The 288358-nt window shown below is 43.8% G+C and overlaps 1 protein-coding gene across 5 annotated transcripts; it reads left to right on the top strand.

Annotated features, from left to right (window-relative positions):
* Positions 1-63469: 63469 nt before the first annotated feature.
* SLC29A4 (solute carrier family 29 member 4) lies at positions 63470-282387 on the top strand. 5 transcript variants are annotated; one of them, XM_086940687.1, is made up of 12 exons: positions 78768-78961; positions 187256-187491; positions 204093-204224; positions 212768-212881; positions 215601-215729; positions 225662-225736; positions 238107-238372; positions 269056-269185; positions 273251-273438; positions 277267-277507; positions 278769-278846; positions 282195-282387. In XM_086940687.1, exons 2-12 carry the CDS (start codon positions 187266-187268, stop codon positions 282200-282202), a joined length of 1587 nt encoding a protein of 528 aa, XP_086796813.1. In that variant the 5' UTR covers positions 78768-78961; positions 187256-187265; the 3' UTR covers positions 282203-282387. The 5 variants fall into 5 exon arrangements, with proteins under 5 accessions (XP_086796811.1, XP_086796812.1, XP_086796810.1 ...); XM_086940688.1 differs by having other exon boundaries at positions 238107-238363; positions 282195-282377; XM_086940685.1 differs by lacking the exons at positions 78768-78961; positions 282195-282387 and adding an exon at positions 63470-63544 and having other exon boundaries at positions 278769-280542.
* The last annotated feature ends 5971 nt before the right edge of the window (positions 282388-288358 follow it).

The following is a 288358-nucleotide window of genomic DNA, read 5'->3' as shown; positions in this document are numbered from 1 at the left end:
CATTTATCATTTTTATGTATTTTGTAAGCGTTTGTAAGTGTTCCATTTTTAGGGTAGTATTATGTTTTAATTCAAAATACGCTTGATGTTTTCAATTTTTTTTTATTTCTATGTATTACATATATATTTTTTATATTTATTGAAGATGTTTATTATTTTGAAGATTTAAAAAATATATATATATATATCTATATTTTTTTTTTTAAGCATGAGAATAATAAATCTGGCCGCTCCAAATGTCAACACTTTCCACATTAATGCTGATGCTGGAATGCAAATAGCATACCTGACCCATCCGAAGTCCAACACTTTCCCTAATGCTGCTCAGATTGGGGTGGGAAAAGAAAATCTGGTTCCTCCAAAGTCCAACACTTTAGAGTGGAAATAGCCAATCTGACACCTCCAAAGTTTAACACTTTCCCTACTTGTGTTTACATTTGAATGGCAATTAAAAAAAACGACCCCTACAAAATTCAACACTTTCCCTACTGTTGCTTTCATTGAAGTGGAAATAGTAAAACGCACCCTCCAAAGTCCCACACTTAACCTAATTTAGTGAGGTTGGAGTGGGAGTAGTTAATATTTAACACCCATTTTTCTGTATAGATATTTAAAAATATATTTTTGTTGTAATTTTATGTTAGTTTAATTTATTTATTTTAATTATTTTTGTAATAATGTATTCTTATTAAAACATATCTATTTTAATGTTGTTACACCATGTTTTTATTATTTTACTATTTAGTGTACTTACAGTTAAATATCATAATTAATGTTTTATTATATATGTTTAAATAAGAATTGTACACATTTTTAAATGCTATGTCAATTATTTGTATTAATTATTTGGGATTATTTTCACGTATATATTTTTATTTTATGTTTGTAGGTTATACATTTTTATAATATGTGTATTTTTTAAATGGTATTATTTTTTATTTTAATATATGTTTTAAATGTAATATAGTATAATATACTTAATATTTTTATGAGTATCTATTTTCTGAATATATTGTGGTCTCACTATTGCCCTCAATATTTTTTAGTCGCAAATATTTTTGCAGATCATATTTTGGCAGACAGCCTTAGAGCAGCAATCGCTGTACTATGCTTGGAGGGCCAGCAAGAGGATGTCAGATGAATGCTGTGCTTGCAGACTGGCTCTAGTACTGTAACATCCGGTTATATCTCGGTCTCATAGCTGAAGGGATCTTGGCAGAACTGTTCAAACTGTAAATTGCAGGGAATGAAAATAGGGTGCACAACCAATCTGAACAAATTCAAGCTAAAATGAGTTTGAATAAATGGATAAATAAATTGAATATTCTGCTACAGTGTACTGTCACTGTGGCTGGAATGAATTAACTGGTGGAAGAGTGCTCATTAGGAATTGGGGAATAAAATGTTTTAGGTATTTTTTTCTAAAAAACAAGAGAATTGATGAGAAGAGCAAAATAAGGAAGAAGGTCTACTAAAGAGCATTTATTCAACTCCAACCAGGAGAATGAGCGGTTTCTTGGCTTGCTTGAATTATTGTTCTCTTGGTACTATACAAGGCTCCCAGTTTTCAGTTTTTGCTGAATTTTAAAGTTAAATACAGACAGAAAATAATTCGTTTTTTTGTCTCTATTTATATTTATATATGCTATTTGTAATTCAGAACAATAGGGAAAATGGGTCTTTTTTTAATGCGTGTCCATGCTGTTATTCGTGAATTCCAGGTGAAAAGCTGATTAGACTGACAGCCTGGGGAGTTAGAAAAAAAGATGAGTTTTATATATTTGTAGCATGTTGCTGATATTCATACTTGGGTGTATTTCTGCAATATGTGGCTGCTTATTGTGCTAAAACCCAACATTCATCAAACAATGAGTGTACTTTTATTGGTTAAATGAATGTGGGAATACACAAGTCGCAACTTCATTTATTCACAAAAAAAGTAAATAAATATTGATAACTACTGATAAGATGGCAAAAAAATGGCTGAAACAGATGGAAATGTTCAAAAAAATGAACACAATAAAAACTGTAGCCCTAGTTATATAGTACAGGCAGATAAGCCAGTTGAACCCTACCTTGTGGGCCTTAGACACCATGCAGCTTATTTTTCTATCAAGTATAGGATGAGTTTTAAAAAAACTAAAATTGTGTCTTTGGTTTTGGAAAATCCCAAAATGCTTGGGGCCAGAGAAATAATGTGTGCTATAATGTCTATAATTGACTGTGTAAATGCTTTTAACTGGAAATTGGCTGCTGATCTTCTACAGTGGCTAAAGATTGGATAAACTGCTGTTTTTTAACATCTTTCTAAATTTAATAACAGTACACCCATTACTGGTAACCACACCACCGTTTCCAGCAGTTTATTCACTTACTGAGACGCATACAAGAGCATTTTAACACATATTTTGCATTTTCAGTTTATTATTGTTTGGGTCCATCCAGTATCTGAAATAGTGGCGAATGGAGCTTAAAGAATAACAGCCAATTAATCCTGTGGGTACATAAGTAACAGCACTGAAAAAGTACATGGGCTCCAAGTAAAAGTCTGCTTATGTTTAAAGGTGCTTTTTGTGGAGCACACACCTCTCCATGATCCTGCCACGAATTCCACCATCTGCCGTCTTACGACTTTAAAAGTTGTGGGGCGGAAACAGGCACCGCAATTGGAACGGCCAAAAAGGTCCAGTACGGCATGGATGCTGAGGTCCATGCAATGCTGGAACTGGGGAAAATACAGACAGGGATTCACAAGTAGTGGCCCCCGAATGTATCCCTACGGCGGGGGGACACGTTGGCTCTATTGGGCCACCTTTGTTCCTGCACTGACAGCCTTTTCATTGTGGGCTCCGCCATGAAAAGGCTGGTGGTCCAGGAACTGAGTGGGACTTCGCCAGTCCCTGCTCAGCATAATCCATTGTGGCACTCCTGCACCATAGCCAGGGAATGACTGCTTCCGGGTGCAGCCAACGGTCCACTGCCACTACGACTTTAACAAACATTTTACGGTGATCGGTGGACCGCATGCACAAGTCAGGCAGTCGCAAGATTGCCAGACTTGTAATTGGGCCCTAAGTCTTTTTGGTATTGCGAAATTTACACTGGTTCCAGCCTGTGGCATTTCTTTTAATTTTGCAAATAAATTGAACATGCAACGCTTCCGAATAGCTCTCTCTAAGGGCTTACTGAGTGAAAATGTTTACTTGGCATGTTTGCTTGGCATGATTAGGGTTTTGAAGAACTTTTATAAATACCAACAATAAGAAAATGGCGCAGAGCAATGACGACAGAATAAAATCCAAATTAATTCAAGATGGCCGCCTTGCTGTTCAAAGTTAGAGCCAGCCAATAAGCAAACATCCTTTTTTGGAATCTGGTGGATGGGATATGCTAGCAAAACATAGCACATACCCCGCCTGCCATATTACAAGTGCAATTGGCTACTATGCACTTGAAATACCACTGACAGGAGATAAACAACATGTTTTTAATGGAGTATGTCATTAGACATAACCTAAATTATGCCTAAAGTCTTGAATTATTGGCTTAATTGAGATCTTAAGGGACCTGATGATAGAGAGAAGCAATAGTGATAACATGGGACTCCTACTGGGCTCTACCACATATGCCTCAGTTGCCTAGGCACACCTTAGTTGGAACATGTTGCCAGTTATCAGTGTGTACCGAGATATCAATGCACCTCTTTCCTCATCTTCTTCCCTTCTTTTGTTCCTGATATCCACCAAACAAAAGGAATAAATGCATGAACTAGAATTTCCACTCTGCCTCAGCAGCTTTCCAGATAAAGCATCACTTAGAAAGCTGGGACTTGTTTAGGTTGAAGGAGTAGAGACTGTAGCCACAAACAGCCTGAAGCAAAGGAAATCCCTCACAGTCCAGAGAATTATGGAGCACTGGGCTCCGCTAACCGCTAGGACACTCGTTGCGCCTCGCGGTGTCCGCTGCCACCTAATTGCCTCCATTCTTCATTATGGCAGATGGCATTTGTCTTAGAGGGTAAGTAACTCGCAAGGAGCTGGGATAGCACATCTGAGCATCACCCTCACATTAGCAGACAATGTGCCGCACTCTGCTTCAGCGCATCTGTACTTGGCTCCAGGTCTTTAAGCATTCATTCTCTGTGCTGTTACCAGAGGGTTTTTGTGTCCCCCGCGTCCCAGTGAATAAGAGGTTTCTCTTCTGCAGGGCGTTTGCCAGCGTTTGTCTTTGTCCTTCTTTACTCTTTGTATCAGGGCTTTGTTCAATGCTTATGAGACTTGCTTCTGTGACCCACTGAAGCACAAAAGCTTCCTGCACATCTACTCACAAATGTAATTAACTCCCCGTGATATATACGGTGGAATTAGGCATTTGCGGTAAAATGCAAATTGTGTAGCATTTGTTATCAAGGGCTCTGCGGAGAAAGAAAAAAGCACGTGGTTAAAATACTTTACAACAATTGAAAGCATGAAATGGAAGATTTGAGTATTATCCGAATTATGGAGCAAACAAAAAGACAAATAAAGAGATGTTGATGATAAAAGACAAGGTTGAAGAAAGAAAATGACATCGACCTTTGACCTTCACGGCTGATAAAAGAAAGAAAGGGGCATCAAGCCTTTACCATCAAGGCTAAAAAAGTCAGGGACAGTTACAGAAAGAAAATGACATTCGCCCTTGACCTTCAAGGCTGACAAAAGACGGAGTGAAAGAAAAAAAGGACAATCGCTCTTTACCATGAAGGCAGATAAAAGACGGGGTTAAAAAAGGAAAAGGACATCCACCCGTGACCTTCAATGCTGACCAAAGAAGCACTTAAAGAAAGAAAAGGACATCCACCACTTACCATCAAGACTGACAAAAGACAGGGTTAAAGAAAGAAAAAGACATCCACCCTTTATCGTCAAGGCTAATAAAAGACAGGGTTGAAGAAAGAAAAGGACACCCACCCTTTACCGTCAAGGCTGACAAAAGACAGGATTAAGGAAAGAAAAGGGCAACCACCCTTTACCGTTAAGGCTGACAAAAGACAGTGTTAAAGAAAGAAAAGGTCATCCACCCTTTACTGTCAAGGGTGACAAAAGACGCACTTAAAAAAAGTAAAGGACATCCACCCTTTACCAGCAACACTGACAAAAGACAGGGTTAAAGAAAGAAAAGGACATCCACCCTTTTTCACCAAGGCTGATAAAAGACAGGGTTAAAGCGATCCTTGACCTTGCTGGTAGGTCACTCCCCCACCACACAGCTCCGCCTGTGTGCCCTGAGACTGCCGCTACTGGAGAAGTTGAGGCCCTCCTCCACCCGCAGGCTACCACCAGCACCTCATCCCTGGTGGCCAGTGGTAGGCCCTAGGTCTGTATCTTGTGCCCGTTTTTCCTTCTGTCTCACCCTTGCTGCCCTTGATTTGTGCCCATTTTGTCTTCTGTTTCCCTCGCGCTGCCCTTGATTTGTGTCTGTTTTTTTCCTTCTGTTTAGGTTGTATCTTGTGCCCGTTTTTCCTTCTGCCTCCGCCCTCGCTGCTCTTTAGTTGTGCCCGTTTTTTTCCCTTCTTCTTAGTTTGTATCTTGTGCCCATTTTGCCTTCTGTTTCCCCCTCGCTGCCCTTGATCTGTGCCCATTTTTCCTTCTGTCTCCCCCTCGCTGCCCCGTTCTTGCTGCTGTGTCCCCTGCGGCCCCACCCCCCTCACTGCCTTTCGCTGCCCCTGCCTCCCGCCGAAGGAGCCCGTCTGCGCCCGTACACGCCCGGACCGCGCCCAGCGCCTGTACCCCTGGCCTCCGCACCCGCCACAACCACCACCAGCTCTACGATGCCAGCTCACTCCACCCTCTCAACCCCGGACGGACCCACACTTGCTTCAAGGCCACCCAAAAACGCACACAAGGTCACTTCACCTGCCCGAACTGCAGCTATACCAGCCTTAGAGCCGCCGAACAACCCGCCAAGAAAGACCTCAACCACCTCCGATGCATGCTACTAAACACCCGCACCGTACGCAAACACGCTGTGGAGCTCTGGGACCTGCTCGACACATCATCCCCGGACATCGCCTTCCTAACGGAGACCTGGATGAATGACTCCTCCGCACCAGACATAGCCATAGCCATCTCAGATGGCTACAAAATCACCCGCAGATACCTCAGCAATGGAATCGGAGGATGAATCGCCATCATCCACAAGAACAGCATCAGGGTCCCGACCAGCAATGACGACACGCTCAGCACCACCGAACACATGCATTTCCAGATCCACACAGATCCCCTCTACTGACTACATCCTCCTTGGAGACCTGAACTTTCACCTGGAGAACAACAACGACAGCAAGTCGACAACCTTGATCGATAACCTCGCCAACCTTGGACTGAGACAACTCGTCACAACACCTACCCACTCTGCAGGCCACACGCTTGACCCCATCTTGTCTGCAAGCCGCCACGTCACCTTCAGCCACACCACCGAACTCCTCGGGACCAACCAACGCTGCATCCACTTCTCCTTCCAGAAACCCACCACACACCACCGCACCAAACAGTTCCCCCACCGCTGCTAGAGAAAAATCACCTACTACACTCAAAACTCACTCTCAGCCCACCCACCGAACCTTCCAACACTGACGATGCTGCCCGCAACCTCAGATGCTGGATCGACGACTGTGCCAACACCCTTGCTCGGCTGAAGAAACCCCTCCACAGAGACACCAGCAAGAGGGCCAGCTGGTTCACCCCAGAACTCCTAGCCTCCAAGCGAGCCTGCCGGAAGTTAGAGAAGAAATGACACAGCGAACAGACTCCAGACAGCCACACAGCCCACAAGGACGCCACCCGCAACCACCACCACCTCAACAGGACGGCCAAGAGAACCTCCTTCAAAGTCCGCCTCAGCTTTCCTTCTACATCCCCAACCGCCAGCTCCGCTCCGCCGACCTCGCACTCGCCACCGTCCCGCGCATCCAAAGAAAAAACACCGGCTGGAGGTCCTTCTCCCACCTCACTGCCAAGACCTGGAACACCCTCCCACTGAACCTACGACAGACCCAAGACCTGCTGACCTTCAGGAGGCTACTCAAGACCTGGCTGTTCGATCAGTAGCGCCCCCCCCCCCCAAGCGCCTTGAGACCCTCACAGGTATGTAGTGCGATCTACAAATGTTGTTGATTGATTGATTGAAAGTTGATAAAAGACAGGGTTAAAGAAGGATAAAGACATCTACCATTTACCATCAAAACCAACAAAAGGCAGGGTTAAAGAAAGAAAAGGGCATCCACCCTTTATCATCAAGGCTGATTAAAGATAGGGTTAAAGAAAGAAAAGGATATCCACCCTTTACTGTCAAGGTAGAAAAAGGACACGATTAAAGTTAGAAAAGAATATCCGCCCTTTACCAACAAGGCTGACAAAACCCAGGGTTAAAGAGAGAAAAGGACTTCCACCCTTAATCATCAAGGCTGATAAAAGACAGGGTGAAAGAAAGAAAAGGACATCCACCCTTTAACATCAAGGGTGGCAAAAGACAGGGTTAAAGGTTTGAAATGAAGCCACCTTACTTTGCCAATACTAGTTCTAATCATTGGTACAGGAGCCTTTCAGTATATTGCTTCTCATTTTATGGGCTGCTTGACTCCTATGACCATTTTTATGTACGGGTTACGGAGCTTTTGCACCACGCAATGGGGTGCATGTGCGAAGCAATGCTAAAATGAGAGTTATTAAATCAATTGCGGAACAAAAGTGTGGATTGGTTGTCCAAATATTAATGGTGCAGGAGGTTTGATATACATGATATTTTAATGGTACGAAGGGTAGGTTGGGTGGGTTTAGCAGAAAAAAACATCCGGGGTGATTGTATTGTTATTAATCTCCACGGACCAAGCCTCATCAGCTCAATACTGGCTGTTAGAGAGATTAATTGCCCCCTACCCACAAACATCTGTGCACTACCCCTTGGTTTCTTTTATAGACCACCATTGGCACAGCGACCTCTCATCAGCCCATCTTATCAGTTGGTATATAGGATTTTTGCCATCTCCGACCTAGATACCCTTGACTGACCTTTACCTAAATTTCAACCAACTGAACCAGCCCTTACGACATCTATGGAGATTATTCGAGCTAATAACGACTCTGAGGCCGAAATTACCTCTTCAAATGATTACTCTGATTCATTATTACTGGTGCTGAGCTGGAATGTGCCGGTTTGGCTTCTAAATGAAATATCGAAGAATGGGTCAATATGATAAATAAATACGACATCCTTATGTTTCAGGAGACTTGGGCGACTAAAGAGCTATATCTCGAAGGATATGAGTGTTTTAATATTACTTCCCCCCATCCCAAGCAAGGCAGACGATCAGGTGGCCTATCGATATGGGTTAGCATTGCATCGGGTGGCAGCGTAAAATCAATCCCCACCAAAAATGCCAATTTCCAAGTTTTAATGTACACACTGGGGTTTCTATTTGCTTTATTAATTTTTATAACAATGATTTTTTAACCATACCTAATGCGAACTTTGTCAACCTTTTTAATTTTATTTCGGATATGGATAATTTGTTGGGAAAGCAAAGACCGGTAGGGATATGTTTGGGGGGCGATTTTAATGCGAAGATTGCAGGGGGAAATACGGTGAGCCCCATCCAGCATTTCTCAGTCAATCCGTGTAAGAGGGGATATGAACTAATAGACCATTTACCAAACAGTAGTCTTTTAAATGTTATGGATATTGCAGCAGTAAACAACGAGGATAGTCCAATACCGACTTATAGAGGTCTCGGCTGAGCCTCAACCATAGATTACGTTTTTATATCTGCACTATTAGAAGAACATTTAGTTTTGGCGGAGGTTAAGGCAGTTAAGTAAAACGAAAGGTTTTCCCGCTGGGAAGTATTATAACCTGTTACTAGATCAGGATTCAAACTCACAACCATAAATCACACCATTCATTTTGTGGAACTAAAACACTTACCAAGAAGGAACATATACAAACAAGTTATAAAAAAGGTACAATTTATTAAAAATATATCGGTTACAAAATTTATCGACGAAATTATCAATGAAAAACATATATAGCACAAAGGTACCCCAAAACTATACAAAATATAAAAACACAGTCAGAGCCACCTAACGTGGACGTGGAGAAATTTTAGAAAGACACTACTATCTGTCTTTATCATTTCATTTCGGACATCTAGTTTGTCAACAATGGAAGGAATGTTGTTCCTTTGAACCAGGATTGTTGTTGGCAACGCCGAATATGAATTTAGGTTTTGGCGTCGACGCGTTTCGGAAGCTTCAACTTGATAACGGCTTCCTTCCTCAGGACCAATTTATATTTTTATTCTCCACAACGTGAAAAGAGTTAATCCAGAGTGGTTCTGTTGCTCGTAGAAAGCTACCCAGAGTGTAGCTCCTTGTAGCTTGTGAAGTCATCAAGCTTTTGTGCTCCAATCTTAAATTGTTTTCAAATGCTTTTATTTAGCAACTTCTCTGTTTGGAGGATGATCCAAAAACAGAACCGGCCCAAACCTCTTTTCGTCTGTGCCAACCGGCGTACTTGACTTGATGGTTCCCCTCCGTTTAGAATCGTTTTATACTAAAGGACAGGTCTTGTCTCCGTGGGTGGGGTTCTGTTTTACAGCCGGGCAATTTTACTCGAGGCTAACAAACGGGCTTCATCTCCGTAAGGGGGGGGTTCTGTTTGGCAGTCGGGTACTTTTACACGTGGCTGTTGAACGCACACGGCGAGTTTCCCCGGATCTGCTATTCGTGGGCGTCTGACCGATCACCGCTTGTGATACTCTCAAAACACGATTTAATTTAAGATTGGAGCACAAAAGCTTGATGACTTCACAAGCTACAAGGAGCTACACTCTGGGTAGCTTTCTACGAGCAACAGAACCACTCTGGATTAACTCTTTTCACGTTGTGGAGAATAAAAATATAAATTGGTCCTGAGGAAGGAAGCCGTTATCAAGTTGAAGCTTCCCAAACGCGTCGACGCCAAAACCTAAATTCATATTCGGCGTTGCCAACAACAATCCTGGTTCAAAGGAACAACATTCCTTCCATTGTTGACAAACTAGATGTCCGAAATGAAATGATAAAGACAGATAGTAGTGTCTTTCTAAAATTTCTCCACGTCCACGTTAGGTGGCTCTGACTGTGTTTTTATATTTTGTATAGTTTTGGGGTACCTTTGTGCTATATATGTTTTTAATTGATAATGTTGTCGATAAATTTTGTAACCGATATATTTTTAATAAATTGTACCTTTTTTATAACTTGTTTGTATATGTTCCTTCTTGGTAAGTGTTTTAGTTCCACAAAATGAATGGTGTGATTTATGGTTGTGAGTTTGAATCCTGATCTAGTAACAGGTTATAATACTTCCCAGCGGGAAAACCTTTCGTTTTACTTAACAGTATATTGGCGCTCCATTTCCCTCTGGGTAACTAAGAGCCCCTCTCTTCGTGTTTACACCGGAGGTTAAGGCATCCACTTTCGGGGATCATAATCCAATCCTACTCTCTTTTAGGGCTGCGCTCAGACCTGACCCTAGAAAGGAGCCAGGGGCTGTTAATATAGAATCTTCTACAGACAAATTAAGAGTTAAATGGAAGGGCATGGACTGCCCAAGGGGGTTTCAAAAGATGGTAAAAACCTATCCATCGCTTTATTCCTAACCCAGAAGCAGAATCTGCTTTTATACTACTATGTGCAGGTATTAAAAAACTGATTTCTAGACCTGCAGTTCCACCCAAATCCTACCCTAGGTGGTATAACAACACTTGCTCTAAGGCGAATAGGGAACTGAGAGATGCTCTATCAGCTTCCCCCAGAGACCCTAACCTTATTAGAGTATTAAGGCACACTTATAAAAGTGCAGTGAAGCATAGGCAAGATGTGATTTTAAAAGAGCTCTGGAGTAATCTGGCCTGTGCTGCTAAGCTTAATAACACAAACGGTTTTTGGTCAGCCACCAAGTCACTGAGAGCGTTTGGCAATACATCTACCCCTTTAAGCTGTAATATAACAAGCGAAGCGTGGGTAGTTCATTTTTCAAAAATATATGCTGCCACATCCCAGTGCGAAGATCTTTTTGAAAACCTCACTCCTGCTCAAATTCAAATATCTCTGTCAGAAGTTGAGGATGCAATTAACTAGAGTCTAGGAAACAAAGCCCAGGAGCCCAGACGGGCTACCAATTGACCTTATAAAATCTAGGCCTTAGTTTTGGGCTCCCTTGCTACTCAATGTTTTTAATAATTTAACAACAATTAAAATTTCAAAAACCTGGTCTACATCTGTAATAGTCCCCATTTTCAAAATGGGAGATAGATCTAACCCAAGCTGTTATAGACCAATCTTTCTAATTGATAATACTCTTAAGATATTGGGGAGAGTCTTATTTAACAAAATCAGAACTTCGGCAGAGGAGGAAAATATGATGAATATAAAAAAATAAATGCCAGCTGGGTTTCCGAAGTCATCTTGGAATGGTGGAGCAGTGTCTCAATCTTAATGTAATCATAGGGAAATATACCATCGCCCAACACAGTTCCTTTTACCTAGCATTTATGGATCTTACATCCACTTTTGATTTTGTTAATTGATCCAGGCTCTGGCAATGCCTTTTAGATTATGGGTTGGACAAAGATATGGTGCATTTTTAGCGTATTTACATAGGGATTTAAGGGCTCGGGTGATAATAAGCATGGATGGGGCAGTTTTAGGGGACATAGGGGTTGGAAGAGGCGTCAGACAAGGGTGCGTTCTTGCCCTACTTTTATTTATTTTATATGTCAATGGGCTACACAATGTATTGTCCGACCAAACTACAGATGTCCAAATAATTGCCTGCTTTATTATATGCAGACAATGCTGTTTTAATGGGGCGCACACCCAATGCTCTTCGTATTTTAGTTAGGGTTTTGTAGCTTTTATGAATAGCCTGAATCTTTATACACATTTTAAGAAATCTTTTTTAATGTGGTGTGGCCCTAAAAAACGCCTCATTAACACTATTACCTCAGGCTCAGGTTCCTTGTTACGCACTCGCACTTTTCCGAACCTGGTTTTACAATTTTCAGAGAAAAGGATCCTGGGCACCCCATTTGGCATATGGACGGACTACATTTTTAAAAGCAGTAAACTTAGTAATAAGCCTCCCTCAACCAAAAAGAATTGAGGTAGTACTGTCCTTACTTAAAATTTACATCACAGAATGTGTACCAATCATGACTTATGGGGCTGAAACTTGGGGTTTTATAAACCTTAAAAGTGTCCAGGCCGAAGAAAATAGATTCTGTAGCAGAATTCTGGGTCTACCAATTTGATCATCTACTTCATCAACTAATGAGTTAAGATCACCCTATTTGGAGGATTATATTAGGTCCCGTCCTGCCATGTTTTGGTTAAAGGTCTGGCAAAATCCGGCAGCCTCGTTAACAAGGGAGATCTTTGTTGATTGTTTAAAATGTGACAGGGGAGCTGACATACCGTGGCTCGCGGAAGTACAGGCAAATTTGACAGCAGTTAATCTTGGCCATTTATTTTATAAACCCGATCAACTAGATGGAATTGACAAAAAGATTGTCCGTAAAGTTTTATATAAACATTATGGGGATATAAGATATGCACAGAAGCACACCAAAGTATTTGTTGGACAATGTATATTAATGGCAGAAGAAGTCGGACCTCCTTCTTGTTTACCCTCTAGTTATTTCCTAGGAGACATCACTCGTTGGGAGCGAAGCCTTCTTTTTCGCCTTAGATCGGGTACAATAAAATATTTGCTGTGCTTCCCCATAGGCTATCAACCTAATATCGATGATCTGGCTTGCCCCTGTGGCAACTTAGGAAAGCAGTCTATGCTGCATTTCCTGTTTTTCTGCGCCTTCTATCAAAAGTATAGTATGCAGTTACTGATACCATTTTTTAGGACAAATGGAATAACTGATTTCAAGGTTGCATATAAAGCTATTCTCCAGCTTAAGGATGATGATTTAATATATTGAGTTTGCACCTTTTTAAAAATGGCTATTCGTTCACGTTCCTTTATAAATTCCTGAATTTCGGATTAGGATGTACTATATGCACTTTTTGATTTTATACTTAAATAGGGTAATATGTAATATGAAAAATATGCGGGTGTATAGAGCACTATGTATGGAATTTAACAAGTTTGCCTTTTTGCTGCTATTCCTCTGATCCTTACTTGCACTATGCACATTGGCACTTTCTTATAGGATGCTGCTACCTATAATTTTAATGTGACCTAATAATTTGTCCATCTTTGCTGCTACCTCCTGAAATGTTTGCACCAAGCACTTTGGCATTTTAGTATTGGGGCTGCTATTGAATATTTGTGATAATTCTGCAATGTTTCCATTGAATAGTTTTATAGTTGAGTTTTGTTTTAAACTTCAAGATGATAGGATATGTAAATGTTTTATGATTAATTATGAGAAATGTTTGTACTTTTATGGATAATGCATATCCGAATAAAGACCAATGAAACTGAAACTGATTTATTAGACCATGCAAGGCCGCCTTGCCTGGCTCGGAGTGGCTTGATAAATCCAGAGTAACACAATGCAGCGCAAATTGCTGCGTTGTGTTACTCTGCCCCAGGGAGGCATTCCATGGGTGCTGCGTGTCTATTGATGTATTACCAGGTGTATCATTACTGGTAGACCTCGGAATGCGCGCAAATGCAATGCGTTCCCAGGGGAGGCATAATGAGGGGGAACATCTTTATTTCTTCTCTTTTCTTCCTCGGGAGATTGTTTTTGTGGAGGAAGGTATCCCTCCACAAAACAATTCTGCTTACAACCCAGGCACCTCTGTTGGCGCCAGCGATGGGAAAAGGCAGGAATGTGCCATATTGTGCTAAATAAGGCGCATTCTCTCCAGGGGCGACTCCTCTGCTATGCAGAGGAGCGTCGCCCCACTGCTTTTGAGCAGTGAAGTAAAGGAAATATAAAATGATAACTTTAAGTTATTATTATTTTATGTTTCCTTTGCGGAGTACGGGTGGGTGGGGCTGCTTTCAGAGCAGGGCAGGGGAGGAGTGGTTTGCCCACTCCTAGGTGAGCAATGACTGTTTGGTCGGACCTTTCGGGCCGCCCAAACCAGTCAGGCTCACTTTCTGCATTCTCCATGCAGGCTCATTACAGCCTGCATGGAGAACAAGGTTAACAACAAAAGTGGTTCTGTCGGGTAACCGGATAAATTGCTTTGAAGAAGAGGCTGGGTTAGCTCAAAAACACAATGTAATAATTCAAGTGCAATTAAATTGAATAAAACCTCTCTGAAAACAAATATAGTTCAAGGTATTTATATAGGAAACAAAGTCACATTTGTAAAAACACAGGAATTACTTCATTCCATTTCAGTTTATACAAATTCTAAGAACATGTGAAAAAGTGACTGTAAGTGAACAAAGTGAATAGTGCAATATCTTGAGTGACACTTATTTACAATTATATACAGTACTATACACGGGAAAAGGGGAGGAAAAACAATTTTAAATTGGCGGTCAGTGTTCTTAATTAAAACTCCAAGGAGACAGGTGGTTACTATGATCGTTCCTGGAGGTATCTTGACCAGTGTTATGCGTCGACATTTCGACCCTGTTGTGCCCCGATTGGTGGTCACGCTTATTTGACTTGGGATTGACCTCCGGCGTTCCATACCAGGGTGTGACTTATTTGCCTCCTGTGAATCCTGAACCCCCCCTGTCCCCCCCACTCCCCTTGTCTTGATAAAGACCCGCCGTGACCACCAATCGGGCACAACAGGGTCGAAACGTCGACGCATAACACTGGTCAAGATACCTCCAGGAACGATCATAGTAACCATCTGTCTCCTTGGAGTTTTAATTAAGAACACTGACCGCCAATTTAAAATTGTTTTTCCTCCCCTTTCCCCGTGTATAGTACTGTATATAATTGTAAATAAGTGTCACTCAAGATATTGCACTATTCACTTTGTTCACTTACAGTCACTTTTTCACATGTTCTTAGAATTTGTATAAACTGAAATGGAATGAAGTAATTCCTGTGTTTTACAAATGTGACTTTGTTTCCTATATAAATACCTTGAACTATATTTGTTTTCAGAGAGGTTTCATTCAATTTAATTGCACTTGAATTATTACATTGTGTTTTTGAGCTAACCCAGCCTCTTCTTCAAAGCAATTTATCCGGTTACCCGACAGAACCACTTTTGTTGTTAACCACGCCTACCCAGGTTCTGAGGGACACAGGGTTACCCCTTTTTGCTAATGCATGGAGAACAAGCCCAGGCTCCCATTCCCTGGTTGAGCGTCCAATCAGGACGCTCAAAACCAATCACAATGCTGCATTGTAGAATTGTGATTGGTCAGGGAAGCCTTTTCTGTGCTTCCTGTGCCTCGGTCAGATGAGGGCAGCAGGTGCAGAGACACAGGTGACAAGACATTGACAAGGTAAGATTTGCTTTTTTTTTTTACCGTTCCCCCATGCGTCAACACTTGCCCAACCACCCACGAATAATGCCGGCCGCCACTGATTCCTGAAATTTCCCTGTCACGCAGTGCAGCAATGTGAATTGTGTGCTGAGCTGCATGACTTCTACATAAATATGCCCCAAAGTGTCCTTGCTGCTTCTAATCAAAACAACTGTGCTTTCTCTTCCAGAATGCCCTAAGTAACAGGGGCACGTGTAGTAAATTCAACAGAGATGTCCTCATAGGACATCTCTGTTCCATCAAAGGAAAACAGGATGCTTTACAAAAGAAAAACTTTTCCTTTCATTTTCTAAGAGCAGGCATTGGTCCGTGGGACCACTGCCTGCTCTTAGAAAATGCATTTACAGACATTCACAAAGGGGAAGGGGTCCCTTAGGAACCCCTTCCCATTCGCAAATTGGTTCCCTCCTACTTGAAGTAGGTGGTAAAATTTGAATGTTTTACAACTGCATTTCAGTCGCAAAACAGTCATGCAAACCCATGCGATTCGGTATTAGGAAGGGACGCCCTAAACACGCCCCTTCAGAATAGCGAATCGCAAACCCATTTTGGGATTCGGTAACAGGTTACAGAATCGCAAACTAGGGTTTGCTGCATCAGAAAAGCATTTTTTTGCGTTCGCAAACAGCCATTGTGAAGGCAAAAACTGTTTGATGCTTCTGGCCCCTAGTGTGTTTTTGCATGCCTTAATGTGTGTCTGTGTGTCCATGCGTGCAAGCATGCAAACGTACGTGTCTGGGTGCACACGTATGGGTTCAAACGTGTGCATGTGTGGGTGTCCATTATGGCATTTTGTTTGTGCATGGGTTTGTTGAAAGTTGCTGTTATGGAGGCAAGTCATTTATAACGAGGTTGAACTTAGGTTTGGCTAAGCAGACTTAAAAGAGTAATATGACAACTACACCAGCCATAGAAATTTGTTTGAAAATAAGAAGGAAGACAAAAAACTGAGTTACATTGGACACCCAGTAGCAAATTTTACAATCAAAAGTAAACTACTTGCTCTCTGGTTTTGAGCACCATGTCAAAGAGTTTCAATTGAATACAAAGTGACAGAATCAACAAGCATTTGCAATGCAATAGGTCTCGCATTTGCGAGAGTTTAAGCTATTGGCATTGTAAATGTCAATGCCTGTTATTTATCTGTTTTGATAATTAACACATAAATAAAATGCATTGTCATTTACAATGCCAACAGCTCAAACTCTTGTAAATGCAAACCTATTCAAAGAAGCGGCCGCCATTGTCCCAGGCTGCTCGGAAAGTGAAAGCACGCATTGCGAGCTGAATGTTGCAGGAAAGCATATCGTGCCTGCAGTTGGAGAAACTCATTAAAGAAAATAGTGCTTACAGACTAAAAAAGACGTACCATGTAACAACCTAAGTAAAAGGGCCAGTCTTCATGGGAGGTTACAAAAGAAGACAAGGCAGTACTAAGGAAGGACTAACAAGCCTATTAACGAATCAGAAGCCAGCATTTACGAAGTGCAATCACACAAACCAATAACAAATATGGCTGGAGAGTGGGTGAGTCTTCTATTTCATATTCCAATATAGCATGCCTCAAACAGCACATGCGCTGCCCAGGCTCAACTTAAAAGTATTTTATACAGGGACATCTTACGGATTTTGAGGTCCCTGGGCCAAACTAAGGGGGTCATTAGGATGGCGGTCCGTCCGCCACCCCTGAGGTAGAGGGACCATCCGCAGGGGCAGCGGCGGTCCCTCCATGCCAATTAGGATGTGACCGCCACCCTGGCGGTCACATCCCGTATCTTTAACCTTGCGGCATGTGCTGCTTGAAGCAGCACCCGCCTCAAGGTTAAAAATGCATGTATTGCATTTACATGCACAAAGGGGCAGGCACCGCGCGGTGCCTGCTGCTTTGTGCATGTAAATGCAGGGGGGTACCATAGGTACCCCCCATGTGCACCCCCCACCCCCTGACACCCTGGGGCCCCGCAACGGGCCCCCAAACTCAAAAGACCACATGCTTTTCCAAAGCATGTTTCCTGCCCCATCCTAATATGGCTGGCGGTGTCTGATAGACACTGCCACCATATTAGAGCTTTACCGCCACGGTCGGAAGGCGACCGCGGCGGAAAAGCGGCGGACGGTTTTCCCGTCCTCCGATGACCCCCCCCCCCAGCCCTCCTAATCTGGCGGGGGTCTTTGAAGGCACTGCTGCGGTGATTCCGCATCCTCCGGGCCGGCGGTGGCTTCCGCCGGCCCGGAGGATGCGGAATCACCGCAATCCTAATCGCCCCCATAGTTTGAAGGCCCCTGTTAGGAACAGCTTTAAATTTATGATCCAATTTCAGCTCTTTCGTGCCTTCTCCGTCAGGTCACGGACACTGCATAGGCAGACTGGTCCAAATTCCAAACGTGTTTCCATCTAATATTAAGGGACAGGGATTTGTGTTTTCACTATTGTCACATAGCAGCTGCTCAGTAATAATATTGCAAATAACCTGTGCGACCCCCTGCCATTTCTCATAAGTGAGTTCCTGTTTGTTCTAAAAGGAACATTTCTATGGATGTTGCATGGTGTTGAAAAACATAAGCACAACATTCATCTGGAAAATATCTGTAATAGACTCCAACATATTACCCATATTAAAAATAAATTAAAGAAAAATTATATTTAAAATGATATATGATTAAAAATTCATTCAATGTCTTCAGGGAAGGACTGCGTGGAGAATAGAGTCGGATAATTGAGAGGGCTCCCGGCCCTGAAAGGCTGGGACCCTGGGCCAGAGCCCACTTTGCCCTTGCCTTAAAACGTATCTCTCTGGGAAAGAGATGTCAGAGGTTAAATGAGATGATAGCTGACTTGTCAGTCCTAGCTTTCTGCACATGTGGCCTCAGGCAGATAGCACAGAGCATTCCAATTACACAAATCAATCACACAAGTTGGTCTGGAAGCCCCTTTGACTGTGTGGCTCAGGAAATAAGGTCATGACTGTAAGGCCCTGTTACCCACCCTATGTGGTACCCAGGTGGTATACCGTCTCAAGTCACTAACAGTAACCCCTTGTCTCCAGGATAGCTAATTCAGATTTGGGCTGGGTTTCTCCAGGTGCAGATGGCACCCAGAGAAACCGCTGTAGGCAAAAGGGGATGGGCTGCGCTGCTCTAAAGTCAAGCTGCCGAACCCGCTACTAACCACACAGCACACAGGAGCTACAGCAGAGCGCTCTATATTACCCGCAAAACTGTCCCATATGCCCCTGCACTACCTCTGGAAGGCACACCCAGAGGCACAGCAATCACCACAGCAGCGTAACTACATGACTGGCATGAGGCTGGCGTGCATTATATGGGGGACCTATACAACCTATATTAACCTCATATATACGACGCTGGAGGTAGTGGCGGATCTGCCCCCTGGTCGGTTCCTGCTTCACCGCTCCCTAACAGCAGCACTCACAGAAAAATGGGGTGACAGCAAACAAACCCACCACGATTCTCACAATGGAAAGGGGAGACCACTCGGCCACCCCGAATGTATGGATGGGTTCCCCGATCCCCCGGGAAGCCGTTGCGGGCGGGGGGCGTGTCCCGGCCGGTATGCCCATAGCGGCGTGGTCGGAGCACGCCCCCGCCGCCTAAAAGGGTTGTCCTAAACACCCGCCCGGAAGTCCGTGTACCTATGGGCGGGATGGGGGCGCGGCCCCGCCTTCCCGCTGCTGGATAAAAAGCGCTGGAATCCAGGAAAGCGTCCTCTTGTTCCTGCGCTCTGAAGGCTGCACCACTCGTCGCTCGTGAGCCCTCAAGGGAACAAGCTGCAGTTTTTTGGGAACGTGTAATCGTTGGTTTTTTTGTTTTAGTCGTCAAGGCGTAGCTGGAATCCAAGTCACTTCTGGAGGACAGGCTGAGCTAACGTTGAACGCGGACATGCCTGGTAAGAAGAGCTCCGAGATGGAACGTATGCTGCGCACATTGGTGAACCAAGTGTCGGCGATGGACAAGAAGTTCGGTAAAGTAGACCAGCTGGGTCGCGGCTTAGCGGCCCTCAGGAAACAAGTTGAGGCCCAAGCAGGGCCCTCGGGGCGACCTAAGAGGATCGTAGGGCCTGCTTTGCCAAACATTACCCCAGGGGGGGATAAGGGGAAAAAGAAGAAGGGGAAAGCGGGTCCTAGCGAGGCCCCAGTCCCGATGGGGGTCCCACCGGTCCCAGTAGCACCAGCGTCCAGCCCGGTACCCACACCGGATGGGGGATTGCCAATCCCTGTGGTTATCACACCGCTGGATGACAACCAAATGCCTCCCGAATTAGCGCTCCAGTTGGCGGCTGTGTTACCCGGGTTGTAGAAGGGAGCGGGGGGATCCGCGGCTGTAGAAGACCCGGCTGAAGAAGCTAGACTGATTATTGAGCAGTTAAGGCAGACAAGGGGTGCTGGGGCGGCGAACGTGCCTTCTATTTCTCCACAGGTGGCGAAGGTGGTCGCGGACAAGAACCAGAATAAGTCGGTGGGCACGGCTGGAGGTGCGGCGGAAGCCGGTAAGAGATCACTCCCAATGATGAGTGAGAGCGCGGTACCCTCAAGGCGGGAAAGCTTGGCGCAACATATTCCCATGGTTACTAAGGAGATGGTGTGGGCCAATAAATATATTAATATGTTTTCATTGTTAACTGATCATCGAGCGTTAGAATATGCCAAGACTCAGAAGGATTTATGGCACCCCAGTGTATGGCGGGCAAAAATGGCGGAATTCAGGGTCGAGGAGTCGATGATGAACTGGATAAGGGCCTTTTCTATTTTTGTAGCGATTATCACTGAGCGTACACCGGAAGTGTTGAGTGACCTGGCTTGTTACCAGAGCAGGATCACGAGCTTCCATGAGAAGTATGGAGGGAAAGAATGGAAAGGGTATGACATGGCGTTTAGAAAAGCAAAAGAGTTTAATGAAACACTGACTTGGGATTATTTAGATACGGTATCTTGGCATGCGCAGATCTTGCCGGGATCAGCGGGTGGTTCAGGGTCGAGCACAAACGGCTCCAGGACCTTTCCACAGAAACAGTCCTAGCCCTTTCGGCCAAGCTACGGGGGGAGTCTCAGCCTAGATTGGGCGGGAACGGAAGTAAGCGAGGAGTGTGTTGGGGTTTCAATAAGGGGACGTGTAGCAGGCCGCAAGGAACGTGTAAATTCAGGCATGCGTGCTCCAGTTGTGGTAACACCTCACACCCTGAAACTAGCTGCAGATCCAGAGCCAATGGTACCGGAGGTAAAGGGGGTACCAAGCAGGATTGATACGGTGCCCCGGAAGTCCACACCTTTACCCGTAGATATCCTGCGTTTGACCCCATGGCTGAACAGATATCCTGATCATGCGTCCGCTGGGATCCTGCGAGATGGCTTCTCACAGGGCTTCAGGATCCCGGCGGGGGATTTTCGGGGGGCCCTCTCATGTAAGAACCAACTGTCCGTTCAGCACAACCCGGCGGTTGCCGCCATAAAGATCGCCAAGGAGGTTAGCTTGGGGCGGGTTGCAGGACCTTTTGGTGACCCACCAACGGCTGATTTTGTATGTTCCCCATTAGGGGTGGTGCCTAAAAAGGACCCGGGAGAATACAGGCTCATCCATAATTTGTCGGCACCAAAGGGGGCTTCCGTCAATGAGGCGATCGATCCTGACATTTGCAGTGTAAAGTATGCATCTTTCGATGGCGCAGTGGTAATGTTGAATCGCTTAGGCCCCGGTGCATTGTTAGCAAAGTCGGATATAGAATCTACATTCAGGTTGCTTCCGGTGCATCCCCAAGATCAGCGCTTGCTGGGTTTTACGTTTCAGGGGAAATACTACATGGATATGTGCATGGCAATGGGTTGTTCAATTTCGTGTGCCTATTTTGAAATGTTTAGCTCGTTTCTGGAGTGGGTGTTCTCAAAGGCCACAGGGCACCAACATGTGATGCATTATCTTGATGATTTCCTCTTTCTCGGCCCAGCGGGCACTCGGGACTGTGCACGGGCATTGCAGGACTTCTGCGTGCTCATGCGGGGTTTCGGGGTACCATTGGCGCCAGGTAAGACAGTGGAGCCGACTACCTCCCTGGAGTTTTTGGGCATAGAACTAGACTCCGTGGAGGGTTGCTTCCGCTTGCCGGCGGAGAAGATCGCCAAATTCAGGGCGTCCTTGTTGCAGTGTCTTCGGAATGAGAAAGGGTTGTTGCACCAATTACAGCAAACAGTGGGTCAGCTTAACTTTGCATTAAGGGTGATAACGATGGCTCGCCCTTTCTCACGATCCATTGCCCAGTCCATGGTAGGCCTCAAGGAAGGGCACCATCGCACGAGACTGTCGGCGGAGGTTCGCCAAGACATGCTCATCTGGTTGGCATTCCTGGCGGATTTCAATGGCCGAGTGGTCTGGAGCAAACCCCCGGCCTCGTCGGCGGACCTAGGCTTATGGACCGACTCGGCGGGCAGCGTGGGGTTTGGCGCGATCCTCGGAAACCATTGGTCGGCCCAAAGATGGCCAGCATGGTGGGAAACGAGCGGTTTGATGAATAACATTGGCTTTCTAGAACTCTTCCCCATCTGGGTGGCTCTGTCGGCATGGCCGGAGGAATTCAGAGACCGCTCAGTGGTATTTTGGTCCGATAACATGACTGTGGTTGAGTGCATTAATCAGCAGGCAGCACGCTGCAAATGGATATTGCGATTGTTGAAAGAAATTGTGTTGAAATGCTTGAGATTAAACGTACAATTCAGGGCAAAACATGTGCCGGGTGTACTGAATAATGCAGCTGATGCGCTCTCTCGTTTCAAAATGCAGGCTTTCAGGGATTGTTTACCCTCAGCGGAGCTAGTGGCAGCGCCATTTCCCGAAGCACTATGGCAAATCGGCGCCCTGGACTACAAAACCTCATGGCAGCCAGTTTAGCGCCCAGGACAAGGAAATCTTATGTTCCGCTCGTACTGCGCCTTTTTGGGCCCGGCAGGGGAGCATAGATGGGGTCAGGAGGAGTCCTTTGTCCAATTTTTAGTGGCACTTCATGAGGAAGTCCGGTCGGCGGCGACCGCAAGTCGGTATAAGGCCGCCATATCATTTATGGCTCAGCTCCATAGGATCAGGGACCCGACGGACTCCTTTCTAGTCAGGAAGGCTCTGCACGGCTGGCGGCGCTTAGAAGGGTGCAGAAAGGATAACAGGCACCCAATAGGGTTTGACAAGTTGACCTCTTTGCTGGCTAAGCTAGAGGAGACATGCTCCTCACCTAGCGAGGTTGTACTATTCCGGGCAGCGTTCGCATTGGCGTTCTATGGGGCCCTGCGGGTGAGCGAGCTAGTGGCTGCCAACAAAAGAGATACGGAAGGAGGTCTGCGCAGGGATCACATCCAAGTAAGGGGGGATTATTTGCTGATCTCGATAGCCAGGTCAAAGACGGACCAGGAGGCCCAGGTGAATAGCGTTGTGTTGCAGCGTGCTCCAGGTAGTCCCGGTTGTCCAGTAAGGCATGTTGAGGCCTACCTAAAACAAAGGTTGACAACGTGGGGGGGGGAGGGCCTTGCTGCGACATACGGACGGCTCCCCATTGACAAGGTTTCAGTTTCAGAGGGTGCTGGCAATCACAACTGCAGCTGCGGGCTTGAACCCGAGTGATTTTGGGACCCATTCATTCAGGATAGGGGCCGCTACAGAAGCTACAACTCAAGGTCTGCAGGCAGACAATGTTAAGCAGTTAGGCCGCTGGTCTTCGAACTGTTTCAAGAGGTACGTGCGACTGCACATGTTGTAAGTTACTGATGTAGTGCACTCACGCTTGTTGTCTTTTGTTTGGATTACAGTTTCACAAGCCTGTGACGCAGGGTGGAAATTGGGACCGGCCCAGCATCAGCTAACCACCACTTCAGGAATAAGGAATGGAAGACGTGTGGTCTGGGTCGTGGGCCACTCATACGTGAGGCGTGCCGGGGACATATTCAAGACAGGTGATGCGATCCACACATCTGAGGAATATGGGTTCAGGGTGGCCTTCCATGGCAAGGGCGGCCTGTGTATTGACCGACTGCAAAGTTTTGTGGAAGAATTACTAGGGCGGCACAGGTCACCGCCACCTGTAGTCATAGTGTACATTGGGGGCAATGACTTGGTAAGACTGGGCAGACAAGCTTTAGTTGAGCACATACTTTCTGCAATTAGCTGGTTAGCAAAAAGGCTCCCGGGATGTACAATAGCCTGGTCTCACATGATTCCAAGGAGGGTATGGCGGGGTGGTTTGTCCACAACAGCGTTGAACCATTCGGTAAAGAGGGTCAACAATAAAATGGAGAAAATGTTTTGCACTGCTCATCTTCAAAGCATATCTCATGGGTGCATCTGGGGTGATCACTGTTATGCGGATGATGGGGTACACCTGTCCAGGGTGGGGAATGACTTATTGATAGGAGACATGATAGCTTGGCTAGTGGGGTTGAGGAGACATGACCTATAGGAGGTGTGGGGGGACCAGATAGTCGGTCAACTATCTGGTCTGTGGCGGTAAGGTCATGAGCAGTGATTTCAAGGTCCCTAGGGGGGGCGCCACCCATTATGGATGGGAGCGCCTGGGGGTAGGCGGCCATTGGCCCCTCCCACTGGGGGGGGGCGGCACCCATTACCGATGGGTCGCCCAGGGGGAGACGGCCATAGGCCCCTCCCAGGGCGAGACGGCTATATGCCCCTCCCCAGAATTTCCCGGGGGCCGGATATCCGCTCCGGCGGAAGAGAGTGCGGGGAAAGGGGGGGAGTCCACGCTGTCCTTCTTACGGATACCCCGCACGGGAACTCGGACGACCTTAAGATGGCGTTGAGTGAAAGGGGGCCCCCACGACAAGGGAAGTTACAGTTGGCTACGAGGGTAAAGTCCTCTGCGCATGCGCCACTCACACGAGAGGGCGGGAATTTGGTGATAGGGATCTGACACCGGTTAAGACCTTGCCTTTGGCCCTTACGTTAGGATGTACAAATTCGTATATAATGCATTTGTCATGATGTTAGACTCGGTTAGGAAATCTTTGTATTAGAGATTTGTTAAGGTTAGCCTGAATACCTGTCTTCATCAAATGTAATGGAAGTTGAATTTGTACATGATACATGAAACATTTTTAATTTAAAGTTTTAAATTTTGTTTCATATTTTAATAAATACGGCTGGGGGGGTCGTGAGGCCCCCCTGCCTTCCAAAAGTTCAAACTGTGTCTGTCTCCTCCCATTGGGATTGGTGGTGGAAGGGGTGGCGGGCATCCCGGCCCTCATACAATGTATACAGGTTATGGGGCAGGGGAGACATCTTACCACCAAATGGTTTGCTGCATTACTTCGACACCACACAGCTGCAAACCTAACACCCCTCCGCCAACACTGGGAAACAGATATGGGTTGTCCACTCACAGAGCAGAAATGAACCACGTTACTAGAGGGCCCTACAAATAACCCTCAGAATGCGCGCGTGCGCCAAATCCAATTTTACATACTGCGCAGGGTGTATCTTACACCTGCAAAAATCAACCAATATTTTAGACATAGCGATTTGGCATGCCCCAGATGTGCGCACGAAGACGCGGACATACTCCATAAGTTGAGCGGATGCCCACGATTAGGGAGATATTGGTCGGAGGTGGCAAACACTCTGGTGCAGTGCACTAGCCGTACCGTTCCTTATGAATGGCATTGTCTACCTACTACACCTATACCTCAGGAACGGCAATGACAGGGCCACCTCCAGGTTTCTCGGCCTGGGAATAGTAGTGGCAAAACGCTTGATTACTAGTGCTGGAAAACACCCTGATGCTCCAAACATAGAAATGTGGAGATATTCGATGCACACTTGGGCTAAAGCAGAAGGCGTAGCACTACGCCGCAAAGACACGTTGGGCTTTACGAAAGGTACCATTGGCCACAAACTGGGATACAAATCTGGCAGCTTTGACCTGCCCGCAAGACGCTGACACCCCACCTCAGACTCAAGGGGAGACTGAACCCTAGACCACATAGTTCCCCACGGAAGACACCCAGGTTGGAATATGCCCATGTACACACCCCGTGATGCACTTACATTCGCCATTAGAACAGGATTATTCCCACTGACAATGTAGAAGTAGGGTCTGAAAAACACCTTTGGCGGTCCCAAGTATAGCGCTTATTAAATACTACTTTTTCCCAGTTTTGTTATAATCCGCCTCCAAAGTTTTGACATATGCAGTAACAGTTCGTATATGCACAAGTGCAGAGCAAGTAACCATCACTGTGTAAGACTTGCTTAATCTGACGTGAACATGCAGTGTTGATCATGGAACAACACAATGTAACAGATTACTATGCGGTATGCCTTGGAAATGTGTGTTAACATGCAAATAAAAACTCAATAAAACAGAATTTAAAAAAAATGGAATAGGCTGTGTGCAGGAGCACAGCATGGTCCCCGCCCAAACCCTACAGCATCATGAGAGGACCAGACATTGCTTCCTCTGTCATCTTCAGCCCTTCCCTGATCCCCCAACACTCTCCCATTGACATTTTCCACCTGTTCTGAGCAGGTGAAAAATGCCAGCATTTTACCCCCAGGAATGGGAGGAAAACTCACGGAATAAGTCCAGTATTGCAGGGTGCATGTGATTATTTTGCATTCTGTGGAGAAAACTCGAAATCAGAGGAATTTGTGGAGCGCTACCAGTTTGATTCCATTATTCCATCAATCTGGTGTCCCAGCACCACAATCTGTCAACTTGTTTTCAGGGCCTCAGAAAGATACTGTGCCAGTAAGTATCAATACTCCTCATCACAAGGGTATTCGTGGGGCTCACGTAGAACTACAGTGCCGTTGCTCATCATGTGGTCTACCCTTCTCCTTCAGTTACATCACAGAGAGTAGTCAGTGAGAGTAAAATATGCCTGTGGGCGGATCAAGACTTGATTGACTACTACTCAAGCCAATGGCTGAAGGTTAGGGAGCAAAACAAGCCAATGGCTGAAGGAGGCTCACCCAAAGCCCATTAAAGTAAGTACAAAATACAGCATGGTTGCCATGAATGCTGTAAGAGTGATACATGCCAAACCTAAAAAAGTGTGCCTCTAGACTGTAAGATCCAGCATTTTACATTTTACAGCAGAGTGCTGTCCAAAACTTTAACAGAGACACGGAATGGTCAGGCATTCACGCTTCACTGTTGGACTGGCAAACCACTGGCAGCTTTTCTGATCTTACCTGCTATTATTTTCTATATTCCTTATAGAGCTGCTCAGCTATATTTTGTGTATGCTCCCCCAAGGATGCAATGCATATTTTCACAAATTCTAGTGGCACTGATAAGCAACCGCTCTCTTTTATGGGAAGCCGTTCATGTCAAAATTACAGATCCCCATATAAGACACCTCCTGCAATGCATGGAGTGCTGCAAAATAAATTTGAGACACACCAGAATGAATATAACATAGTCTAAATAAAAACTAAACATGGCAGAGTGAATATACTACCTAGTGGACAACAGGAATAATACACACTCTGAATTGGATAAAAGGTATGTCGAGATGTATAGCAACTACGCTGAAAGGAATATGACTGTTGCTGAAAAGAATACAACAAGAAATCAAGTGAATATAAATCTTATTGAAATGATATAGACTCATGCTGAAATGAATATAACCCACATTGGAATGAATACTCTTTTGTCTTATGTTTTGCACTTCATTGACCAAGAAATGGACTGACTCCCTTAAAAAGAAGCTAAGCGTAAATCGCTCTTAAAGGGCCCGTGTAACTAGCGGATATTAATTGTACATCAGAAAATTCATTTTACAGGTTCCTTGTTTGTGTGGTTGTTTTTGTGAAGGGGTGCATTGATGGCGGAACGGATCTAAGTACATCCACCTCAGCATGGATGAGACCACTTAACCCATAATTAAATAGACTGACCCAGAGTTTAACTTGTAAACAAAAGAAAAATATGAAGGGCAAAGGTCCAAAGTTTTCAAAGTTTTACTTAGAAGCTTCCCATCATGCCTCAAGTGAGATAAAGACACAGGTTGTGTGGGGAGATGGAGGGAGGGATAAGGGGGAAACAAGACTAGGTGTCCTTCCGCTGTGCAGACGAGCAACTCCTAAGAAAAAGTTGCCCCCTAAACTTATTTAATTTACAAATTGATCATTACATAGATTATTTGGCTTTCATTTCCCAGGCACAAAAATCAGCTGTCATAAATATGTGTTCAAGTGTTTCTTCTTTTGCCCTTGTTTTAATTAGTTCAATTAGTTCAACGTTTGTAATCAAAGCATCGAAGCCAGTAAACAACAAATTATCATCAGGAAACAATTTGATTTCAAATTATAAAATTAAAATTACTGTATTAAATTAGAATTTTTAAATTTTAATACGTTTTAAGTTTACCTCTTCCAGAAGTGGAAATTGATATGCACATCTTATGGAAGTATATGACAGGGACACAAATATTAATACTGTTCCAGGGTGACGTAGACACTGACACTGAGGCAAAGAAGAACAAATGCATACTAAGGAAGAGAGACAAAGATGGTGGGATACTGGGATAAAAAGGCATGGGGAGCGACGCAGGAGAACGCTGACACCTGAGACCTGAATATTGGCAGAGGAGCACATGGACATTGGGACAACGGCACATATGCACAAACTCTGGGCATATACACTATACAAGGAACATGCTGCAGGCAATAAGCTGTGAGGAGTTTCTGTCCAGCAATACTTCTAGCTTGAAGGTAACGGCGACATGGTCCTCTACACGCGGCATAACCACAAACTGTGGACCATGCCCAGAAGACGCAATGACTAACCAAGGGCCAGCAATGTGTACATTATGGCCATTGGAACTGGGGATAGGCATGGTCAAACCACATGCATTACCTGTGCTCAGTGGTACCTGTTATGGTTGCAGCCCAAGTCCTTTTAGTTCTATGTGCATGGGTAATGGGCATGGGGTAAGGCCAAAACCCACACTATTTACCTAAATTCTGTAAGGCTTCATGGATATAGGTTCTGTGCACAGAACATCAGTAGCACATGATTTGAGTACTGGTGGCGTTGTCTGCAAGTATTGTCAGATTACGCCATATGCAACACTTGCAAAGCTTCACTGCAGGCCATTCGTGGTTGGGACTGATGCGTATACTGGACACGAGTAAGGAAAAGGTGTCATGGAAAATGTGTTGCGATACCGGAAAGAAAAGACACCTGTGCAAATGACATTAGAAGGGCCACCCTAAACTGGGAGGGCAATTGGATACCATTCCCACTGTGCTCAGATCCATAGACGAGTATTCAACTGTGGAACCAGATTCTGCTCTTCAATTGGGAAGCCCTCCATAGTACTCTCATTGAGTCAAGCTGGCAAGAGAAGGCAGAGGGAGGAGGTTGGGAAAACCAGGATTTTATAATTGTCCTCTGATACCTCCTTCCAACAAATATGCCCAAAACATGTCTGTACCTTGCGCATGAGAATTCCTAGGATGGCTGTGGAAGCAGGAGTCAAAAGAAAACGTAAAACAACCAAGTCAATGGTGAAGAATGAAAAGTAGAAAAGACCATCTAAATCTGAGGCAGTGGTCTGAATGGCTAAAGCATCACTATTAGATTTCAACTAGCTTTGCCCATCCCGCCTGCTCTTTCATCTTGTGTCCTTTAGCACAGTGCTTAGTCAAACCAAGACATCAACTCCTCCCTCTCAATCTTACCCTACCTCGTGCTTCCCCTTCATGCTGATTGGCCATATCAAGATGCATCTTGCACATCTGGGAAACACGGGTGCAAGTCTCAGATACATACAATAAGAAAACATTGATTTGTACTCTGTGCAGTTTAAGGTTATTTTCTTTTGTTTCACTGTGTCCGATCCTCTTTATTTGCCATAGCATATTTCCTTTCCTTGTATGTGATGGTTTCTAGCAGTCACTCATATTAGTAAAGCTTTCAATTGTTTTTTTATCTTAATCTTTTTGCTATGTGAACAACTGTTATAGTTTAACTCATTAGTTTGTTTGCACTACTTGATCTTTGAATATGTTTTTTCGACTGTAGCGATATATCAGGGTGCGGAAAACCTCTGCTCCTCCCATTCCCTGGTCTCCCTCTTCATGCTGGGCTGCCATAACCAAACACTACTTGCACATTTGCACAGCAGCTTTGCCTAGCAGGCAAGCGGCATGCCTATCTTAGCCAGTTTAGATGCAACTGGACCCAGGGCAGGGTAGGGCCACACTCTATGCCATTGCGGATACTGTTTCCAGTCCTGGGCTTTCATATGAAAATTGGATCCATTAATGGGCTTGGCAGTCTTGTTTTGCTTCTGTTAAGTAACTAGACCAACACACCTGATAACTACGAATTCTAAGAAGGTGGAGAAGTGTGGCTCAAGTGATTGGAGCGGCAGACCCTAATGCAGAGGTCTGGCCCGGACCAGGGTTCAATTCCCCGCCTCGGCGGGTCTTGTGCTCAAATTCCCCCGGACCTGACAATTCTCGCCTTGGTGCCTATTCCAATCATGGAGTCCCACTGTGTAACTCTGGGCAATAGCTTGCTTAATCTCCACAACAGCCCCTTGCAGTGAGATGCCTGGCTTTCACCTTGGGGATGCCCAGTAATAGGTTATCTCGCAGGGGAATACCAGGACGGGTTCCCTAAGCAAGCGCTGGGACGCTTTCGGGCAGCCATGCGCTCTACAAATCAAATTTCATTTCATAAGATAAAAGTAGAGAGAAGGTGAATCGTTAGATGAAGTGGATGTAGTCCTCTTCAAGTAATATTGACACTATTCCTTACTAGGTTCAGTTAGGTCTCAGTAAGTTAAACCTTAGCTCAACACTTGGTAGATTTAGCAGAGAGCAGCTTTGCTTAAATCATGAAAATTCCCAAAGGCATTTATTGGTACCAAAACAGTTATTAAGTAAAGACACAATAAAACTCGCCCTCCAATTTATAAAAATAGAGACAATTCTAATGACGAAATATGCACCAAAACAACAAAAATCTGATATGGGGAACCAACGATATGATTTTTTAAAGTTTTACCTGTTTCTAGTACCAAAAAGTACAAAGCGCCAGTTGCGAGTATCTCATCGCGCTAGACCGGATCAAGGTCAAAAGTTAAGGCCGACTGCGATGGATCATAGATCGGATACAGTGACCAGGTTGGTTATGGTGGAAAGTTTACCTTCTGAATTAGGGCCTGATTTATAGGTCGATGGGCAGGTTAAGTCCGTCACAATTGTTACGGATATCCCATCCACCGTATTACAAATCCATTACATCCTTTGGAACTTTTAATACAGCGGATGGAATTTCTTTCATTGCAAAACACTAGAACAGGGGTATCGGGCCAAGGGGCTGCACTTTATCCAATCTAGTGTGGTACAGTGGATTGATTGTGGGTGCTAAGAACCTGGAGTCATATACCCCTAGACTTCCAACATAATTTCAAACAGCACAATGGTTAAGCACCCCACACATCGTGTGCCTTCTCCCTCGATACCGGTATCGAGGGAGAAGGCACACGCTGCTTGTGATCGAAAACTGATGGGTGGTGGACAGTGAATACATACGTCCTTTGGTGACCCTTTGATCATGATGCACAGAAGGATTTGATTGTTATCCTTCATAATAAGCCCTGAAGAAGTCCTACGGACGAAACGCGTTGGCTATGTTTTTTTACTTGAAGATTGTTAATAAAAGCAAGAAAAGAACTCTAAGTCCTACTGAAGTGTTCCTTTCGGACTATTGTATTGATTGCTACTGTTAAATGTACACTGTGTGGCGTGCTTAACCATTGTGCTGTTTGGAATTTCCTTCATATTTGCGATGGAGTAATCCAACTGCTAAACTCTAAATCAGGCCCTCAGTCATTTCTGGGGAAAAGTCTTCGTTGATGAGGTCGCCGAGGGTTGGGTGTCAGCGGGCTCCAAAGATGGACTTGTCAAGAGTAGCGGGCTGAAGTGGAGGACCTTGGTGGGAGCCTCGACTCTGGCAGGAAGTTTGAGGCTCTTGATGATAATAACTGGAAAACTCAGAGTAGGTTAAGTACAAAGTCGGGGCCCAGGATGCTGCTTGGCATAGGTCCCGTTGAAATCCTCTATGTTCGAACTTAGCAACTTTTCTGCAAGCCAGGATCCTTTCAGCAGGGCAAACCAGCAAGTTCAGTTTGCCTGGCAGTTCAAAGTTAGCTGCTCTGGCTCAGTGGTGGCAAGGTGATAGCTTCTGGGTCTTTTTGCAGAATGTTCAGAAAAAGTTTTTAAGTGCCCAGTCTTGCAGTTTAGAAGGAAGAAAGTGTACACTCTGACACAGAGCGAGGGTCCAGGACCATTTGGGAGCCACTTGGGTGTATGACTCAATCCCCTAGAAATGACCAGCAGGGTCCAGGGCAAATCCAGTTGGAACTGGTCAGCTGGGATTAGGAGGGATCTGAGCTTCTTTCAGCTTTTGTGTTCCTGGAGCTGATCAGAAGGCTAGCCATCTGGCCATTGGAGTCCATTCTTCTGTCCTGTGTAAAAATGTAGGAAGCTGGTGTAGACGTTTGGGGTTTTCTCCACAGGTCCAACAGTAAGTTTAGTACTTCTTCAGTCCTCCACAGGTCCTGAGGTGTTCTGGAGAGGGTACTGAGGGTGCCATTTTTATACCCAGTGTCAGTGTGTGGGTGGGGGAAATACCTAGCAACTCTCTAGCCAACAGGGTAAAACTTCTCAGGGGTGCCCCTACCGACTTTTTACCGCACCAGGGTGTTGTGCTGTAATCTAGCCAACAGTGCACCTCTCAACCCAAAACCAATATGGCAGAACCACTCTTCCCCTGTGAAGAGCTGGGCCTACACAGAGTTGTCGCTAGTTTAATATGCAACTACTGCCTTGGTGTTACTTAAAACCAGTTCTGGGGCAGTCCCTCTCTCACTGGGATTGGTACCCAGTTGGCCACCAGGACAAGGAAGGAGCAGGCATCCGCACCATGCCTAAATAGGGACGTGCACCTTAAACAATCAGTAACTAGCCCGCTAACCGAGTGCTGCACACATCTCTGTAATGGCTGACTGATAAGTGTCACGAGCAGGTCACTGAACTCGTGCTACCACACTCCTAAAAAATTTGAGTTTTTAAAAATACACAAATTTCCCCCAAACACAAAAACATACAGCATATATGCTGCAAAGTTTAAAAAGACTTTAGTTTTGAACTATTCACAAAGTTTACAACCAAAATGACTTGTTTGAGGTTTGCCAGGAATTCACAAAGGGAATCCTGCCATGGGGAAACCCATTTACATATGTCGAGAACTTAACCTCAAGTGCGGAGTTTTTTGCAACGTTAATTCCTATTGATGGAGTGGAAAAATGGGGGTCAAATGGACGACTAACCTTAGACGTATGCAAACACCAATATACACAAATATTTTTGGGACATTCTCAAATGCTTTCCTTCCCCTTTCCAGCTTGGAAGCAATAGGATCCTTTGCTCCAGTCAACGGCTGGTGCAAGTCCCCTTCCAGGGTAGGAAGGAGAATGGATAATCATAGATTTATTGAGGATAAAGGAGAAGGGCTTTCTTTTCCATTGCAAAAAATATTTTACTTTCAGAAAAAATGTGCACATTGAATCCTTTTCACCTGTGCTGAGTTATCCACTAACACCTGCACACAGAGGGAACAGAAACCCAGTGGAAATATTGCTTAACCTTCCGGGACATATTCCTGGAAACCTGCACCCGATGGAGGTTTATAGACATTAATATTTGAAAGTTTGCAAATTCCAAAAAGTAGGAAATAGTGGCGGCTCCTTTGCTAAGGCGGAGGGCACTGTCTCACTGCTCGTTAAGCATAAATAAAAATAAAATGATAATAACAAGAAGTTATTATCATTTTATTGTACTTTATGACTCAGGCGGGGCGGGCTAGCTCTCCACAGAGGGAGCAGCAGTGGTTTGCACGCCCTCCCTACATGCGCATGATGCTTTAACCACCCCTCTAGAGCCGGCCAAACCGTCATGCGCACTCGGCATGTTCTCCATTGGGCTGTGTTGCACAGCTCCATGGAGAACATGCCCATCTTCCCCAGGCACTGCCAGAGCGGCCAAACAGGCCACTCCGACCAATCAGGACACTGCTCCTGCAGCGTCATGATTGGCCGGCAGAGTCTGGAAGCCTAAGTTCTTCCGGTGTAGGCAGGAAAAAGACAGGAACACGGAGGACAGGCGTGTGACGGAGGCAGCGGCGGCAACAATGCAGGTACCTTTATTTTTTGTTTTTCGTCTTTTCATCCCTCCCCCACCTCACCACCCCAGTTCAGAGGCAGCCGCCACTGGTAGAAAAAGTAAATGCAGGTAAATATCTCCGCCTGCAGTTTTCCTACTTGTCATGGGACTCATTCCCTTATTTTGAGAAGCTTTAATTAAGCTTAAGCCTGAGTCCTCTGCCCTACAGAAATTCTGCAGCTTATAAACTTGTCTCTTCCTGATCGCCTGAGAAATGTGATCAATGATTACTTGACCCACGGGATGTGAAGGGCTCAAATTACGATTGTCCAGTTACTTTTGATTTAAAAAAAAGAACCTCTGCTACTTTTTTGAATGTGCTGTTGTTCTGGACACTGCCCAAGCCTCTTTCACCTGGAAAACAAATAGGTACTATTTATAGCTTTCGACAAACTCAGTATGAAAGCTATGTCTTGTGATGTCACTGCCCTGATTCACTGTGGTCAGTCAGAAGCATTTGAAAATGTCAATCTCTTGGCTGGGGAGGCCGGTTCTCAAGAGCGGAGGAGCGTCCCCCCGCCTCCTGCGAGCGCAGCAGGCACACACGAATAAGTAAAATGGCGCGCCTATGCCATTTCACTTATAAGCGCAGTGTGAGTGCAGAGGGTGGGCTGAATCCTGCAATTGCAGGGTTACAGCTTCCCCTGCAGTGCGCATGTCGGGTTGGCTGGCTGGTTTGCTATGGCCAGCTCGCTGTGCGCAGTGCACACCCCTATATTGTTATAGTTGTAGCCGCCACTGTCTCTTGGTTCTTCCCCATTCCAGGGAATGGGGAAGAACCAAGACACAGACAATGCACATCAGTGTCAATACATTCTTCTCCACAGTGAAGGAAACTAGATGCTAAAGAGGACAGTTCTGCTTTATAACCAGCACTCTTTAAATCTAGCTCAGCCTTTGATGAAGCTCATCTGTTCCAGAAGCTTTTGTTTTCTACTTAAGATGTAAGCCAATGAAACCCACGTGCTAATATCCTGTGGGGGATATTTAATTTGCAACATCTTTAGAACTGTGTCGTAAGCAGCTCTAGGAGTGAAAAGACAACCATTGGTTCTACCTTAACTCAGATCGGTCTAAGGTGATGCTTGTAAAAGGTAGTTCTGATATCTACCTAATGCCTGCTGACCCACTGAGAAGGCACCTTGTTCTTCTGTGTCATATATCAACTTAGTAGTTCATCTTGATTCTGCTTTCTCCTTGAACTCTCAATTTTCATGCGTTTTGTGAGCTGCCTCTTCCAGCTTCAGCAGAAGAAATGCATTCAATTTCCTAATATTTCCCTTATATGCACGCACCTTTACCCTTACACTCCCACCATGTTACTACCGTCTTCCACCGCTTGTTTATTAGCATCTCCAAAGCCAAACACGCCCTGTTTCCTGGCCTTGATTCCAGATAATGCCTCCTTCTTCCACCATGGTTCACTTCCTTTTCTTTATCTCACTCTTCACCAGAGCTTTAAGTGAGCCGGGTCCTGCCGCTGCTCAGCACCGGCAGTTCTAAAAAGCAGATGCTGAGACGGATCCCTATGACAGGTGAAAAAAAAAATCTTAACTCTGCAGCGGTTCCACCCTTTGCTGCCTTTGATGTCACTTAAAAGAGACTCATTATAGTACTTTCACAGTCTCATCAATTCAGAACTGAAGCATTTTCAATGTTCTATACAGGGAAGCCAAAGTTGTTGCTTGTTTAACTTGTGCACCTAACAACTATTGGCAAAGCCAATAGTCCTGCCTTGTTGTAAGTGTATTGTTACTTGTATTCTTTGTCTGGATGCAATGACAGCAGCAGCAAATTTACCAGTTGGGTGGCACACTTTGCTATGCACAGATGTTTTAGCCTACGTGTTTTAAGCCACGCCCTTAATTACATCGGCCACACCCTTTGAGACCCCCTAGTTTTTTCATCCTATTTAGAGCCCTGCTCTTTACGTTATTTTTAATTCCTGCTTTCTCCATGTGCCGCATTTTCCTTTCTTTCGCTGTCTTGCTCTTGTCAAAGCTTGATGATGAAAAATGAGTCCCTGGCAGCAACTGCAACCACCATCACGAATTAAGCACTGCCCTTCCGAGGAACATTACTCTTTCTTTTTACAGACAATAAACAAGCCAGTGTAACAGGTGTCAAGCCTCAAAAGGAGAGCTTGTTTTCCACGTCCAATTAAATTCGCGAGAGCTCTATATACACAGCTGAAACCAGATAGTGGCCACCCGTACCTGCACCCACGCACTTTGAAATCAGTTCTGCACGCGCAGGCCTTCCGGGTGGCGCGTGGAGCGTTTTGGAGCACGAGGCCCTTGTCAGGCACGCGCACTGGTCCTCGAGAGCCGGGTGAAGGAGGGCCGCCCTCTTCAGCGCTTCCTCCGGCTTCAGCGCCGAGTCCCGCGAGGCCTGTCAGGCAATTTATGGAGAACGGCACTTATTGACCAAAAAGAAATTGAAATTCAAATACTGGCTCTCCGAGGCCGCAGTCAATGTACGAAATCCTGCTTTTGCCGTTTACAAGCCAAGTTCCATGCCCCCGCTCCATCTCTCCGCTTCCATTGCCTTAATCAGAAAGCAGGCTCCATTTTCATTACATTCCCTTAGCGCTCTGTGGCGCGCGCGGCTGCCTCATGCAGAAGCGCAAATTGCAGTAGAGGAAGGTGTTGATAACAGTATTTCAGCTCGACTGGATGCGGCCATGTACAATTGCATATATAATAACAGCAGGGCTTCTGCCGAGGGGTTTCAAATGTCACCATGGAAAGCAGCACTAAAGCTTAATGGCACTTCAGACACCTGCGATGGAAAACATCCCCTGTGAACAAGGATGTACAACTTTAAATTGTACATAGTGATGTATATTTTCTTCCGCAAGCCTCCAACCAATCATAAATGACAGGAAATATCAGGGGTGAAGACATTGCTTAATTGGAGCCGGTGGTTTCCGTTGCTCCGCACTTAGTTGTCAACACAGGCGCTTGCCACAGTTTGTCATTAGGTGGCGCTGTCTGAAATTACCACAACAGTCAATTGTTAATTCAATATACATTAAACAATGACTATATGGTCAGGGACTACCGTCCATCCCCCTCCCCTGCCTTGTGCACCCCCCACATTTATTAGAAATTGGACATGAGAGAGGAGTTCCTTTGGAAGGCGGGGGGTCTCACGACCCCCCGGCCGTATTTATTAAAACATGAAAACAAATTAAACATTTGAAATAAACAATATTTACACAAGCATTTATGCAGAAAAACACAATCGACATTTGATTACAATCCATGTAGACAGGTATCCAAGGGCTAACCATGACTTATTTCGGATACAGAATATTTCCTATCCGAGTCTAACATTTTTGGATCATAATCACACATTATTAATTTTTCTGCATATTCTATTTTTGGGCCTACGGCAAGGTCACTAACCGGTGTCAGATCCTTATCAAACAGACACGCCCTCATGTCTGAGTGCGCTTTCGCAGAGGGCCCTTTTACAGAGAGGGTAGTGCACGTGCGGGGTGGCCAACCAGCCTAAGGAAACCGTGACTCTCCCCTCCCCCGTACCCATCCAACCAACCGGATGTACTGCCCCTGGAGTTCTAGGAGAGACCACTTGTCCCTCCCCCTGGGAGACCCCATTCAAGAATGGCACCGCCCCCTAAGGACCTTAAATTGACTGCTCACCAATCATGACCTTACCGCCTGACTAAGGAATAGCAATAAATACGACAATTGTTGATCTGTGAATGGGAAGAACGCCTAAGGCGAAAATTCACGCCAAAACACAATTACTGTGAAAAAAGAGCATACAGCGATACCACAACATTATCATACAAGGCTCACAATGTGCCTCAGGGGATAGTGGGTGGGGAAAAAAGGTCACAGCCTCGAGAGGCTGGGGGGCAAAGGGCAGGCCGGGAAGCTTTTAAACACTCCACGGCAGACCAGTTACAACTGGTCAGCCCCTTGGCTCCCCCCTTTGACCCGGAAATGATTCTATCGCTTCCAGGTCAACTGGGGAGCCGCGCACCAATCGGTGGTGAGGCGCGCCGGCTGCGCCATCTGACGCGGCGGGGGGCGCCCCACCACGGTTGTTTAGCAAGGGGAAGGGGGGCCGGCGCCCCGCCATACGTGCTGGGGTGGCGATGCGGCCCTCCCCTTTCCTGTACCTGCTGCCCAAGCCACTCTTATAGTAGCTTTGGGGGCCTGGATTAGTCCGAACTGTCACACTTGTAGGAGTGTGATGGTTAGTAGTTGTGTTGTTACTATCAGTGGCAGCAGGGCAGGGGCAATGTGTGGTGCAAGCTGCAGTGGCCGCATCAGGAGAGCCCTGGCTTTTATTTTTATTTCTTACAAATTAAGCACTGGAAGAGGTAGTGTGCAGTAGCTATAAACAAAATCACCTTGCATGTGCCCCCCACTCACTAAATACACCTGGCATTCTGCCACCATCCCCCACCTACCTCAGCCACAATGTCCCACGTCTACCACATATACAAATATACCTCACCTCCTGCTACCATTCCTTCCTCCCCAAGTGATGGCTGCTCCTACATTGTCACAAATCAGAAGTAACCACAGCAACACCAGAAAGTGTCACTTAACATCTACAAAGTGCCCACACACTTCTCTTGCTTACATTGGGGCTCTAAATTCCCTTTGGAGGTAACAGGAGGTCAACATGGTCTGTCAGTGCCTTCATTTTTGACCCATACAGACCAGTGTGGAGCAGTGCATACGGGAGGGGGGATGGGGGAGGGGGGGTGCTGGAACACTACATTCCTCAGTTCTGTGGAGACCAAGATGACAGTGGAGTATACTGTGGCAGTCACTACTGGCATCACCTACTTCCATTTGGTCTGAGGACACCCGTGGATGTGTGGAGCCTGCCGAAGTACCCATTACCTCACAGCGTGTCGTGTATATTAGTAGCCATAAGTTGCGAATTTCAGTGGCTTGTCACAAGTGAGTCAGAACCAAAACTCAGATTTTAACTCTGGCGTTTTTCTGTGAATTTCATAATTTTTTAATAAATTACTTTCTTTCCGATCAGGACCAGGAAGACTAAATTACATCAAGTCTCCTGCAAGACTGAGAAAGGGTAGACATTTTAGAAAACAGGAAAATGGAAACTGAGCTTTGCAGTACCTGTTTCTCTACAGATCTTTACTTCCTGAGCCTTGTGAAGCCTTCCGGGTCATTATTGGTAACACTAGTATTTAGATCGGGGGTCTCTAACCTTTTCTGTAGTAAGAGCTACTTTTGATCATTGACAAGCATTGCGAGCTATTGATGGCCAAGAAACTCGTGCATTGTTACTAAACACTCCCACGCCCAACTTCATTGAGTTTAGACCTAAAGTCCAACTTCAGAAAATATTACAGGACATAAACACTCAATTAGCCCATCACACACAAGAAGTGAACGAACGCAAATTAAGAAAGTATAAAAGAGACACCCTTGATTATAAGCTTCAAGAGGTTTACACGTGGGCTGAGGTTTATGCAAAAAGGCGCCAAAATAAACAATACACATCACAAACCGACACCTCATCTTCGGACAGTGATAGACCAACTTCAAGAACGCAAAAACCACATAACCAACAGAAAACCACACCAACAGAGAAAACTACACCAACTGAGGGAACTTCCACATCGGATCCTTTTTTAGTCTCAGGCCCGAAGAAACAGAAGACCCAGGAGGGGACGCAACAAAAACAAAAGAAAAAGCTCCACCACAAACGAGGAACTTGACTGCAAAGAAGGACAAAAAGAAAAACCCTTGAAGGACACTGACAATCTGGTAATAAATATCTCAGACCAACATTTGAGTGAGTATCATATTAACACCTTACAACGTGGTTTATCATTTGTACCCAGCGCACGCACCAACCAGTTGGAACTTGAAGTAAGCCTTTTTAAATTGACACGTAAAATGAGACTCCGACATTTTTTTGAGAACATTGTAACTGAAAAACCTCCAAGTAAGGAAGACGAATTGAAAGGATTAAAAACGACCAGCTCATACATGCCACCAGTTTCTCATAAAACTATTGATCTATTTGAAAACCTATGCAAGCAAGAGATTAACAAAATCAATACCAACAAAAAAAGCAAATATCAAAACATGACCAAGAAAGAGTTTGGAGCTATTGAAAGTATGGCTAGAAACGAAAAAATCATTTTGTCAGAAAGCTGACAAGGGAGGGGCAATGGTGATACTAAACACAGAATTCTACGAGAAAGCAGTCATGACACATCTGGGTGATGTGAACACGTATATGGAAATTGAAAGAGACCCAACAGAAGAAATACGCAAAACCCTACAAATAATACTGAAAAAAGCAATGGAAAGAGGAACTATCAGTGAGAAAACCAAAAACTACTTAACACAAGAGAATCCAAAAAGTCCATCTATGTACATGGTACCGAAGGTACATAAAGATCAACACAACCCACCGTGTCGTCCCATAGTGTCGACAAAGATGAGCATTCATGAACCAGTCGGAAAATACATCGACAAACATTTACAACCTTTGGTCAACAAAAACTTATCTCATATTAAGGACACCACCGATTTTCTGTTAAAATTACAACAGGTGAAAATGGAAGATAACACCATCATGGCGACCGTTGATGTAAAAACTCTGTCCACTGCCATCCCACACAAAGAGGGCTTGGAAGCCATAGAGAAAGCCTTTCTGTATAGCACCTACCCAGAAGACTTGCAAATCTTCTTGATGGAACTGATGCAATTTACATTGTTGAATAGCTACTTCACCTACAACAACCGTTGGTTCATCCAACTAAACGGAACTTCGATGGGAAATTGCGCTGCGCCGGCGTATGCCAATTTGTTCATGGGATCTTTTGAAGAGGAACATATTTATAACAACCAGGAATGGGCCACTCATCTTCTCACCTATGTGAGATTCATAGACGACATCTTCCTAATTTGGAAGGGGACACAAGCATCTTTAGAACAACAACTAAGAATTTTGGACAACAGGAACGACAGAATAAAATTCACTTGGAACATAAATGAGACCACCATACAATTTTTGGACGTGGAAATCACCAAGAGGAACAATACTTTCATAACAAATCTCTATCGAAAACCAACAGATAGAAATAATCTGTTACAGTATAAAAGCCACCATCCTCAGTCACTTAAAAGACACCTTCCCTACTCGCAATTCCTCAGGGTTATGAGACTGGTCTCTGAAGATGAAGATCGCCAAGAACAACTGAACATAACGGGCAACAGATTCATATCACGGGGATACCCGGAGGACATCATCAAAAAATCAAAGGAGAGAGCCCAAAAGAAAACCAGAACAGAATTGCTGACTTACAAACATACAGAGAAAGAACCACGAATAACATGTGTGAGCAAATTTTCGAATGTGAGTGCTCAATTCAAAAGGATTATTCACAAAAACTGGCAAATAGTAAAGCTGGAAACAGACTTTAAAGGCATATTTGACGAAGAACCACTCTTTGCACATACCAGGGGCAAAAACATTGGAGAATTGTTAAAAACACCGACACAAATGGCAAGCCATCGGACCTTCAAAGGAACAGAACCTTGTTTAAATTGTGGAAACTGCCACAACATTATGAAGGGTGCAAGTATTAATCACCCGATGAAAGGACACAAAATACCCTTAAGAGTGAATGCCACATGCGATACTACCAACATAGTTTACTTACTAAAATGCCCATGTGGCAGCGTCTACGTAGGTCATACGGAAAGAAAACTAAAAGTTCGGCTCAATGAGCACAAAAGTAATATAAGAACACAGTCATCAAAATCAACAGTGGCCATGCACTTTGTCGAAAAGCACCATAATATCAACCAACTAAGGGCATGCGTATTGGAAATAGTTCCCAAGAAAGAAGGAACAATGAACAAAAAAAATCTCTTAAAAAGAGAAAACTATTGGATTTACTATCTCTGTAGCCTGAAGCCCAATGGAATGAACGACAGGACTGAATTTACTTGTTACTTGTGAAAAATGCACGCACTATTAATGTTAATATGCATTTTGAGAAACAAGTATAGCACTATATGTATGAAAAGAATGTATTTATGTGCCCGCACGAGCCCTAGATTGATCCATTAGTCAACATCTATGGTGAACGATTGATCGCGTACCGAACAATAAAGTTAGCACAAAACAAAAAAAGTCGAACCCACATACAGCGCATGCGCGAACCAGCGCGTAGTAAGCCATGATTTTTTGAACATCGAGCGGAGCGGGATGACTCCGCGGGAGCAGAACGAGTTGAATTCACTTTACGAACAAGGTGAGGAATGGCGGGCATAACCACCAATTAGGCTAAGTCAGCCGTCATCCACAGAGAAGTAGGGGTAGCGCCCACAGCACTATGCAACTAGCGCGCAACTAAGTAGCAAACCCCGAGCGTTTACAAACATAATAGAAACTCGATACAGTTACCCATAACGGTTAGACTTAACACACGGTCAGCCAAACCAAAGAAGAAGCTTGATTCTTTATTTAAAGCGCGTAAGAAATGTTCAATTTAATGATATATGCACTTAGAAAATGTTTTGTTTGTTTAAATTATAGACGTTCCCTGACGAAGGTGTGGTTAAACACCGAAATGCATTGGAACATGGATTGTCTTTAATTTTGAAAAGAATGAAAAGTGAATAAAATAACTTTGGAGTTTGAATGCAAAAAGAGTATGGAGTATATATTTCTATAGAACGAGTGAAGATTGAATTGTTGAAGTAAAACTACGCTGGAGACTCCAGCAAATAAGCACTGGTGCCTAGGGTGACACACTTATGAGGCAATAAGTGTGCTGCTAGAAGTTGTTTGACATACACTCCAGGAGGGGAGTGATACCCAAGAGCACAGTCGAAATTGGATCTAACATTCAGGTGGTGCACAACCCGATATACAGAAGCTAAAGTCCATTGAGCCACACACTATGATTTGAACAAAATACTTCGACTCGGGGCACTATGATAGGGCTGCCATGTGTGCCTGTGAGAGCGGGGTCTGTGGGGATGTATGAACATGCGTGTGTATGGAGGGGATATATGTGTATGCTTGATTGAGAGCCTGTGTTGTATCTACTTGTGGCACAGGACATACCTTTTGCCATATGTGGCACTGTTACATGTATAACATAAAGGTACTACCATTTATGTAAATGGGAGAAATTTGTGTAAAAAATGTTCTGTAAAAATTTTCATAATATGTAACCTTGTTCTGCACTATAAATGTCTCCACCCACTTAAAATAAATTGTTGTATTTTTCAATTATAAATATGGCACCCTGTCTACCAGCCAATGGGAGCAAGATGCCCGCTGTGTGTGAATGTGATACTACGAAATTGGAGAAAATTAAACTGAAGAGTTAACTTTATGTTTATATGTATTCCATAAAACTCCTAATTTACATTTTCTTATATTTAAAGTGAATAAATATGCTTCATTAAGATGCAATTGAAAGTGGAGAAAAACACCCCACGTCTTTGCCCTCAGCTGGTCTCGCCGACCACGTCTTCGCCTTGCAGCTTGCTTCGCCAATGATTTGCTGCTCTTCCCAGTCACAGCTTGGTGCTTTTCCCCCCGCGGCTTAGTGGTCTTTACCCGCTGCTTGGTGCTCTTCTGCCGTCCTCCTCTGCTTGGAGCTCTTCTGCCAAAATTAGGACTACAGCAGGGGGCCTCACTGGATAAGACCAGCCTGCTTCCATCCTTGCTGCCCACAGAACTGTCCATTTAAGGTAGGGCTGCAGAGTGATTTGTGCTTGTTTAACCTTCCTTCTTTTCACTGCTTTCTCCTTTTTTCTTCCTTCCTTCCTTACCGTTTTTTGAGTGCTTTCTTTTTCTTTTCACTGCTTTCTCCTTCCTACGTTCCTGTTTTCTGAGTGCTTTCTTTTGCTTTTCCCTCCTTTTCACTGCATTCTCCTTACTTCCTTCCTTCCTATTTTCTGAGTGCTTTTTTTGCTTATTCCTTCCTGTTTCACCTTTAGTAAGTTCCTTGGGGCCAGAGGAAGGTAATGAAGATTTACCGATTCTAAAATACTGAATTTAACCGATTCGGTATTTTAGAATCGGTAAATGGGATGTAGGTATTTATTCAGTAAGTATTAACGAATCGGTAAGATTCTGTAATTACCTAATCGGTATTTACCGATTCGGTAATTCCCATTCATTTCTATGGGCCTGGAGGCCCATAGGAATGAATGTGAATTACTGAATGGGTAAATACCGATTCGGTAAAAGGGGGAACACATTGAATGGTGGCAGTGTGTTACTTTGACACCCTGTTGCATCCCATGATCGTGCGTGTGTGCACATGTGGCACACATACATGCCCTGTATGTCTGCCACATGGCACAGTTGAAAATGCACAGATTTGCATTTTCAAAGGCTTTCGGTATTTACCACCAACTTATAGTTGGTGGTAAATAACGAATCCTTAAAGCACATAAGCACTCTTAAATGTGCTTCCTACATGCCAGTTACTGATTCGGTAAATACCGAATTGGTAAATACCGAATCGGTAAATACCGATTCGGTATTTACCGAATCATCACCTACATAGCAAATGACTCAATACCGGTCGGTAAGCCTGAAATTGACCGAATTTCGCGTTTACCGACTGGTAATGAGCCACCTATATCGGGCCCTAAGTTCCAAAACTGGAACCTGCTGCTCTTGCAACAATGTTAAGGGTACATTGCTTCATATCTTACTTGAGTGTACATTTTCAAAATGTTGTTTCATCCAGATTTGTTTTAAATGTCTAGGATGTTAACATTCCTCCTCAAAATGTTTTGCTTCGTTCTTTAGCCATTTTATGATTGTTCTAATTATCAAAATACATATATAGTTGATCTGTTTCTTGCACAAACAGTTTACATATTGTTGGATAGAGTTTTCAAAGTTACCATATCATTCATGGTGGAATGAGATCATGACAATCATAGGAGTGATACTGCTACTTAATATTCAGTTCAGAAGCAATTAAAGGGATTTCTTTTAAATACTGTTTAATAATGTTTTGAATATGCAATTTTGTTTAGAAGTTGATGTTTAATAGATTTCAATATCCATGTAACTGAATAGCACTTTGACCATGAGTGTCTTACATATTATGCTAGCCTTCTCTGTCTTTCTTATCACATTTCTTTCTTTTTCTGTTCTATTGATTTCCCTATTTTTATTCATTATAAATATTTATTATTAGATTTCTTGCTTTTTTGCTGTATTTACAATATTTTATAGTTTAATATATACTATTGATTATAGTAGTTGAAATCTTGTTTACTGTATCCTTCCTATTACCAATAACATTATTTAAATGAAAATGTATAGTAAACCTACACTTACCTATGTATACTTACTGTCTCAGTATCTTGCCCACAAGTATTTTGGTATTTCATCCATTATATTTCAGTAGTATGTGTTGAGGGGTAGCGGTAGTCCATTCATTTAAACAAGTCAGTCTCTGAAAAGGTTTTGCATGCACAGTCACTGAGTGTTTAGGAATCACAGAGTCTGCATTGTACCTGTTCATGTTGTTCACAGTCACCACTGCCCTTATCAGGGTGCAGGTAAAACGATATGTGCTTCAACTATTACCAGCTACTGCTGAACTATAACCAGCAGTCACTCCTTCATCCAGTATGGGAGTGCAGTAGCGACAGTCGTTGGTGGAGCAATTTGCGTTTACCCCGTTTCCGCTCAAATGTGGAAGACCTCCAAAAGTACTTACCAATCCTTGTGTTTAACAGAGAATAAAGCTTGGCATGATAGAAAATAAACAGAACATGCTTCTCCCCAAGAGAAAGCCTTTTACTGTAGCTATGTCATTTTTACTCATCATATTTCTCTCTCATCCAGTCTTACCTTTTTCAACATTTTGGCCGTATTCAAAACACTGGCTCAGTAGTCTGAGAGGATATTTTTTCTATAAATAGCTATATTTGTCTAAAGGCAGATCTTTCAATAAGTTTGCATATGATTGAGTAATCAAACAGTTGAAAAGACTGCTAGGCTTGAGACCTTGTTCTCTTTAGAATATGGTTTATGTGTGAAGTTCTAAGCTCAATTGAGAAAATTCACATCTCCAAGGAGTTGGAACTTTTGTTAGTGAAGTGTCTGAGAGCAATGAGGCTGAAGGAAAGTAACTTTAATCATTCTTCTGTGTTGTCAGTCGAAATGTGGGTTCAGTCATCTAGAATATTTTCTGTTGTTTTTATCTGGTTTTATTTTTGGGGGCTTTAGAGATGGAGTACGCTGCTGGGGAATAGCACGTATGCTCCAGTGGCCCTCTTCATTGTTTACTTTTATATCTGCTGGAAATTTCATAGGTTATTGTGCAAAGATTCCTTAAAGGTCAAGAGCTGTTTAAATGTTCTCATTGTAATATTTTTGGATAGGCCATTAAACCTACAATACACAGCAAAACAGTTTTGTGACTCAAGCCAGCTCTAATCTTATGAATGCCATTTATTTCAAATCCCTATTGAATGACATATTTTCTGCATAAACTACCACTGCTTTAGGAAAGCCGCATGTTCTTTGTTTGCATTTGTAAACATTACTTTGTATGTTTAAACAAAACATTACTTTGGTGCTGCTCACAGATCTACAGCGAGACGCGACGTTGGTCCATTGGTCATGCGGTGGTGTCGTTCCATCGGTCATGAGGTGGTGTCGGTCCATCGTTCGTGAGGCGGTGTAGGTCCATCGGTCGTCAGGCAGAAAATCTGATTCCTGTTCCTTGTTACTTATTGCACAGTATCAAACAAGCTTGAGAGCTCCGCAATGGCCTAAAGTCAATCAATCAATTAATCAATCAGGGACTTGTACGTGTGCTACTCACCCATGAGGGTCCCAACGCGCTGGGGAGAGGGGTCAGCAGTTCAGTTCAGCCGAAGAGCCAGGTCTTGAGCGCCTTCCTGAAGGTGTTCAGGGATGGGGCGTGTCTGATGTCGGTCAGGAGCTTGTTCCAGGTCTTGGCTGCGATGTCGGTGGAGGATCTTCCTCCTGCTATGGCTCTGTGGACACAAGGGGTTTTGGGGAGGATGAGGTGGGCGGATCGGAGGTTCCTTTTGGGTACGTGGAGGATGATTCTGTCATTGAGGTTATGGGGGCTGGTGTTGTGTTGGCACTTGTAGGCATGGATTAGTGTCTTGTATGTGACTCTCTTCTCTATGGGTAACCAGTGGAGCTTTTGTACTTGTTGGCTGATGTGCTTGTGCCGAGGGATACCGAGGCTAGTCCAGCGGCGGTGTTCTGTATCGTCTGGAGCTTGCGGGGTAGAGACTTGTTTATGCTGGTGTAGAGGGTGTTTCCGAAGTCCAGCCTGCTAGGGATGAGTGCGTGGGTGACTGTCTTCCTTGACTCGAGGGGGGATTCATTTGAAGGTCTTACGGAGGATGCAGAGGTTGGTAAAACAGCTGTAGGCAACAGCATTGACCTGGCGGTTCATGGAGAGGGAGGAGTCGAGTATGATGCCGAGGTTTCTAGCGAGGTCCATAGGGGTTTGGGGGGTGCTGAGGGCGGTGGGCCACCATGTGTTGTTCCAAGACTAAGGGGTAGTTCTGAGGACGAGGACTTCTGTCTTCTCCGAGTTGAGCTTTAGGCAGCTGTTCCTCATCCAGGCTGGTGGTGGCGGGGTCCATGGTGAGGGAGAGGATGAGCTGGGTATCATACGCGTAGGATACTATGTTAAGGCCGTGCTGACAGCGGCGGGGCCATGTAGATGTTGAAGAGGGTTGCGCTGAGCGATGATCACTGTGAGACTCCGCAGTTGATTTCTGTGGGTTCAGGGAGGAAGGGTGGCAGTCTGATCCTTTGGCTACTGCCGTTGAGGAACGATCGGATCCTGTCAAGGGTGGTTCCTTGTATGCCGGCATTGTGTAGTCTGGCTGTGAGTATGTGGTGGGAGACAATGTTGAATGCTGCTGATTGGTCGAGTAGAATCAGGGCTGCAGTGTGTCCTTTGTCTAGGAGGGTGCGGATGCCACCTGTGGTGGTGAGTAGGGCGGTTTTGTTGCTCAGATTGCTGCAGAATCCAGACTGGGGAGGGTCAAGGATGGCGTTGTCTTCGATGAACCTAGTTAGTTCTGCGTTGACGGTCTTTTCAGTGACTTTCACTGCAAAGGGGAGGAGCGAGATGGGACGGTAGTTCTTGAGGTCCAATGGGTCTGCTGTGGGCTTCTTGAGCTGGGGCCTGACTTTTGCACGGCTCCAGTCATCGGGGGAAGGTGCCGGTCTTGAAGGAGGTGTTGATGGTGCATTGTAGTTCGGGTGCGATGATGGTGGTGGTTCTGTGGTAGATGTGTGGTGGACAGGAGTCTGTGGGGGCCCCTGAGTGGATGCCTTTCATGTTTGAGGTGGTCTCTTTGGTCGTGACCAGCGTCCAGGAGGGTATGGTGGGCTGGCTGGTGTTGCTGGCGGTTGGGATGGCTGCGGAGTCGCGTGTATGGTCGTTGAAGTCCAGTCCAGTTACCAAGCTTTGCAAATGGCCCAGATCGATACAGAGTGAACACAGGGCATTCCAGGCAGCATGGGAAGAAGAATGCTTGTTTGTTGAATGCCCTAAAGATAAAGCCACCTGTTTGCTTTTGAACGAGAAAGTAAATGTTCGTAAGAGGATATAACCTGAAACGCCACTACAAAATGCAACCCTCCAGATACACTGAGAACTTCCCATTATACTCAAAACTTGTGTTCTGCTAAAGTGGCATCTTTAAAGCAAGAGTTTCTTTCCCAGAGGAAGATCTTTCTTTGCCAGATGAATTAATCTGAGGCTGTTACAGATGCATCGTTCAAAATATATTACTTGCTTGCCAAACATAAGAAACCATTCACAGAGGCAGAACTGGTGAAGAAATGTATCCTTTCAGCAGCCGAAATTTTATTTGAAAACTACATTGATAAAGCCAGCATTTTAAAGAAAATCAGCGCATTACAGCTATCAGATTCCACATGTGCACGCAGAATAGAGGCAATGGGTCAAAACATCCAGGAGCAGGTGATCAAAGAAGTCAGAGAGTCATTGTTCTTCAGCATTGCCATGGATGAGTCCACAGATATAAGCGATGTGGCCCAGGTATTCATTTAGGTAAGGTATTTGGAACAATCGCTTTATCCCAAAGAAGTGCCCATGTGCTTTCTACCACTGCAAGGGCACACAAGAGGAGAAGATATACTGGAAAGCATATGCAACTACTTTGAAGCTCATCACATACCACTGAACGCTCTTGTCAGCATCACAACAGATAGGGCTCCTGACATGGTAGGACATAACAGAGGCTTTGTATCTCTGCTTAAAAAGAAGCTCATCGGACAGACTGTGATAAACTCCCACTGCATTATTCCCCAAGAAGTATTGTGTGCAAAATGAAAGCACAGAGAACTGAATAACGTCCTAAAAATTTCAGTAAAAGTTGTTAATTTCATCCGTGCCAAAGCTCTTAACCATATATGTTTTAAAGCAATGCTGCAGAATTCCGAAGCTGAATATACAGACCTCTTGATGCACACTGACATGCCATGGCTAAGCCAAGGGAAAGTTCTTGAGTGGTTCATCGCATGGCTTCCTGAAATTGAACTCTTTATAAACAGTAGAGGTCCATCATTCCCGGAACAAACGGATGTGAAATGGCTTATTATGCTCCATTTTCTTTCAGTTCTATTCACACACTTCAATGCTCTCAATTTGACCCTGCAAGGCAAACAACAGCCTGTGTGCTCCATGATGAATGGTATTTACTCATTTGAAAGTAAGCTTGTGCTATTGAAAAAACAAGTAGATGATGCTGACTTCACCCACTTCCCAAAACTGTTGGCTGGTATGCAGAGGTTTCCAGATGGACAAGAAATTCTGTCAAAGCTAGATCTTGGTGCATGTCTTAAAGATATTTCTGGGGAGATATAAACGCCGATTTTTTCAATTCAGAGCCCTCACCCCCAGTAGCAGCTGCTACCGGATGGGGGGGGGGGTAAATTAACAACAACAAAAAAACTTACCTTAGAATGGCCGGCTGGTCTGTTTTGCAAAGTAGAGCCACCACTGCTCACCCCTCTCTTCAGGCTGGGTGAAAACCCCTGGAAGGTGAGTGAACGAAATCTTGACATTCTTGCCCTTACTGGCATTGAAGGGTGCAAGCAGAAATATAGCAGATTGACATGCAGCACATTTCAGTCCCCGAAGCATCTTTTTTGGGGCACCTGTTGATTAGTAAATTGAGAAATAAGCTCACAGACGTACATCTGGATCAGCTCTTAAGGCTTGCTGTTTCAGACAGAGTACCTGATTACAGGACACTAATAGGAGACATTAAATGTAAAATAAGTTTCTAGTATATCTGTCTTTAACATACCTATTTGTGGACTCAATGAAACCTGTGCAGCATTGGGCCTGTCCTGAGTATCCAGTTAATGAGTGTCATGCAATTCCTCTTAAGATTGCTATTGTGTGATTTTTTTTAATCAAAACGTGCCCTTTGTAGTTACATCTGCTTTTGAAATACAGCATTTTCTAGTAAGGTTTGGAAAAGGTGGTGTTTTTAATTCTCTAGCCCCACCCCTACTGACACTGCACCCCTCCCCCCACTGACCCCATACCCATCAGTGCAGCCCTCAGTCTCAAACAACACAGTAAATTTAGTCCCCGAGAAAAAGTCTTTGAGCACTCATGCCTTAGAGCTTCTGTTTTTCACCTCTGTGTCCCACCCTGGGTCATAAGGCTGATGCCAGCACTGCCCATTATTAGGCCTTGCGATCTGCAGCCTGATGATAATAATGTAAAATAAATACAGCCTTCTCATAATTTAAAAAGGAAAACTCAACCCAGTACTTATTTAAAAAGGAAATCAAGGCTGCAAGCTACTCTGAACGTGTCTGCAAGCTACTGGTAGCTCGCAATCGACCGGTTGGAGGCACCTGATGTAGATCCTTCACATTAGGAAGCAGATGTCTGGCAAGATGTTGCATTGTTACTTGCATTGTTGCTTTGGTTTTTCACCATTATTCTAGTTTGCACCATTTACCATCCTTCCATCTTTCTTGTGTTTACCCTTTCCAGACCCTCATGAATAGGGTATCCATTACTATCTTTCTTTGGCCCCTTGTTCGATGTTTGCCTCCATTCTTTGCTACTGCTTATGATTTCTCCACAGACGGTGACCTGCCTGTCCTTCCATTTCCTTGGCTTTCTGCCTGGGGTTCTGGTCTGTCAGCAGCTCTTTACAGCACAATCCACAAGTATGATGGGTCAGCCCTCAACCCCCTCCTTGTTGTTATATTGGACTTACTCAATTCTGTCATTATCCCACCTCCAGTTGTGTACCATTCTCACAAAAAAGTTGGTTTCTTCTTTCCTAAGAGCTTCAAGGATACTGGAAAGAAGGCTTAGCCCACAACACCATGGCGAGTTCACTTAAAGGGCATTCAGGTACTGGTGTTCTCCCTTCTCTCTTCCTGCTGCTTTTTCCTGTCCCTGAATTTCATTGTCTGGTGTATTTTGTCATTATCTATTAGGGGGCATCAGTAGACTTCCTGCTGATCTACATGTTTGGAACTTGACAACATGCTGTGCATGGTCTTTGGTGATGCATAGCGAGATTAAACAGTGACATTTAAATTATTGAAACCTTGTGTTCGACCTAACAAGTTGATGCCTTTTTTACTTGTGGTGGAATTTCAAAAAAAATTTGCACTAGGACAGTGTTACTCTGCAGGTATGCAAGCTTTCAAAAGAAGACTTCAACACTACAACCACTAAATCCAAAAACAATTTAAATTTGACTCAAAATGAAAGCTAAATACTTAAATCAATGTTAAATAACAAATAAGTAATACTATACTACATAATTATATCTAAAAAATACAGGTGCATCTTCAACAAGAAGGAAACAATGGTAAAAGTTTAAGAAAAGAAAAGCATAGATACCAATTTACTCAAACCCCCCCAAAAAATGTCAAAAGTAAATATTCCAACCAAAGCACAAAACTAAAATTGCAGTAAAATTAACATTTTAATATATAAAAAAGTACCACAAACACACTCATTTTAAATTAAAAGACAAATTCACACAACTAGCTAAGCTTTTCATCTCAACACACTATAAAGAAACCGGTGCCAAAAACGACACCAAACAAGCCTGCAAAGCAAAAATCTACATCTTATATGGAGTAAAAACAACATTAGTTGATATGTGCACCTGCATTGTAAAAATGATAAAATAAACACAATTTCACATATTCTTTTAAAATAATACGATGGGCCTGATAACAATGACAATCGGACTGCAACTGACGGTCCGGCGGATGCAGTCCGAACGCCATCTGCTGCTGCGGTCAGACCGATGCATTACAATGCGTGTGGTCGGAGGCAGCAGTCAGAGGGACCGTCTGACGCTTTTGGGATAATAATGTCGGATTCTGGCAGCCATTCCATGTCAGCCTTTACGACATGGAAAGGCTGTCAGAAAGCAACATTGGGGGCCCCTAGCAGGGCCCTCATCTCTGCTAGCCCTCCACATTTGGGCCTGGTGGGCACTTATGGTGCCCGCCTAAACATCCTTGCAACGTGTGTCAGGCACCCTGAGGTGCCTGCCGCACAGTGCAGGGATGTTTGAAAACATACATTTTTCAATGGAATTTTGTGCTGCAGGTCTTTTCCTCCCGCCGAACAAGCTTCAATTGAGAAATGGATGTTTACGACCGCCCTATGGGAGGTTGCATCCAAATTGGGATGTCAGAACCGCCTACCTAAGTTTGGACAATTCTTTTCCCTCAATGGTGTCTGCCAGATATTGTAATAAGGCCCTAAGTATTTTCTATATTCTAAATCCCACAGATAGAATATTAGAAACAGCACTCTACATCATATCCCTAAAAGGGAAGGTGCTATTAAATTACAGAGAATATTTTTATAGTAAGGAGAGTGCCCCCAGTGATAAAACACATCAGAAAGGCACTAAATAGTATTCAAATGCATGCCATCTTAAGACTGCTACTAAAAATGAAATAGCTTAAAGGGTTAGGAAACACAACCACCCATAATATTACTCAAGTAAACATCAGGAAGGTTTTAAAAGATCACAAGAGGCCCGTATGAGCTCCCAAGAGCCAATAGAAACAATACCTACAAACACTATAACATATATTACTGAACAGGCAACAGGAGAACTCTCTGGCATACCAACCCTGTTAGCATTAATTATCAGAACATGTAGAACAGCCTGGGAAATGCCAATAGCATCTGAAAAATATGAAGATCTAGACATATCGCAACACTTACCTATCCGTCATAAAAATATACCTTCTTACTATAGGACAACCTCAACAAAGATAAAAGAAGGATCATTTCTGCTAACAGTAACAATTTTCTAACCTTAATGTAATGTAACACATGGATGATGGATAGAACTGGTCAGTCATGCCCTGAACCATTCAGTTAAATTAACACAATACATGGTCAATATCAAAATACAAACATCCGCTTAGTGTATGTTTTGTACCCTAGAAAACAAAGTGAAACTTACAATGAAATGCTTGCATTTAAAAAAAACAACAAACAACTATAACAAACAAAAAACATTATAGATTTGAACAGGCAATTCAGGAATTTTGCTATCACTTTATCCAGATTGAAGTATGCAAAAAAGTGATGGAAAGAATGCTTAAATTAATTTCTGCCATGTCGCATCCCAGTCCATTGTTATTTTGCACATCACGCTACCTCAGTATGGAACCAGCCATATGCAAATCAGCCTTGACCCTTCTCCAATGGGAAGAGTCAAGCCCAAACTGCTAGGCCAGGAGCTCCCTGAACGAGAGCAAAAGCAAACCAGAACTGTGCCACAAGTTTGACCCAGACGTGCATCCCATGCTCACTGTGCCACTGGGACCCAGGTAAACTTGACACGAACATTAATGCAGAAGCTCAGCTAATATGGACTAGTATCTGGTAATTAGGGTTACTGTGCAACTGTGACTTCAGATACCTGTACCTCAGCAACCATAGTGGCAATGGAGATTGTTTGAATAAAATCAGAATGAGGGCAACCTGATCCAGCTATCGGGGCCTCACCCGAGAGGCTGATGACAAGTTCAAAACTCTCTGTTCATCTGGATTGTCGATATGGTACACCCAGAGATCCTGAGCAGGTCAGGGATGGTGCAGACTCATCAAAATTGCCGTCCTGGGTAGAATCACTGCCGCTCTTCAAACCTGAGATACCTCTTGATATCGCTGTATTATTCTGTTCCGCTGGGTTATAAAAGATCCTTGTGGCTCCCGAGCATCCCGTCTCAATGACAACTTCAAAGGTATGTTTTCACTCAGGTGTGACTTGTGCTGATCTTCCTCTTTAACAAAGGCCTACGTCTGTGTTCTGTGTGCAGTTTAGCGCCCTCTAATTACAAGTAGACAATGGCAACAGGATACCTCCTGAGAATAGGGATTGTCTCCAACTTCTAAGGAAAGACCGTTAACAGTGCCAAATTTGAGCTGGAGATCTCCTTCCCGACTGTGGAGCCTCAACAGTTGTAAACTTACTACCAAATCAGAATTTGTGAGTTTCAAAACAAACCAAAACTTACACAAAAGTGTACATTTGCCTTTGTGAACCAGGACCTGTGTCTCTAAGTGATGGCCCCACAACATTTGCAAAGGGTGAGTGTCAGTGGAGCAGGACGGTAACTCATTTCTGTAAAGAAGGGATGGTAATGTTCATCCAACCCACCAGAGAACTACAGCTTTGGCCATGTAGGTTGTCACATATACAGAAAACAAATAAGAAACAGCAAGAAAACCATCATTTATTTACAGATTGAAACAATGTTTCCCCATGGAGAGCAATCACGCTGCACACAGTCTACTCAACATGTAATACACCCAACCATAGACACATACGCATGCATGCTAATCTGAAATCTCACCCTCAATGGAAGGCAAGGGGCCACTGTTGTGAAGATCTGTACAGAAATTGTATAGTTGTCCAATAGAAACCATAACAAACTGACTTAAAAGCTAACAAAAAATCCTATCTCTGATTCCCTTAATCCGATTTTGACCGTTTTTGTTCCGTTTTTTTAAATTCTGTCAACACACTACATGGCCGTTAAACAGGAGTGGATATTGCTCTTCGAATTTGTACAGATGTCTCTTGCTGAGCCACTGTCGCCCTCCCTAGCGCTGTGGGCCACTAAATAATATAATTAGCATCACTTAAAAACAACCTTAATTAAAAATCGCAACACATAAACTTTTTTAATGTTCACTAAATAGGTTTGTGAATTATTTAATTGGTTTAGTTCTTGACTTTAATGAGGGTCTCATGCTGCTTATGCAATTAAAACCCATTTCTCTGGGTGAACCCCTACTGCTTTATATGACTGATTCCAGGGGTTAGGTGCAGGTTTTCTAATTGAAACAGTGTGTTGGCCTAGCAAGAAACTAGGGGGCACATTACGATGGCGGTCGGACAAGCGTCTGACTGCCATCGCCACAGGCAGGTGACTGGCCGGCAATGTGTTGGCGTCCCACCCACCCAATTATGATACGACCGCCGTACAGGCGATTGTAAAATGTATTTTTCTACTGCAGCTTCTGCTGTGGCCTTGAAAAGGGCCGCAGCACAAATTGCAGTAGAAAAAGCCACTTTAGAAACCTCCATGCACCGTGTGACAGGCACCATGTGGTGCCTGGAACAAGATGCATAGATATATGGGAGAGGGACCACATGTGCCCCCCCTGACAACGTAGCAGTAGCCCACGGGGGACAATGGTGAAATCTGTTTCCATATGCCTTTTTATGGCGATGGCCACCATGAAAAGGCATTCGGAAAATGACATGGTGATCAAGATGGCTGTGCCTGAGCATGTACCGCATCCCTTCAGGGTCATGATTCCGACAGCCGTCCCGATGGGAACAGTAGACCTTGTCAGAGGCGGCAGTCTGTCCACTGAGATTCAAGGGTCCGACCACCTGCATCGTAACGCAGAAGTCGGCCCGAAGGGCTGTCTGCTAGTGGGACCGCCACCGTCGACCTGTCTGTGGCGGTCCCACTGGCATCGTGAGGTTGCCCTAGATTACTATCTTGTTTGGAACTCTCCCACAAATGATCAATCCAGAAACTCATGCTACCCGTTCTAAACAAGGATCTAGGGTCATAAATGTGACTGGACCACAGTTCCCCAGCTGACCACATAGTATAAACTTATGCAAATCACAGTACTCCCCTGTACTCTAGTTTTCATTTTAGCCTTGAAGCACTGATTAGAACTAGGGGTGGGCTGAATTGCATAGTCGCGCTACGCAAAGCTACGCGAAACAGTAAAAAATCTCTGCAAGTACACAGAGTTCCGCAAACACGCGGAATTGCTTGTTACGCCTGTTCGAGATGCTTTTTTCCTGTTCGCAAACGATGTTTGCGTGCTCGGGGGGAAATATCTTGCAAACACGCATTTTGAAAGCGCTAACAAGCAAAAAATTCTGAGAAGCTGCAGATCGCGGAATTTTTGGCAATTCCATGTTCTCCGTGGAACGCAAAATTTCCCAAATTCCGCTGACGGAATTTACCGCCCAGGCCTAATGAGAACACAGACAACTCTGAAACTAAAGAGCTACAGACTTTAAACATATTGAAACAAAGCAAGGAACATGCACCTTATTGCATGTGCGCATTAAATGCATTGTCTCCATGATGAAAACATGTAAATGTGACAGCACCAGCCCTTTCAAGTACTTTCACGATTTCCTGTGGTGAAAAGAGAGTCCTTTTCCTCTCTTTAGCCTGGATTGATTGGCTATGACCTCCTGACCCTATCATCAATAAACTCCTTCTCCATCAAGCATTCAGCGATTCTTTGACTACTAGCTTAAGTAATAAAATATGGGCATCTTTGCTCTTTTGCCTATGGTTCTAATTTTATAATCACAAGAGCAGTTTGCTAGTTTGTATGCTTGAGGATAATTATGGGTATAAGCTACAAATTCTTTTCCATGTATATTTTTTTAATGCTAGGGGGAATGCTGCAGCACATCCTTTAATTTATTTTTAGGTATCACAGTTTGCAGAATACAGCAGCAGCCAGCCTTAAAAGGTGGCATGTGAAATAGTGCCCACCAGCCATGGAGGAGGATACAGGAGGAGAGTGGCATGCTGCTCTGCTATTTTCCCACGGCCACATCTTGGCAGTGGAACAGTCTCTGGAAATAGAAATGCGAGGGGGCCAACTTCAGATTGTCCAGAGTCTGGTCCGTGTGGGATGGGAAACAGCTGTTACACCGCATGCGTTACAACGCATGCTTTTACCTCTGTGCCATTACAACGCAAACGACTTGCTGTAGGGGGTATAAGTTGTTGGATTTAACTCCAACACCTTCACTACTGTTGCACAGACTGGAGTTGGAATAGTAAATTATACTATTCCAACATCCATTGCACCCCGACTGCAAGTTGGGGTACAAAATTGTGTTGCAGCGGCATGCTGGATAAAAGCATGTCATACAACCATGTGGGATAGCAGTAGAATAGCCAGTACCAGACATCGTAGAGTCACATTATTGTAGCCTAAATAATGACAACCAAAATATTTTACAGGTAGGTATGTAAGTAAGTATAGATTCAATATTCTTAACTGCACATCTACGTATCTTGAAGATATATACTACTTCGGGGTATGTTGATGTGGAGTTAAGAATACTAAATCCTTACTTACCTATATGCACCTCCATATTTAAGACACAATATATTGGCTCCAGTGCGCCGATTCCCAGTGCCTACTAAAGAGCCAATGAAAACGTACGTTCCACATTGGCAATACCTTCAGATGGTCAACTAAGGAGACGAGGAGGAGTTGGGATCTGGAAGGTGCGCAGCGCATTAGACTGCCATTATCTCTTATGGGCATCACTGTCCCTCATATCCCTGTCTCCCTTGTTTCCAGCCTACCCTCTGCACATCAAGTCCTCCCAGACCCCTGCCCTGCTGACATGGTGGTGCTCGGCATACTCAGGGCAGTGGAAACAGACAGCTGCAGACCACAGATCCCTTTCATCTGAGCCCTGAGAAGTCCAAGCAACAGGTGGTGGGTGACCAAGGCCTGCAGTTCCATCGTTGCTGGGACCAGCAGCTACTCTTACCATCAGTTATGGCTCTGGTGACTTTCGACTGCCACGCTAGTTCTGCCACCATGACAAATCTAAGCTAGGACGAAAGGATGCCTCAGGTAAGAAATCGCCATTGTTGTCCACCAACTACTTTGGGACGGTAAGGAGAAAGTGTGGCAAGGGCAGTGATAGTGAGGGTTTCTGTGGTTGGATTCCTGTATGGATGTGTGATACCGGCTGTGGACCTAGTGTGCCTCCTTCATGGAACCGGTCGAAGGAGGCACACTAGGTCCACAGCCGGCATCGGCCAGTAATCCTGGTCTACCCTTTGCCACTTCTAAGTAACCTTGAAGAGGACACCACTTAAAACCAGCGTGATCTTGAGAAGGGAATCCCCCCCTCTCACAGTTAGATACACTTTAGGGCGTGTAGACACATAGTCCACACTACACACCCACTAGTTTTAATCACACCCACACCCATTTTAACTGTCCTGAAGAAAGCCAGCATATCAATAAGGCACTGGCTGAAACATGTTGACACTCTAAAGGACGTTAGAGGTCGTAACTCGCCTCTTAGGTCCCACAGCCTTATTTTTAACCGCTGACGGAGGCCCTATTAATAAAGTCTTTTACCCTATGGGTATAGGGACCCCCGCCAAGCCGTTTTAAACTCACTTTCTTAACATCCCTCACCGCACACACAGTGACATACCTGCTCCGCTGTATTCAGGCGTCGTAGCACACCCGGGACACGCTAGGTGTCACTGGGTGGGCCCAATGATGAAGCATGCCACCAACTAGGTTGGTGGGTGAGGGCTTTCTAAAGACACCCAATGGGTGCCACCCCTGACCAACAAAACTTACCTGAGTCACCATGATCTTTACAATGTAAACATCATACCATCCCAACCCATAGCTAGTCTCTTTTTGATTAATCTACAATTAAATTCCTTAGCCAGGCATTTACCTCAGGCTCATATTGCTACGTTTTACATATTTCATAGTGCAATAAGGTATGATGTGATTAGTTGGTCACATAATACATTCAATAAAGTTCTGCTGGTTGATGGCAATATTAGTGGAGATCATAATCAACCTCCCTAAATCCTCCTAAGAAGTTAGAAATCTGGAGATAATTTTTTAATTCAGAACTCAACCACATAGATCAACATAGTTGTCCTCCTCCATACCAGCCACTGTAGTGAACTTAAGTATGCTTTGGTCATGGCCTGGCCTTCCATCTGTAATGTAGTCAACACCATCCTCAAAAACAAACTCATCACCAGACTGCAAAAAATACAAACTGAGGCAGTCCAAGTGTGCATGCACCTATGAAAACAAGACCACATAAAGCCAGCCCTAAAACCTCTTGTAGGAAAGTGCCCTTTGCGACATGGTCACCCCCACTTTTTGCCTGGTATGTGACGTGATTTCGATTCGAAGTGCACTAGATTCATGCTAACCAGGCCCCCAGTGCCAGATCTCTTTCCCTAAACCGTATAATTGTTTCCCCTCATTGGCCATACCTTTGGTAAGTCCCTAGTAAATGATACCCCTGGTACTCAGGGCCTGAGGTACTTAAGAGGGCCCCTAAGGGTGGCAGCACAAATTGTACCTCACTAAGGGCCCCTGCACAGAGCTCATGCACACTGCTACTGCAGGCTGTTTGCCTTGATGCAGACACACGTGAAAAAACATGGCACACTGCCAATGTGCCATGCAAACCAACACTGCATGCAGTATAAGTAAGTCAACCCTACAGCAGGCCTGACAGCCCTAAGACAGGCTGCACTATACTACATGTGAGGGAATCACTGCCCAAGCACGTATGCCCCTGTGCTGGGCATGTCCATAGCTGGGAGGGAAACATCCTTTACAACGCAGCTTTTACCACGCAGTGCTTTTACATCGCAACTTTTACAACGCAAACCATTACAACGCAGTGCGCTGGGGGCGCTCTAGGATAGGGAATAGATTTAATTTACTATCCAACACCTTCCCTACTATCCACGGGGACTGGAGTTGGAATAGTAAATTAAACTATTCACTATCCAGCACCCCTCAACACTATGCGTTGTAAAGGCATGCGTTGTAAAACTTGCGATGTAAAAGCATGCAATGTAAAAGCATGCGTTGTGATGTCATACATCCTAGCTGGGAATACAAGTGAACGGGGAAGCAATTTTACAAGCATGTTTTGGACTGTGGTAGAAACGAGTTCGCCAGCTAAATGATGGCTGAAAAAAGGGATGTTTGGTATCAAACATCTCTTATTATTAAACCTGCACTAATGCCAGGGTGAGATTGAGTAATACATGCACACAGAGGGCACATTAGCGGTGCCCCCTGAAAACCTATGAGTCACTGGTGTGCTGACTTACTAGTTTTAACAAGCCTGCAACCAGAGACCCAAGGGTGAGGGCCTTTGCTCTCCGGGGGCCATAAATTAAGCCTGCTCAAGCAGGGGGTGCCCTGCACTCCATCCCACAGGATGACCTGCAGATTGGCATTCTAAGGATGGGTAGCTTCAAAGAGGACCATCGCCTTTGGAATGCAAAGCTGGCCTTTTCTCACAAGAAAGGAAACCAAACCTCTTTGTCTAGAGCCCTTGGCACCTGGACAGATGGGAAAATTAGCTAGGCAAGACAGGCGTATTCACCCTCAGGTGAACACCACCCCTGAACTGCACTATCTGAAGTAGATGCAACTTTTCAGAAGTGACAATCTTGGTGATGGCAAATTTAGGATCTCTGAGACGGGGTTATGTCCACTTCCCCCAGGAAGTGGTCATATAGGGGGCATATCGACCCCAGGGGTAGGCAGCCCATTGACTACTACCCTATACTCCCCCAAAACCCAGAAATTCTGAATTTAGGGGAGCCCTGGCACCATAAAATCATATCCTGCTGACCAAAAGAAGAAGAAGGGCCAAACAGCCGCAAAGCAAGAACTGCAGAAGAAGCACCTGACTTGGCACCAGCCCTGCCAGCCTGGTTGCCTATTCTCGAAAAATGCACCAAAGTTGTCTCGCCCTGCAAGCTGCTGATCCACCGAAGCCTGGGAGGACTGCCAGCACTTCTCCAAAGACTCAGGATCTCCAGTGGAATAGCAGAGTTGTCACCCTACATCTTGCAGGTACCAAAAACTGAGCTGTGAGGTTCCAAGATCGCGAAAACCCGACACCCGAAAGCAATCATGCAGCGAGCTGCCTAGCGCTAGCTGAAGTGGACCAATGGTGCCAACGAGGTCCAGGGATCCTGATGATCTACGAAGAAAGACACTGAAGAGCCACAAAACCAGAAGACTGAGGAAGAGCTACTGACTTGGCACCAGCCCTGCTGCCTTGTCTGCTGTTCCCCATTGAAACTGCACGAAAGACATCTCGTCCTGCCGTTGCTGTACCTCCAAAGCCTGGGAGGACTGCATGTCTTCAATAAAGACTCAAGAACTCTCGTGGAGCAATGGAGCTGCTTCCCTTCATCTGGCAGGCACCCTAAAGAAGACTGTGAGTGCTCCGGACAGCAAAAACCTGACACCACAAAATACCACTACACCTGTGCTTCTGCGCCCAAGCTGAAGTGGGCCAACAGTGCCAGCGTGGTCCCCTGGTCCTCCAGAGAGAAAGCCCACCTTGGACTTGCCCACTGCGGACTTCCTGACTACCCCTTCAGCCTCTGTTTGCAGGCCCCCTCTTCTGTGAGTGCACCCAGTGACGGAAATTTGATGACTAATGACACTTCTGCATCTCTCACCCTTAGAGAAGTGGACCAAAGGCATCCCCACGTCCTCGAGCTTTGCAAGAGTTGAGCCCCCCTGTTCGTTGCCAGACTGGTCCTCCAGTCAAAGCCTGAAGCCTCTTTTCCATTGAATCGATCTCCAAAGACTTGAATGGGCCACCCGATGCTGTAAGACACCTCTGCACCCGAACACCCGAGTGCCTCCCCAGGTGACCTGTTGGTGCTGTCTTGGACCCTGCCCCATACTCACTTGAAGGAAATGTCCCGTAAGTTGTTGTTAAGCGGCCATATGCAGCATATGTTTTCTGCCTACGTTAAAATTGCTGCAAAGTGCCTCAATTACAATTTAAAGTATCAAAAGCCTGTTTTCTTCAAACTTGCTATGTTAAAAAGTTCTTACCGGATCTTGATGATCTTGGTGCCTAAAGTTATATAAAGATACGTGTTATTTTATAAATTGGTGTGGATTTCCTTATTGAGTTGTGTGTATCATTTATTGGCTGTGTCTGTGCTGCGGATGTCTAACACTCCTCTCTGATAAGTCTGAGGCTGCTTGACCACACTACCCCCTAAAAGAGCACCTTGGGTTTGATAGAGCAAGCCTCTGTCCACTATTAAGGGAATACCTGAACTCTTTGCACCTATAACTCTTTTTGGCATACCATATAAAGAGCCAGCTTCCTACATCTCTCTATTAGCTCCCTGGTCAATTCAGGATCCGGTAGAAGACTCTATGCATTATGAACACAGCAGATTGGGTGCGATGTAAGAGAATGAGCGACCTCCAGTTTTGCTTTTGTGTGTGCAAGTGGGAGTGAGGCAAGTCATAGGTGTCTGGTGGGTTGGTGAAAGTGTATGTGGCTGTTCAGGTATTCTGGTCCAATGTTGTGTAGGGCTTTGTATGTGTGTGTGAGAAGCTTGAATTGTCTGCGCTTGTGAATAGGTAGCCAGTGAAGCTTCCTGAGGTGCGGTGTGATGAGGTTGTGGCGTGGGACGTTGAGTATGAGTCTTGCGGTTGCGTTCTAGTTAGCCTGAAGTCTGTGTAGGAGTTGTTTAGAGATTCCATCATAGAGAGAGAACTGTTGTTCCTGGAAGCATCTTATCACATAACACAAACTGAAGAGAGTTAAATATGGCAAAAGACACTTTGGGGTCCATAGCCTCAAATTATGAAAAAACGTTAGCTTTTTCTCTCATCAGAAGCTGGCTATATTCAGTTGAGAAAACTACTGAACACCAAATTTTACAGACAAGCATTCAATGAATTTCAAAAATTCATAATGGAGTTATCAAAGATCTAGGTTCAACATGGGCCAGCACCAATGAGTGCACGGGTTGCCAGTACCAAGACTGCCAAGTGTGTAATGCTAGCTTGTGATTTCCTGAACAGAGCAAAATGCTCTGCATGTATTTATGTTTCATAGGAACAAAATGTTACAGGGTTCAGGTGATGCTGGAGGGACCCTGGATGTTGATGGAGGTTGATGGTGATGCGGATGGACCATTGCAAAGAATCAAAGTTATTTACCTATTTTAAAGTACTTCAGTTCAGTTTATGTGTATATCTTTACTTTGATGACAAGCAGAAACCTATCTAAACACAACGATTCAAGACTATTTGGTTAAGGTACTGTTATTTTCAGGAATCTATTGCCCCCTTAGCGGTTTTCAGGGTCTGGTATCTTTGTTCCCCCGTGAACTTTTACATTATTCATATACGTTTAATTAGGATCTATCTTGTGTGTTTATTTGAGTATCTTTGTACTTATCGTTTTGACTCTTAACTGCTTCAATTCTTTTTATGAATATGAGGAGACAAATAAAAAGGCAGTACGATGCTGAAATATTGTCATTGTATTGCCACTGTCGTGAAATCACCAGGTGTGGTATCTGTTTTGACTGCAACATGGGACAATGCTCTCAAGTGGATAACAAGAAGCAAGTTAGTACAAGGTATTTGAATGGCTATCTTGCTCATATTTGTCCGTATCATATTATTGCTTCTCTTGCTGGCTCTCATCAGGTACTAGGTTTCCACTTTGATTCAAGTCATTGATTTATAGTATTCAAGTGACATTTGAAGAATTATTGACTGATATAAAAAATGAAAATGATGACATTTTAGCATTGAAATTCTTATATAAGTTTAATACTGTTTGCTTTAATCTGTTATTTTTATGTAACCACTTTTTTCTTCTGATGTATGGTCGGGCATTTTTTCAAATGCCAGGGTATGCTTACACCTAGGTTCAAGATTACTTGAAGTTGGGTTTTAATTCTTCCATATTAGTTAACTACATATTGCTGGAAACGCACCTTTGCTCCGCATCCGTGACACTGCATGCTGTCACAACACAGTCGTTATAATGACCGCATTGTGACAACGCATACCATTACTCCGCAAGTAATTACAATGACTTGCGGAGGGAGAAGGTGTTGGTTTTAAAATCCAACACCTTCCCTAAAGTCTGCACGGACTGGAGTTGGTATAGTAAATTTTACTATTCCAACATCCGGCGCCCCCCCTCCGCAAGTCGTTGTAACGACTTGCGGAGTAATGGTATGCGTTGTCACAACGCGGTCGTTGTTACGACCGCGTTGTGACAGCATGCATCTTAAAGGTATGCGGAGTCAAGAGGGTTATTCCATATTGCTACGTGCAGAATGTAACTTCTCCATTTTCCTAACATCGCCACGTGATCCTGCTATAAGTTGTGGTAAAAAAAAATTCAAGATATATCAGAGTATGTGGTTGTAACCTTGGTGCTAAAAGGAAAACCTCCTTGCTATTACATTTTTTAGACCCAGATGGTCAAGAAGTGTTCAATTACTTAACTGAACTGTCCAGTGAAGAAGCTACTGGGTTAAATGAGTATGACCTGTGCTTACAGAAATCAGATAACAATTATTCACTGAAAGTAACTACCATATTAAAGAGATTTCATTTCGATGAAGGAATGGAAATGAAAGATGAATCCGTGGAGGAAGGTGTAAAGGACTGAGAAAGTTAGCTTAGTGATGTAAATTTGGTTTGAGTGTGGATGAGAGTGTTAGAGACCAATTTATATTGCGATATGATAATGATAAAGCCAGGAAATAGTTGTGGTTACGTGATGAGCCTTCAATAACAGAAATCATTGCATTAGCAGAAAGGCTAGAACACAGTTTGGTGTGTGAATATGAATGGATGCTAGCACTAAAAGATTGGGTGTTGCTTAGATTCAAATAAATTGTAATATGGATATCACTACAACATTTATTTCACATAGTAAACATGCAGAAAAAAATATGCGGTAATCAAGTGAGAAGCTCTTGTGGTGTTTTGGGCTATTAAGAAACTGCAGAATAAAGTCTGTGGTAATATATTTACTGTTGCACCCTTAAAGCAGGTATTTTTATAGAAGGGAATAGGCAATATTTCTAGCTGAATAAGTAGGTTGTTGCTTAACAAGTGTATGAGTTATGTATTTTCTCTGGAGATGTAATGTTGTAGCTGACTGCTGCACAAGATTAGTAGATGCTGAAGAACTGAAAAATGAGACTGATTATCAAGAAGGAGAAAAGATCTGTCATAGATGCTGGTGTCATTCATCTCATGGATTGGATAAATGAGCTAGTAGAAGAAGGTATTCTTCAGGAAGTTATTAGAGCTGTGTGGATGACAATTAAGTTGTACAGTAAATAGGTGGCATCTTACTGGAATGTGAAAGATAACTTATCTTTGAGCCAAAGAATAATAAATAGAGAAACAAGATTGATTCCTTTTGTGTAATTTTGAGAAATTGCTGAGAAATGTGTAGGACAAAAAGGGATTATGTATGAACTATTGGTGGGCTGGGATGGATAAGCAAGTTGAAGGTGTTGTGAGTGAATGTTTGGAATGTTCAATTGATAAAATACGTACGACAAGAGAGCACTCCATGTTAGCTGCTTTTCAAAAAGCCCTAGGATGATGTACCAATGGACATTGTCAATTCTGGAAGTGGTGCGATTTGAGGATGGTATCTTGGTGTTGGTTGATATATTCTCTAGATGGCCGGAGATCAAGTTTATTCATGATGTGACCACCAGGGGGCACATTTTCGAACGTTTCATGTGACGCAGGGCAGCAACCTTGTTTGAGAGAGCAGAAATATGCCATATTAATAAGTGGCACCCTTCTGCTCCCTCCTAGCTGTGGTGCACTGTGTGCTGTCTAGAGCCAACACAGGCACCCAAGTACCATGCTGCAAGGGAAAAAACAAAGAGTTATGGGGCCTCCAGCACTGGCCCTCTGAAATGGGTACTCCCCCCATACCGGTCACAAATGCCCGCAATCTGGGAGTCATTATTGATGACTCGCTCAACCTTCACCAACAAGCGATAAAAACCGCTGCCACTTGTTTTGCCATCTTAAAGTGGCTAAAAAAGATATGCTGGATGCTACCGGAAAATTCTAAAAAAAACGTAGTCAATGCTTTAGTGACATCAAGGCTCGACTACGGTAATGTCTTGTACCTGGGGGCAAATAAGGCCACTGTCCGCAGACTACAGACTGTACAGAATGCAGCAGCACGACTGTTATGTAAAATTCCATTCTCTACACCTACCATCAAATATATCAGGAAACTTCATTGGTTAAAGGTTGAGAACAGAGTCAAATTCAAAACGTTATGTTTTATGCATAGAATTTCCACTAACACTGCCCCTAAATACCTGCAGAACCTGGTGCGCCCCTATCGCTCCACCAGGACTCTGCGGTCCTCCACGGCCAATCATTTTGTAATTCCAAAATTCAAACTGGCGCGCATGGGTGGCAAGTCCTTCTCAGTTATTGGACCATCTCTCTGGAACTCAATGCCACCGACATTGAGAACAGAGCTGAACTACGTAAAATTCAGGAAAGCCATAAAAACCTGGCTATTTAATATCTAGCATGCCATAGCTTATCATATCGGAATCTGTTGCGCCGGGAAACCCTTTGTTGGGTAGCTGTGCGCCCTATAAATGAAATAAATAAAAAAATAAAGGGTGCCTACATTACGGGCAGAGTTGTTTTTGTGCAGGGAGACCTTCCTGCAATAAAAGCAATCCAAGGAGGCATTTTTCTCTGTCTACTCTTTGATAAATCAGTCTCTAAGAGCGTCATTGGTTTGTTTCTGCCTGAAATATTTAGTAGGGGAAGATTTCCCAAGTCACTACTTAGAGATAATGGAGTGCAATTCAAGGCCAAGATAATTATCCAATTTTTGAAGCTGAGGGGTAAAATTAATTTATTCTCTATACCACTCATAGGCAAATGGCGTGGTGGATGGTCTTGAGCGGTGCCTAGGCTCAGGTAGTGAGGTGGGATTGGGTTTGGGTTGGTCTGAGGCGGGATCTAGCAAAGTAGCTGTAAGTTTTGGGTCTTGGGTTACAAGTTTGAAGAGAGGATGGTAGTGAGTGGGGCATGGCGGATGCCTAATTATTCGGCATGTGTATTGTTGGATTTGTACTGCTAGCGGACTGTCTAAGGTGGACATAAACCTGTTGTCCTACATATTGAGTATACAAATATTGCCCCACAGTTATTAAAAAATCTACACTCAAAGGTCAATATTTATGACAGACAATATTTCTGTATATGATACTCTGAGATACAATCATTTATGGTATTACAAGCTTGAAGTCCTGACCTGAGTGATTCCAGCTTTAGTGTATCTAATATCCTAATATTTTGTCCCAGCATACATGAAAATCATGTGTTCATGCTGAAGCTTATAATTGTTACCATGACTCTGGCGGAAAGAGGCTAGCTCTGTGGTCTGACTGAGCATTCCAAGTAGGCACTCTAGTCGACACGGGACTATTTATTTATTTATTTATTTATATTGAAGGTTTTATGTCCATGTTGTTGGTCATATCCATTAAATGACATTGCAGAGTTCATTTTTCTGTTTTATAGAACTGAACAAACCTTTCTTCTGTTAAGTAATAAGTGTGGTGCATTAAGGCTCCATGTGTGTTAGGGTCTGATTAAATGTAACACCGTGACCCTACACTGATTTCTGTGTGTGTGTGTGTGTGTGTGTGTGTGTGTGTGTGTGTGTGTGTGTGCGTGTGCGTGTGTGTGTGCGTGCGTGTGTGTGCGTGTGCGTGTGTGTGTGTGTGTGTGTGTGTGTATGTGGGTGTTAAAGACTTGTAGCAGGACTTCATATTGTTGGTGAGAGTGTGGCTGCAGGAACCAGTCTCGTTTTGGATAACCTTGGTAAATCTTAGCACTAGATGGGACTGAAGTACAGCCTCTCAAAACAGTGGAAGTGTATTGCTTGCATTATTGAGTTTGGGGATTTAGACTCTGGATTAAAGTGGAGAAAGAGAGGGGAGGAGAGTCAACATAGTCTGGTGTTACGGAGAATTAATCTTTTAACCTGGGCCAATTGTAGCCTTTTATGAACGATCTGATGATTATCTCTTCGGAAAGCTGCCCTTTGGGTTGGTAGCAGGTAAAGGGAGGGGAGGAAAGTCAGCAGATGATGCTTTTCAGGACAGACAGGATCTAGGAAGGGAATGCCACCTTGTCTCTCCCAGGAGCACCATTGCAAAAAGCTGATGGCAACCAAGTGCAGAATCTTCCCTCACCATTGTGCTTATGTTGTGGCTGCTTCCGTTGCATCCGGCAATGTCGGTACCTGATGTATGTGCCATTGCATTTGGCAAAGAATGTGTCTGCTTAGCAGAAGGCTAAATGTACTAAATTAAATGCTCCAAACTGGTTCCTGGGCATTGAGAGTGAGCTCAACATCCTCTTTTTGAAAAATGTGTATAAAAGTGGGACCCAAACTATCCTACTTGGATCAGAGTTCCAATTTCTACACTGACAAAGGCAGGGGCTGGCAGTTTTTACACATGTAAAAACATGTAAAGCTGTAGTTAGTGTAGAAAAGTAAAAATAGGGTCATAATGAAAAAAAATTGGAATACCGTGTGGAGATTACGGGTGGCTGGGATCACCTATATTGGACAGACTTTTTGCACTGAAATCCTGCAATTACAAGTTTACACCACAGAATGAGGAATAGCTGTGCAGACCTGGGTTTTCCAGATGATATTCTACCTTGAATTCCCTGTTCCATGGGGGTTAATGCAGACATTTGCCACCTACTTTATGCAGATGGTAAATATCTGTGAGGGCTCCTGTGTGGTGCGGGTGGAAGATCAAAAAGGGGCAGCACAAGCAAGTGAGTGGAGGGGTGGATTTTACTTGGCAGGTTTGAGCTCTGAATCCTCCTCCTGTGCCGTTACTGAGGGTCGGGCATGGTTTGGGCAATGGGTTCGGTCTGCAATGGTATACACCTGTTACAACGCATTTGTTACAACGCACTACCGTTACAACGCGACTTTTACAACGCATACCATTACAAAGCATTGCGCTGGGGGGCGCTCTAGGATAGGGAATAAGTATAATTTACTATCCAACACCTTCCCTAGGGTCCACGGGGACTGGAGTTAGAATAGTAAATTATACTTACCACTATCCAGCACCTCAAAGCGCTATGCGTTGTAATGGGATGCGTTGTAATGGTCGCGTTGTAACGGTAGGTAGTTGTAATAGTATGCGTTGTAACATGGTACATCCGTCTGCAATGCAGGCCTTTTGCAAATCAATTGTATTGGCCAGAATTCTGGCCTGTAAAATCAAGTCTGGTGTTCCTGCACCTGTGAACTTTGCTCTGCACACAATACTAAGATTTGGTGCGTGGGGAACTAGGGTAGAACAGGTAGGCCAACTGCACATTCACCCGGGTACAGGATTCCATGATAATGATGATGATAATAATAACACTATACACACACACACATACACACTAATACACACACACACCCTCGTTTCAACACTTTCAAGCAGAGGGTGGATGCTAGTTGAATTAAGTGTGCCCAAAATGACTTCAACCATCCACAGAAGACTCTGAGACGATATGATGCAGGTTTGGACGGGACTTTAGGGCAATCAGGCAGTGCCCATGGGGTTGGTCTGACAGATCAGTGTGTGCAAAAGACACACAATTTATGGACGGAATGCAGAACAAATCAAAACACTCACCCCCAGTCAAGAGATCTGGGTTAAATTTATCATTCTTTTGCTCACCATGCCACCCCAGTTTAGATCAATGTGTGATCCAGTTTTGTGGCTGTTTTAAGGCCTGTTTTATGGTCCAGTGTAACAGTGACCACCCGTCAGTAATTTTCACTGACTGTCTGTAATTGAACCCTAATGTCTGTTGTCTGTGATGTATTCAGGGCTCGAAACAGCTGGACTTCACTCTTTGGCCTCTCTGGGACGACACTTCCTGTTGTGACGTCACTTCCGGTGACAGCGTCCCCCCACTTCTTTTTTTACGACTTGTGCCCTGGATGTATGTTTTAACGGATGACATTTGTCCATAATTGTAGCCTTTCAGCTAAAGGACAAGAGTTCATTCTGACAATTGTGCTTCCCCAGCTGGAGTGGAAGGGAGGGAGTGCCCTGTGCTGTGATCCCAAGGGAGGGGCAGACAGATAAGAAACACGCCTTCCAGGTGCCTACTTCCCGTGAGAAATGCAAATGTGCGGAACTGGTAAAAATGCAAATTTAAAGGCTACTTGGGAACCAAAATAGGCATTAATTTATAGAGTCACTTTAAGTTTCCTGATGGCAAAGATTTTTTCTTTTTGAGAGGTACTATAAGGGTATTCAAGGATGATCTGTGGAGTACTGCGTTTAATTGACATTTATATAAAAAATGCTTGCATTAGAATCAATCTGCATATTACTGAAATGTATACTTTAGAAGCACTTTTTATCTTTAATCTAAATTTATATGTGCATTTTGTGGCTGCCTATATGATACATTATTTAATGCACGTTCAAAACAATGACACATTCACAGTGCTTTCAGGGACCTCGTAGCACTAAAAACACACAAGTCATTTTCTTTGCTGTAGCAAACATGATTTAATTCTATGGGCCTCTGATTGCACACACAGACATCTGTAGTGATCGCATTACTAAACAGAGCTTTCATAACATAAAATAGTACATTTCACACCGATTAGTTTAACTTTCATTTATTTTTTATTTAAGGTGTGCGTTATTTTATTTGTAGCTACTTGATGGTGAAAGATCAACAAAATGGTTACAGAATATTTTGTTCTTGTTAGCCTTCCCTTTGACCCCGCCTCCGTTCTAATTGGCTGGATGTACGACATTACAACGCATGCTTTTACATCGCATGCTTTTACAACGCGGGTTTTACAACGCATACCATTACAACGCATAGTGCTTTGGGGCGCTGGATAGTGAATAGTTTAATTTACTATTCCAACTCCAGTCCCCGTGGATAGTAGGGAAGGTGTTGGACAGTAAATTAAACCTATTCCCTATCCTAGAGCGCCCCCCAGCGCAATGCGTTGTAATGGTTTGCGTTGTAAAAGTTGCGAGGTAAAGGCACTGCGTGGTAAAAGTTGCGTTGTAAGTGATGTTTCCCAATTGGCCACATGTACCCACTGCAGAATCCATTTGTTTTTTGATGCACCTCGCCTGCTGCATTGAATAGCTATGTAATGACCAACAAAAAACAGTGATTTTAGCATATCGTGTCCTGCCTTTCCTTGCCTTCATTATGCATCTTTTACTTTTGTAGATATTGTGTCAGATTAACATGTGCACAGTATTTATTCAACAAAGTGTACTATTCATCTTACAGAATTGCACAAAAAAACGCTGGGACTCAGTTACAATATTTTGATGCACAGCAGCGCAACAAGCCTTCCTGCTGTGCGACAAAAGAAAAAAGCAGGAATGAGCGGTATCTTCAAGATACGGCACATTCCTGTCATTTTCCCCTTCGCTGGTGCACAAAGGGCTGCCGTGCGCCAACGCAAGCACCCTTGCACCACGGTGCAAGGGCGTCTGCGTTGTAGGGGTGCTTGTTTTTGTGCAGACAGGGACACCTTCCAGCACAAAAACAATCACAAGAGCTGTTTTCCTCTTTCTACGTGTGCTGCTAAATGCAGCACGCATAGAAAAAGGAAAAACGAGGGGAAATAAAAGTATTTCTTCTTGTCGCGCCTCACTTACGCCTCCACTGGGGATGCGTAGGAATCTGGCACATTCCCAGGTTTAGAAAACCTTGCACATCTGGGAATGCGGTACAAAAGGGGGTGGTGATGGACGGAGCATCTGAATCAATCAAACACTCACACCCAGTCAAAAGATCTGGGTTTGATCAATCACCGTTCTTTAGCCCACTCTGCCACCCCAGTTCAGACATGGCTATAGGCAAATCAGTCTGACCCTGTGCCTCATGGGAACAGTCCAGCCCGAACTGCCAAGCCAAGTCTTCCCTGGACCGGAAACAAGCTTCCGAGGACCGGTTTCTGGCATTCCAGCTGTCTTCAGCCCGGCTTGCTTGAATCCAGTGGCAAAGTGAGCAAGGGGCTCACGTCTGAGCAGACCCTGCCACACTTATGGCGGCCAAAAGAGGTACAAAAGAAGGTGGTGGTGGATGGGAATGCGTCAGGTTCCATGGATGTTGCGTGGGGGCAACCACAGTAAGACCCACGGAACACCCCTTTCACACAGAGTAATGCATGAAAGGGGGCCATATTCGCAAGCCCATGAAAAGCCATGCAGGGTGGCTTTACATGACCTTGTAAAATGTGGGCGTAACACTGAGCCGCTGGTGTGTAAAAAAAAGTCCCACTGTCTTCTGGTATTAAAGGGGATTGAGAAAAATAAATGTACCTAGTCCGTGGCTTATGTGCACTATGTGTGCCCGAAAAGCCTGGGTTGAAGTCCCAGATTTCCTGCATGACTAAATTGTGTGACCTAAGTCAATTTACTTAATGTGTCTAATTTGCTTGAAAGTGATATTTGAGAGCACTTTCAAGTAAATCAGTTTAAGATGGACTGTCTACAAAATACTCTCTTGCATATTTACAATATTATTGGCCATGATATAAGGGACACCAGCTAATTAGTTAACTTTGCTCACTGGTAGTGTTGTCGAGAGGGACGGTTCATGAATGTTTTAAAGTTCAAGTTTAGAAACTTTCACTTCATATAAATATCAATGTAATGTTCTGATCTAATGTAATAAATTGAAATACTACCATTTGCTTTATTTGAGACTGTAATGTTGTATGCCAAAAGAGGTTACATAGCAGGATAGCAGCCAAGTATGTAACAACAGCTTCCATTGTACATTTACGGAGGAACAGCGCTGAGCTACATACTATAATGAAGAGTTAACACACAATTTGTAAACTTCCTGTATAACAAACTGACCCATAGTAAACTGTCCCTGTACCTCCCCTCCTTTGTGGGGATTAGTCCAATATTTTAACCCAGTCCGTATCGTGAAGAGGTTTGGCCATGTCAGTCTCCCAGGTATACGGAGGCAAGCCCTGGAGTAGTGGTCTGCATGTTACAGGAAAGCTCTGTACACCCATCTTATCAGTTTGCTGAGATTGGCTGTGGTGTAGAGCATTTGGCACACCTCATGTGGTGATGGTGCTAGGTGGCCGACATGGAATAGGGCATTTAATGATTGTTTAAGGTGTTCGTAAGTAAGGAGTTGACCTGGGTGAAGATTGTAGTCTGCCATAAGGGTTTTGAGATCAAGTAGCTCAGCATCAACAAATGAATCTCCCAATTTTGAGATGCCAAAGCATGCCACTGATGGAGTTGTCCTGAGCGTAGCCATCCTGTGTGAGTGGGAAGGCTTAGCAAAGGTAGTGCAGGTGCATAGGGTTTCTTTGTGTCAGTTAGTTTACAGGTTGTGATAAGGCAAGAGAAAGCTGTACGAAATAACTCTGGGTGGAGTTCAGTAGAATGGTCAGTAGGAAACAATGAGTAGTGCAGTAAGGCCTCCTTAAAGTCTTTACGGGTTAACCCCATTTCATGCAGGGGGCGGCCAGACAGCCAACGCGCCACCCATTGGAGCTGTGCAGCTAAATAAGAGCGTTCTAAGTCCAGAAGGGCTAATCCACCCACAGTCACCTGTAGCTTTAGAGTGAAAAGAGCTACATGGCGATGCCCCAGTCTCCAAATCCGACTTGGAACATGTCTGAAGAAGGAGCAAGGGATGAGCAGCGGAAGGTTTTCAAAATAATACAATAACAAAGGTAGCACCACCATCTTCACTAGTGCCATGTGGTCCATTACTGAAAGTGGAAGAGAGGACCATAAAGCAAACTGGGCTCGGAGGGACCATGTCTCTCTGCCCAGATTTCCACCCCCTCCAAATCTGTGGGGAATGGTAGATATTAATACCTAGGGATTGTAAGATAACTGAGACCCAGTTCAGTCTGGGGTCTAATTGTATATAAAAGGCAAAACAGTACCTTATGTTGAAGAAACACTTCTTACATTTTAAAATTGGTATATTCTTTTTGTTTGTGTCATTTACATCCCAAAATGTTTGAAGATACAATGTGTACTTTTGCACTGAAGGATGAGCCAGATGACTGGTTTGGTCTACGCTCAACTACAAAACCATTTCAGGACATGGCCAGAGTTGTCAATTGCCCAGCACAGCCTTCCAAGGGGTCTGGTCCCAGCTCACCCTTCTCAAGCACGCCCAGCGGACCATTGCAGAAGCAGAGTCTGCCAGGGTGGGTGGGTGCTGCCTGTTCAACCACTTGACACTGCCTCTTCTGTTTCTCTACTCTATGCTGAGATAAACTCCCCAGGTATGCAATACTTTCTGATAGTCATGGCGGAACGATCCTGCCAGATTTTATGAATTGTTCCACCTTGTTGTTCTCTTCCTTATTTGTCTGGTCCTTGGTCAAAGATACTTTGAATCATTTGCTGTGGATCTTCCATCTGATCTTGATTTCATCCTTCTCTGTAATTCTCTTTGATTGGTAGTCCGGCCTCCAGGCCAGACTACCAATCAAGGTAAATGAGGAATCTCGGATGCACACTCCAATGCTGTGAGACTACAGACAAGTTGTGGGCACCTCACATCCTGACATTAGGTGTAAGACTGTCACCCCCACCATCTGCTCTGACTCATTAATTGTTTTTTAGGTTTAAAGTCTACTAGCAGTCGAGGTGAGACAGATGTTTTTGTTCAACTTGTCTAATCTAGCGGAAGGTCACTTACCTTAATGTTTCTCAAAATGTTTGCCATGGATTTTAAAATGGTTAGAGTGCAAAAACCACAGTTGATGGACAGAATGCAGAAAATGTCATACATTCACCCCAGTACAGAGATTTGGGCCCAAATCCATCGTTTTTTTGCACTCCACACCACCCCAGTTCAGACATGGCCATATGCAAATCAGTCTGACCCTGTGCCTCATGGGAACAGTCCAGCCCGAACTGCCAAGCCATGCCATGCCATTCATTTGTCACCCCGAGTGGGATGGGTATGCTCAGACGTGAGTCCCATGCACTCCACACCACTGGATTCAAGCAAGCCGGGCTGAAGACGGCTGGAATGCCAGAAACCGGTCCTCGGAAGCTTGTTTCAAATCCAGGGAAGGCGTGGCTTGGCAGTTCGGGCTGGACTGTTCCCATGAGGCACAGGGTCAGACTGATTTGCATATGGCCATGTCTGAACTGGGGTGGTGTGGAGTGCAAAAAAACGATGGATTTAGGCCCAGATCTCTGTACTGGGGTGAATGTATGACATTGTTCTGCATTCTGTCCATCAACTGTGTTTTTTTGCATTTAAAATGTTTAGAAGCATAATCCAAATGTCATTGTAGCTTTCTCTCCAAGAAAGATTGGGCAAATTTGGGCAAGGGTGATATACTTGGCACTGTGCTCAAGGGTATTAATTTACTGTTGATGTAATGTGCCACCTGAATGTAGCATATCTAGAGGCAATCATGAAAAGCCATAGCAGTGGCGTAACAATAGCCCACACGACGCGGGGAGGCGAGCTCCAGGGACCCCCCTCCGGCAAAGTGCATGGTCGGCGGACCCCTGGACTGAGTGCTCTTGACTAGGTCCGGAGCTTTGAAGTGTGGGGGGGGGGGGGGGCGCATCCATGTACTTTGCAGGGGGGGGCTCAAGTTTTGTTACGCCACTGGGCCATAGTGAATAAATAGTGCTATGTAGAAAATAGTAAATAAATGCACTGATAAAGTAGTGGGTTATGGCCTCTCCTTGGATATGCCAGTAAAATTGACTTTTTTACCGAAATTTTTGTCCTGAATGTTGACCATTTGTCCTGAATTCAGACCCTTTGTCCTGAATTTTGACTCGTTGTCCTGAACTTTTTACAGACCTGTCCAGAATTTTCCTCCATGCCAGGTGGTCACCCTATCTGGTGGGCAGGTTATTGTTGATTTTCCTAATATTACATCGATTAAATTCAAGCAAGCTTTATTCGACAACTGTCATAAAAGCACAATACATGCATTTTATCATAAAAAATGTATAATCTCGCATTAAAAGAAAATCTATCACATTATTCAATAAAAACTACATAGTTTAAAATGGCAGATGCGATCATTTCATGATAAATATAACACAAAAACAGAGTATAAAAGCCGAATCTTTCCTAATATCAACACAAACATTGCCTGCAGCAAAAATAAATGCATGCAGGCTCCCATAACTTGCAACACACCTATACGTGGTGTCTTTACAAGCTGAAACCTGCTCCGATATGCAAATGTGGGCCACTTTTTTAAACATCTGATTCGCTCCTGCGGGCCCCTTTCTGTCCCAGTCGGAACCTCAATAGGGGGGCAATTATGGAGTGAAAGTTACTGTTCACAGGGCAGCAGTTCAGCGCCTCAGGTTCCTCCGTTTAGAAGGCGCTTGATAAATCTAACTTGTTGCCCTCTCAGACCATACCACTTTCCTTGGGGCGGGGTGGAAGGCTCTTAGGACAGCATCTGTACCCGAATGGGGGTGTGGGACACTTTGAATTATTTCAGGTGGTACCCAGCTAGTGGTGCCTAGAAGCTGTCGAGAACGGGACACGGCACCCACTCCTCGCAGCCTCTCACACCAGACAGGTACTGCGTGGATGCTGACTAGGGTGATCAACCGTCCGTAAATTTCACGGACAGTCCGTAATTTCGGCCGTCTGTCCGTTGTCCGTGAAGGATTCTTTAACGGACGCCATTTGTCCGTAATTTTAACCCCAGGCACCGGTCGCACTACCCTACAGCCTGCACAACTTCCACCCACCTCCCTTCTTGACTCTGTTCCAAAGCTCAGACACCAGCATTATTGGAGAGGCACAGCGGGATGGCAACCCTCACACCTTCAGCCCTTGAAGACCCGTTAAGAGGTGCTTGAAGGTGACTGAGAGGGAGGGTCTGCAGCTTCAGGAGCAGGGGCATCTATTCAGATGCAAACAGCCCTGAATGCGCCATGTCTCTGCGAATTAGGAGGGCTTCACACATTTCCTTTCAGCCCAGGGCCCCAAACATTCTAGAACCGGCCCTGAATACACGACGGCGCAGCACTGGTTCTCTTCACAGAGCTTAAATATTGTCACTACATTGCGAACAAACCTCGGTTCTTCAAACATGCAGTCTTAATTTAATAAAATAAAGAAATGGCACAATCGCACCCACACTGATTAACAAAGTATGGAGGACAATCAGTCTCCTGGAGTATCTCCTGTAAGTACTGTACATCGCAGCGGGGGGGATGGCAAAACTACCATTTTGGAAAGAGCCTGATTTCTTGTTGTCTTGACCAGGAGGGGGTGAGGAGCCCTACCCCACCCTGAAAGAGACCAAGATTATACTAGAACACTGCATGCCCACCCCTGTGCCCACCCTGGTGGATCCTGTTCCCCCTCCTGTGATGGCTCCTTCCCCGCCCCAGTGATGGCTCCCCCCCCCCCCCCCCCCCCCCGGCCGCCTGTGATGGCTCCTGCCCCCCCAGTGGTGGAGCCTGTCTCTGGCCTGGGTGGCTTCTATCCCAGTCCTGGAATGGCTCATGCAGCGAGGGTGAAGTTCTTGATGGGCATCTTGTAAAAAAGGCTCAGCTCAAAATTAATATGTTACGGTGGGCGAGTGAGTAAGTGAAGGGATGGGTGAATGGCTGGGTGAATTAGTGAAAGGGTGAATGGATGAATGAAAGATTGAATAGATGGATAATGAGAGAGGATGGATGGATTGATGAGTGAGTGGAAGGATTGAAGAGAGGAAAGGGAAATAGCTGGATGTATAGGTGGAAGTGTAGCTGGATGGGTAAAAGGGTGGATGGGTGAGTGAAAGCATGGATGAGTGAAAAGGTGGATGATGAGTGAGTGAGTGGGTGGATGGATGAGTGACATGATGGATGGGTTGATGAATTGATAAATGCAAGGGTGAAGGGATGGACGAATGAGTGAAAGGGTGGATGCAAGGATGGATGAGTGAGTGAAAGGGAGGGTAGATGGACAAAAGGAAACATAGATGAGTGAAGGAGTGAAAGGATAAATGGATGAGAGAAAGGATGGATGAGTGATAGGGTCAATGGATGGATTCATGAGTGGATTAGTAGATGGATGAGTGGGTGGATGGATGGAAGGAAGGATGGCTAAGTGAAAGGGTTGATGGAGAGAGAAAGGATGGATGACTAAAATGGTGAATGGGTGAAGGGTGAGTGGATGGATGAGTAAGTGAAAGGATGGCTGGATGGGTGAAAGGGTAAATGGCTGGATGGATGAGTGAATGGATGGATGGGTGAAAGAGTGGATGGATGAGTGTACAGATGGATAGGGTGAAATCGTGGATGGATGGATAATGGATGGATGAGTGAAAGGGTGGATGGAGGGATGGATGAGTGAAATGATAGATGGAAGGATGCATGGTGGATAGATTTGCAAATTGTTGAATATGTTTGGATACGGCTGGGCTTACTTATATACTATTGCGCGACCTCTGATGTGTCTGTAAAACGTTTCCAATTGTCCTGAAGTTTTGTCCTGAATTTTGACCTCCTGTCCTGAATTTGTGTCCTGAATTTCGACCCTTTGTCCTGAATTTTTACACTCACTGTCCTGAATTTGCGCCAATGCCAGTTGGTCACCCTAATGCTGACAGGCGCGGGTAACCTTTCCTGCGCCGGTGCTCCGAGGCTCCCTGCTGTTGCAGTGGGTGGTATCCATCCACGGACGGGGGAAGGAGGGGAGACAAGGCGCGAGGGGGGTGGGGGGGTGGAGGGGAGAGGAGAGCGTGTGGGCTGGCTCTGTGTACCTCAGACGCAGAAGGGTCTGCGGTGCCGTTGACTGGTCGCCTCTGAGAGAGGACACGGGCTGCATGGAGCGCGGCATGACATGGGAGACGCAGGGATGGTCCAGGGTGCCAGGGTGAGGAGGATGAGGAAGCCGCGGAGGGATCTCTGGCCCTGAACTCCTTACCCCGCCGGAGGAGCTGCTGCCAGCAGCCAAGAGGTAAGAGGGGGGAGAAACCTGTTGGCAGCGAAGAGGGAGGCAAAGAGGGGGCGGTGGAGGGGGTGGGCATCTTTGTCTCTTTCATAGAGCGATGCGGAGTCAGAAAAATGGAGAGATGTACGAAAATAAAAAACGGGAAATGAGAAAAATCAACGAGAAGTATGAAACGGGCTTAAACGGGATAAAGGAACGAAATTGCATCTTTGGGTTGAAAAATTGCTATGTTTGCAGCAGTTTTCACACGCAAAGCACGCCAATTAACAGAAACAAACTGATATTGGATATTCAAGGAAAACAATTAGAAAGGACGTGTTTATTCATAATTGTGGGAAAAAGACTTGTGAAATTGTAAACTCGTTGCACTTTGACTTGACAGCCTCTGGAAGAGGGGGGGGGGGGGAGCGTGTTTTGATGGTGCCAAGCTTTGCCTTTTCATAACCCAGAAGGAAGCGGACGTGGGTTTCCATTTAGATCCGTATTCTTTCTTAATTATTGTGCACATCTAATTAGAGAATTCGTCTTGGTTTTATGTTGTGTCTCTGGCGCCACCTCCTGGCAGAATCGGTACATAGCACTGGCGTACTGTTCGACATTAGTTGTTGGGAATTATCGTATTTAGGACTGGTGGGACAATATCAAAATGTGTGACAAAGACACTGTGCACAGAAATGTAATGGAGCCCAGTATGATCTGGTATTTGTCACTGATTAATGTCTCCTGGTAGCTTTCAGGGGTCGATGTTTTCAGTGTTTGATGGTATTTTTGGTGATGTTGGTACATACATCCTTGAGTCTGATAAGTAGCTCCCTTGTTTACGTTTGGTGGACATAATTGGATCAAATGCAAATATATCAGTTATTGATCTTGAGAAGCAAATTCAATCTGAGACAGCTGCAATGTGCAGCTGTTGGGTATCAGTAGAGGTAAAATGTGGTTCTAAGATGTGACATAAAGTGTAAAAGGTCTGCGTCGGTATGTCCTGACATTAAGGGCCTGATTACTAGCAGCTTGGTTAATTTCGACCCATGCGTAAACACACTTACGAGTTTGAAGGTATTAACACATTGGATAATTATCAGAATCGTTAAATACCTCAACCTTTGTTAAATTTCGGCAGGCCTTACCTGCAAAAGCATACGTATTTGCGGTAAAGACCAAAATCTGCATTTTATTCCCCACAGAGTCACAATAGATGTTATTTATTGTACCCGGTGAATAACGCACCCCATAGTTTCATTTTTTATCTGGTGTGATAAAACAGCACCTAAATGCGTAAAGAGGCTCGTAGTTAACAGCACATCGAGGTGCAAATGAATCCTTGATCAGCATGGGGGAGCAGCTCTTAGATGTAAAAATCACATTTAGCTGCAAAATAATGTTTTTGCTGCAAAATCAAATTTAGGTGCGAGACCAGTTTTAAATAGTCAACCTTGGCGCAAAATAAACGGCTTTGCGAGGAAGCATTTAGGAGAAAAATCACATGTAGGTGCAAAATCACCCTTAGTGCAACATCAAAAGGAGTGCAGAAACTTTTACAGGAGTCTTAATGACATTTGGGGCGAAATCATAGCTAAATGCATCATGATTGTGGAAGCAAGAGTTGCCATGACTCCACGATTAAGCCAAATGGATCTGTATGGTATGAGTCAACAGGTCTTTCCATGTGTAGAAGTAGCAATCAAAGAACCAGAGCATATGGGGTTAAGTCCGAGTAATGAGATTAAATCTAATTTAATAGACCCAATGAATATAGGCCCAATTGCTTTCAAATGTAAAGTCATTGCAAAATAGAGACTATGAGACAGTAATCTGTGATTTCGGAACAAGGTAGAGCCATGGTATGCCGGCGAATTTCCCAGGCTAAGCACTGAACACCACAAGATGATTTCTGTTGAAGAAACAGACCATTAGATGTATAGAAAATAAAATGTTGGCCATCAGCTGTTATGCAGCAAATATGTTATGTTATGTTATGTTACTGTGGGTTTTGTAGAGCGCTCAGCTGCTCCGAAGAGCGTCCCGGCGCTATAGATCATCACACCAATACCAGCAACTAACAAGGCAGCCAAAGCGGCACCAAAAATCCACAAGAACAACTTACAGGGCAAAGAGATAAGTCTTAAGTCCCTTTCTAAAAACAGATAGATTGGAGCATGTTCGCAACTTCAGGGGCAGCGTGTTCCAAAGATGGGGGGCGAGATAACTAAAGGAGCGACCTCCACAACGAACACGTTTCACTGCCGGCACGATGGCATTGGCCTGGGCTGCAGACCTCAAGGGTCTAGATGGAAGATATATATGTTGCAGTGGCGTAGCTAGACCTTTTGCCGCCCATAGCGGTCCCTGCTTTTGGGGGCCGTGGATAAGCGCAAGGGGGTGCTGGTGATTCCTGCATTGACCGCCCGCGATGGCCGGGCCGGACTGGCAGTAGCAGGCACCAGGCGTTTCCCCGGGGGGCCGCTAGAGTGAGGGTCGGTTTTAAGCCCCTGGGGGCCCTTTTTGTTCCCAGGGTCCAGCAATATCGGCCCGGTAACAAAATCGGCTGAAACCGGCCCTACCAAACAGCTCGGCCGTGCCACCCTTCTCCTCGGGGGGGGGGGGGGGAGAGCGACCAGTTTGCCATGCCAGTTTGGATTCTCAGTCCGGCCCTGGCGACGGCCACAAGTAATGGCGTTGGGAGGAGGCCGCCGCCCCCTAAACTCATACCACCTGGGGCGGGCCGCCCCCTCCCTTACTACGCCACTATATTGCGCGTGCAGCTCTAACTGACTTGTTATAATGAGGTCAACTAAAGTGAAACACACCAAGAGATGGCTTTATGAACATGATGAAAATAACAATAGATGCTATGTAATAATATTACCAATCAAGGGTTATCATTCTGAAGAAATTGCAACTTTGCATGGAACTTTGACAAACCAGTGTCAGAAATTTCTTCTATGAACATTTGAAAAGGCACTAGAAACGAAAGCATTTGCAAGAAATTGCTTGACGGAGAAGAATAAATCTATTTTACTCGCAAGACTGCCGCAGCTGTTGGCATTATACAGTGCATTTGGAATTGTATATGAAAGAAATATTTTCAGCCTTGCAGCATCACGCCAGGAGAATATGTTATGATGTGAGCATCAATAGAGGAAACTGCCTAAAATAATAGTCTGATCTATTTACACCTATATCTATCTCTATCTCTATCTCTATATCCATCTATCTGTCTATAACAGTTAAAACAGACTTGCATACACATCGAATGTCATAGTCTTTTTTTCCACATCGATCCATACTATTAACAAGCATATGATACGTGATATTAGTCAAAGATAGGGGGCCTACCGCATGTATATAAAACAAATCTTTTAAAGAGAATTGTACACAATATTAATAAATACATTCAGGTTAAACATCCAAATTAACGATGGTGCCCTGTGTTTGTGATTATCTCAGCCCATTATTGGATGTCATAAGTAGCAAGATGACTATGATCTTTTGTCTTCGTGCTCTGTAACAAAACTGCATATATGGTAGATGCTAGTTATTTATTTTCATTGGTGGCATTATGGCAATCACATAATTTATATATATATATATATTACCAACTGGCGATAGCCAGTAGGTAAATATAGTTAGGATTGGCTACCATAGGAAATTCCGAACATTCTATTGGGAATAACTTTGGCGCCGATTGAGGGGTCTGCCTGTAATTTTCCTTAAAATGGTCTCGCTGCGCTCCGCTCCTTCCCTGAAAGTTTCAGGGGGATTCGTGAAGTGGGGGCTGAGAAAAAAGGGGGGTCCCAAAACGTGTTTTCCCCATGTTAATTTCCATAGTACGGTCTGACAAGTCTACAGCCCGAACCGCTGTTTGGAATTACGCCAAACTTGGCAAAATTGTAGGGACTGGTACGCAGATGTGCCTTTGCTATGTTTGATGAAATTTGCTCCAGTGGTTTTTATGAAAATTAGGTTTAAAAACACATATATATCTATATGAGCTTACGGGTCCGCGCACCATACGCGTACCGTACGCGTACTTGCGCGTACCCTTACGTACGCGAGCGTGATCCTGATTGGCTGGCAGTCGACTGTCAACATTCCAAACTGTCCAAACCTGGAAGAGTTGGCCACCATCTTGTTTCTCAGGAGAACTGAGGCACAAGAGAGCCCAAAACAAGAGTGGAAAACACAAAAAGGGGGCAGGGTAGAGACCCCCCAACCCCCTAGCCCTTCTCAGGGGGTCCCAGTGTTGCATTCATATTTGACACATACACACATACACAGATGAAGATGGCCCCATCTCCTGATATTGCTGGACCTCTCAGCTGCCTCCGATGGAGGCAACCATTCCACCCTCATACGCACCCTCAAGTTTTGGATGGGATTCACCAGCAATATCCCCCACTGGTTCTTCTCCCACCTTTCAAACCAACACAAATGTGTTCACATGGTAACCCCCTGAACTGCTCTTCAAGACCTTGCACTCTTGCATCTGGATGGTGGAAATGCCCTTCATCATGTCCTTCCAGACTCCACACTGGCACCCCTTTGGGGTATTCTACACACCTCGGCACATTTTATCCAGGGCCTGAAGAAATGTGATCACAATACACACCTCCTGATAGAACTCCATTGGCTCCCCATGTCGGCCCACACCATCTTCAAAACCGGCTGCTTATTTACAAAGCCATCACAACCAACACCCCCACTTATCTTGCAGACAAGTTCACCATCTCTTGTGATTCTCGGCCCACAATCTGCCAGGACACCATCAGATTGCAGCTGGGTAAAAAAAAGAAAAAAAAGATAAAAGGACTTTTCCATCCATGCATCCAGGATCTGGAACAACATCCCGGTATCCATCAGGTCCACCACAACGCTGCCGCAATGCAGGAAAGTGCTGAAAACTTCCCTTTTAAAGACTATTTAATCACAATGCATTACCACAATTCAGCTTCCTGTCCTATTACTTGCTGACTTTAAGCTTGCATGTGTGTGTGTGTGTGTTTGTGTGTGTGTGTATATTACACAGTGGTGATCACCACTGGGTAGTTATAAGCAGGTTAGAGTTTCCGAAGGAAATGCATATTTTGTTTCATTAATTATTTTATAGCCATTTGACAAATCTTCTGGACACTTTCCAAAAAAGGTTCACTCATCTTCGCTCATTTCTGAATAGTTGTGTGTGTTCCTTTAAGCTGGGGCCAAGAAAATGGGATGGGGGCATGTTTCTCTTTATTTGGTATACATCCATTCAGATGTTGGTGTAAATCCATTGAGCTGTTTTTTAGAAATTCATGTTTAATGTGTGTTCTATGTAGTCATGAAGGGGTTAAAACGATAGTGATATCTGAGCTGTCAGTATCCAGAAATGCCCTGAGTGGCCATTTCACAGGGGACTAGTCAAATCTGATTGGCTGGCCACATCCTAAACAATATGCTGGTGCAGCCATTACTGAACTCGGGGACATGGTACATATGTCCTCAATACGAATACAAAAATTATAAGGGGGCAAGGTGAGCACATCCTAAACCCATGGGGTTTATGGGTGCAGGAGTCAAAGAGACCCTCTATTGACTGCTGGCCACAACATGGACAGCTTAGTGTGGCAGAAATTACAAGACTGGGGACATGGTCCCCACTAAAATGCACTGTAGGGCATTCCAGGTTTTGAGGGTCACAAAAAGAGCACGTATAAAATGTGATAACAGATTTTAGTCACAGTGTAAATCATTTGTTGGTAGAGCGGGCAAGATGGCGGCAGATGATTGCTCCCTGACCCGCTAGCCTAATGCTTTGGCTAACTTGCCTGTAATCCTTTACAACCAGCTACTGGATCCACCAGGCTCACCCGCGGCTCCACCGGCTTTCCCGCGGCTCTTTCGCGGCTCTACCGTGGCTCCAGCGGCATCCCCGCGGCTCCTCGCGGCTGCAACAACTCTCCTGCGGATTTCTCCGTGGCTCTCCTAGGCGTGCTGCATCCTTGGAGTGGGGGCTGGTGCGGAGTGGAGCGACCTTTACCGGATTTTCGCCGGACTGAATTCTCTAATTTGCTATCTGGTGGCTGCAGTTTTCTTTTTCCCGGCGGCTCTGTGGCTCCACAGTGGTTGAGGCTTCAAGAAAGTTTTGTGGCTTTGCTAGATGGATGGTTCCAGTGTGGATTGCCCGGCCTGCCAGGACACAGTTGGCAGAAATCCGCCTACGAACGTTGCAGAGCGTAGTTGTGTGGAGGCAGTGTGGTAGAGCCCTTTCCCCGAGTTTCTTTAGACGGCAACAGACGGCCCCCCGTGTGCTTAAGGATGGGGTTAAGGATGCCGCAAAGGAAGGGGCTAAAGAAGGGGCTAAAGAAGGGACCAAGGATGTGGCCCCCAGCACCAAGGAAGGCAGCAAAGCGGATGCTGGAAAACCTGGCATGGATCAAACTCCAGATACTGGAACCAAGAGGAAAACTCTGATGGTCCCTGACATGTTTGCAGGGAAACCGGTAAGCCGCAAACCCCTACCACAGCCCAAGGGAACTACTGAACGCACGCCTATTCTATTAAGGAGTAAGAAAACAACTACAAATGCGCCTGTCTCTATGTCTAGGGAGGCTGGGGGTGTAGAAGCCACAAGTGTGATGGAGACTCCTGGCTCCGGATCTGATCTTGTGCAAATACCGAGCATTTCGTCAAACCCCGCCAGCGCTATTTCTTTATGTGACAGTTCTCAATCTTTGTCGTCAGGGCCCCCTGCTACGGCATCAATAGGGGTAACTGGTATACCAAGGATAGAGAACCACAGTCCCGCGGTGTCTACTCTCTCTACTCAAGCTCTAAGTCCGACAGGGGAAAATGCTGGCCTTGACTCAAGATGCCTAGAACTAGAGCTGAATTCTCTCTCAGAGGCGCAGGAAGGAGGGGGCACAATACCCGGTACCCCGGACGGTGATAATTTTTCTCCATGGCAGAGGAATCCGATTCTGCTGCAGGAAGTGAGCTGGAAATAGAGTCATCGGAGGAGGAAGGGTCAGCAGAGGCCAGTGATATGGACAGTACACCCAACACTGCGGAAACACTCAGACAGGCTGGCATCCATGCTAGGCGGGGGAGTGGGCGACAAAAAGCCACCCGTGCCCAATCTGATTCAGATCAACACTTACAGTGGGACTATTCCAATATTAATCTCGGCCATGAAAGGGAAGAAGACGGACGTGGGTTTCAAGAGAACCCCCAGGCATCTGGGTCTAAGGATGGGCAGGGACCGTCAATGGCTCTTATATATGCAACGCTCAGAACAATGAAACTGGAGGCCCGCCAAGAACATAAAAGGGCCCAAATTGCGACAAAGAAAATTCAGGGGGCAATTAGAAAGACTACAAAAGCCTGTACTGAAGTCATGGCCCGTACAACGGTGCTGGAGGAACGGGTGGTGAGCCTTGAAGCTGGCTTTGAGAGCTCCGAGCAGAAGACCTCAGCCAACGATGCCAGAATGATGGACGTTTTTTGGAAGCTTGAGGAGTCAGAGAATAGACAGCGGCAAAACAATTTGCGCCTGCTGGGTATTGAAGAGAATGCAGTGGGGGGGGAGCCATACGCAGTTTTGTCATCAAGCTTTTCAAGTCTGCTTTTCCAGAGTTATCATCCTGGAACTGGGAAGCTGAGATTCAGCGAGTACATCGGTTCCCCCTAATGCTCAAGAAAAATGCTGGGCAAGAGCAGAGGCCGCGAGCCATCCTTTTTTTTGGGGAACTTTCTTTTGCGACAGGCAGTTTTTGGAAAAGCCAGACCAGATGTGAAGAAATCTGCTGAAGGACAAACATTCTTTGTGAGGCCGGACTTCTGCCATACCACGGTGGAGAGACAGTGGCATCTGAGGCAGATGATTCCATCATTCCAGAAACTTGGCTCTGAGATCTATCTGATGAATCCTGCTCGCTTGAAAGTGATCTTTCAGGGCCGGACAAGGGTGTTTACGTCTGAGATCCAAACGGGGGATTATTTGAAAGAGCTTTCGGGTGAAAAGGACTGGGGTTTTGGTAGGGTTAAGTGTCCTTGTTTCTATTTGTTCTTGTTGAAACTATCTATTTGTTTCTTGTCTATTCATCTTCTTTATTTGGTCTTTTTTTACTCTACTGGGTATTCTCGATGTATCTTTTCGGATGGAGACTTCAGTGTTAATGAAGTGGGAATCTAGGGTTGGATTTTTTCTTGATGTAGGCTTAGCCATGGCATTTGCCTCATCTTTTTTTTTCTTTTCTCTTTTTTTTGGGGGGGTCAGGGAGCAACGGGGGTGCACTGCGTGGGAGGCTTCACAAGGGTCTGGTGACCTTTTTTGCCGATGTGATGGGGGGTGGGGACTGGGGTGGGGGGGGCGGATCCGCTTTAAGGGGGGTAAGGCAATGGGCATGGGAAAAGTAGTTATCAGAACTTATGTGCTTTTTTTTGTTGCGTTTATTGCTGTACAGAATATACAAGCAATGGGGGGTCTCTGGATAGCCACGATTAACATATGTGGTTTGAATGACCCAGTTAAGCGGGGTAGGGTCAAAGAGGACATTCGAATTCTTAGGACCGATATAATTTGTCTCCAAGAGAATCATATCAAAGCTAGTAAAAGTCAAATTTTGAAACTTGATGGGTTTCAGATGGTGATATTTACAAAACAGGAAACCAAGATTAGGGGGGTTGCTATATTTGCCCGCAGGGGTCTGGGGAAATTTCCACTGTCGATTTCAGACAAATATGGTAGATGGGCCATTACTCAATGTGTCATAGATAATAACGCCTTTACCCTTTGCTCTGTTTATGGACCGGTATTGGATGCTACTGAGGTATACGACTGGCTGAATACAGAATTGGTGGGCTGGCCGCTCCTACTGAATATTTGTGGCGATTTTAATATTAATCTGGGCTGGGCTGTACAGAATCTATCCAAAGCAGGTTATCAGGGGCGTAAACCGAAGGTTTTTAGGTCTTTATGTCAAATGAGAGAGATCCATGAGCTAGTAGATGTGTGGGTCACAATGAGAAGTGGTGAAGATGGGTTTACTTATTATTCCGCCCCACACCAATCACATTCCAGGTTAGACAATTTTTTTATTTCTCACAATTTGGTGGCGGGCTGCAACATTCAGAAATATCCCAAGGTTATGTCTGATCATAATCCGTTGGTTCTGGAACTCTGACTTAAGTGGGTGAAGAACAGGTCCAGCTGGACTTTTAATCGGACTCTATTGAGTGATAACCAATATGTGGAACACATAGGAATGTGGATCACTAGGTTCTTTGCGGAAAATCAGGGGAGCACTTGTCCTCAATTTATGTGGGATGCACTAAAAGCTGGGGTGAGAGGGGAGACGACACAGTTCAGATGGCATGTTCAAAAACAAGAAAAGGATAAGATTAAGAATATATATGCGGAATTGAGTCGAGCCGAATTAAACCTGGGTCAGGTGATTCTGGATAAAGGGAATATTGAGGCGGTGCAAACTCAGATTGCAACGTTGAGAGCTGCCATAACCGAGATCTCAGCTAGTAAGGCCGCTCCCAGGTATGTTGCCTAGCGCACGCACATGAACTAAAGCAATGAGAGAATAGCAATGAGAGAATAGCTTTACGCATTAGGGAAAAGGATGATCAAGCTCAAATCATGGAAATGAATGATCCAGATATTGGTTTTGTAAGAGACTCTGATGCTATTCTTTTAACTTTTGAAAAATTCTACCAGAGATTATACTCAGAGGAAAGGACTCACACTTTAACTTTGCAGGACAAGATAGCGGGATTTCTTGATCAAGTGTCAATTGAACCTTTGTCCCCACAGATCTGGGTATGCTGGAAGCACCAATCACTGTAGCTGAGGTTGGCAAGGCCCTAGAATCAATTCCATCTGGTGAAGCTGTTGGGCTTGTTTTTTTGCCAGGAGAATTTTTTGAAAAATTCACTTTGCAGCTCGCCCCAATCTTGTTGGAACTTTTTAGTCTGATTCAGGCGGGGGAATCTCCACTTGATTCATGGAGATTTGCCAAAATTGTAGTTTTTTGAAGAAAGGCAAGCCAGCTACTGATTTTGGTGCTTACCGGCCAATTACTCTGATTAACAACGACGTTAAAATTTACTCTAAGATATTTGCGAACAGACTGGCCTCTGTCATCAAAAAAGTAGTATCATATAATCAACATGGTTTCGTTCCAGGTCGAGACCATATCCGTAGAGTCATAACTTTATTTGATTACACCAAGGTGACAGGAGACCCTATGGCGTTAATTCTACTCGACGCTGAAAAAGCTTTTGATAGGCTCTCCTGGCCTTTTTTATGGGCGGTTATGAAGTACTACGGAATAGGGGAAGGTTATATTCCGGCTATCAAAGGCATGTATTTTGATCCTGAAGCCAAGATAGCATTAGAGGGAGTCTATTCTGGAGAGATTAGTATAGAGCAAGGCTGCCCCTGCTCTCCTTTGCTATTTGCAATCTATATTGACCCCCTAATCAGACTAATACAAGAGAGCCAGGCAATTCAACCTGTATGTGCTCCAGGAGGGGAAGTAAAAATCTTAGAATATGCTGATGATCTAGCAATAGTTAATCATGCCCCACAGGAGACCGTAGCTGCGCTAGGGACTATCACATCTCGATTTCTTGAAATTTCTGGCTACCATATGAATGAAAGTAAAACGTAAATAGTGATAAATGAGAAGGTAGATATGGTTGATCCACGGATTGTACCTAGCGCAAGATATCTCGGGTCGAGATTAGTGTCGACCCAGCTAGAATTGTGGATTTGAATCTTGTGCCACTCTTAAGAAAAATGACACAAAGAGAATGAGTAATCTACATCTGACACTTATGGGGCGAGGTAATGTCATCAAAATGATCTTTTTGCCAAAAATTCTTTATTATTTTAGGGCTATCCCTCTCGAATTTAGTAAAGTTTGGTTTCGGAAATTTGATCAAGTCATTTCTTGGTTTTTATGGGCGGGGCAGCACCCAAGACGGGCCTTACGATATATGACTTTGCCGAGAGACCGGGGGGGATGGTCCGTTACTAATTTTCAGATCTATTATTGGGCCACCACTCTGAAGTAATAAATGGTGCTAATTCAGATGACTTTGGATGCTCGATTTTTCACCTTCTTTGTGGGGTAGAGGCCAAGGGTCTGTTATTGCGACAGATTGATTTTGCGTATTTTAAGAGGGTCAAGTTTAAGGTGTTGTTCAGTGTACATAAAGTCTGGACAGCAGTGAGGAAAACGATTGGAATCTCCCGGGTGCATAGGTATTCCCCTTTTGGCAGCAATGCCATTCTTTGCTCAGATATTTTTAACGACCGCAACTTTTCCAGGTGAAGGGAGAAAGGGATTTATTGTATTGGGGATCTTTTGTCCAGGGATTGTATACTTTCTTTTGATGCTCTTAAAGAACGGTTTGGGTTGGGGAACACGGACTTCTTTAAATTTTTACAAGTTAAGGACTTCATAGATAAGACATGTCATAACGGGGACAAATCCCCTTGTAGAAATGTTTAGAAAAAATATGGTTCCACAAACAGCGGCTATCTACCAAGTCATTACTGAAAGAATGGGGGATGACTTAGCTAAACATTTGGAACGATGGCAAGCGCAGGTACAGGCTGGGCAGGGGGACTGTGAGGATTCTCTGTACTATAGCCAAACAACATGTATATCTGCCAATTTACAAATACAGTGTTTAAAAAATTGGTCCAATCTATATGTCACCCCTGCTAGAATTCATAGGTGGGGGGGTACTACCGGTATTAGCTGTCCGCGTTGTGGAGAAGTGGCCGCGGATAGCACCCATATGTTCGCGACCTGCACAAAGCTTTCCCAATTACTATCTAAAATCGAACTTAGGCTGAGGGCAATCTTGGGTCTTTCTGTGATACTTATCCCGTTGACTGTCATGTTGGGTATTTCCGATCAAGCGATGGATGAAAATCACAAGAAATTTGTTTTTTTAGCTATGGTTGTTTATCGTTTATGCATAGCCACAGTTTGGCTAGATGTCACCCCCCGACTGAATCTGTTTGGCTTAATAAACTCATGTCTGTATATAACTGGGAAATGGCGGTAGTGAAGAGGAGAGGAAGACGGGCTAGAGAGAAAGGAGAGAAGCTCTGGTTGCCTATGTCTAATTGGCTCAATCGCAAGGCAAAGACACATTTACATTTTCTTTTTTTTCCATGTGCCCATCTATTGTATTGTTGTTATGTTAATTCTGCTTATATAGCGCATGGCTACCCCAGCAATGGGGCGTCCCAGCGCTGCGGACATACCTGGAAGCAGAGCAACACAACAGAGAGAGTGGAGCTAGATGAAAGAGAATGGAGCTAGATGGGAGAGAACAGCCACGTTTTAATCTGTTTGCGGAACAGCAAGTGGTTGGAAGTGGCCCGAGCCCCAAGGGGGATCGAATTCCAAAGCTTCGGTGCCAGATGCCTAAAGGAGCGACCACCCGCTCGGCACCTACGGATCTTAGTCGTGCGTGCCAGTGACAGGTCGGCTGAACGAAGGGCGCGCGAGGGGACATAGAAGGAGCAGAGTCCCAGCAAGGTTTGAGGGGCGGTATTATACAGGATTTTATGCATTAGGCAGAGGCATTTGAACTGGATACGTTGTTTAACGGGAAGCCAATGTAACCGATGGAGAATAGGGGAGGTGTGGCATCTTTTTGGCAGAGCAAATAGGGTGCGCGCCGCGGCATTCTGAGCTCTCTGAAGTCTGTTTATCACCGTCAAGTTAGAACCTAGCATCAGGACATTGCAGTAGTCTAGATGGGATAAGACTAAGGCCTGAATTATAGTCTGGCGGATGCAAGGCTCAAAGAATCCAAGGATAGGTTTAAGAGAACGCAGGCGACCATAGCAGGTGCCTGCCACTCTCTTAGCATGAGTTTCCATGGAGAGTGAGTTGTCCAACATCACACCCAGGTTTTTTACAGCCTCTTTGGGGACAGGAGATGGTCCCAGAGTAGAAGGCCACCAATGTGCATCCCATTTCTCGGTATCTTTACCTACAATGAGTATCTCCGTCTTGGAGGAATTTAGCTGGAGATAGTTCTGTGACAGCCAGTTCGATATAGCCAGGATATCTTCCTGGAACTTAATTTGGTCAGCCCCACTGTTCTTAGAGAAGGAGAAGATGAGTTGTGTATCGTCCGCGTATGATGTTAGTTTGATGTTACGATCCCTGGCCAGCCTGGCCAGGGGGCGGACGTACACATTGAACAATGTGGGGCTGAGCGCAGAGCCCTGCGGGACTCCACAGTCCAGGGGATGTATGCTGGATGAGTACGGCGGGGCGTGCACTTGGAATGAGCGGTCAGATAAGAACGACGTGAACCATCCCAAGGCACTCTCCCTGACTCCGATCTCCCACAGTCTCGCAAGCAGGATCCTGTGGGAGACCGTGTCGAAGGCCGCGCTCAAATCCAGCAGAACCAGGGCAGATGTCTCACCCTGGTCCAGCCCCTCCCTCAGATGTTCCGTGACGGCCAGCAGAGCAGATTCCGTGCTATGTTTAGCACGGAAGCCGTGCTGAGATTCGTCCAATATTCTATTCGACTCCAAATAGGTGGTTAGAATGGAATTAACATGGGCCTCCATCACCTTGGCGAGATAGGGGAGCAAGGAGATGGGTCTAAAGCTGTCAGGTCTAGTGGGATCCAATGATGGCTTTTTTAGAAGGGGGACAACTTTAGCATGTTTCCAGGATGGGGGAATGGTCGCAGACTGAAGTGAGTTGTTAATTAACATCCGCCCTTCTCGTAAGATGGAATCCTGGAATAGTCTGAAAAGTTCTGGCTTAACAGGGTCTTCCGGGGAACCTGATTTGACTCTTTTGATCAGAGAGTCCATCTCAGTTTGCTCAATAGATGGTAAACAATGCAGTAAGAATGGCGAGTCGATGGACCCCATAAGGTTGGGATTGGCACTGGGTCTATCTGAGGTTAAAGAGTGATAAATCCCTTTGACTTTGTCTACGAAGAAACAGGCCAGCTCTTCGCATTGGGCATCGGACGCAATTAAATTACCTGGACCTTCTGGTAACTTGGTCAGATCTTTTACTAAGGTAAAAATGGTTTTGGAGCGATTGGTGCTGGAGTTGATCAGCTCTGTGTAGTATTTGGCTTTAGATAGTTTTATGAGTTTGTGGTAGGCTTTAGTAGCTACTCTAAAGTTGATTTTAGCCAAATGATCGTACGACCTCCTCCAGAGGCGCTCCAACTGCTTACATTGTTTTTTCTGTAATGTAAGGGCCTCAGAGTACCACGGATGAGTTTGACCCCTCTTGGGCCTAGAGCATTTCATAGGAATGAAATGGTCGAGTGATTCTTTTATCCACTCCCTATAGGCTGTATCGGCCTCGTCCAGGTTGCTCGGCCAAGTGGGGCAGGAGGAATGGAGTCTAGCTTCGAACGCTGCATTATCAAGCTTGTTCCAAGGGCGTCTCTGCAACGGGGGTGGTGGCTTTTCCCTGCATCTAGCTGGAATCTGAATGGTAGTGAAAACCGGAAAATGATCTGTCCAGGTAAGAGGACCGGGAATGGAGACAGACGCTTCCTGGATGTTCGTGAACACCGGATCTAATAAATGGCCTGCCTGGTGCGAAGGCCCTTCGACCAACTGGATAAGCTGGCAGGCTTCCATATCACCCAGGAACTTCAATATAGTGGGCGAGTCTCGACATTCAAGATGAAGGTTAAGGTCCCCCAGTACACTGAAATTAGCAGGCCGTAAGGCCAGTGCAGTGATGGTTGCCACCAGCGATTCTTGAAAGGCATTGGCTAAGCCGGGGGGGCGATAGATTAGGAGCCCCGTAAGGGTAAAGGTGTCAGAAACCCGTGCCTTAAATACCGCACTTTCACAGTTTGTTATGGTTGTGGGGTTGAGGGTGCAGGAGTAGATATCTTTAAATATCACTGCTATACCACCACCTCTGCCTTTTGGTCTATTCTGGAGGCATATTAGGTACCCCGGGGGTAGCGCCAAGGTGGAGATGGCCATGGTGTCATTGTTTAACCATGTTTCCGTCAGGAATAGGAAGTCAGGGGAGTGGTCTACGAGGAACTCATGGATGTCCTCGTGATGTTTCACTAATGACCTGCAATTGAGACTCACTAAGCTTAACTTTGTAGGGGACTTAGCTGCTAAGGATGCATGCGCTACTAGTTGGCTGGTCCCTGAGACCTTGAAGCCGCACTGGTCGCATTGAGCGCAGAGAAAGCCAGGGGACCACAAATGAGGTGTGCATCCTGCCTGTCTTCCGATATTAATCAGCTCCTCTCGGGCATAGGGGGCCATTGGCTGGCTAGACGGCCAGGGGTCAGGGCGACTGGCGACGGACTAGCGCGGACGGGCGCAGACGGGCTCGCCTTTGGCGAGCCTTCGGCGACCCGCCGGCTGCCCGCCGCGCGCGTCCGCTGCGCGTGTGTTCGAGATGCAGCCTAAATAATCACCGGTCCCGCCTATGGCGGAAGAATGACGCCCTTGGGGGCCGGTCTCGAGGTCAGGAACGCCCTCCACTCAAGCGGCACCAGCCGTGGTGGAACGAGGCGAAGACCCGATGAAAGGCGAGAAGGCTATCCACAGAAAACAGTGAGTGTGGCAACTCATGCTATTATCTTACTCTTACTCGGTTTTTCTTTTTTTTCTTCATTTTCTCCTTGTTCTTGATGAATCGGTTTGCTGGGGGAAGGGTGGATCCACCGGGGTGGGGGGAGAAAAATCATGAAAAAATGTTTGGGGAATTAACCACAGTTTTTGATTTTTCTGTTGACTGTTATAGTATATGTTTGTTTTCTGTGCTTGGTACCCCAATAAAAAATTTTTTTAAAAGTAAATCATTTGTTGGTGGTACCATTTCAAATTTTAGGAACTGTGGTGTGTTCTACAGTGATTTGAGCCTGTACAAAATGCTGACCCTCTGCTGGGATTTGACGAACCATCATCGAAAGAAAACTGTTTTCTCTCATGACTTTCTCAAAGAGGTTATGGAAGGTGCTCCCGAAGCTAAAATTAGAGCACATTTTCTATAAATTCCCACTATCTTCCTCTGCCATGTGAGAATAAAGTCTGATATTCTGAGGAAAATATGTACTTCCAACAGGAGCCGCAATCTGTCAATTGATTCCCCAATCTGGTACTGCAGATTCCCGCAGTGTTCCAATGAACAAGAGTGTTAACATTCTGTATTCATGATAAAACTGTGGCACACCTGAAGCACTTTTGAGGGAATCAAAACTGTCAAACTTGAATCATTAAAATCAGAAATGAGAAAAAAGAGGGGTTTTGTTTTGGCATGGAAAGTATGGTTAGAGCTGGGTAAAGATAAAGTGAGGACACACATCTATGAGTTCTCAAATATGTTTTGTATCCATGTCAGTAAAACATTCTGACATGCAGATTGAAAAACGTACTTTAACACCAAAAGCAGCCTTTCGGGAAACTCCCATGTGGTCAACTGCACCTTTAACCCAACGTTCTAATGAACAACTAGAGTGCTAATAATCTGTATTTATGACAGAAGTGTGGCACAACGGAATACCATCTTGATGGATTCAAAGCTGTAAAACTAAAATGATTTCTTACACATCATAATCCAGTAAATGAAAAAATGGAGGGTTTTCTTTTTATTATAGAAATTATAGTTAGTGCTTTAAAAAATTTAAATTAGGTTACAAGGTTGGTGAGTTCTCAAATATCTTGCTCACCGATTTCAGTAAAACATTCTGGCACTCGCATTCTCTAGAAAACAAAGCAGTGAGGAATCTGTGGAGATTACATAGCACATTCGCGAGTTTTAGCCACCACATGCACTTTAATAACAATGTAGATATATATAAACACAATCAATTTGTGTTTAATTGTTTTTCTAAAAAATACTACATTGGTTGCTTAGCTGCAGAAATCCTTCGCTCTTAGAAATAATAGGCTTAGCGTGTAGCATAGATCGCTCTCTGCTTTGGATGAAAGCAGCAGCAGCTGATCTAGGCCCTTCAGACATCAGTAGCTCTGCATCCTGTTTAATCACAGCCATTAACTTTTCATTTTCTCTCCACTCTCCCCTGTATCTCTCCTCTCCTCTTCTATGACTTATCTCTCCTCTATCTTTCTGTTGTGTTACCTCTGAGCTTTTACCACATATTTTGGATTGGTGTCGTTACAACGCAGGCTATTACAACGCCTGCTGTTACAACGCGGTTTTTACATCGCATACCACTACAACGCATAGTGCTTTTAAGCGCTGGATAGTGATTTATTTAATTTACTATTCCAACTCCAGTCCCCGTGGATAGTAGGGAAGGTGTTGGATAGTAAATTAAATATATTCCCTATCCTAGAGCGCCCCCCAGCGCAATGCGTTGTAACGGTTTGCGTTGTAATGGTTGCGTTGTAATGGTAGTGCGTTGTAATAAATGCGTTGTAAGTGATGTTTCCCCATATTTTCAACTCCACCCCCCTTTCTCTTCTCTTTCCCCTATACTTTTTATTCTCCCTATCTCTCCACTCTCCCGTCTCTTCCTTCCAGCCTGTATTTCTCGATCCTTTAGTTTGCTCTTTCCTATTTCTCTCCTCTCTTCCCTTTTTCTCCGCTTTACTCTGTCTTTTTCTCTCCTGCATCTTCTGCTTTTCTTCACCCCCTTCATTCTGCACTCTCAAGTGAATGTGTTCATCCTCCCCTGAATACTTCTATACTGTCCCATATCTCTACATTCTCCAAGTCCTTCCTTGTATCTCTCCAATCTCTTTTTCTTATCCCCTGCATCTCTCCTTCTGTTAATTAACACCCCACTCCCAGAATCATGCCATTTCCCCCATTATTTCTTCATTCTTTGCTGTACCTCTTTTCTCCCTCGTATCTCCATCTTCCCTCTTGTTTTTACCCCTGTGTCTCTCCAGACAAATGAATCAATTCTCCACTCTTCCTTGCATCTCTCTTCTCTACATTGCAATCTTTCTATCCCCCCCACATCTTTCCCTTGCTCCCTGTACCTCTCAACTTTCCTTCATTCCCACTCTCCTCCCAGTGACTGATGTTTCTGAAACACAGTCTCAGACACTACAAAATAAAATGGGGCATCAGGTCTGCTCTGTGGGCCTTCTATTTGAACCTGTGACCGCTCACAAGTGTTAGAATTCATAAACTGCTCATAGTGCTTCAAAGTGGCCAACTGAAGGACATAGACAAAGCGGAAGAAATGTCAGAGCTCTCACGTGTCCCAGGTCCACAAGGACCTCATCGGGTCCAGTGGTTGCTTTACATTCGGGATTTGTCATCCTGTTTATCCCATTATCAAATCGGGACTATATGGTCCAAAATGTAAAGCACAAAAACATGACTGGATAAGATAGTCAAGTGAGATTCCCTTCTCATAATACTACTAGCCCAAGCTTCCCATTAACTCTAAGGAACGCCACAGCCGAGTCTCCTTTCTCCCGGTCACTAGTGCAAACAGGACCATCTCAACAGCATTATAGGTCCCAGGACAAAGCAGTGCAATAGGCCCTGCCTACACAACCACTCACAGGAACAAAAAAGTTTACCTGAAAATTTGTATTAAATTCTGATCTGCATGGGGCCCCTATGCTCGTGGGGCCCCCGGGTAACTGCCCATCGTGCCCATGTGTTAAGACGGCACTGAGTGGGTTCCTATCTTACAGTGGCGCCAGTACAGAGCTTATCATCACCTCACACCAACACTATAAACGAGATTCTCATCCCCTGACAGTGACACCAGTTCTCAGTGATGCCACCTCCAAGATGCCTATGTTTCCCCAGTGACACCATCACCGATATTCATGGACCCATGTCCTCATCTTTTGTCATCACAACAAGAGCCAGATTGCATAGTCATCTAACAATATTTAACCCCTTCCGTGCTGGTGACGGCTCCTGTCCGTCATGGCACCCAGTGCTCGGGTGCTGATGACGGCCGGGAGCCGTCACGGCCACGCCCGCGATCGGAATGTGCCGCACAGGAGCGGAATTCCGGCCGCGGGAAAGGGGTTAAGGCCGAGACTGCTGAGAGAAAGAGAAGGAAGGGGCCAGGGAAGCTGGGCGGAGAGGGGTGACAGAGGGGTGACAGAGGGAGGGACAGCCATCACGTGTTACAGTGACAGAGAAATGAAGAGGTACAGAGCAGGATAGGGACAGAAAAAGGGACACGGACTGCGCAGGGGATAAGAGCAGGTCAGATGTACAGGTAAGCACAGATAGACAGGTATAGATCGGGAGATTAAAGGGATGGGTACAGATAGATACAAATTGATAGACAGGTATAACTAGATAGACACATAGGTCTATATAGAGATAGAAAGCCAAAAAAATAGACAGATAGATAGATGAAGATAAGTAGAGATATATACGTATAGACAGATAGAACATAGATGGGTATGAATCGGTGTAAATAGATACACATTTATAGGAAAAGATAGATATAGATAGGTAAATAAATGTAGTATAGGTAGGAAGGTATAGAGAGGTGAACAGAGACAGAAAGATGCAAAGTGTCGTATAGATAGATGGCTTTAATCTAGATGGATAGGTATAGATAGAAATAAATACATAAATATAGATAGATATGTATAGATATGTATGGATTGATAGGTATTTAAAGACAGAAATAAATAGATTGATTACATATGAATTGAAAAGCTTCACTCACAGTGCCATTTTTGTAGCCATTAAATAGGTCTGGCGTCAGCCAAGACTTTTTGATTTTACTAAAATTCTATGCATAATATACCTATTTACTGACGCTTTCAACCAGCTATCTTCATCCATTGGTCTGTTGTTGTGTCACTCACATTTTCTTCCGCCTTCTGAAACATACAACATGGGTCAGCCCACTTCAGCCACTGGGTGATTCAGATGCTCTGTCCATCACCACCCCCTTTTGTACCGTTCACTGTGAGTGATGGCATACATTCCTTTCAGAACGAGCACTTACACACAGAAAGTAGATGATTCCGTTCCAGGGATTATAAAAGCAAAATGTGTTTTTTTAAAGTCAAAAATATGTTTGCTTTTAGGCATTGCTTTTTTTATACACTCTCAAATACCCCAGCTATAACATTTTGTAAAAACCATTGACGAAACAAAAACATTGACAAAGTAAAAAAGTTGGTGGTCAACGTCAGATGTGTTGGCCTCACCAATGCTTGTTTTCGTGTGGTTTATATGATCTGGCTGCTCCTGTTTCTGCCTCAGGACAGTCTTGGTCTCTATAACTGCCCCTCCAGTCTCCTACGCCCAACCCCTTCATCCAACACCCTCCACCCCCCACCCACCCACTCCCCTGCCCAGCATAAAAAAAGAGCAGCCTGGACCCAAGCACTCTTCAAAAAATGGTATGCAACAGCCCTTTAAGAAAGGATGATCTCTCTAGCCCTCTGGGCCCCGGTGCAACAGCACCGGCTGCACCGCTGATGCTTACGCCACTGATGAGATGTGCCGTTAACTCCCGTCATGGTAACACTCGGTGCATACAAGACTTAAAATTGTGAAAACTGTAGCAAAGATAACACATTATTCAATTGCTGGTCTTTTTGAACCACTGGGCATCACATGGGAGGCTCAGTAGTCTTTTGACACTCTACTACATCAACTAGTCTCTGTGAGTGGAACACACCTTCTGGACATTGGAATTGTCCAGATAAAAGCCCGTCACCGATTAGAGTGAATGACAGGAGGGGACTTTCCATGTCTCTTTCCCTGGGACTCTGAGGGACTTTACATGCGGTGCTTTCCTGGTCAGAGATATCTCAGTTAGAGAGATTCCTGGTTAAAGTTTTGCTTCCTTCATTTATAACAGTGAAAGCCTTTCCTTGTTTACTTGCCTCAACCAGCCTCACAAATCTTTGTAATTGTTCAAGAATCTGATTGAAGAATGTATGTTACCCCCTCAGCTTTTTTCCAGTTAATCTTAAAAAGGTGCCATTGCTCCACAGGCATTGAAATAGTTGTATTCTAGTTCTTTCTCCAGGTTGAACAAGTCAACATTAAAACCCGCTGGCAAGGATGAAGACTGTATGTTATTTAAATACAAGTAATACAATAATAAGATGGAAGGAGACTATACTTAACTTTATGCATTACTTCCAATGTAATTTATATTATCATATTGCACATTTCTGTATTTTATTGTTTTTATTGTCTTATATTTAATAAATGCTAAAAAACAATTTCAACACAAAATAAATCCCGCTGCTATGTGTCCCCACATTACATTCCTTTTCATTTGTCATACTATTCCCTCCTTAAAAAAGTAAAAAATGCCACGCTGTAAGCATTAATTTAATTCATCCATCATAATAACACCTTCTGGTCAGTGCATTTCAGAGGAGAAGAAGGCTGCAAAGTGTTATTCCACAATTTCTCAGAAGATCAATTCTGTGAGTGCTTCAGAGCCTTGCCTGCTAGGTTTGGCTGGACCCTCTATGTGTAATAGGAACTTGATTGGCATAGCCTTAATACAATCAGTACTTCATTAATAAGGCTGGACCTGCTTTGAACTCTGGGCCCTCTGTAAGTGTACTGAAATCGGTGTCCGGCTTGTTTGTTTGTACTGAAATCGGTGTCCGGCTTGTTTGTTTGTACTGAAATCGGTGTCCGGCTTGTTTGTTTGTACTGAAATCGGTGTCCGGCTTGTATGTTTGTACTGAAATCGGTGTCCGGCTTGTATGTTTGTACTGAAATCGGTGTACGGCTTGTATGTTTGTACTGAAATCGGTGTCCGGCTTGTATGTTTGTACTGAAATCGGTGACCGACTTGTATGTTTGTACTGAAATCGGCGTTCGGCTTGTATTTTTGTACAGAAATCGGTGTCCGGCGTGTATGTTTGTACTGAAATCGGTGTCCGGCTTGTATGTTTGTACTGAAATCGGTGTCCGACTTGTATGTTTGTACTGAAATCGGTGTCCGGCTTGTATTTTTGTACAGAAATCGGTGTCCGGCGTGTATGTTTGTACTGAAATCGGTGTCCGGCTTGTATTTTTGTACTGAAATCGGTGTCCGGCTTGTATGTTTGGACTCTGTAGGTGTGTCTGACCAGGGTCTTTGGATCAGCAGGAGCCCACACTGGGAGTATAGTAGTCAGTTATTGTTGTTCAGCTATCACAGTGTAGTAATGAAAGTCTCTCCTTGGTGCTGGATTGTATCACATTAGAGTCTGTGTTTGCATCCTATGTTTGGCAGCCTCCTTAGTGTAGTAGAGCCAATGTCTCTTTATTGAGGATGGACCCGCTTTTAGAGTATCTTTGGAGTCAATATTATGATTACTGTTTTGGGACACAATCGCTGAGCACTGAAGCCAGTTTTTCTCTAATGAGGATAGGCCGACTATGAGTGTATTTTTTGTGCTAGTGTCTGGTTTCGTATATGCCTTGTTGTTGTTGTACCACTTTATTGCAGTCATTGATATTGTGACCAGGATATCAAATCCAAAATGTGGTCATGGCATAGTTAATACCAGAAAATCTGTCCTTACCTTTAAAATATTTCAGGGCCGATATCCTGGTGGTGCGGGGGGGGGGGGTAGGTTGATTTGTAGCCACAGCTAATAGCGATTCGCACATTGATATGTCTTCCCATTCATTCCTATGGGCCTTTAGGCCCATAGGAATGAATGGGGAGTTATTCCTTATTTGCGATTAGCAATTAGCTAATCGCAAATAAGGAAGCTGTTGGAATCGCAAAAAAAATTGCGATTTGTACATGAATCTCATTTTGCGAGTCTGTAATAGCGATTCCTTAATAATCGCTATTACTGACTCGCAAAACGGGACTTTGATGAATCTAGCTGCTAGTGTCTTCTCTTGGTGTATGGAAATGTGACTATCCACCAAATCCATGTAAGTGGATATGTAGTTATTATATTTGCTAGCACATGCATGCAATTGTGAGATGTATGTGTATTGTCTGTCTGATTGTAAAAATATTCTATGTACAAGTGTTGGCGATTTCCCAAAATCGTGCAGCAGAATACCATGACAAATAGTTTGGTTCGGAAATTTCATATCCAGAGGTGGTCGCTATTGGCTTACCTCCTTTTTATTATATGGCTGGGAAGCATCACAGGGATGGTGGCCTGCTGATTGCCTTTCATTAAATTAAGGTTTCTAAAAAAAAACTCAAAGCAAAGGAAAAGGGACAGTGTTTAAAAAGAAAACTTTACTTTTTTTAAAGTTGGTTTGAGAGTTGATAGTGGTCCCATTGAACACTGCCTAATAAACTTTTATTTAACATTCACAAGGGTAAGGGTCCCAGGGACACTCCATCCCTTTTTTTGCTGAAGGAATACCACCCCAACAAAGGGGTCAGTAACTTTTCAATGGTTTACGACCACTATTTCGGTGTTCAACTATGATACATATGGAAAAGAATCACTATTGGAAGGGACACCTATAGCATACCCTTTCTACATTGCAATTGCTTCTCTATTTCGAAACCCAATTTAAGAGGTAAAAAAAAGTTGCTGACTCCTATAATGGATTTAGTACATTGCAAAAAGTATTTTTATGTCTCAAACTGAGAATCAGAGCATTTGGGACTTCAAAAATGCCATGTGAATTGGGCTTAATCTACCTAATTGGTGGCAAATCACAGAAGGAGCAATATAATTTCCCTTTTATTTAGAAGTCATAGTGCCTGATTCCTGCAAAAAAGTTTGTAATTACATCCAGAACCCCGCCAAATAGCATAGGTGTAGACTTTTGGGAGTTTATAGAACTGTTCCATCAATTTTCTGGTAAAGATACCTTTTTCACAAATTTACAATTCAGGCATATTTTTGCCTGAGAAAAAAAGCAAGTACAAATGCCTTTGCTAACCCCTTTTCCTTTCTGCAGAGAAAATATTTTTCCTTATGAAGAAAACTTTCCACGTACATGGCTGGCCTTAGCAACGGTGGCACCCAGTGCAACAGTGGGAGCTCCTCGTGGGAGTGCTGCGGGGCGGTTGTGCGGGGCAGGGGCAGGGTGGGGGGTAGTAAACTCCGGCATTAGGCTGAACGGAATTCAGTTGATAAATAAAACAAATTTCATTGCGCAATCTTTTATTATTATTAATTTTTTGTTTATATATGTATTTTTGTAATATCTGACAGTTCGTAGCTATGTTCTCTAGTTACCCAGACCACGTGGGTGTGCAATCTTCCACATTCCATGCTACATTTCATGCTCAAGTGCTAGAATTTTAAAATCTATTAAGCAGAAAATAGTCGTACAAAAACCACGTCGGGATTGAATGACCATTAGAAGTGGTCAGGGTCACTGTAATACTATCTTTAGAATGGTGAGATAGCTCTTATTAGGTCTGGCTAGGCAGCACAACTGTTTCCAGACCTCATGTGATCAACCTAAAAAAGAGCTTTCAAATGCTTTACAGAGAGGTGTTTTTGCTCCTTCCACGCGTTGATGGAAAGGAGTACACGTTTTGATTCGGCGGAAGTTGTGTGCGTCCTTAGATAAAAGTGCTTCCCCCCCAGCAGCAGTATGGCAGCCAGAAGGTGTCCCTCTAACTTGGATAAAGGGTCCAGCTTACAATGGGATAGAGCTAGAACTAGAACATCAGGAGTCACACATATGGAACTATAAAGATAGATAAGCAGATAATTTAAAGTGTTCGTTTTTCCCCGACACCAGCACACATGGGAAGAGGGCAGTCATGAGGAATGTATTGCCTTTCTCCAGCACCCACCGCCATAGTCATTAACTTTAGACTTCAGAGTTCCATTTTTTGTTTGATAGCAATATGGGATACCGAGGGCTAAACTAATTGAATTGGATTTTCAGGTCTGGCTTGACAGCTCAGCTTTTCTCTCTCCTCTTGTGATTAACAAAAAAGAACTTTAAGAGTACTACTGAGAAGGTGCTTAAGCTCCACCCACATCTTGCCTACCTTGAGTACAGGATTTGATTGGGCCACATTTGTGTACTTCCACTGAATTGACTGCTTTGCGTTGTACTTTTAAGCTGTAGCAAAGCTTATATTCCATAAAGCTGGACTAGGTTGGCAATGGTGGCATATTATGATCATGGCTATAAGCCTGATCTGCTTATTATTAACCCTTTTGATGCTAGGCCTTCCGCCCACCCAGCGTGCTGAACCCTTTTTTGGCTATGTGGGGCAGTTTGCGATTAGGCCTCCTTAAATCTTTTTACACATAAGGTATCCACACCAAATGTGTGTCCTTTTTTCCCATCATCCTGTGGATTCCAAAGGTACCCAGGATTTGTGGATTTCTTTAGAGGGGACTTTGGAAATTGCCAAAATATATTTAAAAAAATGGTTTTGTTTAGTAAAAATAGGAAAAAAGTGTCTGTTTTTTCTCATAAAAATGGCACCAACTAACAGTTTGATATACTAAAGTCACCATGTTCCCAGCTTGCAGGAACATGTAGAGCTGAATCACCAAGAATGTTTTACCCCAGGTTTGGTATTTTTTAAAGAGGTAGCACATTTTACATATTTTTGGTGCTTTTAACTTACTTCCAAGTTTGTAGTTCAAACCAGTGTGAAATCCATGAGTGATCCAGGAAAACTATTTACTTTGAAAAAGTAGACAAAATTCCAAATTCGGCAAGGGGTCATATGTGTAGATCTCACAAGGTTTTCCCAAAGAAACTACCTGTAATATTGAAAATGAGTACAAAAAACAGCCATTTGTGACAATGTTTCCATCTGTAACTTTTTGTCATGATGGCCTGTTTACAAAAAACAATGTACCATTACGTTCGCTAGAACCTTTTTAGTGTGTAGATACATAGGATTTGTTTGAAGGGACCCAGAGCCAACAACTGAGCGGCACCATACAATGATTTTTCATATAGTGAATTATATAGAGTGAAAAATAGGTATCAAAGTAACCTATGTACTTCTGAAATGGGCTCTGGATATGGGTTTAGGACAGTGGTTAGTACATCACTGAATTTGTGGGTACTCATACAATCATATGATTTAGAGGGTATTTTTCAAAATGTCTTCTTTTTCACACAGGGGATTACGTTTGGAAGGCAAAAATACTCCAAAATCCTATTAGTAATACAAAATATCTTACTATTCCATGCTCACATATGTCTTTTGAAAATAAAGCTACCTCGCTTCTGCAGGTAAGCCTACTGCCTGCCCCAGGAAACAGCCCAAAATGCATAATGGATGCATCACATTTTTCCACTTAAAACTGATTTTTTTTTTGCAAAGCGAATAACTGTAGATTTTGGGCCATAGCTCAGCTGGTAAATCTAGCAAACCTGTAAAAAAATGTAAACTAGACATCTAGGATAATCCAGAATGAGGTTAGTTGCATGGCTCTCATCAGGCCGATTTACAGAGAATCCCTTGCAAAACTCAAACTTTTACGGAAAAACACATTTTCTCACATTTCTGTGATGGAAAGTTCTGGAATCTGCAGGGAGCCACAAACTTCCTGCCTTGCATTGCCCTAAGTCTTCTGATAAAAATGTTACCCCCCTTGTGTGGGAAGACCTAGTGCCCGCAATTGGAAATGGCCGTAAACCTAACATGGATACATCACATTTTTCCACTGAAAACGGACCTGTTTTTTGCAAAGTGGATAGTTGTAGAATTTGGGCCGTAGCTCAGCCGGCAACTATGGAAACCTAGTAAAACTGTACATTTTTTAAAACTAGAATCCTAGGGAAATCCAAGACAGTGGAGCCTTGCATGGCTTCTACCGGCTTGTTTTATTCAGAATCCTTTACAAATCTCAAACGTTGACAAAAGAACACATTTTCCTCACATTTCTGTGATGGAAAAGTTCTGGTATCTTTGGGGAGTCACAAACTTCCTTCCACCCAGATTGCCCCTTAAGTCTTCTGTTAAAAATGGTACCTCATTTGTGTGGGTAGGTCTAGTGCCTGTGACAGGAAACGGCCCAAAACGCAACATGGATACATCATGTTTTTCCACTCAAAATGGACCTGTTTTTTGCAAAGTGGGTAATTGTGGATTTTGTGCTGTAGCTCATCCGGCACCTAGGGAAACCTAAAAAGTCTCTATATTTTTTAAAACTAGACACCTAGGGAAATCCAGAATAGGGTGACTTGCATGGCTCACATGAGGGTTTTTTACCCGGAATTCTTTGCAAACCTCAAATTTTGATGAAAAACAAATTTTCCTCACACTTCCGTGATGAGAAGTTCTGAAATCTGCAGTAATCCACAAACTTCCTTCCACCCATCATTCTCTTAAGTACTCTTCTAAAATGGTACCTCACTTGTGTGAGTAGGCTTAGTGCCCATGACAGGCATAACCCCCAAAATACAATGTGAAGACATCAACATTTCCTGTCACAAAAATGATTTGATTTGGCAATTGGGGTAGCAGTTTTTTTGGGCCGGGGATTGACGGCCACCTAGGGATCACCCGAGCCCAAAAAATGCAGCCTTTCAGCATAGAAGTAGGATACGGAAAACTGCACACAACGTCTGATTAAACCTTTCCCCAACGCGTTTCAAAGCTAACAAGCTTCTTCCTCAGGGGGCAGCATCCGGTGAATCACAGAGTCACATCTATTTAATTACATATAATGCATGCTAATCTCTGGTGATGCATGCTGGTAGATGTGGCCAATTCATCCCCTCCATTAGGGTCCGTGTTTTTCACCAGCAAACTTAACCTGCTTTTTGAATCCATTTCACAGCCCTCCAATGGGCTACGGGGATGTACGGTGCAGTTCCCCCATTCAAAACTGCCTCCACTGTTTTCAGCATGCATCACCAGAGATTAGCATGCATTATAGGTAATTAAGTAGATGTGACTCTGTGATTCACCGGAAGCTGCCCCCTGAGGAAGAAGTTTGTTAGCTTTGAAACGCGTTGGGGAAAGGTTTAATCAGACGTTGTGTGCAGTTTTCCGTAATAAATGGTTTGTTAACCAACCTGCCTGTGGAGTGGCGTCCTTAACTGGAAAGACTTTTTGGGACAATATATATATATATATATATATATATATATATATATATATATATATATATATATATATATATATATATATATATATATATATAAAAACACGATCCCTGACCGCCCAGCACCTCTCTCTCTCCGGCAGGTACCAATCAGGAAACGGACCACACACAGCAAGTGAAAATCTTAGTGCTTTATTCCTACTTTGATTGTAGGGAGTGGGTAACCCAATAAACCCTTGCGGGCTTGGGCAATCGTAATGTTGATAGGGAAAATGCCTGCAAGGGATTTTTTAGAAGTGCTAGTTAATGCAGTGTAACAAAGTCTCTTTTGACCTGGGAATCCGGTCTTGATCACATATATATATATTTTGGCAAGAAGGGAAATTTTGGATGCTTTTTTTTTCAATGCATATACATATATATATATATATATATATATGTTGCAAGAGCTCGCCTCCGTCTCCACAAGAGAACTACAGCCACACACCAGCAAAGACGAGGTAGACCCAGTTTTCGTGCTTGTCTTTTTTATTATTTAGCTTCAAAGTGCAACCATGTCAGCCACGACGCGTTTCGGCAGATCCCTGCCTTGATCACATGACAACAGTGTCGTGGAGTACACCTCCTTTTAAAGTGCCAGTGCATACAAATGGACATAGAAAGAATACTGTTTTGCGTCTTTCTTCATCATTATCAAAGTGTGGTACGTAAAATACAAAATGCAAAAAGTAATTGTAAAATACATTTGTTGAAACGAATGAAAATTCATTCTTTCAAAGTGTTTCTTGTATAATACAGATAGATAATATGTACTGTTTTTTGATTGTCCATTCGTATTAATACTTTAGTGCATCCCCGTGAATCTAACTAAAGAGAATTTATACTAAAACATTTATCAAAAATGTGATAGAAAGAAAAACCTCTTTGTCCCTAGACTAAAATGATAACCCATGTGCATAACGAAAATATTTTTTCAAAAATTAATTATGAACACATGAAGATACCTTTCCAAAAAGCAGTTCAGAAAAAATTAATAGTTATTTCCAATGCTCTTACAAGACAAATCCAAGGTAAGTATCATATATACATCTATCACTCTCCAAAGGTTCTAACCAAATAAATAATTGCAATTCAATACAATTGTACATACGAGTGCTTCCCACAATTGATCATAATTACTGAAGTTGTAAATAATGATATTTGATCAATCCACTCATAGTTTCATTAAAATTGCATAAATAGTTAAAAATCCCTTATGGAGTATCAAAAATATATATATATGTACATATGTCTTTATCCTCATATAAAATTCATTATTTACAATACAAAATCAATTCATTGGATATTTACAACCCTAAATGAATGGAAATTCAAACTTATATGTCCTCATATATTAAACTGATGAGCAAAGTACAAGAATGCGCTTTTTCTTAAAGGCTAATACTATTTGGTACTCATTCCAAAAATGTATACAAATCTTCCGTCCTATTAAGACCTTTTGGCTGCTTAGTATCTAAGGACAGGATATAATGAGTCTCAAGCCTGCGAAGCATGCCTTCCCTATCCCCTCCTCTTCTCTGCGCGGGGACTGTATCTATGATGTAATATCTTAGGTCTTTCAGATTGCCACCATGGACTTCGTGGAAGTGTCTTGCCACGGGATAATTCGGGTCGTTGTTGGTGATCGCCCTAATATGTTGTAATATCCTCTTATGGCTTGGAAGCTTAGTACTGCCCACGTATTTTAAATTACAGGTGCACTCAAGAATGTATACCACAAAATCACTCTTGCATGTCAAGTGAAACTTGATATATTGTGGTTTGGAGCTGAAAGCTGTTAAGAAGGAAGTTTTGTTCACTCCAAAGGAACATGCTTTACAGCTGGAGCACTTGTAAAACCCTTTGCGCGCTAGGGACAAGCCTGTACTGTCCTTATATTCTGGACTGCATCTTACAAGAACATCCCCCATAGATGTTGCTTTTCTATAGGTGATGGCGGGGTATTCTGGAAGAGAGTCTCCAATAACCGGATCCTCTTTTACAAGGTGCCAGTTGCGTTGGATAATTTTTCGCAATTCCCTATGTTGGCGGTTATAGCTCATAATGAGTCTGGGTGCCCCGTCAGACATTGTTGTGCTACTGGTGTTTTCTACCGTCAACATTTCTGCGTTTAGTAGGAGTTCTTCTCTTGATTTTAACCTTGATTTGGCCATTGCCGCATCAATTACCTTAGCGCTATAGCCTCTTGCAAGGAACCTACACTTACTCTCCTGTTGACACCTCCTGAGTTCCCCTTCATCGCTGCATATTCTACGTAACCGCAGCATTTCCCCATAGGGGATGCTGTGGATAAGATGGCTCGGATGTGCGCTGCTAGCGTGTAAAAGGGTATTCCCTGCAGTCTGTTTTCTGTACAGGGTGGTCTTTATCTTGCCTTCCTCAATTGTAACTAGGACATCCAGGAAGGAAACCTGTTTATCGCTTATGTCAGATGTAAAACTCAAATTGATGTCATTCACATTGATGCTATCTATGAAGCTCTGCGCCTCCTGTTTACTGCCTTTCCACACAATGATCAAGTCATCAATATACCGTAAGTAAGATATTATATTATTGGTACAGATATCCTGATATGCCTCCCTGAGGACCAACTCCTCCCACCAGCCCATAAACAGACAGGCATAACTGGGGGAGAAGCTGGCCCCCATGGCAACACCCTGAACCTGACGGTACATTTGCTTGTTGAAGAGGAAAAAGTTGTGTTCCAAACAAAACAAAAGCATGTCCTTTAACATTTTGTTGTGCATAGTGAATTCAATAGGTCTTCTGGATAAAAAGTATTGTATAGCTTTCATCCCATCCCTGTTACGGATACAAGTGTATAATGAAGAAACATCCAGAGTTAGTAAAAGATACCCTGTTTCCCATTTAACTTTAGCTATCTTGGATAGGAAGTCCCCTGTGTCTTTCACATATGACTTTAGTTGATGCACATGTTCTTGTAAAAAGAAGTCTATATACTGCGAGAGATTTTCCAGGGGTCCATCACATGCTGCGATGATTGGTCTTCCTGGGGGTGTTTCTTTGTTCTTATGAATTTTGGCAATGAAATAAATTACTGGCGTACGTGGATGTTCTTTTTTTAGGAACTTGAACTCCTCCATGTCCAAAAGCCCCAAACTTTTCCATGCCAGTAGTTTGCTAGCCAATTCATCTTGCATCTGTTTGTATTTCATGGGTGAGCTATGGTGGTAACACTGGACATCACTGAGCTGTTTATTTGCTTCAGAGAGATATTGTGCTAAAGGCCACAGCACAATATTTCCTCCCTTGTCCGAATTTCTTATAACCACTTGATTATCATTTTTTAATCTATCCATTAGATTGTCATATTGAATTTGTTCCTTAGTCCTTCTTTTCTTGGTCATTTGAATCTTTGTGTGCAGTTTCTTGATTTGCGCAACTACAGTATCATTGAAAACATCAATTGTATCCTTGGTTGTAATTGGAACAAACTTAGATTTTCTTTTAAACGGTGTGTCCGGTTTCTTATTTACCAGACTCATTGCTTGTTGTGAATTGAGAACTGGAAAATCTTGGGAACTTTCTGCGTTTTGTGACTCCAAAATGTTTGGGGAAGCCAATCGGGTATTTATTATTTCTTGAACAGATGTTAGCAGCTCGTAATCTCCTGCTGCCAAATTTATATTGTCTGCCAATAGATCTTCTTGTGTACCCTTGTTTTTTGATTTATTGGTAGGCTGCGTTTTGTGAAATTTTCGTAATTTCAATTTACGGATAAATTTGAACACATCCGCCCTGGTTTTTGTATAGTGAAAATTGCTCTCAGGGCAATATGATAAACCAAGTGACAGCAGTTGTTTCTCCGCCATTGTCAGATCAATGTTTGCTAGGTTTATTATAGTGTTCGAATCCGTGTTCATTTCTTGTGCTTCTACTTTTTGGTTCCCCGTTTGTTGTTCCAAGCACCCCTGCCCCGTCCCCCTCGCTTTGTTGCGTTTCCTCTGGGCGGCCCTCCGCTCCCGCCTGCTCCTTGTCCGTTTTTTGCCGGTTGTGGTTTACCAGCTGAGCGTAACGTATCCCTTCTTGTCTTACTGATGTACTCAAGCTCCTCACCCATTGTCAGTGTTGTGGCATCCTCATCCTCATATTCGGATCCACTTTCCGTGTATACACTAGAGCCTGACGCCGAAGACATCTCTGTTTGTGGTTCTCTCTCTGGTTGTGCTGAGCTGGAGGGCTGCGGGTTCTGGCCCGTTTTTTCAGTGCTCGGTTTGCCTGATTTGTTCTTTCTCATGGAGTCATATTTCCTTGAGAATGTGAAAATCCTCCCATTATCATAGTCCTCTTTGTCCCTTCTAAATTAGTATGATTTGCGATTTTTTATTTTATCCTCTTCCTTTTTTAGTTTGCGTTCCATTTCCTCCTCAAATTTTACTTTGGAGGCGTGTGGGTCACTCATTGTATATATATATATATATATATATATATATATATATATATATATATATATATATATATATATATATATATATATATATATATATTTCTTTTTTTGTTGTTGAAAAAAGCATCCAAAATCAAAAAATCCCTCCTTGCCAAAAGTATGGGGATGCTTTTGTCCCAAGGCGTCAGAAAGACAGTTGCTGTCATATTGGAGGGGGAGGCTAGGCCCGATGTATGGGCAGGCCATCCCCACACCTTGTAGCAATTAAAAAAAACTCCCTGGTGTGGCTTTCTGCCCTCCCATCTGGGAAGATTGGAGTTAAAGATCTCTTATCTGCCTCCGGGGGGGGGCAGAAAGACTATTGCAGGTCATTTGAGGGGTAGGGTTAGGTTTACCTAGGCAGGCTGCCGCCACCCATTTCTACCCAAAAAATCGACCCTAGTGTCTAGTGGTCTTTCTGATCCCTCTGGGGCAGACTGGATGTGACAACCTCCAATATGCTTCCAGGCGACCAGAAAGACATTTGGCTGGGGATAGGAGGGAGCACTAACCCATGGCGAGTGGGCCACTGTCCCCCTAAAAATCCACTCTCTGGTGGTCTAATGGGCTTTCTACCCCACACCCCTTCCCCACCAGGGGCGGAGTGGAGGAAAACAGAAAACAACTTCAATCTGCCCGACTGAAAGATGCTGTGGGTCATTTGGGAGGGGTGGAGTTAAGATGGATGCCTCGGTGGCCGCCTCCACCCATCTATTCCCCTATAAAAATCCCTGGTGTCTAATGGGCTTTCGGCCCCCCGGGGGGGAGATTGGAGGTAGCAACCTCCAATCTGCCTCAGGGGGGAAGAAACCCTTTTAGGCCTTGGGAGAGGCAGGAGCACTAGCCCATTGAGAAGGGGTTGTCCCCCCCCCCTAAAAACTCCCTGGTGGTCAAATGGGCTTTCTGTGTCAGGTTCCTCTGTGATGTATCCCCAGGATTGTACTGATGCTATAAAGGGGCCCACCTCTAGATCATCCCAAGTCTGACACTCATAGTACACAGACTGTTAAGGAGATCAAGCGGGGAAAAAAGAAGGTCCAGAGGGGAACTGCTGGGCTGCTGGAACCGGAAATCTGAAATATACAAAGCACGGAATAAGTGGCGTTGGGCTTGCTAGACTGAACAATATCTAACAAACAATGTGACTCATTCCTCACCTGTAATACAAATTCAGGAGTGTTGATATAGGAGGTAAAGAAATGAACAAATCCTCATCCCCCGAGGTTACTGTAAGGGAGAAATAACAACCTCTCTGTAAATAGACTTCCCCAACAAGTACCCACTTCTTGGTATTGACTAAACAAGAAAATACACCTACCCCTTGAGGGATAAAGAATACCCAACGATCCTCTCGTAACTGAAGACCACCAATTCTCTACCTCGTGTCTCCTTAGATTTTATAATAATGATTGGTGCCTGCATTAACTCATGCATGTAATAATGTCATATAGGTGTACATAACTCTGTCACCTTGCGTTTCTCTCACGCACTCAGTTCCCTCCACAAAGCAAATGATAACGTAGTTCCAAAGAATAAAGAATATCAGCAGCTCAGCAAAATGAAGAACCAAAAGAATAGATTTTGCCAAAACCCACGATCCACAATAGTCAGGAAATCAATCTTTGAAGTAGTCACTAACAGCGTTCAATACTTTCAAAGATCCACACAGTACAAGTACTATTCAAAGGTGTGTACCGAACAAACTTGACCCAGATGCCCTGAACCAAGTCACACACCACCTCGAACCAAGAAAAAGAAGACCTGAAACTGATGGCTTCACGATGTAGGCGCTTCCGAAGCCCCAGCAAATATATCCTCGGCACTCCGAACTCCCACGCGCTCGAAGCAAGCCCCACCTGTACCTGGAGATAGGCGCTTCCTAAGCCTCCGCCAAATAATCCAAAGGAGAGGGTAAACACACCCGTGGAAATTCTTTCAAACCAATCCGAGTAGGCGCTTCCTAAGCCTCCGCCAATAAATCCAGCATCCACAACGCGATCAGGATATCACCGAACCTCCAGACAAACGAGAACTCTGTAATCACAAATAATCGACAGCGCGCTCTGCCTAGAAGGCACGCTATATGCTTTTTTCCTGGCGCAGAACGTCATTACAACGCGCCGCCCCAAGGATCATGGGATTTGTAGTTTCTTAGTCCAGTGAGCGTTTCCCAGCGCAGGCAGTGTTTACCAGCGGTCGGGGAATCGTGACATTCTGCCCCTTGCCAGGGCAGATTGAAGGAAAATACCTCTAATCTGCCCCCAACGGGGCACAGAAAGACTTCTGGGGGCATTTTCTGCAAGGGTTAGGGACTAGGACAGATGCCGGGGAGGGCTGCCCCACCCATTTAGGAAAAAAAACAATCCCTGGTTTCTAGTGGGCTTTCTGCCCAGGGGTGCCGAGAGACTTTTTGGGCCGGAGGGGGAGCACTAGCCTATTGCAAAGGGGCTGCTCCTCTACACAAAAAAGTGTTTCTGGTGAGCCAGTGGGTGGGGCATTGCTTGGGATCGCCCTTCTGTTGCGATCTTCAAACAGGGATCCACTAGGAAAGGGTGCCATTGGAAAGGGGAGATCCTCTCCTTCCCAATGATACCTCCCCCGTCTGAATCAGTGCGCAGAGAGCTGAGATATGCCCCCGAGTAAAAGTGAAATGAGCTGATCGGCTTATTTCACTTTCTCTGAATTTATGTCAGTGGACCATGAGCACTGACAGTCATTTAAAAAAAAACAGCCTTGGGTGCTGGGGAAGCTCTTCCCCAGCACCCGAGGCTGAATTCAGTGAAAGGAAATCCTTTTGGTGCCTTCACCAGAGGGATTTCCCGCCTCAGAAGCGAAGATGGCCTAGAGCAGTCCCCAGAGCATGAAGACTGGCACCGAAGGTGGCCTGGGGCCGCCCTCCCCATCGAACTGGTTGAATGTTACGATAAAGGCACAAGACCTCACTAATTTATTTTTTAAACCATGTGATAAAGTCAAAAGGGATTTATGTGCGGATTGTTATTACTCTATATTACTGCATACAGACAGGGATTTTATTACATAAAGTTTCAAAGATTACCTTTAGTAGGAAAAGGTTTTGATGTTGGTAAACCCCTGTGACCCACCGTTGATATAATAGATTTCCTCTGTGAGAATCCTTGTTAGGCCTTTTTAGGAGAGATTAAATTCTGTTTAGCCAGTTAATTTTGTTGAACTTTATAGTTCAATGACTGTGTACTGGAAGGTTGGCTTGGGGAAAAGCTGACTGTCAAACAGTAGGCCTGAGTTGGTTATGATGTCAAGCAATAGGCCTGATTGGTGCACTGAGAAAGTTCATGTCCAATGCTATAGACCCAGTACCCAATTTGAACCAGTGGTTTCCGGTGTTCGGTGCCAGCACTTAATTGCCAATATCGACCACTAATGACAGTCTACCACTTGTGGCACTGTTTGTTGAAATTAGAGATGAACATAACAGCTTTTTATTAATTCAATATACATTAAAAATGACTAATATTGGCTGTCCAAACCATTCTTGTAGCTTTAGGGGCCTGAAATAGTCTGAATTGTCACACCTGTAGGGGTTTATGGGGTGTGTTTTTTGTGTTGGTTTTGCTACTGTCGGGGTTGCAGGAGCAATGGATGGTGCAAGCCGCAGTGGCCTCTTGATAAGGGCCCGGCACTTATTTTTGTACAAATTAAGTACTGCATAGACCTGGTCTGCTTATTATGAATATTATGACAAAGACAGTTAGTCCAGCTTATTTATCATTAAAACCTTTTCTTAAAGCTTGCAAACTGTTAACAGTTGGTTGTTACAGGCTATAGACAAGTATTTTGTTATATGTATTTTCACAGGTTGCCGTAGTAGGCAAGGGTTTTGGAGTTGGCCACCCACTCCGACAAACCCTAGGAGTAGAATTCTTTCACTATCATCATTCTTGTTATGCCCTATTGAGAGGGTTGTATATTGTTTCGCCAACTGTAATTCTGTACATATTTGTAATTTTAAAACTGCATGATGGTTGCCAGCATCTGTGCAATGCAGGAAGCCTGTGTGGGGTATAGTGTCAAGCCAATGACAAAAACCACAGGCCCTATCCGTTCATGGGAAAGGCTTACCTCACATTCCTTAGGTGTGAACTGTTATGACAAAGCAAACAGGCCTTACTTAGTTATTGTGGAAGTCTGCGCATTAAAGGGGATAGGCTTCTAAGAGCGTGTTGTTAGTACACTCAGCTACAGCCTATATGCAGGTATTTGATTAGACGGAATCTTGCAGATTACATAGTAGGCAAGGGTTTCCGTGTTGGTGACCTACCTGAACAAACCAATGGGAGAGGATATCCCACAACGGGGTCTATTAGCTCAGACTTTTATTGGTGTGACAACTGTAATTTTGCACATACTCCTAATTCTGTTACAGGGAACCTGATGATTCTTTTGTGGCAAAGCTTATGTCCAACACAGTAGGTCTGGGTTGATTATGGAGTCAAACAAACGACAAAGGCTTTAGCCTGCTTCTTTATTATGAAACGTTAGGATAACGGGAATATGCCTGTCATATTGATTGTCAAAAGCCTATGTTCAACTCAATAGGCATTTAAGGGTAGATTATTACTAAGAATTAAAGCTCACAGATGTGCTTTTTTGTTACATAGAGTCCCACAGATTACCTTGGTAAACAAGGGCCCGATTCACAGAACTAACTTAAGACAAAATCCTAAACTTACTACTTTTGGTATTCACAGAAGTTAGGATTTTGTCTTAAGTTTGTCTTAAGGCAGACTTAAGACAGACTTAAGTTAGGATTTTGTCTTAAGTTTGTCTTAAGACAAACTTAAGACAAAATCCTAACTTCTATGAATACCAAAAGTAGTAAGTTTAGTATTTTGTCTTAAGTTAGTTCTGTGAATCGGGCCCCAAGGGTTTGGGTGTTGGTTACTCCCACTGCACTGTAAGAATCCTTGTTCGGCCCTTTTAGGAGTGAAAGCATTTTTACTTTACCACCTGTAATGTTGTATGCTGTGTAGTTTATTGACTGTATGCTGATGGTTGCCTTCTGGGTAATTTCTAGGTCAATACAGGAGGCTCTTCTTGACTATGGTGACAAGCCAGTGATACTAGGTAGAGGCCTGATTGGATCACTAGGAAAAGCTATTTCAAATGCCAAAGCACTGATCTGTTTACCATGCACAGGTCCCATCAACACAGTAGGCCTGGAATATTGATTGTGAAAAGTATATGTTATGGTCAATAGGCATTTAAGGATGGATTGTTCTTTTTTTGTATTGGAGCCTGCAGATAGATATTTCATTATGCGAAATATCACAGATTACCTTTGTAGGGAAGGATTTTGGTGTTGGTTGCCACCTCTGGCAAACCCTTGAGTTAGTAGATTTGCACTGTAAAAATTCTTGTTAACATCTCTTCCTAGCTATATGCTAGGATCCTGTGTTAAAAAAAAATTAAATAAAGCATATTGATACATGAGCGACGTGCAGCAAGGAAAAAGATATAGCAAGACAACATCCTGGGAAAACTAAGCACATCTAGGGAATGTAAGATTTAAAAAACATATGAAATATATACAGGCACTACATCTCTGAAATGAAATGTCTTAACGTTTTTTACTGTCAATTTTCAGAAATTGATGAGTGACTGGGCCAGTAAAGTTACAGACATGAATTTAGTGCCCGACAGAGATCTGTTTTATTCTCGGTTTTTAATTTCTGCCAGGTCTGAAACTAACTCAAAGGATGACAACCCACGTAAAGCCTTGTGCCTGGGTACACAGCTATTCATAATGTGTTTGTGAAACACATGTGGGAATGAAGTTACTTCTTCAGATCACATTGTATGACTTGGGATCAATGCAGTGCAACAATGTGGGCCTCACCTTCGTATGAGAACTTCCTGAAGAGGCACCAGTAATGTTGCACACCAACATTACATTGTGTTGGCACGCTCAAAGCCTGATTTGTGCACAGTGCACTCTTGTATATGAATCGATACAGCTTCAGTCCCCAGCTGACTGCTGTTGCTAGTCACTCAAATTCACCCTAGACACCTCTAAAAACACATTAATAGGTAAACAGAGTGTAGCAGGCTGGTCCACACATTCAGGTAATGATGTAGCCAAGGCTGATGTAGTTGAGTTAAGTGGAAGGTTTATTAAGTCCATAAGAAGATAACAGGAAGTAGAGATCTGGAACAAGCAGCCCCACCAGGAGCATCCTAGTAGCTGCTCAGCCCACCTCCAAGCTGACGACACTCACACCAGGCACCCAAGCATTCCAATCATGTCAATCACACTAACATTCTACCCGGAACACTCACACTGGCTGAGCAGCTAGATCCAGAGGAGTAAAGGAACATATGTACAAATCTGAGGATACTACATTATCCTCTTCCTCTCGAAATGAAAAAACAAAAGAGAAAATAACAATGAAGAGAAAAACTATACACAGTTAAAATATACAATCGTAATAAGAAATCCGTAAACCCAGGGATGAGGATGACACCATACACGAGTGGGAAAACAGACAAACAAGCAAATAAAGAAGGAAGAAAGAGACAGTAAACACTAACACTATCCTCCTCCTTTAATAGCGAATAAAGAAATGAAAAAGATTGAAGGAAAAACTCACAAACAAAAAGTGAGCGTGACCTAACATGAAGAGAAGGTCCTCACAAAAGGAGACTGTGGCCAAAGGAGAAGAAACCCTAAATGCCACCCCTCATGTGAGGGACTGAGAGAATATGGGGCTAACCCGTAACAAAAATAAGTGAAGGTGTAACAAGGGACAGAAACCCAAGAACACACGCAGCACGAGATGGTGGAGCACAATGTGGCTAACGCACACATAAAGTCAAGGTGAAGCACAGGATGACTTACACACACAGGACAGCATAAGAGTAAAAGGTGATGCGCAGGGCGGCTTACACACAAGACAAAGTGAGCCATGGAACGACTACACACACAAGAGAACGTGATGCACAGGGCGACTTACGACCATGAAAAGTGAAGTGCAGGGTGGCTTACACACTGGGCACTAGAGAAAATGAAGCGCAGGGCGACAAGCGAGCAATTGACGTACATCAAAGTGTCCAACACATGTAGAGAATGGATTATAACCCTATAACCCAAGAATGAGGGTTAACAGCAAATGGGGATAACTCCCATACCAAGTTTGACAAGGGAAAAACCCCCTGACAAAAACTATGAATGAGGGGAAATGGGACTAAAACCCACTCCCATCCCTAGGCAGGGATCCAAAATTTTAAGCGAGGGAAAATGGAACTGAGAACACACTCCCATCCCTTAAACAGGGATACATGTACTTTAAAGAGAAACATGTATGAACACATCACCGTAGTACAATAATGAGGGTGAGAGAACCCAACATGAGAAATAAGACCCCAGCATAAATATGACATGTCTGAGAAAACACACTAATTTCTTAAATGAATGAAACCATAACCATTTGGTAAATCCAGTAAACCCAAAAACATGCATGTTGATTAACCTCAGTCATAGGTGTGCCTGTCACCAGGATGATAGACAGGCGTGAAACAGCTCGTGGTGACAACCAAAAAGAAAGTCGATACAGCGCCAATAGAAGATCTTCGAATATCAGTGCTTGTAAGAAATAGAGTACTTGGAGGCAGAAAGCTCTGAGCAGCAGGCATTATTCCCATAGAGGATGTAGAATGTAGATGAAACATTGCACAAACCAGATTCACCGCAAACATAAGAGACCCAGTCCGGTGAAGAATGTCCATTGACATCAAAAGAAAAAGACTTTCCCCAAGCATTCAGATTGAAAATGCGCGTTGAATAAAAAGGCTGTTGTCGAGTGCCCAGTGATCTAATTAGCTAAAGTGGCAGAAACTGAGAAAAACTAAGCTAATTCCCTGTTGATGAAGACGTTCCTGACATTGTGATGCTGCAGAGGTGGACTCAGCCATATAAAAACTTTATTGATAAAGGTTGGCAAGTTTGAGGAGAACACTCTCAGCTTCCATTGTCAAGCGATGTAGAAGGCCTTGATCCGCCAACCACAAGATGGCGGGACGCACAGGAAACGCATGCCGAGTGGCTCACGGCACGCTCCTGCTGCTAAACGTTCAAATGCAGCATCGAACTCCAGAAACACCTAAGACGTCATGGAAGCCTCGAGAGGAGCTCCGCGCTGCATCGAAGACAAGGTCAGTTTCCCTTGCCAAATTTTTAATTTTCAAATGAGGCACAACTATCATTTCAAACAGACCTCGCTGCCAACCTCAAAATATTATATTTCTTTTAAAATCTCGCTATAGTGACAATGTAGATCACCTCTTAATCTTGCAGTGACTCACTGAAATGAATTAAGAACAACCATAAAAACTGTCAATGTGCCAGTGGGCAATTTAAGCAGGAAGTGTCACAAGTGATTTCCACACCGCTTCAGCGCTAGCACGAGCAAGCACTCAGAATAATTTAGAAATCCAACATTCAATGTAGAGAAGAGTCTATAACATCGCACTAGTTCAAAAACACAGGCAGTCACCAATGACCGTGATTTCGTAGGCACATTCTCCATTAGTCGTGGGAGCATTGACGTTGGTTGTTACACCGTGTACCTTTTTGAATAAGTTGGTTCTTCTGACAATCGCACACAGCTTTAATGTTGATTTTCTGGTTGTTGAAGACACTGAGATGACATGACAGCACACCTTAGCCAGGGCTGTCCTGTTTTGTGGACACTGGTGGGGAGAAAATCCATGTACAACTAAGGATAAAGGGACCCTAACCCACATCCTGCCCCAAAAACGAGGGACGGTTAGAGTGCTACCCATGTAGGGAGAACCTCTAAGTAAAAATAAGGATAATGGGACTCTAACCCAAATCCTGCCCCTAAAACAAGGGACGGTGAGTGTGCCTCAAAACGTTAGATCGGACTCTGATGTATGCGTACATTGAAACATGACTAAGATCCTTACGCTCTAAATTACGCAAACTTTTTTTACATCAAAGAAACCATACATGAACAGGCTCCTTTGACAAGCAAGACAACAAAGCAATGGTTGTAGCAATTATGTAAATCAAGTAGGCACCAGGGAGCGACTCCTCACCCGAGCTGTCTCTTGGCTTGACTAGGCAGAGTGTCTTTCACACGTATAGTTATGAAGCCAGGCATCAAAAGCAGAATAAAGAGAAGTACAAGTGTCCTGAGCCATGTGTTTATAGGCTCCCCAAACATGCACAAATGTTCGTCATGAAGCATCCTTTTAAACAGTACAGTACCTGGATAGTGTATGTACACTATTCATGTTGTTAGCTCTTAGTTCCTGTAGTGTTCGGAGCGTGAGGCAGCGGTCTAGCTGACCCACGCTGCCGGAGCACTCCGCACTGACGCGTGACGTCAGGTGTGGGGGAGTGTATATAATAAAGAGGCGTGGCCACGACAAACCAGTTGGGACCACGCGTAACCAGCAACGAAGGATCCTGTATTTATTTATTTAGCGTTGCGAGGCCGCACTGAGTAGCGGTAGCCAAACGACCAACGCTACAGTTCTGACAAACATGCTCCGTCAGTTTCACAAATGTATACTCAAAATGGCGACACGCCCATCACGTCATGCCGGATGGCTCCCTGCACACCTTTGCATCGGAACGTCTGTAAGCAACACCAATAACCAGATCCAAGCAGCTTCGTCACAGAAGAACTCTCGAGGCACAGATGTGTCATCGAAGTGCAGGTAAGAATTCACGTGCTACTTATGACTCTCACCTCGTGACATTTTTCAAAAAAAAGAAAGTGGCGGTTGAACTGCACTGCAGATTACATGTCTCAAAGTGGAACATTGAAAAAAAAAATAAACCTCACCTGGCTATGAACCCTGGGCTAGTATGACACGCCTGGGATGTGTGTGTGCCAAAATACATACTCACATCCGGCACCACAATGATAGCCAGTACGGGCGAGGACAAAGCTTCCAGCTCACAGTTCCGATATAATCTGTAGATCTTTTGGTAATCATCCATGCGTGTTTCAGTACACAAGGTCTGGGAAGTTTCTGACTTTTTTTTTTAACTCAGAAAAAACGATGCACTTAAGCAGAAGAATCAAACGTAAACACCAATGTACGCAAAAGCTCCATACGGTGCTGTAGAATTTACTGTGAATGTCCATCAATATATATGCTGACAATACTTCAATCACACGACCATGTACAGCGTTTGTTGGTGCCATATGGGCCAAATTCATGTGAGATGAGAAGATCTTGTCTGTGGCTCCATAAAAAAAAATGCCAACACTTACTTCTCCTGAATGCGCATTTCTTGTTGAAGCGGCAACTTGACACCGAGTACAGCACGGTCTGGCTTGAGCTGTCCGGTGTTCAAGACACCTGTGAGGCTTTAATACGTGCTGTATGTCTCTTCATTGTTTCTTTTGCAGCAAGCTGTGTTTCCTAATGACTTCTTGGCAAACAACTTGCGCTGTGAGTGTGTCCTTTTGTGCCTGTGACTTGTTGATGTTGCTCTTACGTCTTGTATGCGCTTGAAGGTTGATCAACTTGTTCAAATCTTGTTGTGTTTTTGTATAAGTCATCTTGTTCTATCTCTCTTTTTCTGAAGTTCCAGTTTCTCTTCATCTCTCTTCTTCTTTTCCTTTAGTTTCTTAGTAAAGCATATGGTCCTCCTAGTTCATCGCCATAAATAATGTAGTAGGCTGGTCCACACATTTAGGTAATGATGTAGCCGAGGCTGATGTAGTTGAGTTAAGTGGAAGGTTTATTAAGTCCATAAGAAGATAACAGGAAGCAGAGATCTGGAACAAGCAGCCCCACCAGGAGCAGCCTCCTAGCTGCTCAGCCCATCTCCCAACTGACGACACTCACACCAGGCACCCAAGCATTCCATCCATGTCAATCACACTAACATTCTACCCGGAACACTCGCCCTGGCTGAGCAGCTAGATGCAGAGGAGTAAAGGAACATATGTACAAATCTGAATATACTACACAGAGTCAACTTGGTTCTAAAAGAAGACTTCAGAATAACAATGAAAGCTTTATCCCCTGGATGGAGGTAGCTTTCTGCTACCCAGCGTAGCCAACACCGCTTGAGCACCCATTAAAAGCACTGCAGCACATCAACTACAACACTCTGAAGATGAGGGAACTTCATTCATTTGCACCTGAGGCCCACATCATCTTCAAGACCAGGTGCATTCCTCACAAGGCCACCAGAAACAACGCCGTCTCCCCTAGCCAGGAAACTAACTTCCTTAGCAGACAGTGCTTAACCTTTAGGGAAGACATTGCTACAAAATGTGAAAAAAAAGAAAACACTAGAAGGCATTCCTTCTCCGTCTATAGCAGCATCTCCACTAATATTAGAACTGCTCCAATGATGGGGCAGTTCAGAAAGAACTTGGGGATTCACCTCTTCGATGTAGGTTACTCCCTCGGGATTAGGCATCTACCTAAAACCAACTTCGCTGTACCAGCCCTTGAATTTCAACCATGGGCATCCTCCCTTTTGCTCTGCGCTCCATTGTTTCTGAGCGAGGTCTGCACTATCACATACCTGGACATTCCTTCTAATATACATGATGACAAATCTGGTACCCACTTTCTTCTAGTTTTGTGATCTTTTGCCATTGTGCATGTCCCACCCAGCATGAAGAGTGATTCTTGTGTTAATGGAAATATGGGTGTCATGTATTCAAATATCTAAGTCCTATCTGGGGACTTTGGGGCATATTTACATGAAAATGGCGCAGTGCGGTGCCGCAACCAATTTTGTTGCGTCGAGCTGCATCATTTTCAAAATGCAGGAATACGCCGTATTAGCAGGAATACAGCGCACCCCGATGCTCACCCCTTTGCCGGCACTAAAAAAACTGCTTAACGCCAAGGCAGGCACCCTTGCACCAAGGCGCACCAAGGTGCAAGTGTGCCTGCGTTGGAGGGGTGACTGTATTTGTGCAGGAAGAGACACCTTCCTGCACAAAAACAATCATTATTGTAATTTTTTTTCTTCTATGTGTGCTGCAAAATTCAGCACAGATAGAAAGAACAAAAAACGATGAGAAATAAAAGTATTTCTCCTCGCTGCGCCACATTAACACCTCCTTTTGAAAGCCATTAGTGTTTGGCAGTGCCTCAGATCTTCAAATCCTTGTAAATCTGGAGCTGTTGCACACCCCTGTGCCGCAGAAAACTGCTTTGCAGAGAGCCATATTTACACGGCTGTGTTAAGAAGACACGCAGAGTGGCTTAGCGCAGTCTTGTAAATATGGGCTACCATAGAGCCCCATCGTGGCGTCAAAAAAAGTGGCGCTCCGGTGCTGCAAGGGGCTTGTAAATATACCCCTTCATGTGTATGGGTCTCTGTGGGGTTTTGACTGCAGCTCCCATGGGATTCATGAAGTGGTCTGTGGAACCCTAGGGACTGTGGGACAGCATTGTGTGGAGCTGAGATATACTCCACACACACGTGCAGGTTGCTGCCTTCTCATGACATAGGCTAAAGTGTTTTTAGTTCTCCTTTCTCACTTGCATCCAAACACTTTCACCCACCATTCGTGTTTGGTGCTGGGCAGCCTGCACCCTTTCCTCCTGGTACATATCATGCTGAATCAGTGCAGAGTACCGTGATCATTTATAATCGGTGCACCCATGGCCGTGTGCTGCAGGGTGTGTGTGAGGGTTGACCATGTGCGATGTGTTTCATAGCTTGTCATTGGATGTATCTTGTTTGTGTCTCATTGGCAATATGCAAATGATGTGATTGAAGGTGCCACCATTTTATTGTGTAAGGGAAGGTGAGTATTTATTCAATTGTTTTATTTAACTGTTTTACTAAACTTTGCTGAGTTGTGGCGTGTTTGATGTACTTGGGGTCATAGAATTTAGCTGGCTTCGATTTACAACTTGCTTTTGAGTGGCAGACGAACTCAGGGGTAATTTCCCTTGCTTTTCTTATTTTTTTTTTTTATTTATTTATTTATTTATAAAGTTTTATATAGCGTGTAAGATGCTGCTGGCTTGTAATTGCCAGCAAATTTAACACACTTTTTTTTTTGCGTAGGGTAAATCTGCGGGATGTTTTATTGCATGCAGTAAATAATAACATCCATATTTTTCGCTTCCAAGTTGTATTTCACATGATGAATATTTCATGAAGATTTCAGCAACTAATCAATTGGAGCCCACAGAGGTGCACTATTTTTAAGTCAAGCAGTGATGACATTACCACTTGACCCTTAATCGTTGTCTAACTGTTCCTAATAGGACAGTGCTACACCTCAGGCTTCGGAATAAATCCAATGAAAATTGACCTTGTATGATGAGGAATGCTGTGTGATGTCCTCTCTTGACACACCAAGATATGTTGAGGACTTTCCTATAAAATCCTACTTCCAGACCCCTTATGTTTTTTAGGTCTCGCGACCTATCGATGTGCGCAAGCGCATCGAGCGGAGCGAGAATTCAAGTGGCGAAAACATCGTGAAACCAAAGGGCTTTCAGCCCCGCGGTTTTCATGCAGTTCCCGTGTACATGCACGCGCATCGCCGGCATCAGGCTTCTCCTCCCCTAGCAGCACTCCTCCCACACCAGCAACTCCCCCCTCCCACACCAGCACCTCCCCTCTCTCTCCCCGCAAACACAGCCTTGCCCTAACAGCACTCCTCCCACACCAGCACCTCCCCCCTCCCACACCAGCACCTCCCCTCTCTCTCCCCGCAAACACAGCCTTGCCCTAACAGCACTCCTCCCACACCAGCACCTCCCCCCTCCCACACCAGCACCTCCCCTCTCTCTCCCCGCAAACACAGCCTTGCCCTAACAGCACTCCTCCCATACCAGCACCTCCCCCCTCCCACACCAGCACATCCCCTCAATTTGACGAGGGCTGAGACGTAAGCCTCTTGTTGTAATTCTGTACTGGTACACACTCGCTTTTGCACTTCAAGCGGGGTCCCAAGTCAGACAGTATTTGCCCATATGCATATTGCACATGTGGTATTTTCCCGTGTGCAAACTGCATCCCATGTGCAATTTACTCCGATTTTCAGTAGGTTTTTTCGTATTATTTCCAAACAATTCCAAAAACAGATCAAAAGACCAGCTGCCAATTGATCCAGTTAATTTTTGTACCGATGACGGCAGCAGAGAAGGCAGTGAAATGTGCACTGTGCTGAATGAAGAACATTAGAACAAGCTATGAAAGGTAATACTTTCATGACCTGCAGAGCTCTGGCTCAGCTTTTGCCCAGTATTTGACAAAAAGAGTAACACCTCCCTACTTCTTCCATACTTGCATTGTCGTGAGGTAACTCTACCGATAGGCAATGGATTGTTTTACCGGCTGTTGCTGTATGCAGAGTCAACAGACGTGTTCTCTAATGCAGATTGTGGCTTTTGATTCTAGGCACAGCACTATACGATACAAGGGTCTCCACATTTCTAACAATCAACAAAGAAATGCCAGTACTGCAATTGAATTAATGATTTGATGAATTGAGTGGCAATCCTCAATTCAATAAGACCAATAAATCCGTCTGTATACTTCTAATTAATTCTTTTTATTTTTCAATTTCTTTTGTGTGTTTTGTTTTCTTGAGTTTAAATAACGTGCTTTGAAACAAACAATGTGATAAACAGAGGACTCATAAAGTGCATACAAAACTTTCAATTATATACAATACCTACAAGAATACAATCCTATAAAGATTATTTTGCAACACATTTAGAGGAGACATTAAACATTTCAAAAAGACTACACTTAATACACTTGAAGACATAAACACACAAGACAAGACACTATTAACAATGGTATGACGAGGGTTCACCGTTCCTAAAGAAAAATGTAACCGCCCTGTTGTTAATAAAGTTTCCGTTGGGAGAGGTGCGGATACTGATGTTTAGTACAAAATGCTTTTTAAACTTGTTTTTTACAGTAGACCATCCAATGAATCAATGTTTATCATTTGTAGTCATGACAAGATTGGTCTAATGGGAGGACGATGAATTTTCAAAAAGGGCAGTGGTCGACGCGTTTCGAATCCCTTATATGGCAGGGATTCTCATCAGGACCATGTGGGCTCAATCTAAAAATAAATCAACAAACATTCAGTCAGTCTTACTGGGTGGCACTCAACTTCTGAACAGTCATGCATTCTCTCAGATCGTACCTGTAAATCAGATTAAAGCGGTCTGTGTCCCAAGTAGTGGAGTGCTCATATAGCTGTAATGCAAATGAGTGTGATTAGGGATGGTTATGCCAAAGAAGTCAACCGGAATTGGTGGGGACCACCAATCTGTGTACTTACATAGATTGACTATTTTGCCACGTGATCAGCTTGTATTCACTTTCTTCTGGCGATTCTAGAAATAAAAGACATAGTCTCTTTGAGATTGAGTACTCTATATGCGTGTTGCGCATTTGAACATGAGGTACTTGGTAGTAAGCGTTTATTTGCAACATGGAAGGATTGTGTCCCAGGAAAATCGCAGAATTCTTAAGGTGCGCATGGAGATGAGACAAAAACGAGCTTTATGTAAGCACTATGAGGGCATCTATAATCATCTTAAGAGTTTAAGGCTTATTGCTGCGGACGGTGATAAGTCTACTCTAATTACGTGCCCTGAGTCTGACAATGAGTTTTTTAGCTGAATGGCTGGAAACTGTATGTATTTCCGGGGGCCGCATCAGTGGCGGAAATGCAAAGTGTGCACTTTTCAATTAGTCCGGTTTAAATAAAAACCGAGTTCCGTTTACCACAACGGATGCGCATGTATGCGTGTTTAAACATTCGGGAAGCTTAGTGATGGGCGTTTAAGAATTACGACGGAGGGAGCGGGGGTCTCAAGTATGGAATCGGAGCATTTCTAAAAACCGTGCTCCGCAGCGGTCTGCTGGCAGCGGCAATGCGCACAGTTTAAGTTTTGTACTAAGTCCAGTTCTCGTAACGCGTGGGGGAATCTTACCGGTTTTATTGATTCAGGTCTCCTCCAAACGCGTCCATGCCGATTACTGAAGCGCGAGAGTCATGGTTCCGGTTGATCCGGATATTCTAATAGCCGCACCGCTAGTCCTGATGGGAATTGGAGTTTTTTTGGAATTTTGTAGTTTATGGACTGGAGAGGCAGTGTTAGTTGTGGATTGTCCTTTTATGTGAAATGTTGAACATCACTCAATTCAGGGGATTAGATTGCTCCGTGTATCGAGGAGATGATTTTTGGTATTTGGTGAGACTGTCTTATCGGATTATGCCAAGTGTGGAGGCATGTATGAGATTTTGAAGCGTTCCAGAAATTGTGTGATTATACTAGCTAATTGGGAGGACCGACCATACTGATTATAGGTTATAAAGTTCCGACATTTCATTTAAGCCACGAGTGGCTGAATTGAATTTCAAGATCAACATAGCTTCACGCTGTTTAAGTTTGGCCTCTAGGTCTCCGCCCCTCTGGTCATGCTCTAATTTTGAAATGACAGTCCATTTAAAATCGTGAAAGCGTTATGCTTCCAAGAAATTCCTTCATGTTGAAAAACATTCCCTTCAATTGTTTTTCAACATGAAGGAATTTCTTGGAAGCGTAACGCTTTCACAAATTGTAAATCTAAGAATTTGATCTACGCCATTCTATGCCCATGTGCAAAATTGTACATAGGAAAAACCAATCAAGAGATCCGACAGAGAATCTCTCAACACAAATCGAGAATAAAGAAAAAAATCATCACGGCACCCCTTGTACAACATTGGATCGATGAGTCGCACGGCGACCTCGATTTTAAATGGACTGTCATTTCAAAATTAGAGCATGACCAGAGGGGCGGAGACCTAGAGGCCAAACTTAAACAGCGTGAAGCTATGTTGATCTTGAAATTCAATTCAGCCACTCGTGGCTTAAATGAAATGTCGGAACTTTATAACCTATAATCAGTATGGTCGGTCCTCCCAATTAGCTAGTATAATCACACAATTTCTGGAACGCTTCAAAATCTCATACATGCCTCCACACTTGGCATAATCCGATAAGACAGTCTCACCAAATACCAAAAATCATCTCCTCGATACACGGAGCAATCTAATCCCCTGAATTGAGTGATGTTCAACATTTCACATAAAAGGACAATCCACAACTAACACTGCCTCTCCAGTCCATAAACTACAAAATTCCAAAAAAACTCCAATTCCCATCAGGACTAGCGGTGCGGCTATTAGAATATCCGGATCAACCGGAACCATGACTCTCGCGCTTCAGTAATCGGCATGGACGCGTTTGGAGGAGACCTGAATCAATAAAACCAGTAAGATTCCCCCACGCGTTACGAGAACTGGACTTAGTACAAAACTTAAACTGTGCGCATTGCCGCTGCCAGCAGACCGCTGCGGAGCACGGTTTTTAGAAATGCTCCGATTCCATACTTGAGACCCCCGCTCCCTCCGTCGTAATTCTTAAACGCCCATCACTAAGCTTCCCGAATGTTTAAACACGCATACATGCGCATCCGTTGTGGTAAACGGAACTCGGTTTTTATTTAAACCGGACCAATTGAAAAGTGCACACTTTGCATTTCCGCCACTGATGCGGCCCCCGGAAATACATACAGTTTCCAGCCATTCAACTAAAAAACTCATTGTCAGACTCAGGGCACGTAATTAGAGTAGACTTATCACCGTCCGCAGCAATAAGCCTTAAACTCTTAAGATGATTATAGATGCCCTCATAGTGCTTACATAAAGCTCGTTTTTGTCTCATCTCCATGCGCACCTTAAGAATTCTGCGATTTTCCTGGGACACAATCCTTCCATGTTGCAAATAAACGCTTACTACCAAGTACCTCATGTTCAAATGCGCAACACGCATATAGAGTACTCAATCTCAAAGAGACTATGTCTTTTATTTCTAGAATCGCCAGAAGAAAGTGAATACAAGCTGATCACGTGGCAAAATAGTCAATCTATGTAAGTACACAGATTGGTGGTCCCCACCAATTCCGGTTGACTTCTTTGGCATAACCATCCCTAATCACACTCATTTGCATTACAGCTATATGAGCACTCCACTACTTGGGACACAGACCGCTTTAATCTGATTTACAGGTACGATCTGAGAGAATGCATGACTGTTCAGAAGTTGAGTGCCACCCAGTAAGACTGACTGAATGTTTGTTGATTTATTTTTAGATTGAGCCCACATGGTCCTGATGAGAATCCCTGCCATATAAGGGATTCGAAACGCGTCGACCACTGCCCTTTTTGAAAATTCATCGTCCTCCCATTAGACCAATCTTGTCATGACTACAAATGATAAAAATTGATTCATTGGATGGTCTACTGTAAAAAACAAGTTTAAAAAGCATTTTGTACTAAACATCAGTATCCGCACCTCTCCCAACGGAAACTTTATTAACAACAGGGCGGTTACATTTTTCTTTAGGAACGGTGAACCCTCGTCATACCATTGTTAATAGTGTCTTGTCTTGTGTGTTTATGTCTTCAAGTGTATTAAGTGTAGTCTTTTTGAAATTTTTAATGTCTCCTCGAAATGTGTTGCAAAATAATCTTTATAGGATTGTATTCTTGTAGGTATTGTATATAATTGAAAGTTTTGTATGCACTTTATGAGTCCTCTGTTTATCACATTGTTTGTTTCAAAGCACGTTATTTAAACTCAAGAAAACAAAACACACAAAAGAAATTGAAAAATAAAAAGAATTAATTAGAAGTATACAGACGGATTTATTGGTCTTATTGAATTGAGGATTGCCACTCAATTCATCAAATCATTAATTCAATTGCAGTACTGGCATTTCTTTGTTGATTGTTGTATAGGCGCAGCCTTACTGCTTTGGCCAGAACCCTCATTGTTTCCACATTTCTAACAGCATACAGGCCTTCCTGGCTTCCATGAACTGACAAACTTCCAGCCCCAAAGCAAGCCTCCCGCCACTGGCAGTATCCTCCTCGTGCAGCCCTGGGCAGTGAAGGGTTAATGCTTATCTCCGGGATGCTGGCACAGCTCATCCACAGCAGTGACTCATCTGCCCATCACCGGCAAACCCCTCCAGGCCCACACTCACCCACCCTCGGGCCATTCCGATTTCCAGAGTAGGTAGGCAGGGACACGGCCACATACGATTTCATGACACCTGCACCTGCCTGCACACCTACCAACCAGATAGAGGCCGGTATCTATGCATCAACCACACCAACCACCTACTCACGCAGGCTGCACCCCCACCCAGAACTCCACATGAAAGCCACACACACTTCAAAGGCTCCACACCCCGCCCCCCGTCTGCACTTTGCACTTTCTGACTTCCCCTCCCACCTCCCACGGCTCTTCCCATTCACGCGCTCGTTACCATTTGCTCCTGAGCCGTATTTCTCCTCTCCCCTAATCTTAGCAATGCCAAGAGCTTGTTTTCCCCAAGGTCTCTGACTCGATTTCATCTTGTTCTCGTGCTCGCCAAGGATGTTTCACCGTGATCAGTTTGTGCCTTTGATTTCTCCAAAGAGAGATCCGAGTCCAAGGGCTCCCTGGTAGTATTCTGAAGCAGGCAGTGATGTCTTTCGTATAATCCTGCAGCAGCAGCTGAATGACCCCTTAGTCGGCGGTGCCTGAAGATCTGCCAGTGTGGGGAAGTCAACTGTCCTTTGCTGTGCTGAAAAAGCTGACTCAGGGCCCCCTCTCTTTTCAGGGTCTTTCTAGAGCTTTATTCTTCGCAGACGTGTATTTGTTGTTGTCTCATCATCTGTGCAGCACCCACCACAAGTGAATTAAATTATTAGCATCTTACACAGTTGTTCTTATTTATTTGTCTTGTTGTCATCCCCACGTACTCTTTTTTGCAGGGACATGTGATTAGATATACTACATTCCTGCTGTTGCAGTTGGTGAATGTACGTTGATCCCAGCTAGTACCATTGGAAAAAGTAAGGGTCTGGCTTTTCTTGGTGAGGTGACAGCTGTTACAATTGCCACACGGATGGTGGCCCTGTATTCCTTGTAGTCTTGTCTGTGCCACTCTATGTGGTGGAGGTCTTGTGTGGACGAGCATGTCTTTTAAATTCCTACCACGTCTGTGGGCAAACATCCCAATACCACGCATAAGCTCATGAGGTTATCAGATTCTAAACAATAAGTAAGCCACTCCCTCTCTCCCTTTATCCATACTAGGGAGACTAGAATTTAGCTGTATCTCTGTGTGTTTTTTGTCTGTATGTCCTTTGAATAGTCTTTTTTTACAGGGTCTCAGAACCTCATTTTGGGTCCTGCCATTCACCCTTATTGATTAGGAAAGCATTTTTCTTCCCTAAATCCCTGGACATCCGACTAGTATGTTTATTATGTCCTTTGATGTGTCTTTTTTGTTCACAGGGTCGCAGTACCTCATTTTGAGTCCTGCCACTTACCCTTACTGATTAGGAAGGCATTTTTCTTTCCTCAAGCTCCTGGACATCTGACAAGTTTTGTTTGGTTTTTTGTCTTCTTTCTACAGGTTCTCATCAACGCCAACTGGGCGCAACTGAACTTACCTATATAAAAACATTGTTAGGTACATTACACATTCTATTTTTATATTTTTATTACACTTTAACATTTCATGTGAGTAAGGGGAGGATAATGTGCATATCCTTGTCCTGAAGAAGGAGTCTTTGCACTCCGAAACATGTTGACATTTTAAAGTGGTTGGTATACCCTAGTACGTATATTATCAACCTCACTCTGCACCTTTTATTAATACCAGCCGGGGACATAATAAAGTATTTTTTCCTACGTGCCAGGTATTTTTTAAATCACTTTTTTCACCTCACCTCACTCACACTCTCTCCCTAAAACACACACCCACACATAGCCCACTAGTAAGTGCTCCTACGTAGTCGTCAGTCGTAGCACGCCGCATCCCGTAGAGGGATGCGAAGGCCCCGATGATGAAGCATGACGCCAAGGGGCCTGTTGGTGTGTGAGGGGCATTTAAACAACACTGTGTGCTTCCCATCACTTTAGGGATCACCACCACCTCTTGAGTGGATTCCACTTTGTTTAATCATATTACCAAGGGAGACCGAATCCACTTGCTCTCTCTCGCCCCCTTCCTGGTCATATTTGAGTTTTTGGTTTAGTCAACGTTGAAGGATACAGTGTTCCAAAATATTGTGCACCTAATCTTTGTCACCTTGAAAGTAATTCTGCAACAGGAAAAAAACCTTTCTGCCAGTAAAAATGGTGGAAAGTGAAGACGATAGGGAGGCAGCTAGAATAGCAGCTCAACTCCTAGAGGATGACACGAGTCTCCTACAGAATGACCCGAATGCTATACTCATTCCGGTCAATTTAAGAAAAGCTATAACTCTAAAACTTATAGAAAACGGACTGACATCACAAGGTGGTACAGTCATATTCGTGATAGAGGCACACGAATATCGGCAGACAGAGGTATTCTATTCATGGATAAACTTTCCAGCAGCAAACGCTGTAACACACAAATTCCACTATTACATAATAGAAGAACCCCCGGAAGAATACACTCCTTTCGAGGATGTTGAAATCCCACTAAATTACCAAGAGCACCTGCTCTGGTTTAAAGGCGCCCTAAAACATACTGATCACATCACCAGGCTCGGTCCACTAGGTAGACCAGGAGCAACGTGGCCGGTTCTAGCCAGCTACACACCACACCCAGACATCGAAAAAATGTCAGACCGGGAGCTTTTAGCCCAGCTAAAATTACTAATTAGAATTCATAGACAATTAGTCCACTATGTAATGCGGACTGCAACAGTCCAACCAGCTATTAACATTCCACAGCTGACCCCTCATCAGGGAAACACAAATAAAATTACACCACAGAACATACAATCATGTCTTGGTAAAACACCCGCAAAACGGGAATAAATTCCATTTTGGCTAGCACAAAAGATAACTCAAATAGAGGCAGTATTCCCAAATACTACCCCTAGTGAGAAACACAGAATTCTGACTATCTGCCTTCAAATGGAGGTCGCACCACATGTGGAGGATTGTGACACTTGGGGCACAGTCTTTGCTTCCATTTACACAAAAACACATGGTGTTCCGTCTCTGGCGGTGATACCAGATGTACTAAGACAGATTCAAAATTAATACGGTCCAGAACCTGCTTTAACTCTTGGTATGAAATTACTGAAAGACTTCAAGCAGGTCTCGGCTATATTATTAGCCAACATAAAAGGAGAAGCAGCATCTGTGGCGATCTGCCAAAAATTGAAAGAAACAGATATAGCAGACCAACCAATTGAACTTGCCAGAATCATAGAAAAATCCTATGAAGAACTAGGTAGAGATAGTTTGGGTGGGAAACCGGTAAAACCCCAACTACTTGAAAATCCTGAAAAGATATTTATTAAAAATAATATAAACACTCCAAAAAAGAGCTGGGATGGAAATAAACAATCCACTCCCAAAGAAAAAAGATTCCATCCAGAGGAAGGTCTCCTCCTCGGAGGGAAAGAACTCCGAACCGAGAACACAAGTCTCCCCAAAGGGAGCCCTCTGAAAAAAGATACAACCTTAGAAATAGGGATAATTTGAAAAAGCCTGATAGATATCAAGATATTGATACACGTCCCTCTCGATCTTTTCAGACTTCCTCGCAGAAATCGGAGAGAAGAGGACGATCAGAACACAGGGAAGAGCACGTCAAGTCCAAAGACAAGGAACCTGCTCAAAGTAAAAAATTACAATTTCCAAGAAAGAAGGTAGCAAGTATTAAAATAATTAAACATGCCGAGGATACTGAGGACACAGCTGAAAAACGGAGAGTGGGCAAAGACAATGCTAGACAGCGCAGCAGAAGTGACCTCATAAAATATACAAAATAACATTGCGTATAGAGGGAGATAAGACTAGGAAGGTAAGGGGTCTGTTTTGGGATAACCTCTCAAAAGGCTATGACATCCTATTAGCTGAGAAAGACTGGCCACCAGAGTTTGTCAGGGAGTGCCCTCATGGCGAAAAAATGATTATGCCTGCCTTCTCAAATCATATTCCAATACATAGAAAATACATATATGCGAGAAAATGGGCAGTAGCTCAAGCACCTGCATTATATAAGAATCATGTAGGATGGGATGAAGACTCTCCTCCTCACAAAATCCAGTTAAAATGTCAACCAACTGCACAAAGACAGTACCCAATTAAGCAAGAAGCTAAAAAACAGGTCAGGGAGATCTTAGATCAACTTGAAAACCAAGGGGGGATTGAAACATGCACCTCTCAAATGAACAATCCTTTGTTTCCTGTCTCCAAACCAGACGATTCATATCGTCTAGTCTTGGACTACAGACACCTAAACTCATGTTGCAAGATATTTGCGGTACAAAATTCGCACAGTGCAGCACTAATGAATAACATCGTTCGCAAAAAATACAAAACAACATTAGACATTTCTAATGGATTCTTTTGTCAAAACATTGCACCAGAAAGCAGGTATTTAACCACTTTCTCAATAATGGGGTCACAGCAAAATTTCTGTCGACTCCCACAGGGATTCAAGAATAGCCCAGGATTATTCTCAGCAAGAGTAACAGAGTTACTACAAATATATGATGATGAGGCATTATCTTATGTCGATGACATCTATCTCACAGATGACGACCTGGATACTCACTTGAAAAGAGTGATCACCATAATACTTGGGTTCGCAGCAGAGGGTTACAAATTCAACTTTAAAAAGTCACGAATTGCCCATCTAACTGTCCTATTTTTAGGATATGAATTATCAAGTGAAGGCAAAAGCCTAGCAGACAACTTCTTAGAGAAGTGTGCTGTACTCCAAGCACCAAAAACGCTGAAGAACTTAAAATCAATACTAGGCTTCCTGAATTTCGGAAGAACTTACATTCTAAATTATGCAGAGAGGGTTAAACCTCTCTACGAATTAATAAAAACTGATTTTAAACCAATCAATTGGACTCAGAAACACACAGAAATTTAGCAAACAGACATGTTAGCTAAAACAAAATTAGAAACTCGCGACAATATACGCAATCTTGTAATCCGAGTCATCCCAGGAAGATGCGGATTCACGTACCTGACCTCTAATGAGGGAGAAACGGTACCAATAGCTTACAAATCACATTTGTACACACAAGCTGAAAAAACATTCAGTCTTACAGAAAATACTGTAAATGCTGTTCAGACTGCTGTAGCAAAAGAAAGAGCCCAAGCCCAAGGCAAAAGAATAACTGTTTTTACAGCAGAATCAGCCTTTGAGGCGTTATTCACCCCAGTTAATCTAAAAACGGTGGCACTAGATCCGAAATGGATACAGTGGGGAAATTCTCTTGCTGCAGAAGACGTGACATACTATTTTGACCCGAACATGAAAAAACTGAATGATTTGAAATATTAAGAAGAATATCCTCTGCCAATCGAAATTCTGCCTCTCCAACATTACTCTTGTATAATCTATACGGACAGATTTGTACAACATTACAATGTGGATAATAAATCCTACAATGCAGCATGCGCGATTGTTAAAGGTCGCTGGCGCTGTGGTAAATTCAGACCAAAAATAACAAAAACTGAATCACTGAAAAACTGTTCGGCTCAGCGAGCTGAAATCAGATCTTTAAAGATGGCGCTTGAAAATGCGGATCGTGAATTCCCGACACTAATAGTGTGCGATTCGCATTTCTGCGTCAAATCTTACAATAATGATTTGCAGAATTGGGTACAAAACGATTACAAAGATGACACAGGTGCCACAATAAAGCATAAGAAGCTTTGGGAACAAGTAGTTCTTTTACAGAAAGAACTACAGAAGACTCACGTGATACACACACTGAGTCATCAACGTGATGGCGTTCACGTTGCAGGGAATTCATTGGCTAATACAGCCACAGCGGAAGCAACTCAACCGGCTTCCGTAGCCTCAAAAAAGCTTTCAGAAAAATACATAGACGGGGAAACCATGCTGGCAGTAAAAACGTCTACAAAAGGCGACTGTGCAGCACTACCCGTGAACTATCCACTCAATTATACATACGTAATTGACGCAAACTCCGTTCCTTTTGCCCGAATCGATGGAGTGGGGGATAGAGTAATTCCAAACACGAACAGGAGAGTCTTATTAATAGCAGACGCACACATGGGTGAAGGTCCGAGGCACAAACAGATCAAGGAATCTCTGACAGAATTACAATCAGAATTCTGGTGGCCAGGTATGAGCCTGCAACATTATAAATTTGCAAAGAGCTGTCCAAACTGCAACAGAGATCGCAGTAGTGAACCGACCGGAGTATTGCCATGGCCATTTTTGTAGTTAGCATAAGGCTATCTATAAATAAAATCCAGCGTCCCATTTAATTTCTTTTTAAGATTAGATTCACTTTAAAATACAGGCCCCAGCGCTCGGCTGACGCCAGAACTGTTATAAAAGATTTGCGAGTCTTTATCCGCACATACGCAATTGGCATGCTACATTCTGACCAGGGTCCTGCTTTTAGCTCTCGAGCTTATAAGGAGGCCATGACCAGCATGGGCATTGCATTGCGGTACTCTTGTCCCTTCCATCCTGAGGGAAATGGGATTGTGGAAGGAAAAAACCGAGACATAAAGCAATCTATAACGGCAAAGGTATTAGGTTCGGGTGAAGGGTGGGTCCAACATTTAACAAGTGTCCAAGGTAGTCTTAACAATCTGCCAAGAAATTCTCTAAAAGGTTTCAGCCCGTACGAGCTATTGTTCGGAACTAGAATGTATATTCAGGATTTAGATAGTCAGACTTCAGTGGTAGAAGATAAGAAAAAATGCTTTGACATCAAAGATTGTTTGACTGTTTTACAGGACTTAAATGAAACAAGAAAAACCCTGAGCAACATAAAGTTAAAACAACAGCCAACAACCACCGAAGATACACCACCTGTCCCAGCAAGACCTGTCTGGATTCCAAAGATTGGGGATCTGGTCAGAGAGAAGATCGCGGTGAAGAAGGAATTTGGGCCTTCTTACAGAAAAGCAGTACCTGTCTTAGCAGTCAGCGGAACAAGATCAGTTGTACTACCGCCCCTTGCTGGTAAAAAGGAGAACCGAGTTGTATCCATCGACCTGGTAAAACCACAATCATGTGGCCAATAATAAGTAGTAGGCCCAGTGGACTCCCAAGAATTAGCAGAACTCCAAATCTTGCTACAATCCAAGAGGTTCAAACTGGAAGACTAATCACGTGTGATAAACCTGCAGTGAATAAAAAAGGACTATGAAACAATGCCATGGAACTTGTGCCTCTTGAAACCCAAATTGAAGGAGTTCGTCAAGAAACACCGGTCTATAACGATGTAGCCTCAGACTATGCTAATGAAAGAAAAATTGAAAAAGCAATTCCAACAATTGACAGAACTGTATCTGGCTACTTCATCAATTTCGATAACTTTTCTGAAGATCCAAGCGAACCTGAAGAAATGCCAGCAACAAAAACTTTTAAAGACAAAGCAACAGAACTCTGTCATCAACTCAAAGAAACCTATTTGATTTCGCCATGGATTGAATTTTGGATTGAGTTAGGTGTAATTTTCCTCCTGCTTTGGCTCATCATGGTACTTTGTTTGGGAAAATTCATTGAGGGAAAATACAGTACAATGGACACTGCAAGTCAGAACATCAACTTTTCCTAAAGCCACACAAGTCATCTCACATCGAGAAAAGAGAACTATCATCACTGCACTGAAACGACCACGAGAGTTCAAGAAGTAGAAACCAGAGTTTCAAAAGTTGAGGATGAGCTCTCCAGCTAGAAAACCTCAATCAATCAGATGCAAAAAAATGACTTAGATATAGACTGGAAACTCACCGACTTGGAAAATCGGGCACGCCGGAATAACTTGCGTATTTTGGGGATTCCGGAACTTTCGGAGGGAAAAGATGTTCGCCGATATGTTGTTGATCTCTTTGCTGCAACTTTCACGGACCTTAAAGACTGGGACTGGGACAAAGAAATCATAAGGGCTCACCGCTTTCCCTTTACTCAAAGACGAGATGCAGGGAGGGCAGCGACTCAGCCCAGGGCAATTCTTATTTGCCTGCATAATTATCTCCTTCGTGAGATTTTGTATGATCTAGCTAGACCTACAAAACCTAGGAAAGGATTGGGACACAAATTTTTTGTCCGTCCTGATTTCTGTCAAACAACAGTCCAGCAACGGTGGAGGCTTAGGCAGCTAATGGCACCTATTCAAGCGAATGGGGGCCAGGTGTTCTTATTAAACCCCGCAAAATTGAAAATTGTCTATAAGGGGAAGACAACTTATTTTGTATCTGAGATCAAAACTCAGCAGTGGAGAAGTGTGGCTCACTGGTTAGAGCAGGCAGACCCTGAAGCAGAGGTCAGACCCGGGACCAGGGTTCAATTCCCGACGCGGCAGAGTCTTGAGCTCAAATGTCCATGGACTCGATAATTCTCGCTTCGGTGCCTGACCTAATCATGGGTTCACACTCTGCAACTCTGGGCATTAAGCTTGCTTAATCTCCACAACGGCCCCCCCGCAGTGGGATGCCTGGCTTTCTCCTTGGGGATGCCCTGTAGGGGCTATCTCACAGGGAAAATCCAGGACGGGTTCCCAAGGCAAGCGCGGAGATACCCCTTCGGGGGTCGATTCATGCGCTATATAAGAAAAATAATAATAATAATAATATAGACACAATGTAAGGCTAAATAGGGAAAGATTTATTTCCCTTTTTTTCTCTTTCTTTGGTCTTGATGGGGTACTTCTGTCTAGGGTGTTAATCAGATAAGGCCAGGTTTGGTCAGCACAGACCACCCACCATCAATGAGGACTTTTGTCCTTACGCCTCTGTTGGGAGGGTGTTGCAAGGGTGGGGGGGCGGGGGGGTGGGGGATGCAGGGTGGGTGTGTGGAAGGGGAGGGAAGGGGGGGTTCTGGGGGCAAGGAAAAACAGTTAATGGTGAATTATGGGCGGTTAAATTTCAAATTGGGCTTGTTTTTGTGTCTTCTTATCTTAATACATTTGATATATTAAGCGACATTTCTGAGGTCTGTGATAAATACATACATAAATATGATAATGGGTAAAATATCTATATGTTCTTGGAACGTGTGTGGGCTAAATGACAAAAAAAAAAGAGGAACAATCGGACAGATGTTGAAAACTGTGGCTGTCGACATTCTATGTATTCAAGAAAGTCATCTAGCTTGGAAAAATAGAGGGTGGCTTAAAGATTTTGGGCTAGAGATTGCTAGCTGTTCCCGACAGACCTCTACTGTAAGAGGAGTGGCAATATTAAAAAGATTTGGGTTGGGACAGGTTAGAAATATTAAAGAGGACCCATTGGGCCGCTGGGCTATAGCTGCACTGAAATTAGGTGAAATAACTTTGACTATTTGCTCAATCTATGGGCCAAATGCTGATGATCCCTCTGTTCTACACCAACTAAGCATTGAATTGGCCTTATGGCCACCTTTGTTAATTATCTGTGGAGATTTTAACTTACATCTAGAAGAGACATTTGACTTATCTAGTGGCAGTCCTTATGTTGGCAGAAAGAAAAATGTATACAGAGCTGTTAAAGGACTGGTCCAGGAATTTGGGTTGACGGATATAGGATATGTTAGAGCTGGAGGCCTGCCCGGGCACACATTTTTCTCTGCCCCTCACCAGAAGCATTTTAGACTTGACTATTTTTTGTAGCTACAGCCCTTATTAATATCTCTGCAAATCTATCATATAGGATCCTACCTAAGGTCATTTCTGACCATAATCATATTCTTCTTAGTTTTGATTGGAATTTTTCACCAACTTTTAGACCATGGTCTTTTGACCGTAAACTCCTGTATCGAACACATGAGGAAATGGATCCCTGAATTTTTTGAGAATAATAAAGGGTCTGCCGCGCCTGTAACAATATGGGATGCTTTTAAATGTGGGGTTCGTGGGGAAACCCTGAGCTACTCGCTTAGAAAACAGAGAGAGATTAGAAAAAAGGAGAAAGCTGAGATGCATAAATTGAGAGAACTGGAAATTCAATTAATGCGGGCTTGTAATATAGGATTGGATATTGACAGTATTTTAAGAGATCTATTGGTTCACAAGGTTAGAATCCATCAATGCTATGCTAAGAAATTTGCACAACAACTTACTGCGTTTCGAGAGGAAGTTTACGAAGTAGTACAAAACTCTGGTAAACATTTGGCAAAAAGGCTGCGGCAGAAGGCGGTATTTTCCTCTATAGATAAAATAATGGATGATACAGGGAAAACCGTTAACGAAACCTCAGAAATATTGGAAGTGTTTTAACCATCAATGGCACTGTGACAGAGGAGGAAAAGGAACAACTAGATCTTCCTATATCTTGGGAGGAAATAGAGTCTTCTCTCTTATCTCTAGCGCAGGGAAAGGCAGTCGGGCCCAACTCTATCCCTCTTGAATTCTATAGGGTTTTTTCGATTCATTTTAAAGCCCGAATTGGTCTCTTTATTTACAGCAGCACAACAGGGTATATCCCCTTTATCGTGGCAAGAATCAACAATTACGGTCTTTGTAAAAAAGGATAAACCTCCTCTTCTTCCATCTTCCTTTCGTCCTATCTCTTTAATAAATGCAGACAGCAAAATTTTTCTAAAATATTGGCTTCCCGACTCTCTGCAGTTATAACTCCATTAGTTTCTAGATTCCAACATGGCTTCATCCCCGCACGTGACACGACTGACCATATTCGGCGAATTATAACTTTCCTAGACTGGGCCCAGGCAACCCGATCGAATATTGGAATAATTTTGCTAGATGCTGAAAAAGCATTCGATAGGGTTGCCTGGGATTATTTGTGTCCAAGATGTCCAAGATGGCCGCCTGGTAAGAGCTCTAGTCCGGAGCTCCTAGCGCTTGGGATCCCTTCATGGAATTATCCCGGACAGCACCCATCTAAGCCGAGTAAAAACAAGTAACTGGATTTTCAACAAGTAACAGGTTTAACCTCAAGTAACTGGATCTTGAAACACTCACCGGAACAGCAGCGGAGCACTGGACGGTGGGGAGAGCTTGCTGTGGATACGGCTGCTGCTCAGGTGCTGGACATCGGAGGAGATGGAGTCCGGGATCGCCTGGAGGCGTCGTTCGGCTGGGGGGAGCGAGTCGGTGGAGGGCTCCCGTGACCTGTGGGGACTCCACTGGGGCCTCGCACCGCTGGCCACGTCTGGAGATTTACGGGAGTGCTGTGCTGCCCACAGGAGGGCTACTGGCGATCTGTGGCCCCGCTCGTCACCGCCGGAGCTGAGGAGGGCTCCCGTGACTGCACCGGACCTGGAGGGCTCCCGTAACTTCACCGGACCTGTGGTGGTTTCACTGGGGTCTCGCACCGCTGGCCAGGTCTGGAGATCGCGGCGAGTGCTGTGCTGCCCACGGGAGGGCTACTAACGATCTGTGTGCCCCGCCCGTCACCGCCGGAGCTGAGGAGGGCTCCCGTGACTGCACCGGACCTGGAGGGCTCCCGTAACTTCACCGGACCTGTGGTGGTTTCACTGGGGTCTCGCACCGCTGGCCAGGTCTGGAGATCGCCGCGCGTTCTCTGCTGCCCACGGGAGGGCTACTAACGATCTGTGTGCCCCGCCCGTCACCGCCGGAGCTAAGGAGGGCGCCCGTGACTGGAGGGCCAGACCTGGAGGGCTCCCGTGATGGCACCGGACCTAGAGGGCTCCCGTGACGGCACCGGACCTGGAGGGCTCCCGTGACTTCACCGGACCTGCGATGGTTCCTCTGGGAAGTCTGGGGTGGCGAGTCGCACCTAGAGCATCGGCTGCGGCGGTGGGAGCGGATCGCTGATCTGGGCTCACCGTGGACCCGGCAGCCCGAGGAAATTGTCACCGCAGTGCCCCCCCCCCCTGCAGGCATCGAGGGGGTCGGCTCCGCTGGGCATGACCGGAGCTCACCCCCTGGGGTCTCCCTCATCTCGGTTGGAGGCTCGAGCTGGGTGAAGGGACGGGCACCGGGAGCATCGAGGCTTGCCACGGACGGACATGGCGGCTGGATCGGACTTCTGGAAAAGTCTATCCTTAAAAGCTTTCAAAGCCTGCCTAAACGACTACTGCATGGCAAAAACCTGAGAAGGGAGGGGTTATTAGCTTGGCTGGATCGGACTTCTCAGCCAGGAGAGACATCGGCCATTCCCCGCGCCCCCCCTGCTGCAGCAGGGAGTTGACGGGCACGGAGTTGCAGCCTGGGCAGGGGTGCAGTGGCTACCTGAATCGCTAAAAGGTGGGTACACATTAGTTTTACTCTACGGATCATTTATGCCGTTTTTTCCCTCTCTCTGCCCGGACTGATCAAGTGATAGTTTTCTCCTAAAAAGGGTATTTTCGTCGACGTGGCAGAGTCTCTTTTGTTTAAAATGGCGGGGGCTATAAACTGGGTAATAAATCGCACCACTGCCTCCCAAATGACCATAAGGATGCATACCAACTCGGTCAGGGGTCACCTAAACTGTGATAAGGCTCTCTCCTCCTCACCAAGCAGCAACATGGAAGCAGCAACATAGAAGCTGGACTAACCCGACCTGCCCATTAATAGAAAGGGAAACTGAACTCGCTAAATTTAGCAACAACAGACAAAGGACTTATACTACTGCCTTCATATGCTCTTTTTTGGCGGCCATCTTAGACTAGCTCACCACTTCGGTGGTCATCTTAGACCAGTCACCCTCATTAACTCACACCTATAGCTATCCCTTATTTCTCTTTTCTATTCTCTATGCTTCCCGCCCTATAACCTTGTGCACTTTATTACAGTATTATACTTCTACTTGGATTTTATAAATTTTGTGTAACCTCCACCTATTTCACTTTTTTCCTCACCGGTAGTTCACCGATCGCTACCTCATATTTTACCGGTTGCTCACTAGTGTCTTATTTGTCTATTGCACCTATATTGGTTTCAGTATATCTTAGTATTTTATTCCTATCTGTATATTGTATATTTTGTAAGCTGCAAACATCTCACTCCTATTATGCACTGATTGCTACCTCATATATTTTGTTCATTCTTGTATGCTGCACCCATTCACTTTCTATTCCTGGATTACACCGATGCTACCTCTTACATTCTGGTTATTTTTGGCCATTCACTAGTGTCACTTTGAGTCCAGTTAACTGATTGCTACCTCATATATACTGTACATTTTTGTAAGCTGCACCCATGCACTGTTTTATTCCTGGACTGCACTGACTGCTACCTCTTATATTTTTGGACTATTTTTGGCCATTCGCTAGTGTCTCCTTGTGCCACGTAACCGACGGTTGACAGTTGTTTTTGCACAAGTGTATTTTTAGCGTTCTTCCTCCCATACCCACCTATACAGCCATCCCAACATGGATCTCATCGGCAAGCATACATATAGAATTAACTACCCATCCACTCTCACCAGAAAAGCCGCTAAATGCTTTAAACACAACTTCCTGAGATCCCACCCTGAAACCCCCTTTGCCGACGCCTATTTCTCACCGGTCAATGGAGCCCTGAACATTGATATCATCTTCCACACGTCACGAAGAGCTCAATGGAGAAAAGCGTTCCTCACCCTACTCACCGTCTCCACCACCAGGAAAACCGCTCATGGCCTAACTCTCTCCATCACACCATCCCAACTCTTCCCTGGCAGAACCACCATCACTATCTACAATTACGGGATTGTCCTAATTCAATCCACAGACAAGAACCTGGAACTATTAGACAACCTGTTCCCCAAGTTCAAAGAGCACCTCTCCAATCCTTGGACCTCCACCCATAACTCCTCCCACACTATCACTCATGACGTCACAGCCCCCACCCACAACCCCTCTAACCTGGCGCAGCATCAAATCGACACGCACCTCACCTCTACCCCCAGCACCCTAGTCAATCACCCACCTGCTGTTACCACCCCACATTCCTTAATCACAGCCACAAATTTCTCCCCCTCATACACTAGCCGCCCCTCTAACACCAACCCTTAGACCCCCACACATACCACTCCCATGTCCCCCTCCCCGGACATCACAACTTCCACCTACAACCCCTCCAACCTAGATCAGCACCAGAACGACACACATAACGACAAATCCCACCCTTTGTCCCCCCCGCTCTCAGTCCCCCCGCCCCTCTAACACCAACCCCCCGCTCTCAGTCCCCCCGCCCCTCTAACACCAACCCTTGGACCCCCACACATTCCCCCCTCCCCGGACATCACAACTTCCACCTACAACCCCTCCAACCTAGATCAGCACCAGAACGACACGCATAACGACAAATCCCACCCTTTGTCCCCCCTCGCTCTCAGTCCCCACTACCATCCGCTAACTAACCACGCAGAACACACCACCAGGACCATCCCCAACCCCATTTCAGCCCTCACTACCCTTCAGGCTCCCCCATCACCACCATCATACACTCCATTTCCACCCGCTCTCTCCGCCTGCCACGAATTCCCTCCTCTACGCCTCCAACCTCCTCCATACTTCATCCACTCCCATCGCCCCCAAACCCTCTCTCCTCCCTAACACCAACCCGTACGCCTACACCACGGAGCCTTGCATGAACACCAACCCACCCCCCCACCCGCACGATAACTTCCAGGTCAGCCACTCACCCATGACTTCCACCCCCAGCACTAACACTTATCCCATGCTGGAGAAGATTATGTCCTCACTCCTCCAGCTCAAAGAAGACATTCACACCATCAAAGAGCTACACATCACACCACCTAGACTCACCTCACTCACCACCACGCCCCCTCTCAACTTGCTCTCCACCCGTCCTGAGGACGCGCCCAAGCTACATCCCTCACACAGGACAGCGATCCATGCCCACAATCGCAACAACCGCACCCGCCGCCCACACTGGACCGCGATCCCAGCCCACAATCGCAACAACCGCCCCCGTCGCACATGCAACCCTCTTTCGGATCTCGACACTCTCACCCTCCTCCGCTCCTACGACCCCGCTCCCCTAATCAATACAACCGCCTCGCACCTCCCTATTCCCACGATACACTCAAATCCCCGTAGACCCTTCACACTAAACAACAGAATCGCCGTCCCGAGTAACCTTAGAAAAGTCCCCCTCTCTCTAGTACCCTCTACCTCCCCTGACACACCTGGTCTCAAATGCACTCTCCTAAACTGCAGATCGGCTTCTAGACACTCCGCCGCCATCGCTGATCTCATCCTAACATTGGACCTTGACATAATCATCTTGACTGAAACCTGGCTAACCGAATCTTCTACACCTATAATGGACATTCTGGTTCCCCACAACTACCACATCATTAGGCTTGACAGGTCTGGCAAGATAGGTGGTGGAATCGCATGCATATACAGGAACAGCCTTTCTGTTCTGAAAGTCTCCATACCTTCCCTACCCTCCCCAAATTCCTACGAATACATCTACCTCGATATTATCAGTGATGGCAAACCGATATGCCCTCTCCACGGCATTTACCACCCACCCAGAGACAACCTCACATGGACATGATTTCAACCAACGCCAGACGACAGCTCACCCAAATATACCTTGGTGACTTCAACCTCCACTGGAACGATCACAATGATGCGGTGGTAAATAGCCTGAAAAGCTTCCTCAACGCCCTGGACCTCACACAATTATGCAACAGCCCGACCCACGAGAAAGGTTCTATCCTCGACCTTATCTTCGCCAAAGAGGACGCTATTCAACTTGAGTCTATCCAACCCTGCGACTGGTCAGACCATCATATTATCACATTTCACATCAATGAAAAAGTCAAACTCAACACGGCTCAATCCTCCAGACCCAAAGTCTGGAAAAGAGACCTGAAAAAACTAAACCCATACTCCCTACCCCCGAACAGCCGCGACCTCCTGCTCCCTCCTACGGGCGCTACAGATGTCCAATCCTTAACTGACCACTATCTCAACGCCATGACATCAATAACTAATGAGGCTGCTCCCTTGCAACTAAAAAGAGTCTCCGCTAAAATCTCCAATCCATGGTACGACGGGAGTCTCAATGAAGATAGACAAGCCATGCGAATGGCAGAGCGCACATGGAGAACAGCTCTCTCTGCACTGCACCTGAAAACCCTGAAGAAAAAGAGAAACGCCTACTTCAGGAAAATAAAGTGCTCAAAAGCAAATTTCTTCAGCCTCCAGCTCAACCAAGCAAAAAACCGTCCAAGAAAACTGTTTGAGCTAATCAGAACTCAAGCCAAGGAACAACCCCAACCTCTCAGTACCTTGTGCGAAGCACCCTCCTGTGAAGACTTCGCCGCCTTCTTTACCCAAAAAACTGACAACATAAAGAGTGATCTTCGCACTGATGCAAGCCTCTACACCACACCCAACTGCATAACACCCACCGAACCTAAAAACAATGCAACATGGTCATCCTTTGAAACATACTCCGAAGAAGAAATAGGCAAACTGCTCAGCACCTTGAAACCTTCCAATCACCTCACGGATCCCCTCCCTGCTAACGCTGTCAAAGATTTCGCCCCATTGCTCCTTCCACTCTGGACTAAAATTATCAACAGCTCGCTCCAAGAAGGAACACTCCCTGACTCCCACAAAGATGGGCAAGTCACTCCTTTGCTAAAGAAACCTACTGCCGACCCATCCGACCTAAACAACTACCGTCCCATTACCAATATTCCCACTCTCGCCAAACTATTGGAAAAATGCGCACAACTACAACTGACTAAACACATTGATCAGTTTGAGCTCCTCAACCCTCATCAATCAGGCTTCCGAGCTGGACACAGTACTGAAACTGCGATGACCCACATAATTGACGACACCCTTAAAATCCTAGATCAAAACGATACCTGCCTCCTCATCCTTCTCGATCTCTCTTCAGCATTCGACACTGTCAAACATGAAAATCTACTAGATCTTTTGAACACAAGAATGGGTCTATCTGGGATTGTGCTCAAGTGGTTCACCTCCTTTTTACATAACAGGTCGCAGAAATTCAAGAGTAACACTCTGATGTCCTCGCCAATACCTGTTTCGTTAGGCGTCCCCCAAGCAAGGATCCTCCCTATCACCAACCTTGTTCAACCTAGTTATGGAACCTCTCACTACCTTGCTACAAGCATCCAATGTACTTTTTCACATGTACGCAGATGACACCCAACTATATATCAAATTACAATCCCCTAATGACATTGTACTCCTGAACTCAACGATCAGAAGCACCCAATCCTGGCTTGCTGATAATCACCTCAAACTCAATGCTCTGAAAACAGAATTCCTTCTGATCTCACCTCCCGCGAAGATCTCTACCACTCAAACTTGGCTTAAACAACTAACTGCACTCAATGTCCAACCCACCATAGTGGATTCAGCAAATTCCCTAGGCATAACTCTCGACTCCAATCCCAACATGCAGCATCATATCAGCAAGGCTACTAAGGGAGCGAACTTCCAAATCAATACCCTGAGGAAACTTAAACCCTTCCTACCAGCCAAAGACTTTCAAACCGCAGTACAAGCACAAGTAATCCCGCGAATTGAATACGGTAGCATCGCCCTCTGCGGTCTCCCGTTAACCACTACTGCACCCCTAAGAGCTTCTCTAAACACTGCAGCAAGACTCATCACTGGGTCAAAAAAACACTTGCATATCTCTCCTGACTTGAAATCCTTGAACTGGCTGCCTTTTGAAGCTAGAATACACCTGAAAATCGCCTGCATGACACACAAGGCTGTACACCTGAACTCTCCCGGATACCTCACTCAGAAGCTGTCAATCTCTGGCGGCTCTAGAAACACTAGAGGCACAAACAATCTTCTGCTAAAACCCCGAAGATTCCGGAAGGAAAAAACTTATAAACGCTCTTTCTCAGGAATGGCACCCAGGATCTGGAACTCACTTCCTCCTGAAACCAGGCTCATCTCTTCCATCATCTCTTCCATCACACTTTTTAAGAAAGAAGTAAAAGCTATTCTCATGGCCAAATACACTTAACCTATTAACGTGGATCTGTAAAGACTCTACACCGATCTGTATTATTTGGTTCGAACTCTACGACTAGGTATCTCACTTGTATTATTGACTCACCTGATTATCTATGCACACCTTTATCGGTAATACTTGCATTATTGATGTACCTGTTCTACTTTGCTGTAAAGACTTTACACCGATCTGTATTATTTTGCTCGAACTCTACGACTATGTATCTCACCTGTATTATTGACTTCCCTGACTATCTATGCGCACATTTATCTGTAATACTTGCATTATTGATGTACCTGTTCTACTTTGCTCCCTCACGTACCTACCCATCTCACTTATTACGTTTAATTTCGCTATATCTAATGACCTGCTACTCACTCTCTTGTTGTATTCCCGGCTTTGTAAAGCGCTCTGATATCTGCAAAGATCTTGTTCGCGCTATATAAAACTTTCAAAATAAAAATAAATAAAATATTTTGGGCAGAAAGGGATTTGGCGAGGGCTTTATAACTGCACTCAAAACTATGTATGTCACCCCCAAAGCACGTATTCGAATAAATTCAAAGGTGTCCTCTATTTTTTCAATCACCAGGGGTACCCGACAGGGGTGCCCTTGCTCTCTTTTTCTTTTTGCACTTTATATCGATCCTTTACTTAATTATCTTAATTTGGAAGAGAGGATTAAACCAGTTTGTCTGGCCAGCGTAAACTATCGGGCATTAGCTTACGCTGATGATATTGTTGTCATCACAACTGATGTACAGAATGCGGTCCCAGCTATTAATAATCTGGCGTCAGAGTTCGGCATTTTTTCCGGGTACAAATTAAACCTGCAAAAAACTCAGATCTTATGTGCAGGGCAAAATATGCAGACTAATTTTCCGACTGTCTCTGAGGTTACATATCTTGGGATTAAAATCTCACTACCTGTATCCTGCATCCCGGATGTAAATATGAACCCAGTGCTTGCTAAGATCAATTCCACATTGCAACGGCTAGATCATCTACATTTATCATTGCATGGCAGGGCCAACGTTTTAAAAATGTTGATTCTACCAAAGGTCTTATACCTTTTCGTTCTATACCCCTGGAATTCTCCCCTATTTGTATTAGAAATTTAGAAAGTGCAACATCCAGATTTTTATGGGGGTATAGAAGACATCGAAAGTCCCTTAAAAAAATGATTCTTAGCAAAGAGTGCGGAGGATGGAATGTTCCGTATTTTTTGTTTTACTACTTCGCGGCAACTTTACAATTTATTAGTCCGCTGATAATGGGGGAGCGAGTCCGAATAGCTGCCTGTAGATCTCCCTCTATATATGAGCTGATTTTAGGAGAAGGAGCAAAATCCCATTTTCTTAAGATGACAGAGCCCAGTTACTACAAGAAGACGAAATTTAAGGTACTGAAAGCAGCTTTTATGGTGTGGCAAAAAATTCGGAAACATTTGGGGTTAACTAAACTGAATGCATATACACCTTTTGAAGCATCTGGTCTATTACCATCCGCAATTTTTTGTGACTTAGCGGCGATTAGATGGAATTTGAAAGGTGTGCGCTATTTGGGTGACTTGTTTTGTGGAGATCAGTTGGCCTCTTTTCAAGAATTACAGAGCAAATATTAATTAAGTAACAATGACTTTTTTAAGTTTCTTCAAATCCGCAGCTGTTTTTCAAAATCCATCACTTGTCTCAGTAACTAAAATGAGTAAAATTCCCCTTTTTGATCTTTTGCAAACAAAAACACCAATAGGCCTATTCTACTCTTGTTTATTGCAAGAATTTGGGGATGATTTAATGGAATGTCAGGGGAGGTGGGCATACCCGATATTAGGGTCTTTGATTCAGTTAAACTTGCCTCCGAATGCTTAATAACTGGGATGATGAAATCTCAACATTTTATGTGTTTACATGATCTTTATTATACCCCTAGCAAAGTTACAAAATGGAGTACGACAACTGGGACAAAATGTAATCGTTGTGGGTTGTACGCTGCAGATGCTGAACATATGTTTTTTGGTTGCTCTAAATTGGGAGAGTTATTTAAACAAATTGAGTATTTTTTGAGTGCCGTGGTAAAGCTCAATATTAAAGTAACGGATGAGATGGTTTTAATTGGTCTAGAGGCCTGAGTGTCAAGACCTAAACCTTTAACTTGTTTTCTTTTTATTTGTATGGCAGTAGCTCGAGCATGTATTGCCAGGGAATGGTTTAATGCAGACCCCCCCTTCTTTTTTTAGTTGGAGGGAAAGATTATTATATATGTATAATATTGAATCTGCCATATATAAACTCAAAGGGGTTAGAAGAAGAGCTTTTGGGGAAAAAATCTGGGAGTTTATAACTGAATGGATTTAGACATTGTTTGATGCTGCTTATTGCAGAAGCGACATGCCGATGTGGTTCTTACTGTACTTTTGCTGTTTTCTGTTTTCTTTGTTTTCTTTTTATCGCTTTATTTTTTGTTCTTCTGTATTGATATGTGATTGACCATTTCTGTATATCCTTGCATAAAGCAATAAAAATAAATAAATAAATAATGATTGTTTATGTGCAATCATTTAATAATGGCGATTTGCTACTTCTATGCATGCTGCAGAATGCAGGACACATTGAAGTAGCACATCACCATTATTGATTGCTTATGTGCAGCAAGGCACACCTTCTTGCACATAAACAATCATTCCCTGCAATGCAGGCACCCTTGCACTGTTGCCCAAGGGTGTCTGTGTTGGCAATAGGCAACTATTTTTAGCGCCAGAGGAAGAGAAAACCCATGGGTGCACCGTATTGTACGGCGCACCGTTCGTTTTTTAAATGATGCAGCTCTGCAAAATTTGCCAACTTGTAGTTATGCCCCTTAGTGTCAGAGTCTGTGTGTGCTTAGTGTATATGGACTCTTTGTAGGTGTCTAAGAGAGAGAGAGAGGGGCAATACATTAAGTTAAAACATAGTGGGTACACATAGAATGTCAGGTTTAGTTGGGGCTTCAGGATGGAACGGGGTTAAGAAGGCATTTGGTCTCCATTTACGAAGGAGATTCCCCATGAAGCACCATCCACCCTTTATCCACCATTACCCACTAAAAGTGTTTATGAGCTAGAATTTGCTTGTTTTCTTTTTCAACACACCCATCTTCTGACTGATAAATTGGTTCTGGAAATATATCCTTACTAGCAGGTAACTGGTAAGGCTGGAAAGAACTGGTCATTTTCTAAGACCGGTGGCAGTAACCCTGCTTGGTAAGACTGGTCTGCGTGGGTGTGTGAGTCCGAACCAGCTTGACGTAACTGAACCAAGTGCAAGTCTCCTGCTGGTTAAGGTTGACCCATACTTAATGACCAGGATGTAAATTTGAGTGTGGGCGATGAAAAGAATGCTCAATAGTTAGAACTACACCATGCCAAAAAGTGTCCAGAGTGAGGTGGAAGGAGGCTGTCATGCATGGTCACCAGGAGACCACCCAATCTTTAGACTTACATCTAAAACAACAAGTAACACATTTCCTATGAGCAAAGACCTGGATTCGCTGTGAGATACTTTACCCATGTTGCACTCAGTGATGACCGGCGCAGGTAAGAGCAGTGGGGCTGGTTGGCAAGTTGGCAATGCGGCAAGCGCAAGGTAAGTGGTTATATATATATATATATTTTTTTTTTTTTTTCCCTTGTCGTCGTCTGCCGACTCCCCCACACACACACACACACACCGCCCCCACCTCTCTTACCTGCACCGGCCGTCACTGGTTGCACTTCTCTTCGTAGACAGGCTATTCTGTTTCCCAGACAGTAAACAAACACTGTAGAGGTTCTTAGTATCAAATTATTCTTCCTCTTTTTGTGGTTTGATTGGAAAAATGCCCTAAGGTACACAATAGATTCAACTAAAAGCAATCTACCATTAAGCAATTGTGTTTTAAACAGGGAAAGGCTAATGAGCATTGCTCACAGAATTCTTCTTTCACCAGTTGGATGCTTTCCAGCAGTGCAGCTGAAGCGGGCAGCTTGTTTTCTGAGAAACAACATAATGTTGTGGTGTTACGTATTTCTTTATCGCCTGGAGCAGGAAAACAGTGTCTGGTCGATTGGCATCAACACAAGTACAGGAAGAAAGCAATTGAACACAGCAACATGAGATAAGTTACAGGAGGAGCTCGACAAGGTGGCGAGATTCTGAGAGCTGGGAAAATGTCTGAAGTCAACTACCTGACACATCCCCAGATCCTCATCTGTTTCTCTGAGACATTACCTCCTCGTCAGCCCTCCCCGTCCCAGTCCTAGCTACATGAGCCTAGCTCCTCCCACCAGAACAACCCAAGCAACGAAAACCCATCCCTTCCTTCCAGGCCACACCCACACCCTTAGGCATATAACCATGTGACTTACCAATCAACATCCTGTTAGTTTTTCCTGGGATTACTTCCTGGCAACTTCGTTGGGGGAGGGGGGGTTGCCGGTCCTGGCCTCCTTTCAGGTAAGTGTGGAACGGTCTACTTGGCAGTCGTTTTTATCCCCCGGGGTACCTGTTGTTACATGTACGTTTAAGTCCCTGCATTAGAGGGACAGTGTGGTTGGGGGGGGCAGACATCCTGGTATGGAGTGGTGACTCCCTGCTGCGGCCTCCGCTCTTCCGTGTTCGTTCCCTGCTCTAGCGGGAACATCTGGGGAGGGAGGTGTGTTGGGCGCTGCTGACTTCTCTGCGCACCAGAGGCGTGGTGGTTTGGCTCCTCCTTGGAGAGGTGTTTGGGGGCTCGGTGCTCATCTTGTGCCAGTGTTTCCCTTTTTTGTTTTTTTCCTGCTGTTTGTGGTATGGCTGTACTCCATTGATTGGTGCTGGTCAGCACCTCATGACACAAGCCAGGGGCCGGTGCTTGGGAAGGACTAGTCACTGCATCCAGCGGCTGCGTAGCATTGTTTTCACCCCAGGCCTCTTTGGAATTACTTTCTCCGCGCCCAGCGGACGCGCGCAGCGGGCGTGCGCCAAAGTTGTGCCAAAGTTAAGCCAGTCTGCGCCCGTCCGCGCTGAGGATGCACCAGGAACCAGGCGGGATGGGCCACGTTTTACTCTCCGAGAAGGCTGTGAGCTGTACTCTCACTCCACGCTTCTCTCACTCAGACCCCCGCTGGAATCATGTCATTTTGCGATTCTTCCTGAAAACCTTGTTGATACCCAATGCTGTACTGTGGTTCTTAAATCATCACGTCCCCGACACCCTGTCAGAAAACAGTTTAATCCCGGGAAACATATGCCCGAAGCTATCTTAATAAAAGAGGGTGGCCTGCTTATACATGCTAGGTCGCTGGCCCGAAACAACGTAGCATTTAATGACTTTGTCTCCCAAAAAAATCCTCCCTGGGCCTTCATAACTGAAACTTGGGGCTCTGAGTCCTCAGGCCCTGATTTGGTGGAGGCAGTCCCTGTAGGCTATACTTTAACTAGGATGGATAGGACTGGGCGCAGAGGTGGCGGAATGGGAATCTTATATAAAGATACCTTTTACCCGCAGCACCGAGCCCCTCTCCTCTCCCTCCGATAATTTTGAGGCAATGCATTTCTCTATTAATTTCCTCCCCTCTGCCTCCTTCTGTGGGATTCTCTGTTACAGACCTCCGGGTCCTAGAACTACCTTTCAACAAAATATTCTTAAACTCATGGAGCCGTTTGTTGACAAGCCTAATTTCAGTATTTTGGGCTATTTTAACTTTCACCTAGAGGCCTCTGACACCAAGGATACGATGACATTAATAGATGGTCTTGCCGCATGCGGTCTGCACCAACTGGTCCAGGGCCCTACGCATTCTGCAGGCCATACACTGGATGGCATTTTCAATTACGATGCCAGACTTACGACTGGCCCCCCCATCCCTCTCTCTTGGTCTGATCATAGAGCAGTTCCTTTCCATCTTAAAATTAACTCCACGTCACTTAATACATTTAAGAGTACCATCTGGGAGATCAGAAGAAATTATGGAGCAATCAATGAAGGTACCATTGCCCAATTTATAAACGCTTTTAGCTTTCTTTCTTTATCTGACCCCATTACAGCTGCACTGGATCTTTCTAACGCCTTAGCCAACGCCATAGACACCCTGGCGCCGGCTAAACGCCATTACTCAGCGCGTAGGAGTCCTTCTCAGCCTTGGTTCTCCGACCGCCTAAGACTTCTACGCCAGAAGTGCAGACAACAGGAGATCTTGGCATGCTCACCCTGACCCTCCGGGAAAAACCCTACACAAATCCCTACTGAGAGATTATAAGAAGGCTATTGTTGAGGAAAAAGGAAACTATTTCACCATTCTCACTGCCTCTCTAAAATCATCTCGAGATTTGTTTAAAATCATTTATTCCCTATCGGCCCCTAAAGTTGCCGATTCTATTGTTGAAACTCAGGAGCTTTGCGATAATATCGCAAGCTTCTTCCACTCCAAGATTGCCGATATTTATAACTCTCTCGAGATATGCAATCGGGAGATGGATGCTAATCTAGTACCTTCTCTCCCTATGATCTCTCCTCTCCAGACTGAGACCACCGAAGCTTGTCACAAATTGGGGCTCACCGTTTTCCCTCTCTTGACCCTAGAAGCCCTCAACAAGCTCCTTGATGCCACCAACTCATCTTCTCCCTTAGACCCCTGTCCTCTAAGAATCTTAAAGACCTGCAGAGGGGTGGTTCTCCTCCGTTATTAGAGGTTTTGAATATGTCCATTAGTGAGGGGATCTTCCCCTCCTCCTGGAAGAAGGCTGTTATCAACCCATTGCTCAAAAAGCCCTCTCTTGACCCGGGAGTGCTCAAAAAAATGTGTCCCATCTCCCTTCTTCCAGCCCCTGCCAAGATTCTTGAGGCCCATATCAATCGGAATCTTTCTGCCTTCATTGAGAGTTCCAATCTATTGGATATCTCTCAACACGGTTTCCACGCCGCACACAGCACGGAGTCTGCCCTCACGGTTGTTATCAACAATATCCGCCTGGAGGTTGACAAAGGACATCCTACTCTGCTGGTGTTGTTAGATCTCACAGCAGCTTTTGACACCTTGTCCCCATCAATTTTAATCTCCAGGCTTAAGGATATCGGGGTAGAGGGCACTGCTCTTAGTTTACTCTCCTCCTTTCTACATCCTAGGGAACAGAGAGTTAAGCTGGGCAATTTCTTCTCCGCCTCCTAAGAAGTGCAATGTGGGGTACCACAGGGCTCTTCATTGAGCCCTCTGTTATTTAATATCTACGTTACCCCACTTGCTAAGGTGGTTAGATCCTTTGGTCTTGAAATATTATCGTATGCCGATGATACACAGATCATGGTCTCCATCACCCAGTCGGCAAGTGACTCCGCTCTCAAGTTTAGAGCTTGTATGGAGGCAGTCTCTAACTGGATGGCATGAAATGTTTTAAAATTAAATGGAGACAAAACAGAGATTATGGTTTTTGGTGGAAGTCGGGATCTATGGTCAAAAGACTGGTGGCCTTCTTCCCTGGGGGAATGCCCTCCTCCCTCCCTTTCCGCCAGGAACCTTGGAGTTCTTATAGATCTCGTTCTATCATTTGACAGTCAGGTAAACAGAACGGTGTCCACCTGCTGTGCCATCATAAGAACGCTGAGGAAGATTGCTCCCTACTTATCCCATGCAGCCCGGAAACAAGCAACAGTTGCTTTGGTCTCATTGAGGCTAGATTATTGTAATGCCCTTTATAGTGGCATCAACAAGAGCTCATCCACCGACTCCAGATGGTGCAGAACGCTGCAGCCAGGATGGTCTTGAACCTCCCTAGGCTATCCTCAGCAACCTTGGCTAGAAGGGATCTTCACTGGCTTCCGATTCCCTCTAGGATCTCGTTCAAACTCCTGTGTCTGGCCCACGGTGCTGTTCATGGCTCAGGCTCAGAGGGAATCAGGTCCCTTCTGTGTGTCTATACCCCCGTTTGAACCATGCGCTCTGCATCTAAGAACCTATTCTCGGTCCCCAGAGTTGTGAAGGCAAAATGGGGTGGTAGAGCTTTTTCCACCTTAGCTCCTAAACTCTGGAACACTCTCCCCCCTGAACTCTCTAGCCAGTCCTCCCTGCTGATTTTCAGGAAATCTCTAAAGACCTGGCTTTTCTCTCAGGCTTACTAGAGGCCTTGGTTTCGGTGGTCATAATGGTCTTAACTGGTTGCCTGGACTTTCTGTTTGTTTGTTATCGCGCCTTGATGCCCTCAGGGGCTAAGTTGCGCGTTATAAAACGCCTTTCATTCATTCATTCAGGCTCACACTGGACATGGTTTTGAATCCCGTCTATGCTTTTCTATGTATCCCATGGTCGGTTCGGTTAGCTTTGACTCTTTTCTGCCTTGGGTCCTCCTTAGGTTTGTGATGGTCCGGTCAGACTGTGCGGTGGTAGTGTGTTATGTCTACCGCCGTTGCCATGTGTGGTTGGCTTCCCTTGATGGCTCTGCTGTTCAGCCGGGGGCGGAATCTTCCTTGTGGTCCGTTTGGGCTTTACGTCTGCCGGGGATTTGTTCTCAGTGGCGGCTCGCCTATATGGGGTGTTTCCCTCCCTGTCCGAGTTGGGCCTGTCGCTGGTGGCCTGATGGCCTGGTTCCGGGTCCCATAGTTGGACCTGTTTGCGTCTCCGGGGATCGCCTTGGGTTGAGGTTGTTCTCTGGTTCGGTCAGGCGCTATCTGAAGTGTGGGTGTCCTGTCCTTCTGATGTTCGGGGGCCTGCTGTGTGCTTTTCCACCGATTGCAGTGATTCCGCGGGTCCTGCTGCAGGTTGGACTGGGTCGGGCCTCGTTGTCCTTGTGGCTCCGGTTTGGTCTGGGTGGCCTTGGTTCCCTCTGTTGTTGAGGTTGGCGGTGGGGCCTGGCTGGTGCTTGCCGGTAGTCCCTTGTTGTTTCCCCCTCTGTCTCGGGGGTGTCTGGTCCGCTTGCGGGGTGGCCGTGGTATGGCTGAACCTTGTGGCTTTTGGGTGTTCTCCTTCTGCGGCTGAGTTTATTCATCGGTCCGGGTGCCCTTCGACTCTCTGGTCAAATTAGGGGGTTTCTTTACAGGGTTGCTGTACAACACAGGGTGGGTCTCCGTTGGATTCCGGTGCATGTCTTAGATTTCGTGGAGGTTGGCCTCGACTTGGGTCAGGCTGTGTCCTCCCCGAGTGCTCTGTGGGAGGCTGTGTGGGCCTTTCGGGGTTTGGACTTTGAGCCATTGATCCCCTTGGTGTCCAAGTGTTTGTGGAATTGTTTCCTCCCGAGACCGGTCTTTCGTTCCTTTGCTCCTTGTTGGGTTCTCCTTTGGTTGCTCGGAGGTTCTGGTTTTGCCTGTTTTCTGTCCCGATCCTCTTTCTGGGGTTTAGGATGCGGCTGCTCTGTTTGGCCGTTGTGCGAGCTCTGGAGGTGTGCCTCCTTCCTGTTGTGCCTTTTCATAAGGTGGTTTCCCTTTTTGGCTCCTTTGGGCTGGCTAGTAAGGGTCTTGGGCCTTCTGTGAATGCTCTCCGTCAGTGGCTGAGTTGGCTGTGGGGCCTGAGTTTGGGCTTGTGGTGTGTTAGCGCCTGAGTCGGTTCTCGGTAACTCAACTCCAGGGTGGCTGCATACTGGCCTTGCTTCTGGGAGGCTTCCCTGGCTGTGTTCTGCATGGATGCTGCTTGGTGTTCTCCTCGCACTTTTATGTCCCATACTCATTGGGTGTTGAGTGGGTCTCTGTCTCCTGGGTTCAGGGACGTAGTGCTGTGTTCTGTTCTGTTTGTGTGAATTTCTGCTTGTGCTGATAAAGTCTGTTTTTGCTACTGGGTGAAGCCGATTCTTGCTTTGGTATCTGCTTATGTAGTTAGGACTGGGACGGGGGAGGGTTGATGAGGAGGTAATGTCCAGTTACTTACCGGTAATATTCATATTCGTAGCCCTCCCAGTCCCAGTCCAGGCTTTCATCCCTCCCTCCCTGTTAGGCTTCTTGTGCTTGGTGGTACAGGGTGTGGTTTAGTGAGTCACATGGTTATATGCCTCAGGGTGTGGGTGTGGCCTGGAGGGAAGGGATGGGTTTTTAGTTGCTTGGGAGTTTCTGGTGGGAGGAGCTATGCTCATGTAGTTAGGACTGGGACGGGGAGGGCCGACTAGGAGTAATGAATATTACTGGTAAGTAACCGAACATTACCCAGCCCTGCCAAATGCCACGCATCACTGGTCAGACTAACACAAGATATTAATCCTCCCCGTATTCCCACACTGAAGCACTTTGTCATGTTATTTGAGCAGCAGTCCTACTTAGTCACCCATTGGAAAAAAGTTATTTATTTATCAGTGCAGCTGCTGTAAATGTCTACAGCCGCAATCGATAATATTGGGCAGAGTGAAACATGTTGCACCAATGGGGATACTTTCAGATATGTAGCTTATTACAGGGAGTTTTCTGTTTGCTTTGATCACAATTAAGTTGCACTCTCAGTGGCACATAAAAGTCATGGAATGTCACTGATAAGCACACTTAAACTATGATAACATCACTAAGTTCGGGCATTCAATATGAGTTATATTATATTGCAGTGACAAGACAGCACTGTAAGTATACTAATTTGTGCTGCTGAATTGCAGTTGGCTACATTGCTGGGATGGTGTTGTGTTTTTTCCCAGTAGTTAGTTTAATTTCAGGTCTGAATGATGGCATTTACCTCTATTTGTAAAACCTCCTGTCCAGCCCAGGAGTCCAAGCAAGGGCAGATAGATTGAAGGATGTCTTTCTAAGACATTTTCACTGTCTGGGTTGCTCTGGCCAGGAAAGGGCCTTTGGCAAAAACCTCTCTCTGTTCCCACCCTCTTAGCCTGATCCTCTCCTATGCTATCACTCTAATATTCCTAAACCAACCTTATTTCCCACAATAGTTTATTGATTAATGATGTCTACCATCTCCACTCAAGACCACCTTCTTGGCAAGCATGACCGTCTCCGCCACATGGACCACAGACCAATTAATCTAGGGCCTAATTATGAAGGCCAGACTCATGGGGGTGCGGCGGTGGTGGTCTTCTGACCGCCCTATTACAATTAGGGTGAGCGACCGCCATTGCCCTGCCACAGCCACCAGGGAACTGCCACTCCCTGGCGGTGTTGCGGCGGTCAGGTCGCAATGTGCTTTGGTCCCACCAAGCATATTACGAGTTTCCTCTCCTGCACAGTTTTCATGGCGGTTCTTCCTCCATTAAAATTGAGACAGAGAGGAAACAAAGGTGGCCCTACAGGTCCCCCTTGTGCCTCTGCGCCATCTCGTACATGTGGGGGAGGGGGTGCAACATATGCCCTTTTTTGCATGCACTTCAGTTCTTGCACATGATGGACTTTATAGTCCATGACGTGCAGGAACTGTTTTTGTAGTTCCCATTGTGGTGCCCATTTTCAGGGCACACCGTGGAAGCGTAAAAAAAAGTCCTGCCAGACACGAGAAATACTCGTAATCCGGGGTGCGGCCGGACCACAGGTTTGGTGGTGCAGCTGCGGGGTGGACCTGGCGCTGAACCGCCAAACTGGTAAACTGGCCCTTAGTGTTTACTGTTGTTAGTTGGTGTACTATTACCACTCCCTTGTGGACTCCAGACACTTGCAGTGAGCAAATATACCCTGTTGGCTGCACCTCAAGGACTTGGACCTTCAGATGGGTTTGCTCAATTATGATGATATTCGCTAGCTGCTTATCAGTCTTACAAGGAGTGGCCTTCTGTTGCTCCTGAGAGACTCCATATGTTATTCACCCTGGTTGCTTAGAATGCTTCAATAATTACTTAACAGTGCTACCAGACACTGGTGCCCTTTCACTCCTAGGACACTCCATGTGGTATATTTACTGGTTACTTAACGATGCTACCAGGGATGGCCATTGGTGGTCCTGCCTGAACTCCATACACTACTCCCTACCATCTTACAATTCCCCAGAGAGTCACTCTCTATTGCTCCTGAGTGACTCTACATTGTTTTCCTCTGGTTGCGGAATAGTGCTTCAGGTTTTTACTCTAGTGTATCTCCTGGGTCTCTTATTTTATTTCATGGGCTAATTAGCAGGACTTCCCGAGTTGCTTAACAGTGTATCATGAAATTGGCTTCAATTTTGCCTGGGTTACTCCATATAGTATATTAACAACTTACTTCACAGGGCTTCCAGGGATTTGATCTTCTGTCACTGATGGGTAGCTCCATATTTTATACTCACTGTTTGCTTCCAGGTAATGTTCTGGATTACTTCTTATATTGTATTCAATGTTGTTTACCAGTGCTCGGGTTTCATCAACACTTGTGTGACACCTTACAATATATTAACTTTTTGCTCAGTGCGCCTAAATTTCCACATGCACCACTTAATTTATTCTAACACTCTGTTTAACAAATTTTTCTTACGCACTCCAATGTTGCTGCACCATGTTCAGAGCATGTGCCACGCCCTTACTCATCAAACCCAGTGACTTCCACATAGGACAAACTACATCCAACCTACTTTTTCACCATGTACTCCAAAAGGGGCCAACAAACATGACGTAAAGGGTAGCACTTCCTGACCCCATCAGTGGTTTTAAGAGCTATACAAATCCTTCAGAATAATACATGTTATATGCAACTGAGAGATGTATGTTCTACATCAGAACATGATCTACATCAGACAGCCCAAATCCCCTCTCCTGCATGCTGGTAAACTGCTGCTCAGTGGTCCGACATGCAACTGAATTAACCGAAACTATACTCGGCGAAGACATTGACATCCCCTTACTGACAGAAACCTGGTTCAAGGACCACTCGGTGGCTTTTCTGGACCTAATCTTCCCTCCCGGCTTCTCTATCCTCAGGAAGGATAGGCCAGTTAAAAAGGGTGGCAGTCTAGCCATGATATATAAAAACGTCCTTAATCTCTCCCTACTAAAAGACTCAGACCAATAAACCTTTAAATACCTTGGTGCTGAACTCTTGATACAGGGCGTGCCCCCATCCGACTATACAACATCTACCACCCGCCAGGCGAAAAACTTTGCCGAAGAACTGTCTGACTTCATCTCACTATCCTCCCTTTCAAAATCCGAAAACCAATTACTAGGTGATTTTAACATCCATTGGAGCAATGCAGAGGATCCCATAGTCATGCGCCTCAATAACCTCCTAGAGATTAACGATCTCAAACAACTATGTCAACATCCAACTCACATCAAAGGAGCAACTCTTGACACCATAATTTCTGACAACGACCTCACGTCCCTTTCCAGCATCACCCCCACTAACTGGTCGGACCATCACCTCATTCTTTTAAAGATCGTAACTAATCCCGCTCCCCCAACAAAAATCTCCAAACCCTTAAAATGGACCAGAAACCTTAGTCAAATTCCCCCAGACGTACTTGAATCTGAACTCCAAGCCCAACCCCTGCTCACCCCTCTCTCCCACAATGCCAACAAGCTCACTGAGCATTTTAACAAGAGAGTCAATGAGGTGCTGGATCACTTAGCCCCTCCCAAACTAAAAAAACAAAGAAACATCTCATTTAAATCTTGGTTCAACTCCGATCTGCATAATGAAATACGCCGATCTCCCTAGGCGTACCCCAGGGGTCTATTCTCTCTCCCTCCCTCTTCAACCTCTTTATGGAACCCCTTACCCTCATTCTGAATCAAGAAGGAATCAACTACCATCTCTATGCGGACGACACCCAACTGTACTACAAGATCAAAGCCCACTCTGATCATATTCACCTTTACAATGCCCTGAGTATTATCCAATCCTGGTTCTTCTCAAGTCAACTCAAACTTAACGCTAATAAAAGCGAAATCATTCTCTTCTCACCCAAAAACAACCTGCTCCCCATCCAAGGCTGGCTCTCTGACCTCAATGCCCTGAACTGTTCGCTCTCCTTATCTAACTCAGCAAAATCAGATGGCTTCAATATCGACAACAAACTCACTCTTAACAACCACATTTAGAACGCGGCAAAAGGAGCTCTCTGCACTCTCCGGCATCTTAAAAAACTCAAACCCTTCATTCCTTCTGACGACTTTAAATGGGTTGTCCAATCCCTAGTCCTCTCCAAAATAGACTATGGGAATGCTATCCACAATGGAATCCCCAAAACACACCTTGTGCTCAACTCTGCCTCCAGGCTAATCACCGAATGCAAACGCTTCAACCACATCACCCCAGCCGTCAAGTCCCTAAACTGGCTACCCGTTGATGGAAGATCTGCATACAAGACTGGCTGCATTACACCCAAAGCCCTCCGCCAACAAACCCCGCTATATCTCTCCGACAAACTTGAAAAAGCAGGCTGCTCTCGGAATACGAGAAGCTCAAATGCTCTACTTCTCATCCCCCCCTATCAAATAGGAGCTCCACACAATCCCGCTCCTTCTCCGGAAACGCCCCGATCATCTGGAATGCCCTCCCCAGAGACCTGAGCTGCAAGCTCTCGTACCACAGCTTTAAAAAAGACCTCAAATCCCACCTTCTCTCCAAATACTGAGGTCCGTAATCGCTGCATTCAACCCTTTATTCATCCCCCCTCATGTATTCCCCCCTCACAGTCTTCTTCTATCCGACTCTTCCCCCCTCTCTCCCCTAGACTTTCTCTCCAATTGAATGCTACCCTCCCTTTTTTTAACCCTTACCTCTATCTCCTCCTCAATCTCCCCTAAACTCGTCGCTCCCTTTTGCTCCCTCCCACCCTATTTCAATCGATTTTTTCTTCGCTTCCTCACCTAACAGTCCAGATTTCTCCCTTTCCCCCTTTCCTAATGTGAGTTGTGCTGCATGTTTCGGACAATGGATATATGATCAGCCCTTTCCCATTTAACTGCATAAATAAAAGCCTTTTTCCCGGGTAAAGGACCCTTCTTTAGCTCCCTTACCTTTTTTAATTGTTTCTGTGTTAACTGTCTGCCGTGTCATTCTTGTTCTACTCAGCGCCATAACTGTTAGCCTATTTGCTTATCAAAGAAGTGTTTTTAATATGTAATGTCTGTATATTTTTTGATCCCGCTGAATCTACTGTACCGACTGGAATCTTAATGCTCATGTAAAGCGCTCTGCTACCCCCGGGTCTTGCAGCGCTATATAAAACTTTAAATAAACAAATAAATAAATCAATATTCCAAGCTGGAGTGGTGCAATGATTTCTGTCACCATGAGTGAAATGACATTTGCCCAATCTTGCCTTGACTTAGCTGAATTCCAGAGTGAGAAAGCACAACTATCTGTAAACTAACACTTAGATAGTTTTCCACTGGAATCTCCTATTTAGACTTTAACTCTATTCTATTTGTCCAACTTGAGGGATTTTCAATTCGATTGTCTGCTCTTCCCTCCTTCTTGTTTCCATACCTCAAAAGCTGGAGATTTCTGCTTTGCACTAAACTTATTGACTTCAATTTTTAGTCAAGAAGGTTGTTTATTCTCAAAACAATTTGTATACAATGCTTAATTTGTGCCAGTGGTAGGACGAACGCTCATTTTTCATCATCGTACTTTGAATCTGAGCAAGAATGAGGAAAGTAGAAAAGGGAGAAAAATGCTCCATGTTGTATTGCCACTCCCATTTCCTATTGAATTTCATTGCTGGTTTTTAGACTCTGCACCCTGGGGAACTCCTTCTTAGTGCTCATTGTATGTGTTCTGATCCCTAAAACATGTAGAGATTGGCCAATCCCTGATTGATGTATTTAACTCTCCTATAAGGCCATAGTATATTGTGAGGCAACTAAACCCACTGCATGGAAAGCTAAACGTAACCCATGGACTGCAACTTATGGTTGGCATCCACTAGTGTGACAATGTAAACATGGCATCAGGCCTACCATTGCAGCCTGACTGCAACAGTGTAAAACCTGTAGTGCCACCTCTTAAAATAACTCCTTTTGACAGATGAAAACCTTTCATTTAAATATTAGAAAGTCACCCCTAAGTAGGCCTTGTACCCCACAAAGCAGGATGCATTGTATTTCAAAGTGGGACTTGTAGAAAATTCATGGTTCCTTATCCCTACAGTGACAATACCTCAAAAGCTATTTTTACCTATGTAGAAAACTAGAGTACATATTAAAATACTAATATTGTATCTCAGGAATGGGACCAGATAGAAAAATATAGTTAAACAACTATTTTAAATATTATTTTAAATTAAATCCAATCATGAAGTCAGTTTTTAATAAATGTTAAGGAAAAGTAACTTTTGAAAAGTTTTAAGATTGGCACTTTGAAACTTTTTTTCGAACATCCCTGCTTCTACACCTTAGCAGGGCCAATCTACTTGGTGTATCCTACATATGCTATATTGTGGTTGACCTTATATGACACCTAGGTCGTGATCTACTGCAACCATTGATCACAATTGGTGCTCTATGAGCTTTTTGGTACTATTTTCTCTTAACCCCTTCGCTGCTAGTCCCCCCTGCCCCTCCCCCAACCCCCGCCATTGCCAAACCTTTTTCGGGCTATTTGGGGCAGTTTGGGTTAAGGCTGCTATAACGTTTTGTACACATAAGCTATCCATGCCCAATTTGCGTAATTTTTTTCCAACATCTGGGGATTCTATAGGTACCCAGGGTTTGTGGATTCCCCTGGAGGGGACTAACAAATCAGCCAAAATACAGCTAAAATGGGGTTTGGGGAAAAATGGGAAAAAAGTGCTGCAGAACAAAGCGTCTTTTTTTTCTTCCTACAAATAGCATCAACAAAGGGTTTGCGGTGCTAAAATCCCAATCTTCCCAGCTTTCAGGAACAGACAGACTTGAATCAGAAAACCACATTTTTCAACACAGTTTACTCATTTTACTGGGAGGTAGCCCATTTTTCATACGGTAAATTATAAAGAACAGAAAATGGGTATTAAGGAAAACTCTCTATTTCTGAAATTTACACCAGGTAGTGAGTTTAGGAGCAGTGGTTGTTTGTACAACTATGAATGTATGGGTACCCTTACAGGCATGTGTTTCAGAGGGCATTTTGTAAAATGGCTTCTCTGTTACACACTTGCTTACATTTGAAAGGCACAAATGTAGAGATATTCATTTGGTAATACCAAATGTTCTACTATGCTGTATTCCCACATGCTCCCGATATAAATTGTACCCCACTTGTGTGACTGGACCTTGTACCCGTGACACAAAACACCACAAAACATGGCCTGGGAGACATTATATTTCAACCAGCAGCATGCATCTTTTTTTACAAGGTGGCTAACTGTGGATTTTGGGCCCCAGCTCAGCCAGCACCTAGGGAAACCTACCAAACCAGCACATTTTTGAAAACTAAACATCTGGGGGAGTCCAGGTTGGGGTGACTCACATGGCTCACACCAGGGTTTTGTACCCAGAATCCACTGCCAAATTAAATCCTTGCTTAAAAAAACACAATTTCCTTACATTTCTGTGAGCAAAAGTCCTGGACTCTACATGCAATCACAACTTTCCTACCAGCCAGCATTCCCCCAAGTCTCCCGATAAGAATGCTACCTCACTTGTGTGGGCTGGCTAAGTGCCAGCGGCACTAACGGGCGTCAAATGCAACGTAGGCACATTGCATTTTTCCACTGATAAACTATGTGTTTCTTGCAATGTGGGTAGCTGTTGAGTTTTGGCCCTAGCTCAGCCAGCATTTAGGGAAACCTACAAAACCAGCAAATTTTTTACAACTAGACACCCAGGAGAGTCCAGGGTGGGGTGACTTGCATGGCTCTCACCATGTTTTTGTTACCTCACCTGCTAAGCTCAAACCTTGCCTAAAAAACACATTATTTTTTAATCAGTGGGGGGGTGGATCACTTGTCCTGCCAACCTGGATTACTCAGGTATTCGGTACGTCCCTCAGTAAAAAACCCTCATACGTACGAGATGGAATCGTGAGTAGCGGTATATCTTGATTCTCCGCTGAATTTATCGAGTGTCTGCATAATCATTAGGGTTCTCTTCGCTACCTATTTTCGTGTTTTAAAAGATCTTTTAAAACACGAAAATAGGTAGCGAAGAGAACCCTAATAATTCTCAGAAACACATACCAACGATATTTTCAACTTAACTGGCTCGAATCCAGAATAATAAAATTCACGCTCTGGCTCTTCGAGTTATTTTAAAACTCACCACTTTCACTAATCACTGGACACTACTGCACACAACCTTGGATGACTACCTCCGGGCGGAGGCTGCATACCAAAGAACCCTGTGATTATGCATACACTCGATAAATTCAGCGGAGAATCAAGATATACCGCTACTCACTGTAATGTTATCGATCACCCAGCAATGAATGACGCTGAAACCTGGTAGTGTTTAACCTTGTTTATTAAAACACGTCTACCTCTGAAGAGCGCCGAGCCTCAACTGGCGTTTAACGGTTATGCGCGCCAAACATTTACGCAGCCTGCGTAGCCTTGCGCGGGCGCGGCACGTCACGTGGCCCACATGACGTGCGTACTCTAGAGCGCGCTACTACATATCTCCCCTTTTTCCAACGAGGAATCAGTTACTCATTTGTCTACAGTTCAGTTCATAGTCTTTGAATTTTGCTGGTTTAACCACCACCCTGCCACTACGGGTCAGTCTTACCGGGGTATTGAGAGTCTCACATTCGTTGCTTCCTTCCGACTCCTGCGCAGCCGCGCCTACTTCTCCTTCTCTCCGACTTCCTCGTGCCATCCACTCTTGCTCGCGTACTATTGTCTCTAGTTCTTGTGCACCTTCTCCATTCTCCTCAAACGCTCCTTCCGGAGCCTCCTGCTCCCCCAACTCCATTTCTTCCTCATCCAAGTCTGTGGTCCTCTGATCCCAGTTCAAGATTTTGTTACACCTCGCCATGCGATCTTGTGACCACACGTTGCCATCACTCAGTAGGGCCGCCCTGCCCCGTACTTCCTTCACCTGCAAGGGCTTGCTGTATTTGCTCTCTCCCTTTCTCTGCGCATTGGCCAACCTCACTCGCACCCACTCTCCTTCCTCTAGTCCGGTGTTCCGTACATTCCGTCTGTGATCATAACGTTTGGTGTAGGTTGCTTGGGCTCTCTCGAGGTTGGCTCTCACTACAGCGGGCGACCATTCACTGGTGACTGTTTTCTCCTTCCACACTCGGTTGTCCTGTGTGAAAGGTTCTCGTCCTCTTAGTATTTGAAACGGGCTGTATCCTGTGCTGGTAGGCGTTATCCTGTAAGCCCAGATCATATGCCAAATTTCCGCCTCCCAGTCCTTGTCATCAGCTATGGCAGCTTGAATCGACCCCATTACCACCCTGTTGAACCGTTCCACTAAGCCGTTTCCGGCTGGGTGATAAATGGCTGTGTGCTTGGCTCCTATGCCATTTCTATTCATGAATCTGTTCCACTTCTCTGATTTAAACTGGGGCCCATTGTCGCTAAGCACTGTCTTGGGGATGCCTTCCCTCACAAACGTGTCTGCCAGGAATTTGATAATCGCATCTGTGTCCATGGTTTCTCCTATCATTATCTCCGGCCATTTTAAGTACCTGTCCACCATGACACACACGTATTTCTGCACTCCTTGCATGTCCAGAATGGGGCCCAGGATGTCCACACTCAGTTCTTCCCAAGGGTTCCTGGGTAGTTCAAACTTGCCCAGCTCAGGGCGGAGAGGTTGAGGGTTTTATCCGCTCCTTGACACCTGGTGCAGTTCCTGACATGTCTTTCTGCCTTCAAGTCCATTCCGGGCCACCAGTAGTCTTGCCTGGCTCTCAGCCTCAATTTGTAGATCCCGAGGTGTCCCTCATGGAGTGCGTCTAATAGCCGGTTGATGAGGTTAGCGGGTGGTATTACCCTTTCGCCTCTGTGTGCAAACACTCCCTTGTCACCTATCGATAGTTCCTCTCTGATTTCATAGTAGGGTCTGAGTTCCCCTCCAAGTGCTCTCTTTTCGGGCCATCCTTGCATCACAAACTTCTTCACCTCCTTTAACACTGCATCCTCACCGTATGCCTGTTCCCATTCTGTGAGACTGATGGAGGCCTCCTGGTCCCCTGTGAGTGCCACCCACTCCTCTGTTCCTGCCATGTCCTCGCCACTGGATTCCATTGCAGCAGCTCTGCTTAGATAATCTGCCACACGATTCCTGTTCCCCGGTATGTGCTCTACATCGTACCGGAACTCTAGTAGCTTCAACGACATCTTTGATATTCTAGGTGTGGCCTCAGCGTGCCCGATTGACGTCAGCACCTTTAGCAGCGGTTTGTGGTCCGTTCTCAACAGGAACCGTGTGCCCCACAGAAATTGTCTGAACCTCGCGGTGGCCCACACCACTGCCAGCATCTCCTTCTCAATCACACTGTACCGTTTCTCAGTATCTGTCAGTGTGCGTGAGGCAAAACTTATTGTCTCCATCTGTCCTTGCCCTCTGTCCTGCATAAGGACTGCTCCCAGACCTTTGTCGCTGGCATCCGTGGTCAAGACCGTTCGGCCTTGGGGGTCATACCCCTGAAGAGGAATGGCTTCCGTGATCGCTTTCTTGACATCATCGAACTCACTATGTGCCTCTCCTGACCATCGAAACTCAGTGCTTTCCTTCGTGAGTTGCCTCATGTGGTGGGTTCTGGAGGCGAAATGTTGTTCAAATTTCCCATAGTACTCGGCCATGCCCAGAAACGATCTTACTTCGTCTTTACTGATTGGAGGGGGCGCCTCGCGGATCGCCTTGACATTTTCTGCCTTGGGGGTCACTCCTTCGACACCTATTTCATGTCCTAGATATGTTACTGACGACATTCCAATGTGACACTTTGACCATTCCGCAGTGAGGCCTTTTCCTTCCAGTATCCGTAACACCTTTTCCAGTTTCGCATCATGGTCCAGCTTGTCTCGGCCCATTATCAGGATGTCGTCCTGAAATCTCCTCGCCAGCTCTGCCCTATTGACGATGACCATCACATCTTTCAGGGTGGTTTCTCCACTGGCCCATAGCTTATCTTGCACGGAGGTGCACGTGGTGTGCATTACCACTTGGTCCTTTATGAACTCCTCCTCCCAGTTGTCATACTTGCACGTGGCCGCCAGCCGTTTTAGCGCTGACACGTACTCCTCTACCGTCTCCCCAGGGCGCTGCTTTCTTTGTTGAAAGTTAAACCTGTCCACCGACACACATACCGCTGGTCTAAAGTGTTCGTTCAGGTCATCGATTGCATGAGCGTACACATGATCGTCCGTGCTGTTCCTTTGCATTGGCACAAGGCTTTTGTATACCATCAACCCTTCAGGGCCTAAGTTCAATAGCAAGATGCGTTTTTTTCTCGATGGTTTGAATGTCTCTTCGCTCTCGTCCTCTAGAACGCCAATGAAGTTGTTGATGTACTCTCTCCAATCCTCCCACTTCATCAACGGCTCTCCCGACCTGGGCAGGAATTGCACGGCGCTGTTACGTATCCTGTTTGTACGCTCATTCTTTCACTTTTGATCGTGGGCTGGTGGCTCGTTTGGCCTTTGGGGCTTCCTGGCGCGCTATCTCGTTCAGCTTTGTATGTGTGGTTCTGGGGACCACCTCCGTCAACCCCCTCGCTCTTTATCAAGGTATCCAGCTCGTTCTTGGCCAGTGGACGCTAACCTTGTTGGCTGACTGCTCGCCGTGTCTTCCTCGATTTCAGCCGTTTCAGCCTCTGGGGAATCTCTGGGTTGTTCGGCCCTGCCGCGCTCTTCAGGGTGCTTGCTCGGTGGTTGTTTGGGTTCACTGCAGGGTTGGGGATCGGCTATCCCACCCTTGTCGCCATTGTAATGTTATCGATCACCCAGCAATGAATGACGCTGCAACCTGGTAGTGTTTAACCTTGTTTATTAAAACACGTCTACCTCTGAAGAGCGCCGAGCCTCAACTGGCGTTTAACGGTTATGCGCGCCAAACATTTACGCAGCATGCGTAGCCTTGCGCGGGCGCGGCACGTCACGTGGCCCACGTGACGTGCGTACTCTAGAGCGCGCTACTACACTCACGATTCCATCTCGAGTGTATGAGGGTTTTTACTGAGGGACGTACCGAATACCTGAGTAATCCAGGTTGGCAGGACAAGTGATCCACCCCCCCACTGATTAAAAGATTTGAGCCAAAGGAAACTGGATGGATTGATAATTTCCTTCTCCCCACCCCCATTGATTGAAGAAAAGGTAAAAAACACATTATCCTTGCATTTCTGTGATGAAACATTCTGGCATCTGCAGGAAGCCCCAAATTATCCACCACGCAGCATTCCCCAGATAAAAAGGTATCCTACTTGTGTGGGTAGGCCAAGTGCCTGTGACAGACACGACGGGGCCATATGTAGGCATGCAGCATTTTTCCATTGAAAAACAATGTGTTTTTTGCAATGTGGGTAGCTGTGGATTTTGGCCCCCCGCTCAGCTGTCACTAGGAGAAACCTACCAAAGAAGCATATTTTTTAAAACTAGACAACCGAGGGAGTCTATGATGGGGTGACTTGCGTGGCTCTCACCAGGTTTTTTTACCCAGAATCCCCTGCAAAACTCAGACTTTGCCTAAAAAACATATTTTCCTTGCATTTCTGAGAGGAAAAGTCTTGGAATCTGCAGGTAGCCACACATTTCCTACCACCCAGTGTTCCTAGGTTTCTTGATAAAAGTACATCCTCACTTGTGTGTGTGGGCCAACTGCTTGCGACACTAGGGGGCACCAAATGCAAAGTAGGCACATCGCATGTTTCCACCAAAAAATTATGTTTTTTTTGCAATGTGGGGGGTGGTGGATTTTGAGCTCCAGCTCAGCCAGTACCTACGGAAACCTACCAAATCAGCCCATTTTTGAAAACTAGACATGCAGGGGAGTTCAGGTTGGGGTGACATATGTAGCTCTCACCAGTTTTTTTACCCAGAATCCCTGCAAAGCTCAAACCTTGCCTAAAAAAACACAATTTACTTGCATTTCTGTGAGGAAAAGACCTGGAATATGCAGGCAGTCTCAACTTTCCTACCACCTAGTGTTCCCCAGAGTCTCCAGATAAAAATGCTACCTCACTTGTGTGGGTGGGCTAAGTGCCCGCGACACTATAGGGCATCAAACACAAGACTAGAATAGAATAGAATAGAATAGAATAGAATAGAATAGAATAGAATAGTCAACGTATAGAGCGCAAACAATGCCCAAAGGCGTCAAGGCCCTGATAGAAGCCAGGTCAGGGAAGGTGGAAATCAGTACTTTAAAGATTAAAGGGCAAAAGGCCAGGGCTTTAATGATTTACGAAATAGGAAGTGTGACTTTAGACAAGAAATTGATATAGGTGGAGTGTCCCAAAGCTTGAATGCAGGTACAGTGAAGGCTCTTTCTCCCTGCTGTGCCTTTCTGAACCTTGGTAATACCAGCCAGTTCTTGTTCGCAGAACGCAGCTGTCTAAGAGGGACATAGCACTGGAACAGATGTTTTATGCCTTCTGGGCCAAGGTTAAAAAGTGCCTTATGAACGATACATTCGCTTTTCTGCAGAAAGCCAATACAGTTTGTGAATGGCAGGAGAGATAGATTCAAATTTCGGAAGGTCTAAAATCAATCTTGTTGCAGCATTCTTAACAAGCTGCAACTTATTATGGATGCACCAAACACAACATAGGCACATTGCATTTTTCCACTGAAAAACAATGTTTCTTGCAATGTGGGTAGCTGTGGATTTTGGGCTCCAGCTCAGCGGTACTGACGAAAACCTACCAAACCTGCAATTTTTTTAAAAACTAGACATCCAGGGGAGTCCAAGTTGTGATGACTTGCGTGGCTCTCATCAGGTTTTTTTTACCTAGAATCTCCTGCAAATCTCAAACCTTGCCTAAAAACATATTTTTACGGCGTTTCTGTGAGGAAAAGTCCTGGAACCTGCAGGAAGCCACAAAGTTCCTACCACCCAGCATTCCCCCAGATCTCCTGACAAATGCTACCTCACTTGTGTGGGTGGGCCAAGTGTCTGCAACACTAGCAAGCGCCACATGCAACAAAGGCACATAGCATTTTTCCACTGAAAAACAATGTGTTTCTTGCAATGTGGTCACTGGTTAGAGCAGGCAGACCCTGAAGCAGAGGTCAGACCCGGGACCAGGGTTCAATTTCCGACGCGGCAGGGTCTTGAGCTCAAATGTCCACGGACTCGATAATTCTCGCTTCGGTGCCTGACCTAATCATGGGTTCACACTCTGCAACTCTGGGCATTAAGCTTGCTTAATCTCCACAACGGCCCCCTGCGGCGGGATGCCTGGCTTTCAACTTGGGGATGCCCTGTAGGGGCTATCTCACAGGGAAAAGCCAGGAAGCGCTTAGAGACCCCTGGGTGATAAGCGCTATATAAATCCAATATACAATACAATACAATACAATGTGGGTAGCTGAGGATTTTGGGCCCCAGCTCAGCCAGCACCTAGGGAAACCTACCAAGCCGGCACATATTTGAAAACTAGACACCCGGAAGAGTTCAGGGAGTGGTGGCTTGCATGGCTCTCACCAGGTTTGTATAACCCAGATCCACCTGCAAAGCTCAAACTTTGCCTAAAAACTCACTTTACCTACATTTGTGTGAGGAAAAGTCCTGCAATCTGCAGGCAGTCACAAATTTCCTACCACCCAGCATTCCCTCAGGTCTCCCAATAAAAATGATACCTCACTTGTGTGGGTGGGCCAAGTGCCTGCGACACTAGCGGGCGCCAAACACAGCTTAGGCACTTTGCATTTTCTACTGAAAAAACAATGGGGCATATTACCAACAACTAGCGATAATTATCGCTATGTTGGCTTAGCGGCAATATTTTTATCGCCGAGCTGCGGCGATTTTTATCGCTTAGGAACCTTGCTTTATCAAGGTTTATCTCCTTAGCGATAAAAATCGGCCGAAATGCATGAATATCGCTGAAAAGTCAGCGATATTCATGCATTACCGAGCTAACTCTCTTAGCCATGTTATCCACCTACCATTGGATAACATGGCTAAGAACTGCTCAGGGGCAGGCGTTAGCTTTTGGAGATATTCGGCTTAGCGCGAATATCTCCAAAAGATGGTAATAGGAGATAACGATGTTAGCGACTGTTTCCAACGCTAACATCTTGGCACGCCCACTTAGCATGTCATTAGTGATAAATATCACTGACATGCAAAGCGGGGCCCAAGATGGTCGCTATCTCCTACTAGCTGTCGCTAACTGGTGTTAGCGACCGCTAGGTAATAGGGAGATAATTTTATCTCTGCTTCCTTGGCTTTTAAAGCCAAAAAAGCGGAGTAAAACCCCCTTGATAATATGCCCCAATGTGCTTCATGCAATGCGGGTAGCTGTGGATTTTGGGCCTCAGCTCAGCCGGCACCTAGGGAAACCTACCAAACTAGCACATTTTTTAAAACTAGACACCCGTGGAAGTCCAGGGTGGGGTGAGCTGCGTCGCTCTGACCAGGTTTCTTTTACCCAGAATCTACAGGCAGACACAAATATGGTACCACCCAGTGTTCCTATAGGTCTCCCAATAAAAATGCTACCTCACTTCTCTGAGTAGGCCAAATGCCCATGATGAACGGGTGCCAATCTCAATGTAGGTATGAAGGAAAGTGGGTTCCTGTAAAATAACAGTTTTCCTTTTGGGAATGCAAACACAAAGATGTTCTTTGCAGGTTACCCGCCCTGTGCTTGCATCACAGGGGTTTGCGAATTACGTCATGCTGAATTAATATCTATTTGGCAGGTCAATCTTCAATCTCCATGCCTGGATATTTTGCAATGCAAGCTATTAGTACGCAGGTAGAATTGTAAAATAAAATACTGGTTTGTGTACAATTCACAGCCAATTTTTGCGATCAGTCTTGTCGTACATCAGACCCCTGGGTACATATGATGCAGTATTTATGTGATAGCCATTTTAAGGTGGTGCACAATATCTTTTTGACATCTCAGTCCTAAATAATAGGAAACTACAGGGATATATTGACATAGCAGAAAGAAATTGAAATAGATTTGATACTTTATGCTAAAATGTGTTTATTAATTAATAAGTGCATTTGTATGTAAATGTAGTCATTCCTGCCACGCGTTAACTCATTTTGCCATCTTTTTTCTGTCCAGGTTTGAGGGCACATTCATTAAAATCCCTTTGTGCTATAAGTACCAACATGCGATCTGAACGCAGATAATTTAGCAGAAAGATGAATTATTTACAAGATTTGACACATGCATATTATATTAATAATACTTGGTTCCCCGGGGTACACAATTCTATCAGAAATCTTCCCTCAGAGTCTATAATTTATGGCATTTACAATCAGGATTTTTTTGTGTAAAATTATACAGGAGCGTGTGCCTGCACCTTGTCATTTTCCATGCCTCAGACAGGCAGTATCTGCAAAAGAATTTAGCAGCTTTCCACAGTGAAACCAGTGGGACTACTGAAGGGAGATTAAACACCATGAAACTTTGACATCATCTGAGCCCTTGCCGCCCAGCTCTATAATCTATGTCTGCGCTGTGAGGCGGTACAGGGCTTGTAAATGTCTGGCAAACTTAAATATTGGCGTGGCCGTTTTAAAGGGGCAACCCATTGAATGGTGCCATAATAGGTTTTGCAACCCAACCAGCTAACAAAGGGACACCCTAGACCTTCACTATTGGTCATAATGCAATATAAGTTTAAAAAAAACGGGGGGGGGCATATTATCAAGAAAGCTTGATACATTTTTGCTGCTTTTATCGGCAGGAAACTGCCGATAAAGCGGCAATAATGGGCTTGATAATATGCTCTATGGAATTCTAATCGAAGCCCAACGCCAACATTTAAATGAACTGTGTAAGTATTTCAGAATATATCAGAATTAGGAACACAAATGAAGCATGTTTTTGTTATTTCTGAAGTGTGTTGGAAACAAATACTTTATTACGATCAAAACAAATCATTACACTGTGTGATGCAGTTTCCACACATTTTGGTCTGTGCACGGTATAGTTTTATTAGTAAAACTGTAACGCCGGCAAATTAAATGATCATTTCAATTGAAAATGCGTTGTCTGTAATGGCATTGTTCTGGTACACCATGAATACGCCACTCTATGCCATTCCACTCTACCCTGCACCACTCCACTCTACATCACGGCACTCTGCTCTGCACCAATCCACTTTACACCACTCCACAACACTGCACTGTGCACAACTCCACTCTCCACCACTGCAACCTAAGCCTCTCTACTCTACCTTGCACTACTCTACTCTATGCCATTGCACTCTTCGCCACTGCACTGTACACAACTCTAGTCTAGGCCTCACCAATCTACTCAGCACAACTCCACTCTATTCCATTTTACAATACAACACTCAACACCACTGCATTCTATGCCAATACACTCAACACCAATGCACTTTACTCTGTAACACTCAATGCTATGCCCCTGTAATCTACTCCAATCCACTGTATGCCACTCAAATTACTCTACACCACTGCACTCTACACAACTTTACTCTACGCCATTACATTCTGCGCCACACTTTGCAACTTCACTCTACCCTCCACCACTCCACTCGACACCACTTCACTCTACTCTGAAGCAATCTACTCCATGCCACTGCACTCTACGCCACTGTACTGCTAACCCCTACACACTGCACCAATGCACTCTACACAACTGCACTCTACGCCACTGCACTCTAGTATGTATCACAGTGGTCTATGCCACTGCTCTCTACGCCACTCTACTCAATTCTTCACCATTGCACTCTGACACTCCACTCTGCGCCACTCTACTCTGCACTACTCCACACTACGCTTCTCCACTCTGTCCCACTGCACTCTATGCCACTGCACTCAATGTCACTATAGTCTACTCTGCACACTCTCTGCTACTCTACTCTGTACTACTCTATGCCATTGCACTCTATGCCACTCGACTATACTCTGCACAGTACGCCACTGCCCTCTGCATCACTCAGCTCTACGCTACCAACCTGCACCACTCTACACCACCCAACTGTATGCCACTGCACTCTACTCCACTCTACTCTATTCCACTCTGCTCTGCACTACTCCACTCTGCACCACTCCGCACCAATGCACTCTGCACCACTGCACTCTACTATGCACCCCTCTCATCTACACCACTGCATTCTACGATGCTGCATTGTGTACCACTGAATTCAATGTCCCAGCAATCAATGGCACTGCCCTCTATGCCACTGTGCTCTGCAACACTCTACACCAATGCACTCTGCACTAGTCCACTTTACTCTGTGCCACTCCAGTGTATTCCTCTCTACGCAGTTCCACAACATGCAACCAGTGCACCACCCACTCTGCTACTCCACTCTACAACACTCTACTGTCCTCTACCCTACGGTGCTAACTTTTAGCCATGCTAAACAGCCGCTACGCTGGTGTACAATATGGCTAAAACAAATTGGTAAAGCCAAAGGCTCTTACATAGGTGAGACCAATTCGCTTTGCCAATGCTTATTTTATCTGTTGCTACTGTGTTTAAACCCAGACCATTTCTTGAGTAACAAGCACACAACTCTACACTTGCTAACCATTCTGATTTCGGAGGTAGGCTAACACATGTTTAGCAGTCCAACAGTTTTTTATGTGTTTCTGTACCATTTTTTGTAGGGCTTTGGACCACATGTGCACTAAAAAAGACAAAGAAACCAGTGGCGGCTGCCACAAACAAACAATGGTGAGGCGGGGGAGGGGGGGAAGATTTAATAATAATAACTAAAAAAGAGACTTACCTGAAGTTGCCAGCCGCCTCCCATGTTGCGCCTTAGTCTTCCCAGTCCCAGCAGCCCCTGGGACAGCATCACAGACTCCCTGTGCAATCCCCACGCTGGATTGTCCTGAGCTGGCTGGTTTGGCACTCCGCTCAGCACAGGGAGTCTGTGCTATTTCTCCAACCCGCCTGTGCAATGTAGCCGAGTTGGAGAAACCTAAGTGCGCATGTGGGTTTGGCCAGCCTAAGACAAACATGCACACTTATAAGTGCACCAACCACTCCTCCCATGGCTCTAGCCCGTCCCTCCCTATAGCGCTGGCTCAGAGTCAGCTGTTGAATAATAAAACGATGATAGTAACTATATCGTTTTATTTTTCAGGTGCTGGCTCTGAGCTAGTGGGGTGACACTCTTACGCCATTACGGAGGAGCCACCCCTGACTTAGAAACGGAGCCTGCAGTACCTGCCCAGCCTCAAGCTGGCGGCCACCTGTAGCAGCTCGTGTTGGGCAGGCCAGAAATTCATCACTCGCTCTGAAGTAGAAGTCACAGGGAGAGGTTTTGCTGAATCCTCTTGTGACTGTCCAATATTTGCGAGACTCTAAAGGTTTGGCCTGAAACAAGGCAATCGATTTCTGTAGTGACCTCTTCAATCCCAATAGGTGGAAGTGGTGTCCCTATCATGAGTGCTTATTTCTAAAGACTGTGGTCCCTATACAAGGATTAATGAGAGCAAACAATAAATATAGACCCAATCAGTACTATATTTTACAGCTGTCCAGCCGGACAGGTGTTTTTAATATATAGTTGCTTAAACATACACAAAATTCATCAAGAAACAAATAAAGTGGGACACCAGACAGTATCCAACTCAGCGGGAAGGACGTACAACATGAAACAAAAAGGCTCAGGCAGAGTAAATTGTTAGTATGAGACATTTTGGTAGCACAAACAAATTATAGTGGAGACACCATTACACATAATAAGTATTAAATAAAGAGGTGTATATGGCGTACAACAAGTCGACGGCGTTTCTATCCTTACAATAGATATAGGATTATCACCAGGACATTAACAATGGTATGCCTGTATACATTTTGCCTAGATCCAGGTCAGAGTGACTTGGAGGAGGTTTGTTTCAGGCAAAGACCAAGTAGAAGTCCAGGTCAAGTACAAGGAGAGTAAAGGATGCAGACAGCCGCGGCTGCCGTCTGTGCAGCTGTATGCTGGGTCAGAGTCGACCTAATAAAGGCTGTAACACCTTAAATGAGGCATTTGAAATGTTCGCGCTGTGGAGCGGTCTCGAAATCAGAGTGGCCTATTGCAGTGGGCTGCTGTATATCAGGGATGGGAAGCCGTGAGCCGCGTCAGAGGTCTCTAGTGACAAGAAATGGGGTCGAGGCCAATCTGTGAACAACCTATCATGAGTGCAGCAGGCACAGTGACACCGAGGCAATGTGTCTTTCGGGGCCCACTGCACCCCCAAATATGGGTGCATTTTACTTCCCAAAAAGCAAAAGGAGTGCAATTTCCCTTGCTTGCACCTGGGCCATGGCACCAGCCGTAGCCCATTCAGGTAAGAGCGGTGGGGCCAGGTGGGGGGGGGATTTCGACAGACGAATACGAGGGAAAATTAATTCTTTATATATTTTTCTCCCATGGCTGTCTGTTGAATCCCCAGCTCCACCACTCTTACCTGCACAGCCACGGCTGCATGAAACCATTGCCACACACCTGATGGGAGCAGATGAAAGCACCCATACTCAGAGGTAGTATTGTGAGGAGGCGAGAGAGAGGCCGACAGCCACAGTAGTAGCTCTGTCAGATTCAACCGGTGGAGCAAAGGTGGAACAGATGCTAAGGGCATGTTTCTTTTAGAGCAGTCCATGGACGGTACACAATTTTGTGCACGCTGTGTAAAATACCTCATAGCATGGTTGCAAATCCATATATTGTAAAACACTTACAAAGTGGATGGTAACTGTGTAACTATGCACCTTGTACCTAACTACCTCAACTATTACAGTCTATTATTCTATGACCCCCTTGTCATTGTAAAGCGCTCTGATATCTGCAAAGATCTTGTTTGCGCTATATAAAACTTTCAAAATAAAATAAAATAAAATAAATGGTTTGTGGTTGTTTTGTGACCTAAAGTGGTGATTTGGAGATTGTGACAGGTACTGGATTAGAGTATATGGAATTCCTTCGAATAGATAAGTGTCTCACTCTGTAATTCTACAAGTTTGAGAACTTCTCAGGTGGGCGAGAGGCAGCTATGGAGTCAGGATATTCAGAGCCCAGGGCCAAATGCCAAGTTGGGCATTCTACCACCCCCATCAACAAGGGCACGTGTGAGAGCAATTGCCACCCATTTCAGATGGCAACGAAAACTGGCTGGCTGCAGTGCTTTTATTGTAATTGTAATCCTGATTAGAAAGAATTTATGACTGTGACCCTACAATAGCTGGCCACTCTGCAGCGCCTGCCATATGTACTCGTACTTGCTGGTTTTGGTGGGGAAAGTTTTGGAAAATGGTAAAAGACATGCGAAAGAGACATAATGATTAAGCCACTGCTTTTCTTGGCTGTGATGCCTCCCAAAGATTTATCACTGTCATCCTGCTCCTTTCGTGGAAGATGTAGATGTAATTTGTTTATCAGGTAATTGCAAGCCCCCTGATCATGAAGAGAATGTTGCTGGAGTTACTCATACATTCTTAATGAGATTAAGCCAGGCCACAGTGATCTGTCAAGTAATTTATATTTCATGATATCATCTGGATTAGAAATCACGTGACCTTGTCTTCTGAGCTGGATCCCATTTCCATTTCATGTGATGTCTTGTGTTATCCTGGTTGGGACAGTGGTACTGTGCTGTCATTTCCCACAAGGTGACCATGTTGCCAATTAGTGGTTTTGAAGCATTAACATTTATTTGGTCAGAAAATGTTGACAAGTTTGCAACTCCTTTGAAATGTTGTTTCTGAGCTGCCATCTTGGCAGTGCACACGTGCTGCCAGCATTTTCTTCCTCGGAGGAACTGGTCCAAGTAACCCTTCTATGTCTCTGCACAGTTGCGCATGACATTATGACATCATAAGAAGGCCGCTGGTGTCGTCTTTCATAAACGTGAGCACCGGTTTTCACCGAGAAGCTCTCTTTGATCCCTTGTCCCCACCCTATCCTAAGGGGACGTTAACCTCATCCGTGTGGTGCAGATTTACCGCCGGTGCTGGGCCCTAATGAAAACGGGCGTGGTCATGGCGGAACGGTTCCGTCATGAGCACAGCTCGACCGATGCTCATGATGGAACCGTTCCGTCATGAGCATCGAAAGGGTTAACTGTGTGCTACTTTGTAGCTGGCACACAAATTGTGTGCCTCCAAAGAAACTCTGGGGCATATTTATGAGCCCATTGTGCCCCCACAGCGTCACTTTTTGTGACGCTCCGGTGGGGAAAACCGTGGCTTTGAATAGCCTCATAGATATGGAGTAAGGCAAGACAGCGCAAATCGCTGCGTTGCCTTACTCTGCATTAGGAAAGCGTTCCATGGGCATTGCGGTGGGTGTTCCCATGCAACCCCCATGAATTTTGATGCTTCCCCAGATTTACAAGACCAAAGATGCGCCAAAACCTTATGCCTCCCGAAGCGAGGTGGAACGAGGAGAAATAACTTTATTTCTCCTTGTTTATTCCCATTTATATGTGTTCTGCATTCTGCAGCACAAGTAGAAAGAGGAACACTCCTCAGTGGATTGTTTCTGTGCAGGAAGGGGCCCCTTCCTGCAGTTGAACAATCCTGCCAACACAGGCACCCTTGGAGCATGGTGCAAGGCTGCCTACGTTGATGCTAGGCTGCTGAAACGGCACTAGCACTGGGAGAAAGGACAGGAATGGACCGCATAAGATAAATACGGTGCATTCTTGCTCTTTCACTTTGACGGAGGGCAGTGCAGCAAGGTGACTTGCTGCTCTACCGTACACTAAATCGCATAAACGAAGCCCTCTGTGCTTCTGCGTTGCTAACATGGAGCATTGGCAAAGGTGTTCCATCATTTTCATGGGCGAAGCCCTTATGCAAATCAGGGAGTGCTCCATGACATTGTACAGGTGGAAAAAGTGTGCTTGGCCATGACTATTACAGACGGGAACAGTTTCTGTATTATAGAAGTGCTAAAAACAGATCTAAACAGTTGCTGGGCCCAGGGATAACTGTAGGTTCAGACTGGGAAAGAAAATAGGCCTCAACACCAAAATAAAAGTAGCCCCCATTAGTGAAATAGAAAGTTACAAAAAACGGCCCACGTTTGCACAATGGGGCTGTTTTAAACTTGTAAATACAAGCTGTATATGTGTTTTGAAAGGTTTGGAAGTTTGCATGGATTTGAGCTTGCTGCAGGCAATGTTTGTTTTAATATCAGTGAAAAAACAGTAAAAAAAACACCCTAGCATACCATAAAACAGGCCTATAAACAACCAAAAAACCAATCCATGCTCTGACCTGTCAGACCAGCCCATCATCACTGCCTAATTGACCTATAGTTGCAAAAAACACAGTTGATGGACAGAATGCAGAACAATGTCTTACATTCACCCCAGTACAAAGATCTGGGCCTAAATCCATCGTTTTTTGCTCTCCACACCACCCTAAGTCAGACACTGGCTATATGCAAATAAGGCTTGACCCTGTGCCTCATGGGAACAGTCCAGCCCGAACTACCAAGCCATGTCTTTCCTAGACCGGAATCAAGCATCCAAGGACCGGTTTCTGGCTATCAGCCTTCTTCAGCCTGGATAGCTTGACTCCAGTGATGTGGAGAGCCTGGGACTTACGTCTGAGCATACCCAGCCCACTCGGGGTGAAAATTGCAAAAAACACAGTTGATGGACAGAATGCAGAACAATGTCTTACATTCACCCCAGTACAAAGATCTGGGCCTAAATCCATCGTTTTTCTGCATTCCATCGTGGTTCTGCATTCTGTCCATCAACTGTGTTTTTTGCAATTTTCACCCCGAGTGGGCTGGGTATGCTCAGACGTGAGTACCAGGCTCTCCACATCACTGGAGTCAAGCTATTCAGGCTGAAGAAGGCTGATAGCCAGAAACCGGTCCTTGGATGCTTGATTCCGGTCTAGGAAAGTCATGGCTTGGTAGTTCGGGCTGGACTGTTCCCACGAGGCACAGGGTCAAGGCTGATTTGCATATAGCCATTGTCTGACCTAGGGTGGTGTGGAGTGCAAAAAAACAATGGATTTAGGCCCAGATCTTTGTACTGGGGTGAATGTAAGACATTGTTCTGCATTCTGTCCATCAACTGTGTTGTTTGTAATTGACCTATAGGCCAGTGACCCTGGAAGCTACCCTAATTCGGCCTCTGATGCCTACACCTCAAGGAATACAAGGTGCTCTAAAACGTCTTATGCTGGCAGGTTTTAGATGAGTGGACTAGTGATTGTGGTATGTGATGCAAGAAATTCTAATCCATCCACTCAATAGTCTAAAAACCTCTTACACTCAATAGTCTAAAAACCTTTTACGAACCCATAAAATATGATGCGGTTCAAAGTCTTTTGCACATTCTCCCATCATACAACAGAACTACAAGTCCCAGAACTGAGAGAAAAAACTAGAATGGAGCAGGACCTTGGAAACTTGTCAGCTATGATTTATGCACAGAGAGTATACCCTCACTATATCATATGGAATATCACGCATAGCAAAAATATCACATCCACTACAAAAAACTATGTACTATATTGCAAAGTAAGCCTAGCAAATAGATGTGTATAAGAATAGTAAATGTACACATAGCATAATGAAGTAGTGATAGGTGATGCAGAGGTTGCAACTTTTATGAAACTTTGATACTATTGACCTTGATATTGTGACATAAACCCCCCTAAAAATGGCCCGTAAAAAGAAGATACAAAAGGTCTATAGTGCACACAAAGGAACCAGTCCCATAGGCACTTCACAACTAAATACTCCAGGGGTTGTAGCATGATCAAAGTGCACCCTTGCAAAAACTAGCATGGCACAGCAGAGGACTCCAGGGGCTGTAGCCTGAACAATGTGCACCTGTGCAAAAACTGGGCACCGCACAGCTAAAGCCTCCAGGGCCTGTAACATGAACAATGCGCACATGTGCAAACACTGGGCATCACACAACTAAAGACTCCAGAGCCTGTAGCATGAACAATGGGCACCAGCGCAAAAACTGGGCACCGCACAGCTAAAGACTCCAGGGGCCGTAGCATGAACAATGTGCACCTGTGCAAAAACTGGGCACCACATAGCTAAAGCCTCCAGGGCCTGTAACATGAACAATGCGCACATCTGCAAACACTGGGCATCGCACAACTGAAGACTCCGGGGGCTGTAGCATGAACAATGGGCACCTGTGCAAACACTGAGCACCGCAAAATGAAGGACTTCAGGGCTGCTGCATGAACAATGGGCACCTGTGCAAAAACTGGGCACCGTACAGCTAAAGACTCCAGGGGCTGTAGCATGAACAATGGGCACCTGCGCAAAAACTGGGCACCGCACAGCTAAATACTCCAGGGGCTGTAGCATGAACAATGGGCACCTGTGCAAAAACTGGGCACCGCACAGCTAAAGACTCCAGGGGCTGTAGCATGAACTATGGGCACCTGTGCAAAAACTGGACACCACACAACTAAAGACTCCAGAGCCTGTAGCATGAACAATGGGCACCTGTGCAAAAACTGGGCACCGCACAGCTCAAGACTCCAGGGGCTGTAGCATGAATAATGGGCACCTGTGCAAACACTGGGTACCGCACAGCTAAAGACTCCAGGCGCTGTAGCATGAACAATGGGCACCTGTGCAAAAACTGGGCACCGGACAGCTAAAGACTCCAGGGGCTGTAGCATGAACAATGGGCACCTGTGCACAAACTGGGTACCGCACAGCTAAAGACTCCAGGGGCTGTAGCATGAACAATGGGCACCTGTGCAAAAACTGGGCACCCCACAGCTAAAGACTCCAGGGGCTGTAGCATGAACAATGCGCACATGTGCCAACACTGGGCCTCGCACAACTAAAGACTTCAGAGGCTGTAGCATGAACAATGGGCACCTGTGCAAACACTGGGCACCACACAACTAAAGACTCCAGGGGCTGTAGCATGAACAATGCGCACATGTGCCAACAGTGGGCATCGCACAACTAAAGACTCCAGGGGCTGTAGCATGAACAATGGGCACCTGTGCAAACACTGAGCACCGCAAAATGAAGGACTTCAAGGGCTGCTGCGTGAACAATGGGCACCTGTGAAAACACTGGGTACCGCACAACTAAAGACTCCAGAGGCTGTAGCATGAACAATGGTCACCTGTGCAAAAACTGGGCACCGCACAGCTAAAGGCTCCAGGGGCTGTAGGATGAACAATGTGCACATGTGCCAACACTGGGCATTGCACAACTAAAGACTTCAGAGGCTGTAGCATGAACAATGGGCACCTGTGCAAACACTGGGCACCACACAACTAAAGACTTCAGAGGCTGTAGCATGAACAATGGGCACCTGTGCAAAAACTGGGCACCGTACAGCTAAAGACTCCAGGGGCTGTAGCATGAACAATGCAAACCTGTGCAAACACTGGGCACCGCACAGCTAAAGACTCCAGGGGCTGTAGCATGAACAATGGGCACCTGTGCAAAAACTAGGCACCGCACAGCTAAAGACTCCAGGGGCTGTAGCATGAACAATGCAAACCTGCGCAAACACGGGCACCGCACAACTAAAGACTCCTGGGGTTGTAGCATGAACAATGGGCACCTGTGCAAACACTGAGCACCGCAAAATGAAGGACTTAAAGGGCTGCTGCGTGAAGAATGGGCACCTGTGCAAACACTGGGCACCACACAACTAAAGACTCCTGGGGTTGTAGCATGAACAATGCACACCTGTGCAAACCCTGGGCACAGCACAGCTAAAGACTCCAGGGGCTGTAGCATGAACAATGGGCACCTGTGCAAAAACTGGGCACCGCACAGCTAAAGACTCCAGGGGCTGTAGCATGAACTATGGGCACCTGTGCAAAAACTGGACACCACACAACTAAAGACTCCAGAGCCTGTAGCATGAACAATGGGCACCTGTGCAAAAACTGGGCACCGCACAGCTCAAGACTCCAGGGGCTGTATCATGAACAAAGTGCACCTGTTCAAACACTGGGCATGGCACAGCTAAAGACTCCAGGGGCTGTATCATGAACAAAGTGCACCTGTTCAAACACTGGGCATGGCACATCTGGGGACTACAGGGATTGTAGCATGAACAATTCGCACCTGTGAAAAACTGGGCAGCTCAAAAATAGAGACTCCAAGGGCTGTAGCATGAACACTGCGCATCTGTGCAAACACTGAGTACCGCAAAACTAAAGACTTCAAGGTCTGCTGCGTGAACAATGGGCACCTGTGCAAAAACTGGGCACCACACAATTAAAGACTCCAGAGGCTGTAGCATGAACAATGGGCACCTGTGCAAAAACTGGGCACCGCACAGCTAAAGACTCCAGGGGCTGTAGCATGAGCAATGCAAACCTGTGCAAACACTGGGCACCGCACAGCTAAAGACTCCAGGGGCTGTAGCATGAGCAATGCAAACCTGTGAAAACACTGGGCACCGCACAGCTAAAGACTCCAGGGGATGTAGCATGAACAATTCACATCTGTGCAAACACTGGGCATCGCACAGCTAAAGACTCATGGGGCTGTAGCATGAACAATGTGTACCTGTGCACACACTGGGCATGGCACCGCAGAGGACTCCATGGGCTGTAGCATGTACGATTTGCTCCTGTTCACACACTGGGCACTGCACGACTAAAAAACTCCAGGGGCAGAGCAATGCGCACCTGTGCACAAACTAGTTTGCAACATGCCACTATGTGGCCCATGAGGATTAGAGGAATACAACAGTGATCTATACTCTAGCATTGTTTAGTTTTAGACAAATCCCTAAAGTGTAATTCCCAAGCTCCAGTCATTTTCCAACACACAGTGGGAAAGGCAACTGACAATCTGGATTTGTGGATCTAGTGAGTGCGGGTGGACTCTCAAATCAGTCTTCATAAGGGATTGATTTGGCCTAAAATTCATGAGCACTTGGATGAGTGTCAGGTGTGTCCAAACAGAGTGCAGCACATCGCTTACACTGTGCTTCATATTGTAGATTTGGCGAACACAAGCAGATTGATGCCTCCAAGTGAGTCTTCAGTGGTATTTCATAGCGCGCTTTCCTCCAAAAAACCCATGCCATGCCCTACTACGAGGTAGAAAAAAATGAAAGTGGTTTGGGGATTTTCTATATAAGCCAGACATTTTGTGGTGAATAAGCTATTACAAGCCATCATTTAACTACCTTCACTCAAAGATATCCACCTGCTCAAAGGACAGCAAAAATGTAAGTCCAATACACGAATAGCATCTGTTACCAAGCATGCCAAAACCATGCATGGTTTAACAATGCAGTTACCACGAATTTTATTACAATGCAAGTCATTACAATGACTTTCTTTAGGGAAGCGCTGGACTTTGGAATAGTTAAATAGATGTTTCCCCCATAAACCAATATTATGTTTGTACTGTTTGAAAGTGGGTGGCCCCTAAACTATAATAATGTATTTAAGGGTCTGTCGAAGTTGTAGACAGAAATCTCCATCTAAGCCTATAAGAACTGCACATTGACAACAATTTGGGTGAAAGCTGGGGAGTGCTGGCCACAGATGAACATAAAGGTCTGAATCATTGCAAGCCAACGCCTGGATCACTCTAAAAATAATTGTATTATTATTTAATAGTCCTGCTTTATGGAGGGGTGTGGGAGAGACATCAGGATTTTGTAGTGTAAACAGAGAGCATCTGCTATAGAAGTTTCATTTGTGGTTGTACGCTCACGTTGCCTCTCTTCATGCGCTCTATGTACTCACAATTTCTGACTTCTGACAGGTGGTCATCTACATGTAAATTTCCAACAGAGTGCAGGTAATTAATTTAGGACTAACTGGAGCAAGTATGAGATTAGGGATGCTCGCAGAGCCAACATTTGGGGTTGGGTGAAGGTGTTTGTCATCTGGTTCCTTAGTCTTACTGGTACTGATATTATGTGGTGTTGAGTTAGTCTGTCATTGGACATGATCTACAGCTGTGTGCTTTGCAGTGGGCTTATTGTAAGAGGCAAAGTGGCTTTGAGGCATACGCGTATCTGGAGATGGAAACAGAATCTGGTCGCTGTCAACTCTTTTTTTTATTTTAGGTTAGCCGCAATGGGCTCCGTGCGAGGAGATCGTTACAAGGAGTTCAGTCCAGCGGTAACCCCAGAAGGCAATGTGGTGATGAGCTTCAGCTTTGACAGCTACCAGCTGGAAGAGGAAGAACTGCAGGCAAAAGGAAGCCAGACCAAGGGCGTCCTCACCTTCATGGAACCAGGAGAGAGCTTGGTATCCGACTCCCGCAAGAGGGCATCTGCCTCAGGGGACCTCCCAGAAACCCGTAAGTGAAGGCCTAGAGAATGGTTAAAAATACATCACGAAGAATGAATGCAATCGATGAACCTCAGAATACCACATTGTGTTTTGAATTAATGCATAGATGAATCTCAGGTTATCACATTGTGTTTAAGAATGAATGCATAAAGAAATCTCAGAATACCACATTGAGTTAAGGAATGAATGTAATAGATGAATCTCAGAACACCACATTGTGTTTGGCGTGTTCATCAGTATGTCAGCTGCAATAAATGAAAAATGAATAAAATATTCCATTTGACCAATCAGAAAGGAGCTTTCACATCAGCTCAATGCACATACATTGATAATGAAAGACCTTGGGCCCGATTCACATAATGAATTTAAGACTCAATCCTAAACTTACTACTATTTTGGTATTCACAGAATGCACTTACTACTTTTGGCATTCACAGAATGAACTTACTACTTTTGGTATTCACAGAAGTTAGGCTTTTGTCTTAAGTTTGTCTTAAGACAAACTTAAGACAGACTTAAGTTAGGATTTTGTCTTAAGTCTGTCTTAAGTCTGTCTTAAGTCTGTCTTACGTTTGTCTTAAGACAAACTTAAGACAAAATCCTAACTTCTGTGAATACCAAAAGTAGTAAGTTCATTCTGTGAATGCCAAAAGTAGTAAGTGCATTCTGTGAATACCAAAATAGTAGTAAGTTTAGGATTGAGTCTTAAGTTCATTCTGTGAATCGGGCCCCTTATTTATATAAGGGGTGGGTAAAGTTTTAAACTTTGCTCTTGAAGACGGGAGAAATTTTCAATCTCCACTCAATTTGTAGTTTCCCATCTTCCCCCACCTTCGATTGTGGAAGAAGTTTATTGCAAAGAAAAAATAAAGGGTTTGAGTGGAATGTCTGCAAAAATCTTTTTATGTTGGGTGTTTTTCCTGCAACCCTATTTTAGCAGATGTTTAAACCAAATACGTTTTCAAAACTGAAATTGATTGGAATATAAATCACAAACATAAGTTTCTGAGTCACAAGCAGGCTATCCATTTTCATGACACAACTAGAGAAAATAGCAAAGAGATGGCACAGGAGAAATGTTGTGTTGCACTTTACTGTATTATGTTCCACCATGTTCAGTCCTTGCATATATCTCCCTACCTCCATTGAACTATGTGTTTAGTTCAGTGTCTTGCCAACGATGAGTTGATTACTGTGAACATGATGCCATTTGTCTTAAAACCAAGAATTTCAAAGATACTTAAATCGTTGCTAATAGTCTAAAGGAGAGCTAGGATTCGTTTGGGGTGTCTATGACTGTACAACTTGTTGTTGAAGTTATAGTGTGGCAGAAGTGAGAACATGGTTAGAAATCTGAAAATATAGTAGAAGCAGTATGGAAGCAATATGTAGTGAGAAAACATTGTATTATATTCTCTAAAGATCAGATCTAAAGGTCTGCCACAGCGCTCGCAAGATCGTATTCCTTTACTCCACTATTCCATCATCCCTGATACACCACAGATCATGAATGTAGTCTCCTTTCAGTAAATGTAAACATGATTCAAATACTTCATGCAGGCAAGGAAAATAACTGTGTGAAAACAGAAGCAATTGTTACCTGATGCAGTGTTACCCACTGAAAGAATGGTCACTGTAAATCCTACACCTGAACACTTAAATAATGCACCAGGAGGTATCAATCCCATCATTGTGACTGTGAAAGTAAACAAATCATCAACAATTCCATCAATTTATAAATTACATTTCTATTATTATATGCCTCAGAACACCTATTGTATGCCAGGGTACTTTCAATATACACATAGAAATAAATGGTTATCCAATTTGGATTCTGTATAGCAAGTTTCGGGCAGATCATTCAAGCAGGTTGGCTATTCCAATAGAAATTTCCACTTTCCATTACAGAAAAAACACATGAACCGAATTAACCACACTTGGCACGAAAGTAGAACTTTACCCAAGGAAGTGCCCTCGCTTGGTTTGGTGTAAGATGTTCAGAAAGTAGTATTACAAAAGTAGTTTTGGTAGACCTCCAGTTGAGTCAAATTGTAAATTATTTAGCGATATCTAGACCATTAATCTGCAAATGGTCAATGAATAGGGGTTTTCGGGTCATCAGCAGTCCCAAATAAAAACAAGCATTTACAATGCAATATGTCTCGCATTATTAAAGTTTGAGCTATTGGCATTGTAAATGACAATGCCTTTTATTAATTTGCATCGGTGCGTAAACAAGCACTTTGTACTTATAGTCCATGCTTATGAGAAGCAAGGCTGGCAGTCTCTTTTACTGCCAGCCTTGCTCATCGTATGCAAGGACTATATGTTCAAAGTGTGTGTTTATGCACCGATTGCAGGTTTTAAAAACAAATTAATAAAAGGCATTGTCATTTACAATGCCAATAGCTCAAACTTTAATAATGCAAGACCTATTGCATTGTAAATGCTTGTTTAAACATGGGGATTGGTGTTTACAAACTCCTCTCACTGTGCAGCCAGAAAAAGTAAAGTAAAGTGAATTATGTGACAGACTAGCAGGGGTACAGAGACTGTGAAAGGCTGTAGGCTGCTATTTTTTGTAACACACCACAAAATGTAAATACCTGTAAATGAACTGTACACATTCAGCAGTTATGACAGCAACTATGAAGCACATGTTTTGTAAATCTGAAGTGTGATTAAAACAAAGATTTTAATAGGATCAAACCAAACAAATCAAGACAACTTTTTTGGAGATGTTCAATAATAATTATTTACTGACACTCAATAGCCACATATTACCATTTGTGTGCAATACAGTTTTATCAGTAAAACTGTATGTATGAAGATGACAGGGCGTTACCACACAATGCATTAATGAATTTACAAATTGCCTTCCTCATGTCCATTAAAGCTTGGTAGGTCGTGAAAGTTTATCATGAAAAAAATTAGTCGTAGTTCTAAAAAGTTTGGGAAGCACTAGCCTTGGGTATTACTATGAATGGTCAGGGCTTTCCTGTACTCCGCACCGGCAGTTCAAAAAAGCAGGTGCTGAGACGGGTCCCTATCGGGCTCTCCATTTATGCCTTCACCCTCAGGGTGAAAAAAAATCTGAACTTTGGAGCAGTGCCTGCCACCCTGCACTGCCTGTGATGTGACTTCGAAGAGACTTGTTATAGTACTGTCAGTCTCATTATTTCAGAACTGAAGCATTTTCGATATTATATACAACGAAGACATAGTAAAAGAGATTTCTCGTAAGTACCTATCAAATTGATTAGAGTGTGGGTCTGATAGGGGCGTATCTGGGAACCGGGCTGCGAGACAATTTATTTAACTATATCGGCATTTTCTTCTTCCACATAAAGCGCCCTAGTGCGCTGCCTTCGGCCACGTTCGGCTCATATGAGCAAGGCAAAGCAAGTGCCTATTTTTGCAGCTTAAGATAGCGCGAACTTGGCCGGAGGACATAAAGCACTTTACACGAGGTGCAATGTTTTACACGAAAGCATAATTTCTGTTACGGTGTGGGGAGACTAAGTGAAGGACTTTGAGCAGACGCTGGGAATGTAAGCACCCTGTGCCATAAAAACAGAAAAAAATGATGCTTTCATGTAAAACTTTTGGTGCTCATGAAAAGCGTTTTAATGACCTCATGGTAAGTTCGCGCTTTATAAAAATGGATTAGAGTGGGTCGTGGGGGTCTGGTAGGGGCGTGTCTGGGAAACTGGTGGCTGGGCAGGTATTTAACGATATTGGAATTTTCTTCTTCCATGTAAAGCGGCAGTGCGCTGCCTTTAGCCAAGTTCGGCACATATGTGCAAGGCATAGCCGGAACTTTTTTGCAGATTTATATAGCGCGAACTTGGCTGGAGTACAGTAAATCGCTTTAGATGACATGAGATGCAAATGTTTAACATGAAAGGATAATTTCTGTGTTTAGGGCTTGGGGAGATTAGGTTAAGGACGCTGAGCCGACGCTGGGATGTGAGCACCCCATGCCATAAAAACAAACAAGCCGCGCTCTGATGCAACGTGACTGCACGCGTCAGGACACAATGGCAGCGGGAAGGCCCGGAGCCGAGACGGTGACCTTGGCACTCACCCCGTGTGGTTCATTCCCAGCGCTCTGTAGCGCCTGCTTGTCTTTCCGCACGTTTCTGCCATTATTTTAACAAGCCTGTCAGAGGTCCGTGAACTATGCTGCTTCCGTCTTTCGGCCTTGCAATACCGGCGTGGTCTGCGGCTCACGAAAGTGTAAGCGTGCTCGTCATCGCAGAAGAAACGTAAAAGTCACGTGAACTGTTCACGAGGCGCGCGTCGTGATCTGATTCTGCCACTACAGTAGAAGCTCACGCGCGCGACCTCTCCCAGCGGAGAAGCAGGAGTAGTTTGGAAGTGTTGCAGTCCGCGCGCATGCGCCTGAGGTGCTCAGATCGCAGCGGTTGCTGAAAGGCTGCGCACCATGGCACCTTTGCTGAAGCTCGGCTCCCTGGTCCTCCTCGGTTTATGGTGTTTGCGCAGCAGGGTGTCCCAGGCGGTGGCTGCGAGCCCCCGCAAGGGCGCAGCGGAGCAGTGCGGGCCGAAGGTAAGCCAGGCGCGCTGGCAGCTGATGGCATGTCTGTCCTGCACCAGCTGGGGAAGTCCGCTGGCCCGGGCATGCCTTCCTTGGATCACCTGGGGAAGTCCACAGGTTGCGGCTGCGCATAGCGCTTTGTTAGAAGGGGGGTTTTGGGAGCTATGTACCCGGGCTGTACAGAGAACACCCGAACTGTGGGACACGCAGAAAGAGCCCGGTAAGTGGAGGGGGGTGTACGTGCATGTGTCTGTGTGTGTTCGAGTGTGTCTGTGTGTGTGTCTGTCTGTGTGCGCATGGCTCTGTTTAAGGGGGGGCGGGTGTGTATGCAGTGTGTGTGTGTGCCTGTGTATGCGTGTGGCTGTGTATGTGCGCATGCTTGAGTGTGGCTGTGTGAGTGTGTTTGCGCATGGGAATGAGGCACGAGAGGGGCACGGCGCCGTGCGTGCCCACGAGGTGAAATCTGCGCTCTGCGCTCGTGCCCCTCTCGTGTCTACATTCCCAAATACGGCTGACAATAGGTTTTTCGCTGACGCTCGACCTAAAAATATATATATCTGATTGGAGAAGGGAGCTTTTTATCTCATAATCAATTTTGCGCATGCAAACACAAACCCAGGATAACAGGCCAGAAGATTTGTGATCATGCTGCAGCTTGTAGAAAAAATGCACATTAAAAGGATGCTAGTACCCTGTTGCCACATCCTGAAAAAAATGAAGTAGCCATAAAGGGCTTGGGGGGAAATCCCTTGACACCCTGGCTGAGGTGGGGGGACACAGGGACCCTCCCTGAAATACAAAAATATGCTGCCGTTGCAGTCAGGTTTGTAGATCTGAATAGAGTTTACAGTTCCCAGCGTGGGCCAAGATTAGTTATAACCAATCCCAACCATGATAACTTCCCTTTCACCTTGTTTCATACATATCAGCTTAGCATTGGACAAATTAGCAATTTGTAGGTCATTTAAGAAAGAAAAAAAGATTTATTTTAATCCTTTTCTGCATCCCAATTTGTTGACAAATTCTGTCGTTAGTTTTTTAGATTCAGTAGTTTTCCTAATTCTTCCAGTTTTTAAAATGAGAAACGAAACCTTCATCTCTTTGATCATAACCTGCTGCAGTCCATTCGCTAATCTCAATTTTAACCAGCAAATCAAGTTCCTGTTTGAAGATATGCAAAAGGGTCTTTTAATTCTATTTATCCTCTACTCACCTACAGTGTCTGCAGTTTTGCTCATTTGTAGTTTGTATGCTTGTCTAATGTAACCAGCCACTCTCTACTTGCTGCTTTTATTAACTGCTCTCCTGAATCCCACAAGCAACTTCAATCAAGCCAGAACATCTTGTTCTGTCCTACATCAGGGTAGACAGTGCAGCTTGATGTAGGTTTTCAACTTGAATGCTACAATTATTTTAAAACAACACAAATTCTTCAATAGTACATCCCTGCTTGATGTTTGGTGTAGGGTCCTTAGCAGGTCACGCAAATGTCTCTCCAGTAGTTTGGTATTTGATTTAATAATTGTTATGTGTGAAAGTGCGGCATTGTGATTCACTCATGAGTGATGCTCCCTTACCAAACTTTACAAAGTGTAGAGAGAAAGGGAGAGAAGGGGGGGAGAGAGAGAGAGTAAGGGAGAGATAGCGAGAGAGAGAGATAAAAGATGTATACATAACGACCCCTCTTAAATTATTTACGTTTCAGCAGAGACCCAAAGCATCACAGGTAGACAAGTTTCTCTACTGAAGTTGAATGGGGCCTTTGTACAATGATCTACAGTGTCTTTTAATGCATGAGATTTGTTACCACCAATGGGAAGCATGGTTTCATGTGACGTAACAATTATTATCGGGTTGTGGAGAGAAACGCTGTGATACAGCCCATCAGAATGGGGACTACCAAACTTGGTGTTCCCTAGGTTGACCAACTTATTTCACATCTCCTTAGGTGCATCTGATAATTGGCATCCCTATTTAATGAAGAAAAATAAGAGTATATGCCTCTAATACACAACTTAAAAGCTTGCTTTTTGGAGTGTATGACACTGTAGTTCATTGTACAAAGGCCCCATTCAACTTCAGTAGAGTAGAGATATAGCGATATACACTACTGATTTGGTTAATTTCGGAGATGTGTCCGGCTATAAACTTAACGTAAGCAAGACACAAGTTATTGCTAACCACAAACCATCGGAACCAGTTTTGGGTCTATGCCAAAGCGCGACTTATCTTGGAATCAAGTTGGCAGCTAATATAGACAAGGTGATAACTATGAATTATGACTCCATGCTAAAGGAAATCACGTCACATCTAAAAAAATGGCACATGATTCCGCTTAGTCTAGTGGGGCGTATTAACTTAATTAAAATGAAGATTTTGCCCAAACTTTTGTATTTATTTAGATCAATCCCTTTACAAATTAACAAACTTTTCTTCTTAAGAAACTAGAAGGCATTTGTAGCAATTTTGTGTGGGGCTATAAAAAAGCACGCAGATCTATCAAATTATTGAAGCTACCTATCGAAAAGGGAGGCTTGATGTTTCCTGATTTTAGATTATATTATTTCGCTACTTTTTCTTTACGTATACGAAGCTTGTTGAAAAACGATAGTTCGTTATTCTACCACCATTACATGCTGGGACCTGACTGCAACCAATTCTTATTTCGCGTACATGATCCTAACTACTTCAAAAGAGTTATGTTTAAGACCGCGAGACATATCAAGAAAATCTGGGACCAAATTATGACTCTAGAAAGAATTTCTTACTATAATGCTGAGCTTAGACTGTGGGGCAATCCTGGGCTACCTGGTATTTTTTCAGACGTGTAGGGAAGATATGGGCTAGGCATGGAATTATCACTCTGGGAGACCTTTATGGCCCGAATGGTTTTCTAGATTTTGGCATACTTAGGCTTACATTTGAATTAAATGAGGATATGTATTTTAAATATATCCAAATCAGGGATTTTATACTCTGTAAGATGAGGATTGTAGAAGTATCACATTCGGACTCTTTAATATGTCTCTACTCAGATAAAGTTAAATCACTTATAAGCCAAAGCTATGGTTATCTGACTGCAAACAAACGGGACGACAGTGGGAATCTAGCGGGTAAATGGTCATCTAGACTAGGAGTTAACATTAACCCTAAACAGATCTCAGCCTCATTATGCCAAATAAACCGGGTAGTTCAATCCTCAAATTTAAGGCTCCAGCTATATCGAACAGTTACTCAGCTATATTATACTCCACAGAGAATAGCTAGTTGGACACGTGGTAACCAGACTAACGATCGTACTAAATGTTTGAAGTGTGATATGGAAGCAGCAGGTATCGAGCATATGTTGGTTTTATGTCCGAAGCTATCTATATTTTGGAAAGGGATAACTGATGCTCTGCTGAGGAAAAAATTAATACTCCGCCGATATCGCCACAACTGATCCTACTTGATATTCAAGATAACCATAGTCAGTATAGGGATTTATTAACAATTGTATATGCATGTGCTAGGCTAGTTATAGCTAGATCTTGGATCTTAAAAGACCCTCCAAGCGTAATGGAACGGTGGAGCTTGATAAACGAAATTAATGTTATGGAACTTTCCTTAGCAAGACTTAGAGGACCGAATGCCTTGAAAAAGAAGGAAAAAATGTGGGGAACCTTTTTTTTTTAACTGTAATTATGTTTAGAGACCAGCGCTAAATCTATTCTAACTATGGTTTCTTAAAAAGTATTTTTGAAACTATATTTGTTTATTCCCTGCGTTAGTTGTTAAATGAAAAATTGTATTTTATTTTTGTGTGATGATGTTCTTCCTGCAATAATAAACATTTAAAAAAAAAAAAAGAATTTGTCATCGGCCCGAGAATGATATCAAATGGGAGTCTCAACAGTGGTCAGTCGTACAGCCCAACAATGTCATTCAACACCTCCTCCCAATACCTAGCGAGTTTGGGAAAGTACCCAGGCAGGTGCAAAAGGGAGCCTGTTCCCCCACATCCACACCAGCAGTACTGAGATTTAGGGGGCCATTATGATGGCGGTCAGACGAGCATCTGACCACCATTGTTGCAGGATTTGGACCGGCCAGCAATTAGTCGACGGTCCCACTCACCAGATTAGGATGCGATTGCTGTGCAAGTGGTCGAAAACATCCCTTTTCCAATTGCGGCTTGAGCTGTGACTTGGAAAAGGGTGCAGCACAAGCCGTAATTGAAAAAAGGATGTTTTTAGACATCCATGCACTGTGTGCCTGGCACTATGTGGTGCCTGGCACACATTGCATGGATGTTTAGAGAGATACCACATGTTCCCCCCCTGGCCACATTCCAGTGGTCCACGGGGGACGGGGCTCTGCTTGGGGCCCCCAAAGCCCTATCTGACTGTCTGTTCATGATGGTGGGATCCCCATGAACATGCAGGTGAAAGTGGATATCCTAATCCCTACAGCGGTGCCCCAGCAAGCAGGCACCACCCCAATGTAGGGATTAGGAACCCGACCACTGTCCCGATAGGATCTTTGATCCTGTCAGAGGCAGCGGTCTTACCCCCCCACCACTGTGAACGGACCCGCTGCATTGTATGCAGCAGTCGGAACAATGCACTAGATGGCAGGCAGACTGCCATCGACGGCCTGTTGGTGGTTGTCCACCCACCTTCGTAAGGAGGGCCTTAGTGTTATTTCAGATGAGTAATGTCTCTGGTATATAGTACTAGTAAGAGACCAATTTTATTAGTGTTCTTTTAATGGCTGCACTGGCCGCTGTGGTGTTTGCTCTCTAAATTACGGTATTCCACACCCTGGTGTCCAGAGCTCTCCGCAGCTCCCTGTCCCATCCCTTCTGCCGTGCTGACTTCCCATGAGTCTGCCCCTGTAGGTGGTGCCTTTATAGATTTTAAAACTTTACTTGGGAGTGAAAACTCCATATCAAAATCATTGACTAAATGTATTAGAGAACTCTTGTCAAAAATTGGTTTGAATAGCAGTACATTCTTTTAAAAAGCAAGACAAAGTTCAATGAATATTAATAACAACATAACAAGAGCACATATGAGAAACAGTAACTACAGTGAGAAGAGGAAGTATCTCTGAGCCCGACTGCAAAAGATTTCACAGATTAATCTCGATGAATATAACCAGATATTAAAGTGGAGTAAATTTAGTTCTTAATTTGAGCCGGTGGTTTCCGGTGCTCAGCACCAGCACTTAATCTTCAAAACTGGTGCTTCTAGCGCAAACCAAACTCAATCCAATTGGCACATTTTTCCTGAGCACTAGTTAAGGACACACTCACTTTTTGTAGGCACAGGAGATTAAGTGATTTGCCCAGATTGTTGAGCCAAGACTCTATATTTTTACCCCAGCTCCGAAGTCGGCAGCTCTAGCCATAACACCACATCCTCTCCCTATTCATGGTTAGTAGTTGGTCCTGTTTTCAGTGGCGCTAACAGGAGAAATGGGCTGTGCAAGCTCTTACAAGTGTGACAACTCGGACTATTACAGGCTCCCAAAGCTATAAGAATGACTTGGGTGGCATGTAATAGTCATGTTTAATGTGCATTGGATCAATAATCAGCTGTTGTTGTGGTCATCTCTAAATTAGTCAGTTATCGCCACCTTGTGGCAGACTGACACAAGCACTGGTGTTGACAATTAAAGGTCGGTACCGAGCACCGGAAACCCCCGGCTCAAATTAAGCACTACCTATCACAATCAGTGGCAGAATAAGGTCTTGGAAATAATGAACACAGAAAAGATCCCCATGACATTGGAACTAAGAGGGAAGGATTTTGAAAAAAAGATGGAACCCGTCTGGGACTGTTTGCAAACGAATTCATAGAACTTACATGCCCCAAATCCATTAAGGTAATATGACTGATATTCCATAAAGCGGCATTATGAGCATGATTGCAGTAGTCGTGAATGTGAGCAGAACGTTGAACTGACCACCAAAAATGATCAATTCATGCAAAAAAAGCCCTACAGAATAATATATATGGACTCAGCCCGGTCTGAGAGTGGCCAGCGGGCAATGCATAATTTCGCCCGGTAGCTTCTGGTGCTCTGCATCGGCACTTAATTGTCAACACTGGTGCTTGTGACAGTCAGCCACAAGGTGGTGCCCTTTGGCTAATTTAGAGATGACCACAACAATAGAAAATTATTAATTCAATATTCAAAAAAAATGACAACTACCTTTCGCCTAAGCCATTCTTATAGCTTTCGGGGCTTGAAATAATCTGAATTGTTACACTTGTAGGAGTGTGATGGATAGTAATTGGGTTGTTACTATCATTGGCAGCACGGCACGGGCACTAAGTGGTACAAGCTGCAGTGGCCTCCTGACGAGAGCCTTGACTCAAATTTTTTTTTTACAAACTAAGCACTGCGTATGGAGGGGAGATAAAGGGTGCAGGCTCCTTTTTTTAATATAGATATATATTTTTTAATTCCCTGATGGCAATCAGGATGTAGGTAGGTGCATGTGTGTTGTTTTCTTTTCAATCCAAATAAAAATAACTGATTTATAAATTTTGATACTTAGGGGTATATGTAAATGTAAATGTAAATGTATAGGCATTTATATAGCGCACTACTTACCCAGAGGGTCCCAAGGCGCTTCGACCGCTGCGAAACCCTTCCTGGCTTCCCTGAGAGATGGTCCCTTAATGGGTATCTCCAGGGTGAGACCAGGCATCCCTGGCGGTCTGGTGGGGCCGTTAGTGAAGATGAGGCAAGCTAATGCCCAGAGTTGCCGAGTGTGATCGCTGATCAGAGTGGGCACCGAGGCGAGAGAATTATCGAGTCCGCTGACCCTGGTCCAGAAACCTGCCGCGCCGGGAATCGAACCCTGGTCCCGGGTCGTCCTCTGCTCTCGGGTCTGCCGCCTCTAACCAGTGAGCCACACTACTTCACTGTTCTTGTACAAGCCCCTATCGCCACAGGAACGTCACTTTTCAGGAAGTTCCTGTGGCTATAGGGCTTCGCCTTATTTACAAGGCAGCGTTAAGCCACCTAACGTGGCTTAAAGCTGCCTTGTAAATAACACCCCCTTTTACGCTATGCTTAGCGTGAAAGGGATGGGCAGTGGGTGTTGTGGTGGGCGTTCCACTGCAATATCCATTGATTTTGACACTGCCCCATATTTACAGGGGTGGCGTAAAACAGGAGGCAGCGCCAAAATTAAGCCCAGGGAAAACTTGGTCTTAACTTGGCGAAACAAGGAGAAATGCTTTGTTTCTCCTCGTTTTTGCTTTGGATTGTTTATGTGTAGAAAGGTGTCCCTTCCTGCACGTAAACAATCTTTAAAACATTTACATTTTGTAACTTCCATGTGTGCTGCATTAAGCAGCACAAATAGAAGTGATAAAACGCCATTTCAAGATTGTTTATGTACAGGCAGGGGGGGCCTTCCTACATATAAAGATTCTTCCCCTGCACGCAGACACCCTTGCACTATGGTTCAAGGGTGCCTGCATTGGCGCTAAGCCGCTAAACTTAGTGCCAGCGCAGAGGGAAAGGAAAGGCTGCACCATAGTCTTGTAAATATGGTGCAACCTTGCGTTTCTGTAGTGGCGGAGTGAGACGTTAAGCCTCACTCCCCCACTTCTTTGTACATATGCCCCTTAATGCAATTTGCATTGTGTTCTTGCTTCTTCAGAAGTTAGCATATGCGTTCACTTGCAATAAAAAAAATAGAAATCAAAAGTTCATTATGAGATTTTATTACTGATTAATGTTGTACATGATTCATAGCAGTGACAACTGAGTTCCTAACAATCTTAACAAATCAATTTCAATTGTTGCACAATGGTCAATCTCATCCTTCAAAAAGGCTATCATACAATAGTGTAATTAATGTCTGTGCACCTCGGCTATATTTATCATTGTCTCATACCTGTATTATGCACTTTGTTTGATTTTTTTCTTCTCAGTTCTAATTTTTTCAATTATTGCACAATGTCTGGAGTCACCATTCAAAAGGCTATAATTCATTACTGCTGATGAGTTCTATGTACTTTGGCTCAGTTAATGTCGCAACCCATATAAAGCACATCACTTATCCTTTTATTCTCAGTTCTCGTTTTGATTACCTCCCATTTGTGTGCTAGGTCATTAATTACTTCTTACCGTTTACTCAGTTTCTAGCATTCTTAGCTGTGGAACAGCTAGTTCTATTCCAATGAGAGAGGATTTGTTAGCTTGTCTTGCTGCTAGTCCTTGCCACACCCCGCGGTGCATGCATGTAATATCAGGATGTTGGGATCCGTTTGCAGTTTTTTTCATCTAACGTAGTGTGTTTCCATTGCACAGCTCTGATTTGGTATGGTAACAACCATTGCTCTGTCTTCCATTTTTACACACCAGGGGACCTATTTATGGGCTGGTTTGTGTCGCTCTTGCACCACGCAACGTGGTGCATGAGCAACGCAAACCATACTTGTGAATTATGAAGCCCTGCAAGGCTACTTTGCATGGTCCTGAGTGGCTCCATAAATATGGAGTAAGGCAATGTAGCACAAATCGCTGTGTTGCCTAACTCTGCCCTGGTAAGGATGTACCATGCAACTTCTATGGTTTTTAACACATTCCCAGATTTACCAGAACTGGTAGACCAGGGAAACGGTCCAAAAGATACGCTTTCACAGGAGAGGCGTAACGAGGAGAAATATCTTTATTTCTCCTCTCCTTGTTACTTCGTCTTTCTATGCGTACTGCATTCAGGTCTCCACTTACAACTCAAATCACCACAGCCATCTTGTCGTCCATCCACTCCAGGGTACCCACGAACCCTGCCCCCACCATCTTTTCAACCTCAGAACCAACCCAATCAGCACGGAGCTCACAGGCATCCTCAACACCTCCATCTCCACAGCACACTTCCTGAAAGGATGGAAACACGCAGAGGTCAGACAGACCCTCCTAAGGAAATCCTCTGTTGATCCTAGCAACCTCAAAAATTACCGACCGATCGCCCTGCTCCCCTACCCGCCCAAAGTACTCAAGAAAACCATTAACCGATAGCGCACCGAATACCTAGAACATGACCACGTCCTCAATGCCTCACAATCTGGATTCTGTGCCAACCACAGCACTGATCGCTGACACAGACACATCAAAATTCTCCTAGACCATGGAGAAACTATTTCCCTGATCCTCCTAGACCACTCTGCTGCATTTGACACCGGCTCCCATCACACCCTATCGACAGACTCTACAACTTTGACCTACAGCAAAGCACCCTCAAGTGGATCGCCTCTTTCCTTACTGGATGTGCACAAAGCATCCGACTGCCTCCCTTCCCGCACACAAGGACATCATATACAGTGTACCACAAGGATCCTGGCTGAGTCCCACCCAGTTCAACATCTACATGGCCCCCTCTCGCAGACGTCGTCAGATCCCATGGACTCAACACAATCTCCTACGCAGACAATACACTACTAATTCTCTCATTCACTGAGGGCACCTCCAAAGCCAAAACCAGCTTCTGCAATGCCATGACCAACGTAGCCATGTGGATGAGAGACAACTGCCTCAAACTCAACTCCGACAAAACAGAAGTACTGCTCTTCGGGAAGAACACCTCCAAAGGGATCACAGCTGGTGGCCGGCAGTACTCGACCTACACTCACACCTAACGCCCATGTGCGCAACCTCAAAATCCTTCTTGACAGCCGACTGACCATCAAATGACAAATCAAAACAGTCGCCTCCTCCTGCTTCCACACTCTCCGCATGCTCCACAGAATTTTCAGATGGATCCCAATCAACCCCAGAAAGACCATTACCAGGCCCTCATCACTAGCCTCCTCACCTACGGCAACGTTCTCTATGCTGGAATCTCAACCCATTTCCTCAGAAATCTCCAGACCATACAGAACACTGCAGTCAGAAACATTCTGGGCCTCCCCAAACGGACTTACATCACTCCACACCTCACAAACCTCCATTGGCTCCCTATTCAGAGAAGATGCCAGTTCAAGATCCTCACACAAGCCTACAAAGCTCTTCATAACCAGGGACCTTCTTACATCATCCACCGCCTGAACTTCCATCCGCTCACTAGACACCTATATGCTCTGCCTCACTTAACTTTGCACACTTCCCCCGCATTCGACGCAGCCGAAAGCTGCTCCTTCTCCTACATCGCTGACAAGACCTGGGTTGTCTCTTATTTGTTGACTTAGTTTACCACTTTCTTTTTCATTTGATGATACTTGTGAATTTGTTACAATGTCCTATTGGCAACTAGTCATCCTCGTCATTGTTGTTGGTTCTCTCCTTGAACTTCTTTCATCACTGCTTGTGACTGATTGGCAATAAATAATAGGTGTTTTTCTATTTACACAAAATTCCTGTCATGTGTATAAGATATCTAATTAATAATCCATGAGGGCCCTTTTAAATTTTTTAATTCTTTATTTTTCAATAGTTTCTTCCTAAATGTGGCAATTCTGGTCTTAATAGACTCTAAAGGGTTTTTGCCAATGTTCTTACTTTTTGCAAAATTGAAATGAGCAAAACTAGAACCGAAAATAAAAAGGTAAAACGATGTACAAAATATAGTTTTGAGACATTAAATAACTGAGCTACAGTGTAGAGAAACCACTAATGGAAATGAATGATAGTCTTTCTGAATGATGATACTGACCATAATCAACAACTGAAATGTATCTGATAAAGTTGTCATGATCTCAGTTATCACTGCTTTGAATCATGTGCAACATTAATCAGTAATTAAGCCTAACAATGAAATTAATTAACACTGCGTATCGTTTGATAGTAGGAGGTCACATATACATACTCCAGAAGAAACACCAAACAGGTGCAAACACATTGAGTTTAAAACTGTATGTGGAGGTGTGTTCATAAGAGGAAAAGTCACAGCACAATCCCTGTAATGAAGAACTCAATAATTAGTTTGAATAGGAGACATTTAAAAAAGCATGATAAAAATCGATGAATATGAATAATGGGTGTAGAAGAGAACTCTCTGAGAATCAATAAGTAGTTTATACTGATTATCTTGATACATTTACCAAATATACAAGAGGACTAAAGTTACACCAATAGCAATAACTGATTTGGCTTGTGAAGCTGGTTCTTTTGTGGTGTGTTTGTGGTACTTTAACTGCCTCCAAACAGCATAGTGTTTCATATGCGAGGCTGAATGTCTTACCAAATCAATTGGGTGACATTTGGGTTTTTGACATGCACATTGATATACATGCAGTATGTAGGTGAGGAGATTGGGGTGATAGGTGCCTTGGAGGCTCAACAATAGCCATCCACTGTCCTTTCGGACTGTGTAGGATTTCTGCTAAGAGTTCTGTCAGTGTATTAACAATATTACAGAGTTTCCGACTGATTGAATCATGGAATCCACGCATATCAACATTTCTTGGCACCATGATAAATTAGATAAAATAAGATGCACTGTAGATGTTCTGTACACACGTTGATTTTGTAGAATTTGATGTAAGAGTCACACAGGCAGCAGTAAGGGGTAGTGTTTGGCATTACTAAGGGTGTCTAACTAAAATTATAAATTGTACAGGGGAGGTTTCAGGCCTCTGTTTTCAGGACTCTCAAAAGGGTGAAAGTGTCATATATAAAAGCAGATATTCCATGCATAAAATTGTTAGTATTGTTTTTATTTTCATCTATTTGTTGTATTCTTCAGTGTCAACCCTGGTCTGTGAGTGTCAGAGCACTGCAGGTAAGTCACTATGTCATAGACGTTCAAATGCAGTAGAAGAGAGAAGTACAACAATTTCACATTTTTTAATTATACAGATAGACAATACACCATAGGATCAGACAAAAAGCAGTGAAAACAGAAAGAGGAGAAAGAAGCCTCATTGTCAGATTATAATGAGGTTAATTCATTTTTTTGACAAAGATGAGCAATGTAACAACATACTGGGTTATAAATTCTTGTCATCTCTCCAAACATGTATTCCTCCAAACTTTAGAATTATCTATCTGAATCTGCAAGCCCATTTTTTTAAACCAATGGATTTTCTTGTTGTTTTATATTGCAGCTTCAGAAGGCCCTGTACCGCAGGATCGGTATCATGGAATATATTTCGCCATGCTTCTAGCTGGAGTGGGATTTCTCCTTCCTTATAACAGCTTTATTACAGATGTAGATTACTTGCATCAGAAGTACCCAGGTAGGCCTCTGTTCAGGAATACACCTTAATCTCCACTGTGATAAACTTGATTTATTGGGCTCATGTTAAAAAAGCATTTCCTGTTGTTGAATATGCCTTTCTTTTGTCTTAGATGTGAAGTACTGATGATTTTCCAGATTTGATTCACAAAGTGTTTTCTGTATGTTGGTGTGCCTGCTTCAGACTTAAGTGTGATTTACTCAATCATATCAGAGAATTAGTTATGCCTACTCTAATCCATAACTTACAAAGCTTTTTTATCCATGATTTATAATTTCTTATTTATTTATTCATTTATTAGTTCTGTGTTTTCTATAGCGTGAACCAGACGCTGAGTTTGGTGTCAGAGCGCTTTACATTTCAATCATTTCGATGTCAGCAGATATCCAATTCTTTCACAACCATAACATCTCTATGTGTTCCGCTAATATTGGCAAATATTTGTCCATACACAAAAATATAGTGAGGAATAATAGAAATCATTAGATTACACTCAAGATTGACTTGTCATACTTCAATTATAGGAGTAGAGGCTCGATATTAAGCATGGGCGGAAATTCCGTTACGCTCACGGATTTTGCGGATTTTTGGTAAATTCGCAATCCGCGAGATTCGCGAATTTCCCGCAAAATCCGCAAATTCGTACGCAGCGGATTTTTTTTCTTTGGGGTGTAAGTTCGCAATTGCGAACATGTAGGTGCGGCGGGCAGCAACAATCTCGCACTTGCGAAATTACAAAAATTGCAATTCTGCACAAGAAATCTACTAGCAAGCAGCATAGACCTTCTGAAAATGATTATTTTTATCCGAATAACTCCTCAGGTTGACATTTGCCTGCACTTTTTTAGATTTGAGGCCTTTTGATTTTCTTTGGATAACTTTTGAATTAGAAATCAACTTTCTCATATAAGCTTGGTGGGGCATTAAAGTTGCTGTAATGCTGCTCTGCAGAAAAACGAGTTTTGCAAAAGTGAAAGCAGGTTCAAAAGTTCAAACTCATCATTAGTAACCATTCCCTGTAGTGCTTCCTGACAAGGGCCCCTCCAGAGTTCAGTTGCTAGTTGCAACAATTGTATGACCCTGCTTTGACCCTCACAGCAGGCTCATAGAATAGCTACAAGTAGGCCACAAAGGTCCTGGAAAAAAAATTGCACTGCAACAGAAAGCAAATTACAGATAAGGAAGCAGGTGCCAGACTGGAATTTTAAAACAGTGACACATTAATAAATCAACCCCAAATTAATTCATGTCAGTTGAAGCAGGCAGGTGTGCTTGCTTTTTCCCCCCATAATCTACAGTGATGATGAACCAGAGGGTGGCATAAGGCATTGATGTACCAGAGGGTGGCATGGGTAAAACAGAGGGTGGCAGGGGTGAAACAGAGGGTGCTGGGAACCTATGATGATGAACCAGACGTAGAAACAGCATAATCGTGACCGTTGCGAGCCGACATGTAAGTTCGCAATTGCGAACTGTTACAAAACCCTCGCGAACTGTCAGAAATCCTTGCAAACTGGCAGAAACCCTTGCGAACACCAAAAAAAAAATCCGCAAATTCCCAGTTCAGTTGCTAGTTGCAACAATTGTATGACCCTGCTCTGACCCTCACAGTAGGCTCATAGAATAGCTACAAGTAGGCCACAAAGGTCCTGGAAAAAAAATTGCTCTGCAACAGATAGCAAATTACAGATAAGGAAGCAGGTGCCAGACTGGAATTTTAAAACAGTGACACATTAATAAATCAACCCCAAATTAATTCATGTCAGTTGAAGCAGGCAGGTGTGCTTGCTTTTTCCCCCCATAATCTACAGTGATGATGAACCAGAGGGTGGCATAAGGCATTGATGTACCAGAGGGTGGCATGGATAAAACAGAGGGTGGCAGGGGTGAAACAGAGGGTGCTGGGAACCTATGATGATGAACCAGACGTAGAAACAACATAATCGTGACCGTTGCGAGCCGACATGTAAGTTCGCAAATTGTGAACTGTTACAAAACCCTCGCGAACTGTCAGAAATCCTTGCGAACTGGCAGAAATCCTTGCGAACACAAAAAAAAATTCCGCAAATTCGCGAGAATTTGCGGATTTTGCGGATTGCGAGTTCGCAAATTCGCAAAATTCGCGAACGCCAGATTCGCAAAATTCGCCCATGGTTACTCGATATTCAAGTTTGTAAATGATTGTATCTTGCATCGAGAGGTGAACAGTTTCTTTGTTCTTTATTAGGAACGTCGTATTGACATTCCTATCCATAACTACTTCGACGTCCCTGCTGGTCGTTATGGGAGATATTTACCCATCAGAAATGACTTAGTCTTCTTTTTGAATCGAGGAGCGTAGGTGATTCTTCTGATATTCGGTGGGAGCGAATTACAAATCCTTGGTGCTGCTTCCGTGAATGCTCTATCGTAAGGTTTTTTCTTACGGAAGAGTGCTGGTTTCAGTAGAAAGTCTTCCGATCCGATCCCCTTGAGGTTCTAGAGCCTCCGGATAGCGCCATTTTATGAGCTAGGTAATGTGGAATTTTGTGATGTTTTGCCTTGTGAGTGATACAAGCAATTTTTAGCTCTATTCTTGCTTTGTATGGTAGCCAGTTGTCGGCTTTCAGGTGAGGAGTGATGTGGTCGTATTTTCTTGTTTACGTTATAAGTCTAGTTGCTGCATTGAGACACGCTTTTAGGGGTGCTGTTGATATCTTAGGGAGTCCTGATAGGGTTTCGCATCCATATTCAATTTTTGAAATGACCAGTGCATGTACTGCCAATTTCTGATCATCAGGATCGATGAGTGACTTCAGTTTTCTGAGGTAATTCAGATGAAAACGGGTGCTTTTTGTGTTGATGTGTGCTCACATGTTTAGATCTTTGTCCAGTGTGATACCCAGGGATTTGATTGAGTCCACTATAGTAGGGACACCATTTAGTGCTGTGATCAACTTGCTCCATTCTTTGATCTTGGCTGTACTTTTAGGAGGAGAGATCAGGAGGAATTCATTTTTTTGTGAGTTGAGCTTAAGATGATTGTCAGCTAGCCATTCAACGGTTATCTGGAGTGCACGGTTCATAGTGTTGTTTTCTTCCAGGGATGATATCTTCATATACAGCTGGGTGTCGTCAGCATACATGTGAAATGAAATGTTAGCCTTATACAGTACTTCAGTTAATGGTTCGATGTATAGGTTAAATAGTGAAGGGGATAGTGTTGATCATTGTGGGACCCTAATTTTAATCGGAGATGGTGGGGATAGCCTGCAGTCTACCGGGAATCTTTGCAATCTGTTCTCTAGGAAGGAGTAGAACCATTTCAGTACAGTTCCTGATAAGCTTATCCTATTTTCCAGGCGCTCTAATAATTTGGGATGGTTTACTGTGTCAAATGCAGATGATAGGTCTAGAAGGATCAAGAGACAGGTTTCATTATGGTCGAGTGCTAGCAAAGCGTCATCTACTATGTGTAGGATTGCTGTTTCCGTACTATGGTTTGGTCTGAACCCAGAATGGTAGTCATTAAGTTGCTCAAAATCAGTAATGTGTTGACTTAACTGATTGTGAGCATATTTTTCTAGTAATTTGGCTAGAAGGGGAATGGTTGTTACCGGATGAAAGTTGTAAGGGTTCGATGGGTTCTCCATAGGTTTCTTTAGGAGAGGGACCACCTGTCCTGTTTTTAGGCAGTCCAGAATTGATCCTTGGGCTAGCGATTCGATAATACTCTTAGTCCAGTAGGGGATGACCATATGGTTGCAGGAGGGCTAACATTTAGCCGGCAGCAGGTTATTGTAATGATTATTTGGTTTTAAAGAAAGTAGAATTTTGGATATGTATAAACCCAAGAAGAAAGAATTTTCTGCAGCTCTATAAATCAAATTTATATTTATCCTCTGCAGAAACCTAAGTAAGGGATCATCATGGGCTAGTGTTTGAAATTTCAGAGGGTTTGAGTTCAAGATTGGTCCACCTCAAGAGGCTGTAAAGTCATAAGAGGAGCTGAAAGAAATCTAATAAAAAACTTTCAGAAAAAAGGGGAGCTAGGAAGGAAAAGCTCCTTAATGAGGACATTGTTGAACTGCCTGAGCCATAATGCTTCCCTGAATATGTCATTGTCAGTCATTGACTTCAGCCCTTTTTCTTTTGTTCTTATGTATATCTTTGGTACAAGAATGTAATCCCACCCATCTCCACTGCACAGCTGTGTTTCAGACCATCTTGGACTGTGTCAACCATCCCTGGTTGGACCTGTTCACTTCAGTAAGTCTCTCTCCCCCATTCTGCTACTCCATCGGGTTCTATAGAAAGTCGGGGAAGACAGGGCTATTGGTGGCTTCATCGTAGCTTTGCAGATCTTGGTTCCCCTTCCTATGTAACCTTCCTACCAGGCCTACCTGTATGCTCTCAACCACTACTTTTCCATTATAGTTTCTGCCACTCTTCCTTGACTGCTGCCTGGGAGACAGGGGTTTGAGAGGAATAACTGTCAAACCATGTGTTGTTCTCAAAATGTGACCCTTTGCATTCAATATTCTAGGCCAGGTTGTTCTCAAGGTATATGCTCTGGGCTGTTCTTTAGTTCTATAACCACGTAGTATTTTTCCCTTTATCAATGGAAAACTGGCCTTGTAATATGAAACCTCATTTTTTCATGAGTGGTTAATAGTTCTATGTGCTGGCAGTTGAGATATACCCTGGTGGTTTATTGCTAAAGCTTCTACAATCATTGCTTCACTGAAACTTGAATTTGTGACCTGTTATTGATATACCACAACATTAAACACCAACCACATGATCCTAGAGGCGTGCTGCATTGGTTACAGGATGGATTTTCTGGGCTACTTGTCTCCTCTTTTTATAGTCAGTAGAGGGTATGCTTGGAATTTGAGACTCTGTTTTCCAATGGGTTCAACTTCTACAGCGCATGGGCGGTTATGTTAATAAATTCCCGGAGCATCATTACATTTTTCACTCTTGAAATTTGCCCTAGAAGTTACTGCCTCTTTTAAATCCTTTGATTAGATAGATCATGAGGTTCCTTCCACTTATGTCTAGGTGTTGGTTGCTACCTCCACAGGCCACAGACTTAGTGAGATTGGAGCCTTGTGCTACGAATCTTTTATCCATTTTACTTCCCAAGTTTTCTGTTTTTTTGCAGGCAGGTTCCCATCTTCCCAGTTTTTCTCATGAACCTATCTTGCCTGAGGATGCCCCACTCCATTCCATGGTCATCCACTGTGCTGGGTCCAATTGCCTTTTCTCAAAGTTGAGTCTCTTTAGCCACCTTTGCTCTTTCTGGACAAGGAAAGACGCCTTCCACTTCCATAGTGAGTTATTGGCTTGCTCTAGTCAAGGGATGCTCCACTCCATTCATGTCTACCTCTTAGGAGGATTTTGGGGGCCTCCGTTTGGCTGGGTCGGTGTTGGTTCAAATGGGTTTGCTCACAGACCGCAGAGAATTTGACTACGGACATCACCTGAATTACAAATTTGATTTTGACAGAAAAAACGACTTTGCCTTGTAAAAGCCCACGGCCTAAATAGGCCAATTGGGCGACACAAGTGTCGGCTGTCCTTCTAAACTGTGAAAAATGAAATAAAACTTAACACGTTAAACTTTCAAGGAACTCCTGGACTTTCCTATGAATCTTTATTGACAATTGTGAGGGCACAATCCTCCACCTTCCTGTATATTGGTTCACATGGTATATGGCACGGACGGATGCTTTGTAAGGCGGTGTGGGCAGGAGGGAACCTTTGTTCACACAATTTGGGAGTGCACGATCATCCAGAGATACTGGGGGGCGGTAGCAAACCTTATGGAGGAAGTGTTGGGGCAGCAGGTAGACTGCAACATTAAACTGGCCCTCCTAAACATATGGAGCCCTACGGACCTGAACCCCAGGGAGCGTACTTGGGTCACCTTGGGGCTGACGGTGGCAAAACGTAATATTGCAAGACTATGGGGAGCTCCAAGTCCTCTGTGTAGGCAATACCAGGCAAGTCAACGTCGTCGCCTCCTCCTGCTTCAAGACCCTCGCAATGCTCCGAAAGATCTTCCGCTGGATCCCCACTGGAACCAGGAAGACGGTCACCCAGGCCCTCGTCACCAGCCGGCTGGACTATGGGAACGCTCTCTATGCTGGGACCACTGCCAAACTTCAGAAAAGACTCCAGCGCATACAAAACGCATCCGCACGACTCGTCGTGGACATCCCCCGACACAGCCACATCTCCGCCCACCTGAGAGACCTACACTGGCTCCCCGTCAGCAAGAGGATCACGTTCAGACTCCTCACCCACGCACACAAAGCTCTCCACAATACGGGTCCCGAATACCTCAACAACCGCCTCTCGTTCTACACACCCACTCACCAGCTCCGCTCCACCAGCCGCGCCCTCGCCACCGTTCCACGGATCCGCAGAACCACCACCGGAGGAAGATCCTTCACCTACCTAGCGGCCAAGACGTGGAACACCCTCCCCACCCACCTACGACTGACCCAGGACCATCTCGCCTTCAGGAAGCACCTCAAGACCTGGCTTTTCGAGCAGTAGCGGACCCCCCCCCATCCAAGCGCCTTGGGACCCTCGCGGGTGAGTAGTGCGCTCTCTAAATTTCGTGATTGATTGATTGATTGTGTATTGATGCCTAGGGTAAAGATATGGACTGGTGCCTGGTCACAGAAAAGTCTGTATATGAGGCCAGGGGGTGCCCGAATAAATGGACACAGATTTGGGGGCTGTGGAACACCCACAGAGGGGAGATATGTGAACCGTCAAGATCAAGGGAATATGTTATGGATGGGACCTGAATATGCTTTACTGGAACTGACTGTGTTGTCTGTGACCGCTATGTCTTCAGTATTACTTGTAGTATATCAATATTGCCATTGTATATGTACTGTGATATTATCATTGATCTTGCCTTGTTTTCAATAAAAAAAGATTTATTAAAAAATAAAACCCTCTACAGGAGATCCATTGAGGTAGGATATCCTACTTGTCATTCTAAAGAAAGGAAGAGTGGTTTGTGGCCAGTCGCAATTAATTATGCCACTGTAAATATCCACCCAAGAACCAACTTAATGCTCGTATTATTTAATGTTCATCTTAAACTTCTCCTTTCATCAGAAATGTAGTAGACCGTTCTTGTATCTTTCATATGCTTGATCAACAATCGAATAAACAAAATTCCCTGTAAAACTCCATGGGATCAGATTCCTGGTCCCCTTCATCCTCCCACTGAGGCAAGGGCTGTTTCCTGCAGCTCTCTTCCCTCAGATATCACTACTCTGCAGTCTTCTAACTTCTCTCTTATATTATCAAGCTTTCGGCTGAGACCAACTTCCCACACAGAAGAACTGTATTGTATTGTTCTATAGTTGATTTTATGTAGGTTTCATAACCCTGATGAGGCACCATGCTGATGTTTACATCCATGACAAGTACTAAATATGACGATGTATGGCTGAGTAGTCATGCTTAAGTAACAGTGTTAAACGCTCATGACATGTCACCTAACCTGGTAGGGACTCCAGGTGGGCCACATTTCTAGACATAAACTAACCATTTAGAATCATCAGGGATTGCTCTTGTTATTCCGCCCTTCGTAAAGTAAGCATTTGAACATAATCCTTTGGTGAATACCTTACTAAATAAAGTCAAAGTTTTGAAATTGAAAAGTCACTTAGATAATAGTAGTTGAGCAAATTAATAATTATATTTTAGCATTCAGGCCTTGCACACTTCACCCACGTAATCTCAAACCATTGCACGTCAAGCATTCTGTCCAGCGTTTTATCTCGACAGGAGTAGAGCGGAGACAATTTACTCTTTTTATGCTTTATCTGCCAGCCCTACCAAAATAATGCTACTTAGTAAGCAAGTATTAGGGTCTGGAACATGCCAGTCCCTTTACACATGGAGTCCACCTTGAGGCTATACTTACAAGTCTAGATTGGCACATAACTATTTCTCTATAGGTTTGTACAAATTGCCAAGTGATATCACCTCAATACTAGGCCATTTTAGTTGTTGAGCTTTGCCATCTATCACTGGTCCCCTCACCTCGTCCCAATCCCCAAGGTGCTCTTATGTGCACATTCCCATTTCAATCAATTACTGTCTTAATAATGTAACAAGAACACCCTAAAGAATGACCCTGTCTGCCCTCCACCAACATCTTCAAAAGCTGTCCTGAAGAAGGGCCTTCTCCATTCAGGAGGCACCTAGAGCCACCACCCTTGCCTTGCCACTATCCTCAAGCAACTGTATTACAGCCACCCTTCTATAGATGAACCTTTAGTGTCCTAATGTACTAAATTGTAACTCACCTTCTTGCCTTCAATCCACTATTCTAGCTGGTTATTACATTAATTGTACTGTCTTATTTTGATGCACCATAATCTGGAAACAAATAGGAATAAAGCATTTAAGACCCTTTGTAAAACACCAGTTCTGTTTGTATAATTCTTTTCAAGCTTCCTTTAATTGTGAAGGTTTAGTTTTGCTTTGACTTTTTCTGATGGGCTACATCACTTTCTCCTTTCCAGGCACTTCCATCGTCTTTGACATGAGCATGACCTACATCCTAGTAGCCTTGGCGGCTGTCATTCTGAACAATGCCTTGATGGAGATGCTGAGTCTACACACTCGAATCACTGTGGGTGAGTTTATGCTTTGGCGTTACCATTTAACTCTGCAGCTTGTCCAGTATCCCCTCAGATCAGCTGGGACTTCAGTAACGGTTTTCTATTTTTACATTGATTCTGCTTCATGGGTATTTACCCCACAAACAGGAAATTGAAGGAAATTGAATACCTTTTAGTGCTATATCTCTCAATGTTTCCATTATATAACCATTACTAATTCATTGAATCAGGAAGCTGTTATTCAAAGCACTTTTTTACAATATGTTCTCAAAACTGGATTGCTAACTTAAAACTACACCCGGATTAAGCATTAGGCCTAGATTAGTTTAACTAAATGCCTAATCAGTTCTTGCAAAACCTGTACTTTCATATTGAGTACTGATCGTTATATTTATGTATTGCTTAATTCCATACTCAATGTAATATGTTACTGTGTAGCAATATAGGTACTAATACTTTATTACTATTTACTACCACTTTAATTATTTCACAGATTTTTTTAACTGCTATTGTATCAATGTTCTAAATAGAATTATGGATGGTCCATCTCATGTATACCATTTGTTGGCCCTTTCTGACCCACATATGTCTGGAACATAACAATGTACAGGTTAATCTGAAAATATCTACCAGCTAACAGAGATAAGGCAAGAAAAACCTTTATATTTAAATTCATCCAGACATATTCTCATGCATGCTATATTTGATCAGTATGTAGTCACATATACAAGTAAGGCAGTTGGTTGCTGATGACATACAAAACTGGGTTCCCTTAGAACAGTTAGATTATTTACAAAGCCATAACTATCAGACTGGTTCTCTCTTTGAAGTCAAAATAAAGGATTTGCTCCTATTTTATTATTCTCCCCGACTCCTCACCAAAGGGCCGGGAGTCTTTTTTATCATCACTGTTTGGTCTAAAAGTGAATAAGCAATTACTATTAAATATTCATGCGCATTGGTCCTAGGAGGGGAAGAATGAAGAATTGCGTCTTATGTGCTTTCAACTGATAGAAGAAACCTTTACAGCTTTCAATGGAATGTAGATAATCATACAGGGGTTTTCGAAGTCAAGTTAAATGTTCAAAGAGAAAGAACCAATTAAATTAAATTAGATGAGAGAATGAATGTGGGCACTGACATAACTCACTTAAAAGTATATGTGGATGAATTGGGGTTATGATGTAAGAACGAATCTCTTGTGGAGAATACTTACCAAGGTTCTCCCACAATGAAAAATCTATGAAAAGAAAAGGTAAGCCAATAAAGAATATAACTATTTTTGCCTTTGATATGAATGGGTAATTTGTTATGTTACATTGATAATTACTAAGTTATGGCTAGTGTTTAGGACATTTGTATAAATATGGTTAGATTCACAGCTTTTGTGTGGATTACAATAGTTTTAGGAGTATTGTGAGGGTTAGTGAAATGGGAGGGTGAAGATAAAGGATTAGGTTTCAGGGTCAGGAAAGAAATTCAATAGTGTTAGTGTTTTGTTAGGGCAAGGGGCAGCAACTTGAAGCCTCATTTAGAGCAGGGTGTTAATGGGCCAGCTACCGACAACTGGCAGATTCCACACCCACCCTGCTACTGCTCCCCAACAACAATAAAAATTGGGAAAAGTATTGTGTTTCTGATGGCAGAGTTACAGCCTGCTGTGCCATCACAAATACCCTCACTGGCTCAGTTCTGATTTGGCTTCTGAAGGCTCGATCTAAGTAGGGTGTGCCTTTTCACAGGCCGTTAGGTTTTTTCTCCAATCAAGACCCACCATGTATAACACAGGAGTCCTGGGCAGACCAAAAAAGATAATATCCCCATGTGGTAGGAGAAAATCCCAGCATGTCACTGACATTGGTACTACAATTCCCAAAACCAAACTTTGGGGATTTGGCTTTCAAAATGGAAAAAATGCCGTCCAACCTACCAAACCTTACTACTGTTGCCATAACCACCAGACTATTTTGACAAAATAACAATACAGACATAGCACAATACTTAAAAACTGGCTGAAAAGCTGCTAATAAGCCAGCAGAGGCACTGGCTCCATTGCCCCATTTTTTGCTTACCATCCCACCTGAGCCTAAATTAGGCTCATGGGGTTATTAATTAGGATAAGAATTATAGTAAGGTAAACGTTTAAGTCAAGGTCAGGGTGAGGGTCAGGTATAGAGTTAGGGCTAATGTTAATTTGAATTAGTGTTAGAGCACGTATTGCAAAACAAAATTTCTTTTGAAGGGGACATTGTAGCAGCAGCTTTCTTGTTGACAATGGGATGCAAATTAGCGAAGTCATTTTAGGTCTTTCATTTTAAGGAATTCTCTAATATGTTAATTAATTTCCTTGTGTGTCTGAGTCATGACATTGATCAAGCGGGATTTCTATAGCACAAATTTAGCAAGGGAGCAAGGGTGAGTTGAGTAATATTTGAGTGTCATGACTCTTGCCTGATGAGGACAAGATTGAGTAGTGGTTTTTCACACAGGAACTTTCTCTAAAATCCCTGCGTCCGGCATTCCCTGAACTGGTTTTGGTCTTAGTCGCACCTTATTTTCTTTGTCTTTGCGTAAGTAATGACTTTGAGTGGGATCTTGGTGATCATGAACAATTTTACATCCTAATTTGATGAGAGAGCATGTAACAGTTCTGTGAATATAGGGAAATTAACCTGATGAGCTAGCCATTGTGCAATCCTTACTCTTCACTCTTCTTCAAATTGATCCCTTGCAGGTTACCTCTTTGCCCTGGGTCCCCTCCTCTTTGTCAGTATCTGTGATGTCTGGCTGGAGCTCTTTTCCAAAAATCAAGCCTATGCCATAAACCTCGCGGCAGTAGGAGTAGTTGCCTTTGGCTGCACAGGTAAGTGAAATCCTCCAGTGAAGAACTTCAGAAGGGGAGTTGGTGATATGAAGCAGTGGGTAGATGTCTGTGGTTAGTGAAAGACTTCCAATTTTTTGGAACATGTTCTTTGTGAAACCTCTTACAGGGCATCACTTTGGAAGTGCTGAGTCGTATATTTCTTGCCATGTGGGACTATCATTCATATATTTCTTATTTCATGAGGTCATTAAATCCCAAGCCCCATTAATTCAACTTCCTCTTGCTGCCTTCTAGTAAGGTTTCAAAACATTCAGGGCAACAAGTTGGTCTTGATGGCAATACAAGGCAGTGCATTGATGGCAGCAGAGATGGGGTAAAAAACTAGTGTGCCTACTGTATTTAATGCAGTGACCTTTTTTTACTGACTCTCTCCATCTCTTTTGGATTTTTTTCCTGGGCGTTCTTTCCATGTTTTCTAAACCCCTGCTGAGTAAACACAGGAATGGCAAATATATGTGTTGACCAAAATTGGTAGCCCACCAGCCCATCACATCGACTAAGGTTTTTTTCCTCTATTTTCTGGGAGAGTAATATCAACTTTATTTAGAGATCCCTGCCTATGTGCTAGGTTTAATGGCCTGCTTAGTATTCTTTTTAATATCTCAAACTTCCATAGCAAGAGTTTGTTTAAGGAAAAACAAAACATCTATGTCTCATACACTCAAGGAGTTGTCTCCCTGTGTGTTTTGCCATTGTTTGTTTTCTCTGCCTGGGTCTTCTGAATCTTCTTTTGCTGGGACTTTGTTTGGCCATGGGTCAGAGGATCCAGTGGCACCGGGGGAAACATAATGGTCCTCCATCTATCAATTTTCTGAGGGAACTCCAACTCCGTCAAACTTTAAATTATCTCCTAAGTCCCTTTTGTAAGAATCTCAGAAGTCCCATTTCTGGCAATAACAGGAGTTACTTGATGAAATGGTATTCCAAGTTGTGCATTGATTCTGCACCATTGGGCTGTCACAAGAACACTTATTTCTGGTAAGAAATCTGGCATGCAGGCTTCTGTGCAGAAACACTAATTCTCACAGTTACTCCCCATTTTAAGCCACCAAATGGAGTTATTCAGCACCCTGGAATCACAGCGCTCTGCAGTATGGTGCAGTGTTTCTGCATCCAGAGTCGAAGCTAAAGTGATGGCCCTGGTAGGAGGAGGTAAGCGATGAGATACACCAGCAAGTCTGTCTTTCTCATCACACTTGTTAGGAATGCAGATTGGCAGTAAGTAATCAAGCCACTGATGATCCCGGGCTGGTGAATTGTCTCGATTTCTCTTTTTACATAAGCAAAAAATCCTTTCGAAATGCCACATCTAATTAAGCGTGAAGTTTAGAAATCCTTAATCCTGCTCTATCATTTAATAACTCCTTTTCAATGAGAAATGTTTTACTGAGACTGATAGTGAGAAGATCCTCATTGAGTCTGGATTAGTGTCAAAACAGTATTAAGGGATTAGACAGCTAAGGCGAATGAATATGCTATAGTTTTCCAATGCTTACAATAATGCACCAGAAGGAAGCCATTTAGCATATTAAATAAGGAGAACTTACTGGAAAGGAGAGAGAGGAGTGCCTACAATTATTGGAAAAATAAAAAGGCCCCACTTTAAGCAATATGAGCTAGATGTACAAACCCAATTTCTAGCAGCAAAGTCTGCGATTCCCAGAATAACAGACTTTACAACGCCACACTCCGATCCTGCAGTATATGAAAGGTACTTCGCAAGTCGAAAAGTCTTTCCAGATCTCAAAGGTCCTTTGTGACTTATTACAAATTGCACAGAGGAAGGATGTGAAAGGAACATAGCCCACCCCTTTGCAATTCAGTATACTATGGGCCTGATTCACCAAGGTAAACTTACACTTTCGAGTACGTTTACTCTTTTTTGGTGCTCACAAACTACGATTTAATAGTAACCAGGGTCAGACTGGGACATAAAAAAGACTCAAGCACCAAAATAAAAGTAGCCCCCATTGGCAAAGCATATAGCAAAAAAATGGTAGTAAAAAAACACAGCCCACCTGGCACTAAAACAGGCCTACAACTGCTAATAAAAAGCCCACACACAGATCTGTCAGACCAACCAATTGGGGACTACCTGATTGCCCTATAGACCAGTCCAACACTGATAGTAACTTTACGACTATGGAGATTCTGCAGTCGGGTGGAGAACTCTTCACCTAAAAAATAAGCCTGCCCCATCTTTTTATGATACAGAAAAGGGGGTGGTGATGAACAGAGTGTCTGAATTAAGCAGACCACTCTTACCCAGTCCAAAGATCAGGGTGTGATCCATCACCGTTTTTTAGCTCACTGCACCATCCCAGCTCAGAACCTGGCTATATGCAAATTAGTCTCTCCCTGGCCCAGTGCATCATGGGAACAGGGCAGACCAGACAACCAAGCCAATTCTTCACTGGAAAGGAGACAAGCTTCCGGGGACCGGTTTCTGGCATTTCAGCCATCGTCGGCCCGGCTTGCTTGAATCCTGATGGTGCAGTGAGCAAGGGACTCATGTCTGAGTATACCCTGCCACACCTATAGTGGCCAAAAACGATACAGAAAAGGGGGTGGTGATGAACAGAGTGTCTGAATTAAGCAGACCACTCTTACCCAGTCCAAAGATCAGGGCTTGATCCATCACCGTTTTTTAGCTCACTGCACCATCCCAGCTCAGAACCTGGCTATATGCAAATTAGTCTCTCCCTGGCCCAGTGCATCATGGGAACAGGGCAGACCAGACTACCAAGCCAATTCTTCACTGGAAAGGAGGCAAGCTTCCGGGAACCGGTTTCTGGCATTTCAGCCGTCGTCGGCCCGGCTTGCTTGAATCCTGATGGTGCAGTGAGCAAGGGACTCATGTCTGAGTATACCCTGCCACACCTATAGTGGCCAAAAACGATACAGAAAAGGGGGTGGTGATGAACAGAGTGTCTGAATTAAGCAGACCACTATTACCCAGTCCAAAGATCAGGGCTTGATCCATCACCGTTTTTTAGCTCACTGCACCATCCCAGCTCAGAACCTGGCTATATGCAAATTAGTCTCTCCCTGGCCCAGTGCATCATGGGAACAGGGCAGACCAGACTACCAAGCCAATTCTTCACTGGAAAGGAGACAAGCTTCCGGGGACCGGTTTCTGGCATTTCAGCCGTCGTCGGCCCAGCTTGCTTGAATCCTGATGGTGCAGTGAGCAAGGGACTCATGTCTCAGTATACCCTGCCACACCTATAGTGGCCAAAAACGATACAGAAAAGGGGGTGGTGATGAACAGAGTGTCTGAATTAAGCAGACCACTCTTACCCAGTCCAAAGATCAGGGCTTGATCCATCACCGTTTTTTAGCTCACTGCACCATCCCAGCTCAGAACCTGGCTATATGCAAATTAGTCTCTCCCTGGCCCAGTGCATCATGGGAACAGGGCAGACCAGACTACCAAGCCAATTCTTCACTGGAAAGGAGACAAGCTTCCGGAGACCGGTTTCTGGCATTTCAGCCGTCGTCGGCCCGGCTTGCTTGAATCCTGATGGTGCAGTGAGCAAGGGACTCATGTCTGAGTATACCCTGCCACACCTATAGTGGCCAAAAACGATACAGAAAAGGGGGTGGTGATGAACAGAGTGTCTGAATTAAGCAGACCACTCTTACCCAGTCCAAAGATCAGGGCTTGATCCATCACCATTTTTTAGCTCACTGCACCATCCCAGCTCAGAACCTGGCTATTTGCAAATTAGTCTCTCCCTGGCCCAGTGCATCATGGGAACAGGGCAGACCAGACTACCAAGCCAATTCTTCACTGGAAAGGAGACAAGCTTCCGGGGACCGGTTTCTGGCATTTCAGCCGTCGTCGGCCCGGCTTGCTTGAATCCTGATGGTGCAGTGAGCAAGGCACTCATGTCTGAGTATACCCTGCCACACCTAAAGTGGCCAAAAACGATACAGAAAAGGGGGTGGTGATGAACAGAGTGTCTGAATTAAGCAGACCACTCTTACCCAGTCCAAAGACCAGGGCTTGATCCATCACCGTTTTTTAGCTCACTGCACCACCCCAGCTCAGAACCTGGCTATATGCAAATTAGTCTCTCCCTGGCCCAGTGCATCATGGGAACAGGGCAGACCAGACTACCAAGCCAATTCTTCACTGGAAAGGAGACAAGCTTCCGGGGACCGGTTTCTGGCATTTCAGCCGTCGTCGGCCGGCTTGCTTGAATCCTGATGGTGCAGTGAGCAAGGGACTCATGTCTGAGTATACCCTGCCACACCTATAGTGGCCAAAAACGATACAGAAAAGGGGTGGTGATGAACAGAGTGTCTGAATTAAGCAGACCACTCTTACCCAGTCCAAAGATCAGGGCTTGCTCCATCACCGTTTTTTAGCTCACTGCACCATCCCAGCTCAGAACCTGGCTATATGCAAATTAGTCTCTCCCTGGCCCAGTGCATCATGGGAACAGGGCAGACCAGACTACCAAGCCAATTCTTCACTGGAAAGGAGACAAGCTTCCGGGGACCGGTTTCTGGCATTTCAGCCGTCGTCGGCCCAGCTTGCTTGAATCCTGATGGTGCAGTGAGCAAAGGACTCATGTCTGAGTATACCCTGCCACACCTATAGTGGCCAAAAACGATACAGAAAAGGGGTGGTGATGAACAGAGTGTCTGAATTAAGCAGACCACTCTTACCCAGTCCAAAGATCAGGGCTTGCTCCATCACCGTTTTTTAGCTCACTGCACCATCCCAGCTCAGAACCTGGCTATATGCAAATTAGTCTCTCCCTGGCCCAGTGCATCATGGGAACAGGGCAGACCAGACTACCAAGCCAATTCTTCACTGGAAAGGAGACAAGCTTCCGGGGACCGGTTTCTGGCATTTCAGCCGTCGTCGGCCCGGCTTGCTTGAATCCTGATGGTGCAGTGAGCAAGGGACTCATGTCTCAGTATACCCTGCCACACCTATAGTGGCCAAAAACGATACAGAAAAGGGGGTGGTGATGAACAGAGTGTCTGAATTAAGCAGACCACTCTTACCCAGTCCAAAGATCAGGGCTTGATCCATCACCGTTTTTTAGCTCACTGCACCATCCCAGCTCAGAACCTGGCTATATGCAAATTAGTCTCTCCCTGGCCCAGTGCATCATGGGAACAGGGCAGACCAGACTACCAAGCCAATTCTTCACTGGAAAGGAGACAAGCTTCCGGAGACCGGTTTCTGGCATTTCAGCCGTCGTCGGCCCGGCTTGCTTGAATCCTGATGGTGCAGTGAGCAAGGGACTCATGTCTGAGTATACCCTGCCACACCTATAGTGGCCAAAAACGATACAGAAAAGGGGGTGGTGATGAACAGAGTGTCTGAATTAAGCAGACCACTCTTACCCAGTCCAAAGATCAGGGCTTGATCCATCACCATTTTTTAGCTCACTGCACCATCCCAGCTCAGAACCTGGCTATGTGCAAATTAGTCTCTCCCTGGCCCAGTGCATCATGGGAACAGGGCAGACCAGACTACCAAGCCAATTCTTCACTGGAAAGGAGACAAGCTTCCGGGGACCGGTTTCTGGCATTTCAGCCGTCGTCGGCCCGGCTTGCTTGAATCCTGATGGTGCAGTGAGCAAGGCACTCATGTCTGAGTATACCCTGCCACACCTAAAGTGGCCAAAAACGATACAGAAAAGGGGGTGGTGATGAACAGAGTGTCTGAATTAAGCAGACCACTCTTACCCAGTCCAAAGACCAGGGCTTGATCCATCACCGTTTTTTAGCTCACTGCACCACCCCAGCTCAGAACCTGGCTATATGCAAATTAGTCTCTCCCTGGCCCAGTGCATCATGGGAACAGGGCAGACCAGACTACCAAGCCAATTCTTCACTGGAAAGGAGACAAGCTTCCGGGGACCGGTTTCTGGCATTTCAGCCGTCGTCGGCCGGCTTGCTTGAATCCTGATGGTGCAGTGAGCAAGGGACTCATGTCTGAGTATACCCTGCCACACCTATAGTGGCCAAAAACGATACAGAAAAGGGGTGGTGATGAACAGAGTGTCTGAATTAAGCAGACCACTCTTACCCAGTCCAAAGATCAGGGCTTGCTCCATCACCGTTTTTTAGCTCACTGCACCATCCCAGCTCAGAACCTGGCTATATGCAAATTAGTCTCTCCCTGGCCCAGTGCATCATGGGAACAGGGCAGACCAGACTACCAAGCCAATTCTTCACTGGAAAGGAGACAAGCTTCCGGGGACCGGTTTCTGGCATTTCAGCCGTCGTCGGCCCGGCTTGCTTGAATCCTGATGGTGCAGTGAGCAAGGGACTCATGTCTGAGTATACCCTGCCACACCTATAGTGGCCAAAAACGATACAGAAAAGGGGGTGAATATGCTATAGTTTTCCAATGCTTACAATAATGCACCAGAAGGAAGCCATTTAGCATATTAAATAAGGAGAACTTACTGGAAAGGAGAGAGAGGAGTGCCTACAATTATTGGAAAAATAAAAAGGCCCCACTTTAAGCAATATGAGCTAGATGTACAAACCCAATTTCTAGCAGCAAAGTCTGCGATTCCCAGAATAACAGACTTTACAACGCCACACTCCGATCCTGCAGTATATGAAAGGTACTTCGCAAGTCGAAAAGTCTTTCCAGATCTCAAAGGTCCTTTGTGACTTATTACAAATTGCACAGAGGAAGGATGTGAAAGGAACATAGCCCACCCCTTTGCAATTCAGTATACTATGGGCCTGATTCACCAAGGTAAACTTACACTTTCGAGTACGTTTACTCTTTTTTGGTGCTCACAAACTACGATTTAATAGTAACCAGGGTCAGACTGGGACATAAAAAAGACTCAAGCACCAAAATAAAAGTAGCCCCCATTGGCAAAGCATATAGCAAAAAAATGGTAGTAAAAAAACACAGCCCACCTGGCACTAAAACAGGCCTACAACTGCTAATAAAAAGCCCACACACAGATCTGTCAGACCAACCAATTGGGGACTACCTGATTGCCCTATAGACCAGTCCAACACTGATAGTAACTTTACGACTATGGAGATTCTGCAGTCGGGTGGAGAACTCTTCACCTAAAAAATAAGCCTGCCCCATCTTTTTATGATACAGAAAAGGGGGTGGTGATGAACAGAGTGTCTGAATTAAGCAGACCACTCTTACCCAGTCCAAAGATCAGGGTGTGATCCATCACCGTTTTTTAGCTCACTGCACCATCCCAGCTCAGAACCTGGCTATATGCAAATTAGTCTCTCCCTGGCCCAGTGCATCATGGGAACAGGGCAGACCAGACAACCAAGCCAATTCTTCACTGGAAAGGAGACAAGCTTCCGGGGACCGGTTTCTGGCATTTCAGCCATCGTCGGCCCGGCTTGCTTGAATCCTGATGGTGCAGTGAGCAAGGGACTCATGTCTGAGTATACCCTGCCACACCTATAGTGGCCAAAAACGATACAGAAAAGGGGGTGGTGATGAACAGAGTGTCTGAATTAAGCAGACCACTCTTACCCAGTCCAAAGATCAGGGCTTGATCCATCACCGTTTTTTAGCTCACTGCACCATCCCAGCTCAGAACCTGGCTATATGCAAATTAGTCTCTCCCTGGCCCAGTGCATCATGGGAACAGGGCAGACCAGACTACCAAGCCAATTCTTCACTGGAAAGGAGGCAAGCTTCCGGGAACCGGTTTCTGGCATTTCAGCTGTCGTCGGCCCGGCTTGCTTGAATCCTGATGGTGCAGCGAGCAAGGGACTGGGTGAGAGTATTCTGCTTAATTCAGAAACTCTGTCCATCACCACCCCTTGCTGTTTCATTATATTGTCCACCATAAGCGTGGAAGGGTATACTCAGATGTGAGTCCCTTGCTCATTGCCCCATCAGGATTCAAGCAAGCCGGGCCGAAGACGGCTGTAATGCCAGAAACTGGTCCCCGGAAGCTTGTTTCCTTCCCAGTGAAAGAATTGGCTTTGTAGTTTGGTTTGCCCTGATCCAATCATGCACTGGGACAGGGACAGACTAATTTGCATATAGCCAGGTTCTGAGCTGGGATGGTGCAGTGAGCTAAAAACGGTGTTGGATCTAGCCCTGATCTCTTGACTGGGTGAGAGTATTCTGCTTAATTCAGAAACTCTGTCCATCACCCCCCCTTGTTGTTTAATTATTTTGTCCACCATAAGCGTGGAAGGGTATACTCAGATGTGAGTCCCTTGCTCATTGCACCATCAGGATTCAAGCAAGCCGGGCCGAAGACGGCTGTAATGCCAGAAACCGGTCCCCGGAAGCTACTTTCCTTCCCAGTGAAAGAATTGGCTTTGTAGTTTGGTTTGCCCTGTTCCCATCATGCACTGGGACAGGAACAGACTAATTTGCATATAGCCAGGTTCTGAGCTGGGATGGTGCAGTGAGCTAAAAACGGTGTTGGATCTAGCCCTGATCTCTTGACTGGGTGAGGGTATTCTGCTTAATTCAGAAACTCTGTCCATCACCACCCCTTGTTGTTTAATTATTTTGTCCACCATAAGCGTGGAAGGGTATACTCAGATGTGAGTCCCTTGCTCATTGCACCATCAGGATTCAAGCAAGCCGGGCCGAAGACGGCTGTAATGCCAGAAACCGGTCCCTGGAAGCTTGTTTCCTTCCCAGTGAAAGAATTGGCTTTGTAGTTTGGTTTGCCCTGTTCCTATCATGCACTGGGACAGGAACAGACTAATTTGCATATAGCCAGGTTCTGAGCTGAGATGGTGCAGTGAGCTCAAAAACGGTGTTGGATCTAGCCCTGATCTCTTGACTGGGTGAGAGTATTCTGCTTAATTCAGAAACTCTGTCCATCACCACCCCTTGTTGTTTAACCATCTTTTTATGAGCTGAGTTTTCAGCCCCAATGCAAACTGCAGATGTTATATCATGTGCTTGACTAAGGGTCTGATGTAGACTTGGGCGCATGGGATACTTCATCACATTTGTGACAGTATCCCATCCACCGAAGTCTAAATCAGGCTCTAAAACTGGTTTATACATGTGAGGCTGGCTATCCAGGTATCACACAGAAGTTCCATGCCTCATATAGAGGTAGGGAAGCTTGGTTTCCAACAGTGAAGTCTCAGATGGTTCTTCCGTCAGAGAGCACTATCCTGCCGCCAATTCAGGATAGGTCTGCCTACTATAAGTTGATCTTTCATTGGTGATTGATCCCAGCTCCTACCACCTTGTAAGGCTTGGTGGTCCCAGGCAGGAAAAAACAGAAATGGTCCTTGGGCTTTTGGGATTGTTTCTCAAAATTACAAATAATGTGGTGTGAGCCACCATGGCACATCAGACCACCCAGCAATGCATTGTTGCCAAATGTTCTCTGGCCATGTTGGCGGAATCACTTTCATCAGTAATTCCGCGCCAGAGTGATGAGGGAATCAAAAAATGGTGGGCAGGCTTCTGTTGAGCTGTCTGAGGAAGGGCCCTGATCGTCTCACTTAAGATGAGCCCTTTTGTTCTGAAACCTGGTCCTAGAACTAGTCAATGTCTAGACTCAATAGTTTGTTATAAACAGTGGTGTCGATACTGAAACATATATAAAATGCCAATAATTCCATGTTCCGCTGCAGCTTATTGAGCGCATGAGAAATGTGTTGTTGTTGAATCACAGAGCTGCCACAGAATCCCAGGGTAAATTCTGCATACACTGTGCTATTGTAATAGAAGCTGTACTGTGTTCCTATAATGCTGCACGTCAGGATAAATTCCAAAGATCATGGTCTGGTCTTCAACAAGCATATACATTAATTTCTCTGGAAAGTTATTTTGAAAATAATGTGGAAAACGTAGCATATGATGGGAAAACATACTGGATCTGTGTCTAACATCAGCAAAGGAAGTAACAATCTCTCCATGTTCTTTCTTTTTTCTATATACCTGTCTCTTTAAGTGCAGCAATCCAGTTTCTACGGTTACACCGGGATGCTGCCCAAACGATATACCCAGGGTGTGATGACTGGGGAAAGTAAGTATCACCTCAATTCTAACGATGCATAGGTGCTGGAAGTAGGCGAACGAGGGGGTGCTGCAGCGCCCCAAAAATAATCATGCTGAAGTTCAGAAGACCAATGAGAAATAAAGATGCCTTTACATTTTGTTTGTAGAATTAACTGGTTTTGTTCGGCCTTTTACACATACCATCATACACAGCCGTCCAGCTGACCAGGAACACTATGGTAGCCTTGCAGTACATATTTGATAACTAAACAAATCTCTTTCCCCCTTTCCCTCTCATCCCTCAATCAATCATTGTTAAACCAAGGCTATTTCTTAGAATGAAAGCCAACAGAAGGAATCCCTCCTTATTCGACTGTCCAGGAACACCACTACTGGGGTGCATTAAGCTTAGGTCTTTTGAGTTAGGAGCATTTTAGATACTTCTTCTGGTATGAGAAAAATGGCCCTAAGATATTTGGGGCATGGGAGTTCCCTATATTCATGTGTAAGGAATTGAATGTAGGGGTTCTAGCTAGTCGTGTAGGATTTAAGGGAGTTCCCTACTGTTAGGGATATCTTTTCCATGACTAGCATATTACTCAGCTTATTGTGCCACACGACAGGGTCAGGTGATGTGTTCTTCCCCCACAAGGATAGCAAGACCTGTATTGCCACCACTATAGCCACAGCCAGATGTTTACCCCTGAAAACTTTGGTGACCCGAAGGATGAAAAGGGTATCCCCAACAAGATGGACTCTGTTTCCTTTGGGATTTGTGCCTCAAAGGCTCTGTTAAGATCAGTAATGACATCTCCCAAAATATTTCCCTGGTTGAGGGCATTGTCTCAGCAGATGTATTAAGGTGCCTGTTGCACTGCAACCTCTCCAGCAGCAAGCACCACTGAGAGATGTGCTCCATGTCCCAGTTATTTCTGGTATTGTGTAACAGTATGTCAGTACTTTGGATTGTGCTTCTCTGAGTCGCAAGTTGGTTGTGAAGGGGCGTGCTTCATTATAAAGGTGTTTCCACTTGGAGGCCAGCACTTGCCCTATCTCTGCCTCCCACCTTTTCTGCCCTGGATTTTGCACTGGGGCATGGTGTCTACCTATAAAGTATAGTAATGAATCCCCTATCATGTGGTCCATCTTTAAGCCACATCTCAACAGTCATGCATGGGCGTGAAAATTCTTCCTTCATTGTAGGATGAAGGACCCAATGGCGTAGTTGTATGTATGCAAATCGCTCACTTTCTAGTATCCTGAATTTGGCATTTAGTTCTTCAAAGAGAATATGTCGTGCTTTTGAAAGAGGGAATCCACCATGACCATGAGGCCCTTCCTGTCCCTCCAGACCTTGAATGTCAATTGCTCCTCAGCTGGGAAAAGTCCGTGTTATAGCACATTTGTGTGTACAGTGTCTGGAACATTGTAAAACCTGGCCTCTGTGCCACCTTAACCTATTCCACCAGGGTCACTCTAGTGATTAGGTAGTAGTATATAAACCGTCTTTTCTTTAATCTCTGAATCCCAGGATCCTGCCAAAGGGGAGTCAAGGTGATTAATTGGTCTACAAAGCACCACAGTTTGTTCGATTGATTTTTCCCCCACTCCATGATATATCTAAGCTGGGAGGCCTGAAAATATGACAATATGAGTGGGTCTAGCGGGTCTTTTGAGCAATAGAGGGCAATTTATGTTACCAAATGTAGGTATTGATTAATTGTAGTTGTTTAACAATCAGTGGTGGAAGCAGCAACAGGAATGTCTGAAATAGATAAAGAATCTCAGGTAAGAGCCTCATTTTGACAACCGTCCGTCACCCCAACCAAGCAAAATGTTTGTTATGCCATTTTTGGAGGACGGGCAGAGATCTCTTAACAATTTAGAATAGCTGAGGGTTATTACTGGTGTGGTAGTCTGAGCTAATATAATACTCAGGTAGGTAAGTGCTTCTCTAGACCATGGGAAAGGTAGGAGGCTTTCCATTGCTAACTCCTGGTGTAGCAAGGAGTTTATCAGGAGCGTCTCCATTTTAGTGACAATTACAATTGGAGACAGCCTGGAATCTGGTAAGCTCTTCAAGTACTTGTGTAGAGGGTCTTTCAAGAAGGGCATGATGTTGCCCTCAAACATTGTGAGTTTGAAGTAGGGGTGGGCGGAATTTGCGTAATTGCGTTACGCAAATCTCCATGAAACTGTAAAAATCTCCACGAACACGCAGAAGTTCCGCGAACATGCGGAATTGCTTTTTGCGATGCTTTTTTCGTGTTCGCGATCGCTGTGTGCGTGCTCGGGGGAAATATCTTGCAAACACGCATTTTGAGAACGCGAACAAGCAAAATATTTCCCGAACTTGCGGAACGCAGAATTTTGGGCAATTTCGCGTTCTCCGCGGAACGCAAAATTACCCAAATTCCGCAAATTCCACGAACGGAACGGAATTTACCGCCCAGGCCTAGTTTGAAGGCATCTTTGCCTATGGATGCTCCCTTGATTGCCTCGTTCTTCCTATTTAAATTAGCAAATGGTTTGAGAATGAGGGCGAAGATATGGGGTGAGAGAGAGCACCCTGTCTTGTGCCTTATGGAGATTTGGGGGAGGAGACCATGTCCCACACCCTTATTATGGCTTTTAAATTTTGTTTTTGCCTTGTCACATTTGCTTTGGTTTCAAAGACAGAGGGAAAAAACAGGGTAGGCTGTAGGGTATGAATTGTTTCTAACACACAACAGAATGCAAATACCTGTAAATGAACTGTACAAATATTTCAAAATATACCAGAAGTTAGAAAAGCACACATGAAGCACGTTATTTGTAATTCTGAACTGTGATGGAAGCTAAGATTTTAGTCTGATGAAGCAAATCTAGACAAGTAATTTGGTGATGTTCAAATGATAAACATTTGGTGAAATCTGATTCCAAGCACATTATTGTTTGTGTGCTATATAGTTTTATCAGTCGAAGTGCATGTCTGTACAAATTAAGAGGCTATTTCAATGGAAAATGTGCTGTCTGTAAATAGAAGTGTGCTACCACACCATGCAAAATAGTAATACATTTGAAATAGCATGCTCAAAATTGCACCCATTGACTATATTCTACATCCTTAACACTCTCCTATGCACAGGTGTGTTTGATTTGTTACACTTCTTTGTGTGACACTTTTATTTTTCACAACATCTATGACTTCAGTGATATAACACTGATGGCAGCACAACCACTATGAAAATGGTTCCAGCACCACCGCAACAATGTAAAGAAGCCCTAATTTCCATAAGTAAAACTATGTGGATATGTTTGCATCTCCTGTTTACTGGGTTTCCTATCAGATTCACAGTAAATAATCTGAAACATGTCTTGAGCAAGTTTGCTTAAGTAATTGAACGGTCACAAGAAATTAGCTAGAATAGAACATAGCATGTGGGCACATGAAAACTTCCCAGGGTCCTGGACCCACATATTCACAGTTACCAAGACTGTAAATTATTTTTCAGTTGAACCGCAATTTAAAATCCTTACAGCCAGTTGTTTGGCATATACGCATTGTGGTGCATTGGCATAGTCGGTATCTGCTAGCTCTTATTTCAGAAGAATATATAAAACGATTAATGCCCGGCTTACAAGCCAGACTGGTGCTGCTCCATTTTGGTGAATTATCAAATGAGGAAAAACCATTCTCCTCGAAAAATGGGAAGATATTCCACCCAAAAACTCCAGGAAAAAGAAAAAAAAGGAAAATAAAGTGGCACAAGAAAACAATAAAGACAACAAACATTAGGTGAAATAGAAGAAGAGAAAGGAAGAGATTTTAGGTTATAGGTGGGTGTCAAGGGAAAAAGTTAAGTTATAAGTAACTCTAGAGATACTACAGTGTAGTGAGGGGAAGAGGTACTATGGCGTAAATAAGAGGAGAGGCACTTGGGTATCGGTGGCGATTATGGCTCCAGGATATTGATAGGGGTTGATGTACTTTAGTATAGGTAGGGGTACTAGGGTAAAAGCATGAGGCAAGATACTAAGGTCTATAGGTATTGGCAGGTACAGATATACTATACAGGTTTGTATAGGGTATGATTAGGCGCAGAGATACTAAGGTGTCTAAGGAGGTATAGTGGTACTATGATATAGACACTGATAGAGATTTTTTTTTAAAAGCATCAGTAAAAGTAATGATGTTAGGGTACAGGAAGGAGTTCAGGTACTATGGTATAGGTAGTGGTTGCAGTAGATGTACTAAAGTGTAATTAGGGGTATAAGTGCATGAGTGCTAGGGTAATAGGTTATATTCAGGGGTAGTGGTTCCAAGGTACAGGTAGAGAGAGTAAGGTATAGGGTGGAATCATGGTGGCACAGTATAGGCAGTGGTAGATGAATGAGCTAGGTGTAGATAACTATGGTTATATTTATGGTTTAAGTGACCATAGGCAAGGAAAGAGGAAGTTCATTGTCAATAGTGGTAGAGAGGAACAAAAGACAAGTGCAAAAACATAAGGGTAGAGATACTAGAGATAGACAGGAGACGAGGTATTAAGGTCTAGAGGTACAGGTAGCTATAGGGATCCGTACAGGTTGGGAGAGGTTGGTATAGGGTATAAACAGGAGCAAGCTGAGATATTAAGGTGCAAAGCTAGGTATAGTGGTATTGTGATATAGGCAGGGATAGAGATAAAAGAGTATCAGTAGAAGTAATGATGTTGGGGTACAGGAAGGAGTTCAGGTACATGGTATAGGTACAGTTAGCGGTAGATGCACTAGAGTATAATTAGGGGTAGAAGTCCAAGGGTGCTAGGGTTCTAGGTTATAATCAGGGGTAGTGCTAGGGTGCAGGTAGAGATAATAGGGTATAGGGAGGGATTATAGTAGCAGGGTGTAGGTTTCGGTAGAGGGAGGTATCGGTGTAGTGCAATAAGGTTATTTGTACGGTATAAATGAGTATAGACGAGGAAAGAGGCACTACATTGTTGATAGGGATAGGAAGGCGCAAAGGAAAAGTGCAAAAATATAAGGGTATGGATACTAGGGTATAGACAGGAGGCTAGAGACTAATGGCTATAGGCGCAGGTATAGAGATACTGATTAATACAGGGAGTAAATAGGAGCAGAGAAACTAAGGTATATAGGTAGGTATAGAGGTACTTTAATATAGGCAGAATTTGAGATAAAAGAGTATGGATAGAGGTAATGAAATGAAGGTACAGGAGGGATTTTAGGTACTATGGTATAGGTAGTGGTAGCGGTAGATGTACTAGAATATAATCAGGGGTAGATGTGCACGGTTGCTAGGGTACAAGGTTATAATCAGGGGTAGAGGTGCCAGGGTACATGTATAGATAGTCGGGGACAGGGAGGGTTCGTGGTAGCACAGTATAGGTAGTGGTAGAGATATGGACTAGGTGTAGATAAATAAAGTTATATGTAGGGTATAATTGGCAGTGGCGGCCCGTTACATTTGAAATTGGGGACATTTGGTGTAAAAGTTGGGTATTGCTTTTATGTAGCAAGCAAGATCAATGGGCAAACGTACGGTCCGGTGGGATCCTCTTGATGAGAATTGTTATTTTTTTAAAGATTGGGAAATGGTGCATTTTAAAGCAAATTAATTTAGTGAAGAAGCATGGTTTGTAAAACAATGGGAACATATATTCTTGAATTATTAAGCACGTTTAAAACTGCCCCATGTCAGACTGCATTAATATGTTCATCAGTTACTGCAATATGCAAATTGTACAGCGCAACAATTTAAGGCCCTTTAAAGTGTGTGCTTGCCTAGTGTCTTGCACATTGCATGCAGCATCGGCTTTGGAAGAAAATGCTCTAACCAGGTTTCGAGACCGCTTCCTGCAGTCAGTTATATTGAAATATGTTTGGAGACAGGTCTCTTAGTCTGATGGACAAAGTGGAGGCTTTCTAAAAGGGAACATGTAAAATACTTTTCTGAGGTTCCTATAGTGTGCTTACAGCCGCGGCCCATGCAGGCAAGAGGGGTGTGGTGGTAGGGCCGGGTGGAAGATTTCGACAGACAACGACGAGGGGAAATTAATTTCACCTTGTAGTCTGTCAAAACAGCCCCCCCCCCCCACACACACACTATCGGGTCCTATTGCCCAAACACTCTTACTTGCATGGGTCAAGGCTGCAACTGACACACATCTAATCTAGCCAGTATTATTGCCTTTGTCGATGATGAGTTGTAAATAATCAGCATTGGAAATGTTTCAACTCTGAAATTGTAAGACTGCTAATTAAATATTATTGAGGCCCATGAAAGGAGTGTTGGCCTTTAGTTATATGCGCTTGATATTAGATATGAATGCTCTTTTTCTCTGCACATCTTGTCCATCTGCACATCTTCAACCTCATGTCTTTCCTCTGTGGTGCTCTCTTTTCACTCTCCCCCGAATGCACTTCCTCACATTTCTTTCCCTTCACCACCCCTAAACATACACGGCGCGCTCTTACATTTAAGCACTTGATTTTCATTCACTTTTGTCTTGTAAATATTTTGACATCTGTGTACCCCCTCACACACATTTACAAAGAATTACAATTGCAACTGGAATACATGACCATTGTTCTGTGTGGAATGCAGAGAGGATAACGCACTGACAGGCACTTTGCTTTGCCTACAGCCTCCCTGCAAGAGCTCTCAATCAAAGCCCCTCATAAACACCTGGCATGATGCAGAAAGTATGCACTATATAAGAGTAATAAGATGCAAGAAAAACATACAGAAACGCAACATGATGAAATAGTTAACATTCTTGGGGAATGCAAGATTAAGTAAAAGTTGTGGATCTAAGGGCCGCCTTCGACTTGGTGCCCAGAGGTAAACTTTGGAGTGTCCTGTCAGAGATGGGTGTACCCGCGGACATTTTGATAATCTTACAGAGATTACACCACAACAACTATGCCCGAGTGAGGTGTGGGAAGTCTGGGGAACTGACGGACAGATTCCCCGTTGACAGGGGGGTTAGGCAGGGCTGTGTGCTTGCACCGACCCTGATCTGCCTCTTTGTCAACGGGGTAATCGCCCACCTGAATGGTACTGAAAACACTGATGCCCCAAAATTGAACGGCAGCAGGGTGCCTGCAATTATGTTTGCAGACGACACCCTGCTCCTGTCCAAAACCCCAATGGGGATTCAGCGGATTCTTGACTCTTTTGTGGCCTTTTGTACAGATAGGGGTCCAGAAATTAACGCCACAAAAACTAAATTTATGGTCCTGAATCCTAGTCAGAAATTGCGCCCGAACCCACTAGTGGGAGCGTCAAGGATAGAGAGAGTCTCCACCTTTGAATATCTAGGTGTAACCTTGAATGAGACTATGTCATGGGGGCCACATCAGACTAGAGCTAACCTCAAATTAGTGCAGACCACTGGGGGCATTATGCGGATGATGAAGAGCTCGGCATACCGGCCTTTGAGACCGCTCATACAGATCTATAAAGCACAGGCTAGGGGCGCCACTATGTATGGGGCGGAATTGTGGGGACACACATCAACTCGTAGTCTGTCGGCAACTGAGAACAATTTCATTAGACAGATAGTTGCACTTCCGGCCAGCACCCCGCTCCTTCCTCTGAGGCTGGATCTGGGACTGAGACCAATAGCTGATGAAATAGGTCTCAGACCCATAGTCTTCTGGCGAAGACTGTGGAGTAGTGAAGAACTATCTGCCTATAGGGCGGAACGGAGTGAGCTTCTAACTCATCCCAAAGCTTCACAAATCATGCACAACATTGGGGTTCCCTGATCTCTGGTCCGACCCTGCAAATGCCTCATTAAACATCCCACTCAGAACTTTGGTCAAGGTCTACCACGACCAGAAATTATCATCTGCCATGGACGGCCAGCGGGAGGGATCATTAACATCTGCATTCATGCTGAGCAAGGACTCATATAGGCTGGAAAGGGTCTTGGACGCCATGTCCCCCGTGTTGGCCAGGAAGCTGTTTCTCCAATGGAGCTATGGAACATTGCCCTTCAGATCTTTTACCAGCTCCTGGACAACCCCGTCCCCTTCTAAGCAGTGTCCGACATGCTCCTATGCGGAGGAGAGTGATCTACACGTGACCCTGTTTTGCCCAACCTATATGAAAGCTAGGAAGTACTGGCTTTTGCCACTTATTAGGAACTTTGGTTATAGGGAGTACCTGCCAATGTATAGAATTCTGAAAACCGATGTTTCGAGTCTAACCGTGTTTGTACTGGCAAAATTCCTCACCAATGTCTGGCATACCCGCACTCGCATTCTGAAATCACAGGCCCCGAGTTAATCCCAAATCTTATAAACTGTAACTCTGGTAGTTTTAACTTACAGGAATGATTTTATAGTGTATAGCATGTGCTGTTTTGTTATTGTTGTGGATTTTATCATGGTTGTACATGTTTTACTGTTGTTGTATATCTTTTATGGCCATATGGCCGAAATAAAGATTGAATAATAATAATAAAAGTTGAGAAATAAAAGAGTAACTAAATCGCAGACATGCATTACCATAACGTTTTTAACTTACATTGTTTGTAAATCAATCCATGTTTTTGGCATTAATGTGAAGGGCATGAAGATAGGGTGGGTTTTAATACCATACAGCATGTGACTGTCTCTACTATTAGCACATATTTCTCCCTTTGCACTCAACTTCACAAAACTGATTTGCATATGGCTGGTTTCAAACTGGGGTGGTGGGGTGAGCAAAAGAATGATGGATTTAACCCAGATCCTTGTGACTGGGAGTGACTGTTTGCATTGTCCAGCATTCCGTTGTCAATTGTTTCTTTTCCGTTGTCAATTGTTTCTTTTGCATATGTCGCCCTAAGTGGGAAGGGTATGCCCAGACATGGGTCCCGTGCTCACTACACCACTGGATTCAAGCTAGCCCGGCTGATGAAGGGTGTTGCCCTGAAACTGGTCCCAGGATGCTTGTTTCCGGTCCAGGGAGGACCTGGCTTGGCAGTTCGGGCTGGACTGTTCCCACAAGTAATAGAGTCAAGACTGATTTGCACATGGCTGGGTCCAAACTGGGGTGGTGTGGTGAGCAAAAGAATCATGGATTTAACCCAGATCCTTGTGACTGGGAGTGAATGTTTCTATTGTCCAGCATTCCGTCGTCAATTGTTTCTTTTGCATATGTCGCCCTAAGGTGGAAGGGTATGCCCAGACGTGGGTTCTGTGCTCACTACACCACTGGATTCAAGCTAGCCCGGCTGATGAAGGGTGATGCCCTGAAACTGGTCCCAGGATGCGTGTTTCCGGTCCAGGGAGGCCTGGCTTGGCAGTTCGGGCTAAGCTATTCCCACGGGAACTGAGTCAATACTGATTTGCATATGGCTGGGTCCAAACTGGGGCGGTGTGGGGAGCAAAAGAATGATGGATTTAACCCAGATCCTCGTGACTGGGGGTGAATGTTTGCATTGTCCAGCATTCCATCCATCAATTGTTTTTTTGCTAAGTTCCCAAGGGAACGAAATAGTCTTTTGGATCAATTTTGTGGGTAAAGAAATACAGCAGTTCCACTTCTAAAGGGCCCAGCGACCTGCAGCCAGTTCCTGGGGTGTCACATATGGGGAGGTTAGCATGGGGAGGGGTCTCAGCACAATATACATAACACAAGATTAGCATTATAACACTTACCATTTACCGAGGACAAGGCGCCAAATCACACACGCTTGCATCCAGTCCTACCCTGTGACGAATGGGAAAGGGTACGATCTATGTCTGTGAGTGACGGATATTTAGCCTCACGCAGGGATGCAGACTCTGATGCCCAAAACCATAATGCTGACAGCTTCAACGCCTAGAGTGAATGCGACCATAAACTACTATAGCAATGAAGGGCTTTAGAAAGGAAAACCCTGCGGCATGCGTCACATTGCAGAAAGTTGATTTACTGTCTGGTTTGTGTCTCCTGCTTCAGAGTGAGGCAGGACAGGCCCCCTAGTTATATAGAACAGACTCAAATACATCAATGTATTTATAGATATGATCGTATCACTAAATAAATCGATCTATTTAATTTTCTTTTAGGTAAACATGTAGGAATTTCAGAGTGGCGCAGCCCTATAGCCCTAATGGAGAAACCTGCTTAGAGCTAGACGTCCACGTTTTTTTTTGTTTGCAAAATGTCCTATTCGCAGGATTGGGTCATTTGCCCCCACAAAAAGGCTTTTTTGGTATGTATAAAACCCAAATTACGCTTTGTTAAAACGTTACCAAATTGAAATTTGGGTTTGTGACCAAATATGGAATCGGTATTTGGAAAAGGTGTGTTTAAGGAGCCACCCCCAAATAACAATTTTGATTGGGATGTATTAATGTTTTGTGACCTAAATATGGTTACAAATCAGTCATATTTTGCAGACTACACAAATGTAGAGGCAACCCATTCGCAAATAGGAATGTGTTCCCAAGCGATCCCTTCCAATTTGTGAATGGTGACAAAAACATTTGTTAAGAGTAGGTAGTGGTCCCTGGGACCACTGCCTACTCTTAAAAAATGTTACTTAAAGTGTTCATTTAAAAAAATTAATGCATCCTGATTTCCTTTAAAAAAAATAATAGGCTGTCTTTAAATGCTCTATTTTAAAGAGACACCAAACATTATCGTCTCCTGACTTCAGAAGGCCACCATCCCTGTGATGGTTGCTATTCAAAGTGTGTAACAATTGGCGACCTTCCTCATTAATTTTCATGAGGCAAGCCAAATTGCAAGGCCACTATGAATCAGGTTTTTGCGAACTGACCTATTATTTTAGAGGTTTGTTGTTAAAAAAATGGATATTGTAAACGTGAGTGCGCGATTTGCGACCACATTTACCAAAACCATTCTCAATACATCTGGCCCCAAGATCTTTGTTTAATAGTGTTTGTCAAGTTTGAGACGGATGCCAAAGACTCATAAAGAAAGCATACAGTTACCTCTCCTTCCTGGAGACATGTAGGGTCACATTTACAATAGAAGTGAAGGAGCGCAGCGTTAGCCGTCTTGGCCTACTGCTGCACTGTATTTACAGCAATATGGTGCAGCCTTGCGTTTCCCCCTGCACTGGTGCTATACTTGGCTGCCTAGTGCCAACACAAGAACCCAACACTTGCACCATAGTGCAAGGGTGTCTGCGTTGCAGTGGAAGATTGCTTATGTGCAGGAAGGCGTCCCTTCCTGCACATAAACAATCCCTAAATGGGGTTTTGTAACTTCTATATGTGCTGCTTAGTGCAGCACACATAGAAGTTGCAAAACGTAATTTTTTAATGATTGTTTATGTGCTGGAAGGGACACCTTCCTGTACATAAACAATCAATGGTGTTTTGTTGTTTCTAGGTGTGCTGCACAACTCAGCACACATGAAAACAGCAAAAACAAGGAGAAATTAAACATTTCTCCTCATTGCGCCAGGGTAAGACCAGGTTTTTCCTGGTCTTAATTTTGGCGCTACCTTCTATTTAATCCACCCTTGTAAATATGGTGCAGCGTCAAAATCAATGTGTTGTGGTGGATCGCCCACCACAACAGCCATTGCCCTCTCACCTTTCACGCTAATTCTAGCGTGAAAGGGGGCCTTATTCACAAGGCGGTGTTAAGCCACGCAGCCTTGTGACTAAGGTGAACCCCCTATCACCATCACAATATGTCATGAAAAGTGACGTTGTGGAGCCGATAGGGCTTTTAAATATGCTCCATAGAGTTATGAAAGTGTAGGATGCAAAGCACAACATTTGTCTTGCCAGCTTTTTATAATCAAGTTTTCCTTCCATCTAACATGCTGGACAGAGATGTGAAAAGTGAACAAGATATCTGCAATTGAATTTGTCATATAGTGAATGCTCAAAGATCCCTCATCACACACAACAGACACTCTAACAACTCACTACAATAACTAATGACAAGGAAAGAACCCAAAATATGCAGAAGAAAAACTAAGATGATCAAGAATCTTATGAGGACATACAAAGTGCCTAGGTACAGTCAGGACATTCTAATACCACACTATAACCTAAAAAGTAGGTATTAATGCATGTGCACTAAAAGGTTAGGTTCAGGTGAAGACATTTTGTTGGATTGACCCACCAACATATCCAGTAGATGGTGATTTGAGGGAAGGGGGCATTTAATTACTGGGAACCAATCTTGGTCTATAGTATGAGTACAATACAATCATATCAGAGTTGTGGTAAGCTAAAGAGGATGCAGTACTACTAGATTTATAACTTATTACACAATGGCTACATTGCAGATCGATTAGGGGTGATATTTTGTTCATTTAATAAAAATTCTCCACCTCCTTACCATGTAGTCATCAACCCCAAGTCACGAGTGATTCACACTCTTCCATGGTGCTTTAGATACCAGTGAATGTCTGACCATTAACAACTGTTGAACTGGATTTGCTTTCTAGGTACTGCCGGGGTGATCATCTCTCTCAGTCGCATATTCACCAAAATGCTCTTACCTGATGAGAAGGCCAACACCATCATCTTCTTCTTCATTTCTATCGGCATCGAGCTCATGTGCTTCATCCTCCACTTGCTGGTGAGGCGCACACACTTTGTCCGCTATTACACTGCTCGTGCCCGGGAGGGTGCTCCAGAGCCCAGAAGTGCTTCTCGCCATGGAAATGGCTACCGAGTTCATCATGACGCCATTACAGAGGAAGTAAGATTTGTAAGTTTCTATTTTTCTGAGATACAGACATTATATGTGCTTAGGACTTTTTAACCTGTACTAGCGATGAGCATTGCGTTACCAAACTCATACTTTAAACATAACTGGAGATTCTGGCATGGCAGGTGGTTGAGAAGCATGCAGGTGACATAACCAGGTTTCGTAAAATTCACTATTCATTCTTCATAACGAACCACAACAGAATTTACAGAATATGGATTCTACAGATCATCATTGGATACCATTCTCTATTGAATGGCTGAGTCATTATAAGCAATGCTACTTAATAAGAAATATACATTTGTGTTATGTTCTACTAAAATATTGAGGTTTTTTTATATTGACTTGTACCTACAGGTATTTCACAATATCAATTGACTACCCATTTATCATTAAGGTAAATAACTATGGAGTTAAGAACACCTAATCTAAACTACCCAATGTAGACCTACCTTAAAAATAAGTTAGTAGAGCACAGCAGATGGCGCTAGTGTGAGTGTTTCCTTTGCCGGCCTCCACGCCACTCACAACACGAGGCTGACCTGAGCGGCTGGTCTGTTACTTCGGCTTGGCGTTTTTGATTTACTGCTACGGCCCCTGTTGCACCTGAGCGGATGAGTGGGTTTGTACCGCCTGCCGTAATTGAATCCCGGGCCCCGCGAGCTTCAACATATGCTCAGCGCGGCCACAAAAGTATCAGAGCACGCGTTTGGATTACTGTGGTCTTGCGTGCATGGGGTCACGCTGATTTCCCTGTAATTGCGGACCGCTCCTCTTTCGCCTTCATTAAAGCATTTCAAGAACTCCAGGATTGCTCGAGGCTGCGGAACGTAACCAGCGGATGTGGCGAAATCTCATCTGTAAAACGGAGCAGCGTGAGGGGCGGATTTTCATCTGTAAAATGAAGCAGTGTGAGGGGGGAGAATGACTACACAGGCCAGAAAGTGCTTAAAGCAAAAGCCAAACCTGAGTCACGAAGAACCTAGTGACAGAGAAAAATTGGAAAAGGCTCTTGAAAAAAGCAGATCATCTCAAAAAAGGTAAAAGGGAAGATGGGAGGTTAAGAAAACAGGCAAGCCCGGGGGAGCGAGCAATTTAAAAGAAAGTTTTGCCGCAGGCACCGTACCTACGGGAAACCTCTCATCTATAGCTAGACATTTTCCTGTTGTCAAAAAATCCCTACTCTCACCCCTGCTCCTGCCCTCATTCCTATTCCTGCTTTAAACAAGTCTGGCAGCCCACCTGATATTGCTCTAGCCTTAGCTCCAGATGCCACACAGCCGTCGTTGCAGCTCGTACGAACAACTATCGATGAACTCAGAGGAGAGTTAGCTGCAAATAATGAAATAATGTCACTAGCTTTAACTCATGGTGACCAAACCATTATACCTATCAACGCTACTGCCGCCACAGTTGATAGTATTTTATCTGCCACCGTTATTGCCCCAACTGCAATTGACCTTAAAGCTACAAAAGGTACCTCCAACAAAGATAAAAAGGGTGCGGAAAACAGGCTTGAAAATGCAAATCAGAGTCCTATCGATCCGCAGACCCCATACTTAGCAAACAAAAACGTATTTTCCGTCTCAGATGGTTCTTTGTCAGGGACGGATGACGAGGCTTCAAGCTCACCCGAAAGCAGCAAGTCTTAAGGTGGGCAAAGCGATTCGATGATGAGTTCAATAAAAAAGAAAAAAGCCCGAAGCAGGAAACGTAGTCGGCTGAAATGGGACCATTCAGACTTGCAAGGGACATTATCCTCGGGGATTACTAATCTTCAGCAAGGGGCAAGTCCACAGTGAAACTCCGCAAGTACTCATGAGCCATCTTTATTATCAATTCTGGAGTCTTTCAAACAATTCCGAAGAGGAAGCTAGAACAGAAAGTTTAGCTGCAAGAGGGCCTCCAAAAAACTCGGCGGCATCAGAAAATTAAACAAAATTTGTACCGATATCGGAGATAGGGTCACCATGGTGGAAGGAAGAACAGAGACTCTCGAGTCTGCAGTGGTGCAAGTAAAAGAGCAATCTGCAACCCATGAGGCTTGCCTCACTGACTTGATGACCAAGCTGGAGGAGCAGGAAAACAGGATGCGGAGGAACAACCTCAGACTGCTAGGGATACCAGAGGCGGCCGAGGAAGAAGATCCTAGAGGGTTCATGTGAAACTTATCCGGGCCACTTTCCCCTCACAGTCTAGCTGGAATTGGGATCAGGAGATCCAAAGAGCTCACCGGTTCCCTTTTAATCTGAAATCAAAGCGGGATGGTACCAACCCCAGAAATGAAAAACCAAGAGTCTTTCTAGTATTTTTTGGGAACTTTTTGTTAAGACAATTAGTATATGACCAGGCCAGGCCAAATTCTCCTAAAGAAGTAGACGGGATAAAGTTCTTCTCTAAACCAGACTTTGGTCATGCAACAGTCCAACTGATAACACCACTACAACAACAAGGTGCACAAGTATACTTGATGAATCCAGTGAGATTGAAAATCATATTTGAAGGATCAACCCGAGTATTCTTGTCGGAGATCAAAGCCGGAGAATATCTGAAAGAACTAACCGGAAAGAAGAAATCCTAAATAGCAAACTCTAAGTCATTAAGACTCTGGACTCTGGCTAGGACTCTCCAATTTGATAAATTCAAGCTGGGGTTGAAGCTTGACTGGTATTCCTGGCATTCCTAGCCTTACTTTTTCTTTGTCTTTTTGCTCAGCTCGTTTTTCTTTCAGATTGTTCTCCTTTTCTTTTTATGGGGGGTCGCCAGGGTAGGTCAGGTCAGCTCACTAACTAACTGACGAGATATCAAATGGGGTGGTGGCCGGGATCTCACATCTGCTCACCATTATTCAGGTTTATCCTGACTGTCTATTTAGGGGGGGGGCATTGACTGGGTGCGTGGCAAACATAGTTTCAAAAGTTAACAGGCTGAGCTCGACTGTACTCAAACCTTAAATTTTTGTATAATTTTAGCTTAGTAGAGCTTGATGGGCGTGTTTTCGGGTGGGGGAGGGGGACTGGGGGTGTGACCGGGGGGGGCTGGTTGGAGGGTGTGGGGAGGGGAGGAGTCGGTATGGCGAAGGCCTCGGCCAGTGCCACTCAGATACGGGCCACCATTAGAACTTAAAAATGGGTTCACTAAATAAACTTAGGATTGTATCATTAAACATCTGTAGTCTGAACGATCCATTAAAGAGGCAGATAACCGCGCAGACATTACGTTTCATGGGGCAGATATAATATGTCTCCAAGAGACCCATATTGAAGGGGCCCAGAAATCTTTGCTGAATTCTCTTGGGTTCAAAATTATTGGGGCAACGTCTCAAGGGGCTAAGATGAAGGGTGTTGGGATACTGGCCCGGAAAACCTTACAATTAGTAGCTAATCAAGTTAAAACCAATGCATTAGGGAGATGGGTCATCACAAGGTGCACTTTATTCTCTAAATCTGTATTTACGATCTGCTCTGTTTACGCCAGTAACCTAGATGACCCAGGGATTATACATCAGGTAACCAAAGAGCTTGTTCACTGGCCACTCCCTTTAATTTTATGCGCGGAGCTGAACTTAAACATGCATGGTACCTGGGATTCAACAGGGGTATGGGTCTATCAGGGTAGGAAACCTAAAGTGTTACGAGCGCTGCTCGATTTGGTTAGTACCCATGGGTTAAAAGATGTCTGGGCCTATCTGAAGCCGGATCAGAATGGTTTGACTTTTTTCTCTGCTCCTCATCTGTCATTAGCCAGACTCGATTATTTTTTTGTATCGCCTGCTTTAATCCATGATTGCTCCATTGATGTAGCCTCCCAACTTCTGTCTGACCACAACCTCCTTATGTTAAACTTAGAAGGCTGGGGTAACCAGGAACCAATCTCGCACTGGACTTGCGAAAAAGCACTATTACACGATAACAACTATCGAGAACATATGGCCGGGTTGATACAAGAAGTTTTTGAATATAAATAACGGGACTGTCTCCACTATCAAGGCAGGCATAAGGGGCGAGACATTGCGTTTCTCTATCAGGAGGAACAGAAAGGAGAAGAAGCAAATCAGTCTGGTACAGGGACGGATGATAGAAGCAAAGAAAAAATGAATACACGCGGTCTAGACTGGAACAGGAATTGATGAGGCACAGTTAGCAGTTTCAGTGGCCAAATCGGAGATGGGTGAGGTGTTGGCAGAGAAAATAGCCATCAAATGGGCAGCTTCTAAAGAAAAATGCTATGAGTTGGGAGAGCGTATTGGCCACCAACTTTCCATTGCTACTAGACAGCAGAAAACTGCCAAATCTATTACTACAATAAACATAGACAACGTAGGAACAACTTCTGACCCTAGAAAAATAGAGGAAGCATTTAGGAACTTTTACGAGAAACTTTATTCGGAAGAAACCGAAGGAACAAATCTCGATATACAGATTAAAGTTAGGGAATATCTAGCGACTATCCCCATTAGCAAACTTAACTCGAACGAATGTGAGGCAATAGAAATCTCTCCAATGTGGGACAAGATCTTAACAGCACTTACTTGCCTTCCGGATGGCAAAGCCGCCGGGACTGATAGCATTCCCGTAGAACTCTATAAGGTTTTTTCTTAGCAAATATAAGAGATATTTACCGAGGCGGTAAGATCCATCTTCGAGGGGGCCAAACCTCCAGACTCTTGGTCACTAGCTAAAATAGTGATTTTCCCCAAAAAGGATAAATCACCGCTGGAAATGTCATTGTACCGACCTATAACCTTAATCAATACTGATTCAAAAATCTTTTTTTAAATTATTGCCACTAAACTCTCTGCCAACATTGAGCTTTTAGTCTCCGATTGGCAACACAGTTTTATACCCAAAAAAGGTACTAATGAGCATGTCCGCCGCACTATCACCTTATTTGATGCCGCAGAGGTTGTCAGGAGACCCGATTTCGTTAATTCTTTTAGACGCGGAAAAAGCATTTGATCGGGTCTCCTGGCAATTCCTCTGGGTCTCCTGGCAATTCCTCTGGGCTACTATGCAGCGGATCTGCTTTGGCCCGAGAATAGTTCAGGCAGTACAGGCACTTTACCAGGATCCCCCCGCTAAATTTTTCATTAACGGCCATCTGACAGAGCAAATTAAGATAACGTGAGCGGCGAGGCAGGGGTGTCCCTGTTCACCCCTGCTTTTCGCACTGTATATCGACCCCCTGATTAAAAGAATTGAACTAAACCCCTCTATCTTGCCAGTTAGTAGGTTCGGCATAGATACAAAAGTCATGGCTTATACCGACGACCTTGCCATAATAAGTCCCAAACCTGAGACTGCCATTAGGGCCTTAGAACAAGAAGCACAGGAATTTGGACTAATACCTGGCTATGCCCTGAACAAATCAAAAACACAGATTGTTGTAAATGGGAAAATAAGCTGGGTAGACAGTAGGATAACCGAGAAGGCGAAATACCTATGAGTCAATATAGTCTCAGATCTGGACACTTTAGTATCAGAAAACTTGACTCCTCTTGCTATCACAATGGAGAAATCACTCTGGAAAATCGATAATTTGCACTTAATCATAGTAGGAAGATGCAACGTTTTAAAGATGACGTATTTTTCCAAGCTTCTCAATTTTTTCCGAACAATCCCGCTTATTTGTAATAATCATTCACTAGCTAGGTTTGAGCAAATCTTTTCGCGGTTCATCTGGGCATACATGCAGCCAAGGAGAGCCTTTAATCTCCTCTCCCTACCCAGGGAGAGGGGAGGCTGGGCTCTCCCTAATTTAAAACTATATCACTGGGCTGCGGCATTACAGCACTCTTGTGAACTACTTATATGAAGATCGTGTCCTAAGCCCATCAGGACTGCCCTCTCCTTACCGTTTACTTTTGGGGGAGAACGTAAGGTGCTGCCTTTGGCGTCAACTGGAACTCGGCTATTACAAGCGAGTCCGATTTAAGACTATGCTCAGTGCTTACCAGGTTTTCAGCAATGTTCGCAAGGTTTTTGGAATATCTAAATTAAACTGCTACACTCCCATTCGATATATTGATAACCTGCCGTTGATATTCCAAAACGCAATTCGTCAATGGTACTCAGCAGGATTCAGTAGACTAGGGGATTTTTTTTAACTCTGGTCGCATCTGATCATTTCAAGATCTGCAAACCTGCTATAAATTGGGTAATAATCAGATCTTCCAATATCAGGCCATCACAAGTTATTTAACACATAAAACTGGGGGGTCTGCAGGGTTTACAGTGGTTAGCCTTATTGATAAGCTATTAAGGCCTAATTTGCCATGGATAGGAAGTATCTATTCCATCTTGAATGAACAGTAGCCAGACGATATGAGTAAAATTGACGCTAAATGGCGGATCAAGTTCAATACTCCGCCGAATGCTTTCTGCTCTGCTTTGGGTCTAGCACAAATATATCTTTTATCTTCTAAATTGCAAGCGCAATTTTATAAAACCGTTTTTTTTTAAATTTATAACACCCAGTAGAGTTGCTAAATGGACATCTGGCTCCGGGGCAAACTGCCCATGATGTACAGAGTATGGCGCGGATGCAACAATTTTTGAGTAAGATTCTCTCCTCAGATATTTAACTTACACCCTGTACCATCCAGTTAGGGTTATATGACCGATTCATCCTAAAGCTGGTGGGGCATTAATTTTCGTTGCAATGTCTATTTTACGGATATGCATAGCTACCTACTGGAAAGACCTGACCCTCCATCTTTGGGTCAATGGCAAGCGAGGCTATTCGCCACGTATAGGTTGGAGTAGGCAATATATGCCAAAAAAGGCTGGAGGGCAAAGAAAAGGGGCCTGGTAGTCTGGGATCCTATGATCAACTGGCTTGAAACTATGAATACCTAGGCTTCATTACGTATTAGCCCCCTTTTTCCTATTTCTCCACGTTATTTAGTATCCCTCCCTATCAGTCTCTCCACCGTAGGCTTCGACCCCCGCTCTGCACTCCATACGCTGTGCCCCCTCTGTCCTTTCTCCCGCCCCCCTTTTTTCTTTCTTTTTCCCTGCAATATACTTCCCACTTATGCCTCCTTCACAGTCTTTTTTCTCTTTTACTTTATTAGATGTGACTTGCTCTCAGTTCATTTTCTTTGATCTAATAATTATCGCTGCACTAAAACATGTATCTTGAAAGTGTAAATGTTTACAGCCTGAAACTATATCTTTCTTTTTCCTTGTTTTTGGTTACCACGGATCCGGGGTGGGGAGGGGGGTTGTCGTTTGAAGAAGTAAATATCGACTTTGTAAACCGTTGGAAAATATAAAATAAAATAAATAATAATAATAATAAAAAAATAAGTTAGTGGATATTTTGGAGTCGATATGAGTGCAGATTGGTATTATTAACCTTGATGATTTTACATACAAACGTTTGAATCTGTGGTTGCAGAGGAAACATGTGTTTTCCCTAGAGAAAGCTTCACATACATTTAACATAATTGCATGTTCAAGTCATCCAAACTTGATACTGGCTGAAGAAGGCTCTTTAGCTGGATTTCTGGAGCAGAAGAGAAGAGGCTTTGAAATGGAGTTATGGCTGAAGATTAAACAGAAATTATATTTTAAAAAACCACCCTAATTTGTTATACTCCAATGTATCTTAACACCGTTCCACTACTAAGAAAGTATCATTAAGCTTCTAACTAATATTTCCATAGTCCTACTCCTGCTCCAGAAAGAATGTAGAAGAGGACATGTTAATCCTGGACACGGGGGCGCCTTAGGTATGTGCAAACTGTGCACCTGCACAGGGCCACCAAACCCCAGGGGCCACCACTCCAATATATAGCCTTAATATAATAATCCTCTGAGGATGGTTACATATTTGCGTGGCGGCCCCTGGCAGGGATTTGGCGGCCTCCGGCTCTGTTCCACTTCCAAACACCCTGACCACCCCCCCTCTTAACTGGCCTCCGCGCTGCGCCCCGCTCGGACCGCTCTTCCGGGTCCCCCTACCTACTCTCCCTGCCCGGGGCCGCCATGAGCTTAGAGCCACCCCTGCTGGACATTTGGTAAATGTATACACCAGATGAAGTAAAATAATATAGCATGTTCCGGTATTCTCTGATCTACACATGGGACCAGCAGGAATATGGATCTGATTAACCAGCAAACGCACCTGATCCCTTATCAGCATAGACATTGTCTGTGAACCAGCGCCCGCTCTCTTCTGGTCACTACAGGATGTAGGGTAAAGATATGTGTGGGATGTTGTTTATCTTCTCTTCTTCAAGACTAAGATAGCCATTTCATAAGAACGGCTTCAGATGTACCTTTTCAGAAGAGCATTTGAGGACCAATGTTAATTTATATGGCGGATAATGCCCTAAGGTCCCTACATAATAGCACTCTAATTCGGTACAGATTTACTGAAATATGGGATCTCAGATGGTAAACACACGTGGCACTATCGATTTTCTATTTCAGAAACTGTTTGTAGTCTGAGGTTCTTCAGAATGGTGTGCGTGTGGTACCTTCATTTATGATCCACTGCACTGAGGGGCACATATAACAAATAATCACGCAGTGAAGCAAGTTACCTGGCTGCGCTGTGTAACAGGGAAAGGGCAAGAATGTGCCGTACTTAACAATATCCAGCTATCTGGCACATTCCTATCATTTTCCAGTGCTGGAGGGCAGCGTGCTGCCTAGAGCCAACGCAGGCACCCTTGCAGCATAGTGCATTGAAAGTAGGATTGTTTTTGTGCAGGAAGGGACACCTTCCTGCACATTTAAGATGGAATTCTTGGGTCATGGCTTGGAGGTTTGAGGAGTGGCAGTTGTGAGATGTTTCCTTGCTACTTGGTCCATGGTGGTTACTGCTGTGTGCCAATAAACACAAGTGTCTTGTACTGTGCTGTTAGCTTAATTTAGATGCAGGGCAATACACAACAAAACCCAGTACCATATGAATTATATAATTATATATGTAATACCTAATTACAAGGGATTATTGATTATTTCTAATGTGAACCATTAGTGTACATAAACCTTTCAGGAAATAATAAAGCACACAGCATATAGTCACCGAATAGGTAAAAGTTTAGGCCTGCAGCCTTAATGTCTCCTTCTAAAGCTATGAATCCTTAAACTGGGTTGATTCTTACAGCTCCTCCTAATGAACGCGCTTTGAGTATGACTCTGATTTTGGAGCTAACAGCTGCCTGGAGTTAACACACTGAGAGAGCTTTTGATGAAGTCTCCAAGCTTGTTGCAGCTCTACTCTTAGAAAATAGGGTGGTAGATAAAAACATTTATTTGTATTGGTATTTAGGCAGCAACAGAAGCACGTGGTTCATGGAAAGGACATGGATATTCACAAAACTATCCACTAGCCCAATGGTATCCGGCTAAATGCTGACCAAATGTGTCACAGTTGTATTAAGTGTATTTGAAGTCGCTTAGTATATGGTGCCAGAGTGGAAAATGTAGTAATTCACTTCTATATGATAGGACCTGTCGAGAACCAAACTGCTAGGCCGGGTCCTCCCTGAACCGAAACACAGGCAACCCTAGACCAGTTCCGCTGGTTGCATGGTGTGCATTCCATCTATCACTTTTTTGTATGCTTCAGTGCAACAATCTAAGTGAGAATGGTTTGCCCCGATGTGGAGTCTGTACAAACTGCTCCACTGGAATTAAGCTGTACCCAACTAATGAGCCCTAATGAAGGTGAAACTGGTCTTGGGGTGCTTGTGTCCTGACTCAGGTTGGACTTGGGTTGGCAGTTCAGGCTGGACTGTTTCTAATGGAGCAAGGTCAAGATTGATTTGCAACCAAACTGAGGGGGCTTGGTGTGCAAAATAATGATGAACTGAGATGCAGCCGAGTATTGCATCTATCACTTATTTGTTTGCTTCAGTATGACACACTAAATTTACAAAAGAAGAAATTCCACGAAACTGACAGAATTTTCATATTTGTAAATTCTGCTTGAAGGAAGAAATGATCACAAACCTGATTGTGGGCATCAGGATTTGGATATTGCCCTCAAAAATACACTTGTTAAACATTGGTGTGAAAATAGATTTTCGAATTAAACTCAAAGTGTTGTAGGTAAGTCAAAGGGGCATATTACCAAGGGCATAATCGCCGCTTTAGCGGGAATTTTTCCTGCTAAAGCGGCGATAATTGTATCGCCCTATTACCTAGCTGTCGCTAACGCCAGTTAGCGACAGCTAGTAGGAGATAGCGGGCATTTAGGTGCCCACTTTGCATGTCAGCGATAATTATCGCTAATGAGATGCAAAGTGGGCTTGCCAAGACATCTCTATCTCCTATTACCAACTTTTGGAAATAATCGCGCTAAGCGTGATTATCTCCAAAAGCTAATGCCTGCCCAGAGCTGTTCTTAGCCATGTTATCCAATGGTAGGTGGATAAAATGGCTAAGTGTATTTGCTCGGTAATGCATGAATATCGCTGACTTTACAGCGATATTCATGCATTTCGGCCGATTTTTATCGCTTAGGAGATAAACCTTGATATTAGCAAGGCTCCTAAGCGATAAAAATCGGCGGAGCTCGGCGATATTAATATTGCAGCTAAACCAACATAGCGATAATCATCGCTAGTTGTTGGTAATATGCCCCAAAGTCTTCTAGAAAGGGGATGAGTAATGTCAAGGATAGCAACCTGGGTTTTAGGTTTTGAGTCACGATTAAGTAATTTGAAGAGCTTCTCTATCTCATCTGCATTTACTGCTTGCCTAATTGTTTCATCTCTTCTTTATTATGGTCTTTTGGCTGCAGCATTATCAGCTTCAAAGTCTGGATCTCTAATATCAAACAAAGTACAACTTGAAATGGGAAACTGTACAGACAAGGCCCAATTCACAAATCTTTTTTTCTATGAGTAGCTTACACCTGTCTTAGGTATCTATTTCTACTTAATATCAAGTTGTGATTTAGAAAGAGTTGTGGAACCCTTAATGTTTGAAGTCACACCTGGGTTAACTATCCTAAGTGTTTATAGTCTAGATCTCTTTGGAGAAGACAAAACATGTAGGTACTTTCCACCTCCTCCTACGGCCTTTGCACTTAGCTTTGCTGGAGAGTTTACGAAATCGAGAGACCAGCCAGAAAAGCACTTGTAAGATTTGAGGAGATGTACCCCAGACTTCCTAAATATAAACACAGCTCTATATTATGAGCTAATTCGGGTTTATTATGTGCTAACCTGTGTAAATTGTAAGAATTACAGTTCTCACCATTATAACAGATAACCCAGAAATAAAGAACATGAGAATGAACAGAATGACCACTCCAAACATTCTTTATCAGACACCCATAATGTTTTAGTCTAATTCCTCTATGTACCCTTAGGCACCTTGGCATCCTGTTGCCTGGTCACCAAGACGTGTAATATACTTCCACATAAGGATGATCTTCAGGGTATGAGAATGAGTGTCTCTTCGTGCAGTATTTCTAACAGCATCTTCTCTCTAATAACTACCAATCCCCCTGTTCCTTCCATATTTACTACTAAGGAGTAAGCTTACATATGTGGAGATCTTCAAATACATAAGATAAAAGAAGTGGAAATGGAGATATCCAATCATCTGTTTGTCAAATATATTTAGCATGAAGCAGGTAGTCGTCCTTTAGTACTACTTCACGTACTACAAAATGCAGTTTGAGATTCAGGCCCATTTCTTTCCAAAACTCTGCATGAACATGAACAAAACTCATCAGGTGAGCATGATTCTTGTTAATCGGTTTAAGACCTAATGCTAATCTTAATGTAAATTTACCACTGAACGCATGTGAACTTATGGGAACACATAGGAACTCAAGGAAAGTCACTGGGCTTAAACGCATGCCACAAAAGTAGTTTGTGTGAATAGGTGTGTCTTACGTCAGTCTTAAGTCATACGTGAGCAGTTCCAAGAGTAATATGTGCTGACTCATGGGAAAGTATTTTATAATTGAGAAATAACTTATTTGAAGCTTTTTTCAGGATTCATCTCTTTGTCAATCGGGCCGAAACTTTTTGGGAATTCTGGTGACAATGTGTTGTTGCACAGCAATCCCTAGATAGTGTCTGCTGGTCACTGATTTGTAAGCATTAGCTTGGTTTTAGTTTCTTTTTAAAACTACTGTTTATTCCTACACCACTAGGGCTCTTGGGAACAAAGACTATATCAATATTTGTAATCCTTCCTTTTTGGTTGAATGTTAAAATTTATTTATCTCAACAACACATTGGTCAGCATGCACAGTTCAGATGTAAACACACAGTTGTCTGAGCAGTTCCTAATGTAAACAAACAATGGTCCAAGACCCAATTTTTTGAAAACGAAAAATCAAAGATTAAACAGCTCAAGGTGTGCATAAAATTCACAACCCAAACACAATTAAATGAGAAACAAGAGAATAGGCAACAGTAACCAACTCAAGCTTTTTTGCATTTAATCCATTCTTGGAGTTCAAAATATTATCTACAGTTTTTTATACATTTTATATACAATGCCCCGTATCAAGAGCGTGCAGTAAAAGAAAAGAAAGTGTCAACGGGCGTGATCGTGATGAGGTGAAAAGAGAAAAGAAATCACACAGAGTGTATAAAAAATTATTCTGTATTATTCAGAAAGAAACAGTCAACAAAGGACTGGAGCAACAAATCCTGGCCACATTAGTAAGTCGAATGTACAGTCCTTAATGATATTCATGAGACATAAGATGTATGAATGTCTGCACTAAAGGGAAGATAACATTAGTGGTCCAGGTATTTTTAGTTAGGTGTCGACGTTTCGACTCGTCTTGCGGCCTTGCGGTTAGTTATTCCTGGGCCATGCGAGTCTTCTTCAGGACAGATATGACGGGGCAAGGGATCAGGTAGATGACCCTATAGAGAATACAAATATCGGTGAGGATTGGAGCTGTTGCCTATTTTATTTATTTAAAACCTAGGAGAGGGTTCAAAAATGGCTTACCCTTCACAGGATGGGGTAGGCGTAATTTCTCCCAAGGTAACTTGGTCCTTACAAATTGGAGGGGGTATTATAGAGGTCCTCTGAAAAAATCAAAGAGGAGCCTGTGCGTTACAATAATGCAAGCTCAGTAGAAATTATTGCCAGGATAGACAGTATAAATATATTATTACCTTTAATGTGCGTATGGGGTTCCTATGTTAATCATGAGACCATATACCAGTATATGTCTCCTCAGTTCAATTCATTGGTAATTGTGCAGCTTACAAAAGTCTTCACATTTTTTGTTATACCTGGAAAGTTAAGGGCCAATTACTAGTAAGTATCAATACAGTATTGTTCCAATAGTAAATAGACAGATGGCCAAACGGGGGCCATTTACCTGATTAAAGCTGTCTAAAAGAGCTTCAGAGAAAGGATAAATCAATCGCCAAATCGAAGCCAGAAACAGCAACTGAAAGCAGAAAAAATGGGGATAAGTCTCCTTCCCTGAAACGCTCCGCGTTATTCTGGCAGGGTCTCCCATGTTAACTTACTTGAAAAAAACGAGCAGCGTGGTCTGATAAGTAGACACGCGTCGGTAGTGGAACCCCAAGGCAGAGTGGTTCAACACATTGTGTGTTGACTCTGTTGTACCGCGTTCGGATAGTAGAGCGCGATGACGGACTACTCCGTGACCGGGCACTTCCAGGTGAGGGAGGACACTCCCTTCGCCTGTGTTGGTTTTAAAATTGGAATATTAGGTTTGAAACATCAACGCTAGAAGGTGTAAACGAAGCCCCTGTTAATGTTTGGCGCTACAGGTTATTATGTGAGCAAAAAATAGAATTATTTCTTGCGAGAGTGTTATAGCGCGATACATATTCGAAAATATTTATAATTAGCGTGTTAGCAGGCTAGGCACGTTAATCATGCAGTATAATACATATAAGCTGGTTTTAGTTACATTGAACATAGGAGAATCAGCTTAAAGGTGAATAACCCTGGCGGCCATTTTGAGTTGGGGAGACACAGATCGAGCCCCATTGGTCATCATAATACACATGTTAAAAGACATATTTACAAGGAAAAAGGGGACAGTTGACAAACACTATTTACAATTACACACAAACAGCGCATAGTTACCATAGTAATAGTCATTCACAATGAACATAGAGGATCTGAATGTCATAGCTGATTTCACACTTAAGGAAAAAAGGGGGGGAATAAAGATCAGAGGATTCCCACTTGTCTATTGATCTCCTCCAATTCATTCAACCCTTTCTGTGCCGTATCCAGGAGGATCCTCCAACATGTCAGCCGGATACGGTGCAAAACAATAGGGGCTCCACTTGTACAGCATTTTACCACTTTCTCACACCCTCCGGAGAGCATCAAATGGTGGGTCGTGGAAAAAATACAAGCTAACCCACGAGGGGGTGATGTACAGAGCATCCTAAGCAGGAGGGAATGCCGTTGGATACACTTCCTGGATACGGCACATAAAGGGTTGAATGAATTGGAGGAGATCAATAGACAAGTGGGAATCCTCTAATCTTTATTCCCCCCCTTTTTTCCTTAAGTGTGAAATCAGCTATGACATTCAGATCCTCTATGTTCATTGTGAATGACTATTACTATGGTAACTATGCGCTGTTTGTGTGTAATTGTAAATAGTGTTTGTCAACTGTCCCCTTTTTCCTTGTAAATATGTCTTTTAACATGTGTATTATGATGACCAATGGGGCTCGATCTGTGTCTCCCCAACTCAAAATGGCCGCCAGGGTTATTCACCTTTAAGCTGATTCTCCTATGTTCAATGTAACTAAAACCAGCTTATATGTATTATACTGCATGATTAACGTGCCTAGCCTGCTAACACGCTAATTATAAATATTTTCGAATATGTATCGCGCTATAACACTCTCGCAAGAAATAATTCTATTTTTTGCTCACATAATAACCTGTAGCGCCAAACATTAACAGGGGCTTCGTTTACACCTTCTAGCGTTGATGTTTCAAACCGAATATTCCAATTTTAAAACCAACACAGGCGAAGGGAGTGTCCTCCCTCACCTGGAAGTGCCCGGTCACGGAGTAGTCCGTCATCGCGCTCTACTATCCGAACGTGGTACAACAGAGTCAACACACGATGTGTTGAACCACTCTGCCTTGGGGTTCCACTACCGACGCGTGTCTACTTATCAGACCACGCTGCTCGTTTTTTTCAAGTAAGTTAACATGGGAGACCCTGCCAGAATAACGCGGAGCGTTTCAGGGAAGGAGACTTATCCCCGTTTTTTCTGCTTTCAGTTGCTGTTTCTGGCTTCGATTTGGCGATTGATTTATCCTTTCTCTGAAGCTCTTTTAGACAGCTTTAATCAGGTAAATGGCCCCCGTTTGGCCATCTGTCTATTTACTATTGGAACAATACTGTATTGATACTTACTAGTAATTGGCCCTTAACTTTCCAGGTATAACAAAAAATGTGAAGACTTTTGTAAGCTGCACAATTACCAATGAATTGAACTGAGGAGACATATACTGGTATATGGTCTCATGATTAACATAGGAACCCCATACGCACATTAAAGGTAATAATATATTTATACTGTCTATCCTGGCAATAATTTCTACTGAGCTTGCATTATTGTAACGCACAGGCTCCTCTTTGATTTTTTCAGAGGACCTCTATAATACCCCCTCCAATTTGTAAGGACCAAGTTACCTTGGGAGAAATTACGCCTACCCCATCCTGTGAAGGGTAAGCCATTTTTGAACCCTCTCCTAGGTTTTAAATAAATAAAATAGGCAACAGCTCCAATCCTCACCGATATTTGTATTCTCTATAGGGTCATCTACCTGATCCCTTGCCCCGTCATATCTGTCCTGAAGAAGACTCGCATGGCCCAGGAATAACTAACCGCAAGGCCGCAAGACGAGTCGAAACGTCGACACCTAACTAAAAATACCTGGACCACTAATGTTATCTTCCCTTTAGTGCAGACATTCATACATCTTATGTCTCATGAATATCATTAAGGACTGTACATTCGACTTACTAATGTGGCCAGGATTTGTTGCTCCAGTCCTTTGTTGACTGTTTCTTTCTGAATAATACAGAATAATTTTTTATACACTCTGTGTGATTTCTTTTCTCTTTTCACCTCATCACGATCACGCCCTTTGACACTTTCTTTTCTTTTACTGCACGCTCTTGATACGGGGCATTGTATATAAAATGTATAAAAAACTGTAGATAATATTTTGAACTCCAAGAATGGATTAAATGCAAAAAAGCTTGAGTTGGTTACTGTTGCCTATTCTCTTGTTTCTCATTTAATTGTGTTTGGGTTGTGAATTTTATGCACACCTTGAGCTGTTTAATCTTTGATTTTTCGTTTTCAAAAAATTGGGTCTTGGACCATTGTTTGTTTACATTAGTAATTACCCAGGTCCCGTACCTCTAGGGTTACCCCATTATTATAATGGTCTGAGCAGTTCCAGCAACACTTCGGTCCCCTTGTAGAACAAGAATGTTAAAATGTAAGGGTGTCTTCAGCACTTTGGTCTGAATGTGCAATCTACTGCATTTCCTCTTGTTACCTTCTAACAGATGGAAATGCAAAGCATACACTGGGTATTACTTAAGAAAGAGACACACACCGAGGCAATGTTGGCTACTTCTGGAAGGCCTCCAGGGATGAGGTGGAATAAGCCACACCACTGCTGTGGTTCTAAAAGGCCAGGGTGGCATGAGAAAGGAGCACCACTGATCAAGATGTAAGTTAGAGACCCTGAAAGGACAAGAGGACAAACAGGTAGACTTAGGTAGAGCCACCCTTATGAGGAGAGGGTCTCTAGAAGTTGGTAATGTAGAGGCAACTGTTAATCTTAGATGATCTGTGCCTTTTGCAGTCAGGTTGGCATGTAGCATACTCAATCCAATATTATATCAATCACATTTCAGACAAATAATTTAAGGTGCAAAGTGTGGCAAGGATCCGATTAGTTACAGGCCAGGGCCTCTAGAGGCGCAAAACACATGGGATGCAGCCAGTCACAAACTGAGCTAGGAATGAGGCTGATTGAACCAAAAAATGCGTCTGATCGGGAAAGAATAAAGTCAAATTTCAAGCTAATGTATTTATGAGTTGGGCAGGCCTGTGTACAGTCAGTTACGTGTCATGCCTTTGAATATTGACAAGGCCGAAGTGGGCTAGTAATAAAAAATAAAAAAAACACTGTATCCTTGAAAGAGGGGTGCAGCTGTACAGATGGTTTCTGGTAAGACTGGAGTATATAGTCAGGGCCACTGGAATTATGCGATTGTGTGGCAGCGGCAATTGTTGCATAGTTATATAGATTGACTGCACTTGCCACATAACCCATCATCTTCCACATACTCCGCAGATTTTAACAACAAAAAAATGTGTTCCTAGCACAAACGGTTAAAAGGTTACTAACAGCACAGCAACCACTGTTGCCACGCAGCAGAGGTCCTTTGCAAAGGTTGACTGGTCACCTTTCTTTTGATTATTATTATATTTGGGTTTTGAACTGGTACTAATTATGTGCAACCAATGCCCAAACAGTTTAAAAATTACAAAACAATGAAGTAATTCTGTCACAAAATGTGACACATTACCCCGCATAATTTGACCTTTCTTGCTACATAATTTACTGAACCCTGCCACATAATTTGGCCCTCCCTTCCGCGTAATTCCAGTAGTTAGATGCAGATTAAAGTGGTGCAGCTGAAAGGCCAGAAAAGTGGAGCCAGTCACATATCAGATCAGACAGTCAAATATTTACTATGTGCCTTACAGCCCGATTCATGAAACAAAATTGTGCTCGCAAAGGGCCAGATTCTGAGAATCTGGCCCTTTGCGAGTGCGATTTTTGCATTTGGGATTCATCATCCCAAATTCAAAAATCGCTATTTGCGAAATCGCATATTTGCGAGGAATTGGATTTAAGGAATCTCTAATAGAGATTCCTTAAATGCAATTCATCAACCAATTTGAAATTGAGAATTCGCAATATTTGGTCGCTATTTACCACGAAGTCTGACTTCGTGGTAAATTGCGAAAAAATAGTAAAAAGCACTTTAGTGCATTTTTCTCTATGGCATGTTACACACACACATGTCCTTTGGACATGTGTGTGTGCAACACCTGTGTAAATTTGCATTTCAGGGGTGCTACAGGGTGTCCTTTGGACACCCCTGGCACCCTTGAAATCGCTATCTTATTTGCGATTAGCTAATTGCTAATCGCAAATAAGGAATACTCCCCATTCATTCCTATGGGCCTTTAGGCCCGTAGGAATGAATGGGGAGTATTTCCTTATTTGCGATTAGCAATTTGCTAATCGCAAATAAGCAATGTGTAGGAATCGCAATTTATTTTGCGATTCCTACATGAATCCCGTTTTGCGAGTCTGTAATAGGGATTCCTTATGAATCGCTATTAAAGACTCGCAAAACGGGTCTTTGATGAATCTATCTGTTAGAGACAAGAGTGAGAGGTGAAGGTGTCATGCCATAAGGTTACACCACTGCCAGGTTGTGCACCGAGGGGAGAAGATGGACCTTTATCAGAGGAGCTACTGACTCATGAAGCTGCTGTACCTCAAATCTTCATCCTGCAGAAGCTCTGGACTGTGTGGTTTTATCAGCACAGTTACATGAAAAATACAAATATTCTACAATCAATATAATTAATTTGTAACTGGCACAAAGATGTTTGCCTTTGTCTACTTTTAAGACTAAAACCATATTTGAAGTTTTCAACTGATTTCCAAAAGTTTTCTTCAAAAGGCTAGTCTTCCAGAATTCTCATATAACATTTTAGAATTTGAAAATCTGGGTAAATGTTATCTGTAAAATTATTTGCATTTTTAATGCTTTGATGACTTCGGTTTGTCAGAAACTTTTTTACTTTCCTCAAATATTTAGGTAGTTTAATTGAGACTGGAAATAATTTAACTCTATCAAAGGTGAATGCTTTTGGTGACACTGTTAGAATAAATACTACGAACCTTCTTAATTTTGAAACAGTGTATAGTGTGGTACTGTATGCGCTGTTTCTGTTTGTAATACAAATATTTACGAGTATCTCTCCACCTTTACAGTAATTTTTAGTAATCTACTCAGTGGGTACATTGGCATTGTGTCCAGTGAAGTCATTCTTTATGACGAGCTAAATGTTTTTTTTCCGACCAGCTAATGTGCACACTAAATTCTGAGTGCTTTGGGCAGCAGGCTGTCCCACCCAATAATAAAAGCTGGTCTGGTTAGTTTGACGCACAGTAGTATGCTTTGAATAATATATACAAGATGGCTGCCAGAGCCAACTGCTCGGCGCCCGATCCACAATTTTAAAGAAGCGTTCACACATTCCATTGGCTATCAGCCTGTGCATATCCGTCAGTGCAAGCAGTTCGCAGAGGTGTGTAATGAGACGGGAACCATGCCATAGCTCGATGGGTTCAATGAGGTTGCTCCAACAAATGAACCCTGTGCAGCATAAACAAAATGGCGTCCGCATGTGGCTCTTGCTTCACGGAGCGATTCTCAGCCTGCACTACTAAAGAAAAAAGAGGCAGAGCGCACATATCTCTGCTAACACACGGAGACCGTCCGAGGAGCCTCTTGAGTTTGCCACCTCTACTCCACCCAAGTGTCTGAGTGATACATCCTTAATGATGTTCAGCTCGCCAATCTGAGCGTGCCCCCATCCACCACTAACCCTACAACAGATATCAAGCATGCAAATAACACGGGGTGTGACGAATCAGGAACCCGTGTTATAGCTAACAGACTCCTGATTATTACGAAGGATTATTACTGATGAGTGTCCTCCGTGCGCACTTCACTGAGCGACCCTCAGTGTGGACTACTAAAGAAAATGGAGGTGCAATACATACACCTGTCACCACACGGAGACCATCCGTCATGTATGTAAAACACATGGGATGTGACAGGGACTCACGCCATAGCTCACCCTTCTCGAAAAGCTCCCTTGAGGCAAGACCCTCGCCCAAAACAAAATTGCAACCGCTCTTAGCTCCCTAATCCGTGGAATGACTCACAGCCTGGACTGTTAAAGCAAAGTGAGGTAAAAGCTCAAACTCTTAGTGTGGTGCACACTTAACCAGGGAGGCTCATAAGTTCAATATCACATCCAAGCCTTTGACCATGCGCCTACCCAATCCTATGAGCAACTATAACTACAGCACCACATGGAGCGTGTTATGAACTCTCAGAGAGATAACGACCAGAGTAGTTAAATACACCATAGTCAAGTTTTATGGCTACCTTCGGGGGAGGTTCCAAAGGTCCCGGGCCCCTGATTACCGCAGCTACTTGCACTGGGCTTGATACTGGCAGTAACATTGGTTGAACGTCTTGGTCTGCCCTTCACATTCCAAAGCGCCAGCAGAACAGTCATTCCAGTCTGTTTTTGGGACCCACAGTCAGCCTTACACGCGCCTTTTTCACAGTGTACCTCTGAGCATCAAATTCCAAGTTATTGAGGTAGTTATTGAGCTATTGGGGTATGGACAGTTGGACAAGCGACATGGATGGTCAAGGGCATCATAGTTTCCTCATAGTCACCTCCAGCATGAATGCTGTGTGTGAAACACCTCAGCTGGTGGGACTAACCTTCCTTAACACAGAGACCATACATAACTACCATCTGACCACTGCTATGTAATAGTGCGACCACCGTGAACTTCTTTACAGAAGCTTAGGAGACTATTGGAGCACTGAACTGTTCAATCCACACCACTATTTGCCTGACCAATGAGTACCCTGGCCCACAAGACCAGGTCCACTCGCTCTCCCACAATGGCAGATCATAGGAGCAAAGAATCCTATAATAACATTGACTCCAAAGACAATACGACAACTCTTAAACAAGCCAAGGTGGACCATCCCTTGCCAGACCCTCTGATTAAACCAAAATCAGACCCGGGGGCAAGCCTGAAAATAATACTACAATGACTTGGAGCCCTGCACGACCTATCCTAAGAGACAAAAGCAAACACAGCAGCCATGCATCATGATCTGCAAGTGCTACGGAATGACTTTCACAGTATGACAGGCAGTCTAACAGAAGCAGAGACAGGGATTAGTAGGCTAGAGGACTCTGCTTTGCCCAAGGAAAAAAAAGTTGATGAACTACCAATAAGATCAAGTCCCTGACTAAAGAGATATCCAAGCTGGAGATCGCAACCGCAGAGGAAATCCCCGTATATTTGGTGTCACAGAAAAGGTGGACGATGACACAAATTCCTGTGTCAACTTTCTAGAGGTTTGGATACCATGCACCCGTGGAATCAAATTTGATGAAGACTTTGAGATAGAAAAGGCTCATAGAGTTCCAATGGGCAAACCCGCTTTAACAGTCCAAACTCTTCATCCACTGCAAGAGCTATGATATTCAGACTGCAACGATACCAACAGAAGCATATACTGGCCTATATGAGGAAAGCCCATCACATCCTATGGAACGCTCCAAACTCAACATCGCACAGGATTACTCAAAAGAGACTTTGTCCATTAGGAAAGGTTTCCTGGTCCTCCGTCGGTCCCTCAAAGATCAGAATACTCCTTTTGGATTCACTGGCTCTTCTAAATTCCATATTGTATTCCAGGGGAAGTCATTGTTCTTTATGTACCCCACAAAAGTTCCTGAAATCCTCTGTGTTTGAGGCTATGGTAATCCAAAGTATGCCAGGGACATCTTGCGCTAATGAAGAGGTCTAAAGTTTCTTCACACTGAATTGCTACGGCTAAGTTGACAATGCTCTTTGTCTCTAACCTGTGCACAAACTAGGATTCTGAATGTTTGTCAGGAGATCCTAGAGCTGGCAATCAGGACTGATGTTACCCTAAGTTGAGCCGCAGAGACTTTGCTGTTAACGTCCACTGTCTCTGATCTGATCATGTATGTTTCATATACTTGATCAAGTATCAAGGTGGCAACCTCAACTGGACCTTCAAACCCTACTTTAACACATACTTACACTTATGCTTTCCTCTAGGTACCTATGGACATCATGCTTACTCATACTCATACATGAGGTCATACTACGAGGCAGATTTGAGGTACTCGCATCTATGTCTCCATTACTAGTGTAACCTGCCTTGCCTGCAGATGCCTTAAATGTTTTTTTTCAGCCTAGCTGTTGTTAACTTATGACACCCTTTCTACTTACCTTTTGATGCTCTATATTGTTTTTCTGTTTACAATAATACACTCAGTATTCCTCATAATGTTGTTTAGATTAGTGATTCAATCCATAGGACACAGGTTACCATATAACTAATGTAATATATGGCTACACCCCACAAATTACATGCCCACAGACACCTGTCCACCATTAATGGTGGGGGTCAATACTCCAAGCACGCGGCCAGCCTGCAGTCCGACTTGATCTTAACAGATTCAATACATCATAATCCAATACCCCTTTGCTTAGTCCAAATGTACAGATTGGTCACTGTAAGGTTGAAGGGGGCAGCTGTACACTATGGTGTTTCACATTTCTTAATATATTGTTTTTGAACCATATCAGTCAATCTGCAGGATTGGGTAGTCACCCAGTTGGTTTGAGACAGGCCAGCTTGTGGCCCATAGAGTCCCACTTAGATTAGGGTAGGGGGAATGCACGCTATGGCATTTCAAGGGATGGGTGGAGGGTGGCTATGGGGTAAATGTAAATGTAAATGTGGGTGTCTTGTAAAGCGCACTGCTACCCGGAGGCGTCCTGGCGCTATAGACCGCTGGGGAACCCGTCCCTGTGGGATGGTCCCTCCTGGGTATCTCCAAGGTGTAACCAGGCATCCCCGGCATTTGTGGGGGGCCGTTGTGGAGATGAGGCAAGCTAATGCCCAGAGTTGCCGAGTGTGATCCCTGGTTAGAGTAGGCACTGAGGCGAGAATTATCGAGTCCGCTTACCCTGGTTGGGAATTGAACCCTGGTCCCAGGCCGTCCTCTGCTTCTGGGTCTGCCGCCTCTAACCAGTGAGCCACACCACTGTTTTTTGTTCCAGTTTAATTGAATGCCTTGTTTGTCTGGCTCTTCTTCTCTCATCTCTCTCTCCTCTGTCTTCCTTCCTCGATGATTGCTCCACTGCTACATTCGGCTTCCTGGCAGTCCCTCGACTTACACCACTCCAACACACACATTATGCCCCATCAGCACACCATTTACAATCCCAGAGCATATCTGCTGTATTATATCAAACAACATACTTTTAAACAAGTAGCTTCACTCATGTTCACAAACCTGAAACAACACCCCCCAAGACATCTTCCCATTACCCCAAAATATATACCACTGACTCACAATGAATCTCCGAATTAAACCTACTCTCTTTAAACACATAGGTACTTAATCAACCAGTAAAACGTAAAGTGGTAGCGGAATACTGCAACAAATTAAAAGGGGACATTATCCTCTTACAGGAGACCCACCTAAAATCTATTCACAACACAAAATTCAATAGCTCATTAATTTACCAAGATCGGCCCCTTACCTGCCCCACACAAAAAAGAACGGCGTGGTCACATTGTTATAAACAAAAATCTGTAATATCATACACTCTTGACCAGTACAACTCATGGCTCATCTCCAAAGTGAAAACAAAGGATCTAGAATTCTTCATTGTTAATATATACGCACCGAACAACAACGCAGTATCCTCTGGAAGGACCTAGGTAGACAAATCTTGGACCTCTCAGACAACCTGGGTCTAATTCTGGGTGGAGACTTCAACCTTCCTCTGGATGGTAACCTAAAAAGAATTTCACACATAATTCTATAGGTTATAAATCGCACAGACAAATGAAAATCTGTTGTAGCAACAATAACCTAGTAGATGTCTGGTGCCTATAAAACCCGGATGGAAGTGACTGTACGTTTTACTCATCGCCCCATCACTGCTTTTCGAGGATAGATTATATCATAGTGATCAACTCTTTACTCCATCTGTCCCACTCCCTGAAAATAGAGCTGATAGTGGCCTCTGACCTCTTAATTACCCTAGCCCTCCACCACTGCAATGGTGCCTAAATGATGACCTACTAGATGACCCTAACAAGAGAGCTGAATTTCCAATAGCAATTGAACATTTCCTCATGAGAAACCTTCCAGATTACACGTCCTCAAGCCCAAGATGGGACACTCTCAAAGCCACTCTGAGGGGCACCTCATATCCCAAAAAAACAAAGCTATCTCTAACTACCTCAAGAAACTGGAGGTGGATATTCAGACATTAAACACACAACTCAGACATACTAAAGGCTCATCTGTCCTAACTAAACTCCACCCTATGCAATATGAATATAACCAAATTCTTAATCAGAGACCACAGAAGTGGATTGATGTAACAAATGCTGGGAGGCTCCGTAACAACAATAGAGCTGGAAAAACCCTAGCTAACTACTTAAAATATGCCAAAATAAAGCCCTCATATCAGCAATCAGGTACTCCGACATTGTGGTTACCTCAACAATAATCCTTGACACCTTTAAATCATTCTACCTGAAGTTCTACTGCTCCAATGAGCCCACTTCCATCGCCCCACTTTTATGCTGGTTATCAAACCTCTAATCTCTGCTTTTAGAGAAAACCCATATATCACAGGTATCAACTTTCCCCTTGACAGACAAGTAGTGACAGCCTTTGCGGATGATGTAATTCTATTTACCGAGGACACACCACGAGCTATCCCATTCATCATGAAAGAAACATACTCACTAGTAGCAGGCTACTTCCTGAACAAAGACAAAACCGAGGTATTTCCTCTAAACGTTCATTGTAGATCAGCTGTAATTAGTGACCTTGGTCTAAAATGGCAACTGGAATCTATTAAATATCTGGGTATATGGTTTAGTTCTGATCTTAAACAATCCATTGCTATAAATAAACAAGAAACGCTCTCCTAAATAAAAGACCTTTAACACCTGGTCCCCAAAGAACATCACTTGGGGGAGCATGTGGACACTGTTAAGAGGATGATAGTGCGTCTAATAAACTTTATTGCGAGTATGCTTCCAGTACCCTTCTACCCTTTCTTTTTTAAACATAGATATCTCTGAATTCCTATGGAAGAACTAGAAACCGATAATCTCCATGAAATTTCTGATGAGGAACAAATCCTCTACAGGAATAAACCTCCCTGATTATCTCTGCTATCAAAGGGCATTCTTGACAACACAGGACTTGTGGTGGCTCTGGACTGATTAGACCTGCCCCACCCCCTTGGCTTACTAAAGAATCCCAACTAATTAATCCCATACCACTTAGCTCCCTCCTCACGATACACAGCCTATCTAAACTCCCTCTGGAACGCCATAAACCTATAATAATGGACACTGTTGCGGCTCTCTTATTGCTTGACAAGCGCTTTTAACATGAACTGCTCCTTGGCCTCCCTCTGGCACAACTGCGCAATTAAATTAAAGGGGAAAATGATACTCTGGGAACCATGGGCAAAGAAAGGTGGAAACTCCATAAATGACTTGGGATCACGGACAAACTGTATTCAATTCTCAACTGTGCAACTGAAATTCAACCTACTAAATATAGAGTTCTATACTTTTTAAAAATATTTTTTTAATGTTTTTATTGGTATTTACAGATTACAGATTACAATACAATATGACATATAACACATGATGCTGAAAAGTGTACAGGGTAAAGTGAAGTATTCACACCCTCCGGATCTCGCGGGATTACTGGGTAACTTTAAAAGGAAGGGTCACACTGCCTCATGTGTACACATGTTCCTAGACACATCCAACAGACATGCACATCGATTCAGTATTTTTCAATCCCTCCAATAATAGCTTTCTCTGCCGTCCATTATGATTACTATCATTTATGGCTAGTAAATAATAGATTTCAGCTGGACTTGTTGGGATATTTACCTGATTATTGCCTTTCTTCCATGCATTGTAACAGGAGCGTACTACATACCCTTGATATCATTTTCATTTTTTGTTTTTCTGGTCTTTGTATGAAAATAAAAATGATCTGAAACAAATCTGTTTCCCAGTTTTTTATTAACTAAACAGTACAAATGCTGCAAAATCATTGTTTAAGGTAGGGGTGTGCAAAACTGTGTATTTTCTCTTGACAAATTTCATGAAATCCCATGACAATTTGGTAAAATGACTTTTTAGCAGTAAAATGAAGTTTGATGTCACTTTTTTTTATCTGAGTGTGCATCTAACGTTAAAAAAGTCTCGTTAGATACTGGCAGGAGACTAGTTTGAGCAGAAAACTGCTTTCATCAAGAAAGGTTTTTTGTGCAAACTATTCTTCTGGATCTCACAAGAATTTTACCCCAGGTGTGCAATTGTTTAAAAATCTTACGTGAAATTGCGTAACATGAAATTGAATTTTAAGCTCACTTTAAAATATGTTTTGCACGTTGTTCTATTTCTAAAATTTCCTATTAACCAGAGTAACTTGTGATGGTGAGTACAAAATGCTACCTAACAAAAGTTAGGTAGTACAAGAGGAGCTGCAAAGTGCATCTTAGAGACACATAAGGCTATCTTTGCAAAATATTGATAAATTGTACAACTCTTCATACACGCACTTTGGAAAACTTACTGTGAATGTCACGGTCTTCTTAAAGAGCCCCTTATACCGCCATACACTTCTAAATTCAACGCAGGAATTTTTCCGTGAATCTAAAAGATATTTCAGAGCTTTCTAGTTCAATAGGATTTTATTGAATTTTGACAATGGAGAAATACAGAAATACATACAAAAAAGTGAAGAAATAATTCAGAGCTTTCAATGAACAATGGCTGCAGAGAAGTCACAATAGAGTTCGCAGAGCTCTCCATGTACCTCTACCGGCTTGCAATGCCTCTGAGAGCTTGCAATTCAATTCAGAGTACCATCATTGTATCACATGTGCCACTCAAGGCACCTCCGAATGCTTACACTCTCCATAAGACTATCCTAGATGCATTTCAGAGATCTCCATGCATTACACAGAGCTCCCATTTCATTTCTGGATTCACTATAGATCTCAGTGAGCTCTTAGTAGTTTTTAGAGAGTTCTCAAAGTCCCTAAGAGATTTTTCAATGTTTCAAAAAGACTTTGTTTACATGATATAATAAAAACTCTGAAAAGTGCACAAGGAATTCACATTGCATCTCAGCTCAGAGAATTTCCAGTGGATCTCAGAGGGCAAGCAGAGCAAGATGTTACAGCGAATGTAAGAGAGCTCGCGATGCGGTCAGATGAGAGAACCGCGTTTTGGGGGGGGGGCTGGAGGGACTACTCAGGAAACTGAAATAGATTTCCTTTTTAACAATATAAACCAGAATTTAAAGATAGTACATAACTTGGTCATTCCAGTTTTCCCAACTCATCAAAGAAAGAAATCTATTTTTCTGTTCACAAATACACTCGTTTGGATGACTCAGCTCTCCAAAAAACAGGCTTTATTTACAGATTGTGGAATGCTGGGAAGGCAATATAAATATACTAGTGATAAAAACACTATCGCTGAATTCCTCTGGGAGCAGCCATTAAACTGAGTCAGCAAGGTGCTCACAAAAGTAGGCTTCTGAAAAGGTAGCATTACACAATCACCCTCCATGCATTTAATAGAGTGACCCACCCAGTGAACTCTCCCAGCAAACAACATTTGAATGGAGTTATGTACGTTAAAATTCAGATTCTTAGTTCACCAAAAAATAGATTTATGCTTTAATTCTTCCACAGTATCAATCGAGTCAGTAGGCAGATGTGGAACCTGAGCTAAAATCAGCACATAAGGGCAGGCATCAGGCGGAAGATGTAAGGTGGGCAACCTACTGGAGCTGTGCTAAGGGCGATTTAAAGAAGGTGGAAGGATCTGAGGAGTAGTGACTAAAATGCCATGGTTAGCAGGCATCCCCGCCATAAGGCTAAGGGCTTTAGGAGCTCTCCCATTGGGAATAGTGTGAACAGAGTCAAACACTGCAATAGAGGGAGCAGACAACTGGTAGACTAGATCCCGTATGTGGCCCTTGGTTTACTTTACATCACCCTGAGACGTATAACAAAGTAATGCCATCCCCACTTAGACCGAGCTTAGCCAGCTTGGAATCGATCCTCTCAAGCCTAGCAGACATCAGGAGTAGGAGCACTTTTATAATGAGATAGACCCTGGAGATAAGTCTTCCACCAAGCAATCCTCTAAAAGGGGGGGATTAGCCAGATCAGCACAAGTAATCACCCCCTATCTTGGACTCTAGACGAACAAGCTGCTTTTTTGTTTCGTTTCACTACAAGTTCAGTCGGTGACAATTCAGGGCTAGGGTTGGCATCGGATGAAAGTAGCATTGCCTTGTGTCATGATTAGCTCCGATAATGATCGATGAAATTGATGGAGGGACAAAGGATAAGGTCAAAGCTTTGCCATCAAGTTAAAGCTAGCTCAATTTCCTACAAGATGACCCCAACAACACGTGTAAGAAAGGTGTCAATAGTGGTGCCATTTATAGGAGCACACTGAGATCAGGTAGATTTATATGTACACATTACCGGTGTAGATAAAGCTTTGAGAAGAGAGTGTGGGGGGGGCATAGCACAGCCTTTTCCAGGCACAGACAAGACCGTTTTTGGCCTGATTTTCATCCAGACGAACCCCGTGCACATTCCGCAGGCTTTACCCAATGCATACTGTGCCACCGCTGCTAGAGGTGCTTATATGCCCCCGTGCAATGCAGCCCCCCCCTCCTCAGGCTGAGTTCTGTGCGATGAAGTAGATGCCCATTGACCCCAAACAAATTGTGTCTCAAACCACAGGCTTCAAGAGTTGCTTAAATGCCCCTGCGAGATGCAGCCTCACCTTCTCAGGCCGGTTGAATTCTAGGCGATAAAGTCTGTGCCCTCTGACATCAAACAAACTGTGTCACCAATAATGGGGTTACTGCTTTACTAAAACTTGACCTGTCATCAGCTTTTGACCCAGTTAGCAGCAGAAAGACTGTATGAACTGGGATAACACCACAGTACTCAGTTGCATAAAATACTTCCTTAACCGCTTGCGTGCCACAGGAATTCCAGCCCTTGGCTGGACATTCCAATCACGGGCGTGGTTGTGATGGAACCATTCCGTCATCACAGCCCAACCGTGACTCATGACGGAATGGTTCTGTCACGAGCATGGAAGGGGTTAAGGAGAGGTCCTAAATTGTGTCCATATCACCATTAAATTATTTATCCTTCTCAAATCCAGTTTGTGTCTCACAGGCGCAATTACCACCCTTTTACCTTTCAACATGTATATAGCTGATTTATGCCCCTTTGATATGATTAAAACTCAACAACCCTCAAAGGTAAAATCTTCAAGACTCAAAGAATGCTAGAGAATCACCTCAAACTCACAGTTGTATCTTGGCAACCTACAGCCCCATATCCACTTGGCCCTCAGAAAAAGTGGCAGCCAACCACCATGTCAGCCGAAGTGAAAAATCTTGGAGTGATTATGGACTCCAACTTTTCTCTCCAATCCCAAGTCACCATAGTGACTAGAGGCTCATACTACACACCAAGAAGGCTCAGTATACAGGTATCACTAGCTCTAGTGGTGTTAAGGCTGCACCATGCAAACAGACTCTACATTGTTATGACTAACAATTGCCAAATTAAAATAAATACAGAATACTGTTGCCACACAAGTCCTCTACCCAAATAGATAGGGCCATATTACCCCTGCCCTCAAAGCACTACCCTGTTCACCAGTGGCCAGATAGATAGTCTTTATAGGCCTCTGCGTTGCACATCGGGTGATCCACAGGCTACGGCCTGTCTTCTTACAACTGAAACTTGGACTGCACAGCCTAGGAAGAAATCTCAGACAATGAACAGTTGCACTACTAAAAATTCCTACATTCCATAAAGCATGCATAGGGTATAGCAACTTCTCGCAGCTATGAAATGATGGAACACACAGCTAAAGCAAATCAGTTCTATCAAAATTCAAGGGCAATTGAGAACTTCTATAAAATCTCGGCATTTCCCATAATCTAAGACCAGTGCTTTAAATGGGCCGGGAGTGTCAGGTACTGAGTACCTGCATTTCTTAAATTTGAAGGGGAGAGTACTTTCACTTCTCAGTAGGAATCCAATATATAGCAAAAAGGTACTCTTTAGTAGAGAGTGTCTGCTCTTCTAAATTTCTCAAGCACTCAAGTGTCAAGTATCTCTAAAGCTACAACACCAACTGGTTTTTTAGATGCTGCTTATGTCCCTATCCACACACTTCTTTACTTTCCACCAAAAGAGTAATGGGCTAGCATATGTCACTGTTTCAGGTTTGGAGTACACTTTCAGGACATCACGTATAACACAAATGCTAAACTAATATATGACACCACTACCAATGAACTTCTGACATAAGCCAACCTCTAATGCCTAGTCTGCAAAGTGCTTCTGGACTACGACAAGAGGTATGGAAACGCTATCGAAATTAAGCAGTACAATGCATTATAAGTTACATATATGTGGAGTTAAGATTAGTAAATCTGTACTTACCTACATATATTATCTTCAGGATATTGGGTAGTTGTTATTCGTCCACATTATTTTGGCAGGAAAATATGAAAAACTCAATTTTCTGGTGGAATACGAATATGAGATTTGTTCTCACAGTGCTCTTAACACTTGCCTCATGCATTATTTTTTAACTATCTGTTTCTTACATGTAAACATATGCTTTAATTACTTTCACAGGAAAATGGAGGACGTGCAGAGTCTCCTATGGGCAGCTTAGGCAACGGTATTGACTTGGCAGGTGGTGGAACCTACGTGAGGTTTGACGTTCCTATACCCAAAATTAAAAAGAACTGGCCTAGTTTCAGAGGTACGTTTCTCTAACTCCTCACTGGTGATATGCCATTTTTAGCCTTTGTCATCTCTCACTGCTCTCTGCCCTCCAACTCAGAAGAGCGGACTGGAGCAGGTTCTGTTGCATAGCAAATGTGCCATTTTGTGGATATTATGCACTTTGGAGGGTATGCTAATACCTTTGTCAAAGAACTGGAATGTTTCAGAACATTTTACACATTTTAAACTACTGAGGCAGAATCAAGGACCTGGAAAAAAGATGTGTAGTCATACCTGTTTTACAAGAGTGTTTTGCATGAAAAATTTACTCATGATAGATTTGTATTAACAAGTGTATTGAGTGGACCTCCTACACATAAGAGTGGTGGCTATAGAATACCCTGAGTAGAGCAAGGAACCATGAATGTGATGTAGAATAGAGTACCTCTGTTTGCTCTTGCTTGGTGTGAGGTATGTAAGCTCCCGTCATGCGAGAGCAAACAATACATCTGCTCCCAACTGGCAGGAGCTGGGAAACTGCTCCCACCATCAGGGAGCGGACTTTTCATCTGTTTCTTTGCCCCCATCAAGCGGGCATGGAAACAGATGAAAGGATTGGGCCAGCACACAGGTAGCTGCATATTTAGCAGCTCCCTGTGTGCAGGAGCAATGCCAGGGACTGCCTGGGCATTGAGGCTCTCCCCGCCGTCCCCAACATTGCACACTGTGCACCCTGGGTGGGCTCCAAGGCACCAAGCATGAAGAGGCCGGGCCTCGTGGATAGGGTCTCCGGGGCCGAAATCAGCCTGGGGAGGGGGGCTGCAGCCCTTATCCCCCGTTTAAATGACTACGAGTATTCAAATATGCAAAATCACTTGGAAGCTCCGCCTGTATGCCCCCCATCCTGTCATCTTAGTAGTATGCAATGGTTTTCCCGCCTTTAGCCAGGATGATGGACAGCTTACCAAAAGACCCCCTAACACATTTCCCGCCAATTTTGGTGATGCGTTGTTGGTGCCAAAGAAAATTAGTCCATCTCACCAAACAAAGAAGCACTTGCTTCATACAGTAAAGAGAAATTACCCTTGTTTGGTGGAGATTCACCTCTTTGTAGACTCAATGTCTTCTCTGTAGCAGGAGTCATGTTATCACAGATTTCTGGATGAAGACAGCTCCTTCTCGCTGCAGCGGCTTCTAGCACTAGACGAACCATTAGAATTACAATTGACATGAGCTCCACAACAATCCTTAAGTACACATGCCGACCTGTACAAAACAACATTATTATTAATTTTGCAAAAACGCTACATCTACAATGCATTCTTTTTGGTTAAAAAAGAAAAAAACGGGTGACTGTGTGTTTATCCCCTGGTATACACACTTTTGTGCCCCCTGAGATTGGAGTCAGGCATTTGCTTTTGAAACTACTGGCAGTGCACACTCTTCCAAGAGGGATACAATGACAGCCTAATTGAGAGTTCATCAGAGGCCCTGCCCCCTCTGTCCACTACTCTACAATGCGTCTCCTGGTGCACTACTCGTTGGGGGATGAAGTAGCCTTGGATGCTGAGGGTCCTTGGGGCCAAGAACCCCTCCAGTTACCACCAGAAAGTCCCACACTGTGGGACTGCTAAAACCTCGTCGGAGGCCTTGCCCCCCCTTGTCCACCACACTGCAAACACGCTTTCTGGTGCACTATTCTTGGGGGATGAAGTCCCCTTGGATGCGGAGAGTTGTTGGGGGCCAAAAACCCTCCTGTTACCACCAGTAAGACCCAAACATCAAGATTGCTGAGAGCTTTGTCTAGCACTCTGCAAACGCACCTTCTGGTGCACTACTAGTTGGAGGATGAAGTCTAATTGGATGATGAGCATCCTTGGGGGCCAAGAACCCTTCCTGTTTCCATCAGATAGTCCCACACAGATGGATTGCTGAGGGCTCGTTGGAGACCCTGCCCCTTTCTCCACACATTGTATAGACCCATACAGCCACTCACACACTCACTCACAGACCCACACAGCTACTCACAAACCCACTCACATGCCCACACAGCTACTCACACACCAACTCAAAGACCCATACAGACACTCACACACCCACTCAAAAACCCATGCAGTTACTCACAAACCCACTCACACAGCTACATACACACCCACTCACACAGCTACACACACACCCACATAACCACTCACACAACCAGTCCCAGACCCATACAGCCACTTACACAAGCACTCTGAAAGGTTACAGGAAGGAAATAAAAAATGTAAACCTTCGAAGCTCACTTACAAAATCAAAGGTGAAAGGGATGTTACAGTTAGGAAATAACATTTTAAAAACCTTAGAAATTCACTGAAAAAAACAAAGGTTACGGAGATGTACAAAACCATTGACATTCAACAGTTACAGTTACCTGAGCTAACTATAACGTATGCCCCCGCAATGCACTGCTTATACCTCACATATTACATCACTGATGACATGGTCAGTGACATCACTGATGACATCTTTAGGCATAGAATTAGCACAGTGCCATTTACACAGAGATAGAAAGGGACTAATTTGTTGCCATTTCTAAAGCAAAGTTTTAAGCATAGGATTAGCATAGTGCTATCCATGCCGAGCATTCTTCAGGGCTGGTATATCGATCGAAATCTGAGTGTTGTTTTCTATGTCTGGGTAACTAACTCAGTGTTGGCGGGATCAAAGACCAGAATATAACTGTATTCCAGTATAGCAGCAAAAAATTAGATCATCAAGGAGAGTACTCCTAGTGTACAGCCCTGAAGAAGTTGAGGTATCACTTAATTATCAACCAAACACGTGTTGGCTGAACCGTACTTATGGCTAAACCATTGTATTTTGGCTGTACTATTCTCAGTGCCGGCTCCTCAAGGGAGTGCTGCGGGGCGGTGCGGCATGGAGAGGCAGGATGGGGGGTAGTAATCTCAGGCATATGGCCGAACGGAGTTGAGTAAATAAATAAATAAAACTAATTACATTGTGCGCACTGCATCGCCATTTGGCGTTGCAGCGTGCGCATTGTAATTTGTTTTATTTATTTATTTACTTAACTCCGTTCAGCCGTATGCCGGAGTTTACTACCCCGCAACCTGCTCCTCCCCTGCCACACCGCCCCGCAGCACTCCCTCGAGGAGCCGCCACTGACTAGTCTACCATTGATGGAAATTCCCATTGGCTGTGTGGAACTTTGCTAACCTTGTTTCTGAAGATTTATCGACTACACCTCCTTTGACCCGAACTGATGAATTGGATTAAAATGAACTTTACATCATTTACTGTCAGAATAAACATTGCCTTTTAATTATTAACTGAGTGCTCGGATTATTCTGTTGAGATTATTTATCTCCCTTTTGAGAGGGACATATTAGGGTTGTTTGGTAACCAACCCTTTTTTCTAAGTTAACTGGATAACTTTTTCTACTAACCCAACGCGTTGTGCAGAGCGCCCATTGTTGCTTCTTTAAGCTGGTTACCAAAGTGTTTGTACGCCTTTAATTTATAATTTACGCAACAACTTCAAATTATCATACCTCATGCACCTCCAGACACAGTGTATTCAACTCAATAGCCACACTACATTAACTATACCTCTACCACGCACTGAATAATGACAAAATATATGATTTGCGATATCATCACTATTATTACAAATACTATTATTTTAAATGGTATAAGTGATATAATATTAAAGGCTATAATCAGTGCATGGAGAAGGCTCTAGTTATAGTTGTAGTCGCAAGAAGCCTTATCTCATAAGAGCAGAGGCTGTGTTCTAAGCACCATTGCATATTTCGATCGAAAAAACATTTGGAGATAAACTTGTTTTAAGATTTTTACCTCAGTAGAATATAAAAGGATTATATGCATGTATTGCTGGGTAGACAGTGGTTCAGCATAAACATTTTGTGAAACGTGCATGTTTATATTAAATTCCAAAGGAATTGCACTTTTTTGCACGTTGAGCATCATCTATTTTCATTTTTCTGCTACACATACCCATCATTGCAAAGTACATGTTTGAAATAAATGCTTTTTTTGTATATCTTTGACCTGGGTGCTCTATTGCTTTTCTTCGTTTCAGACATGATGCTGCATCGTTACATCGTCTCTCGTGTGATATGGCCCTTTATGCTATCTATCGCTATGACCTACTTCATTACCTTGTGCCTGTTCCCTGGGCTGGAATCAGAGATCCGCAATTGCACCCTGGGAGAGTGGCTACCAATTCTGATTATGGCAGTCTTCAATCTCTCAGATTTTGTGGGCAAGGTATGGTACACCAGTGATGTCAGCATATTGTGCATACTGATATGATACTAGAGTCGATTGGCTTGATTCAGAAGGGAGCACTAAGAGACAATTAGCCTAAGAAATTTCCATTTACCATTTGAACCTTGGCAGTGTAACCACCCTATATATTAGACCCAGGTGGCAAACATACTGCTGTCATACTCTCCTCCAGCTATACCAGCAGTTCTTCCAAGTTCTACAATCAACTTCAAACCACCCTATCTACGCGGACCAGTTCACCAAATGACAAAGGGCCAGATGTATGAAGCATTTTAACGGTCGGCGCTTGCGATCGGTAAAAGGCATTTTGCCATGTACAAAAGACTATGGGGCACATGCATCATTGTAAATTGCATTCGCAAATGGTGAGAATCGCAAAATTCGGCCGTTTGCGAATGCAATTTCAATTTTTGGGATGCTTCACCATTTTTGTCCTTTTTCGCAATTTAAGAAATCGCAAAATTGCGATTTCTTAAATTGCGATTGCATTTAAGGAATCTCAAATTGAGATTCCTTAATTGCAATGCATCAAACTTAAAAAATTTGCGAATTCGCAAATAAGGGGAGCAAATTACTATGAAGTTGACCTTCATGGTAATTTGCGAAAACTCTGAAAAATGCACTAAAGTGCATTTTTCAAAGTTCCATTTTATACACACACATGCCCTTGGGGCATGTGTGTGTGCACGATGTACTTATAGATAGATTTCAGGGGTGCAACAGGGTGTCCTTTGGACACCCCTGCACTCTTGAAATTGCATTCTCAATTTGCGATTCTCTAATGGAGAATCGCAAATTAAGATTGTCTTCACATTCATTCCTATGGGCCTCTAAGCCCATAGGAATGGATGGGGAGGTATTCCTTAATTGCGATTCTCAATTAGAGAATCGCAATTAAGGAATTTTAAGAAATCGCTATTTTTTTAGCAATTTCTTGATGCATTGCAGTTTGCAATTCCTTAATTGCGATTCCTTATTTTTCGCAATTAAGGAATCGCAAAAAGCAGCAATATTGATGCATGTGCCCCACAATGCGATCTGGTAACTTGTTACCAAATTGCATTTTGCTTTTGCAATTTGGTATTAGGAAAGGGCATGTTTAGGGTCTCCTTTCCTAATAAGACATAGCACTGATGTATGAATATTTTGCGACCAGAATGCAGTCGCAAAACATTCATAATTTACTGACTCTGTAGAGGAAGTTGTAACCCATTCGAAACCGGAAGGGGTCCCCAAGGAACCCCTCACCCCTTGTGAATGTGGGTGAAAACATTTTTTAAGAGCACGGGTCACTGCCTAATCTTCAAAATGAAAAGAAAACTTTTTGTAATGCAGCCCGTTTGCCTTTACGGAAACGGGCTGCATTACGAAACATATATATATATTTATTTTAAAAGCAATCACAGACATGGTGGTCTGCTGACCCCAGCAGGCCACCGTCCCTGTGACTGTAGCTATCCCAATGGGCGGCAAATTGCGACCTGCCTCATGAATATTGATGATGGAGGTCTATTTGCAACCCATTGGGAATCGCAAACAGTGTCTGAGACACTGTTGTACATAGCAGCTTGTGATTTCCTAATTGCAAATCCCAAAAATTCACAATTAGGAAATCACAAACGGACTTTTTTGTACATCTGGCCCTTAGTGACAGAGTACCTCTTTGAAATGCTAGCAGCTGTTCTGGAAAAGCCAAAATCGAGTGTCCCTACCATGTTGTAAAATAAGCCCTAGCATGTTTAGTAGTCTATCATTGTGGGCTTAGACAAGCTAGCCCACTTTGAGGGCGTGCTTCAAGGATCACATTTCCTGAGCAGTAACGGGCAGTGGTGTATCATTTATAGTCTTTTTTTCCATCAGAGTGGCTCCTCCCATAACGGATAGCGCCACTTTGTGGAACAAACCTCAATAACTCTTGAGTAAAGCCCTATATTTGACGAATTTGCATTCACCACCTTGGCAGAATATGCAAATCCATGAACATGATAGAAGGAATATTTATCAAGGGACTTCTAAATCAGGCCACAAATCTCCATTGTTCATCCAGGTGTTCCATCAGGATATGTGTGGGCCCAGATTAGTTCCTTTAAATACCATTTTCATTATAATGCCCTTACAATTATATACAAAAAAAGAAAATGTTGATCTGCCAACTTCTACATCTGTTTGCTGTAAAACAACTGCAGTTCACTATCATGTTTCCACATTCTTCTCATCGTCAGATATTTCCAATTCCCTTTTTCATGGATGGTTGTTCCCCATTTGATTAGCTCTATTGAGACCTAGTTCCATTCCAGTACCACTACATGTTCTTTTATATCCAACATTCATAGCAGCAAATATGTCCACCACCTTTGGACAGTTCAATATATTTTGTCCATCTGTAGGTGTCTGGATATTTCTCTGCCCACTTTTACCAATAACAGTCCCCTTTCCATGTAGCTTGGCACACAAGATGCACAATTGGAGAGGGTGCCTCACTTCTTGGCTTGTCCAAAGCTAAGGCTTTCCTCTTTTCAGTTTCTATTGGTTGTGAATACCAGTGTTTTTTTTAATTGTCTTCCAGTGCTTTCAAGTCTTGTAAAAATCAGTAGTTGTCATATTTTAACCTTATTTGACCTATAAAGATTAACAAGGACCTTGTTTTTCTGTTACTTTGTAGAGATACGTTTATTAAGGTTTGCTTTCTCCACTGACATTGAATGATATAGAGCATATATGTACCTCAAATATGTATAGGTTAGAAGTTTAGTGTTTTACTATACCCAATTGCGGAATGTATTAAGACCGAACGGCCAACATACAGCATAATGTATAGCATGTCCTAGTGTGCAGTGCTGCACTGAGTGCTGTGAAATCCAAATACATAGTACATCTGTGATGTTTTGGATGGGGCCCATCTTAGTGTGTCCTGTTTACTGTTGGAGGTTTTGATAGTGATGTGATAAGAGATTCATGATGTTGTGTGCACTGTGGTACCCCACCTCTGCGCTTTAATGAATGTTAGAGCAATGGTCTAACGTGTCCTGGTGGTCCAACACAAGCATGCATTATTTTTACCTTATCCAAGAAAAGCATGCAAGATATTTATTTTATTGAGTGAAAGGCTTTGGCCTATAATGTTTACCTCCTGAGCCTTTCATATTTATTATTGTTGTGTCGGTTGTGGTTGGCTCTGAGCAAGTGGGGCCTTTACCCTGACTTGAGTGTAATTATGAGGACTTGAGGCTTAGTGATTCTGAAACAGGTAATATTTTTCATGTTCATACGCTCTCTAGTCGCTCTAGTCCCTCTGCTTCAATCCCTTCAGACCTATAACCAGTTTCCTCTGGATGGTAAGGCATTGTTTTCATAACTGCAGAACAGAGCTACAATCTGTGTAGTAATAAGTGGCCAATGGCACGCTGGATTGCAGAGCGGCGCACTATCCTTGTATGCTGTTTTCCTAATAAAATTGTATATATTATTTTAATGTTCCATTGTCCTTGGTAATTTATCTCATTAGTTAGAACCCAAAGACAGCAATGATTTTTTAGGTTAAGATTATTCGAAGGAATGGAGGAGTTCAGTATACTTCAAATATAAATGTGAATTTCACTGATAAGATTTGCTAAGCACTCCTTGCAGCTGTCTAGATCCACCCCCTAGTACACATAACAATCTAAGGCTTTTGAGACAAGTCTGAATGTTCTATCTCAACAATTTTTGTCACCTCTCCAAGCAATCCCCATGAATACTGACTCTCCTCATGCAATAGAACTATGAGACATATTGCTTACCGCTTTGTTTTTTTGTTTATTATTCTAGATCTTGGCAGCATTACCCTACGACTGGAGAGGCACTCACCTCCTCATCTGTTCTTGTCTACGTGTCATCTTCATTCCCCTCTTTATTATGTGCATTTACCCAAGTGGAAAACCTGCCTTTGGCCACCCTGCATGGCCTTGTATCTTCTCCCTCCTGATGGGCATCAGCAATGGTTACTTTGGCAGCGTGCCCATGATTCTGGCGGCGGGCAAAGTGAGTCCAGAGCAACGGGAGTTGGCGGGTAAGTGGAACATTATTGATGCTATCTATGACATCTATAATTTGTTTGGATGGTAGATCCAAAACAAATCTATAGGTAAACATTTCAGCTATGGCAGAGTTCTATCTGGGTGTAGGTCTCAACCGTCAAAAGGTTTTTGATGTTTGGTCATTTCCAACTTCACAATTGTCCTCAACTTTATTCTTGTGACTACTTAACTGGCTAATTGATGTTATTCTTTACGTTTCTTTTGTGTACGTAATTTACTAACCAATGTATTAACTTAATAAACATGTTGAAAAATGGATAAACCGAAGCAGCCTAAAGACATGCAGCTGCATTGTGAAGACGCAGTTCAAACAGTTTTTAGGGAGGAAGGTCTGCTGCTCGATGCCAGAATGGATCCACATACCCTGTTGACCACACTTTGCATTCGTTGCATAAAGGAAACTTCCATACTTTGGTACAAATGCCTTAAAATACATGATGATCCACAGAAAGAGTTAAGATGCAATACAGCTTTGAATTCTGGGAAGATGCCTCTCTGTATTTCAGGGATGTTGTAGCTGCCGCGGAAATGCAGGAACATTAATGCAATGGCAGATTTGAACCTATTCTAGATTCATGCAGACTTCATCTTTATCCCTTGGTTCTACATTTAATAAGGACTAGAGCAACCAGAGAAGGGAATAAGATAATTCTTCTGACAGCTGGTGCAGCGGGAGCCCAGGATAAGCCCAGAACAATAATTTAACTACAGATACTCTGCTGAAAGGCTGGAGAGTTCAAATGGTACCTTGCATGAAGATCACCAAGACCATTAAAATAAGGCGTCTGGTTGAACTTTAAAACTAGGCATCCACTAAAAGATTAAGGGGCCTATTACGATGGTGGACCGTAACGGAGCGCGGGACCGCCCGTTGATGCTACGGCGGTCCCGCCATGTACATTAAGATGCGCCGTTTCAATGAATGTGTACACTGGGCTAAGTGCACGTTGGGTTAATTGGCAAGCATGATGGAGAACTGTTGTTTTTGTAGCCACTGTTGTGAATAATTGTATGATACACATCGATTTCACTGTTTAGAACATTCAATTCATTCCATTTCTGACAGGTAAACGTTGACAAATATTTAAAATAAAAAAACAATAAGCAAATGCACAGATAATGGAAAACCTGGAATGCTATTACATTGTTAGGTAATTGATTTGCAATATCCTCATGTTTTGAGAAACCAGTGCAAGTGAAAAAAATTAAAGTCCGCTTGTGTGTTTTTTTTAGGCAACACTATGACGGTTTCCTACATGACTGGACTGACCCTTGGCTCTGCCGTCGCCTACTTTGCCTACAGCCTCACGAGTACGTCTCACAGTACATGTTTCCACACTGAAACCTACAACAGCTCTATCACTACAGGCTACTAGGTCTCGAGCAGGCAATGTGGCTGACCAGTGCGAACATAAGAAGGGGAGGGTACAATGAAGGAGCGGGCGTTTCTCCGTTTGGGGGAAGAGGAGGCCAGATCATCCTCGGTTCCATATTTATCCAGTTTTGTGGCTTTGCAAACATCAGATAACTTGACATTGTTTTTTTCATTGATTGCACTGACTGTACGCTAAGAACCGAAGAACCAGACTGAAGTTTGGAGATCTTGAACCATCCGTGGTCATTTTTGCCATTTATGGGCACTAGAGAATGAAGCCCTCTTACCGTCTTGTCCGCCTGTCTTCATGAAAATGTGTTGTGTGCAGATCACAATCCTTTGCCAATATGAGGCTAAGAGAAAACCAAAAAGGGAGAAGCGGGGAGAGAACCAGAGAGAGGATAAGACAAAGGGATTTCAGAACAAAGTCACTGAATGGTTTTCAGTTATGAAAGCGAGTGAAGGAGAGGGTCAGACTGAGTGGGGAATGAGGCAGAAAGTTTTACAGCTTTTCCAGATGACTGTATTGTAATTTGATCTGGATCTTTGCTTTTCTGATTTCCGGAGCAGAGTGGAGCCAGGTGAGCTTGTTTAAGCCTTGGTCAGGGGCACAGGTTTAGGGGGGTGTCTGGGGTGTTACAACTCACTAATAAATGTATTTCTGAAAAATAGTTGTGCTCAGTCTTACTAACCAAACTACTCTCCTGGCCTTGGTAATCCTGCTTTCTGGATACAATAAAGGGAAATCACAAGTCAACTGCTGTTAATTTCAGTTCATCAGTTAGAAATGGTGTGTTTGGGATCCAGTGATTGCTGTTTGCATCTTTGAACAGATAACAAAACATATAATAAGCTCACAGTAGAGATCATTCAGTGATCACTAGTATAATCAACGAAGGGTATACATGCCTAATTGTATATATTGGCTGCAGCTGATATTTTTATTGAACCAGTAGAATTTTCAGCGGACACATATAGCTGGAACTAGAAAATTCCAATAGGTTGTAATTGGATCTAGCAGGAAACTTTTGCAATTGGTTAAAGGTAAATTCTAGTGAGGGCTGTGCTATTTTCACAGCTTCTAAATCGAGGAGTAAATCAAGAGGTTTTAAGACTGCAGTTCTGAAAATAATTTATATAATTGACTTCATATGCCTTTAGTTGTATAAGATTCCCTATTAAACCTGTTAGGACTCTAATTCACACACACAACCATTGACAATTGATACACGAAACCTTAAACATAAAAAACGGTAGTAAACTACATCCTTGAAATCTCCTTAAACATGGTCAAAGCCTCCAAGCAGAACGGTGACTCCTCTTGTTATTTAAAGTGTGGATATGGTACAGTGTTCAAGTCAACTGGGCAAAACACTACTTGGTCATTTTTTTTCTCTTGCATGGCCTAAGACTCGGCTAAACACATTTTTAGGCAACCGTGATACCTGTCAACAACAGTGTCTTGCATGGCTACCGTCGCAATTTTTCATCATAGAGTTGGCAGGTATAAGAAAAGTTTTTGAAAGACCACCACAATTCTGACTTATAAATGCTTATTCTCACATGCGCACATGCACCTTGGAATATGGCTTATATGTGATTTTGTTATGTGCAATAAACAGACCGAGACTATTTTTGGGAGATTAATATTAAAATGATGAATGTTGGGATCCTACTTTTATACTCAGTTTTACATTAATTTCGTGTTTTTTAATTTGTTTTAACCGTTTCATATTTTTAGGTATTGTGTAGTATATCCTCTTTCATTTTTGGCTATTTTTTATGTTTTTTAACGGCCACTTACAGTTTTATTCAATGTTTTTGTGTTAATCTATTAATTTTTTTCTTAATATTTATGTTTAATCATTATTTTAATGTTATCTTTTTAGCTATAGTGATACCCACTTACTGCTTTCTTTTTTCAGTTTTTGTACTTCCACTTTGTTTGTCAATTAATTTATGTTGCAAACATTTCTTCTCCTGTTTCTTGCAATTGAATTACATCACCTGGGACTAGCTGTCTGACTCACAATAGTGAGCGCAGGTACAGGGAGTGGCCAGATTGGGAACATTTTTGTGTTTTTCGCAGTCTCCAGAGATGCAATTTTCTTACCAGTTTACCAAATATATTGTGATATGTGCTCAAACTTGATCAGCATTTTGAAAACCAAGAAAAGCAAACCAGATACTATTTCGAGAAGTTGGAATTTAAATTCTGACTTGAAGATTTTGCAAAGATAATAAAACTTTCCTTTCATGAGATTTTTCTCACAAAACCTTTTGGAAAATAATTTTCTCACTAACAGTTTGTTTTTGCAGACTTATTTCTTCTAACTTAAACTTCCCCATTTAGAAACTATACTAACTTCCAAATTACAACAGAATGTAGATACTCACAGAGCTTTTGCCATAACCTGATGTACATTACCTTTTAAATTTTCTGTTAATCCAAAGTGATTAATCAATTGAAGTCTTGAATATTGAGTATTGAGTAAAAAAGGGACATGTCTGATTGGACTCTTGCTCTGTCTGCAAACAGCAATCAAAACCAATAAGCGTAAAAACTGCTGAGGGGGACACTGCTGTTTGCTAAGTCATGGAACATGAAGAAATGAACTTTTTAGAAGGATAAATCCTAAAATTACATGCCTAAAAATTGTGTAAGTCAATTTATATTTTTAAAGTCTAAGTAGCTCAATACCTACATGTGCGGAAGTAAATGACTTCCCTGGTAAAAATGAAAATGAATATTGTGAGTTAGATGATGGGCCAGCAGGAATCGCCATGCCTATTTTATCAACCTAGAGAGAAAAAAGAGAAGGCAGAGCAGAAATGGGATACGTAAGCAATTCAATGAAAGTAAGGTACAGGCAGATATGAAAGGGAAAATTAGACACCAACCAGTTAATAATACCTATGGTTCCCCAAAGCTGGAAGTAATATTTTACAAATATTGCTACCTTTGGAGATTGTTGACTGTGTAGCTAACATTCTAGAAGGGTTTTGGGCTTTTCTGGACTTAAAATGCATAAAAAGTGCCTAGATGAAGAGTTCGGAACAATAGGGGTGGTTGAACGGGCAAGCTCTTATTATGTGAACAGTGATTTGATTCTACGACGTCTCCATATCTGTCCTAGATGTAGAGCTCGTAACAATAGGAGTGGTTGAGAATGCAAACTCTTGATTATGTGAACAGTGATCTTATGATGCGCGCACGTCTGTCCAGGTGTGTGAGCACGCACGCACTTTCACAGTGGTTCAACTGTTTTCATTTCCATTTACAGGGAAATAAGCCGGTTGGCTGCAGGATGGGGGTGATACAGGAGTCTGGCAAGTGACCCTGCGGGCAGTATTCTGTTGCCCTTGTCATCTAAACAAGCTAGCTCTAAGGCCTCTCATTGCTGTTTCTTGATTTGCATCTTGATGCTTTTATTTTGTTGCCTAATAAACTTTTTTTGTATATGACTACACAAGTCCATCACGTGTTTTCACTCACTAGTGTCTCAATAAAATGAAAATATAATCAAAAGTAAGCAACTGGGCAACGTAGGGCATGGCTGTTTGTATTCTTAGACTCCATATTGTCTCAAATGTCTGTTTTTAGTAAACAGTTTTCCAGAAATTTCCTGGGGGTAGGCTGATTAGCATGCAGGACGAGTCACCAAAATGCCAGTGGTAAGGGAAGTGGCATTATGCACCCTTTAACACTGAAGCAGCCATAACAGGGCTAAATCCCTTGTCCGAACCAACGCCCTAAACAGCCTTCATTTTGCTGTTGAGGAGCGACTGAAAGGGCATGGAGTGGAAACCCTGAAAGTAAATAGGGATTTTAGTACACCATTCACTTTCTGTTCCAGCTGCTGCCTTTATGGACCACAAGACTATGAGCCTAATTCACGAGATAAACTCAGACCTGAAGTCTAAGTTTAGGCCTGAAAACTACATTCAGACCTGAAGTCGAAGGGCCTAATTCACAAAGGTAAACTTAGACGTGAAATCAAAGTTTACTTTTGTGAATTGGTCCTTAGACTTCAGGTCTAAGTTTACCTTTGTGAATTGGACCCTGTGTGTAGAAAGTGAGTACACTAATCAACCCTTGTATCCTCCTAGCTCGAAAACAAGATCAAAGGACAAATGGAGCTCATCACATATCATACACAGGGGAGGCTCAAACACTCTACCTAATGAGAAAAAAGAACATTGAAAAAGACACTGATCTGAATCTCCGGGACACAAGCCAAATACGAAATAGGCAGGTGCTAACTTCTAGTATATCCCCTCCTACACAAAGGGAAATCGAAACTCTTAAAATACAAGCAAACAAAATGTTGCAGGACATTCTAAATGCAATATAAGTTATGAAGAAAATATTAGAAGTCACAGTAAGTACTCACTCCAAAATCAAGCTCATTCAAGAATCACTGCATGCGGAAGATGGCGGCCGGCTGAGACGCTCGATCGTGAGCTCCGATATGATCCAGAAAGCATTTAACTGAAAACGCTTTCCCGAGACAGAAAGTGACAATTTAAACGATATGAGATGATGCGATAAAGAGAGGCTAATCTGAGAACCCCCCAAAAAACCCGAAAATCTTACTTAGAAAGCTCACCCAGGCAGGCAGCCGGAGGATCGCTCACCTGTGCTGCGAGATCAGTGGTGGCGGCAGCAGCGGCGTCCCGTACTGCATTTTTTTATGGATGCCCCTCTTCCGTTCTCCGGCCTCAGCCGACTAGCCGGTAAGCTGGCTCCAAGGTTATTTTCAGGACACAGTGCATTGAGGCTGGGACCTGCATGACGGGGTGGAGCGGAGTCGCGGTGCAGCAGAGCTTTGGGCCCGTGATCCATTCAACAAACAACAACGGGCTATGGGCGAGAGCGCAAGACGCTGCTCGGAGTTGCAGGAAGACGCTCAGCGGGATCACCTTCTTACCTTCGGGGTAAGAGCGGCAGAGCCAGTGATGCCACTGAGTGTGCTTGTGTGGCGAGTGCATGCGCTGCAAGTACTGCGAAGGTCCTACAATGCAGTAGCGAGGTCTTCAAACTGGGATCTGTGAAAGTGGGGGTGAGCCTCAACTCTCTTGAGAGTCGAGTGAGTCTGCAAGACGAAATATTCTACAGGGAGCAATACATGACATTACAAAAATCGACAGATCCATGCTGGATGAGTGAAAAGGGCTGTAAAACTCTTGTTTCAGTGGAAGCACCGGGAGAAGGGGAGCAGTCACATAATAAACAACAGCAAGGAACAGAAGTGGAGGAAAACGAAATAAAAATTCAAAATAATAAAGACTCTTTATCACAGACTCTGGAGGAAACTGGTAATAACTACACAGCCTTACCTCTGAAAAAAGACAACATTAGCAGAAACAAAAGGGGAAAAGGCCCCCCTCAATTTGTTTACACCACAAGATCAAGATCAAAGAAGACATCAGCAGGAACAGCCCTTTCTTCTGTGTTAGAGAGGCCCGAACAGGGAGGTGCAAGGTCCGCATATTGTCTCAGGAATCAGAACCTATCTAAACAGAACTTACTGCTTACTACAAAAAAGTACATGACCCCGAGAAGCACAAAGAAAAACCTAAAACACCCTCCACTTTTAGAGGAATTAACGGAAAATATAAAAAGCAGAGGTTCTAAGGCGAAATTTAAAGGCCAAAAAATTAAGATTACACCATCTTTGAGATCATACTTTAAGGTGCAACAAGTGATGCAAGTAAGAGGGGGTGGTCAACTTTTAGTGGCTAATGCGGTCAATACGGCAAATACGGCGGACACAGTATCCTCACCAGTGTTGGATCCTGACAGGCAGTATCTTAGTCCAACTTCCGAAGAAGTAGAGGAAATTGCAAGTGAGGAGGCAGTAGAGAGAGTAAATATGCAGTCGACCCTGACCCCGTTTCTGACACAATCAATACAGCCAACACAGACAATCCAGTCACTACAACCAATACAACCATTACAAACAGATAAGAGTACCCCATGCACCCTGAGTACCATGAGTACCTCGCTAACGCAGCAAGCAGAAATAGAGAATGATCAAGAAATTGACCAAGAGACACAAGAGGATGTATCAGGGCAACATAATATGGACCAGTTGGATAAAAATAAGACAGGAGAAATGTTGGAGATGTATATGGATAAAATGATGGACAAAATATTGGGGGAAATGAGAGAAAAATTCTCAATATCGGAAGGAAATCAGAATAAAATCCAAGAAGTCGTTGAAAATCTAGATCAAAAATTAAATGATTTAGGGGTAAGAGTTACAGCTGTCGAAAATGAACTTGGTTCCCTAAGTAAAAAGATAGACATAAACCAAAGAGAAATAAGACATTTAAAAGACAGCGAGAAAGTCATCAAGGAGAAACTAGAATCTTTGGAAAACCAAGGAAGAAGAAATAATCTTACAGTGTTGAATGTTCCTGAAAACTCGGAGGGATCTGATATTAAAGCTTATGTTGTATCTCTCCTAAAAGAATTTCTCCCTTGGACAAAAGATTGCGATTTGGCTGAAGATATTCAACTAGTCCATAGAGACCCATTTAGAAAAAGCAAGGAGAGAAAGGCTCCGAGGAAAATTTTAGTAAATTTCAGAACCTACTCTCTGAAAGAAAAAATTTTGAGTGAGGGATTGAAAAGTGGAACTTTCAACAAAGATAATTGGTCCTTTCGTGTACGATCAGACATCTGTAAAGCCACACAAGACAGGCAATAGGAGCTGGGGCAATTTATGCAGGAGCTGAAAGCTTTGGGAGCGAACGTACAATTGAAATTCCCAGCTGCCTTGAGAATAATGTGGCGAAATAAAATGCACAACATAAGGGAGCCAAAAGAGGTAGAAAACCTCATTCAACAAATAAAAGACCAAATCTAAATTGAAAAACTAAATAAGGAGTAATGCAGTAACTGCAGGAACAAACTTTAATACAATCTTCATAAATTTATAAGAAGAACCTAGGAAACCGGAAAAAAAAGGAAAACATATATATATATGTATAAATATAAAAATGGAGGAACAGCTGTAGCTGGGAAATTAACATAACACAAAAAATAAAAAAATAAAAAATATATCGGGAAGCGACTACGTAATAAAGAATAAATCATCTGGTGATTCGGAGCACGAAAACGGGTGTAATAACACCTGAAAGAAGAAAAAGGGAGGCTTCCTCAGGGTGGGAATTTCAAATCACAGTGTACCACAAAGATGCAAAACTTAAATGTGCATGGGTGGGGAGCAAAATAGGGAAAAAAAAAAATATCCTCAAAATTGGAACATAAAAGGAATAGTACGGGAGTCAAATGGCTGTCTCAATCTCAAACCCATAGTAAGAAATAATAACATAAAATGACAAAAAAAAAATTTATAAAAACTCTAACATGGAATGTTAATGGGCTTAGAACTCCTAAAAGAAGAAGAAGAATTGTGGAATACTTGAAAGAAATAGAAAGTGAAATCATTATTCTCTAAGTAACACATCTCATAATGTCAGAGTGGACTCAATTGGTAAAAAATCTCCATTGGATCGGCTCAAGCATACACACCTCACAAGAATGCAATATAAAGGGGGTGGCAATCTTTATAAAAAAAATCCCTGAATGCTAAAATAGAATCCAAAGTAGTTGATAGCAAAGGAAGATGGGCGGTTGCAAAAATTAGGATTGAGGACTGCATACTCACGATTGCGGGATATTACGGTCCGAATATTGATGACCCAGCGCCTCTTCAAAAACTATATTCTGAACTTCTAACATTTTCAGCTCCGATTATTATAGGAGGAGATTTCAATATTATAGAGGATCCTAAAATAGATAGAATGCCCCCAACAAAACAAAGGAATTTACCAAAAATGAGGGAATGGCTAGGGATCTATAAAAAAGATCTAAACCTGGAAGACATGTGGAAGCTAAAAGGAGAAAAAAATTACCCGTACACTTTTCATAATAAGAAATTAGGCCACAAATCTAGAATAGATTTTTTCTTACTGAATAATTCTCTTTGAGGTAATGTAAAAAGTATCGAACACCTACCTGCACACTTATCAGATCACTCGGCGGTACAGTTAACTTTATCACTTCCACAATCCCTTTTGCCTACCAGATGGACTGTTGATCGATCAATTCTTAGAGATGAACAAAGTGTGGACCAGCTTAAAACAACTTCTTTCCACTACTTTGCAGACAATGCTGTAGGAACTTCCAAAAGAATAACGTGGGATGCCTATAAAGCGGTAATAAGAGGCAATTTGCTTAGCTTGGGAGCACACAAGAATAAAACAAAAAAATTGGATATTAAAAAGATGGAATTAGAAATCAAAGAAGTTGAAGTACAGCTAGAGTGTGGCATAACTCAAGAATTAAGAGAAAATTTAGAAGAGAAGAGTCGTAATTTAAAGGAGAATTCGGTGGACTACTTGGAGAATATAGTTAAAGACAAATGGGAGAACAGCAAACTAGCAAATCATGAATATGGAGAAGGCTGTGGAAAAATGCTAGCCTGGAAAATGAAAACGGATCAGTCTAGAAATAATATATTAAGTATCTATACCCAAGACCAATTATCAACCTGTTCAGATGATGTTTCAATAAGGCAAGAATTCTTAAACTTCTTTACCACAATATATAGAGAAGATACAAATCCATTGGATGAGGATATCAAGAACTACCTTGAGAACGTCCCTCTTCCAAGCTTGACGGAAGAATAAGTGGATTCCCTGAACGCTGAAATTACACCAGAAGAAGTAAGAACTGCTATAAGTAACCTGAAGAGAGGAAAAGCCGTGGGACCTGATGCGCTTCCTAATGAATTCTACATAGCACTAAAAGAAACACTAATTGAACATTTAACAGAAGTAATGAATATGACTTACTTGGATCACAATATGATACCTGATTCATGGAATGACGCAACGATTAGTATTATATTAAAACCAGGAAAAAACCCAAAGAAATGCAAATCTTATAGGCCGATATCACTACTCAACTGTGATTACAAGCTGTTTATGAATGTGATAGCTAAAAGACTATCAAAAGTAATGGCTAAACTGATTAACTTGGATCAAAAGGGTTTGATAAAGGGCAGACAAATTCAGGAAATCACATATGAATTAGTGGCAGCAATCGATGTTGCTGTCTGCGAAAAATTACCCCTAACGATCATTACATATGATGCAGCCAAAGCTTTTGATCGCGTCAATTGGGCCTTTCTAAATAATATCATAGAAAAAAACAATCTAGGGAGAAATTTTGGTCATATGGTGAAAGAAATTTATACGAACCCAAGAGCGAAAATAGCAGTAAACGGGAATCTCACCGATAACATCGAGATTCAGAGGGGCACTAGGCAAGGCTGCCCCTTGTCTCTGCTACTTTTTAATCTGTATATCGAACCCTTGGCCTGCTCTATCAGAAACCAACCACTTATAACACCCTATAAATATCAAAATTGGA

Source organism: Lissotriton vulgaris, chromosome 10, assembly GCF_964263255.1.
Source record: "Lissotriton vulgaris chromosome 10, aLisVul1.2, whole genome shotgun sequence".
In the NCBI taxonomy this organism is placed as follows: Eukaryota; Metazoa; Chordata; class Amphibia; order Caudata; family Salamandridae; genus Lissotriton; species Lissotriton vulgaris.
This window is presented reverse-complemented; position numbering and strand designations above follow the sequence as displayed.

Bases quoted from the DNA above. Each gene is read 5' to 3' on its own strand.
- SLC29A4 (XM_086940685.1), top strand. From the start codon at position 187,266: ATGGGCTCCGTGCGAGGAGATCGTTACAAGGAGTTCAGTCCAGCGGTA. The intron at 187,492-204,092 runs GTAAGTGAAGGC...TTTATATTGCAG, and splicing joins AGGGGACCTCCCAGAAACCC to CTTCAGAAGGCCCTGTACCG. The intron at 215,730-225,661 runs GTAAGTGAAATC...TGTCTCTTTAAG, and splicing joins AGTTGCCTTTGGCTGCACAG to TGCAGCAATCCAGTTTCTAC.